We start from the raw sequence: 288358 nt of genomic DNA on the forward strand, positions 1-288358 counted from the left end.
CCCAACAAATGCCATCGGGCTTCACAGCCTGCGGGGACTGGACCGCCGGTGTGCACATCCATTGTCCTCCTCCCCCAAACACCTCGTTGCAGGACCTTCGAGGGTCCACTCACCCATGCAGCAGTGGAAAGAAGTCCTCTGTTCCCCAGCTGCGGCGTCTGACAGGGGGCCCAGCGTGCAGGTCGAGGTGGACAGTGGAGCTGAGGCGTGAGAGCTGGGACACCCCTGTTCCAGAGAATCGGTCTCCCGGCTAGGTAGCCCAGAAGCTCCGATTACCTTGAATGTAAGGCCATCAAAAAGTTTCTGTTGGTCCTTGGCTCCTGAAAAAGGTCTCAACCCACTGGCCACAGAACCAAATCACAAGGAGCGCTGGGCTGTGGAGGTGTGCTCAGCGGACCTGCTGCTGCCCTGAACCTCTCTCTTCTAGTCTCAGTCCTGAAAAGCCCCACGCCGATCACTCAGAACCATGTCACAGCTGCCTGTGGAACAGTCTGGAATGAGCCCAAACACCCCTGCCTCAGGGTGGGGGAGAGGAAGGCAACCAGACGACCCAGACGTAGGCAGGAGATCAAATGGTTTTATTTAGAGGCTGTTGGTCATGTGACGGAAAGGCATATATGGTATAGAATTAAAGAGGTTTAGTTCATTATACAGTACAAATCATTAAGTCTTTACAATTCATTACAGAGTCTTTGGATTTTTCTTAACTCCCATTTCATGTGTAGCAAATCAATACAGTCTCCCAAACAAAATCACTCCTTTATGTGAACCCGTCATATTTACAGAACTCCACGCACAGAGATGCTCCAAGACTCTCCCAACACGATTAGTCAGCAGCACGCAGGAGGCATGACGGATTCCTCCGCGAGAAGGGTGCACATGGGGACAACGGGGACAGTGCAGTCAAGGGTCTCAGGCGCACAACCCATCCCGGAGAGATGTCTGTCCATCTGAGGAGCGACAGGCAGACAGACGGGGCGGTGATCCTGGGAGCTGGCGGCGTGTGAGAGCAGGCAGGCCTCGGGCAAGTGGCTCATCGTAGCGGAGAAAATATGTACCCGTGGCCTCCTGGTCAGTTTCACAGACGGGGAACTTTAATCCAAGAGGAGGAAGTAACGGGGTCGGGGGGAGGGGGGATAAGGGTCTGAACACCTCCTAGGCCTTTCCGGCTCTGCAAGGGGCCCGCTCACAGCTCACCGAGCACAGGGGCCTGACCCGCTGGCCGGCCACCCGCACCGCCCCCCACAGTCCTCTGGGGTCCGGGCTGGGTGACCGTGTGTGTACAGAGCAGGAGGCAGAGGCCAGGAGGGCTCCCGCCCAGCCTTGACCTGTCCTTGTGCGGCTGGGAGCCACAGACGGACGGTCCCTACCCAGCGCCACGCAGCTGCCGCTCCTGCTGTCTTACTAAATCCCGGAGCCTGACCTGCTAAGAACCGCATCAGGGATCCTAATGCTGACATTTATTTAAAATTAGGTCTGTGTGTTAGTAAGGCGAGGACAGAAGACGCAGGGAAGGGGGAGTCCCTCCCTTCCCCCTCCACCCAATAACTCAGGGTGCGGGGACTGCCCGGCTCCTGGCTTTAGGGACCGCAGCTCTTCCATTCACAAGCTAACAGGAGTCTGCGCCAAGAAGCAGGGCGGGCTTCCTTCACCACCTGGAAGCAGGACGGTCCCCGCACCCACCCACCCACCCCACCCCCCCCCCCCCCCCGCCCCGAGCCGCCCAGGAAGCCGGAGGCAGCAAGAGAGAGGCCGAGAGCGTCCCCGGAGCCCCACTCCATCCACCAACACAGCGGCCCAAAGGGACGTGTGGGTCATGGAGCCAGAGGGCGGGGGTCGGGACTGCTGGCCCCATACCCCTGCGAGGACCCAGCATGGCCCCCACGCCCTGCTCTGCTCTTCCAGGGGCCGCCTCACTGCCCTCGAGGGTCCCGGGCCAACCAGGGCCCAGAGCTGGGTCAGGAGAGCCAGGCCAGCAGCTGCCTTCTGCCAGCAGTGCTGACAGATGAGGATGCCCAGGGCAGCCCGCGTGTTGCTCTCTGGCCGCAGGAACAACTTACCAGGAACGCCGATGGGACGACGTGGCCTCTCTAACGCCACCAGCACAGGCCCAAACACAATTCATTCTGAGAAAACCCCAGGCAAGCTGGGAGCTACAGACTCTAGAGCAGCGACAGTGCTTTCCTCCCTGGAGAAAGCACCACCTCTGCACACAACGGGCTCTGGCCACCGCCCCCAGTCCCGGCAGCACGAGGTCAAGGGCTCTAAGGAAACGCTGCTTCCCTGGGGGCAGAGATGCTGGGCAGGGCTGGTGGGACACTCTCAGGCAGGCGGAACTGGGGACGTTTGAAAAGCAGGCCCCGGGAGGAGGCGTAGGGGAGGCCGGGAGAAGGGGAAGGGCGCCTGAGGCCTCTCCAGACAACAGGGCTCCTCCCGGCCTGTGAGCTCCGGCCAAAAACCTGCTCAGGGCAGTGACTGGGGCTGTCACCTCTTCCACTTCAACTCAACCGACAACGAAAAGAGCCCGACCCTTCACATCCCCCGACCGACCGTCCCAAGCCCGTTCTGTGAGGTTGCGACGCCTGTCACAGGGCAGATGGGCCCCAGCAAGTACTTGGCTCCGTAAATGAGGGTCACAAACACCCAAGCCACCTTCCATTTCTATGGCGTCTTCTCTCCAGTGCGCCTGGTGCGGACTTTCTGCCCCACCAGGCAGGTCACCTGAGGCTCTGGGAGCGAGAGCCGCCCTCCCAGGGGAGCGGGTGGTGCTAGCATCGCACTGAAAACAGGCCTGAAAGGAGAGCTTCCGTGCTGGCAAGGAGCTTACGCAGAAGAGCTGGCACAGAGTTGGGAGCGCTTAATTCAGGGACACGCCTGGCAGGTGTTCCTCGGAATGCCAGCTGAGGACAGGAAGGAGTACAAGTGGTGGCCCGCCACAGACCTGGGGCACCAGGTCACTGGGCCACCACCCTGGTAATACCAAAGGCACCGGTGAAGAAAGGGCTCTGGACCAGGGCTGTCCCAGCGGGGCCAGGCGATGCTCTGGGATGATTCACACCGTCCCCAGCACCATCCGGGCCAGCCTCGCCCGTGGCTCTGCGAGGCTCCCAGGGATAAACCCCGCCGGCAGCGGGGTGGGCAGCTCTCCCTCCGCCTACCGGGCTGCAGCCCCAGGCTGGGCGGGCGTCAAGGCACAAAACCGCCACGGAGCTAAGCTGGTCTAAGGACCCTCCCAGGACCAAAACCGCACCAAGGCCACGATGCCTCTGACCGACTTTGTCATTGGCCACAGAAGCACAACAAAAGTCTCCAGGTTTTCACTGTCAGCTTAGAGTAAGGCCACTTGTGTATCTGCGATAAAAGACACAAGGAGGGGCAGCGTCCTCCGGGAACCCCCGCCAGAGGCAGGAGGCTGGCAGCTCCCAAGTGGCCGCAGAGGCGGGCAGCGTAAGGCAGGCCCTGGGCACTCACATCGGGAGAATGATTGTGGCTCGCGAACAATTTCGGATTTTGAAAAAATAAATATAATAAATATGTGCCAAGAACTCTGTTAAGGGAATAAATGGCAAAGAGAAAAAACTTTCTGGGTATAAAGACCCTAAAACACCCACAAAGAAACCTCTAAGAAACCCCGTGGAAAGGAAGAGGGAAAGGCGGGAGGGGGCAGGCCCAGGGCCCCAGGCACCTGAGGTGGGGAGAGGTGCTGGGGGCTACGGGGGTGCGGGGCGCCGCCTCCACGCGAGGGAAAGGCACGAGTAACGGTTATGCTTTAAATTAAGAGGTTAACGGCGTCACCACAGAAAAAAGAGCAACATTGGCCGCAGTCGCAGCGGCCCCAGGCCCAGGAAGACGGCGGAACCCTGCTCTCCACAATCTGGGACCACGCTGGGCTCCTAGAACCTTCCACCCTCGGCCCAGCTGCGACGCAGCCTCACTCTCTGGGGAGAGGGAGAAACAGGGAGAGGTCACCAGCCCCGCGACATGCAGAAAGCATTCCCGGCCTGTCCCCACGGAGAGGGGCTAGAGGGCCCGCCCGGGACTGTCCCCGCAAAGGCTCGGAGGGGCCCCGCGCCCTCTGTCCGTCGCCCAGGAAGGACGGGAGGCGGCCACCCCGCCGCTTAGCTGGCCCAGGACTTGCGGTTCTCCGGGTTCCCGGGGGCGCGCTCGGCCCGCCCCGTCGCGCCCTCGGCCTTGGCCAGCGCCGCCGTCAGCGAGGCCAGGTTGGTGGCAGAGCCAGAGAGCGCGCCGCTCCTACGGGTCTCGGGGGCGCCTTGCGGCCGGAGCCCCGCGCTGCGCCGCCGCCCCGCGCACGCCGCCCTGCGCACGCGGCCCGGCCTCACCAGCAGCCCGTAGCCGGGGTTGCACTTGAAGTACTGCTTCCCGCCGATGGAGCCATCGTTCTTACCTGCGGGAAGGAAGAAAGGAAGGAAGACGTGGAGGTGGCTCCCCGGCCCGTGGGACCCCTGTGCTCCCAGGCCCGCGCAGCCGGTCCCCGCTGAAGGAGCGGGGCCGGGGCAGTGCCTCCCGAGCAGCAGAGGTGGTCACTGCGGACAGATCCCGGTGGCCTCCGGCACGGCCAGGGCCTGTCACTTCTGACGCCCACTCGCCCCACCCTCGGCACCAACCGCTGTCAGTCTGGACAGTCAAGACGCAAACCTAGGATGGATGTCGTGAGTGGAACGATTATTTTCCCTAAATCTATTAGATGGAAACTGGCAAATTACCAAACTGTAGCTAGTGAGATGTCACGCCTGGTGTGTCAAGATGGGGAGAAGATGCCTCCTTGGTAAAAGCAAACAAAAAATGCTTTAAGGTGAAGGTCAGCACTGGGGGTGGGGGGGGTTGGGGGGAGCTGATCCCTCAGTGTCCGCAGCCCATGGTGATGGGTTGCTGGGGGACGTGATCTCTGCAGCAAAGCACTCATGAACTGTCCACACTCACTGCCTGCACCCCGCAGCCTGCCTCCTCTCTTCCTCCCTCTCAAACAGGCCCACCCTCCACCAGCTCCTCTCAAGGTCAGCAGGAGTCACTCGGTCCGCCTCTCGATGTATCTCACAGGTGACCTCTCGCTCTCCCTTCCTGCCTCCCCCTCGAAGGCGGGGGCCTGTGTGTGGCCCTGCCCTGTCCCTTGGGGGCTCGCCCACCCAGCCTGCCCTCCGAGAACCCTGCTGCCTCTTGGCTGCGTGTCCAGCCCGAGGTGGCCCTCTGACTGCTCTTCTCTACCGGGCATCCACCCCGCACGCCCAGTGCCCCTCCAGCCAGAACCCTGGTTCCTCGGGAGCACGTGCTCTCCCTGCTCTCCTCATAGCACTCACTACTATCACATTTTGTTTGTTTACTTGGCAATTCTCTTCCCTCTAAAATGTAAGTCCAGGGAAACCAGAACTTGGTTTTGCTCACCAAGGTGTCCTCAAAATCCAGGACAGGGACTGGAACGCGGTAGGTGCTTAGTATTTATTTGCTGGATGAATTCGTCTGTTCGCTAATCCCCCTTTAATTTTTGAGCTCAATTACAGATAAAAATGTCTTTCCCAATTCCCCTTTGCATTTCAGCAGAAATGGAATTCAAAAAATATTCCAACCTGTGCTGCACTAGTCTTCTACCTCTTCCATTTTATGACATTCTTGGCCAAAATTATTTTTAAAGACAGTGATTTCACAGCTGAGCCTAGGGGCTGAGAGACAGTCACTGTGGCCTGGGGTTCACTGAGGCCCCTCCTGCAACCCTCACTCTGCTGGACCAAAGGACAGCTCCTCACTGGCGACACCCAGCAGGCCACACAAGCTCTGCTAAAACCCATCTCCACAGCCTCCAAGCCTCAGCTCAGGGAGCAGCTGCCCCACCCTGGGACACGCTGGTGGGAGGGAGAAAGGCAATCAGGCCAGCCGAGCTCAGCGTGCTAGACACAGAGTGAACTCCCCGCCATATCTCCTCAAGAGAAATGAGTGTGTCCATGCAAAAACTTAACACACAAGTGTTCCCCGCAGCCTTACTCACAACGGCCAAAAAGTGGAAGCAACCCAAACGTCCATCAACTGACAAGTGGATGAACAACGAACGCGTGGGGCATCCCTACAGTGGGACAGTATCGGCCACAAAAAGGAATGAAGTGCTGACACAGACCACAACTGGCTAAGCCCGGGAAACTCGGAGAGTGAAACAGTCACAAGAGGCCGGGTATTTATGGCTCCATTTATGTGAAAGTCCAGATTAGGACCTTTTATATCAACTTAGGCAAAAAAGTAGATCAATGGTTACCTGGGTCTTGGGGGGGTGGGTAGTGTCTTGCTAACTGACATGCAGCTTCTTTTTGGGGTGATAAACCCATTCTAAAATTAGGGTGTACAACTCTGGAAATATACTAAGAACCACTGAATTGTACACTTTAAACAGGTGGATTTTTTGGTATGTAAATTGCATCACAATAAAGCTGTTTAAATCAAAAAGAATCCGCAGGCCATTTGCTACAACATGGATGAACCTAGAGGGAATTATGCTAAGTGAAGTAAGTCAGAGAAAGACAAATAATGTATGTTATCACTTACATGTGGAATCTAAAAAACAAAGCAAATGAATGAATATAACAAAACAGAAGCAGACTCACAAATATAGAGAACAAACTAATGGTTACCAGCCGGAGAGAGGGAAAGCAGGAGGAGCAAGACAGGGGTAGGGGGTTAAGAGGTGCAGACCACTATGTATAAAATAAATAGGCTACAAGGACATATTATACGGTACAGGGAATACAGCCAGTGTTTTATAATAACTTTAAATGGAGTGCAATCTATATAAATTTTGAATCACTATGCCATACACTGGAAGCTAATACTGTAAATCAACTATACCTCAATTTAAAAAAAAAAAATTGGGGGGCTTCCCTGGTGGCGCAGTGGCTGAGAGTCCGCCTGCTGATGCAGGGGACACAGGTTCGTGCCCTGGTCTTGGAAGATCCCACATGCCGCGGAGTGGCTGGGCCTGTGAGCCATGGCCGCTGAGCCTGTGCTCCGCAGCGGGAGAGGCCACAACGGTGAGAGGCCCGCGTACCGCAAAAAAATAAAAAAGAAAAATTGGGGACTTCCCTGGTGGTGCAGTGGTTAAGAATCCGCCTGCCAATGCAGGGGACACGGGTTCCAGTCCTGGTCCGGGAAGATCCCACATGCCGCAAAGCAACTAAGCCCGTGCGCCACAACTACTGAACCCCACGCACTGTAACTACTGAAGCCCATGCGCCTAGGGCCCGTGCTCCGCAACAAGAGAAGCCACCGCAATCAGAAGCCTGCACACCACAACGAAAAGTAGCCCCCACTCGCCACAACTAGAGAAAGGCTGCGCGCAGCAACAAAGACCGGACACGTTCAAAAATAAATAAAAATGAATAAATGAATGAATGAATGGCACGACAAAGTACATGTTTCCTTAAGTCCTGCCCTCAGTCTTTCTGAAATGATCTCTTGGCTTGGAGGGAGGCCATTCCATAAGGAGACTTAAGAGACTGGTGAGCCCACGAGGCTCTTCGATCACCTCGCCTTCTGTCCTCCCCCTGGGGGCCCAGGAGCCTTGGGGTGTCTTAGGAACACCTGAGGCACCTGAAGCTCCACATGGGCACTGGTTTTTGTAACCTGAGCAAGCACAGCAGACGGAGCTGCTGTGACAATTGAAATGCAGACGCTTCTGTGACTAAAAAAGAAAAACCAGGATGTAAAGTCACCAAATTAAGAGTAGCTTTCAATTAAGGTCTTTGGTTTCTGAGAAATTTCTGCAGGTTAAAAAAAGAGAATCTGACTCTGAAAACGCTTAGGAAACTCTTATCTAGACAAAATTCTTCATTTTGGAAAGTGGTGACCCAGGGGCTCAGAGACGTGAACGATGTGCCCAAGGGCACACAGCAGGCGCTGGGCAGTGCGGGGCAGGGCCGACCACGGGGGGCACGGTGAGTCGCCCCGGGACCCGGAACCTGTCCCAAAGCAGCAGCACTAACCTGAAGGTAAGTCTAGCTCCACTCCGACCCACGTGCCCTCCTGGAAGTCAGTGGGCCCCACGTATCTCACGATGCCCGTCTTGGTGGTGCCCACGGTCACATATTCTCCCTCTCTGAGCCACTCTGGGACCTCACTGGCTTCTTCAGAATCCGAGGAGACTTCCAGCTTTCCCGGGGCCTCTGCCCCAGCACTGCCGTCGCCCGGGCCCCCTGAGGCCAGCGGGTCCTCCTCGCTCCCCGAGGGGCCGCCGGGGTCCCCGCCAAGCATGCGTGTGAATGACTTCAGCTCCGAGGTCCGCACCTTCTGGATCCTGAAGGAAGGGGCCGGAGCAGGCGGCTGGCACCGAGGGTCAGCAGGCGCCGGCGGCCTGGAGACGTCGGGCCCTGGGCCAGCGGCCGGCTTCGCCTGGGGCTGGGGGCTCTCCGGCTTCTGGGGGGCAGCGGCAGGGTCACTCCTGCCCCGCCGGTCAGGCGCGGGGGGCCCTGCCGCCTCGTCCCGCTTCACCGCTGCAGCCCCGACAGGGGCCGCAGCCGCGCCGTCTCCCTGCGCCATTCGCTCCGCCGGGCCGGGAGGGGCGCGGGACGTGACGGGCGCGGCCGGGGGCTCGGGCTCAGGGGTGGCCGGGCCGGGGCCAGGAGAGGGCAACGCCGCGGTATCCAGGCCGGGGCCGCAGGCGTCCGACAGGGTGGCAGTGGAGACACTGTGCGAGAAGTAGCCGCTGGACGCCTCGCTCAGGGGGCTGGGCGGCCCATCCGCGCCCTCGGGGGCCGGGGAGGTGGGCGCGGGCCTCGGGGGCCCGTCGTAGGTCTTGGGCGAGGGGGCGGCCGGCAAGGCCACGGGCACGTCGGAGGCCACGCGCAGCCCCGCGCTCTCTCGCTGAGCCTGGAGCAGGGAGGGGAGAATTCACAGTTAGGCATCCGCTCCCCAAAGCCTGGAGACCAATGCTGTTGTCAGCGGGGACATGACAGCTCCAACGGTGGGACAAGCGCAGCCGTGCAGCAGGGCGGACCCGGTTCCCACCTCAGCTCCCCTGTTCTGCCGTGTGACCTCCACGAACCAGATACGCAGGCCGACTAGGCTCCACGCTGGCGCTGCCCCTGCTGCGACTGAGGGCTAAGCAAGACAGCCACGGGTGCCCCTCATCGCCTCTCCTTTCCGTAAACTGCAGATCTTAACAGCTGCCTGTGATGGCATCATTTCTAGTAAGAGTTCCATATTTGGTCCTAGTCTTGTTTTCGGGCACAGAACTCCCAAAACCCTTGGGGTTTCCTAAGTGGCAATAACAATAAGGGCTTCTTAATACTCATAGCGAGGCCCTTTCAACCACATCCGAGTTTGTTAAGGGGGTGACTTTTGGAAAGCCCCCAAGGAAGGGGGCTGGTTGCCAGGGGGAACAACCAGGTGACTAGAGGATTTGAACTTTCCATCCCACCCCTGACCTCTGGGCAGCCACTGAAGGCTGAACCGATCACCAATGGCCAATGATTGAATCAACCATGCCTACACAATGAGGCCTCCGTAAAAACCCAAAAGGACAGGGTTTGGAGAACTTCTGGGTTGGTGAACGTGTGGCAATCTGGGGAGAGCGCTGTGCCCAGGGAGCGTGGAAGCTCCCCACCCTTCCCCTACGCATCTCTCCCAGCTGGCTGTTCCTGTGTTACATCCTTTTATAATAAATGGATAATCTAGTAAGTAAAATGTTTCTCTGAGTTGTGAGTCACTCTAGCAAATTCATTCAACCTGAGGAAGGGGTCATGGGACCCTCTGAGCTGGAGCACACCGGACTTGGCATCTGAAGTGGGGACAGTCTTGTGGGGCTGAGACCTCAACCTGTGGCATCTGACACTGTCTCCAAGTAGATGGGGTCAGAAGCCGAGTTAACTGTAGGACACACAGCTGGTGTCCGAGAATCGCTTGGTGGTGGGAACAACACGTACGGGGCGGCCACCTCGGCGATGCGGTACAAGGTAGGCAGACCAGGCCCTCACACAGAGCGTGGCACACAGCAGGCGCACACCTCCCAGCGCCTCCCACTTCCCTGCACTCAGGCTCAGAACTCTTGCCCCCATGTGAACGGATCCCCCTGCCCAACGCCAACTCCACGGGGAGACTGACAGCACCGCCAGAGGCCAGAAGAGCACTTTCCTCCTGCAAAACTGAAATGATGGTCTCACTGGAGGATCTGGAAGTGCCAGGGCACAGCTCCACCAGCTCGGGCAGGAAGCAACAACCCTGGGGCCTGCGGGCGGGAGGCAGGGGGAAGAGGAGGAACAGAGGCTGCCTGCAGGCTGTGCCCTTCCTCTGAGAGGCCGTCTTTCAAGCTGCTGCTCAAGGCTGGTCCCATGTCACAAATGGTCCCTCTGGTCCCGGGAGACTCAGGCCAAGGAGCAGCCAGCCCGGCGAGCAGGGGCTGAGCGAGGCCAGAGCTACGCTGGCCTCTCCGCCTCACGTCACCGGGTCCGAGGGAGCCTGCAGAGACGCGCAGAGCCCCATCTCCTGGGGAAGACGACAGTCGCGGCTGCGCCGAGCTCTGCGCTTTCTGGCGCGCTCTAAGGTGTCTTGCCTTGATAACTTAAGCCATTGGGAGAAGGTGGCAGATTATCTTTCTATTCCCAGTGCACAATGACAGGGAACGGGAGACAGAGTGGGGAGTGGGTTGGGGGGCGAGAGGGGTGCTGCTCAGAAAAAGAAATGTGTTTTCAATATTTACAGAAAGATGATTTATATTAGGAGAATGGCCGTTTTCCATTTGAAATACAGGATTTATTTGAACTGGGAAACAGCTGAGATCTGTAAGTCTCTTCCAGTTACTTGGCTTAACTCAGCAATTTGATAAATCGTGCATTTTCTTGTGAACTGTCATTTATATCCCTGTCTCCAGAGGCCCTCCTTCCCCCACAAGGCACACTCTCAGGGTACAAAATTAACAGCACCTCTTGAGATTAACAACCCATTTTTGTGATGAATCTCTGGGCTGCAAAATTTACTAAATCCAATAGATCAATAACTGTCACCAGCATAAATACTCTAAAAGATTAGGCAATCCTTCAATCATTTTTCTTTTGCAACTTGTACATATTTTATTTACTCTTTTCTATTTTAGTTTTAATATCACTGACTGGGCAGGGAAGAATACGCAAACAAAATTACAACAGTCTAGAATCTGAACAATAACTATGGCCCTTAAATAGCCTGTGCTCCCCACTCTCCCAGGGTCCAACCCACCATTGCCGGATCTGCTGTCTGCTAAGGGCAGCTGGGCCCATCCGGAGGGGGCCAGTCCTGCAACAGTGCCCTAGAGCTCCTTGCTGTTCCCCCATCAGCGCTACTAGATCCTCTGATGTGGGCCAGAAAGTACTCGCTTTACAACACGGCCCAGACAGGCTAAAGGATTCACCCAAAGGCTCCAGTAAGTGAAAAGCCAGGGATCAGAGGTCACATCCACAGCGACAAGAAAAAGGTGACGGGAGGCGGCAAAAGGCGAGCCCAGATAACCCGCGTTCTTTCCTGCTGACCGAGCGCAGCTCAGATCCTTCCGCTTCGGCGCTGCGGCAGCCGCTCCCACTCGACTGGAGCTGCTATGTGGATGAGAACCTCCCTGCGTCTTTGGGTTACACTTTGCCACTGACATTCCTAAGGCTGCCAGAAAGCCTGGACGCGAGTGAGCCAGCGGGATGTGCAGCAAAGCTGCGCGGAGCACGCAAGGCAGCGCCCTTACGTAAGGGACTGTCTCTCATTCTGCCCCACCGGCCTTGGGACCCCAGTCCTGCCTCCGAGAAATAATAAACCCAACTCATAGGGGGCTGGGGGGGGCGGTGGGTGTCACAGCTCTATCTTCAGTTAAATTCGTGAGCACCAAGGATGTCCTGCATTGAAAAGGGCTGTGCAGAAAGTAGTAAATTCTTGAACGTCTAAATTTTCTTTCGAATTATTTGGCCTCTTTTCCTATTGTTTTAATAAATAAAATTTTCCTATGACGATACCGCGTTTCCTAAGAGGATGAACACACAGTGGGAGAAAAGAGAGTTGCTATTCATAAGATCAGAAGTGCTGTTCATCTGTGGGAGATCATAAGAGACTATTTTCTCCCCAGCTTAGCAGCAGTCTTTTCACGCTGATATCATGAATCAGAATGAAATGTAAAACTGAGAAGTTAGTCAACACTTGGAATAAGGAGATTGTTCTGTTTATAGAAATCGCCTCTACCTAGCAGTGGGCTATTAAAGCCACAGACTACATTCGCAGTCAAGCACCTAAAAGTTTAGCAATCATATGATTAACAAGTTGAAAACAGAAAAGTGTAACAAGCAAAATAGAGAGGGAGAAGACGGTGACCTATATTATAGTTAATTATCAAAACGGGAATGCTAAAATAAAAAACCACGGGTGTGGACTCAACAATTATAGCATCGGGGCCACCCACGGTATGTGGGGCAGCCACCAGCAAAGGCGCCACCAGGCCCGACTAACTCACCTCCACTATCCCGGGCGTCCCGGCATCTGGGAGGGCTGACTGCACCATGATTCGAGGCACGGGCTGAGGAAACAAGGGAACAGGTGGACACAGGGATCAGGGGAAGCAGAACAGAATAACCAGAGAAGATTTCAACTGAACAGACAGGAGGGCTGTCAGGATGACCCACACAAAGCAAACTTTTACAACTTTCAGGAATTCTAACAAGTCACCGCCTAGCAGGCCTGCCCGGGGCTGGGGTTGGGACGCTGCAGAGGAAACACGAGAAGCCGGGAACTCAGCCAGCTGCTCGTGCCCAGCTGGCAACACCAGACACGTGCTGAAGACAGTAAGGTGTACGGTGTGCTCTCTCCACTCTCGCACAGCACACGTTAGCCAAGGGCTGCGTCTCTACATGCAAGCGTTACAGGACTTCACTGGCCCGGGAAACTCCTGGTCGAGAGGATCACAGGCAGTGCCGTCACAGGAAGCAAGGAGGACAGAAGCCAGTGTGGCTGGAGCACGAGGCACAGCAGGACAGGGATGTGGACAGAGGCTCTGGGGTCTGAACAAAAGCTCCTGGGCAATGGTAAGGACCCCTGCAACGCCTGGGCAGAGAGGGCAGGACATGAAGACCGACCTGCTGGCGCAAGGCAGGCTGGCTGGAGAAACAGTGCAAGAGTGAGGCGGGCCAATCACAGGCTCCAGCAACAGAGCAGGGGTGAATGACGAGAGCCTGAGTTAATGGGCACAAGTGACATCACAAGAACGGAGTAGGCTGCTTATGGACACGTGGTTCAAGGAACATTTAAAAAAAGAGTAAAAAAAAAAAAAAAAGACAAAAACTAGGGGGCTTCCCTGGCGGCGCAGTGGTTAAGAACCTGCCTGCCAATGCAGGGGTCATGGGTTCGAGCCCTGGGAAGATCCCACATGCTGCGGAGCAACTAAGCCCGCGTGCCACAACTACTGAGCCTGTGCTCTAGAGCCCGCGAGCCACAGCTACTGAGCCCACGTGCCACAGCTACTGAGCCTCTGCTCTGGAGCCCGTGCCAGGCAACAAGAGAAGCCACCGCAATGAGAAGCCCGTGCACCACAACAAAGAGTAGCCCCTGCTCGCCACAACTAGAGAAAGCCCGCACGCAGCAACGAAGACCCAACGCAGCCAAAAATAAAGAAAAACAAAAACAAGCCCCAGGATAAGGAAAACAGACCTCAAAGGAGGAGCTGGTAACCGTGAAGGAGTTGGTAGCTGCTGAGTGCACTACAGCAGGTGGGGAAGGGCACAGAGTAGACGCAGTCATCTCGAAGAAGCCCGGGGTCCACCACATCCGCCTTTATTCTCTCAACCAACGTCTGGCCCCTTCCCAGGCCTGCCTGCTCCGACACACAAGTCTGGACCTCGCCTCAGAGAGCTGGGCTCTAAGAGGGCTCCGTCCTGGCAAAATGAACACCTACCCGCAGTCCTGTCTCACAGAAGCAGTCAAAATTGGGTGTCGGAGTTTGTTACCATGGAGTTATGCGTGTCTCTTCTCTTGCTGGCTCACTGATCTACTATCTAATCTAAGTTGCCCGGAGATCCCTCCAGGTCCCTTCCTCTGGCCCTGAGCACTCCAGGTCCTCCCAGGTCCCTGGTGCATCTGGGGGCCCGGGGGCCTCTGCTGTCACGACTCCCCAGACAGTCTGCAGGCACGAAGGCTGACGGCCAAAGTCTTGCTTCCTACTTGGCAGCCCAGACTCTTCATTGAAGGGAGAAGAGCCCACCTGCAACAAGATGGCCCACTGAGGGTAGGTGTCGACCTGCTGTGTTCACACACCAAACAATCGCGTTTCAGCAAAGGTACCGCTACAACCAGTTATGCCCTGGGACTGCCTCTGGGAGAAAAGTGCTAGAAGGGATTAATTTTGTAGAGGTGAGGGACCAGCAACAGGATTTGGGCAAAAGCACAGAGAAGAGGCGATTAAATAGGAGATGGTAGGAGATCCAGCTAAACAGGTGGGAGGACCTAGGGATAAAGGAAAGGAAGATGTACTCTACCCTGCAAACACTGGGGAATTCCTCGGGGTTGAAGGCCAGGGAGAGCGAGGATCAGAGGTGTGTTTAAGAGAGCCGGTGTGAGCAGGCAACAGCACAGAATGAGGGAGGACGCCCGCTGGCGGCAATGCCACGGACCCCCCGCCCCCCGCCGGGCTCACATCACTCCCTCCCACTCTCCGGCACCTGCCCCGTGCTCCCCGCTCCCTTTTAGGGGTTCTCCACTTCAAGCACGTACCCTTCACCCTGTCTTACAGTCCTTCAGTGCACGGCCTACTCCCTTTATTTGTATTTTCCCCATAGTGTCTGAAGTCCCCCACGAATGGAAAGGTGTTCAGAGCATAATTCTCAGTAAGGAAAGAAAAAAGTGTTAAGCTGGAACTCCAAAATACTTACATTCTTCAGTTAGATCTTATTTAAAACCGACAAGATTGGTGTGAAACATTCTCCCTTAAGGCATAAAAACGTAAAAATCCCACCAAGAATGGAACTATAGCCACCCAGGATGAAAGATTTTCTAAGATTCTTGTCCTCCTGAACAGAGCATGGAAACATAATTGATACTTTTCTTTATGATTCAGAGTGATTTAAAAAATCCAGTAAATGTTTGGAAAAGTATCTGCTGAAATGAATTAAAGGGCCAGCTTGACTGGGACGCGATGCTGGAACCCAGTGGACCCACGGGGCTTCCTGGTGGGGCAGGGCCCCTGGCCAAGACTCTGTGGCTCCAGGCTAAGCTGAAGACTTCGAGTCCACCCCTGACCATCACTCACTCTCAACAACCACTTCTCTATCAGGCAACAGGTCTGCTCCACAGAGATGCCTGCCCCACCCCCAGCATTCAGATGACGTGAGAACCAGACACTGGATGATCAGACACACCTGAAATGGCTGAAAACCGTGTCAACAATAAGATCACATCAGGTCTGAGTGGGTCCTGAGTGCAACTTCACGTACTTTGACCACACCCACTTCGCTTCACACACTGGTAACTTCGGGGTGTCCCCTCCAAGGGGTGCTAGGTAGCAGTGGACAAGAGACGACCACAGGTGGATACTTCTCCAGCAAGGGACATGCTCAAGAGGGCAGGGGCACAGACATACAGGACTGGCCGCGTACTGCTTTCTATGGAAGCTAGGTGCTGAGTACCTAGGGATTCACTGTAATATTCACTCTACTGCTGTATATTTCAAATTCTCCCATAATACTGCCCTACATGATGAACTTAACTGGGGCTCTGCTTCAATGTATAAACTTAGCTCAACAAGGACTCAGGTCTCAGGCGTACAAGGCATTGCAATAGCGCCGTGGGAACACAAAGACCTGAAGAATACGGGCTCACTCGCGACAAGGCAGCAATCCAGTTTGGGGGAAGGACGGGATGCAAATAACAAAAACGTCAAGGAAAAGGACAGCTATTAGAATGACAGTTTCAAAGCAGAGGAGATTCTGAGGAGGAAGGGGTCATCCTGGGACCAGGCCTAGAACACCTCCATGAGGGTGATTTCACTTGTGAGACAGGGCTTGAAGACGGAATGGCTTTTCCCACAGCTGAGGGACACCTCGAACGTGAAGAGTGGCGTGACAAAGGCAGGCTACCCTTTGTGTCTGACAGTGTTCCCTCCTCACTTCCCTGCCCAGGAAAAGCTACTCAACCTTCTAGGAGGTCTTGGGAGAGAGAGGATGATCTAGACTGACCAGTGCTGGGCAGAGGCAATGGAGGTTAGGGTGTGCAGAGGAGGCCTTGTATGTAAATTTATGGTGGATTTTCACAGGCAATGAAGATCAAAGGTACTGAATGAAGCGGCCGTAAGAATTAGGCTAACAGAAGATTATCCCTAAAGAGGGCAGACAGAAAACTTGGAGAGGTCAATTAAGCTGCTTCAATGGTTCAGCGGAGAGCCAATAACATAAGAGCCTGCACTTGGATGGTAAGAGGAAAAGGAAAGAGAAATGAAAATTTAGAGATACGAAGGAGACTCCTGAACACCTGGAAACTGGGGGGAGAGCGAAAGACGGTGCCCAGGAAGAAGGGACGACAGGGAGAGGGTAACGGTGGCCTCAGCAGAAAGAGTGTGCATACGCACCTGTGCGTGCACGATCATGGGGGGGAGGGGTGCAAGGGAGGGGGTACCAGCCTTCTATATTTGGCCATGGCCTTCGGTGAATTTAGCAACCTTAGTAAGGGTACCAAAAATACCTACAAAGTGCACTGAAATCTTCAGTGTGTCATCTGTCCTTCACATGTAACAGCTCACATTTCCAAATGACTGCTTGCACTTTAATGCTCTTTTACATATCCCCCATGCAGGCGGTTGCCTCCGATCCCAAGAGCTCAAAACACTGCAGATCATAAGTTCATTAATCCTTATGACACATCTGGTAACTATTAATAAAAATGACTGCAAAGTATTTTGCAGCTATAAATATTAAGAAGTCCCACGAGGCTCACGGATATAAGTATAATTATCTACATTTCACACTACAGAAACCAAGGCGCAGAGGCATTCACTTAACGGTTAAATGCATACAGGCTGCCCAGGGGGGTCAGTGACAGGGATGGAAAGGGACTGTGGCCTGGAGGCCAGCTGAACCTGCCATCGTGCTGTCCCGAGGGTGGCTCAAACCTAGTAGATGGGCAGGTGACAGGCAGAGGGTTGCTCCGAAGCATTTCGGGGAAAAGGTGATGGTCACTTCTCATACCATACCTTGTCATTTACTAAACTCTGGTTTTCACATGCCACCTGAATGAAAACACAGCAGACTGGCTCAGAATTTCATAACTAGGCATAAAAGCTAATTTGGAGACCTCCTTGCCCCAGCATAAAGCCTTAAGTCCTTGGCATGACTTGAAAGAACCTCACCCCTCATGAGGCTGCACTTCCCTCGCTCGGCAAGCTAACCCACTCTGTGCTGAACACGCCATCCTCGCACTGTCCCTTCCCCTAGGGTATCACATTCCACCCGATGAAGACCTAGTCATCTTTAAGTCTCAGCTCAAGCAACATCTACTCTTCCTCAAACTGCAGGTAAAATGCCACCTTCACTGTGTCACCCCCGATACACACATTCAGCACCTACAACAGCGTCCTATTTATCTGTCGATGTGTCTCGACGGGAGCCCCTCTCAACTGCAAGCTCTCTGCAAGGTAGGGGTTATGTCTCATTCATCTCATCCATAAACAGGAACTTAATGTTTGTTGAATGAATAAACAGTTAAATAAGTGAATGAATGAATTACTTAAGTGACATGAAGGCTGAATTGTACAGTTAGATAGGATTTGGAAAAATCCTATCAAATTCCAAAATTTGGGCATAGGGGTAGGTAGAGGGCAGAAGAGATATCAGCTGAAGCAAAAAATCATCACTTTGTTCAAAAAAAAATTAAATTTTCTGATGTAGTTTTTTGTTTGAAAATGAACCTTTCCTAAAAATCACCCCTTACCCTGAATTTGATAAATTCTTACATGTCATTTTCTAATGGTTCCTAAGTGAATATGATCCTCTAAGTCTTTTTTTTTTTTTTTTTTTACAACTCTAACCAATCACTTTAATCCAAGCATAGGAAAATACAACAAGAGATGTAAGATTTATTTTTGCCATAAATACTCAATAGCTAACCTTTGATATTCGTGCTGCTAAAGTGAGAAAAATATAAGGAACACCACTGAGCTGGGGCAGTGCACATAAACAAGATACTTCCTCATCTCTGAATATGTTCTGGTAAAGTAATGAACATTAGATAAAATCAGACACGTACAATTACTAAAGATCAAGAATCAGCAACAGCCTAACCAATATAAACAACTGTTTAAAGGTTATGTTAATCAGAGGCAGGGTGGTGAGGCTGGCAGTGCCCCCCACGCGGGTGCAGGGACAGGCGCTCCAGCCACCGCGGAGGGGGTGCCCTCGGACCCAACCCGGCACCAGCCTGGGCTCACGAGCAGCCTTAGGAGCTGCACTCTGGCTTTCCAGAGGGATCCAGGTAAGACTGTGCTGGCCACGATGACACCAGCACTTTTATCCACCTGGCAGTTATAGTTCTTAGTTTAAATGAGTAACTTGGCATTCTAATTGATCCCTCAGTCCTTTGTGTAGACCTGATCACCTCTGGGTGATCACACCTGGAAGGTGGTGGTCCAGACCACAGGAATTCTCTAAGCAATGCCACCCAGGGAGGATGGCGGGTGGCCACCAGATGGTCCTCACCAGAGACACTGTTACCCTACCTGGCACATGCTCCTTCCAATCAGTGACATTAAAGTGTCACTGTGTCAAGCATGGGATGGTGAGTTCACTTTTCTGACCAATATTACAATCCCTCATGAGGTATGTACATACATTTGAATAGATTCTTCCAGTTTTATTCTATTCCAATCCATCTTCCAAACTGCAGTCAGAGGGGCTTTCTGAGACACAAATTTGACCACGTCACTCTCCTGCTTTGTCAATGATCCCTCATTGCCCAGAGATAATTTTTTTAGAAAGAAATGAACAAAAAAAACAAAGATGGATAGATCCTACCCAGTGTATTTCCATGGCATGACTAGTTCCTCCTTCAAATACTTTATAGAGTCATTCATTCTACAAATATAATCGCTTGCTATTTTTAATCAAACCCAGTGAACTCTCTTCAGATCACAATTGTGCATTGTTGTTTCTTGAATATGTCTCAGTTCTGCTACTCCCTAGGCTCTGACCTTAGTTAACCCACCTGAGTCTCATCTTCCTCTCTGTCCAGCTCAGTGTCTAATATCACCCTTTAACTCTGCGTGTCCAACATGGCAGCCACCAGCCACATGGCTTCTGAGCACTTGAAATGTGGCTGGTGTGACTGAGGAAGTGGATTTACTTAATTTTAACTAATAATATGTAAACTTAAAGCACCTTTAAGTATGTTTGGAATGGCTTGGGCATGCGGATCTATTTTTTCAACTTCATGAACTCTAAATGCAGATCAAGATTTCCGAGGAAAATTTAGTATCTAAATTGAGATGTGCTAGAAATGTAAAATACACACCTGATTTCAAGGACTGTACAGAAAAAAAGATGGGACTGTCTCAGTAAGTTTTTTTTATACTGATTACAGGTTGAAATGACGATATTATGAATATACTGGGTTATGTAAATTATTTTATTAAAATCAGTTTGACCTGTTTCTTTTTACTTTTTTTTTTATTGGAGTATAATTGCTTTACAGTGTCGTGTTTGTTTCTGCCGTACAACGAAGTGAATCAGCTATACGTATACATACATCCCCTCCCTCGTGGACCTCCCTCCCACCCTCGCTATCCCACCCCTCTAGGTGGTCACAGAGCACCGAGCTGAGCGCCCTGTGCTCTACAGCAGGTTCCCACTAGCTAGCTATTTTGCGCATGGTAGTGTATGTATGTCAATCCTAAATTACTTTATCACAATTAATTTGGCCTGTTTCTTTTTACTTTAAATGTGGCTACTAGAGAATTCTAAATGACACATGTGGCTCATTTATTTTCATCAGACAGCAGTGGTGCTGAGCTGATGCATATAAAATCCCTGGCACACCAAGCACTCAGTACTCTTTTAAAGTACCAAGGTAATCTAGTCATTGGGATTTCGGGTGTTGTCTTCTAAGGTATTTCTAGGTAGACTTACTATATGCACAGTTTTAAACAATCAACAATTCCACCTGATGTAAGTAAAACATGGGCCAGGTGCCTACTATATTCTAAAGGTTGTGCCAGGAGATAGGGATACAATGTGTGCAACACCAGACATAGACAGGGCCCTTCTTACTCCTCAGAAATGGGCACTCAAGGTCCACCATCTGATATTCCTATTTAATTCAATTACATGAAACAACTAAACGGCCCACTTCTTCTATCAAGAAGTAAATTGTTTTATCCGTTGATAAAAGTGAATAAGCCCATCCAAACAGACTTTTTATTTCACTCTATCATATATGTGTTAGTTCAACTTACTTGAGGCCCTAGATACAGAAAATTTTAAATACTAATATTTCTGAAGTTGTCAGGAAAGAGACTGTTCCTTATTTTTTAGGTTTTAGCTAGTTTACTTTTTAAACTTCTGCATGATAATTATTAAAATTTATTTAAGTATTTATGTGAAAAAGATTTCTATTTTTTAAAAAGAGGATGTAATATTCACTCCATCCGCTTAGTTTCTCAAGCATGCATGAAGGATGAAGGATGTTTACCTGAAACGTAGAATGGCCATCAATCTAAAAACTTAAAAACAGGGTCCAAATCTAGACCGTCCCCACCTCGGTGTGCCCTGTAAGCTAAGAATGGTTTTTACATTTTGAAGTTGTTGAAATAAATGAATACCTTGTGACATGTAAAAATTATATGAAATTCAAATTTCAGGGTTATAAATAAAGTTTTATTGGAACAAAACCAGACCCAATGTTTGGACCAGAACTACAGCTAGTTCTGACAGACACTGTTTGGCCTGCAAAGCCTAAAATGATACTATCTGGCTCTTTACCAAAAAAGGTTGCAACCTCAGGTCTCCAGAATCATACAGAAGTATACAAGGCCCATTTGTGAAGAACGACTGGCAGACTGAGGTCTCTCCCATCAACTCGTATCCTGCCTCAGAAACTATCTTCTTTTCATTATTTTTCAGATCAACTACTAACCCTGATTCTGAAGACAACCTGTCAACTTAGTGTCTCTAAGTATGTCAATATCCATACATTTCTGGGGCAAAGATAGATGGTAAGATGTTATGATTTTGGAAAAGAAAACAGAGATAAGAGTCTTATTTTGTAAAGTAGTAAGAATGCCTAGGGCTTCCCTGGTGGCCCAATGGTTAAGAATCCGCCTGCCAATACAGGGGACACGGGTTCGAGCCCTGGTCCAGGAAGATTCCACATGCCGCGGAGCAACTAAGCCCGGCGGCCACAACTACTGAGCCTGCGCTCTACAGCCCACGTGCCACAACTATTGAAGCCGCGCACCACAACTACCGAAGCCTGTGCACCTAGAGCCCGTGCTCCGCAACAAGAGAAGCCAGTGCAGTGAGAAGCTCCAGCACTGCAACAAAGAGCAGCCCCTACTCACCACAGCTAGAGAAAGCCCGCGCACAGCCCAAAATAAAAATAAATAAATTTAAAAAAAAGAAGAAGAAGAATGCCTAAAAATACATCCCCAAACCAATTGAACAGAAATCACTTGCCTTGAATTCTTGGGTTTTTTTGACCACGCTGCGTGGCATGCGGGATCTTAGTTCCTCGACCAAGGATCAAACCCTTGCTCCCTGCATTGGGAGCGTGGAGTCTGAATCACTGGACCACCAGGGAAGTCCTACTTTGAATTTTTTTTAAAAGTCTGTACTCCAGAAGGGCTGTGCAAACTTCCCTTTGTTAACTCAAGAAAAAGCAATATAGCATACCATATCCAAATATAAACTACAGGGGGAAATAACCTTTAAAAATAACCTGAATGATTAAGGAAAACTCAAGGCTAGAAAACAAAGTATAGATACCTTTTCTTATTTTAGTTAGTTAAGATGATGAACGCTTAAGACACCAGGATAGGCATTTATATGGCTTGTTTCATCAGAGGAGCCCAAGTATGAAGAGCCTAAAACAGCATCTTCATGCACAAGGGAAGAACCAGTAGCTGTGTTTGTTTCTCCCCATTTTATACATGGAGGAATTGCTGACATGAAACCCGGAAGAACTAGCCAAGCATCTTTTCAACTAGGCCAGAGATGCGCAGGGCGCTGCTTTCTCTACTCAAGGCCCTGTCCATCTTCCACACTGGAAGCTGTGTTGAAACCGGAGACACACATCCCTGAAGTCGACAAGGCAGCCATAAGCAAAGCGCAGGACACTGAAGAGGGGCAGACGGTAAAATAAAGATAGGCCGGAAATGCGGCTGTGTTTTTCATGGTGGAAATTGAATGTGAGCATTAACTCTTTAATTCCCCAAATGAACCAAAGACGTCATTTGGAGCACCTAAGTTTGAAGTACATAAACAGCTTCATCTGAACACAATCTTCTAGATATATGAAAAAAGCTATTATGCCACATTAATTCAATCTAACTAATTGGAGAGCAGGAAGTGCTTTCAATTATTGTATGTGCTGTCTGAGAAACACACTTGAATATGAGTACAGATTTCATTAATTGCAGTTCATTATTTTCCAGATTAGTTACTAAACTTGCATCAGAAGGTCAAAGACAGCAATTTTGTCAGCTGCCACCTCTCTCAGTGCTGTATCTTTTGCATTTCTGGAACTCAGACAGAAACTGATTACAAACAAAAACAGATCTCCATAAAAATGACAAACGTAAGTCTTTACGAATATGTTCAAGCCAAGTGATTCTGTAAAATACAAGAACCTTTGTTTCTAATGACTTTCTTAAAATCTTTATTTTCTTTCTTTAAATTTTTGTATTCCTCAGAATAAACTATTAACTTCTATCTTACAAGAAAAGATCCATGAGTCTTTTCAGATGCTGAAATATGCCCCCCCCCCCCCAAATAATAGAATCTTGATCTGAGAACCTGCTGATTCCAAAGAACAAGTTAATAAACATTAATCTTTTCATTAGATGTTCACTGTGGTTGTGTGTTTGTATCTTTGCATGAGGGAGGGAATTGAACGTTCTTGTTTGAAAATGTCAAGGACACTCTGATTAAAAGTACTTTTTTGATAATAATCATTCCTTCATTACACAACTTCTGCCTCTCTTCCACCTAATCTAGCAAAGAAAAGAGGGAAGAATGACTGGTAGAAACAGGATCTATTCCATTCCCCGGTTCTTAATGGGAATACTTTTATATTTTCAAAATCTTAGTTTTACAAAATAGAAGTGACAGAAAGCCCTGGGGTTTTTTTTTAGAGAGTACCCTGCTATCTACAAATCACTGTACTCATTTACGGTTGTTACCATTCTCTTCGTTAACTTCATTTCTGTTGTTCTGTGCCTTTCCTACTGCTGCTTGCCTGGAACCATCCTTACACAATTCTTCCCTGCCTTTGGTGTTGATATCCCCTGAATGCTTATACAGTCAGCTCTCTTAGTCATTGTTTGGTCAAGCTATAAATAACTTCTTTAATCCTTCCTCATAAATCATTTCTGATGTTATTCTCTGAAATAATTCCAGTTGGTCAATGAATGTCTAGTAGTAACATACACAGAACTAAGTGCAATGATCTAAGTGTTGTCGATGCCGGAGAGAACCCAGGTGTGGTGTTTAGGTGGGCTGCTGTGAGTGTCTTTGTTACTGTGACTCTTCCAGAGGAGTTTAAGTCTCCAAATTAGCTTGGGACAGAAACAGAAAAAGGAAGAAGTTTTGAGATCTTTCATCACAGTCAGGTAGGAAATGGAGAGGGCAATGGCTTTGAAAATGATGAAAAGAGAAACGTTGGGTGGGGAAAGAAATGAGAGTGTGCCTGTCTTATTCTATAGTCTGCTGGGTTACCACGTACTGTCTCTGCTGATCCATCTGGGGGTTTCTGTTTAGTTTGTTGTGCCGTCTCACATTAGAAATCTTAAACAAGGGGCTTCCCTGGTGGCACAGTGGTTAAGAATCCGCCAGCCAATGCAGGGGATACGGGTTCGAGCCCTGGTCCGGGAGGATCCCACATGCCGCGGAGCAACAAAGCCCGTGCGCTGCGACTACTGAGCCTGTGCTCTAGAGCCCGCAAGCCACAACTACTGAGGCCTGTGCACCTAGACCCCGTGCTCGGCAACAAGAGAGGCCACTGCAGTGAGAAGCCCGTGCACTGCAACTAGGAGCAGCCCCTGCTCACGGCAACTAGAGAAAGCCCACATGCAGCAACAAAGACCCAACGCAGCCAAAAATAAATAAATTAAATAAATAAATTTAAATAAATAAATAACTTTAAAAAAAAGAAATCTTAAGCAGGGTTACTATCTATTTTTTGTCTCTAAGTTTTATGCAATGTTAATACCAATATTTACCCCTTCCTGTACTGTAGAATTGATCCAGATTCCTTTTAGGCATGTGCACTGATTTCTATTTTTCTGGGTTCTATCTTTGATGTCATTCTAAAACCTATATAAGTTTTTTAGTCTGGTATTGATTATTGAACGACTATTTATACAGGCCACTGAAATTAGTGTACTAACAAGGCAGTAGTAGCCAATTTAAACCAGAATCAAGACAGAGAGCAAGCTTCGGGGTATTTGTGTATTTCTTTACGCTACACTACATACCTCACACAGAGCTATGGCTAAGCCAGGCAGTGGGCAGGGTGGTCTAGGAACATTCATCAGCATGAATTTTGTCCTAGGCTTTCTGGACTGGTGATACAGAGGAAGGCGTGGTGTCCCTCTATTTCTGTAATGCATCTAACAAAGTCTCCCATAATCTCTTTGCTAGGGAGAGGGGGAAACGTGGGTTGGAGATGGAAGTTACTGAATATGCAGAGCTGAAGTGTGTCGCTCTGTCGCTCTGTAACCTGGGGAGAGATCTCTAGTCACATATGACAGAGTTCTCTCTCACGCCCTAATGTTCCATATTTTGTTTGTGACTCAAATGCAGACTATGCCCTTCAAAGTTTGCAGATGATAGTTAGGACAGAAGTATTTTTTAAATAATTATTCAAAAAATATCTTGCTATCCTAGGAATGCTGAAAAAAATCAAGATGAAAAATTTTCTAAATGAATCTAAAGATCCTTATTTAAGTATTTTTATACTTCAACTAAACAACATAATAATAAAAAGAGAAGTGCATTGACAAGAGTGTAAGCAAATAAACAAGCAAACAAAAAAGGGGAATGTTAATTGACCCGAGCACAATGAACTAAAAATACTTGCCTTTAAAAAAAGTGCAATCATATGCCACTTTGGTAGAAGTACATTATTCAAAAGAGGACAGTGACAGTTGCACTATTTTCAAGCATAGGGGTTACAGTATCACTTCTGGGCTCCCCACTTTAAGCAAAACCCTGGCAAGACAACGGAAGAATGATGAGGCATTTATTATAAGAGATATAGTTGACTAGTCTTCAGCTATTAGGTCTGGAGAAAGCCTAAAGGAGCACAGAACCTTTAACTCCTGGGCAATAGCAGAAAAAAGCAGAGGCAAAGACTGGGTAGAAATAAAACAACCTTCTTCCTGGAGGACTCGGAGGTTCCACACGGAGGGAAAAAAGTAAGAACCTCAACTTTCAGGTATCAAATCTGATTTCCAAGTGGATAGGATGCCATTAGAGTGAAGATTACTATAAAAAAATTGGGAAACACTAAAAAAATCTAGCCAATATAGCATTGCTCTTGTTGCTGTTATTTTGAAATTCCATTAACGCTCAAGTGCCCTAATTCCAAGGATGGAACATTGTTTAGGTGACGGCAACTTAAAGCATACTTAAAGTGGTCCTAGTAAGGGGAACCTCTATATTGATACTGTCATTTTAAATTATAATTTACTTCTCTTAAAACTTTAGCAGAGATAGTAAAAATGAGAACACAAGCATCTCTGATCAAATATGTCCAAAATGATAAGCTCAAGCTTTCCCCTCCTTTAAGAGTAGTTCTTTAGTGGAACCTGCATTAATCTAGGAAAGAAACTTCATAAATATGTCTCGATATCTCAAATCCCCACTCAGATGTGATTCTCTCACCTCCGAACTATAACCACAGTCCTTTACACCACTGGATGACACCTGGTACATGCAAACTATCTAACATTACAAGCTGTACAAATGTCAATGGTCAACCAACATATATTTTCCATTGACTATGCCCCTGCCCTGAAGAATTACATTCTAGAGTGGAGATAACCGATAAGCATGTAAACATAACAATGACTCCCAATGAAAAGATTAAATATGGGAGTACACTGTAATATGTATGGTAGATGCTATTGTTTTAGTTTGGTTGGTTCAGGCCACTCTAAACTCAAACGTATTTACTTAGAGTGGTCTTTCTTGACCATGCTATTAGCAGACAAGTCTACTAGAGACCTAGTAGCTATGCAAAGACTTTGGGAGAGAGCAGTCCAAGTAGAAGGAAAAGCAAGTGCAAAAACTCTTGAGATCAAAAGGAGCTTCATGGTTCATGCGACAAACAATAACAACGAAAAGGCCAATATGGCTTAGCATGGTGAACAAAGAATAAAATGAAGGGAATAGGGACTTCCCTGGTGGTGCAGTGGTTAAGAATCCACCTGCCAATGCACGGGACACGGGTTCGAGCCCTGGTCCGGGAAGATCCCACATGTCGCGGAGCAACTAAGCCCACTCGCCACAACTACTGAGCCTCTGCTCTACAGCCCATGAACCACAACTACTGAGCCTGCGTGCCACAACTACTGAAGCCCACGCACCTAGAGCCCATGCTCCGCAACAAGAGAAGCCACCACAATGAGAAGCCCGCGCACCGCAACTAGAGAAAGCCTGCGTGCAGCAATGAAGACCCAACACAGCCAAAAATAAATAAATAATTAAATAAATAAAAAATAATAAAGGGAATAAAAGATTAAAAGTCAGGAGGCTAGATCACATAGGCCACTGTAAACCACAGTAAGGAAGAGATTTTATTCAAAGAGAAGCAGTGGAAGGTTTCAAGCCATGAACTAATGTAAGGCCTTGGGAGCTCACCCTGGCTTCTCTGTGAATGACAAGACTGTGTGAGGCAAAAAGCATCAGTTAGACCAATTGATAGGCTGCTGCATAGTCAAGGCAAGAGACGACGGCATGGATGAGTGATGAGAAATGCAGATGGCGAGAAGTCACCGGACTGAAAGTGGTACCCACAAAATTTTACTGATGGACTATTTATGAGGTGAAGCAACTAGGTGGACATTTGTGCTATACACGCTGAGATGGGCATGTATTTTGTAAGTATTTTCTGTGCTGGGAGTAGACAGACTTGGGAGCTGAAACCAGGAGTAATGCTTTGAACTTGTAAAATGTGAATGTCTAATGGATTTGTAAGTGGAAAAGCTGAACAGGTGGTTAGCTCCATGAGGCCAGAGCTCAGGGGCAAAGCCTGGGCTGGAGATAGAAATGTGAGCATCGTCAATGCATGAAGAGTTAAAAGCCACAGAGCTGGATGAGATTACCTGGGAGGGAGCTCTGGAACACCTGAATATCAGCGGCTTGATGGAATAAAGGGTCCCAGAAAAGGCAACTGAGAAAGACTGAGCAGCCAACAGAAGGGAAGCCAGGCAAACTCAGCGCTAAGCACTAAAGCCCAGAGACACAAATGTTTCCTGCACGATTGTCGAGTCCACGATGAGGACTGAGAAGTGCAGGCAAGATGGAGCTCTGGTGACCTTGAGAAACGGTCCTTCAAGGGAGTGGGGATTTCACCAACCAAATGGAACAGTTTAGCTCCACCACTGAGCATCTTTGTTAAGGCCACTTTTGTACTGACATTCTCATTTATTTATGAACATGCAGCATTTGGGGCCACTTTTTGTAACACCTTTGCTCATATATGCTCAAAAAAAGTAAACTGAATGGACAAACATTCTTAAGATATCTTCAAAATATTTCAAGATTACCTCTCTTAAACTGGACATTACAAGTTGCGATTATCCACCAATCACTAGATTTCTTTCTAAACCACTGCTGTTCCTCTCATATCCAAAGGAACCAATCACTCACTGGCAAAACAGTAAAAGTAACTTCTTACGGTAGCAGGTGATTTGACTTGCTACATCAAAAGCTTAAAGTAGCTGATAATTATAACAACGATAGTCTGATTCAATGACTTCTAATACTGTTCCAATTTCCTCTGACTTACGTAACTCTGTCTTCACCAAACAGCAATTGAAAAACAGTGGATATCAAACTTTAATGTGAATAAGAATCACCTTAGGTGCTTATAAATGCAGATTATTAGATGTCCCAAGGTGAGGTATGAGTTACATTTTTTTAAGGTCCGGCTGTATTTTTTTAAAGTTACCTTTTTAAAAAGCTACCATGGAAATTCTGGCACAAACAGTAAATGAATCATGCTTTGTGAAACAACGATGTAGCAGTTTAGAACAGAATAACGTATGCTATGACGAACCCGTGGCAAAATCCGTTTTGCCTACCCTCACCCCCACCAAATATTAGACTTGCTATTTCTTTTAAGCTCTCGCCATCTCAGATTCATTTTGGTAACTGTCAAGCACCCGTTAGTGCCCGGTTAAATTTAAACATTTCCAAAAATCTCGATGTTTAATTTTTTTCATACAATATGTGTGCATCTATGCTGATATATATGCTCATATAATCCTAGAATGAAAAAATTATGTATCTGCATAGCAACCTTACAAAACTAATACCATCCCCTTGAATATGCACTTGTAAACTTAGAAAAGTCTTTTAAATAGTTAAGGTCTCAGGCAAGGAGACTCACCTACATTTCTGCACCTTGAATGTTTAAGTGAATATGGAGAAGCTGATGTCAAAAGAACTATTTCAACAACTGAACATGCACTGTATGTGTTTTTGAATGAGTATAAATAAATCCTCATTTATCATTTTCTGCTGAATTCACACCTATATGAGGCTAAAAATTGCATTTCCAACAGCCTTCCCAGGCACCATCACACAAGAGCAGCTTCCTGATTATTTGGAAAACCCTTTAACATCTTCTCTAAAACTTCTTCTAAGGCCCGGTAGAGAGTTTAATAAAAAGGGGAAATAAGACACGGTATCACTTTTAATATCTCAGTGAAAGAACAGGTAAACCAGAGTAGAGGAAAAAAGAGGTTGAGCAGCAAGGACAGGGATGATGTAAAATTGTGTGAAATAAGAAACGAAATCAAGAATTAAAAATAGAATTACATTTTCGGTTTGGCAATACACAAACAACACTAAGTGCACTTCATAAATTTCACTATTGTTGCTCTAAGTGATATGACCATAAATCACGTTAGTAGTGTACTTGGCATTTTTTAAAAGCAGAAAGGATTGAGAGCGTCACTGCGTTTAAACAGCTCTGTTATCTCCGACGAGAGTGTAAGAGAAATTACCAGAGCTTTTACCAGGTCTGAAAGCCCAGCTCTGACGCCCCCAGTGCTGGTACCCTCTCCTTCCAGCTTCAGCGCAGCGCAGAGCATCACTGCGCCAGCAACCTATTAGGAGCACGGGCACTGTTGCCTTCGTGACGCTTTTACCTGATGTGTGAGGGGAGATGGCTGTTTGCCCCTTTTCTCGTCGCGGACGGGGAAGAGAGACTTCAGCAGCTTCGGCATCTGCGGCACGAAGGATCTTACTGGACTCAAGTAGGAGGCTGCTAGGTTACTGAGTCCTGCCAAAAATATTGAAAGGAAAAGAGATAAGGCAAAAACAATTACAGAGACATCTTCCTTACTGTAAATTGGCCACATATCCTTTGTAAGCAAATCTAACAATATAAATCAAAAAACGTATCCTTAAAAAAATTAATATTAAAAGACATGCTCTTATTATAGTTACCCTCAAACACAATGGTGTTTCCTTTTCCAATTAAATAGCAGCAATTGGGGTACTTCTAAAATGCTCTAATATCCATCGTGCCTATTAAATGCGAAGGGTAATCCAACCCCGGGCCTTGTCACTAACTGGTCAAGTACTATTGGGTTGTCCAAAAAGTGCTTTCGGTTTTTAAGTAAAAATAAAAGACACATTTTTCATTTTCACCAAGAACTTTATCAAACAATGTATTCACCCTTTTGTTCCCCTACCTTCTGCCATTTTTCAGGCAACTTCATAATTCCGTCTTCCCGAAACTTTTTTTTTTGTATTTATTTTTGGCTGTGTTGGGTCTTCGTTGCTATGCGTGGGCTTTTCTCTATTTGCAGAGAGCAGAGGCTACTCTTCGTTGCGGTGCGCAGGCTTCTCATTGTGGTGGCTTCTCTTGTTGCAGAGCACGGGATCTAGGCGCACAGGCTTCACCAGTTGTGGCTCGCAGGCTCTAGAGCGCAGGCTCAGTAGTTGTAGCGCACGGGCTTAGTTGCTCCGTGGCATGTGGGATCTTCCTAGACCAGGGCTCGAACCCGTGTCTCCTGCATTGGCAGGCAGATTCCTAACAACTGCACCACCAGGGAAGCCCCCAAAACTTTTTATCTTTTTAAGCAAAGAACTGTTCAAGATGCCTTTTACATTCTTCCAGGGAACTGAAATTTTTTCCATTAAGAGAATTTTGTAAAGACCAAAATAAATGGAAATCCGAAGGTGCAATGTCTGGTAAATACAGCAGATGAATGAGAACTTCCCAGCCAAGCTGTAACAGTTTTTGCCCGGTCATCAAAGAAACATGCAGTCTTGCATTATCCTGAAGGAAGATTATGCATTTTCTGTTGATTAATTCTGATGCTTTTCATCGAGTGCTGCTTTCAGTTGGTCTAACTGGGAGCAGTATTTGTTAGAATTAATCGTTTGGTTTTCTGGAAGGAGCTCATAATAGAGGACTCCCTTCCAATCCCACCATATACACAACATCACCTTCTCTGGATGAAAACCAGCCTTTGGTGTGTTTGGCGGTGGTTTATTTCACTTGCCCCACAATCTCTTCTGTGCCACATTATTGTAAAGTATCCACTTTTCTTCGCCTGTCACAATTTGTTTTAAAAACAGAACGTTTTCAGTACTTTTAAGTAGAGAATCGCATGCAGAAATACAGTCAAGAAGGGTTTTTTTCCCCCCTGCTTCACTTACGTAGAACCCAAACATCAAAGCGATTTACATAACCAAGCTGATGTGAATGACTTTCAACCTTGATTTGGATATTTTGAGTATGTCGGCTATCTCCCAGGTGGTATAACGTTGACTGTTCTCAATTAATGTCTCAATTTGATCGCTATCCACTTCAACTGGTCTACCCGACCGTGGAGCATCGTCCAGCGAGAAACCTCCAACAAGAAACTTCACAGACCACTTTTGATACGTTCGATCAGTCACAGCACCTTCTCCATACACTGCACAAATCTGTTTTTGCGTTTCAGTTGCGTTTTTACCTTTCTTGAAATAATAAAGCATAATATGCCGAAAATGTTGCTTTTTTTCTTCCATCTTCAATATTAAAATGGCTACACAAAAATTCACCAAGTTTTATAAGTCTTTTTTTAAATGCACGCTGATAATGACAGCTGTCGCAATACAATCTAACAAAACTGTTTCGAATGAAGTTAAAGACAACTAACTGCTACTAGAACCACGTTACGGGAAAAAAACCAAATGAACCTTTTGGCCAACCCAATAACTTCTGCCCTAGAATAAAATGGGGCTTTTCATTTTTAAATCACATAGCCAATGACACACTCGTACAGCTCTCCATCCAGACTTTAACCTCTTTAAAGTCAGGGACCATATCTTATTCAACTTTAATTTTTCATGCTGTTTACTGAATGAAGATGGTGAAACTGACCTTTCAGGAAGACAGTGGTGTTTGAGTTGTTTTCACAAGAGAGGGACAAGTGCCCTGAACCAACCCTGTTCTTACCTGCTCTTAATTACCAAAGGCTGGGGTCAGACGTGCAGATAACGCCTATGATATTAGGAGACTTATTAATGCTTTATTCTTTATAATTCTTTATTCTTAGTGAATAAGACTAAATTTTCAAGAAAAACTAATTCAAGTCATATGTGACTTGAAAACTGTACCCTAATTAACACTTTAAAAAGAAGAAGCCAGGCAACTTGAGGCATCTGTATATGAGGCTGCCTGAAGAGAAGCACATGACCATCCCCACCTCTACTCCACGCTGGACCAAGACGATGCAAGTTCATTGGCAATACAGATGGTGCACGGACCTGTACAGTTAAGGTTTTACCTTTTCCATAAAGGACTATTAACTCTAAGTAAACTAGGAAAAGTTACAGAAGGATATTCTGTAATCATGAGCTCAGTCATTAAAACAAATACAGCAAAGAGAAAGCTATTTGCCAAGAGATAGGTCAAAAGCAAAAATAGGGATGAGAGAAACAAAAAAGAGGAGACAAGGGAATTCCCTGGCAGTCCATTGGTTAGGACTCCATGCTTTCACTGCTAAGGGCCCCAGGGTTCAATCCCTGGTCAGGGAACAAGGATCCTGCAAGCCTCGCGGCATGGCCACCAAAAAAAAAAAAAGAAGAGACAAACAAACAAAAAGTTTAAGATGAATGAAGAGGTAGAAGATATAATCATCTAAATGCTAAGAAAAAAATTAGGAATAATCTAAAGTTTTACATGCAGTTAAACTAACATTCTAGAGTGAGGATGATCTCTAATTAAATATCTAGCCAATAATCAACTAAAGGCTGCATCTATCACAGAAAAAGAGATAATCAGACATGATGTGTCTCCTAAGGGAAGTACATAAAACTACCCATTCATTTACCCTACCTTCCGTCCCTCCCTCAAATTAGCCTGAATCTGACCAAGGCTGTGGATCTAATCACCAATTTACAGGAAATACACGGGACAGAGAGTCATGTTTAAATAACCTGGTGAGGATGTCACCAGTAAAAGTAAAAATGTACAGAGTCTATGTACAAAACCTGGTCTCTTCAACAAATACAAGGCAACAGGGAAAAAAGATGAAGAGCAGATAGACTAAACAGACTTAAGACACGTATCAACTAATCACAATGTGTGAACCTTACTTGGATTTTCATTCAAAATGACTAAGAGATATTCTTGATCCAACTGGGGAAATCTGAACACTGACTAGATGTTTAATGATATTTTGGAATTATTTTTCATTTTTCTTAGGAATGAAATGTTACTGTGGGTATTACTTTAGAAATACATGTACAAGTATTTACAGATGAGATAATATCTGAGATTTGCTTTAAAGTCATTCTGAGAGGGTGTGGGGACGTAGTGGGAGCACAGATAAGTAAGCCTGGTGATGCACTGATCGTTCTGAAATCAGCATGGGGCACTGGAGGGCACACCATGATTCTCTTTCTACTTTGTCTGATATTTTCCATAGTAAAAGGATTCTTCAAAGTGAGAGCAAAATAAAAACTTTAACATACAAAAGAAACAGTTTGTCACTAAAAAAAAAGATGATTGCTAAAAGCGCTAATGATGGATACATAGTCACTAAAAAAGAAACTAAACTCAGAAGCATGGAATGAGCAGGAAGCAATGATGAGCAGAGCAAAGTGGTAAATATGCAAATCAAGTAAACACTGATTAGATCTTTTTCTTTAATTTACAGAATTTTTAAACAAGGTAGTAGTCTATGACCAAGTAATTTCACCCTAGGTATTTACTCAACAGAAATGTTACAAAAAGACCTATACAAGAACAAGCTTTAGTCACAGTAGCCAAAAACTGCAAAAAAACCAAATGTCCATAAACAGGAGAACTGGTTAAAAACTGATAAATTCCACTGTGAGGGTGAAATATCTCTCAGCAATAAAAAAGAATAAATTACTGATACATTCAACAGTATGGATGACTTGAACAGATATGCTGAGCAAAAGAAGCCCAACACAAAAAGAGCACATACTGTATGATTCCATTTAAATGAAACTGTAGAACGGGCAAAACTAATCTGAAATCAGAACACTGATGCACTGTGGGGAGTAACTGGAGTCACATAAATCTTCTAGAGCTCGACTGGGGTGTAAGTTACATGAGTAAATAAACTTGTCAAAACTCATTAAATATGACCCATAGACTAGAAAAAAGCAGTCAGAAAAAGACTAGGGGATTGGTCATGATGCTGGAGTTAGCAGGTAAGAAGTTTAAAAGCAGTTTTTATACACAGGTCCAAGGATGTAAAAAAAGATATGGTCTTAACAAATATACAGGTATGAAAGAAATATCAGCAGAGAAATTAAAACTATTTAAAAAAAAGCAGCAAATGGATATTCTAAAGCTAAAAAGAATAACTGTAATTTAAAAATTCTTGGATGTGCTTAATAAAAAACTAGAAATGGCAGTAGAAATTATCCAATCAGAAGAAACAAAAATAAGATAAAAAGATGAAAAATTATAATCAAAATGGAATAGAGCTTCTGTGACCCATAGGGCAATATTAAGCAATACAACATGTGTGCAATTAGATTCTCAGAAGGACAGAAAAGGGCAGGGGAAAAATGTAATTAACTAATAGTTGAACATTTCCCAAAACTGTTCGAAAAATCTCAATGTATAGACCCAAGAACATCGGTGAAACCCGAGCAAGATAAACACTAAGAAAACTATACCTAAGCACATCACTGCCCAACTTGCTAAGAAGAAAAATAAAGAGAAAAATTGGAAAGCAAACAACGTAAACAAAGATATACCACATGTCGTGGGAAAGTGACACAAATGATGGCTGAATTCTCATCAGAAAAGAAGTGTAAAAGATAATGCAGTGTCTTTGAAGAGCTAAAAGAAAACAAGCTATCAACTCAGAGTTCTCTACCTAGTGAAAATATCCTTTGAAGAAAAAAGTGAAATAAAGATATTCTCAAAAGGGGAGACCCATCTTCTCAAGGAAAACTGCACAATAATACAGGATATTCTTCAGGCTAAAGAGAAATAATATCAGATGAATATATGATCTTCAGGAAGGAGTAGTGACAGAAATAATAAATATGAAGGAAAATATAAAAGATTATCTATAGTTTCTTAATTTCCTTAAAAGACAAAGAGCTGTTTTAAAGAAAAAAAGAAAAAAAAAACAACCACTGTAAAATGGGTTCACAACACCTATAAAAGCAAAAGATACAACAATAATACAAAATAAGAGGGGTGGGGGAACAGGTAAATGGAATTACACTGTTGCAAGATTCTTATATTTGTGCAGTGGGAAGTGGTAATTATTAATTCTAAGTAGACTGTGGTAAAATTAAAGATACCTACTAGACTCCTTTAACAAAGATGTTAATAAGTAAATACAGGTATACCAGAAAGCCAAAGAAAAAATAAAATACTGCAAAATATTTTTCAATTAACCCAAAAGAAAACAAAAAAGATTACAGAGGAAAAAATAAATAAATAGGCCAAACAGAAACCAACAGCAACATGGCAGAGATAACAATAATAATATTAGATGTAAAAGAACTAAACATGCCAGTTAAAAGGCAGAAATTGTCAGACTAGATAAACAAAAAACACTAAACCTAAATATGCTGTCTATAAGATAATCACTCTTAAAGATAAAAATACAGGCTAAAATTTTAAAGACTGAGGCAAAGATACACCATGCAAGCAATATGCAAAAGAAAGTTCGTGTGCCTATACTAATATCAAGCAAGACAGATTTCAAAGTAAGAGTATTACCAGAGAGCTAAAGGGACATTTCATAATAAGAAACATAACTATGTCAGCAAAAAATAACAATTCCAATGTGTTATACCCAGTAACAGAGTTTCTAAGTGAATCATGCAAAAACTGTTATAATTAAAGGAAAAAATAGACAATTTCACAATCATTGTTTAGAGATTCAACACCTTCTCTCAATGACGGACAGAACAAATATGAGGGGGAAAAAAATCAGTAAAGATACAGCAGGTTTGAACAAGGTTATCAACCAACTTGACCTAATTGATATATACAGAACACTGTGCCCAAAACAGAATAGACCTTTTCAAATACACATAGAATGTTCACTAAGATAGAATATAGTCTCAAAACATTTAAAAAGATTGAAATTTTGAAGAGTCTGTTCTCTGCTCATAATGAAATTAAATAAGAAATCAATAATAATAATACACCCCCAAGATATAGGAAAATGAATTAATATGCTACCCAATAACCCAGGGGTCGAAGAATAAATCAGAGAAATTCGAATATCTGGAACAGAATGATAAAAAAAACACATCGTGCCAAAATTTGTGAAATGCAGAAAGAAATAACAATCAATGAAACAGAAAATAAAACCAATTTGGCTCTGTGGGAAGACTAAAGAAAACTGACAAACCAGTTTCAAAAGTATTTAAGGGCTTCCCTGGTGGCGCAGTGGTTGAGAGTCGGCCTGCTGATGCAGGGGACACCGGTTCGTGCCCCGGCCTGGGAGGATCCCACGTGCCGCGGAGCGGCTGGGCCCGTGGGCCATGGCCGCTGAGCCTGCGCGTCCGGAGCCTGTGCTCCGCAACGGGAGAGGCCACAGCAGTGAGAGGCCCGCGTACCGCAAAAAAAAAAAAAAAAAAAAAAAAAAGTATTTAAGAAAAACAGAAAGAAAACAAAAATTATCTATTTAGAATAAAAAGAATGAACATAACAACAGATCCTATAAACATTAAATGATCAATAAAGGAACACTGTAACATTTATGTAAATAAATTTAATAATTTTGGTGAATTAGAAATTTCCCTAAAAAACATAATTTATGAAAACTTACAAAGAAATATAAAAAGTTAACTTTATAATAAAGAAATTGAAGTCATAATCTAAAATCTTCCCACAGAGAAAATTCCAGGCCCAGAGAGTGTCACTGGTGAATCCTGTCAAACATTTAAGGAAGTAGTAATACCAAGTTCACATAAACTCAGGAAAAAAAGATGAGGAAATTTTTCTCAAGTCACTTGATGAAACCAATGTAATCATGATACCAAAACCTAACAAAGACAATGTTATGAAAAAGGTACATATATTCATCATAGAACATATGTGCAAAAACTCTAAACAAAATATTAGCAAACAGAATCAAACAAATATAAAGGACAACACATCATGATCAAGTGGTATTTCTCACAGGAATGCAAGATAAATTCAACATTCAAAACAATGGGACTCAACACGTTATGATAAGGAAGGGGAAAATTCAGACAGGCATTAACTAGTAGGACAGTGGTTACCTGGTAGGAAATCCTGATTTAAACTACTTCTGAAAGATGCTCAAATTTCATGACAGTGATTGAAAAAGGAAAATGTAACTTACCTGCATCAGGAGAATGGTTATTTTGGGGACAACCAGGGGGAGATGGGGCAGCCGGAGTGGTTGCTCTAGAAACAGCAGTTTGCGATACATCCTGTTGACTTTCCCACCGGCCCTATTAAGGACAAAATCAGGAATTTTGATTCATATCAACTAACAAAAAAATCTAAAGATACTGAAGAGAAATCTGTTACACATTACTAAAGCTTTATTCTTGTTATAGGACATGATAAATCTTATTACCTAAGTATTCTTCCTCTTCTTTATAGAATTGCTCTCCCTAATAATACCACCTCACATCTGGGTATCCCCTATGATTAGTGATGTTGAGCATCTTTTCATGCGCTTATTGGCCACTCATATATTTGTATATTGGAGAAATTTGTTCATGTTTTCTGCCCATTTTGTCCAAATGGCTAAACATTTGCCTAAGGCAGGACTGAAGCCAAATGCAGAATGAACTTCTAGGATAAAGATACAGTCTGAAGTTTTGTTTTTTTAAAAAAAGCATTTCTATTTTATTAAAAATTTTAGGTGTCAAAATTCAAGAGGTTGACAGTATAGTACAGGAATAGCAATTTTTCATGCTGTCGGTGGTTCTCCTGTACCTGCAGTCGCTCCACTGCACACCTGTGAACACTGGTGTTCACTCCCCGATGGGCTAGGGACGGGGCAAGGTGGTCATGTCTGCCAATGCAAAGACCTGTGCCAGCGACGGTGCACCTTCCTCCCTCACAGCAGCTGTTGAAGGTAGAGACTTACCTTCTTTGCGTCCCCTAGACTTGAGGACTTGGTCAATCTGTGAGATGATGCAATGTCATTGACAAAAATCACATGAACTAAATAAACCTTGGTTTACTGCTTACTACAATTTACAGCCTCCTAATAATCTTTCTCCTATATCATGCTGCTTCTCACAAAACAGGGATTTAGTAAGACATTCCTCTTGAAATCCTCCCTTCCGCTCTGCTCCTTAGGCCCTCTCTGCTCTTGTGCCTCAAGATACCCTCTTTCACTTCAGATTCTCGACGGAAGCCTAGGAACAGCTCTAATACAGTCAGGCATCTTCTCCTCCGCCACATACCATTCATGAAAGTAAAAACTCTAGAACAGCATATTACCAAGCCTCTCATTTTTTTTTTAACAGATATTAAAGGTGAGTGGCAGTTAAGCCTAAACCAAGTAGTCACAAGTTGCCAATAATGGTAGTCTCTGAATGAACAAGTCTGACTGTACTTTCAACTTGTCTTGTAAATTCCCATTAAAGAGAGTTCACTGCATAATACAAAAACAATGCCCACCAGCTGATGGATTAGTTTACCTGTCTAGAGCTTGAGCCATAAAAATGGTGACAGCACCGAAACACTTTGAACATCAGTCCCATCCAGTAAAGAAATAAACCCCAACCCATACTACCAGTATAAAAACCAGTAATGAAGATGAGACATAACTCTTTTAAATGCTGTACGTTCTCTTTTGGTCTTCTGATAATCACTCTGACTTCTTTTTCACCAGAGTTTAAAAAATGGTATTTTATATTAGTTTAAGCCAGTACTCCACAGATGAGTGACCCTGACGATCAACTTGAGTCTTCATTAGTAATCGCCTGCAAAGTAAGTTCTTTGCTGCTCCTGAAGGTGGATGGGGGAAGAAAGCCCTCTTAGGTTGCCAACATGTACTGGAAACCTATCTGCTTTTAGCAGCAACCTAAGTACTGATCATAAAATCGATAAGCCCTAAGTGATCTGGATCCTGTTTATCTTACAGAAGCCCATTTTCCCCAGGAACTCTCGCAGCACTTGATATTTTAACAAAGGTATGATGCTCAACAGTAGGAAGCTAGGAAGCAAGAGAGACATGAAGAGATGATGAGGGAAATGAACTATGAACATGTCACTGTAGGAGCATTTGTGTTACTATGAATCACACACTGATTTACAGACTTTAATGTTTCATTAACTTTTTTGCATTTAAATTTAATTATCTGTCTGGGAAGCTGCAGCTCTGTGTACTCTGGGATGTCACCATCAGGTGACGGGACAATGAAGTCAACACTCTACTGAGCTCAGAGGAAGAAAAGTCTCACGCTTTCTTTACAGGGTTTAAGCTCATGCAAGGTTGTTCTGAAGACAACATACTTAATTTCAGAATAAATCTGTTTTCATACTTTACATTTTTCTTCCTTGTTTGGCAGCTGACACAGTGGGACTCTGTCCCTTAGGAAAACTAAGCAGCAGATTTGGAGTCAGCACCTCAGCCCTTTGGTGTGGTCCAGTGACAAATACTGTAGGTGTCACCTCTTCCCCAAGGCACACTCAGGGCTCTGCTAGCTTCCCGGGTAATTTTTACCAGCTGGAACTCCCACACCCAATGTTACTCCCAAATCTGAATAGAGGCAGTAACTCTTACTGTCTCATATATTCGAATATCTCAAGTGAAGACATTTGAAAGGATGCACACAGTACTTACACAGAGCCTTAGCCATATCGTTAGCCCCATCAGAGAACGAAAAACGGAGACTCATTTCATCCATCTCCCTTAACCACCATCTTAACCTTGAGGAATCTCACAGTCTCGCTAACCAGAGACGGGGACACAGAGTGTCTCAAATCGCTCTGGGACAGAACAGGCTCTGCTTCCAAGGGAACAACAAATTTGGATGATAAACTGGTGTAACACTCCTCCCTCCTCTTTCTGATACCTGCAGATCTCTGGAGAAACACTCCACTGAAATCATTCACTATATTCTTTCTCTCTGGCTGTGCATGTCCATTCTCTTGCCAGGAGTGGAATCTGTGGTCTGGGGTCTAGCAACACACACTGCCACCCAGGGACAAGGCAATTAGTGTCTTTCCAATACATTTCACATGCTTGGCTGGTCCAGGGTTATTCTCCCTTTACTGAAATGTTGGGGAAGAAAAAAGGAAGCCTCCCAGTTAAAGGTACTTCAGAGGGAGATCAACTCAGGACAATGAATAAAAAGGACTTGGCCAGACACCAGGCCTTTCTGCTTTCTTATGAGCTCAGCTCTCAAAGTCAAAGAGTATGGCATTTTTCTTTTTAAACTTCTACCACAGTAATCCACGCTCCACTACTGAAATCTGGAAAGATCAACCTGTGATGTTTCTGACATTTTTCATGTCTATCAACCTTCAGAATCAGCCACAATGGGACTTCCCTGGTGGCGCAGTGGTTAAGAATCTGTCTGCCAATGCAGGGGACACGGGTTGGAGCCCTGGTCTGGGAAGATCGCACATGCCATGGAGCAACTAAGCCCGTACGCCACAACTACTGTGCCCGCACTGTAGAGCCCACGAGCCACAACTACTGAGCCCATGAGCCACAACTACTGAGTCCACGAGCCACAACTACTGAAGCCCCCGAGCCACAACTACTGAAGCCCCCGCGCCTAGAGCCCGTGCTCGGCAAAGAGAAGCCACTGCAATGAGAAGCCTGCACACCGCAACTAGAGAAAGCCCTCTAGGTGGTCACAAAGCACCGAGCTGATCTCCCTGTGCTATGCGGCTTCTTCCCACTAGCTAGCTATTTTACATTTGGTAGTGTATATGTAAGCCCATGCCATTCTCTCACGTTGTCCTAGCTTACCCTCCCCGCTCCCCATGTCTTTTTTTTTTTTTTTTGTGGTACGTGGGTCTCTCACTGTTGTGGCCTCTCCCGCTGCAGAGCACAGGCTCCGGACGCGCAGGCTCAGCGGCCATGGCTCACGGGCCTAGCCGCTCCACGGCATGTGGGATCTTCCCAGACCGGGGCACGAACCTGCGTCCCCTGCATCGGCAGGCAGACTCCCAACCACTGCGCCACCAGGGAAGCCCCCCTCCCCCCATGTCTTTAAGTCCATTCTCTATGTCCATCTGCGTCTTTATCCCTGTCCTGCCCGTAGGTTCTTCAGAACTTTTTTTTTTTTTAGATTCCATATATGTGTGTTAGCATATGGTATTTGTTTTTCTCTTTCTGACTTACTTCACTCTGTATGACTGACTCTAGGTCCATCCACCTCACTACAAATAACTCAATTTCGTTTCTTTTTATGGCTGACTAGTATTCCATCGTATATATGTGCCACATCTTCTTTATCCATTCATCTGTCGATGGACACTATGCTTAAAGGCAAAACCCAACAGAGAAAAACACAGCACGCTCTCAGCTGGCTTGAAGACCTGATCGGTCCCCCTTGGGCACCTCCTGTTTTCCTGTTACCGCTCTCCAGACAGACACAAATGCTCTGGGTATTCCGTCAAGGGGTCTGGTTTTGATCAGGAAAGTGACAAAGAGGTAAACAAAGAGAAGCACCAGTGACATTCCAGGTCCAAAGGTGGCTTCTCGTGCAGCTAAAGAAGAGGTGACTCATATCTGGTACCAGCCTTAACCAGTGCCACACTACATAACTGCAGTTTTCAGGAAGGTGATGGGGCCAAAACACACAATTCAGTTTTGTTAACTGAATATTCATCCAGGCTTTTGGCTATTTTTAATTGCACCATAAACTCCAATCAGAAGCTGACAAACATCTTACTAACTTATTTAAAAATATATAATTCCATTTAAAATGTCTTTAAGTAAGACCAGTATTTTCTGTTGACAGAGTTCCATGGATTGCAAAAGATCTCAAGGCACAGCCACTGTTTAAATGGAAAAATAATCTGCTGAAATTAATTCTGCACCTAAATGTGAGTCTAATCTGGTAGACTGGTCACAAAAAGTTTGCTAAGCTTTCATTATACCTATACAAAAACTGCCTTACAATAATGATGAAATAGCCAGTAACAGTAAATAACAACATCACTGCAATTAGGAATATTTTATATTCTTAATTGAAAAGCTTTTCAAGAGTGATTTCTTTTAGGCCATAAGGTGAAATTAAAAGTTAAGAGTAGTTAATAAAATTCAATTTATCTTTTTAAGATCAATTAGCTCATCAGTTGCATCTTGGTGGAGCTCAGTAAACAATTCCAACTTTAATATGTAGCGAGCATCAATAAATAAGGCCATGCAAAATGTGGCTGGCCGAATTCCAAGTATTATAGGCCAAAGTGTGACACTGTTTTAGTACCTTACCACTTGCTCTCACCTCCCCAAGAGCCCTAATCCTATCACACTCTCTGCTCCTGCCTCCCGGACACACCTTTTAGTGTTACTTCTCTCCCGACTGAGTAATCTTTGCCATGACATTAACTGAAAATTAGTAGGGAAAGGCAGACTTGAACTTACTCCGTGGCCTCTCCCTGCTTCTAAACCTGGATGTTCTGATATTAGGTGGGGAGGACACGGCAGATTCTCTGGTCTGTGACTCTGATTTCATAATCAAGAAAGAGGGATAGACACATAGATAATGGAACAGAGAACCCAGAAACAGGCCCACACGAGTTTGAAAGGTAGATGTAACTGTGATTATAATTTTCATTTTTTTTTAAATACAGTTTCTAGCATTTTAAGCATCGATTCCAGGTTAAAATTATATTTCCGACTCAACTTCCCTGTATGTTAAATACTTTCACGCAAGGAAGCCAGGATGGTCCCACTGAGCAAAGTTCTGTGGCCTTGAAGGAAGGCCCGAGGCACTTTTGCTCTCTTCTTTGCTTCTCTCCCCCGTCCCATGCTTGAAAAAAGTACAGCTTAAAAGTTCTCATTTACTGTATCATTTGCTTAACTAATAAATTAACTCCTACTCTTCACATTCCAGAGCGTTCTATATTCCATCAGATGCCTTTGTTCCTGGTCTCTTCTGACAGATATTTTCATAGCCCAGGTAACAAGGAACATTTGAGAGGAACTGTATATACCGATTACCAAAGTTATTTTTACCAAAGGGTAAGAGCCAAAAACAGTACAGTGTCAAATTTAGTCGTCTTATAAAAACTACATTTAAAAATGCATTCTTATTCTCAAGGTAAAAGCAAGCATGTTTTAGGATAGTAGGATAATACTTGTATCCCACTCATTAGGAAAAACCTAATGGATTAATTACCTCTCCCTGGATCTCTGAAAACTGCAGAATGAAGGAAGTCTCCAAAAGAAAAGAAGAAAAACAACATGAGTCTTTGAGATTTCCCAGAACAATTTCTTTAGTAATCTCTCCTTGAGGATTTTGCACGAAAATTATTACAGATAAAGCAACTGAAGACCTTCTCAAACCACTACTTACTAGAGAATAAAATCTTCTGCTAAAAAGGGTAGAGAATAAAAATTTTTAATTTTAATTTAATTTTTTTCAATAGGTAATTTGTTCCCATGATCCAAAAAACAAGTAATATAAAAAGGCACACAGTGAGAAGCCTCCTACCTCAGGTGCCCACATGCTTCTACTCTCTCCCCAGGCAGGTAAGTAATGGTATCAGTTTATCATATATCCTTATAGGGTTTCCTGTGTCTATGTGAGCAAATCTATAAACAGTCACATGCACCTCTCTGTTTCCCTCCTTTTATAAGTCAAATGGTAGCATACTGTGCTGCACTGCATTTTTTTTTTTTTTTTTTTTTTTGCGGTACGCAGGCCTCTCACTGTTGTGGTCTCTCCCATTGCGGACCACAGGCTCCGGAAGCGCAGGCTCCGCGGCCATGGCCCACGGGCCCAGCCGCTCCGCGGCATGTGGGATCTTCCCAGACCGGGGCACGAACCCGTGTCCCCTGCATCGGCAGGCGACTCTCAACCACTGCGCCACCAGGGAAGCCCTGCACTGCATTTTTAATCACTAAGTATATCCTGGTGATCTTCCACATTAGTACCTGGAGGGATTCCTAATTATTTTTTACAGCTGTATAGTATCCCATTTACTTATGTGTGTGCACATGTGCACACTCACAGGGAGAAAATAGATTTAACCAGACCAAACCAATGGACATTTAGCTTGTTTCCAATCTTCTGCCATTATAAACAATGTGGCAATGGGCACCCTCATATATATGTCATTTCATATGTCTATGAGCACGGCTGCTGTGTAAAGGGGTTTAATAGGACTTGGATAATTTGTATGTCAACTAGTTTAAACACTACCCTGAGGAATTCTATTATGCACAGCATTATAACAATTTTGAATTCAAAGCAATGCCATATTTGACGATGTTTTTCATTGTTTCGTTTAAAAGACCAAAGGGAGGAATCTCTGTTCCTTGCTGCTATTGGTGGAGGGAAACGTTTCTTTTCTCGCTAGTAAGAAAATACAATTTAAAAAATATTTATTTTCCTTAAAAATCTTTTAAGAGGCCCTGCTTTAAATGATAAAACTACTGAGGGCCGCACACCTGCAAAAGGGGGAACCACTTTGTGCTCCCTGCTGAAGTGAGCCTGGAATCAAATCCTCTTTGATGAGTGTTCTCATCACTTTGTTTCCTAGCATCAGTTATGATCCTCTGTCACCTGAATTTCCATACTCATTAAACAGGTCCATCCATTAAATCTTAGAACAGTTTTCCTCTAGCTTTCCCCTAGTGAAAAGCAAAAGGTGTCTGATTTTGGTATTTGGACATTCATAAAACCTACTGATCTGGACACAAGCAGGAAGTCAAGTGATGCCCATGGTGACAGTGATGGAGTGGATGGAATCCCAGCCATACCTGGTAACCATTCAGGGCCCATGGGGGCCAACAGTTCACAAGGAGATAAAATAATAGCTCCACAGCTGAACTGCGAGCACGTTAGTAATGGGGAGCTGGCCTTTCTGTTTTCCCTGACAAGAACTCCACTGCCCGTCAGAGGCTGGGGACTGCCGTGGTTGCGCAGGGGTGAGAGACGCCAAGTTTTGAGGAAGACTGCAAACTGCTGCAACAGGAGAAAAGCGTCCTTCACTGTTTGGAGGCATCTGACGAAAACTGAAAATACATGCTGAAATAGAGCGGACACAGCCAGATCCTTGCTGCTGGGACGGCACCAGGACACCAGTAAAATCTGAGAGGGTAGAATTTCCTCATCTTCTCTAAGTTACCCAGGGGCCCCAGGACATCAAGATGACTGAAAAAGGAAAGGTCCTGGTAGAGTAACAAAAAAATGTGTAATTTATTTACTCATTTAATATATGCCCTGCTGGGACTTCCCTGGCGGTCCAGTGGTTAGGACTCTGCGCTTCCACTGCAGGGGGCACGGGTTCGATCCCTAGTCAGGAAACTAAGATCCTGCAAGCTGCACAGCACGTCCAAAAAAAAAACCCAAACAAAAAACAAAACAGGGCTTCCCTGGTGGCGCAGTGGTTGAGGGTCCGCCTGCCGGTGCAGGGGACATGGGTTCGTGACCCGGTCCGGGAAGATCCCACATGCCGCGGAGCGGCTGGGCCCGTGAGCCATGGCCGCTGAGCCTGCGCGTCCGGAGCCTGTGCTCCACAACGGGAGAGGCCCCAACAGTGAGAGGCCCGTGCACCGCAAAAAACAAACAAACAAAAAAACGCCCCAAAACACATTTTGCTTACTTCTCCCCTATCCTCCACAGAAGAGACTGCCCTGGGAAAGGCCTCCAATAAACTCTTCACTCTCACACCCAAAATAGTCTTTTCAGTCCTCATTTCGGTCTCTGAGGAATCTGGAAGGCGCTCCTAAACCGCCTTTCTCCGGCACCAGTTTCCAAGCCGCCCTCCTGCGCCTCCCCTCCTCTTTGAGGACTCCGGTCCGTTGTGGCCCTGGCCGGCTTCCCCTCCTGCACAGGCCTGAAAGTATCACCATCACGCCCACACAGCCTCGCCTCTGTGCTCAAATCCCTCATGCTGTTCCAACCAGGTCCTGAGCTCCCCAATCTGTCTTCAGCTCAGGCTTCCAGACCCCTGAACTGGCAGACATAACCTTTTGTCCAAAATTGACCTCAATCATTTTCTTCCCCAAACCTGTGCCTGCAACATTCACCTCTCTGCACTGTCACCCAGAGCCCACGCCACCCTGTCTCCCCTGGGCTCCACCTTATTCTTCATGTCGCCGAGTTCTAGAGCTTCCATCTCCTGAGCACGTCCTGAATCTCTCCCTCCCCCTCCCCACTGCTGAGACCTCTACCCCACCTGCTGTCCCCACCCTCACTTGTGCATTGGTAACTGTACACACTTCTACTATGTACATTATTCTAACGTAATTTTATACACCACAGCCAGGAACATGAGTGGGGTTTAGGTAGACTGTTTAAAAAGACTCCTTCAAGGGACCCAGCTCCCCAGCTACTCCTAGGCACATCTATAGGAACTTCTGAAATAAGGCCCCTTTCTCTGGGCTCTACCCCACACTGCACCCTCTCTGCTTTACTCATGCTCTTTCCTCCTTCCACACTTCTGTTCACACTCTTGCCCTTCCCTGCCTTGGGTGGACCTTATCCTCTTTCAGCATTAAGCTTATTGGGGGTGGGGAGTTCCCCCTCTCTGTAGCCTCTCTTGGTCCCTGAATAATACCTATAAAAGTGCCCACTCCCTCCTCTGGGCTCCTACTCTACCTAGGCATACTTCTATTACAGCATCTGTGTTCCTTTATTCTGTTTATTTGGTGTAGATGAAACAATAATTCTTTTTCAAGCAGATACTACTGTTTTCTATTATTTTCTTCATTTAAACATAAGGAAACTAGGGTGAGAGAGAAAAGCTGAAGAAATTCTGGCTACTTTTTTTCAAGGAATTCATGATAGAGGATTTGGGTTAGATGGATTTCAAAAAAACACAGAAAGTCATGGTTTTTTCTTATATTTTCCTTAAAATACTTGAGTTATTTATAATTAATAATGACACAATTTTCCATAAACTCTGCTTCGTTTAGCTAATCACAACTATGCTATGATTATCAAGAGCTAATCACACCTGTCAGTGGACCCGTATCAAGGAGTACTAAACCTTAGCACACTTTCAGACGCATGGTAGGTGGTCAGTGAACTGATGAGCTGGAGAGCAAGTTATTTGCCTATAAACACTGAGATATATATTTTTAAGATTTAGATTACTGGTAGTTTTCCTGAAATAACAGGATACATATACATAGATACATATCTATGTATTACTTCAGGTAAACTCCTAGTAACCTAGATCTTAAAAATGAGTCTAATCGTTCATCAACTTCATTGCCTTTTCCTTATTTTTTTTTTTTTCCCCCTCCTTTTTGCGGTACGCGGGCCTCTCACTGCCGTGGCCTCTCCCGTTGCAGAGCACAGGCTCCGGACGCGCAGGCTCAGCGGCCATGGCTCATGGGCCCAGCCACTCCGCGGCATGTGGGATCTTCCCGGACCGGGGCACGAACCCGTGTCCCCTGCATCGGCAGGCGGACTCTCAACCACTGCGCCACCAGGGAAGCCCTTTCTTAAGTTTTTATAAGGAAAATTTCAAACCTATACAAAGACAGATTGTAGAATATTTAACAAGAATAGAAAGAATAGTGTAAGAATAGTGTAATGAATACCACTCAGCTTTGATAATGATTAAATAGCCAATCTTCTTTTATCTGTATCTTCTTTTACTGTGACACAACTTCCTCATGTCAGACCATTTCATATGACACTTTTGGCCTCCTCAAGAGTGAAGATATCGACACAGAAAACACTGCCTGCAGCTGGCAGCACCAACATCTAACGAGGTCCCTCAAAAAACGGCAGGCACAAAACTGTGTCATGTGACATCCAGTTACAATTTCAAGTGTGAGCCCTTTAAGTACATGAAAATGAATTGTCTATGCTTAAAACTCTGTTATATTGGGGAAAGCTATATTAACAAGCAAGTAAATACATTCCAGCTAACAAAATTTCTGTTTGCTTATTTTTCTTTCTTCTAACAAATAATATTAACTTTTAGACATGATCTTATTCCTCACATATTTTCAATCATTTCATCAATATTTTACTATTAAAAATCTGACATGAAGTTCCTTTTCTGACACAAACAGGAAGAATACTTTCAACAGAAGAACTTAAGCAACTAAATTGTTTTTTAACCCTTAGAAAGTAGAGTAATAATAAGGTCTCGGTAACATTATTTTAACTGGCAGATAAAAAGAAATGAACTCAACGCTCTCCAATAAATTTCACACAGTATAGAAAACTGGGAGAAAATTTGGCACGCAAAACTAGCGTGTGATATTTGAGAAGAGGAAAGCTGGAATGGGAAACGGGTTAAGGCTGATAGAAAATAGTTACAAACACTCACCTTGTTGCTACCTAGACTGTAGGATGGAATGAGATCCTGTCGGCTGCCAGACAGCTAAACAAGAAATAAAGAGGGGGATTAGTCCTTCATGTGCAAAAGTACATAGATCTATGGTCCTGGAAATACAAGACTTTGAAAACCGAATCAACAGAATGTTGAAGTTGGATGGTATCAGACAGGCTGGCAAGACCAAAGTTACGAACTAGACTAGTGGCCTTTGGGACACTGTCAGGTGCAGTTTTTTTTAAAAAAAATTGAATTAACATTTTTTAAGATGGGAGGTTTGTATAACATCAGATATCCAGTGTACACTGAGGCAACAGCTGGCTGGGCCCGAGTAAGAGACGCTTCATTTGTTTATCCCCTTCTATTTAAAGGATACCAGGTTACTGGTTACCCTACCCTGTCCTAATCGGACGACTCCTTTCTCTGGGTATTGTAGCAAATGTATACACGCAAACTATTTATTTTAAACCATAGGATTCTAAATACCAAATCTCTGCACATACCAGTGCATTTTAGTAGATCATTTTCTGAAGGAATGAGAAGATATTTACGCTGAGTTAAAGTGGTATTTTTTTACTGCCTGAGAATGTTCCCAATCTTTCTGTCTGAGATCATCAGTGACGTCACTCAGTCTCGCGGGGCCACATGGACCCTCCAGCCTGAGACCCGTCCTGCCTCTCACTGGGTCCTCTCCAACACCAAGGCTAAGGGTCAGCTGCTCTTTATTTCAATGCTTGTACCATGGTTTTTCTGGGTAACAAGTTCAGACAAAGGTGTACTATCTCTCATATTCATATCTTTATCAAAAGTAAGGAAAGTAGAGATAAATCACAGTTTATAAACCTAGTCCATACTTCTCCTCAATTTATAAGTCATTCAGTTTGGCCTAGAAAATTCAAACAGTTTCCCTAGGCACTCGGCTAGTTTTGCTTTAGTACAACAAGCACTCACCTAACAGAGTCAGTGTGCCAGGCACTGGCGACATGAAGATAAAGGAGAAACATTATAGAGGGACTCATATGGGAACTTTCCCTGTAAAATCAGGAAGGGCAGTGACAGAGGGGTGCACCGATGCTTCAGGGTAGAGAATGGGGACACTTAAATCAGTTCATAGAAGGAAATGATATCCAAGATGAGATTCAAAGGATGGGAAGGAGTTATCCAAGGAAAGAGGAGCGAAAGCAGAGCACAGAATGGGGTTCCAGGTACTCACTCTGTTCACATTTGGAGAGCTAATACTCCTCCTATTCAGCTTCCCTTTTCCTGTCAACTGTTCCTTCACTGCAACTTCCTGTCAGTCAGAGAAAATACAGACGAAAAATACACATGAGAGACACACTTCCAAAGTAACAGTATCTTAAAGCAGGCTGAGCTATGGACACATTCCTAGTTCTTTAAAGGACGGCTGTTACTTCACACGACAGAATGACTCAATTGCCATCACTGTGGAATACTCAAAGTTAATTCAACAGCGGACAGGTTACCTGGATCATTCTTTTCTGTATCTACTGACGGCCCCCTTGAAGCTGGCCAGAAGTCAGTCCCAAGAGAAAGACTATTAAAAGCAGACCATTCTCTTTTATTTTTCATTCGTATTTTTGGTTAAAAAAAAAGTCTCAACACTGTCACATAAAATAGAGCTCAGGGTTTCTCTGAGGCTTAGGTTTACGGCTGGCACTTCTGTTTTCCCTTCTAGAGATCCACTCCGAGGCTGTGGAGGCAAAGAAGGGCACAGCACTCTACCTTCTGTGACATTATGACCCAGTATCAAGGAATTTCTAAGATACTTAGCCACCAAGAGTTACATATTCTCTTCCACTACTTCCAAATGGCCACTAGATACCATTTAGGGTCTTGCAAAAAGTAACTTTCCAGTAGCGTCTGTATCTTCAAAGACTTACCCAGCAGGTTTAATCTAAATTAATATGCTCCACTTAGAGGCTTCAAACGTTTAGATGTAACAATAATGTGACTTGTGGAAAGTCAAACCCAGAGTCAGGCTGGGCTGGCACCATGGCCACCAGCTCTGTCGGCTGACCTGGCGAAGTCGATCTAACGTGAGAAGGTTCTCCACTGCCAGCACGCTCCTGAGGTATTTCTCAATATATGCCTCCGAGTCAGCAGAAGCCGTGTTTTCAACATTAGCTGCCATTCTTGCTAATGCTTCTCGTTCCTCTACTCCCTGGGCATCCTGGAGAATGGAAAATTGTATATTAAAATTAAGTACCTTGCAGAAGAAAATGTTACAAAAGCTTCCTGATTATACAAATACACACAAGAGTACTGAACAAACAAATGGGATGTATTCCAAATTCCATTTTAAAGTCAGCTTTCGGAACTCAAAATGCATTTTCCCACAGAAATCATGGTATAAATGGTGGTTCGGTTCACTTGAAAGGCTGGTTAAACACAGAGCAGCTGAAACACAGCACATTTTCAACAAAACTGTTCTCTCCTACATTTCCATTGCAAACAAAGACATTCCTGGTTAGAAAGGATTTGGTGGGCTAGCTGGAAATCTAACCACAATAGTACTTCCTGAACATATCTTGGGGGGCCAGAGGGAGGACTGAGGAGCTGGGGTACCAGCTGGATACGTCTGGGATCCAAACAACTCCTGCAGGAGACAGACACAGGTATGGAGGCTAAGAATGGAAAGAAGGGCTGGGTTCCAACCCTTTTGCTAAGCAGCCTCCCAGACTACATATTCCAAGTGTGGTCTCAATCCACAACTCTGCAGTGGCAGAGGCCGAAGGCTGGAAGCTGACCGAGAAGAGAAGTAACTAAGCAAATTCTCACTCACCCAGCTCCCTGGACATAACTGGTCCAGGCATATAAATGGGATGTTTGCAAGTCAGGGAGGGACTTTGTTAATGTAGTCAGGTATCTCAAGCTCATATGGCTCATAACAAAGTACTCTTCTCAGGAAAAATGAGATACTTTTTTTACTGGTGAATTTGTTATAGTAACGTCAAAGACTACAAAATATATATCCGCATGCCACTGCATCTTAAGATACCATCGACTTTAAGAAAAGACATATACCACTAAGGAGGGAAAAAAACTCTGCCAATTAACTTTAAGATATCATCAATTATAAGACACATTCTAACTTCAAAAATATTCTTTTAAATTTACATAAGCCTTACGGGCTTCCCTGGTGGCACAGTGGTTAAGAACCTGCCTGCCAACGCAGGGGACACGGGTTTGAGCCCTGGTCCAGGAAGATCCCACATGCCGCAGAGCAACTAAGCCCGTGCACCACAACTACTGAGTCTGCGATCTAGAGCCCGCGAGCCACAACTACTGAGCCCACGTGCCATAACTACTGAAGCCCGTGCGCCTAGAGCCCGTGCTCCACAACAAGAGAAGCCACCACAACAAGCAGCCCGCACACTGCAACCAAGAGTAGCCCCTGCTCACCGCAACTAGAGAAAGCCTGCGTGCAGCAACAAAGACCCAAGGCAGCCAAAAATAAATAAATAAAATAAATGAATTTATGTAAAAAAATTTACATAAGCCTTAGAATGGATAAAATATGGAAAAATTCAGAAGACAGCTTAAGTTCACAAAACTTTTGTCTCCTACAGTAATTCGTTTGGGCCCCGGAATCATCCTCATTTTACAAATGAGGAAAGAGGAAGGTCAGGTTATTATTATTATTTTGCATAATTAGCAAAAGCAGCAAGACTAGAATTAGGTCTCCTGACTCCTGATAGAGTATTCTTTTAACCACTGAATATCCTGATTTTCTAAGAAAGAGGATACCTGAGTTTTAAAGAAATGTATATATTATATATCCATGTTATCCACACAAGAAATAAAACATTTCCATTTCCTCAGAAAGTTCGACCCCTACCCTTCCCCCAAGGCAAGGTCGTTTCTTTCACCACAGATTAGTTCACCTGTTTTAGAAGTTCACATAAATGGAACGACACCCTTTGGTGCCTGGCTTTTCACTTAGCATAGTGATTTAGAGATTCGTTCACACAGTTCATTTCTTTGTATGGCTGAGTAATACTCCACAGTATGGAGATGCCACAATTTATGTATCCATTCGTCTGTTGATGGATGTTTGGGTTGTTTCCAGTTTTAGGTTATTTTGAATTAAGCTGCTTTGTATATTCCTGGGCAGATCTTTATGGATATATGCTTTCACTTCTCTTGGGTAAGGACCTAGAAGTAGAATTACTGGGTCACGGGGTAGGTGTCTATTTAACTTTATGATCAGCTGCCAGTGGTGGTATCATTTTACACTCCCATTAGCAATGAAAGCATTCTAGCTGCTTTAAAAAAAAAAAAAAAAAAGGAAGAAAGGTGAAACCATCTCTTGTTGCTCTCTGGTCTATGACTACTTCTTTTTGCTACCAAGCCCTCAAAGCTTCTGTAATATGGAACACAAAGAACTTTTCCAGGCTTTTTCATGATGAATTCTAGCTTTTAAGAAGCTTTCTATTTTATTTTGAAATAAAAAATAAACTAGTGTAGTCCTTACACTATAAGCTTTAAGTCTCACTTTTCCTTTGTCTTTATCATCAGGATTTGATAATGTGACCCTAACACTTCCCAACTTAAGACATTTAGCTAATTATTAATAGGTAGCCCCATCACGCGCGGCTATGTGTTTATCTTTCCGCTGATTTCCCCACATTTCTGCCCTTTGAAAAACCGTATCACCTGAAGAATAAAAGCACTGTTAAAGAAGATAAGAAAACTACAAATGGGGGACTTCCCTGGTGGTGCAGTGGTTAAGAATCCACCTGCCAATGCAGGGGACACGGGTTCGAGCCCTGGTTCAGGAAGATCCCACGTGCCGCAGAGCATCTAAGCCCATGCACCACATCTACTGAGCCCGCGTGCCGCAACTACTGAAGCCTGCACACCTAGAGCCCATGCTCCACAACAGAGAAGCCACCGCAATGAGAAGCCAGCGCACTGCAATGAAGAGTAGCCCCCGCTCGCCGCAACTAGAGAAAGCCCACACGCAGCAATGAAGACCCAACACAGCAAAAAAAAAAAAAAAAAAAAAAACTACAAATGAGGAGAGAAGAGAAGAAAGATGATGGGAGAAAAGGAAAAACTGAAGATAGTTCACTGCAAGTGTCACTGTTTCTCAACTGCATTCAAACCGTTTTATAGAGTTAAGATCTGAAACAACTGGAAAAAAGAGCAAACACTCAGATACAGAGAATAAACAGTAAATCTCTAACCCCACATATAAGTATACAAAGAGTAATATATTCCAGATCCAAGATTTTGCAGCTTGTCTAACTCAGAAAGGGGCTCAATTTTTAAATGGTCAGCAGGCTCCAAATTAAATAAACAGTTAATATGTGCTATGTAAGCCTAATACTTTGAAGGTCCAGGCAAGAATTAGTCACTATTTGACATTATTTGAGAGGAAGAGTGTTCTGTGATATAAGTACTCTAAAACAAAGCCTAAGTACTGTGCAATCTTTTCACTCTTCCAAAACCTGATCTGTCTTAAAATATATATTGTCCATCTATTGTTCAAATAATCAACAGAATCAATCAACAAGCACTGAGCCCTTGAATCAAGAGAATGAAGGCACCATGGATGGTGTGCTTAGGAGGGAGTGCTCGCCCCAGGGTCCCATTCCCATTTTCCACTCCCAAGGGCAGCACAGCCTGGACCTCCCCACTCACTCCCCGATTTTGGATAGTCAATGTGGCAGAAGGAGCCACTCTTGTCTTTTTTGTTGGGTCCTTTTCTTAGACCCCTCACTTCTCCTACTCCTGTAAGGAAGGCCTTGTTACTAGCTATGTCAATAACCAAGTGCACAAATCTGTCTAAATCAGGAATTAAGTACTAGGAAGCACATATAAACTACATCCTCCAGCAAGCTCCTGTCAGGGGTATTTTCAGCTCTAGCTATTTGATTCCTGTGCATATCTGAATTAGCTCAGAAAGAAAAATAATAATAGTAACTATAATAATAATAGCAATTACAATTTATTGTTTAGCATGTACACAATTTGTGTATATTGTCTCATTTAATCCTTAAAAAAAAACCCTGTACAGAAGGTATCACTAACCCAATTTGATAAAAGAAAAAATTTAGGCTCAAAGTAACTTACCCAAGTTCACGTCACTAAGAGGTGACAGAAACAAGATTTCTGTTTCATTCCAAAATGAAACCCTGAAACTCTATGTTATGCTGTGTTGCCTTCCTTCAAGGGTTATACCCTCTTCTGTGGGTAAAAAGGTGTTGATTTGCTTTTCAAAAGATTCTTCTTTAACAAAATACTAAAACCAAAACCTTTAAAGCCACACAAGTACATTTTACTCTGAATCAAGTGAAGATTAGGAAATTCCTCTACAAATCTATAACATTTTCCTAAATATACATTTTCATTTAACACACATTTCTTGCATAGGTGACTTTTCAGGGAGTTTGCTCTTTCTACATGTTTATTTTTAGTATATTCAAATTTCATATGATCCTTCACCTCTGGAATATTGGAGACAATTTCAAAGGTCACTCCACAGCCTGGAATAGAACTTCGATGTGACATCTTTTTTAGGAGACTCTGAGCAAAACCCTAGAGAAAAACAAAATAGAAGACATGGTTTCCCACCTCAAAAACTGAGTTTTCATTAACAAAGAGACAGCATAAACGACACCACATTCACTCTAACCAAAAAGGAAAAGAACATACTTCCAATATAAGCCAGAATCCAAATCACTACATATAAGTTCCTCAACTTTGTCTTAGTGCCCCAAACCAATTTATATGATGCCTGCCACGTGACAGGTCCCATACCGAATATATGAAAAGTACAAACCCTAAACTCTGGAACCACACTAGGCATCTGGTTCAACTCTGCTGAAAGGCTACAGAAATAAGACTGTTGACTTCTACAAGATAAAATGACCTTCTAACGAAGATGTAAGGAAGGGCTGGTGACCCTTATCCTTTTTTTGCACTATGAATATTGACAAGTCCAGGCATTAATTCTTGACCAAAGCAGGATCATTATGAAGAATGATTTAAGAGTGCATGGTCATTGTTTATGCTGACTGTGCTCTTTGCACGGTTAAGAATTGAACTGTTGAATTAATGCATAGATGACTCATTTGAAGATGTTGCTAAGACTGAACATCCTGTAGAGGTTAAAGAGAGCACGGATGAGGGCAGAATATAATTGGTGAATAAAGATAAGAATAAGAGAGAATATTAAACTGACACTGAACCTTTTTCCCTCATGCAAAAGCCAAGTAGGAAATAGGTAAAAGACCCCAAACAGAATAGGAAAAAAACTGTTTGGTCTCAGAAGTACATATTTTCACAAACTTAATAATAATTCAGTGATCTTTAGTTAACTTTTTAAAAGATTTTATCCTCTTAGAATGCATTTATTTCATCCCTTCACTCTTGACTCCAGACTTATAAGGTGGCACAATGGTTAGGAATCTGCTTACCAATGCAAGGGACATGGTTCAAGCCCTGGTCTGGGAAGATCCCACATGCTGTGGAGCATCTAAGCCCATGCGCCACAACGACTGAGCCTGCACCCTAGAGCCCGCGAGCCACAACTACTGAGCCCACGTGCCACAACTACTGAAGCCCGTGCGCCTACAGCCCGTGCTCCACAACAGGAGAAGCCACCGCAACGAGAAGCCCACGCACAGCAACCAAGAGTAGCCCCCGCTCACTGCAACTAGAGAAAGCCTGCATGTGCAATGAAGACCCAATGCAGCCAAAAATCAATAAATAAAATACATTTATTTAAAAATAGACTTCTGAGAAAAGAGGGACCAAGAAAAGAGTGAATGGGAGACACGGCATATACATACATCTACAGCTACGCCATGACCTGTATGTACTGATGCTCGATCGCCAAGCTAAAGAGCTGCAATTTTAACAGCATCACTGCCGGTCTTCATTCAAAGATTGATATCAGTGTGACATTTAGAACTAAAGATTAATTTTTAGGGGTGGAGATTACATCCAGGACTCTGTCAACCGTGACTGTACTCTTCTAAATGAAAAGATTTATTTTCATCTGTCCTGGTTTTAGCCAGTGTATTGAGAAGAACCCCTAGAACCAACCTCCCAAATAGTATCATTGCAGAACCAACAGCAGAAATCCTTTATATTCTTATCTAGAAGTTTTCTACTAAACTGGTTCATACGGCACAAGGTCCTTCATAACCTAGCTGCAACTGTGTTGATGCCCACAGCCGTGGCCTCTGCAGCACACCCCGTCACACTCTGCTTCTAACGGTCCCCAAGCTGCCACGCCCTTTCCTTCCTCACCACCACTGCACGGATATTTCCTCCTCTCGGTGAAATAGCCAGCGACTCCTCTGCCTGCCAACCACCCCTGCCTGCAACGGAGCAGCTCACATGCCCCCTCCTCTTTGAAGCCTTCCCTGACTGCACTCTCACCCTCTGAGCTGCGCTACCACAGTAGAGGAGAGTCGTCTGCTTATACACTCACAGGCCAGTGGACATTGGCTCTTTAAGGATGCAGATTATTTCTTATTCATCTTTTTACCCCAAAGCTTGACAGAGTACTCTCTCCAAATACACAATCAATGAACCAGCAGAGAGGACTGAAAGAAAAGAAAGGCACGGGAAACGAAATGGTGAACAGCACAAACAACAGCTCATCTGTGGTGAACATTCTCATCTTGTAGGACCCAGATGAAGAGTCAAAGACAAAAACAGTGAGCTTCGCCTTGACAGGGCCCTATGGCACCCAAAGGAAGGGCTGTGAGCTGTGCCTCTGCAGTAACAAAGATTCAGGGTAACAATTCAGGGTCGTCTAGGAGGAAGTCAGGCTGACGGGTTCCGGGATTGAAGCAAGCACGGTTATAGGACAGCAATAGTCAACTGAAAGAGAAAAGCTCAGAGCTTCACAGAGCCTGGGGGGACAGGAGGCCAGAGCAATCCTTCCACAGCCCCGCCCTCGTGTCTGACCCAAAGTCATTTCTTCAACTAGGATCAATGACTCACCTGCCGGCCGTGAACACTGACACAAATGCGCTTGCGTAATACCAGCTGCATGTCGGCCGGATGGCTGAGCTGGACCGTCACCCGCACGATGAGAAACACTCGCTCATCCGCGGGCGTGCCTTTACTCAGCTGAGGGCAGTTGTGCACTGCGGAGTCCCAGGAGGCTTCCGCTTTCACCTGCAGAGAAGACAGAACAGTCACCCCCTCCTCCTAAAACACAAAACCCCACAAGGAAACATCTTGGCTTGGGCTGAAGTGGAGCAGGCCACTCAATGAGTGCAGCTCTGCTAAGAGAACTGCCCTGGGAGACCATGGGAATCCCAGGATGTGGCCTCAGGCACCGACTCGAGGGAGTACAGAGCAGGCTGTTCCTGGCCGACAGCTAAAATTTATTTATTTTGAAAAATACTCAAACATAAAAGTTGCAAATTGAGTACAATGAACTCCTGTATTTCTTTCAGGTAGATTCACCACCTGTTAACATTTTGCCCTTTTCCCTCTCTCTCACACAAACACACACAGTATTGCTATTGTTTTTTGGGTTTTTTTTACTGAACCACTTTAGAGTAAGTTATAGACAGGTAACTCTGCATCTCTAAATACTTCAGCAAGTATCTTCTAAGAGCAAGGACATCCTCTAACTTAACCATAGGACAATTATCATATTCAGGAATTTAACATCAATACAATACTACTATATAATACAGAGTCCATATTCAAATGTTTCAACTGTTCTGACCCAGGATCACAAACTGCATTTAGCTGTCCTGTTCTTTTAGTCTACTTTCATCTAGGCTGGTTCCCCAGGCTTTCTTTGTCACTCACGGCACTGACTTATTAAAGACGGGTGCAGGTCCACTGTTTTACAGAATGCACCGCAGTTCAAGTTTTGCATCTTCAGAATACCACTCACTATGTGATGATGTGTCCTTCAGAGTATCACGTCGGCTTTCCTTCCTTAATATATTTTATAATTTTTCCAATATGCTCAAAATTAGAAAATAAGCCCCCAGTGTATACCCATCACTCAGATTCAAACATTATCATGTGGCTTCATCTATTCTTTTCCTCCCTTATTAAGAAGTCTTCACTAAAGCATTTCGAAGTCAGTCCCAAACACTGTGCCATTTTACCTCTATGTACTTCAGGAGCATTTCCCCAGAGAGTAGACCACTGCTGACCTGAACTATGAATTACTAACAAAGATCCTTCACCAGGAAAAGAAGTAAAACAGTGAATGGATGTGATCTGATTGCTCTACTCCTTCTGGAAGTGGTTCCCTTCTTTCTGGAAATCATATTGAAAGGTTTTCATTTATAGTTCTTGAGAAATGTAAGCACTGGAATGATTACCTTGCTGATTGTTTTCAAAGGCTCATGGAAAGGTTAAAGAAACTACTTTTCATCCAGTCTTCCCGAGTTATGCTTTATTTACCTCTCCATCATGCTGTTTGACAATCTGCAGTTCAAAGAACTCGTCCTCTTCTTCTCCAGCCAGGGTAGCATCCCATCCACCAGCTTCTGGGTCATCAAGATTATCCTGAGAGCTGAAATCATCAGCTAAAAGCAGAGAAGTTCCATTCAATATGGAGATCATTTTAAAGGATAACCCCTACCAGCTAAATTTCAATGTGCTTAGTAGCAGAATTCTCCTGCCTCAAATTTCATTTGCTGTTTGGCTCTGAAATCTTACATCACACAGATGATGACCATTAAACAGTTCACGGATCTTAGAGATGGAAAACACCTCAAGAAATTATCTAAATCCAATCTCCTACCTCCGTGCCTTATTTTACATGGAAGGCAACCGAAGCCAAGAAACCCAAGAGGTTACACCAGGTCAGCCCATAAATGTTAATGACAGGATTAGAACCCCAATTCCCTGTCTTTTAGTGCACTGAAGAAATGAGAGTGAGAGTGATTCCAATCATCCCACAGTTAAGAAACTGAAGGGCTGCCCTGTGGCCCTTTGGTTGTTCATTTCCAAGCCTGGCCCTCCCAACTCCCTATGCATCTTAAGCTTGCAAGTAAACGTCGAAAGTATTTCTTCTAGTACGTGGGCTTGTGTGGACCAAGAACGGGCATAGGCTGAACAGGGTGCTGCTCCTATCTTGGAATATCCATACTAATAGGTCTTCTTGAAGCTTATTCTCTTCCACTTTCTAACCCTCCTACACACACACACCCCTCACCTATCTAGGAACCTCAGGTAAGAACAAGACAGAGTCGCCCTCAGTCTCCAAGGCTCAAGAGAACAAGGAAGGATAGAGTGCTGTGGCAGTACATTAAAACCCCGACAGGTGGATGTACGGTGCCAGTGGCTAAGTGCTCTTCTCTGACTCCGTGTGGATATGAAAAACTCTCACAGGTCCAAGTAAGCCAAGCAGCACAGGATGCTAGATACCTGAGATGCTGTAACATACTTTCAGGGCAGAAGAAAACCACTGAGGACATCCAAGCTTGTCTATTTAGGATGGCTCATTTTAATACACAGTTCTTCTGCAGATGTCTTTGGAATTTAAATGCTGACTTTCAAACTTATTTTTAGCTCTTTAATCTACCTTTTCATTTTTATTTCCCTCCTCAGACAGAATATTTGTAAAATGTAGCCACATCCAAAATATTTTACATGAGGGGGGAAAAAATGACAGTTATTTAAAAAAAAAAAATTGGCAACACAGTGATGAATGGCACAAGAACTCACAGATAAAGTGAGAAATTCATTAGGTAATGCTAAGAAGACACCAGATAAAAGCAACATGCTACATAAGCATCACTAGTTATTAGTCCTTTCTGGAGAGGAGTCCTCCTGAGAATTAAAGAAGAAAATATCTTAAGTGTGGAAAACATTACTGCCATCCTAAACTGATGGGAGAACAAAGCACACAAAGCAGTATGGGTTGTAGAATGAAATGTGAGAACACATCACTATGAGACATACCTATCACTGTTAAAAAAAAATACTATTCTTACAGGAAATTCATTCTTTGTCAAGGATTAGAGTCCTTTGGCACACATAAAACAGACCCAAACCTTAGGCTTACAGAATTGCCTAACTGCATACCTCGTTAGAATCTAAGTGTTACTTGGACACTAATTTGTCAGAGTTGCCTTCGGAAGGCGGCACCTCTTAACTTACCATTTAAGTCAAGGAATATAACGGGAATGTGTGTTTCCATCCCAGGAACCGGCGTCCTAAAACATAACGAACAACAGCATCTCAAATAAAGCAGCCTTTCTCAGCGGCATGTGCTTCACGACTCAGCCTTCATACATGCAGAGCAATTACAGGTCAACCAATGATAATTCTGGGTACTGGGTTAGCTATACTTTCACATCAGAGATGCCACAAAGACTTAACTGCCACTGCTGCTTCTTTTCTCTGGTGCTTCCATGTATAATTATCATACGCTCTGATATCAGAACTTAGTCTTAGAAAACACATATACCTGTTCATCACTGAAGTTGAAGCTCCCTTCTTTAAACGTACTTTCTTATAAAGTTATATACCTAAGGGCCCCATGTGGCTTAATTTACTATTTTTAATTTCTATAAAGTGGCAGAGAACATTTGCTGACAGTTCAGTTAATCTAGTACCAAAATCAAAAACACCTGGTGATGCAATTTTATTATGACTGAATAGTCTTTTAAGGGAATGACCCAAGTAATTAACATATTAACTATTTTTTTAAATGCTAAGTGCAATGGTACTAAATATTGATTTAGATTCTCAGAAATCTTAATTAGTTGGGCCAAAAACAATATTACTTAATAAAACAGTTTTAGGTCACAGTTATTCCAACTCATGAAAATAATTTAACACCTCCTCTAATTAAAACAACTTTTTTCCCCACACGCTATGGTAAGTCATCCATTAATCAAAGCAGAGGCAACACTCATAGAGAAAGTGGGCAGCTCCGTGAGCACAGAGAACTTCAGAAGACACAGGGCAGCACCCATACCATTCTGCCGGGGCCCCTGGGATCCCACTGCCGGCTGAGGGGACCATGACTGCGTTCCTCTCCTCAGTCAGAGTCAACCTCATCTCTAGTAGTTGAGCTTCACGGTCAGCATCATCCTCTGTTTTATCTAGAACATCAAGAATGAGGATCAAATACAGGGGTCCCACTTCTTGCCTGCTGTTTACGCTTTGTCCTACGTGATCCACAGGATGTTCCCATATTCCATGTATTGGTTGAGGAGGGTTCACTAGCAACTTATTACTTCCCTAATTCGTGACAAAAAGCTCACGATAAAAAACTAACTATAAGCTAGCGAGGCTGGTGTGCTCTCACAGAGACGCCGTCTGCAGTTCATGGAAGGCCTGCGGTGGAACAGCACAGGGATGATCTCTTCAAGAGTCAGAGGGCTCACGTGCCTCTGGACCAGAAATGAAGAAATGTGAGCATCCTCCTTTAGTTATTTTTGAGCAACAATGTTTACTGCACATACTCTATTTCCTCTTTGTTGGGGGGGAAGGGAGACCTATGCAAAGACATCCTTACAAGTGGATAACTGTCCTTTGGAAAGGATGTGACACAAATAAGCACCATTCCTATGTTCTCGCCATTCCCACTACTGATGTGTTCGTCTACTTTTATTTCATGTAACTGCAAATGGGAATTAACAGCACACTGATTTGGGGTGGGGGGGAATATTAGAAGTTGCTTTTCATACCATGTTTACTGACAAGCTTTTGCAGTTGTTGATCTAAGTACTCCTGACGCTTTGTTAACACATTTAGCCATTTTCTACGTAGTCTCTCTAAATCCCGATCCTAGAAGCAAACAAGGGGATTACAGTAAATATAACATCAAGACAATATATCTGAAACCGATACTCTATCTTACCTTACTCTAATATGCTTCAAAAATGTAAAGTATTATACCCTAACATTTTTATTACCACTACTAGTTGAATCCAACCATTATTCAGAATAGAAACTTTCAGAAATTAAAGCATTACTGTACTAGAGTAACACCATTTCTGAAAGGGCACTCTGATAATCCAGAACCAGTTTTTCCCTTTTTTTATTTTATTTTTTTTGCGGCACGCAGGCCTCTCACTGCTGTGGCCTCTCCCGATGCAGAGCACAGGCTCCAGACGCACAGGCTCAGCGGCCATGGCCCACGGACCCAGCCGCTCCGCGGCACGCGGGATCCTCCCGGACCGGGGCACGAACCCGCATCCCCCGCATCGGCAGGCGGACCCCCAACCACTGCGCCACCAGGGAAGCCCCAGAACCAGTTTTATTTCTATTGGCTCAAAGGGTAGAACTCCAAGCACTCATGCAGCTAATATCTTCTACAAGGTCTCTTTGCTGGATAAAAATCACAAATACTACTCGATAATCCTCAAATTTGTATCCCTTAGAACCATCAGAAGAACTCTTCAGATTTCTTAACTACAGCCTTCAACATGTTTCACCAGCATCTACAAATCATGTAAATGCTTCTCTCCCTAGTTTCTGTTGGGTTTCTTTTTTTTTTGGTGGGGGGTGGGGGTGGCAGACGGGATGTTACCAACAGACTAACAACTCTACCAGTCAACACCTGACTGTGCTCCCATCTTACCTCATTTCCTTCTGTAATAACGTTACGTGACTGGGTAGATCAGTGGAATGCTGAGCATATTGGGAGTATCTGGATTTCACTAAGGCACTTAACCAAATAGCTCATGACATTCTTGTGGACAAGAAGGAGAAATGTGCAATGGATCTACTTGGAAGAAATTACAGAAGACTGAAATATCACATCCAAAGAATAGTGATTAATGGAATAACGTCAGCTTAAAAGAATTCTCTATGGTTGTGCCACAGGACTCTGTATTTAACCCTCAATACTTTTATCAGCAACTTATAGGAAAGCAGACATTTTTATCCAATTAGAATGAAGCCAAACCAGGAGGGTGACTGCACTGGCTGACATAATCAGGATCCGAAGAGCTCTGACAGTGCTAAACGACGACTAACCAGACTCACAAAATAAAATTTATCAGACGTAAACAAAATCTTGCAGGAGATTAGGGAAAGGGGGGTGGGGGGAAAAACAAAACAAAACCTGTATGACTCCAGGAAGTAGGGAAAGGAGACCTGGCTTAAAGTATGGGAAATACCTAAGGGGCGTGGCTTGACTGAAGCCAAGTCTGCAACAGCTCTTCCAGGGAAAAAGGAGAGAGCAAGTGCAAGGAAGAGGACCTGAAGAATGGATCTGCAGGGGCCTGGATGGGCAGCTCCAGGTTTGGAAAAGGATAACAGTCACAAATGATTGTTCCCTTCTGTTTTAACTTCAGACAAAGCAATATCTGAATCAAAACTAATTGTGTAGTTACTAAGTAACAGCATGGCAAGACTCAGGAATGTGTAATTTAGTACTTTAATCGAGCTTATTTGACTAGGATAACCCGTGCTTCATTACCTGGTAACTGTCCATGTCCTCCTCTTCCTCCTAAGAGAAAAAATATATTATGCAGAGCCGAAACAATCATTTATCCAAGAATCAGACTACGCTAAAGAAGTTTGAATCTTTTCCCATACTTTATATTTTCTACTTTAACGAATACGCTTTTTCATCTCCCACCCACGCTCACCCTCACTCTCGGTAGTTGGAGTGAAACCTTGAGCTTCTCATAGGAAAGTGAAGAACCTCATTTGACCTTTTCAGGGAGCTAGTACAATACTCTCCCCCTGCTGGGTTTACAGTCCCACTCCCCAGGGGAAATCAAACACCTGCTGGCAAATAGTCTTTATGAGCCAGCAGGGGGTTTCTGCAGAGGGGTGGGGGGGGGCGGAAATCAGGCACTGAGGAACTCCCGGAGGCTGAGATGTTTTAACCCTCACTTTGCCGTGTACCAGGGAAAACCAACAAGCTGGTGCAGTGGTTCCACGCAAATGCAATACAGTTAAAAAAAAAAAAAGAAAGAAAAGAAAAGAAAAAAAGATATCCAAGAAAATAAAATACTGAAAGAATTGTTTGTGGAAGGCAGTTTTCTGACAGGTTCCAAAAGACTCTCTTGTCTGGTTGGGTCTGTCAACAGAGACTTACATGGATGGTTTCATGCGTCTTGGCCGATCTCGGCGCCCTGACTTTTACACATCCAATGCCAACAGACAATATACATTCTTCCATCAGCGGTAAAGTCCCAGACTCCTGCACAGACTTCACTTCCACTTGGACTCGCCGGGACTGCCCCTGTATCACAGACAATTTTAAGAGTTTCTCAAAATCGGTTTGATTCCCAAAAATTTGGTTTAGAGAGACCCCTACAGGCTGATGATGAGAAAAGCATTTATCTTTAGAGATGCTATCTCACCGTATCTTACATGTTTAGTAGTAAATTACAAATTCAAAAACTAATCAGGAACAAATATATGGCTTAGATATTTTTTCCAACAAAAAAACACTTTAAAACAATCTAACAAAGGAAATGCAAAAGGCTAGACAATATAAAATGTTCCACTTACTAATAAGCACATTAAAATAAGCATGAAACACCTTTATTTTCACTTACTAAGCTACCAACTATCTTTTAAAAAGGCAATTTACAATATTGCCCAAAGTTTACAAAAAAAGCAATTACATACACTGTTGGTGGGAATATAAATCGGTAAAGCTTTCTGCAGGGCAATTTGCCTTAAAAAATAAGAATCCCTTGACCCAGCAATTCAACTTTCTAGGAATCTGTTTTAAGTAATCATATATGTACATAAAGAATCTTACAGCAATGTTAAGAATAACAAGAAATTAGAAGCAAATTAAATGTACAGCATTGATAACTGCTTAAACTATAGTATATTAATGAAATATTTACATGGTCATTAAAATATTGCTATAGAAAAACATACATGATATATAAGTTAAAGAGTACAGTGACAGATGTTAACTAGACTTCTTTTACAAAAGCAGATTACCAAAGCCAGTATATATAGTATGATCCACTTTAAAAAATAAGCAATCAGAATAATAAGAATGATTATACGATCCTGAATTCACTGCTCTCATCCCAAAATAAAATAATTTTAAGCCAAGTTGCAAAATGAAGAATTGATCAGAAAGAAACTGTTCCTTCTTTAAGTATGTTTTCACAATAAACACTATGTGACTTTGAATATTTACAATGAAGTAATTTTTAAAAGAAAATTCTCAGTATCCCCAATCACTGACTTCAAAGTTGGTTTGTAAATTCTAGGAATGTAAAATAGAATTTGAAAAACAGAATCTCAACATGTAATTTCAAGTCAATTACCCTTCCCCTCTTCTATTGGATTTTAATTCCCAAGAGCTTTGTATCATCAGGAAAATCAGCTTAGGCAATGATTGATTCTATCAAGCTAGATTTAAAGAGATGGGTTGCAGATGTCTTTAATATTTTCCGAGGACTATGCATCAGATATTTTGTGCAAAGAGTAACTCAGAAAATATTTTAATTGTCTGAAATAGTTTAGTCATTTCAATTAGCTACCTTTGGTTTTCACTTTGCCTGAGACAGGAAGTGACCTATTCTGAATGTGCGCCCAAACGTGAAGCGTGAAGTACCTATACTTTGGGGGAGGATACAGGATAAAGAGAGAGAAAAATGGAGGGAAAAGATCCAGGAATGGCTTAATGCTTCACAGAAAAGCTTTGAACAGCTTTACCAATACATAAACTATTAGTGAACCTCTTGTAACTGCCGATATTTGACTATTTTTTAACTACAAAACTAGCAAATGCATGCAGTTAATCTAATCAGTTCTCCTCTGCTACTTTCCTGTTGGAGAACAATAGGTTCCAATTTTGAATTCTAATAAGTCTACCATCCAAGGCCCTCCATGAACTAGCTGCCCCAAGCCTCTATAATCTCTTCGGTTACTGCTTCTAGCTCTTCCTACAAGTTACTGATACTTTCTACCCAAACTTACCTAATTCCACCCTCTATCTTTATTCCTGCCATTTATATATGAAGAACCCTTCCAACATGATTCTTTCACCACCCAGGTCAAGACGCACATCCTTCAAAAAAGCCTTTCCTGATATACCCGAGATATCTTTGAACACTTTTAGTAAAGGTTGCCAGAAGTGTGAAAAACACTTAAATATTCAATTTATACTAAACCACAGAAAATTATCTGGTCTTGCCTTCCGGGAGATGAAGAATTTCTAAGGCATCCAAAGAGGATATATATAGTTTTAACAGATGTTCAGGAAAAGATGTTCTTCACACCCTTATGAATCCTATTTTATGTATATATCTCACACTATATTTTAAACTAATTTCCCTTTGCTTTTAGTGCCTTGTCTATACATGAATGGATTTGCTAAAATTCATTTGCTAGGGTCAGAGAACAAGTGCTTATCATTTTCCTCCTCCTAAGACATTCAGAAACTTATAAGCAAACTTTTTCCTTTAACCTTTTCTCATATTTTGCTTTGAATGATTTCAACATTCATTTTCTTGAGCCATTCTAATATTTTACTACTGTTTTAAAGTATGGAAACTATCACAGGCAATAATATTCTACTAAACGTTGACTTCATGTAAAGAATAGCAAACGAGTATTTCTAAGTCTTACATGTAAATTCTATTAAGATACTCTCATCTTTAATTTGCAGCACAGATACTACAGATCACATCTGTCTGGGGTTAAGTGACAAGTCCCACACGTGTCTCTGCTGTATTGGTTTCTGGCAGGTATTCACATCTACCTAGCTGCATTTACTTAACGTGTCCTATTTACCTAACGTGTTAAGTAAGATAGAAAAGATATTTGGTCTTTGTCCTCAGTTCCTGGCACAGAGCTCCTAAAACTCTTGGAATTTCCTTAATGATAAAGGTGATAGGTGCGTCTTTTAACCATGTGACTTTTCATTTGGTCACTTAGGCAGATCCCTAGGTGGCTTCAGGATTGGGGCTGGTCGCCAGGAAAACCAAGCCTTGATCAGAAGGTTGGAACTTTCAGCCCTACGCCAAAACCTCAGGGAGTGAGAAAAAAGGGGCTGGAGATGGGGTTAATCACCAAAGGCCAGTGCTGTCATCCACCACGCCTACGTAAAAACCTACTAACGATGGGGTTAGAGCTTCCTGGCTGGTGAACACGTCAGGTGCTGGGAAGCTGGCGCAGCGAAGGGCACACGGCAGCTCCTCAATCTTCCTCCACACCGTACCCCATGCAGCTCTTCCACTTGGCTGTTCCTGAGTTGTATCTTTTACAGTAAACTGGTAACAGTAAGCAAAGGGCTTTCCTGAGTTTTGTGAGTCATTCCAGCAAACTATGAAACCTGAGAGTTGCGGGAACCCTCAACTGTAGCCAAGTAGGACAGAAATGTGGGTGACCTGGGGCCCTGATACTTGCAGCTGGTATCTGAAGTGAGGGCAGTCCTGTGTAAGTCTGGGCCCTTAAACCTGTGGAGTGTGATGCTCGCTCTGGGTAGTTAGGGTCCAAACTGAACTGAATTACAAGACACCCAGTTGGTGCCTGCAGAGAAGCAGAGAACTGGTGGGCATCAGAGGGAAAAACACTTCTCATCTCCCATGTATCAAGCACTGGGCTCCATATAGTATTTCTTTTTTTTTTTTTTTTTTTTTTGCGGTACGCAGGCCTCTCACTGTTGTGGCCTCTCCCGTTGCAGAGCGGGGGCTCCAGACGCGCAGGCTCAGATGCCATGGCTCACGGGCCCAGCCACTCCACGGCATGTGGGATTCTCCCAGACCGGGGCACGAACCTGTGTCCCCTGCATCGGCAGGTGGACTCTCAACCACTGCGCCACCAGGGAAGCCCCATATACAGTATTTCTAATCCTCATAATAACCCTACAAAGTTGGTGTTATCACCCCGCTCCACTTTACACCTGAGGAAAGGTTCCGGGAGGTGACTGAACTTGCTCACGGATATACAGCTAGGCCATGGGACAGCCAGAACCAAACCCCAGAATGTTAGACTCTGAAGTGCTTGTTCTTTCTGCCATGTCACACAGCCTCTCCTTGTCTTTATAAATGTTCTAACGCTCCTTGATACGTTTGTTTTGTTTCCTACAGTTCAATTCTAAGTCACTATAAAGCTTATCTTTTTCTTTTTTTTAAAAAAATATTTATTTATTTGGTCGCACTGGGTCTTAGTTGCAGCAGGTGGGCTCCTTAGTTGCAGCACGTGGGCTCCTTGTTGTGGCTTGCTGGCTCCTTAGTTGCAGCTTGCTGGCTCCTTAGTTGCGGCATGCATGTGGGATCTAGTTCCCTTGACCAGGGATTGAACCCGGAACCCCTGTGCACTGGGAGCGCAAGCCTTATCCACTGTGCCACTAGGGGAGTCCCCAAAGCTTATCTTTTTCTTACTTAAACTTCACAGAAGCTGGTTTTAAATACTGTAAACAGCTTTATTTTTGAAAATGAAAGAAAATACACATGAAGGGAGAGAAAACTTTAATAAGTGGTCTTGGCCAATCTAGATTTCATTATCCCTGATGTTTCTGCTAAAAGGAATCCAATATTAACCTTTACAACACCAAAGAATTCAATGTTAACATTAAAAATTTCATTACCTGCCGGAGTTGGAAGATTCCACCTGTTGGCACGTCCTTTGCAGGAATTACCTCTACAGGGCAGTATTCACCATTCTCATTCTGTTCCAAGATTTGAACCCAGAATTCCACTTTCCTGGTGACTTCGCTCCATCTAGGAAATAGTTGAAGTTCTTGGAAAATCATACATTTCTATTTCAATACAGGCAGCTTAGGATCCTACACATGAGAATTAATGATGAAAATAACCTCCAAACAGAATAACTCAGTAGAATTATCTGTAGTTCAGTGAGTAATACACAAATACATACTGGCAAATGTAATTAAAAGCAAAGTTCAACAAACAACATCAGAACTAAAAATGATGCCTTTATTTCATTCAAAAAGGTATGATAATTACAAATCTATTTCAAAGTGGTTATTCAAAAATTTAAACATTGTTATCAGAAGTACAGAAGTAAGTTGCAGTGATTACCTTTTCATACAGCAAAGGTAGTGCTGTATGCTTTGGTGACTGGACAAGTATCTCTGCTGAGGTCAATAAGAGAATCAAAAAAAAAAATCCCAATGTCTAATTTAGTATTTGGTAAAACTTTGTAAATACAAAAAAAAGAAGAAAATCTGCTTCTCATCTATAATTAGATGCAGTACAAATATATGCTCTTTCAGTCTTTTCCTTTTAACTCTTCTGTTTAAAATCCTGGTCAACAAGTAAGCCTTCCTCCTTCCATGATTAATGCTACTTGAAAAGAACTTTGAGCTAAAGATAGAATAAGTAAGGGACTTCCCTGGTAGTGCAGTGGTTAAGAGTCCACCTGCCAATGCAGGGGACACGGGTTCGAGCCCTGGTCCAGGAGGATCCCACATGCTGCGGAGCAACTAAGCCCGTGTGCCACAACTACTGAGCCTGTGCTCTAGAGCCCACGAGCCACAACTACTGAGCCTGAGTGCCACAACTACTGAAGCCTGCGTGCTGAGCCAGTGCTCCACAACAAAAGAGGCCACCGCAATGAGAAGCCCGCGCACCGCAACGAACAGTAGCCCCCGCTCACCACAACTAGAGAAAGCCGGCACGCAGTAACGAAGACCCGACACAGCCAAAGATAAATTTATTTTAAAAAAAAAAAACATGTAAACCTGAATTCCAGAGTATATCTTGATCTATTTTCTCTACAGATGATTAATTAGAGGTATTTCATAATGATAAGCAACCTATTCTCCAAAAATTCATTTCACACTTCATTCCTAACTACCTATTTCTTAACTTTTTCCCATCACTCTTCAAAGTTCACTCCTCCAAGGAAGTTTAACTGTGCTGTTAATACCGTGGACACAACGCCAGCTATTACTGGAATACTGGAAATGCTCAGGAAGGGGTAACCTTTATAAATGGCAATATTAATCTCTAGCAATTTTTTAAAATTATAAATGGAATCAGATGGGTATCTAAAATTCACCTGTCCCGAAGACTGCGTGTTTTCGCTTGGATAATCCCCAAATCCCACAGGGTTGGGTTTTTCCGAGGATCATTCATCTTATGGCCATAGACTTCAATTGCCAAAGCCCCTTCTGAAAGGTGCTCGATAAAGTCTTCAGTGATGCCAACAGAAAATTCCTGAAAGGAAGTAAGTACAGAAGAAGAAAACACCTTCTAGTGACCTTACAATTACTTACACCTGACATATCCTCACTTCATCATGGAGAAGAGAAATAGAATGTTTTAGCCATAGGACAAAACTGTCATCCAACACCCATAATGAATGCTCAGATGGCCCGAGGTTCTTAACTCTGATTTTTAAAAAACTTTTCACCTTGAAAATCTATTGTGAAAGACCAGCACTGTATTCTATTTTGTTAGCAATATTTTGGGAGCTATTTTTGAAAGTATAAATAATTATATTAAGAATGACAACAATGATCTACGTCTTGATATAAAAGTTATTACATCCAGTAAGGCAGCAGTGTGTTGGAAAAACAATTTTTTCCAGTTTTTAGGAAGTTAACTATCTCCAATAATAAGAGAGAAAGGAAATAAATACTGATCATCAGTGCAAATAATCACCTATTTTAAAAAAATTCTCCTATCTGTCCATCTTTGTACGATAGATGTAAAACAGCCTCTTGCAATAATTAGGATTAAGCTCTAAAAAAGTTTATTTTAAAAAGTCATAGAATCTCTCTCTCTCTCGATCTTTAGCACAACAAAAGTATTTCTGTTTTAAACAGATTAGAAAGAGACCTCTCTCGAAAAAAAAAAAAAAATGAGATGGCTCAAGTGAGATAAAGTAGAAAAAGAGAATTTAGAATCTGACAGTCCCGGCTCTGCTAGTTACTAGCCATGGGCAAATGACCTCTGAACCGACTTCTTCAGCTAAAAAAAGCACTGTCATCAAATACAACTGTGGGAAAGAGCAAATGAAAGAATCACAAAGTGCTGAACAGAACATTAGGGGCTCCACAATGCTAGTTGTTGTCTCCCTATCTTCACTTTCTCTAAAACACTAGTTTCCTAACCTTCCCAGATGACAGTTTCTCCAGTAACTCATACAAAACATGGATTCCTTTTGGAGAAGAGTAGACATATGTACATGTAGTCACACAACAGTTAACTTTTGATGCTGGAGGAGCTACATGCACTGACACTATAGTTCTGCTTTTCCCCCAGGCTTACAGAGATATAATTGACATATAACGTTGTATAAGTTAACATGTACATACAGTGTGTTGACGGCACTTTAGTCTTTGACTCCAACCCCACTCTAAGAACCTGCTCCAAGACACAGACTGGTACCAAATTACTCAACAAAATATGGGTTGTTTTTTGTTTTGACCTGAGTAATTAAATGCTGCCCCAGTCTGGAAAACACACTTACATTGCACTGATCAAAGACAACCATGCACTGAGGTTCCTTGCTGACAGGAGAGGATGAGGTATCCACCTCGGGTGCAACAATTACCGGCTCCTGTTGATCCCAGAAGTTGTATTTGCAGAATACAAAGTGGGACAGATGCTGTGGCAAGCCGGTGGCTTGAAGTATTTTAACCTGAAGGAAAAGGAAGACTGTTTTTAACTCAGAAAGTTCCAAGAAGTACTTTGAGTCAGAGACACAGGCTCTAGTCCTGACTGTGTCACTAACAGTCGGTTTACGTTGACCAAATCTCATTCAACCTGGGCTGTATTTTTGCATCTGTGAAATGTCATATTTAGTGAGAGGTTGACACAAGGTATCAGTAACCTTGAGGATATACAAGTGGACATTTTAAAGCATTTACAGGCTGATGAAGAACATTTAAAATTCTAGTTTTTTATATCATCATCATCTTCGGAAGAAGAAAGTTCTCAAACATCAGCACCATTCAATCATACAAACTCGGCCAACTATGGATAATACGGCCCAAGGACACAAGATTGTTAAGAATGATGAATGAAGAATGAAAACAGTGTGCATACCAGTAAGCAGTAAATATTCAGAAAAGGGCAAAAAAAAATTTGATATTTTAATGTATAATAAAGAACAAGGTTCTCAATCGGAATGTTACTTGCTACTAGAGCGTTTTTGGAAAACTTTAAAAGCATCAGGAATGTATACTCTGAAGATCTGGAGGGGTGAACGGAGGAGACAAAAGATGGTGACCGCTGACCATTCTCTGCAGCAATGTGTACGATGCCTTCTCCGTGCAGATTCAGGGAGGAGGGCCAGATCAAAGGAAATGTGCCCTGGACTGCTGGGGTGTGGGGTTTTGTGATAACTACGTGCGATTACAGAAGTATGTGTTTAATCAGACCCGAACGCCCCCAGAAGAAATGCCCATAATAGATTTTAAAGCAGCCAATGGTCTAAATATTTCTTTTGGCAGGCAGTGTCAGGTTGATTTTTAACTTTGTGATAAGTTGTGGAAGAAACTAAATCCTGAAATTAACTAAGCTAAATTCTGACTTCATAATCCATGAGGCCAACCTTCAGGCGACTGCACACTGATCAGTTATCACGCTCTTCACCTGGTCGCTTCCTACATGTTGTATGACGCACTCTAAACCTCCAGTACGTAAAATAAACAAAAACAGATTTGAGTATGTGGCAGAAGTTTACATAGTTTAGCAACCACAAATGTTCTTACTGTTTAACGAAGCATTAATAATGACACAGAAAATCATGCAAAGCAGACGACCATTTTCTTCTATAATGGGTAAGCAACGGACGGGCACTCCTGCTATTACTCACTTTTTTCTGTGATGGCATAGAGTTTGAAACATCTAGATAGCAATTCCCAGGCTATGAAAGACAGACTGACTAACACATTTTGTTTCTCCAAACCAAATAGAGCCATTAGTATTTGGCAATTAATTTTTCATTAAATTTTAAAAACCATGCCCTTTTCATTAAGTGTTTAAAATGCTTATTATATTCTTTAAGATGAGGCAATGTGGTATTTGGGAAGATTGCAATATTCTGGAGTACAAAGATCTAAATAAAAATTTCTGCCACTTATTAGCTTCTGTTTATGAGCAAATTACTTTAATTCTTAGGCTTAGTTTTTCTCCTATGGAAAACAGGATAGCTACCTAATGATAGATGTGTGAGGACTAACCATACCAATGAAATACAATGAATGAAATCACTACCAGGCGTTACGTGGATGGATGTTCAATACATACTTCTTTGTGACTGAATTCCATCTGAAAGTTAATTTTCTTTCTTAGAAATCAATTTCAATTTTAAGATTGAAATAAATAAGAAAGCAAGGTTTCATATGCTGAACTCTCTCCCCTATAGGCAACTCCTCAGGAATGAGACTGCAGGAATAAAGAATATCAGGAATAAAAATATCAGGAATGATGTCTAGAACATAGGTTTAAGTATTTGCTTGCAGAAACCAAAATCACCACCAGGTGTCAGAATACCACAGACTTCAACTTGCCACTGCTCAAGACCTACAGCCCAGAAATGTCGGGAGACACTGATGTTGTTCGCGGTTTTAAAATATACTAATTTTATTTAATGTAATTAAAATGATCAATATGTTAATATGTGCATACTTTTTTTCATCACAGAAAAATAAATCTAGTCTTCTTTTAAGGGCCAGTGATACTCATCACCTGTGATATCTTAAGTGCCCCCAAACTGGTATCTTTTGTTTTATTCCCCACCAATATTTAACTACCATACAGTTTATTTGTCTTCCTCCTTTTACACAAAAGGCTATTACACACTCAGAATATGGTGTCTAAAAACCACTCCCCACTGAAAGGGATCCAGTTCCCTTTCAGTGGAGAAATGGTCTGGGACAAGGAATGTACAGTCTGCGTCACTCCAGAGCAGGAAAGCTGGCACACTCTCTGAGGGTTAGGGTTGTATCAAAGGACTCAAGAGCCACCCGAAGAGGCCTCCACGGGCCAAAGATGGGGTTGTTTGAGCTTCGATATAGGTAATGAATACAATGGATCAAAACACACCAAGTATATTTAAATCCAAGAGTTCATAATGATATGAAGACCAAACCAAAAAAACCTCACTTGTCGCTTTTGCATAATAGTAGGAAAACCAATTCATTATTTTGAAAACTAGTGAATAAAGGGAGAGAACGGAGCATTCACCCTGCCTTTTAGATACAAATTGTACCTCTGAATAGCAAAATAGTTGACAGTAGGAAGGTTCACTCTACAGAATTCCAGCTAATAAATGAAGGGATGATAGAATTATTTTTTCTAACTCCTAATGAAATACCTAGGTAATAACCATCAACGATTGCTAACAACCCCAAAAGAGAACCAGACATGACGTGCCTTCTGATGGAAGACACCTCACCCTGTAAAGGATCATCGCCCCTCCCCTCCCCCAGGTCACCTTTATATCTAACTCCCAATTTACAGCAAATACACCTTAACACAGTAAATAATACCAATCAGCAAAATCCAGACTATGAGAAAACACACGATGACAATGCAGTTTCTACAATAAACAAATTGCAGGGTGAGAGAGAGAGAGGGCAAGCAGGAGGGAGCAAGCATAAGGGCCAGAGCCTAAAGATTAAAATATAAAATAGACTAAAGACGCCAAGACGACCAGGGAAACTGACTGGATATTTCATGATATTAAAAAAGTATTAACTCTTGATCATGATATCCTGGCTAGGTTGGTTTTTTAAAAGTCCTCTTCTTTTGGAGATATATATACTAAACTATTCTTGAAGAAATATGATGTCTGGGATTGCTTCAAAATAATCCAAGGGAAGGGGACAGCGGAGAAGCACCTTGTGTATATGAACGAAACAAGACTGACCATGAGTTGATAGTCGAGGGAGAATGAATAGGGGTCAATGACACTATCCTACTACTTTTCTGTATGTTTGATATCTTCCATAAAAAAAATTAATACATTTTAACTTCATTTAAAAAAAAAAAAAGCCTAAGTTACCCAGTGACAAAGATACATTTCCCAAGTGAGACAGTACCCTCACATGTTACTTCACTAATGGTAAGTTTCACAGGTTGCATCTCTGGTCCATCCCCTTTAAAGTGGGCCATTATGAGTCACAAAGCCTATGTCTCCCCATCTTTGATAATCATACAACCTCAAAGGAAATGTTCTGAAATCGAGTACAGTACAAAGATTCACCGTTTAGTGAATTAAGAATACTTCCCCATCACACGGAAGCAATGGACCGTCAATTACTAATTGAGGCCTCCTAAATACATGGAAAGTGGCCCAACTCTAACAGCTTTAGCTGCTCCATACCTGTAGCTGATGCCTAACTTACTCCTTTCAAAATGAAACTCAATTCTAGAAATATTTACTGAGCTACAAGACTGGACCTAGGATAGACTATGAAATGAGAGTGAAGTGTGGGCTTCCTGGCCTCACCTTTGAATGGCCTCCTCACTCACACACGGTGTCTAAGCCCCTTGCTGATTTCTCGTCTTCAAAAACCTTTTTAAGTGGTGCCTGGGTGATTCTCAACCCATGGCACCCTGGCCCACTAGAGTGTGCCTGGAAATGCACGATGGGATGTTCTCCTTGTCGTAATGAGTGAAGAGGCGGCCCTACCTATGCTGACCTAACACGCGCCCAAGCAACCACCCGTGACGATACCACAGCCCCCTAGGGAGAGGACAGCTTTACATAACATGCTCTCCTTCCAGTTCACTCTGAGTCTCATCTTTCCAGAAATATCCCTCAGACCTCACTATGTGCATTCATTGATGACCCCTACTCTGTGTCCCAGAACAACTCCTATCTACCCCTCTCAGAGCACACAGGACACACAGTACTGGAGTCCTCCGTTTACCTCTGCGTCCCCCAGAGGTGCACACCAACTACACAGGTTGCTCCCCTGACAGCACGAGTCCTGCCTGACTCATTTTCATATTCCCAGCGCCTGACAGTGTCTCACAGATGATACTCAACACACAGTTCAGGAACAGTATGCGTGGGAAGAGCAGAGAGGAAAGGGTCTGGGGCGAGGACATGACGGGACAGCACAAGCAAAGGCATGCTCCTGAAGAGGAAACAAGAAACATGCAAAGACAGGGTGAAGAGTGGCTTAGGCGGCTGCTTAGCAATAGGACCAGGGCTGGGACACACCTCCAGCATCAGAAGAGGCCCAAAAGGAGGAGGAAACCTGTGTGAGAAAACTGGCTTCTCTAGAGAGAAGTTCAGACAAACTCAAATTCACATAATTTTAGGGCAGAACAGCCCAGAAGAAAGAGGTGACTTATCCAAGGGGTCACAGAGGAAGGGAGTGGAAACACCTGGCTACCTGGAATGTCAGGAAAATGTGATGAAATACGGTTTCTAGAACACTAAATACTAAAGATTTATTTAGAGACAGATATTTTCAAAATTTGAAAAAGGACACAGTATTTACTGTCTAAATACCCACAATCCTCAAAACCAGCTGCACTTCTACTACTTCTAAAGGCAAGTGGGCCTTACCATGCACACGAGTTTGTTCTCCTGGGTCTCCTTATCAAAGGACGCGTCTGCAGCATCATCACCTCCCGCAATTCTCTCCCCGATGTCACCACTAATGCGCATCACCTCTACGTGCAGCCGGCCTGCCACCTACAGCAGTGGGGACAAAAGCAGATCCTTTCTCCAGATTTTGTTCTTTCCTCTGTTGTACAGTCAAGTGGTTAGCTTAGTGGTATAACAGGTTCTACCAGTTACTTTTCCTCAAAGTATTTATTTGGAATAATCACCATCCAGCAGTATGGAAACACAGATATTAATAATACACATAGATAATGCCTGTCGTTATTGATGAAAAATTATAACAACAATTTACTATCACCACCCTGTTGTTTCTCAAACTGTTCTCTGCGGGGCACAAGGCACGAGGAGAAAACTAACCTCTCCCTTCTGGTTGATGATTGGAACAGCATATTGTAACTTCACATCATAGAAGAGGGACTCCAGGAAGACATTAGCCACCCCAATGAGACTATGATTTTCCTGCTCATCATAGAACGGATCTGCACGCTTGAAGTAAGACCGTATCACCTTTAAAGAGATTCGAAACATACAGCTTCAGAAAATCTCTTAAAATAAACGAATTCAACCTACCACTTTTTGATGCAGTCTAATAAAGTCACTAAACTTAGCTGAAGTATAGCATTGTATTGCATGCACGCACACATGCACGCGCACACACACACACACACACACACACACACACACTCTTCCTCATTCCCACTTAGAATGGTGGTCAGCACCCTTCACCCATGAGAGAGCAATCCCAATAACACATCATTACTTTCACCATTTCTTCTCCCTTACATGGAAACCTTGCTGTGAAAATAGAGAAAGCATACATTCACTAGAAAAATCAGCAGAGTGTACAAAAGTACTCTATTTTTCATTCACATCTATTCCACCTGTCCCTACCAAATCGTTAGACACGCTGCTGCTAATGAGAGGTGACCCCCTTACAAGAGTGTGGTTTGCTTGTTATTTGTTGTTAATGTTATTTCATTTCTAAGTTGAAATAGGAGAGGAATACAGAAGAAAATGGAAAAAAATGTCATCTAACTATAAGAAGTCATTTTTATTGATGAACATTTTTTTTTTTTTTGCGGTACACGGGTCTCTCACTGTTGCGGCCTCTCCCATTGCGGAGCACAGGCTCCGGACGCGCAGGCTCAGCGGCCATGGCTCACGGGCCCAGCCGCTCCACAGCATGTGGGATCTTCCCGGACCGGGGCACGAACCCGTGTCCCCTGCATCGGCAGGCGGACTCTCAACCACTGCGCCACCAGGGAAGCCCTTGATGAACATTTTTACAAAACAAGAGGCTAAGGAAGTGAACAACTCTATGGGGCCCTAGGACCAGCAGCGCTGAAACTATGTAAAAATATACATAATTCATACTTCTATTTTAAATAGGTACAAGCACACGGCTGACCTAAATGAGCAAACCTGAAACTTGAGGAGAGAGTACCAGAGTTCAGCTCTATGGCACCTGCTTTAGGGTCAAAACGCCTTCAAAAAATGTTCCTAATAGTATAAATATTAAGGTACCACTGATGTTCAGTTCAAAAAACAGATGTTGTAGTTTTGTTATTTGTAAGGTTAAAATATGTTGAAAAATGGGAAGAGAGATATTAAGGCCTGAGTAAAACCATGGGAGACAGATACACGTAACACCAACAGAAGCCAGAAAAAACATAGAAGATTCTACTAGAAATCCAGAGAACACAAATGTGGAGAAGAGAAGATGCCAGAAAAACAGGTTATTAAAATTCTTGACTAGCTAAACAATTGACAGGATTAAAATAAGTACTGTATTTATTAAACAAGCTATTTTGGAAAAATGAACAGTTCTTCCCTAAAATGGGCAGGCTCATTCCTGAGTGGTTCCTTCTGTGACTATCAGTTAAGTAGTTTTTCTCAAATAACTTACTGGGGTATCTTCTTCACACTCCTTCCACTCCTGATAAAGATCTCTCATATCCAATAACCTGTTGTCCAGTTTTTCCAAAGACCAAATCTGCTTCCCTTTTCCTTTTCTTCTCACCTGGATGGCAGGTTCACTAAGGAGAGAGCCTCGCTGTGAAGACAGTAAGAGTGGCGTTGGGAAGCACAGAGGTATCTATGCATCGTAGACATCAACCCCAACATTCTATACCCACCAGTCAAATGTCATCGACTAAAATGGAAACTGTATCATTCTTTAATCTGTTCAGTGCAGAACTTCCCAGAAATCTTACAAGCTTAATATAACCTCTTTCTATCTAACTGCAGTCAAAATTTAAATTTAAGTGTAAATCTAAATTTAAACTCAAATCCCAGAAAAGTAGACCATGTCTATGGGGAAGTCAAAAATGTTTTATTCAGGACATCATATGACCAAAGAGTATCAGTGGGTAGGAAGAGAGTCATAAGCACTGAATGGGAAGGGAAAGTTTGTGGGATGGATGGTGAAGAATTTTTACCTTTCAAAAGTTAGCATTTTAAAAAATTTCTGAATGGCTAAGTATCTTAATGTGATACAAAACACAAATGATTGAAAGAGTAAGCTGTGAAAAGTATCCTATTTACCCATTTGGAGGCAACAAATGATACCAAATTCCAAATATACGTAGTTTGAATTTATTATTAAGACGGTACAGAACTAGGTAGTGATGCTGGCTGCACAACACTGTGAATGTACTACATGCCACTGAATTGTTCACTTTAATTAACTTTATGTTACGTGAATTTCACCTCAAAAAAAATAAATAGTACTCATTTAAGTTTTTCTAGCTTAGAAAGCAACGTGCTTTTAATGTAGAAAACATGTTTAAATGTTTTGAAATCACAATGTAGAAAATAAAAATGGCCCTGTAGATCTCCCCCAGAGAGATGGACCTATCAGATATCTAATCAACTGAGATTTACCGGAAATTTTTTAAACTGTTCTGATACGTCTACTTAGAACTTTGGAGAATTATGAAAGACGCCAATGTTGCCTTAACATCTTGCCTATAATCAGTTCCAAAGAAACAGAATTTACATAACGAAGCAAGGATTTTAGAATTCTGAAGTTCAAAAATTACCGTTCTCTCACATACTGCAAAGGCCCTTCTACCTTATATTCAGCCGGCTAGGGAAACGAATATCTGAATACAAAACTCTACCTAATCCATCAAAAATTATGTACTAACATGATCAAGAGCTATAAAAGAACCCAAATAAGCGAGAAAACTGAATGGCAAGGATAGGAGACTATGATGGGACTTGACCTCTGATTTTTATTAGGCTTCTTACATTATAAAAAATAGAGAGAATTGTGATCTTGAATACCCACATGAAACAACTAGTGGACAGTTGTGCCATGCCATCTAGTGACAAGTAGAAAATAACATGCTATAGGTAAAATGAATCCCTAACTTGGGGGGCAAGGGGTGGCGGGTGGCAGAGGAATAGCATGAAGGGAAGAACCACTTGGGGTACAGGTACTGCTGGGGATGGGGATGAGGGCAAACCCCCCACCCCGGTGTCTGAATAATATGAAGGCGTTTTATCCAGCGATATCTTTGTTTTCATTAACGTCAATCTCACCTTCCTGTTGGCATCGAGGCTGGAAGCTGGAATCTGTAGGGTTACTTTATACTCTGTTCGTTTATCCAGTTCTTCCGCAATGTAACTAGCTTCTCTCACCAACAGATTGGCCTTAACGATTTGTTCCCTCAGCCTCATCAGGCTGTTATTCAGTGTTGCTTCTCTTCAAAAAAAAAAAAAAAGGGGGTGGGGGGCAGATAACCATTAAAGCAGCACATCAGAATATTATATAGTGCACGGTACGTTAACACCAAACTGCTTTACAACTGTCTTTTGCACACAGGGAATACATCACCGACACTGGCCCATGCACACACTTGAATGTGGGCTACGTTACAAGCACTGGCACATGCTCCTGTAAGAAGCTGGCCAGAGACTAGGGCTTGGCAAACTTGACTGTGTATACAAATCACCTGGGAATCTTGATAAACTGAAAGTTTTGACTCAGTAGGTCTGGGGTGGGGGACCCAAAATGCTACATTTCTATCAATCTCCAGGTGACAGAGATGCTGCCTGTCTGCAGACCAAACTCTGAAGAGCAAGAGGTTAGTTAAATACGTCTGTAACCATGGATAAAACATTTAGTGCAATGCTAATTAGCTCAAATAGAGATCAAACTTGCAATCTGAATCTCATTGGTACCATGCTTTACCTACCTGATAAACCACCTTTCTCTTTTTCCTTTTTTAAAAAAAGCATCTACCCATGCTTCAGAACCTAAAGTATAATATACAATGATAAAGTATAACTTCTAAGTACACATACTTGTTTAGTCAAATCCAAAAGCCATACAAACTGAAAATGGGGCAGCACCTAACAGGGGCGGCTTTAAATAAATCAATATAAGTTGACAATTCCCATTTTTTTTTTCAAAAGTGGGGAGGGGAAAGACAATGCCAAGTGGTTCCTAGCTGTAACACTCTCTTTTAATGTAATTCATTTTTAAAGTAAGGCCTAGATTTTTCCACTCTGTATGTTATGCAGGTGGGTTAGAGGTGACGAGCATATGCTACGCAGGTGGCACAGGCCCTGTGCTCCACCTACCTCTCTTCCGCCCACTGCCTCAATCGCTGCTGAGCGCTGGGTGAGTGGAAGGAAAACTTGTCCGAACTACGACAGTTCTGTTTCTCAGGAGACAGCCGTCTCCGGAGCTGCTCCAGTTCATGTTCGTACATGAGCCTCTGGCGCTCCAATGCAGACCGTTTCTCCTCTTCGTGCTGTTGTTCTAGGCTGTTCAGTATTGACTGCATGGGATCTAAACAAGTGTTGGTTTTTTTTTTTAAGGCAAATAATAAAAGGTTAACTGCACAACACAATATACTTTAAATGTTCTGTATTATTATGTTGTTTGTCATCCTAATTAATAACGCAAGATTCTTATAGACAGTTAACTTTCCTTACTCCCAGTTACTGATCGTATTATCTGTTCTGTCAGATACATGCCAAACCATCTTCCATATAAAAAAAAGCAGGTCTATTTGTATGTTCTACACATAACCTAAGACAGAGTTAACGGTCCGGAAATCCACTACAATAATAAGCCAGTGGCAGTCAAGTCTCAAACCTGAGAAATTCTATCAATGAGAACAAAGTTTTCAGTGATTTGTGTATCAAGGCAGAAAGAAAAAACAAGTTTTTATAAGCATAATAAATTAAGACCAAAGTCACAAAAGAATTGAGTACAGAGAACAACATGAAGATTTCCTTTGTTGCTAACATTTAAAAAGTGTCCATTGTAAACAACTCTAACAGTCTAGCAACTCTGAAAGATTCTAAAAAGCACAACAGATCTGCTCACCGTTACTGCCCAGAGCCTTCATGGTTACCTCCATCTGCGCGTACTCGTAATTGAAGTTGATTTCACTGGACACCTCACTGGATGAGTCTCCATCCACATCCAGCTGCTCAGAACTGGTGTCATTCTTCATGGACGTGTCTTGTTCCTCATCTTCTCCACCTGCTTTCTTTTTCTTTTTAGGCAAATTAAGTCTTGGGGAGAAAAAGAATATTATCTTTTAAAGAAAGATATGCATTTATTCATTGCATTAATTAAATATTAGCACTTGCTAGATGCCAAGGGGATACTATGTGCATATAAGACAATTACTGTACTCAGAAGTTTATATTCTAGTAGTAGAAATAAAACACAGGCACATGCGTAAATAATGACAACAGAGAGTGTGACACAAGGTCACGTGACAAGCTAGGTGTCAGAGAAAAGCTGAGGACCACCTCACGCTGGACTGAAAGAGGCAGGGATGACAGAATAAGAAGTCATCTGAGCCCAGCCTTAAAGGCTGAGGAGAAAGCAGGGCGTTAGGACAGAGGAACAGCATGAGGAAAAATGGAAACTCTCATAGCCTCTGGAGAAATTAAAAATTACACGGAGATACACAAAATTTGTAGAGCAAAAGTTGCGTGAGATAATGGTGGAAAGATCAACTTAACCCAAACTATGAAACTTTGAACACTAAGCCAAGCAAGCTACACTTGATTAAGTTTAAGGAAAAAAATGAAAAAGATTTTCCACACACTTTGTACCCCTCTTTTCTCAACAATCAAAATAGCAACTGGCCCACAAGCAAAGGATCTAGTCAGCTTGATGTAGGAAACACAGGGCCAGGGACAGGTAGAGGAACAGACCAGGATTTTAACTTTGCACTCTACCTAGCCAGTCCGTCCTCACCAACACAACACCAATTTTGTATGGGAAACAATATGCAGTCCCAGGTCAGACACTTTCATTCTCAGCCTCCTTTGCAGCTGAGAGGCAAATTCTAGTGAATGAGAGGTAAGTGGAAGGTTGCTGGGGACTCTGGGAAGACTCCTGCTTCTTCTCATCAGCACAGTCAGGACTAGTCCTGCCACCCTTCAACCTCGTTTTCTTCGCATGTGCCTGAGTGCTGCCTTGATGTCTGGAGTGGCGTGGCCATCTTTAGACCACAGGGAAAAGCCAAGACAATGACACGACTTCTGCCATGACTCTTTTGAGAGGCTTAGCCAATGCCAATAACCATCCTCCTTGGGAGTTCGGCTTTGTCAGAGAAATGAACTATCTGTTTAAGCCATTATAGTCAAGTTTGCCATTACATGCAGCTGAGAGCATTCCTAAATGAAATATTAACCTTATTTTATGGATAAGGAAACTTAAACCACTACTTTTCCAATAAAAAAAAACAAAAAGACAAGCATGTCAGAAAATAATTAATGAATTCTTATACCAGACAGCAAAGCAATCATCTTCCACTGGGAAGTAAAAAGGAAAAACGATGTAAGTAAACACAGTATTTCTCCTGAGTGTACTTGTTCATGTGTCCCTTGGGCTCAAATCGTATAGTGAACAAGCGTATGTATAGTGAATAAATGCATATGTATAGTGAATACGTACTTATGTGCACAAAACAACATAGAATACTTATAGCATTAAGTTTACTTTTTAATATATACTTTTCTATTTCAGAGTATAATCATCAAAAATCTACCTATTTAAGAGCCATGAATGTCATACCTGAAGAAGTGGTTGTTCCCCCATAATATCCTGTCCCCATGGTGTAGCTGAATAGGACTGGATACAGAGGAGCCATTTACAAATGTTCTGTGGGGAGAAGAGGTCAAACATATAAACAATGATTATCATGTTCTCTCCTTTAATTTTTCCAATACAATATAGGAAAAACAAAAGAATCAATTCCCCAAAATAAAATCTGCCCTTGGTAAATTTTATTAGTTGTATTTCCTTTTTTGCTGATTTATTTTAAATGCTTATGGTACCAAGTATCATAGATTATTATCCTCTATCTTTCAAAGCTCTAAATTTGTTATACAGCATATTAAGGAGTAAATATGGAACCACTGCAGCCAGTAATAAAAAGATGGTAGCAGTGTACACTACAACTAAAACAAGTATGTCCAATCTACATGGATAAAAAGAGCCAGTCAACCAACTAAACTCAGAAATATCTATAGTATCAGTAACAAGAAATGAGGCCTATGTTAAACTCTTCTGTAACTTCCTGTAGCACAGAAAAATGTGCATATCCTATCAATAGATAGAAGATTTGTAAGACCCACTTGACTGCTTATCTTGACAATTGAGTTCAACAGAAGAAATGATGGGTAGAAGGATATTAAGGAAAAATTTTAGAGGAGCAGGAAATAAACAGAAAATTATGCATACCACAATAAGATTGATATTCCTGGAACACCAGTGTCATCATGCCTCTCTCCACTGAATGACTAAGCTGCTTAGGTTTAGGATAAAGGTCAAGTTCTTTAACTTGACATTAAAGGCCCTGCAAAAGGAAACCCTCTTTATCTCCTTCTTCCCCACTTCTAGTGAATTCTCAACTCCAACAAGAAAAAAAAAGAGGGGGGGGATAGGGGTGTTATGTTCTGTCCACTAAACATGGCTGACTCTTCTCCAAAGCGAGGCTTACCCCAGTCCTATAACCTGGAATAGGGTTCCCGTTCTCTATCACCCTGAGTCTCACTCAGTTTGATTTCTCACAAAGCCCAGTTTGGTTTCTACTTCCTCTGTCACTCCAACCAATACTACCTTAGTTTCTTTACGTTCCTAAGGCACTCACCTGGCTTTGTACCGCCAGTTATTTCTAATGTATATGCATACACACAAAACCTAACTCTCCATCTAGATCTCACTTACCATGTGGGTTTTTAAGCACTAGAAGTAATTGGTCTCTATGCTCCTACAGTCTGATTATTCAAAGCACGAGCTCAAAAACTAGAGTTATGACAAGAAGGGACCTACTAAAATTAGCAGATTTTAGCCTTTATGACACGAACACCTTACATACAGTGAGGAGTTTAATTAAAGGCAAACACATACAGAGGCTTATTTTTTAAAGCTCCAGCAGTTAAATAAAAGCACGACCGTAATAACAGTTCTCAACATGTGGTCTGTATGGGGTCCCGAAGATCAAATTTATTTTTATAATAACACTAACCTGCCCTTTTTCACCGTGTTGACGTTTGCTTGGCAAGGAGTAAAACTGCTGGTGTTTTAGCACAAATGAAAGCAGTGGCACCAAACATTTATAAGTAGTCACTGGATTGTTCACTGCCACGCACCCACAATTTCTAAAAATGTTTCACTTGAAAAGGTCCTTGATGAAGCAGTAAAACTCAACTATACGCCAATAAAATGTTTTTAAAAAACAAAAATAAATTTTTAAAAATAATAAATTACTACTTTTAGTAAATTTTGACCCTTGAGTAGTACACAACTTCTTAAACATTCCAGGTGACAAAATGAGAAGTACACACAAAGCACTGTGCTAATGCATACCACAGTATAAGAACTGTCTTGAGCAGAAGACATACTCAAAGTGGTTTTCTGGCAGACATTTTCTCGAAAATGAACAAGGCCAGCCCGTCACTTTGACAAAAACAGCTGACAGTATTTGTTGCCAATTGTAAATGTCAAGCTTTCAAGTGAAAATTAGAGTTTTGGGAAACTTGTGTCAATGTCTTCCAACCAAAGACCACCAGGAATATTCCCGTAGTTGAAGCAGTTGGGTTTATTACTCACACAGAGGGAGGAGACACCACAGGAAGCATGGGGGCATCTCAGTGAGGGGGCCCGGGGGGACTCTTGCAGGACTGGGCTTCAGCTGCTCATCCTGGGAGAGGGTCTAAGGAAGTGAGAGTTCTGTATATACCAGATACTGCCAGAGAGCAGGAGTAATTCTATGATCGGGTTTGTCAAAAATCTTATCCACAGAGGATAAAGTTGTAACTGGTGAAGAAACAGCCACTCACTTGGCCGAGAGAAGGTGTTTGGTATTTTGGGTGTGGCATAGTGACCCTGGTTTTTGTCTCTGCTGAAACAAAATTATTATGTGGCCTGCTTCATCTTATTTCATCATAGCCTCAGAGTAACCTTCCCTGGGGTTGGTATCTGTGCGATTATTTAATAGGAGAATAGCACACCAGAGCTGGGAGTGCTGGGCCAGCTTACGCTCTATTTTTTTCTTTTCTCACTTGTATCCTTTACCATGAGCTTGATAGCTTCCAAATATTTACAGACTTTATGGATGAAATTAGTGATGGTATTAATGATTTTTTGATATAATGATGAATCAACATTCGGAAGATCAATATGTCAGTTAACCATCACCTATAACAGTTATATAGCCAGTTACACAACAGGGCAATAACAGTTTCAAAGCTCAAGGAAACAAACTGACAAATATTTAATTTGTATAATGTTATGCCTATTCATTACTTATTGAGCACTTATTTATTAGTCTGGTATTACACGCTAAGGATAGAGAACCAAAAAAGAAAGGTCCTTGTCCTCAAAGAGCTCACAGTCCAATGTGATAATAAAGGCTAACAGCCCACAAGAACACAGTATGAAGTATTAACGTAACAGGAAGCATAAAGTACACTAGGAAAATGTACTGGGGGCCCTTATTTTAGACCAAAGTAGACAGTGACAGAACTTAACCTTGAAGGTCAAACAGGAGTTACTTAGCTGGCCAGAGGAATGGCAGATGCAGAAGAATAGGAGATAAGCAGGAGGGATGTAAGGGATTTTTGCATCAAGAATAGAAGAAAGCCATCTGGTTGTATGTGAGTGGACCAGGAAGATTAGGGTGCTGTCAGGAGTTCCAATCAAGATTTGATGGGGGGCTTCCCTGGTGGTTGAGAGTCTGCCTGCCGATGCAGGGAATGTGGGTTCGTGCCCCGGTCCAGGAAGATCCCACATGCCGCGGAGCGGCTGGGCCCGTGAGCCATGGCCGCTGAGCCTGCGCATCCGGAGCCTGTGCTCCGCAACGGGAGAGGCCACAACAGTGAGAGGCCCATGTACCGCAAAAAAAAGAAAAAGAAAAAAAAAAAGATTTGATGGGGACCTTATTTAAATAAGGCCATGGCAGTATGTATAGAGAGGAAGGATTGGTTTAAGTCATATTAAAAAGTTAAATATTAAGGACTTGGTAACTAACTGAATATCTTCTTTAAGTGAACATAAAAGCACACAAAGGCCAAACGTCCTTATACCATCCTCAATTAGTGTACTTTCTTCCTCTTAAAAATTACTGTGACATTAACACTAATTAAAGTACATTACCTGGTGTTCTTTTGAGGAGTCAGCATAACCTGGCCTTCTGATGTGATGTCTATGATACAATGTTCAGGAAGAATTCCCATTCCACATAGCTGGATATCTTGGGAATTTGCTGAACCTATCAGTGTATGTTCCTACAAAAGAATCAAATTCACTGATTAATAGTGCATTCTTACATGTACACAAACTGAAATCATCTACTCTCAGCTCTCATACATTGATCCGTTACCTTAGCTAAAAGATTTTTAAAGCAAATGGAATGACAGAGGGAATTTCTGGCTTTCTATAGAATTCATTCTATAAGTTCTATTTCCTTATAAGGAGTAATGCACTGAGTTGAGTTATAACTTTTAAACCTACAACTACAGTTTTCCATTAATGTCTATATTACATTCGTTATTTTCCATTGCAATCTTGATTCCAAATATTCTAGACTACTCTCAGAGCATGGTCTGAAAACTACAGTTACTTAAGTTGTACAGCACCTACCTGGTCTCAGTCAAGATGAGTCTACAAAGATAAAGAGCTATTCAAATGCAAGGAGTCTGAATTATTTTATGAATTACATGGTCTCCCTAGACCTCATAAAAGATATGGTAGATGTGTTCTTCTTACCCTACTCAACTACTCAATTCTCTAAGCCCTAATCACCAGTGTCACTTTTTGGCAGGCACCTGAGAAAACAGACATAAAAATCGAACTCCCTCTTATGTGCTTCAACATTTGACTGCCCTTAAATGTTGATACTGACTGGGATGTGTCCCTAGGCCACCTTCTCCTTATACACACCTAGATCAGGGGTCAGATATGAAATATTTTAGGCTTTTTGAGTCATACACAATTACTCAACTCTGCCCTTGTAGTGTGAAAGCAGCCAGACAATATACAAATGCACAAGTGTGGCTACTTTCCAATAAAACTTTACTTATGAACACTGAAATCTGAACTTCATATAATTTTCAAGAGTCCAAAATATTATGATTCTTTTGATTTTCCTCCAACCATTTAAAAAATGCAAAAGCCATTCTTGGCTCCTGGGCCATATGAAAACAGGCAGGGGGTGAGATTTAACCCATGGAAGCAGGTTGCTGACCGTTGACCATGATGATCTCATCCAGTCCAATATGCTTTAAGTACCATACACACACACACACACACACACACACACACAATTAAATCACCAACCAGGAACTACAGACTTTAGTTCCATCATTCTCCCACCTCCACTATCACTGCCCTAGTCATAGTCACCATCATTTCTTGCCTACTGGGCACAACTTGGATGTCTAAAGACATTTCCAAGTGAAAGGGCCAGAGCAGAACTTTTGCTTCCACCTTCCCACCACCCAATTGAGTCTATTCCCTTCCCCAATACTAATGGCACCACCACCACCCAGCTGGTCAACTAGAAAAGCTCAGATGCTATCCTGGAGTCTTCTCTCTGTCTTAGCAGTCTACCTCCAGCCCTGTGTCAATCAGGAAATTGTCAAAGACTCTCCCTCTGAAATATATCAAGAATCAGCTCACTTCCCACCTCTACTATCACATCCTATTCTCTTGCCCAGGTGAATATTAGAGCCTCCTCCTATTTCTCCACTTCTATCCACCCCACCCGCTCCCACCACAACAGCCGATCACGTGATCCCCTATCGAGAATCCTCTAGTGGCTTCCCTTTGAACTTCTAAGAAGTACAAATTCTTACCCAGGCTGACAAACCCTCTGTGATCTGGCCCCTGCCTGCCTCTCTTATCCCAGCTCCCAGCACTCTGCCTCTCCTGGAGCGTGACCCACCCACTCGGGCCTTTCATCTGTTCTCTGAGCACACTGACTGCTTCCTCTGTCTGAGGTGTTCCTCCCCTGATCTTGATATTGGTAGTTTCTTATCATTTCCACCTTAGCTTTTAAGTACACATCCTCAGAGAGGTGCAGCCTGAACCAACAATCAGAAGTAGCCACCCTGTTACTCTCGTGCCTGAATTCCTTACAGACTGACTGTCCGTGGGTTTCCTGTCCATCTCCATGGCTAGCATGGAAACTCCAAGACAGCAGAGAACAGCCTGACCTGCACCACCCCACCACTGCATTCCAAGCATGTAACACAGGCCTGGTACATTTAGCCATTAGATAAATACAAAAGAAAAATAAATGAACAATCAATTCCCTTCAGACTCAGGAAGACAATTTTCTCCTCTTCTTTGCTGATATCCCTCCTAATTATACTCTGGGTTCCAATTCCCATCTCTTCTGGGATCTCAACCTCAGAAAAAGGCCTCTTCCCTTCTATTATTTTCATTTTCCCTTTTCTGGGGGTTTCTTCTCTCAAGTATGCTGCAGCAGTGTTTCCAAGGAAACAAAGAGCCGGGCTCAGAACTGTGCCATGGCATCCCGTTCAGTCCTCAAGGAGTATATACAATACACAGAGAGGGCATTCCCGGCAAATGTCTGCTCCTTGATCTTGGCCGAGGCTTCTTGGCCAATCCCACACTTCCCTAAGCTGGAGAACAGGGCTTGATCAGGTGTAAACTACAAGTAATGCTTCAGTGACATTCAGCAGCAGGCCTAACGAATGTGTTCCATGTCGGTCTCCATTCCCCACTTCTTCCCTCTCTAACAACACCAACTACAAGGTGCAGAGAAGTTCCAAAAGAAAAAAAAAAAAAAAGAGTCTGAAGAGAAAAAGAGCCCAAGATCACATAAAAAAGAAGAAAAGATCCCCAAAGCACTTGGCTTAGGCCATTTCTATTATAATCCCTTTCCTCTCCCCATGAGAAATTCTAGCTGGAGTCCTTATTGTGACTTTGGAATCCTTTTTGTCCTTGGGGGTGGAGGTGGAGAAAAGCTCTGAATTACCCCCTAGATTGGAGTTTGAGTGTAGAATCAGCTCCGACTGCTGCATTCCAAGATTGCAGCAAGTACCAGGGGCAATAAGCAGAGACGTATTCGTTGCTCTTTACATATGTAAATAACCAATAGCCCTTAATAAACGAAATCGCCCTGGCTTCACAGAACCAGGACTCAAGACAGCCTTTCAGGAACGGAGGTGAGGAAGGAAGGAAAGGTACCTTTCTGTCTTTTACAAATTCAAATATTACTCTAGGTGAGTCAAACTGCCTCCAACCAGGCACGTCTCACAGCCACACCGCTGTCTTATTCGTCCTGGGCCCCTTGAAGCCTGGCCCACAGCTCTATCAACGCGGAATGGCTGTGGCCCTGCCATTCTGCTGATCGCCTCCCTCCACTGACTGAATGCTGGCAGGCAACTTACTGCCAACGGGAGCTACGCTCCCCCTAGGACTGTTCCCTACGTACGTGTGCTTTGACGCTGCTGCGGAATCACTGGTACAAATCCTGATCAAGTGTGTGTGTGATAATTTGCCCCAAGTCCTTCAGAATCACCCTTGCTTCCCCAGCCATGAGTAGCTGACTTGTGAAAAGAGTAGATCCAGAACTGCACAAGCAAAATAGCTTTCCTGAACGATTCGGTGGAGAATTCAAAGGTGTGACTGGAATTAATCATACTGTAATCCTATTTCTGTAATTAAAAAATACGTATCACTATAAATATACACACACACACAGGAATAGATCCAGAAGATACAGATAAAAATATTAAATATTAACTGTGGTCTTCTCTGGCTGTTGAAATTTGGGCACTAATGCCCCTTTCTTTTTCTAATATGTTCTTATTAGACTTTTTAGAAATAAAAGTGTATTACTAGCATAACATATTTAAGGTGAGGGGAGCAGCTCTTCCCTCTAGAAGCTTGGCTTATGCTGGTATAAATCTACAAGTCTCTCAAAAAAACTAAAAACAGAACTACCCAGCAATTCTACTCCTGGGTATATACCCCAAAAGATACATGCACCCCAATGTTCATAGCAGCATTATTTACAGTTGCCAAGATACAGAAGCAACCTAAGTGTCCATCAACAGATGAATAGATAAAGAAGACGTGGAATGGAATGGAATACTACTCAGCCATAAAAAGAAAAAAGGAATAAAATTTTGCCATTTGCAGCAACACGGATAGACTCGGAGGGCATTATGCTAAGTGAAAATAAGCCAGACAAAGACAAACACTATATGGTATCACTTACATGTGGAATCTAAAAAATATAACCAACTAATGCATATAATGAAAAAGAAGCAGACTCACAGATATAGAGAACACACTAGTGGTTACCAGTGGGGAGAGGTGATATGGTGGGGAGGTACAAACTATTGGGTGTAAGATAGGCTACAAAAATGTAGCCTATCTACAACACGGGAAATATAGCCAACATTCTGTGATAACTCTAAATGGACTGTAACCTTTAAAACTTGTACAAAAATTTTAAAAATAACAAATTTTTTAAAATATAAATAAATCTCCAAGTCAACCTCAGAACTGCAGGCAGGCCTCGCTTTGCACAAGAGCGCAGGACTATAAAAATAATTTAGCAAGGAGATCTTAATAAACATTGGGGAAAACTGCAATAATTCTGTGACATTTAAAACTGTCCGTAAAAACATGAAGAAATCTCTTACTGTTACAATGTATAGGAAAATGAAAAACCAGTTAAACTAGTATTTATTTAGTACACTGTCATTTAGAACATTAGAAACATAGAAATTTAAAGCAGTTTTTTCTTTGTTAAAAGCGTATGTACCGAGAGTAGTTAGAACAGTGCTTGCCTTCTTCTCAACATATATCTTACAGCATGCAGTGAGCATATTTTCCACACCTTGGCAAACTGTCATACTCCTTTCTAAGCTTCTACCATTTTATCCTTTGTGCTTTCAATGTTGCAAAGTATCTCCAAGAGCTCCTCTCATGTGAAGTGCTTTCTGGTGTCACTCCCTTTGAGACATCTGCAGTCTTCTCATCACAACCACTTTCATTATTCACATCGGTAAGTTCACCTTCACTAACCTCCTCCGGCTGCACATCTAGAAGCTCATGAATGCCTGCAACGTCAACATTACTTACTAACTCACGTTAACTGGAATTTGTGTATGTTGGAACCATGCAAAGCAAGAGCTGCCTGGCTCTGCAAATTAGATGCAAAATTACCTTGTGAATTACATTCTACCTATGGTTTGGCCACCATACTTCGCTTCTGCAAGTTCCAGACAGAACAAATAAATGGAGGATTCTATTCTAGAAGAGAACCATTCAAAACCTGGAACTAGAAAGAGTGCTAGAGGTAATTTAATCCAGGGGCCTCAGTTTATACATGGGGTGCTCAAAGTCACCCACTGACATGAGGTCATCTGTCCAGCATGTAAACCAGCTTGAAAATTTGAAAGCAAAGAAATAAAAAACGCTCGGCCTCTAAATTCCTCCAACCCACATCATGGTATCACTTTACTGAAGCAAAAACTGTTCTTGGACTGAGATCATCCTTTTGAATATGCTTTGTCATGAATATAACTTTTGTCATGGGTTTAGCTTGGGCAGTGAAGAACCAACACTGCCTCAAACTCTGCCAAAACAGGGTTGACCACACAGTCTGAAACAGAATCCCAACACCTCCATACAAGATGACCAGAAATATTTTAACTGCTCTCCAAAAGTCTTTAAATAGTTTTCTTTGTGTAAGTTTTTAGTTAAGGAACAGATATGAATCAGGCTTTTTTTCTTGTTGGGTGTATGTGTTTGTGTGCTCCAATTTGAACTTCATCACATCAGAAAGAAAAAGAACTCACAGTTCTGAAAACTAAAAGGGCAGAATATTTAACTCCTATTCTAATACTGCATCTCTCCTAAAGCATATGAATATCTACAGCTGAAATTCTAACACAAAAAGCTGCCAGCATTGTTAGAAGCACAGCAAGAGATGTGCTAATATGTCATTTTTTTCAAAGGACAAGGATAATATAATAAGGTACCAGAGTATCAAATGAGAAAATGGTATGTGGAATAATTTATATGTGGATAGTGCTTCTGTTTATAAAGTGCTTCTATATGTCAAATCCCATTTAATCCTCCAGGAACCCTGTGAGGTAGCCGGACAGAGAAAACTTCCATTTATAGAGGAAGAATCTGTAGACTGTGGGGGGCAAAGGACTTGAGAGCAAACATCTGCCAAGCAGTGGTGCTGGACTAGAAACTGAGGGCATCTCCCTCCTACGCCAGCACTGCTCCCACTACACACAGCACCTGAGTGTGCACACGATTATATGCAACCAACACACAATTTAACTCACAGTGTAATAAAACATGGTATAAGATACTTATGAATAACAGGGCCTTATCAAAATATCACAAAGCAATTACCCCAGATACCTTTGATCAAAACTGGGAAACCAGCCAACGTGTCGCGAATTCTTCAGTCTCTTTAGAAGTGAAACGACACAATTCTCTAATTTTAAAGCTGCTTCCAACTGTACCAGCTCATGTCTTTACTGTCCTAGTCACTAACTTAGTTAAACCCACATAGATAGTTCCTATACTATGAGGGGAAAAATCTTCCTCCTAAATATTCATTAACCATATGTCAGAGTCATATAGTCCATTATGTAACTCATTTATGCTCTAGGGTTGGCAAAGGTAATTTTGGCAAACTCCTTATAATTTATATAGTGTCTGATATCATGCTCATCCTAAAGTTGTCTCTTGTCTTCCTGATACATCCCACAAACTATAGGTTTCAATGTAGATGAGTATATACATATATACAATGTATATAGATTTCAATGTATATCTGGTTTTTTCTGCTCCATACTCTGACCCTCTCAGTCCCTAAGTGACTTACTCTCTTTTTTTATAAGTTGATAATCCAAAATTTTTAATTTTCCTAAGAGTTACTGGAAACACAAATTTCAAATCAAGTGGTCCTAATAACTTTCTTTAAACATTTCCTCTGTAAGCTAAGAAACCACTCACCAAAAGCTGTGCTTCATAGAAATCACAAAAGCTTTAGTCTACCGATGAAACCGTTTAGTTTAAAAGTCACTGTGTAAGCTTTAAAGTTATCTACTTAACTCCCTGGTTTAATCATATTAAATGATAGAAGTTAAGCTACTTAACTTGTTGGAAATAATATCAGAATATCATCTTTCATATTTACTCGTCGAATGACATCACTCAAAGACTACAAAGAGAAACTGATCTCAGAAACTCAAGATTTTCCTATACTCCAGCTGAATCAAATAAAAACAATTTGCTAACTCATATTTCTGAATATGTATGGTTCTCCAAGTATAAAAAAAAATACTGTGGAATACTGCTCTATTCTGTGGTAGGAAACAGTAGAAAAGCCTACTACTTCACCTTTAAGTAGTAAACCAGAAGTTCATTCAGAGCAGGATCAGCGTTGAGATTAACGAGGAAACATTTATCATCCCCAACTTTAATTCCAGAAGATTGAAGAGATATTCCAAGACTCTCAAGCTGTTTCTGCCGCTCCTGTAAAGGCATTAGAGAAGTATTAATTCCACAGCTATTGAGGCAGCAAGATATAAAAAGTCATATATTATAGTAATTATTAAATAACTTTATAACTCAAATATGTTACTTAGGACATGGTATTATATAGGTTACTGCATTTGTTCTCTTTCTAAACTATAATGTTGCTTTGTTAGGTAAAATTTTTTAATTTCAAAAATAAAGCCATGCGGGCTTCCCTTGTGGCGCAGTGGTTGAGAATCTGCCTGCTAATGCAGGGGACACGGGTTCAAGCCATGGTCTGGGAAGATCCCACATGCCGCGGAGCAACTAAGCCCGTGCGCCACAACTACTGAGCCTGCGCATCTGGAGCCTGTGCTCTGCAACAAGAGGCCGCGATAGCGAGAGGCCCACGCACCGTGATCAAGAGTGGCCCCCGCACGCCGCAACTAGAGAAAGCCCTCGCACAGAAACGAAGACCCGACACAGCCATAAATAAATAAATTTTTTTAAATAAATAAAATAAAGCCATTACAAACAGCAACCAAATATACTAAGTTCTCATTTTTCATTCTTGAAAATATCTAACATCCTGAATTCACCTTTCACATTTAATTCTGTATATGTGAGCAAATATAAGTGTGTTTTACTCAACTGTGATCTTTCTGAAAAGCCAAGTATTTAATACACTCTGCTGCTTGATATCCTCAGTGGGTCTCCAGCAGGGATAAAGGCCAAACTCCCTCAACCAAGCCCACAAGGCCCTTCAATCTGGCCCATTTACTCACCATCATCACATCTTGTCACCCCTACTCTCAAAGCCTGTACGCAGTTAGTGGAACATCTTCCAGGGCCCTCAAAGTCTAAGAATGCTCTCTCTAGCTTAAGAGTTTTACACCTATTCCTCCTATCTGGAGCACACCTGTTCTCAAACTTGGTAACTTTTTACTCGACCGTTTCTCTGTGAGGGCAGGGACCCTATCTCTCCACTGTGTATTCCTAGCACCTAGCACAGTGCATAACACAGAAGAGCACTCAAATCGTCGCTGTCGTGAATTTATCAAAATAAAATCAGCATATTCAGTAAAGCCCTATTTTCATAAGAACATGAACCTTTCCTTTTCGTGCCTACCGATCTGTGAGTACATGCAACATACACACTCGTGCACCTAGGGAGATACACATGAATCCTGCAACCGAATCGGGGCAGAGCAGGGTGTCTTTAACTATGTATAAATAGCGAATAGTGATGAGTCATCAAGAACCTCTGATTCTGAGGAAAGACAACACAAACTAAGTCACTTAACTAGGGCCACACAGTAAGTCTGCAGTATAGTTAAATTGCAGCCTTAGAATTTTGCTATTTCTAGGCACACATCCTAATTTATACAGCCACTGCAACCCAGTCAATCACCCCTAGAATGATACTATTACAAACATACTGAAGGGGATATTTTGGTTCTGGGCCTTTGAATTGAGTCTCTTCTCTAACAAACATTACTGGGTTCTTTCAGAAGTGCTGAGTGGTTTAGCACTAGCCGTTAGTTTTCAGCACTCAATTCTAAGTAATGATTATCCTTGATAAAGAACCATGTTCCTAAAACGAAGAAAGCAATTCTAATATATCTTGTATGGTCCCTTACTGAGGGAAAGGTCTTTTACAAAGGGATATTGGTGTAATTAAAGAATTATTCCAATAATGAGAAGAAACATTTCTCTGTAAAAATGTCTTTTTTTTTGTAAACTACGAATGAAGTGGGTAGATGTTCATGAACTAATATTAAATTTAAAATGTAGGGTATAACTAGTATATTAATCTGTGCACTGGGAAAACGTGGAAGAAACCACAGAGATATTAACAGTAGTTTTCTTTGGATGACTGGATCTGTTCAATTAAATTTTCTTCATAATAATCTTTCTGTATTTTCTATAAGTAAATACTACTTTTGTAATACAATAGTTTCTTCTACTTATATTCTTATTAGGACTCTAGTAATTTTCACTATGGAAATAATTAAAAGATTTAGAAGAAGTTTGGTTACTGTCATCTAGTGGCAAAATTTTAATTCATACAGAGGCAAAGGCAAGCCTGAAAAAGACTATATGACTTAACAAAGGTAAAGCCACTCAGAGTAAGGGAGAAGACAGGATTTAAATGAGATAATGTATATAAAACAGCCAGGATATACTTACATAGTACATAGCATATAGTAAATGTTTTAACAGATAAATCAAAATCTTTCTAGCTCCTACTGCTGAAATCTAAGAATTTTAGTTTGACATTCAAAGCCCTATAATGAATGGCCAGACTGACTTACTTCCAACCATCCCCACACTCTCCAATAATAACTCTCTGACTTTTGCTCAATATTGATAATTGAATATGGAATGAATGTCACTGAATATAGGTTTGCCCAAGGTCATTGAGCAAATCTATGCCAGAGAAAGGAACATAAATGAATAATTGTCTAAGTTAGCAGTTAGAGTAAACTACTGTTTTATCCTACTTCCTTAAGCGTTTTCCTGTCGTTTGAGATTTTATAATGGTAGAAATACCACAAAATTTTTGTTTAAACCAAAGGGCACAGCGTTGAAAAACTGTCAATTCGTTGCTACATCTGCCGCCAAAAATTTTGAAGTTTTTAATCATTAAAAGACAACAAAAGTTTGCAACATCTAGGAATCAGTTCAAAGAATAAACAAGTATTGTATGATAAAATATAGTTACATTTACTAAATATTGCTTCTGATATCAGAGATTAGTTAACTTTTTCTATAAAATGTCAAACAGTAAATATTTTAGTCATCTGGGTCCTATGGTCTCTGTCACAGCTATTCAACTGTGAAGCCATAAATAATACAAAAACATATGAGCATGGCACATTCCAATAAAACCATGAAAAGAAGTGGCAGGCCGGGTTTTTGCCCAAGGGCTTAGTTTGCTAACCCTTGATCTATCTCACGTAAGTGTACATTTCTTTATTGAGAACATAAAAGATGAAAATAAGAGAATTTGGTATCAAAGATATGCCACTGGGCTGAGAAATTAGTCAACTTGAGTTCTGACTGTTTACTCAAAAATACTACTGAGCACATAGTTTCAAAAATTAAGAGATACAGCCTTTTTTCTTGAGAACCTTACAAACTCATTAGGTAATAAAAGTACACACAAAAAACTGAATAGTAAATAAAGTACTCATGATTTAAGGGTCAAAAGGGTACAGACAGCTTCCACAGGGTTCACTGGCAGGGACAATCTCTGGGGGCGGGCATACTAGAGGAAGATGCCACAGAACCCAGAGGACTTTGAGAGTCTGGCTGACTTAGAACAGACTCCCAAAGAGCTCTTCAAAAAAGAAATCCATTTGGCTGAGTTCACCTAGGTTTCCTCAAAGTTATCTGATCATGAACCATTTTTTTCCCTTATTAACAGTCTGTGGCTATTAACAGTCTGTTAAGACTTATTAACAGTCTGTGGCTATACTGCCAGGAATACATTTTAGGAAATGCCAGTCTGTACTGCAAAGAGGTCAATGACCAATAGACCAGCGAGAGAGGAGAAGAAAGCTCAGCAGCACTGAAGCCTGGGGGCTTGGAAAGATAAGGTGTTAAATGAGGTGTTGGATAAAATCAGGCTGTCCTCAAAAGGGGCATATGACCAAGACAGAGGACAGTTAGGTGAGGAAAGATGCTACAGATAAGCTGCATCAGCACTACACTCTCACTTAGACCTACCCTGCTTCGTATCAGAGCAAAGCAACCCAAGTACAATAGCACTTCAAAGTCAATGTTTTATTTTCAGAGTAGCCCAAAAATGCTCACATAAATTAGTTCCAAATTGAATGATAATTAGAATTCTATTAAATAATAATTTAATTTATGAAAAACAGCAAGTGTAATATGTAATGAGAAGTAAAGTTTATATATTGGTGTATTCTCTTCTCTGTAATCTGAGGGACATGCTTTAAAATAACCCAGTGCAGGGATACAGATAAAACAAGACTGGTCTTATGTTGGTCTTTAATGAAATTGGGTAATGGGTACGTGTGGATTTATGACACTCATATTTTTATTTATTTTGAAAAGGACTGTAATAAAAATGTTTAAAAATCAACTTAAATCCTAGTCTGCACTAATATAAATCTAACATCCACCTTATGCTACATAATAATAGTACTGTCCTACAACATCTGATGCATCGATTGATTCTGGACAGCACATTGAAAGATGGAATCTACTGGGTAACAAAAGAAGTAGCAAGTTCTATTTTGTTAATACACAGAACAGTTGAAAACACAAGAAATTTTTAATTTTAGAAAAGGAGGGGAAGAGGTAGAGGTGACTTTCAGTATCTGGGTGATAACAGATCCTATCTTGCAGGGCTATTGGGAGGATTAAATAAAATGCTGTATATTTAGATGTGCTTAGCATAGGACCCAATATGTACATGTACCCAATAAGTATTGGTTATTACTGTTATTATTAGTTACTACATACAAGTGGGACACTTATTCTCTTAGCCTTGGAAGAACAAACTAAGGCCAATGAACAGAAATGGAAGAATAAAAGATTTCAGTTCAATCTACCATCAGAGTTATCCAATCATGAGAAGATTGCTCAGTGTGGTACTGACCTCCACATTACCATATATATTTCTAAAACAGAGGCTGAATAAGCATCTAAGAGGAAAGTCACAGAGTAAACCCTTTACTAGGCACACAGTTGGACATTTTAGGATTTTTTCCAAATGCTAATGCACCCACTGGAAGATTTCACTACTTTATATTTAATGGTCTAAAAATAAGAGACAGTCACCTCAGATTTAGGTATTTCATATTACTTTTACTGAGTTGTCATATGGAAGCAAGACGCTCATAGCCTAAATATCTACTACTAATAATTTTGAAGTTGGGTAAGTTCCTTATGTTTGCAAAGCACTTAACAGAACTGGGTGTTCAGAGCCAATGGCTAGTTATATCATTTAAAAAATTTTATGACACTAAAAATATATTTCTTACATAATGAACAATTAATTGTAATTATGTCTTTATCCTTCAAATGAACTTTGTGAAGTACAGACTCCTGGATTTAGATCTTATTTAAATCTTAATCTGCTAGATTTGCCATCTTCAAAGCTAAAAATCAAAAAGAAATCAGAAACAGGCTCCGAGTTGCACTGCGCAAACTACCACGACGTTTCTCTCTCCTTAAGCAGGAAGCACAAACCTGGGCAATCTCCTCGGTTTTCCTTAATTTCTCCTCCCAGGTCACAGTCATTTCCTGGATTAGCTTCTCTGATTCTTCCAGCCGGTCTTTCAGCTCTGGAGATTTCATTGCCTACAAGCAAAATGTTTATTTCATGAAACGTCTGTACAAGGCCCTGAAAAAAGAATTCGCTAAATCCAGGAGGACAAGAGGAACCACCTGACTCTTCTTAGCTCTACAGCTCACTGGGGTCCCTGACCTGCCTAAGACACAAGGACTGTCACTGACCCACAGCATCCAGACTGTGTGGGTCCCACAGACTCACCTAGTTATCCAGTGGGTTTGAAAGAAGACTTAACCTTTTCATTTTTCTCTAACCTGTTGTTACTATGAGATCTAATTACATTTAGGGAGATAAAAAGTTCAAGCTACCAAGGGCTTATTTTTTTAAATCTCAATAGGTCTAGACTCATATGTGTGACTCATTCTACTCTTAATTGATGACTTTGGGTATTTCTTCAAGTATATGCAGACTAAATTTGCACATGTTGAAAACTGGACGGTGTTATTGATACCAGGAAGACAGAAACAAACTTTCAAAGAATCTTGATGAACTGTAAAATTATTCCTGTAAAAACAGGATAGGATTCAACAGGCAAAAATACAATCAAGATAATTGTTTTGACCATGTAATTTACTGTTGTACTACCAGAAAACAGGTCATGAGAAGAGGGCTACAGCCTCAGGCCCAAGAAAGAATCGCACAGTGCCTGGAAATAATGGGAACAGAAATGCTAGTTAAAGTAGGGATCTTGAATCTGACATTTCATCCCACTTTTGATAAAAGGATAAGCATTTGAAAATATTACGTATAGAATGGATAAACAAAAAGGTCCTACTGAATAGCACAGGGAACTATATTCGATATCCTGTAATAAACCATAATGGAAAAGAATATGAAAAAGAATATGTATACAACTGAATCACTGTGCTGCACAGCAGAAATTGACACAACACTGTAAATCAACTATACTTCAATAAAATAAATTTTTTAAAATAAATCTTTAAAAATTAATAAAAAAGATTTTTGGTTAGAATTGTGTAGGTTTTAAATTCAGTAATGGAACATAAACATCATACACTATAGAATGTACAAAGGATAGTGAAACAGGGCAGTTTTAAACAGATGGCTACTTCTGCTATATTTTTTCCTATGAACATAATTAACCCATAACATGGAAAAACTAGCTTATTATGGTGTGCAAGACCTCCTTAGGATTTCTGTTTGGACTTCAACCTGTGAACATCTGATACAACACAAATCTGTTTGATTCCTCTTCTAATTAGCCTATGCACGTTCACCACCATTTGCTGCACTAGTATTAAGTTGTATCTATTTTTGTTTCAAGCATCTCTCTTTCTCTACCCTATTCTACTGTACCTCTTTTCTCGTCGGCTGCCTATACTGTGGAAAGAAACATTTTCTCAATTCCCCTTATTCTCTCCTATTCAATCCTTTAACACCTGTAAAAACTATCTAAATTTCAACTATGACAACTTATCTGTCTTCCTTTATTACTCATCTCAAATTTCTCTTCCTATAGGAAATTCAAAAACTCTACTCATCACTTATGGCCCTGGGGGAAGAAAAGTCAAGTTCTAGCTTTACTGGATTTTCCTAGACCCATAATGCTGCTCGGCTGTGCCTCATACCTCTGCTTTGGTTAGCTGCTCTCGGAGTTTTTCTACTTCTTCTCGGAGGTCCCGGATAATCCGTGCATTGGGATCCTCGTTCACCACAGCGTGGTTCACGATGTTCTTGGCACGATCTGCATACCGCAGGGTTGAAAGGGTTTCGTCATAGTTGTCAGCGGCCGGACTCACAGTAGCTACCATGGCTGTCTTGCTGTTACCCCCAAGACTGTCCTGGAGAAGAAAAGAACGTGAATACCATTTTAAAGTTGGAAGAAAACATCATATGGGAACGCTGAAGCCCCATATGATGAGATAATGTCCCAAGGTCAAACACAGATTGAAGGACAAAGCCAGGACTTAAGTACAGGTATACTGGCTCCCAGTCCCATGCTCTTTCTTCGCTGGCAAAAGCTACTTTTCTGCAAAAGGGAGCTTTGGTTTTTGAGAAAGAACTGGGAAATACAATGAAGCCCACACTTATTTCAGTTTAATAAAAATTAATTCTAAGTCAATTTGTCCTCTTTTAACAGGCAACGTGATACCATAAGTCAGCAGACTGCTCAGAATAAAAAAGGATGCTTTCTTAAGTGCCTACAAAATCTCCCTGAGAAGACTGAACAGTCGTAACAGTATTTGATCAAAGAGTGATTACCTACAATCTACTCCATAACGCCATGTACCTGGAGTCTCTGTGAAGCCTGAATAATAGCTCAGAAAGTGGTGCTGTTATAATGCTATCAAGCACCTTGTAAATTTTTAAAACATAAGGTACAATTATGGTCTTAGAAAACAAAAGATACATTGAAGGTACTTCATCGTATTCCATCTGACAGCACTTCAAAAACTACTGAAACAGGCTTCAAGTTCTATACAACCGCTTCTAGAGTTCAGATAAGGGTGATGAAAAAAAGACATTCATCTCCATTAGAGAAAACCGCTAAAGGGACTTTAGGATGGGCTTCAACAAATTCAAAAAACGACTTCCCCTTGAGAACATTAAAAAATAACTAGATATAACTCAGGATTACAAAACAGGACTTGGGAAGTCAAGTCTACCCCACGCCGCTTCGCCACACAAAGACTGCATGAAATCCAGCTGCGCAGGCGGCCTCTGAGACGGCCCCCAGAGATCTACGCCTCCTGGAATTCACACCACCATGTCTTCCCCTTCCCTGAGTGTGGGCGGGCCTTTCTGATCTGCCTCTAAGGAAGAGAACACAGAACTGATGGCTTGCCACATCTGAGATTAGATTATAAAAGACTGGCTTCTGTTGTGGGTGTTTTCTCTCACTCAGGGAAACCACTGCCATGAGGTGAGGCAGCCCGAGGAAGAGACCTCAGGAGTGAGTTTGGAAACACATCTTCTGACGCCTGCCCACAAGCACTCAGGTGAGCAGATCCAACCTCAGCAGCCCGGCAAGGACTGCAGCCCCAGATGATGCCTGTGCTGCAGCCACGGGAGAGACCCCACCCAGAACACTCCGGCTGCACCTGGAATCCTGACCCAGAGAAACTCTGAGGTAACAAATGATGGCTGCTCCCAGCTACTGAGTTTTCAGGGTAATCTGCTGCACAGCCATAGATAACTCCCACTACTCTATCTCAGGATGAGAGTTACCCAGAAGACTAGACTCAATGCCCCCTTTCAGTAGTAAAGTATCACTGAATTATAGACTCACAATATGAGAGAACACTCAGGCTGGCCACTAATGAGGAATTCATTAGATCACAAGAAAGCCAACTCTATCTTTGGGCTGCATTAACCAATACAAAATTCTTACTTTTGAAGATAGAAATGTTTTCCGTTATCAATATTTCTAAAATTTGCTTGAACCACCCGTGATTTATACACCTTTGTGCAGAGATTATTCAGTCCTCAGCCTTTTGTGAATTAGAGTATTAGTATCCCCATTTTACTGATGAAAAGCCAGAAGTTTGTTCTGACAAAGGAGGTTAAATACCTTGCCTACAGATCCAGAACTAGTGAAGTGAAAACATTCCTGCCCAGTTGTATTCTACCTTCCAGTCCAATATGATTTCCACTCCCTCACAGCTACCCACGATAGCACAGTAACAAAATAACACCTGGCAACAGAGAGAGTTCAGACCTGAAGCCTTTCCAAATAGTTCTGTCCTAGTGCCAGAAACAAAATTGTTCCCTAGGTGTTGCTAACAGTCCAATATAATCACAAACAGTACGTCCCCTTATTCATCCATTACTAAAATTTTGGTTTTCCACAGAAAACACAGCTAAGATAATTATATCATTGAAGGAAATAACTCTTCGATGCATGAAAAGGGAGGAAATGAAAGTAATCTGGGCTTTAGGAAGCAAAGGCAATTTCTGCAAAGTCTGGATGACTGCTTGCTTCACTCTACTTCCAGACACTGATCTCACATTGCTGGTGCCCAGCTTTGGCAACTTCCAGAAAGATGTCAAGAAGAATCCCATGCACGTTAATGGAATTCAAATGTCATATATCAAGATCACAGGAATTACATCTCAGGCTGGAATTCAGTTCACAAGCAGTGCCGTGGTGCACTGCTGCCCTTCCAGAACCACTGCATTCTCTTAGCCCACAGGAAGAGCAAATGCGGTTGGGTAGAAGGGGATTCGTAACAATAACTACCACAGGAGAAAAGCATGCATACTGTGCTTCAATTTGTGCTGAGAAAAGGAAACCTGGCAAACAACAAATACTTGATATTTTTTTTTTAATACTTGACATTTTAAAAGCCCTTGTGCATGAGCAACAATATGCTCATATTCAAAAATGGCCTCATGCCATCAGCAAAAAGGAAACAGCAACAAAAGAACTGGCACTCATTCAAGGAGAAAGTATAATGCTTCTTGTTTACTCTTTAATTGTTTAATTAGGCAAATCAGATGAGCTTTGTTTCAAACGCAGAAACTGCAAATTAAATGGACATGAGAAAGAATTTTGGAAGTCGGAATCTTTTAAAGCTGAAAGAACTCTTTGAAGTCACCTAATCAAATTATTTCATTTTACAGATGAGAAAATGAGACCCAGGAAGATTGACAGGCTTACCAAAGGTCATAATGCTAGTGCAGAGCAGAGCTGAAATTATTCATTCATTCAACTTTTCACGGAGTTTACCATCTAGAGGGCAATGCTGGTGAGCAAATACTATATGCTAAGAACTAAAGTAGAGGTAAATACAATATGGTCTGGGAAAACAGAGAAAAAGCAGAAAGCCCAGTCTTGAAAGGTTAGAAAAGACTCCCAGAGAAAGTGACATTTGACACCTAAAGATGAATAAGCATCACCTAGGTAAAGGGGATGGGAGAGGGAAGTAGGAAGAGGGATTGAAGAGAGGAGGAAGACTGTTCCCAGCAGAGTAAGAGCAAAGTCCTAGAAGTAAAAGTATTCATCACTCAGCTAGAACTGATAATGTCAAGAAGCAAAAGCTGAACACTGACAAGTAGGGAGGGGCCTAGTAAACCGCAAGTCTTTAAATAACTTGGACTTTATCATAAGTGCCCCTGGAGAGTTACTGAAGACATTTAAGTTTAAGAAGAGTATTAATTTAGAAAGACAGCAACCTAACTGTAAAGAACGGAATGAACTAGGAAAGCCCAGGAAAGAAGTTTCAATCACCCAGGCGAGAGAAGAAAGCTTTCATTATTCATTAAGTAACTGGCAGTAAGGATGCAAAAAAGTAGATGAATTCCAAAGATATTCATTATTGGAGCACTCATTACAGGAAGTTACTTGATGTTAAGACCTATATTTAGAAAGTCACAGAGAGAAGAAAACATAATCTTAATATGAAACAGTTCTCCACTGACCACTTACCAAATGAGTAAGCACTCAACCCTGCCTGAGAGAAGAGCAGTCACATCCATCCCCATCCCCCCACGTCACACCCCCACCTGCCAAATCACCAAGTGTGAGCAGTTTCTCTGACTCTAAGAGCACTACATAATTATAATGTGAACACAATGCAAAAAAAAAAACTTTAAAAAGAAACTGCAAATCTTATAAAGGATGAGCAAGTTTATGAGTTGGATGAAAGTCACAGTGGAGAATACTAGCATCATACCAAGTCAAACAAGGATCAGGAAGAATTAGACTAATTGAGAATTCAAGAAGGACATAAAAGACACCTGAAGGGAGAATGATTTGTGTAGCAATGGATTCCAAAAGGCTTTGGGGAAAACTGTTTAAACCCCAGCATAGGTTTTACAAAAATGCCCCTACTTATGATCTTGTACAAAAGTCAAACATCGTAAAGAAGGTCATGTAGTTTTTCAGGAAAAATATGACAAAGATCAAGGAAACTATTCATTTTTTTAGCCTAAGAATTAACACATAGAAGTTACAATCATAGCCTAGTTTTATTAAACAGAAGATAAAGAGAGCTTTTTAAAAAAGTGTTTAGTTTTGTTCTTCAAGTTCAATTATATTCAACAGTTTCTATCACATTTGGTAAAAGTAAGGTGCTTCCCTTTCTAGTGAAAAGAAACCTTTGGTAAGAAGAGCACAGCCTAGGCAACAGAAGATGGGCAGCAAGGTCAGCCCTGGATTCCAATCTTGGTTCTGTCACTTGCAGGTTCTGTGTCCGTTGCCGCATCTGTAAAATGGGACCACCACCATCTGCCTTCCAAGGAATAAATGAGATAATGTATGTGAAGCACTTTGCACAGTACCTGATTCTCCTGACCCAAGCTCTCCTGGCCTCCAGCCTATGGGATGGACACTCAATGATTAACCTAGGCCATTTTAACTACGCCAACTTAACAAAGTATTTCTTATTGTTGGGTTAAATGGACTGAAGCAGCAACACTGGAACGACAGGACAATGAATATTCTTTTAAATCAAGCACATCCAGAAATCATCAGGAATGATCAGGAGATGTTTCTATGGAAAGTGTGAGGAAGAAGTATCATATTGAGATTTCTTCTGGAAATTAAACAAATGAGACTTCAAGGTTAATTACTGACACTTGAGACAATTATTTCCTTGGTAATTAAACGTTTTATAATATGTATCCCTTTAATTCAAGAGTTATTTACAAGTGGTTTTTTTTTTTTTTTTTTGCGGTACGTGGGCCTCTCACCGCTGTGGCCTCTCCCGCTGCAGAGCACAGGCCCTGGACGCGCAGGCCCAGCGGCCACGGCTCACTGGCCCAGCCGCTCCACAGCATGCAGGATCCTTCCGGACTGGGGCATGAACCCGTGTCCCCTGCATCGGCAGGCGGACTCCCAACCACTGCGCCACCAGGGAAGCCCTACAAGTGGTTTTTAATCATCAAATTTTGTTTATCTTTTTGTTTTGTTTTGTTTTATTTATTTATTTTTGGCAGTGCTGGGTCTTTGTTGCTGCACGCGGGCTCCTCATTGCGGTGGCTTCTCTTGTCGTGGAGCATGGGCTCTAGGCGAGCGGGCTCAGTAGTTGTGGCTCACAGGCTTTAGAGTGCAGGCTCAGTAGCTGTGGCGCACAGGTTCAGTTGCTCCGCAGCATGTGGGATCTTCCCGGACCAGGGCTCGAACCCGTTTCTCTGCATTGGCAGGCGGATTCTTAACCTCTGCACCACCAGGGAAGTCCCTATCCTTTTGTTTTAAATTTCTACTTTTATTGCACTTTGGCCAAAGGAAGTAATCTACCTGATTTTCTACTGTGGCAAATTTCACTTAATAAAGCATGCTCAAACACTGTGTAGAGTTTTAGAAAGTAAAGTTGAATACTAGTAAAGCCTTTGAGAGGGTGTAGAAACTAGAAGAAAACCCTACTCCCTTTACAAACATGGTTCTCTAAACATGTCAAAAGCTGTGTTCTCTACTTAGCTGCCTGCGCTTAACTCATCTTTATATGCTCAACCACTAGCACAGTGAGTAACAGGTATTCAATAAATTCTTGATCACTGAGAAAATAAGCCATCACACAACTAAACAGGGCTCACAAAATTATTTTTCCATTTTAAAAACATTTTTTAAAAGAGCATTAGGTAAAATATTTTATTCCGGGTTGGCAACTTTATAAGGAGTTAAATTGTCACTAGATTTGATATCCTCTAACTTCCAGTCCAATACCTAATCCACCACACCAGCTCTATCAAGACCAAAGGGAATCTTGAAAGACTAGAAGAAACCTGGAAATAGTCTCTCTCTTCACCAAACTCCGATTACATGCCATTTTCTTCTCTCTCATGGAATCACCCACTTGTGTTACAGTATTCTGTGTACACAACTTCTCTCCCTTACTGGACTGAGTGATTACAGGGCAAGGAGAATCTAGCGTTTCCTTACATCCTCCTCACAGCGCTTCATACAGGCTTTTTCTTCCTCATTTCCATTTCTCTCATTCATGCTGAATCAATTAACCAGTGAATGACTGTGTGCTCTACTCTATCTTTTAACAACAGCTTTAAGCAGCTGAAAGCAAATTAAAATGATCATGAGTAGTCTGGAAGTTAAACAGAAAAAGAAGACCCAAAATGTCCATCAAACAAAAGGAGTCTGTGAGAAGGAAGGAGCAGTCCAGCTGGGTCTGGAACACAGTGGAAACCCCTTTCCTATGACGCGCTCAGCTATCAGATCAGCACTAGGTCCTGTTCTAGTCCCCAAATCTCAGAGGCGACTGTGCGATTCGTGTGCCGCAAACCCCCCTGCTTCCGGGTCCTGGTGAATCAGAAAGAAACCCATGCTTAATCCATTAAAATTAGGACTATCATGTAAGAGTCTAATGATTATAAATTTGAACACTGATGTAGGAAATTATAATTGGGAGAAATCAATAGTCTACTCTTTATTCTTCCTTTTCACCAACCACCAAGAGCATCCCAGAAAGGGGGGAAAAAAACTTACTTTGAGCAGCCAAGTGAGAACTGAGTCACGATATGGAACAAATTTATTCTTGTTTTTGCCAGCACCCTGATCTGCTAGGGCTGAGATAACCAGACCGAGGGTTGTGAGGGACCTGCATGGTGCAACAAACCGTAATAATCGTAAAAACCTGAGTGTATCAAATGTCACATTTTAGCACAAAGACTGAACATCAAGATGCCTTTGTACCAGCACGAGAACAGCACTGTTGTCAGCATTTTGCTGCTCAGGTTAAGAACACATAAACTCTAAATGCTGATATCCCTCTAATACTACTGTAAGCTATAAAATTGCTTAGTTCAATTTTTTTTTTCATTTTTGTAAAAAAAAAAAAAATGTAAGCTGTAAACCATTAGGTCAAGATAATGACACAAATACCACATATCTTTAAGAAAGGATGCCACAAACACAATACGATTAACTAAAACATAGTACAAGGCAAGAACATTCATATATATATAAATAAATAATAGCGTAGCATCTGGATGATGGTATTCTATGATCTCCAGCTGGTTACTGATGACTGTCTCACTAAGTGTCCTTCTGGGAGCCACAAGGATGGAAAAGATTCCTGCCCCCAAGGGGCTAACAATATAGCTTAAGGTAAGAAAATGTATAACCATATGAAGGACTTGGTGCACAAAATATTACTTTGTAAAGTAAAACCTTGGTATAAATAAGCACCACAGCTGTCATAAAAAGCAAAGCCCGATGTAGCCAGTACACGTTATTGTTTGTTCAGACAGTGACACCCACGTCAAGATCCACAGCTGGACTCTGATACTCCGATTATCTTTGTTTGTTTCTATAGCTTAGACCAGTGGCTCTCAACTGGAGGGTGACTATGTCCCCACAGCGGGCAGCTGGCCGTATCTGGAGATAATCTATGTTGTCACAACTCGGGCTGGGGAGAGAGATGGCAAGTACTGCCGCCACCTAGTGGGTAGAGGTCAGGGATGCCACTAAACATCTTAAGAGGCATAGGACCACTCCCTGGGACAAAGAACTCCCTGGCGCCGAACCTCAATAGGGCTGCCCTTGGGAAACCTTGGACTTGACTGAGGTTGTGCTCCTCAGCCCCAGAAGGCCTCTCAAAAAAACATAAAACAGGCTCGGGCCCTTAAAAAATATCTCTGAAAAAAAATTCTACACTATTTATAGCCTCAGTCATTCCGGAATCCTATTCTTTCAGTAACTACAGAAGTTCCCCCTTTTGGCTACTAAGTCACTGAAGCAACAGAGGCAGGCTTCTGGACAACTTACTTGTTGATGTTGCTGCCCTCCTTCAGCCTGTCACCTGCCGCTCCCGTTTTCGTCGCTCGCTCGCTGCCGGCTAAATCAACCAAGCTCAGCTTGCCCACTTTCTCTCCAGATGTCTAGGAAGCAAATCGACAAATACTAACAAACAGTTACAGAATACAGAAAGTGATACATCTCTACCGAATGAGTTTATTATCTAAATCCTTTATTAAAGCGTATCTGTTGTAATTTTAAAGTTAATTTGTGCTGCTACATAACAGTGTAAGAAAACTACACAGTCTAGTAGTAGATACACACAAAATTATACACAACTACGAATCCAGACAGAAAACTATCTCAAAACAAAACAGTGCCCCCCAATATGGTACATTTTGAAGGGAACCCAACAAAATCTTCTTAGAGAAGTATACAAAAGCACTATTCATAAGGTATAAATTTTAATATGTGAAACCACGCTTAAAATTTCATATATATTTACCAATAATCCTGAGAGAAAGTATTTGAATTTCTTATGATACAAAAAAATCTGACTTTTATACAACAGAAGGATCCCTCAAAGACCCAATGCTTTCTAAAATTTTTCATATTATTCATATAATAATTCCCTTGTTTCATAATTTCAGGTATTAAATTTACATATTTTTCTAGTTATTATACATACTGACATTTTCCTTTATCAAAAATGTTCAAAACAGATAGTTCAAAACAGATAGTTCAAAAACAGATAGTTTATACTTCTGCAGCAATGTAAGAAATGCGGGAAAGCAATGCCAAAAGCTATAGACTAGATCACTTTTTAAAACTTTCCTTTAAAGTATACATTCATACTTATTTCCATAAATAAACATGTTGCTAACAAAAGGGTATTAAGCTTCCCAAATCAAAAGTACTTTTGGTTTAAAAAAAAAAAAAGTCAGTATGTTTTTTGTTTTATGCTGAAAAGGAAATAGAAAACAAAGAACTTTTTGTCGTTGCACTAATCTTGCTGTGATGGTAAAAGAAGAAAAATATGCTCTCAGCAAATGAAAATCTTGCCAAAATACAGCACTTTGCCAGGGTGATCATTTTAGCTTCTGGTATTTGAAATTGATTCGCTGGAGGGTAGTAATAAAATATGCAAAAGTTCACATAAAAAGTAAGAGGGAAAACACAAATGTATGAGCCAACACAGAAGTTTTCAGTGTGATAGAAGCATACACATCTCTGGCTCTGTTACTTTTCATAAGCTTCAAGTCCAAATGCTCAAAAAATTATTCCACAAATCTAGAATCTTATAGTACAAGTTCTCCAGTATGACTTACTCCTTCTAACACTTTGCTGTTTAGCAGAAGGTAACACTTCAAAAGAAACTCCACTAAATCAGCTAGAGTATTATTAGCTTATACAGTTTGCCATCAGAGTTGAAAGCTCAAAAAATGCTATGGCAGAGACTATGGGCCATCAGCTTGTATAACTTCTGTTCCAACTTCCTTTATTTGGAGAGGGTGGAGAGCTAAAACCTACATTTCTCAGACTCCCTTGCAGCCAAGGCTCAGGATGTGGCTTAGGTTCTGTCAATCACATATTCTTGCTTAAGATTTAGAAGGCAGAAACAAAGTAGAGGTCATCCCCCTCACCCATTTTGGCTTATTTTCTGCCAGCAAGCAGGAGTGTGGATATATGAGTTTTCCTAAAAAGGCGTCCCAGCTCACATTCTCCAACTACCAGGGCTCTAAGAAGGTGGCCTCACTGACTCCTGTATCTTGGATCACAGCTCTGGGGTGTGCCTGGAACTCACAGGTCTGGGGGTGGCCTCAGGGGTAGTACCATCCTCACTGGATGAGATCTGTGCTCTTCTGGAGGTTATTCCTAGAGATTTAGTCTAGAAATCACTCCTCAGAAGGTGTACCAACAACTTTGTAATCATCCAATTCCCTCTTAAATCCCTTTCTGTTTACCTAGAGTGGCTTCTGTTTCTTGTCCTGAGTCCTAATTGATACACATGCCTGGCTAGGACTTTAAGTCATCTAACACCTGAAGGGAATAAGATAAACCATGATCCACTTTAGAAATTAAAAAAAAAAAAAAAAAAGGTCATGTATCTGAACACCTACCCCGGACTTCACATCATATAAAGTGTGTGTGAGGGTGATTTTGAAGACTGCATGTGATCGGCTGCTCTCCTCATTCATGTTGGTTGCAGCAACTGTACGAGATTTGTTACCTTCAGACATCAAAGATTCAATATCCTAAGTGGAAACAAGTCATAGACACACATTTCATTATCTAATAAACATTAAAACTCTGCTATACTACGAAATGCATTCCAAGTTTCACTACTTAGTCAACCACATTTGGAGTTTACATTCTGTTTCTCGATGAACATTATGCCCCACAGAGTACAATAGCCAGCACTATCTCTGAAAACTCAAATAAAACACATTATTTACTGTAGGTGCAGAATAAAGCAGCAGCTCTGACCAAGAATTAGAAAAGTTTAGAAGCTACATGTTGAAGTCCCACAAGATGGACAAACATGCCATGCCAATCCTCATCTCATCTAGAAATCTGAAAAACTTTAGCTTATTTAATTATAGTAATAGAAGTTAATTGGTAAATCCAATTAGATTGTATAAATAAACAGCAAACAAAAATAATTTGTAACCCCTTCACACAGGCAAAGCATTACATCACCGCATTGGTGTATATCTTACCAGACCTGTTTTTAAAAATGAAGACATCAAGAGACTAATTTTCTGCACAGATTCACTACTTCATTGCCATTGTAACTAAAACAGAGACAGCATAATACACTCGAAAGATCATGGGATCTTTGGGGTTTTTTTTTTTTAATGTTATAAGCTCTAAAACAGTTACTTAAGCAGTCTGAAATCTAGTTTCATAAATAACAATACAGCTATGACATCATCTACCTTACAAGGATTTTAATGAGGAACAAGAAACATACTGTACTTGTGAGAGAGTGTACTAGTTGCCTTCCTTTATCCAGCCTCCTCTTGTTTCCAGTAAAGGAACCCCATCTTTAGCTGAGCACACTGCAGCGGAACTAAGAGACTGCACTTCCCAGATGCCCTTGCAACTCAGCCTGGTGACATGACTAACTTTTAGCGGATGAGACAAAAAGTCACCTGGGAATTCACCTTAAAGGGAATAGGCACACTATCACATGCTGGTTCTGAGCCATCCTGAACTATGAGAACAAGGGCATTACTAAAGACCTGGCTCTATGTGGAAAGCTGGAAGGAATCTAGATCCTAACAGCAGCTTTGGAGTCGCCATACCAGCCCTCTCACCATTCATTCATTTGTTCACTCTAATAAATACACAAAGCACCTACTACAAGCCAGGTACATTTTAAGATACTGAGGATACATAGGGACAAAACAGATAATAATTCATATTCCAAAGCACTTAAGTCCTGTTATATTATTTTCAGTTATATGCAGCCAAACATAATCCTAACTGACACATATATATGAAAAACTTTGAAAATAATAAGATTCTATTTTCCTATATAAATGAAAAAGAATAACATTTAAGGACAAATTCAACATGATACATAACAAGCCTCAAAGTAAAAATACTGCAAAAAGAGGTAGAAGTTGGCACCAGAATGGAAAAACAACAAAATGTAAAATTTACAATTTTCTAGATGTTCCAAATCCATTTTAGATCCATTAAATCTTACAATCCTGACACTTAATGAAAAAGCTTTATTCTATTTAGCCTACATTTTTTAAAACTAAATGTTTCTGGTTTTTTGTTTGTTCTTTTAATTAATTAATTTATTTATTTATGGCTGCATTGAGTCTTCATTGCTGTGTGCGGGCTTTCTCTAGTTGCGGTGAGCGGGGGCTACTCTTCGTTGAGGTGCACGGGTTTCTCACTGGGGTGTCTTCTCTTGTTGCGGAGCTTGGGCTCTAGTAGTTGTGGCGTGCGGGCTCAGTAGTTGCGGCATGCCGGCTCAGTAGTTGCGGCATGCAGGCTCAGTAGTTGTGGCTCGCCGGCTCTAGAGCGCGGGCTCAGTAGTTGTGGTGTATGGGCTTAGTTGCTCTGCGGCATGTGGGATCCTCCCAGATCAGGGCTTGAACCCGTGTCCCCTGCATTGGCAGGCAGATTCTTAACCACTGAGCCACCACGGAAGTCCCTAGCCTACATTTATTCATTGGTCTCTAATCATCTAGACATTCATTGATTTTTAATCTGTTGTCTCCTACATAAAGCTCTTTATTGAATCTTTTAATTTTTTGAATAAAATGTCTTTTTATACTTTCCAATCTCTCTGAGCTCTCAAAAAAATCTTGATCTCTCTTCACTGTTGCAGAAATAAGCTCTCAAATATCATTATTAAAACAACAATACCTAACATTTATATGATACTGTAGAGTTTTCTAAGACTTTTCACATGCACTATCTCATTTGATCTCCTCCAGGAAGCTTTCCTGGATACCGCCCTCCCTGGACACCTACATATCCACTGAAGGCAGGTATTCCTCCTCCAAACTACCATGAACCCTGAACAATGCATCTCTCACTGCACTTAAAATCATGTTGTTTTATAATACCTTTATAACATCTGCAAGCATCTTGAGGGAATGGACCACCTCATTCATTTTTTTTTATTTCTTCAGCACTTAGCACAATGCCTGGCATATAACAGGTATTCAATAAATGTTTACTAAATGAAGTAAATAGTGTTTACTAAATGAAGTATCATTGACCAAATGATAGAATGTGATTGATGAACAAAGGAACTAATGAATCTACCTCAAAAGATAGTCAAGACAATAAAACTAATTTCCATTCTAAAAATTAGGACAAAGAGGCTTGGTGAGATAGAGGAAACAATCCAGAGTCATATAGGAGTCATATGAGAAGACTGTCACCATCAACAGTCTCTGACTCTTAATTCAATGGATATTACATCACAGCTCACCCTACCCCCATTTTCCCAACGAGGAAAGCCTAACGGATTCACACAAAGCATAACTGTGAAGTTTGAAAATGAAGAGAACTAGTAACTAAAGGTAAAAGAGTGATTCTCTCAAATTAGAAACAGGCTTTGAATTCCAACTACTCAACTCATATTTTATTTCATTAAATCAACAAAATCATAAGCAACATCATTATTTTATGTACTACTACAGAAGAAAAAATACTGCCATTTATCATTTTAAGATACAGTCGTAAGGAATATCACAATTTTAGAGCTCATAAAAATGGAAAAAATGTGTCTCACAATAGATGAATAGGTATGCCTTGCAAATATGTATACCTTCTCTCAAACTTAAACTGACCCAAAGCTTTTTAATAAAGGTTTTTGTAACTTTTTTACAAACTTTTTTGTGACTTATTAAGTGATGCTACCATAATTTTTTTTCAGCAAAAGATCACAAATTCAACAACAAAAAAATTTGCTACAGTGAATTTTAGTAGTTCACATAAAGGATGTTGTTACCTTGTAGCCTGTGACAGCCAGTTTAGAAAGTCCATCGACATAGGGTCCCAACACACTGTGCTCTCTGACTTTTAACGTTTGACGGCTTCTGTTCAGTAAAAACAAAAGAATCAATTTTTAAACAATTAACCTGTTTAAAAGGACTCGGCCATGCGCAATAAAAATACATACTGAATTCAACAAAGATCCCACAAACAGACTTGATCCCAGAAGAATTTAAACCAAAACTTAAGATCTTGACTAGTAAGAAAAACTTTGTAATGTGGTAAAATCTCACATCACTCAAAAGGGTACACTGTGGGATGTCTACTACCACAAAGAATGCAGAGTCAAATAAATACAAACAATCTACTTGTCAGATCACAGAATGTGGCACAAAGAGCAGAAACTCAATAAATGTTAACTGTGCAAAAGAAAGAAAACTACAGACAAAACTCAGTCATGAATAAAGACAAACAAATATAAACGGACAAAAATAAAGACAACAGGCTGAATCTAACAGTGATTTAAAAACATAAAGTTGGACTGTCCCAGGGCTGCTAGGTTGTTTTAACACTGAACAAAGATTCATGCTCTTTACCACAATGATAGACTAAAGAGGAAAAAAATATACACGATCATTTCAATAAATGATTTCAATAAACTGAAAAATGATTCAATAAAATTAAATACTCATTCATGGTTAAAAAAATAAACCTCTTACAAACAAGGAACTAATAAAACCAGTAGAGGGCACCTGTCAGAAACCTAGAGCATACAGCATACTTAATGATATCAACCAAAAAATATAAAGAATATTTGATGACTGATTCTATGTCAAAAAAGCTCTTCAAAAAATCTAAACATTACAATTCTTTTTTTTGGTTGCACCGTGCAGCTTACAGGATCTTAGTTCCCTGCCCAGGGATTGAACCCGGACCACAGCAGTGAAAGTGCCATGTCCTAACCACTGGACCACCAGGGAATTCCCTAAACATTACAATTTTTAAAAAGAATATTTATTGATGGTAAGATTACAAGTGATTCTTGTTTTATGTAACTTATTATTTTCTAATGATTTGGAATCTTACAGTACCCTAGGATCAACCACCAAAACTTTACTTACTACTATAAAACTGTATATAAAATACATATAGAGGGCTTCCCTGGTGGTGCAGTGGTTGAGAATCTGCCTGCTAATGCAGGGGACACGGGTTCGAGCCCTGGTCTGGGAAGATCCCACATGCCGCGGAGCAACTAGGCCCGTGAGCCACAACTACTGAGCCTGTGCGTCTGGAGCCTGTGCTCCGCGACAAGAGAGGCCGTGATAGTGAGAGGCCCGCGCACCGCGATGAAGAGTGGCCCCCGCTTGCCACAACTAGAGAAAGCCCTCGCACAGAAACGAAGACCCAACACAGCAAAAATAAATAAATTAATTAATAAACTCCTACCCCCAACCTCTAAAAATAATAATAATAATACATATAGAATATCTGACTTAGAATATATGCAAAGATCAGAACTATTACAACTTTTTTCCTTTCATATTTCTCTTTTTCTTAAAGATAGTGTATACTGCATTATCTCTTGAGTAAAACAATTCTATTACTACACAAAGTAGGCAGTGAATTAATAAAATCAGTACTTGAATAAAATAACTAGGTTCTCTCAAATAATCTTTCGCTGAAAAGGAATCACCTTCAGAGTTTTTAATCCATTCACTTTGGCTCTTCAGAAACACTACAAAAATCCTCGAGAAACTTTCATGGAGACAACAACAGCTAACACTTATTGAGCACTTACTATGTGCCAGTAAATGTTCTAAGACCTCAGGTCTATCAACCCAGTCTATCTTCACAGCAGCCCTCTGAGATATTATGTAACATTATAATCCCTTCTGTACAAATGAGGCCTAGAAAGCATAAGGAACTTGCCTTGCCCAATAGGTAACAAGTAGAGGACCTAGATCCAGAGCCAGGTGATTCCAAAGCCCATGCTGTCAATTACTAAACTGTACACAAGACAAACATATAAGATATTACTAAAGACTATTAGCAAATCGTAGATAGTAAAGTTCAAGCTATTCACATAAGCACTGTGGAATATAAAACATGAAAATGAAGTCAGCTAAGAATTTCTGGAAAGAGTAGGAATTTCTGGGATCTCAAAGAAAGTGATGCTTTTCACAGAAATGAAGGTGCAAGAAAAAGGATTCAAGGCAGAGCCAGAAAAAGTAGAGGGGCACAATTTTTAGCAAGATGTGGCTACCTAGGCCACAACCTTCCTCCCTCTGGACTTCCTTTGGTTCCCTGTTTCAACATCTGTGCATACTGCCCTTTAGCCCCATTGGACAGCTGAGTCACTTTCCAAACCTCTGATTTCTCCACACCTCCATGCTCTGGCACAGGCTGTCCCCATGCCTGAATCGTTCCCACCCTGCTTCTCAGTGGACAAACTCCTACTCAGTACAAATTTATCAAGCACTCTCTGTAGAATCTTCCCTTCTCCTCCGGGCAAAGGCAGTCACTCCCTCTTTGCTCTCACCTATTTTGTGCGAGCCTCCTTCACAATTTAAAAGCATTATTGCATTGATTCATAACTATTTGTTTCCAAAACTCCCATTCTGTCCACACTGAGCTCTTCATCTATGACTGCAAAGTGCCTGGCATACAGTGATCACTCGATAAATGTTAAGTCAAGTTCTGTATAAAAACACTAAGTGCCGGGGGCTTCCCCAGTGGTGCAGTGGTTAAGAATCCGCCTGCCAATGCAGGGGATGTGGGTTCGATCCCTGGTCCGGGAAGATCCCACATGCCGCGGAGCAACTAAGCCTGTGTGCCACAACTACTGAGCCTGTGCTCTAGAGCCCATGAGCCACAACTACTGAGCCCATGCACCTAGAACCCGCGCTCCCCAACAGGAGAAGCCACCATAATGAGAGGCCCGCGCGCTGCAATGAAGAGTAGCCCCCGCTCGCCACAACAAGAGAAAGCCTGCACACAGAAACAAAGACCCAACACAGCCAAAAATAAAACAAACAAACAAACAAACACTAAGTGCCGGGAATTCCCTGGCAGTCCAGGGGCCCGGGTTAGATCCCCGGTCAGGGAACTAAGACCCCACAAGCTGCGCGGCACAGCCAAAAAAAAAGGGAAGAAATACTAAGCGTCAATTCAGCCTCATATGAAAGGCCTGCAGATCATTATCTTTGCTAAAGAAAACAGATGCCAGTGAGGAGCTGACAGGTTTAGTTTTCTCTTGATTGAGGGCCACTGTGACCCACTGCTTCTGAGACCAGCTTTCCTTGATCGTCCTCTTCATCCCAAAATAACTAGACGCGCCCTCGCCGTCCTCCGCGCTTTCTATAAGCTTCAGCTCACGTGGCTCTTTGACCTTCCAAATACTGCTCTTACCAGCAATAAGCCACAGGCTGTGGTTTTTATGTTTTTCTCTCCATTGTTGCACTTCCTTAAAATCTGAACTCAGAGAACCCTGTGCAATGCACAAATTTCCTCAGATACCCCTTATCTTCCTCATTAGCCTCAGTTATGACTGCAGACTGAGGCAGCATTCTTGAAGGCTTTCTAATACTTTTAAGCCACTTCTCTTTCAAAGCCTACGCCATAAAATTGGACACTTTTTCCCCTTGAGAATCATGAAAATGAACTATCTTGAAGTCCAGGTTTCACTATTTCTGATTATGTCACAGCCTGCAAACAGATGAATTCCATTAGAAATTTCTTGGTTTAAAACAAACAAAAAACACTCTACTTGATTAAGGATACCAGTTATACTGATATCAGTAACTTAACTATCAATACGTATTTCTTGTTTGTGCTTTTGGATATATCTGAGAGAGACGGTATAACCCAAATACATGCTGCTCAACCATGCTTCCCTGCCCCATCTCAGCCCTAGTTCAAAAGCCCAGAACTGGCTACAGGAAACCTCTTAATATAACTAAAAACTAGAAAAATAACTCTTTACTCAAGTTCAGTATAAAACGTGTCACTTGGGGCTTCCCTGGTGGTGCAGTGGTTGGGAGTCCGCCTGCCGATGCAGGGAACACGGGTTCGTGCCCCGGTCTGGGAAGATCCCACATGCCGCGGAGCAGCTGGGCCTGTGAGCCATGGCTGCTGAGCCTGCGCGTCCGGAACCTGTGCTCCGCAATGGGAGAGGCCACAACAGTGAGAGGTCCGCGTACCGCAAAAAAAAAAAAAAAAAAAAAAAAAAAAATTTCACTTAAGCCAATTTATTAAGTCTGTTTTAGTCCATGATACCACAACATTAAAGTCTCAAAGTCATTTACCCTTTGGGATCAAGAAGGTCTCTAACTTTTTCATTGTAAATTTCCATATAGGACACTTCTACTTTAAAACTCTGCTCTTCGTTTTCCTCTTTCTGGGTTCGTTCAAAGAGTCCACTGCAAAGTCTTGGGATTAATCCAGGTTGGTCAGCTGTGCCCATCATGGTGTAAGATTTTCCAGATCCTAAAAAATGGAAATCATAGTTATTACTGTCTCCTTGAGAAGTTTAAATACACAGCCCTCTTTCTATTGCTCATAATAAAATCCTAGCACTTAGCAAAATGTCCCAAATAAGGAATACACCCAAATATAATGATGACACTAGTAAGTAGAGAAGCTTTCCAATTATACATGTAGAAGTACACATCCTTTAGGAAGAAAACAAAAACCTTCTTTAACTATCATCATATGTAAAAAACAGAAAAAAAAGACCTAAAATGACTGAAAAATTATGAGGTAGGAATAGTTTCCTAAAATTGAACTGGAAAGATCCATATGATGAATACTACGTGCCTGCTTCCAACCACTAATCATAGCATAAAAAATGTACGTTATCCCTACAGGCCCCAGAGCAAATTAACTTACTACCACTACCCTTTGGCAACAGTGTAGAAATCAGAGTCATCTTATTTTTCTACTACAAAATTATTTTCTATGTACCAAAAACACATATTCATTAAAGAAAATTTAGAAAGCATAGGAAAATAGAGGAAAAAATTAAATCACTCATAGTCCTAACAAGTCTTGAAAATATCATAACCATTTTTCCATGAAGAATAGTTTTCAATTGGACAAGTTATACGATATACCCTTACAAAAGTGACTCCTTCACTTTAAATAGATTTCTTTCCTGTTGACCACAGAGGTATAGAAGTCAAAACACTCCTTTATCAATCACAACTGATAAGATGCTAGCAATATGTATTCTTTTTGGTGTTTTTTTGGTTAGGATCTTTAAAGTTTAAAAATAAAACAGATTATTTAACAATTACCAGTCTGTCCATAGGCAAAGATACATGCATTGTAGCCATCAAAAGCATTCTGAAGGATATTCTCCCCAAGGCACTTGAAAACATCATCTTGACCTGAAAGAATGACAGAGAAAAAGGTAGGACATTTTAAGCCAAAACTACATATGAACAATTAAAAAAACGAAAAACAAACATAACTCTCAAAAATGCACTTTTTTCTCAGCTTGTTTATCTACCAAACAAGATTTTTAAACTTGATGAGTGCTTCCAAAGGCTTATGTCTTTCAGAAATATCTAGTTATTAGCACATAACAGAAAATGAGTGAAAAGTTCCTGATAATATGAACTTGAATCAACACCGGCCAAAAAAAACCAATGAACTGCTAATTTTATAAACAATGATTATAAATATCTGAAATGTATACTTGGGACCTAGGTGGATCTGAATTTAACTATGTACCACTCAGCCAATGCTTTATTCAGTGTGTACTAAAGTTCAAAATAATCATATATATCAATTCCCTCTCCTTTTCCTCAACGATAATGTTTAATTACAGGGTCTACAATACATACCAGCTGGGAGAGGGAGGAAGGTCTGGGACATTTCTTCTAGCTTTCAACCATGGACATAAATAGTAGGGTCCAATTCCCCTCCACAGGCTAAATTAAATATGTCAATAACCAAACGTGGCCTTGACAAGTTATTCAACCTCTTTGGGCCCTGAATATAATATGAAAGAACTGGATGCTGTTATGCTTGTTACATTTTGAACGCTATAAACAGCATTCCATTAGGCCTCACTTTCTAGCTCATTTACAAGATCCATTCATCCTCATCACACTTGTGATTCTGAAGCAATCCTCAGAGTCATCACTGGGCCAGCCAGCCCAAATTAACCTTAACTTTTGGAAACAGCTGTAGTACTACTGTTTTTCATGATAAAGGCCAATACAATATTTAAAAAATTGCTTAGAAATGGGTGTCATAAGCAGTTAGGAATAAAGGAAATATATGGTTATCATTGTAGTCTTTTTTTTTTAGATTTTTTTTTTTAATTTGGCTGTCACTGTAGTCTTTTTTTTTTTTTTTTTTTTGCGGTACGCTGGCCTCTCACCGCTGTGGCCTCTCCCGTTGCGGAGCACAGGCTCTGGATGCGCAGGCTCAGCGGCCATGGCTCACAAGCCCAGCCGCTCTGCGGCATGTGGGATCTTCCCAGACCAGGGCACGAACCCGTGTCCCCTGCATCGGCAGGTGGATTCTCAACCACTGTGCCACCAGGGAAGCCCCTGTCGCTGTAGTCTTAAACTTGTAGTGAAAAGGGGCTTGAGACAGTCATCATTGAGGAGAATAAAAGAATAGACTCCCAGAGCAAATTTAGAGAGGATATGGCATATTCCTCTCCATTAAAGAGGGAAAAGGGGGACTTCCCTGGTGATCCAGTGGTTAAGAATCCACCTTCCAATGCAAGGGATGCAAGTTCGATCCCTGGTCGGGGAACTAAGATCCCACGTGCCGCGGAGCAACTGAGGCCTAATGCCTCAACTACTGAGCCCGTGTGCCTCACTTAGAGAGAAGCCCACGTGCCACAACAAAGAGCCTGCTTGCTCTGGAGCCGAGCACCACAACTAGAGAGAAGCCCACGCACCACAAGGAAGAGCCTGCGTGCCGCAATGAAAGATCCCACATGCCACAACAAAGATCCTGCAACTAAGACCCACCTCAGCCAAAAATAAAATTAAAAAAAAAAAAAAAGAGTGAAAAGGGACACTGAAAGCCTAAGTGATTTACTGAAAGTCAGAGACAGGAGTGGAGCTTGGATTAAGCTCAAGGTTTCCTTTCCTCCTTGGCTAGAGTTCTTTCATTACACCAAGCTGCCTCTCTAGACCATATTACAAACATCTAAGGGAATCTACGTAGCTACTGCATGCCATGGTCGTGTGTAAGGCCCAGGGATGCGTGTAAGACAACCTCAACTGTGTACGCTGTTAATCTAACTTTATCATCTTATACCGACAACAGTATACCATGAATCTCCCATTTCCCAATCAATGTTAAAACTCTAATAGCAAAGACTGGAGGAAGTTCTCTATGTAGTTTCTAAAATTAAACAAAATACTACTATGATAGTTTATAGGAAAAATACTAAAACATCTTTCTATATTATCAGTAGTTAATAGGATGCTGGACTCTTACCTGCATACTTTTCTCTGACAGATTCATCCATAGACCAGAAACAATGATCATATGCAAATACCTGTTGAAAAACAAAAATAATAAAGTTTGCATTAAGAACAAAACTGTAACATACTTATAATGTTATAACAATGTCATGACACTGATAACATTGTTCATAACACTGAAATAAAAACAACTTCCCGTCTTACAATGGAGGTTAGTTATTTATGGTACAGTCTTACAATAGGCAAGTAAGCACCCTATAGATGATATAGATCTTTATTTCACATGGAAAACTTTTCACAATGTTAAGTGAAAAGGGAGGAGGTTACAAAGCAATATGTATAATATGATGGCTATTAGACACACACACAGTTACATATATAAAAGCTTATTACTGCACGATAAGATCAGTGATATCTTTGTTTTCTTCTTTATGCTTTTATGTATTCTCTACATTCTCTTCTCATCAGAGAAAACAAAGATTTTTTTTTAAACAAAATGTAAAGATGATTACTACAGCATGTTGAGAACGCATATTCTTTAAATAAACTATAACATGCCCATGGTCGATGCTGTGTAGCTTCAAGAGCATAGAAGACTAAGATTCATATATTAATGTAAAAGCTATGAAAGTCTGGACCATGATCTCATATCTGTACAAAAATCGACATACATAAAAAGTAGGAAGAATATACATTGGAAATACTAGTAATACATATTGCTACTTCGTGGGATATCACAAACGATTTGTTTCGATCTTTTATTTTACTACTTTCTAAAATACGTTTTTTTTTTTTTTTTTACTTTCAAAAGTCTTTTTCACCGATTATATTTTTAATTTTTTGGATTTCACGTTTTACAATTTAGTCTTTTTAAGGATTTTAAGTGTTTTTAAATTCATTTCAGTTTGCATTTCAAACTCCCACTTTTGGATTTTGTTGCCTCACTTCCTGATGACAGGTTTCCTCTTGTGCTTTATATGTTAGTTTGCAAGTACATCTGAATTGGGAGTTTGCATTTTATGGTTTACATGATTGCCTGTTTTTTTCCTCCCCCTTTGGCCCCCCTTTACATGAATAGTTACACTGCCACTCCCAGCTACTGAAGCCCAGATTTGGGTCCTTCCAAAGCCCAATGTCTCTACTCCCTCCTACTTAACACAGAAATTGGCTCAATGTTGGTGGCCAGAAATCCTTTTTTCTTTTAATATATATAATTTTTTTCCCTAAATTTATTTATTTATTTATTTTTGGCTGCATTGGGTCTTCGTTGCTGTGCACGGGCTTTCTCTAGTTGCGGCAAGTGGGGGCTACTCTTCGTTGTGGTGCATGGGCTTCTCACTGTCACGGCTTCTCTTGTTACGGAGCACAGGCTCTAGGCGCGTGGGCTTCAGTAGTTGTGGCACTTGGGCTCAGTAGTTGTGACTCGCAGGCTCTAGAGCACAGGCTCAGTAGTTGTGGCGCATGGGCTTAGCTGCTCCACGGCATGTGGGATCTTTCCGGACCAGGGCTCAAACCCATGTCCTCTGCATTGGCAGGCGGGTTCTTAACCACTGCCCCACCAGGGAAGCCCCAAAAATCTTTTTTTAAGCCTTCTTTCCTGATGGAGCCTCACCCAAATCAGTTTTCTCATGGTGAGCTTCTCTGGTCCTCAACCTATACATAGGATCCTCTCTAGTCTGCAAGGGTTGAACCTCCAATCCTCCGAAAACCTGTGTCTGATCTCAAGGCCCAGTAAATACGCTACTTCAGCCCCAGCCTGCTGCTGGTCCCTGAAGTGACATATGTTGTTTTTGAATATAATGACATGATTTTAATATTTTAAAATGTCTTATCTGTCCCTGCTATGAGTTTGGAGTTGGCAGAAGAATGTTTCTGTGTGAACTCACAAGGCTATCATGTGGACCAGAGGTCTAAGAGTTACATTTTTTTAAAGAGGAAATTAGATTAGGATGGTAAATTAAGTATGCATGCCTATATCCACCTCTACTTGAAATTAACACAAAATGATGGAGAGAGGGAGGGAAAGAGCCTAAAAGGGAAAGAAGCAGGGAAAGGAGAGCAAGTTTTTGAAATCAAGATTGCTCGCTTATACCTGAACCAGAAACTGAGAAGCCCTGAAAAACAGCTGCAATGAGACTGGTGCAGTGTGAGATGGGGACCACAGGGAGAGCACAGGCCAAATCTCGGCAGGAGGAGATGGCTGCAAAGCTAAGAGCAATTCCAGGAGTACAGCAGGAAAACAGCTCAGTGAGTGGCTAGGGGCCCTGGGGGCAACCGAAAGGGCAACTGGCTAGAAACACCTTTAGAGCAAGGAAGGATCAGAACACCCACATCTTTGTGCAAAACAGTGGCACGAGGCATTTGTTCCCTGGGGTGGGGCAGTGATGGGGAAGCAAGGCCAAAAAGGTAGGCAGAAGCCCAATGACGGACAACACCCCGGAGGAGGTGGGAACCCTGGAGCCCAGAAGCCATCCACCCAGCCTCAGCACTATGTGGTACATTACTAATCCTCAACATTTTTCCAGAGCTAAACATGTGTCTGTCAACAGTGGTGGCTCCCTATGTTAGCAATTCTCCAACAGAAAGGGGAGGAAAAGAAGAAGGAAGATAGAAGGTGGTCCCAAAGGACTGTGGACCAAAACCTCCAATGGGGGCAGCTTTTCCAGCTACACTAGTCAGCAGGGAGAGATTAAATAAGATGTGAAGCTCAAATTAAGTTTCTTCTGTTCTAACGTTCAGCTCTCATCTCTCAGCACTTTATTTGATTCTGCTCTTACCAAGCTTAAGTGGACACCATCCTGATTCTTTGCTTGTATGCTTAGCTCACACTTGAACAGTCCATCTGTGTGAACATCTTAGAGATCAGGCTCTAAATGGCACTCCTCTCCCTACGACTGTGGGTTTTTCCTTTCTTTTCTTTCTTTTTTAAATTCAGGGAGTTGGGCTTCCCTGGTGGCGCACTGGTTGAGAATCTGCCTGCTAATGCAGGGGACACGGGTTCGAGACCTGGTCTGGGAAGATCCCACATGCCGCGGAGCAACTAGGCCCGTGAGCCACAACTACTGAGCCTGCGCGTCTGGAGCCTGTGCTCTGCAACAAGAGAGGCCACGATAGTGAGAGGCCCGCGTACCGCGATGAAGAGTGGCCCCCGCTCGCCGCAACTAGGGAAAGCCCTCGCACAGAAACGAAGACCCAACACAGCCAAAATAAATTAATTAATTAATAAACTTCTACCCCCAACATCTTCTTAAATTCAGGGAGTTCTTTCACAATTCTTGTTCTCAATTCCAGTAGAGAAGCTACCATTAAAGTAACCACAACAACAGCTGATACTACACGGGAGGCCCTGGGGTACAAGGAAGTCAAGAAGCTGGTGACCTGCAGGTGGGGAGCTGGGAGCTGAACCCAGCCTTTGAGCACTCTGTCTGCTCCCCACCAGGCCCTTCACCACAGGCTGGATTCGCTCTCTTCCCCAGTTACAGGAAGATGCCACAGCCTGGTACAAAGTTGGGAACTAGGAATGCTTAGTTCTTGTTTACTAACAACACTGAACGGTCCTCTTTAAGTTTCAGGAAGTTTGTAAATTATTACAGGTATCTTCCAGCCACAGATTTCCTAAAGCAGACAAGCCCTTTTCTTTCTAAATAAACATTTTTCCTTTAAAATTTAAAAAAAAAACTTTTTCTAAGTAACAGAGAAGAAACACACATTCATTATAACAAGTCAAATAACACCAAAACATAAGGAATAAAGGTCTCCCATTCACCGAGCATTTTCTCCTTAGAGGGAACCACCATGTTAATAGTGTGGTGTTGGCCCTTCCATATTTTTTACGTCAACACATTTTCTCTAAACGTTAAGATACAGTTGAATTAAATAAAACATGAATAGTTTTTAAATAGTCATGTAATGTTTCCTCACATTTTTACTGCAATCTCCAGCCTCTGTTCCATCAAAAATTAAGAAAACAAAAATAATCTGGCATCTTTTCACAGAAAAGATAAAACTAATGAAATTAGTTCTACATATATAAAGAAGTCAGTGCCATATTAAACTTCTTTTTTTTAATCATTCAGAGTCCCAAGTGACAAGTCTATACATACTTTAGCAACAATAACAGAAAATGGAATTACAGTTCAACCACGGACTCTTAAACCAAACTCCAAGAATGTAGATAAAAATCTAAATTTCCTGGAAAATTCCAGAGAATGATCAATTCAATAATACAGTCCTTGTGCCTACTTCGGCACAACTACATTTCCTAAGAGATGCAGGAACTGACCCACCCCACCGAAGTTTCTTTAGAATCTGGGCTCAAATCTCAGATGAAAGCATATTCCCTTGAGGAAGCTGTGGGCCAGGGCAGGTTTCTGTTGGCCTGAGAATGTGTCCCCAGCTGTCCCAGGAGCAACATGGATGAGTCTGCCTGCTATGGTTCTGACCACAGTATGGGACGAGCAGTTTCGAGCCAATCCACGGCGAACAGCAGGGCACAAAAGGAATCTGTGTTGTAGTTGCCAGGAGACTGGACAGAATTGGTCAAAGTACAAATACAGCTTTTCTATAAACCTCTTACACCAATAAATGGCTTTGGATTTATGAACAGGCTGACAGCTTGCATTACTTCTTTTTTTTTTTTTATAAAAATGCCAGAGAAAATTTTTATTTTTGAGAAGAAAATTACCAGTACTTCAAAAATATGCCCATAAGACCTTTACAAGCATCGCATAATAAACCAAATCGCTTACCTTTGGCTGGCTTCTGAGTTCCCAAAAGAGATGTCATCAATGACATGAAAGAAAAGAGAAAGGGTTTAAAATTTTTTTTTTTAGTTAGAAGATGCTTTTTGAAGGGTAAAACAATAAACATCATGTAAATCTTTATTAAGAATATAAAATATTAACTTTGAAATCATATAGCAATTTGAAATAAAGGATAAATTAATATCTATTAGCTAGTAGGATAGAATATTAATTATAGAAAACTAATGTATCTCTCAGGTAGAAGAAAGATTATCTGAGCACCGGATAATTTATGAAGTCCTAATATTTCTGCTTTCTACCGTTTACTTATCCTTGTATACAACTTGTAAATATTTTTTAAAAATTCTTTACTTTTTAGCATCTGATTTTACTTCCAAGCAGTCTCCTCTGCCTTGATAAAGCAGCAGCTCACTCTCTATCTATATAGGACCTTCTGCCAAAAACTTCTGTTCTAAGAAAAAAAGGTTAAAGGAACAATTAATTTTTTTTAATTTTTATTTATTTATTTTGGCTGTGCTGGGTCTTCATTTCTGTGCCAGGGCTTTCTCTAGTTGCGTCAAGCGGGGGCCACTCTTCATCGCGGTGCGCGGGCCTCTCACTATCGGGGTCTCCCTTGTTGCGGAGCACAAGCTCCAGACGCGCACGCTCAGTAGCTGTGGCTCACGGGCCTAGTTGCTCCACGGCATGTGGGATCTTCCCAGGCCAGGGCTCGAACCCGTGTCCCCTGCATTGGCAGGCAGATTCTCAACCACTGCACCACCAGGGAAGCCCAGGAACAATTAATGTTTTGCCAGTGAGTGACCAGTTACTCACTTACTACTTATTCCTCTATGCTAACCCAGGTGCCTCCAACCTCCCTCCCTCTGAAAATGCCACTGGCTTACATCTCCTCAGGGTACAGGAATATAACTCAATCCAGTATAATTTTAAGATAGTTTTAAATTTAGAAGCTGTAAGAGAAGCACACAGAGCTCCCTTTACGCAAACTCACCAATTGTTAATATTGCCACGGCTGCTATGTCATTCTTCCCCCCTCCCTCTCTCCCCTCTTCTACACACACACACACACACACACACACACACATTATTTTCTCTTGATCATCTGAAGGTAAGTTACAGACATGCGCCTTCAGCCCTAAACACTTCCGTGTATAACTCATAAAAACAATGATGTTCACTCACACAACCATGGGAATAACTGGCCCTTCTCAGAGGATCCAAATGCCAAGTGAAACCTGAAACTTGAAAGGAAACTGTACATGGAAATACTTCAAATGTCTGGACATCTTGTGCCTTTGTCTCATAAAATTTTCTTCTAAATTTAATATTTATTTGTATCAAATGATTTCAGATAAGACGACTAAATTACCAAGGAAAGTAGCAAATGAGTGACACTTGTCTAACAGATTTTGGAGTAACAGCCAATGTGACTAACACATAAAATAAAATAATTTCTCTGGGATAGGAGATATGGGGAAACTTCCAAACAAAAAAGACCTGGGAAATACCAGTAGAGATGACTAACATACGCTATCATCGTTCTGTAGGTATTTATAAGCAAAGAAGAATCTCATCAGTTTCAGAAGGCACAGTTATAAGCCCAGCTGGAGGAAAGAACAGAGCCAGCATATATGAAATGCCCACATTAGGCCAGGTACATTGTATGCTACTTCATTTAACTTTCACAATAACTTTGAAAGGTGCTATTATCATTCCAGTTTTACAGATGAAAAAGTTAAGGCTCAACAGTTAAATGAGCTGTCCAAGACACAATAATAATCAGTGATGAATCTGGGATGCAAAAGTAGGTCTTCCGAATCCCAAGTCCATGTTTTCTTCCTCTCCCACACTGGTCAAAACAGTCTCGTCAAGTTTCTCCTAGACTTAAGAATCTTATGAGTCATACATTAACAACTGTGCTCCTGGTAACAGAAACATTTCCCAATGTATTAATTTCCTCCATTCTAATTATTACCCAATAAAAGGTCACCACTTGGTGCTTATGCCAGTGTAAGTTTACTTATTCATTATATTTATAAAAACTCCAGACTGTCTTTTCTGAGAGGAAAAATAAGATGTTTAGCATGATATTTTAAGTAAAACATTTTTATACAAAAATCAGCTCTTCCTAAAAGACAACCAACAAATATGAAATTCAACAATATATGATACACAGCAGAAGAATCCATGGGACTAACCTGAATGTAGAACATGATAATAAAAACAGAAACAAACCAGTAAATTAATTACAGAGCTAAGTTTCCAGCTAGGGATTCTGGTGGCTCTAACAGTAATGCTCAAATAACCTACAGAGCCATTGGAAACCCGAAGATGTAATTACAGCTCTGTACAAAAATAAATAAGTAAATTAATTAATTAAACAAAACCTTTCAACTTGTAGCTGCAATCCAATACGGCAATGCCTCACTATTCCAAAATCCCTTATTTAGAAACCTCAGCTATCCAGATCACAGTGGAGATTTAAGAAGCAGAGAAAACCAGCCCCTTGACCAATCAAAAGAGATGTCATAAAGTAGAAGCATGAGAGTCTGAATTTCTGAGTTTCTGTTGTTGTTGTTACTTAAGTTCATTTTGAATTTCCACACTTACAAAAAGTTCCAAAAACAGTACAAAGAACTCCCGTGTACCCTTCACCCAGCCTCTCAAAATGATAACATCTTATTAAAACCACAGTTACAATTATCAAAACCAGGAAATTAACCATCAACACAAGATTTATGAAATAATCTAGAGCCAACCTTACACAAATTTCTTCCCAACTGCCCCCTTGATGTCCTTTTTCAGGTCCAGGATCACACACTGCAGTTGTCACGCCTCCTCCAACTGGGGACGGTTTGTCTCTCATGACCCTGACACTTGGAGAGTCCTGGGCAGTTATTCTGTAAAATGTCCCTCAATCTGGGTTTGTCTAATGCTTCCCCATGACTAAATTCACGTTATGCATTTCGACAGGCACCAAAGAAGCAATGTTGTGCCCTTCTAAGTACATCAGTACCAGAAGGCACATCACTATGGAGAACAGTATGGAGGTTCCTTAAAAAACTAAAAATAGGATTGCCATATGATCCAGCAATCCCACTCCTGGGCATATATCCAGAAAAGTCAAAAACTCTAATTTGAAAGATACACGCACACCAATGTTCACAGCAGCACTATTTAAATGGCCAAGACATGGAAGCAACCTAAATGTCCATCGACAGATGAATGGATAAAGAAGACGTGGTACATATATACAATAGAATATTACTCAGCCATAAAAAAGAATGAAATAATGCCATTTGCAGCAACATGGATGGACCGAGAGATTATCATACTAAGTGAACTCAGAAAGAGAAAGACAAATATCATATATCACTTACATGTGGAATCTTAAAGAATGACACTAATGAATGTATTTACAAAATAGACTCACAGACACAGAAAACAAACTATGGTTACCAAAAGGGAAGGGAGGGGAGGGATAAATGGGAATTTGGGATTAACGGATATACACTACTATGTACAAAAATAGATAAACAACAAGGTCCTACTGTATAGCACACAGAACTATACTCAATATCTTGTAACAGCCTATAATGGAAAAGAATCACTTTGCTGTACACCTAAAATACTGTAAATCAACTATATTTCAATAAAAAAAAAATACCAGAAGGTACATGATGTTGTCCAAATCTCACTGCTGATGATGGTAACTCTGGTCACTGGTTACAGTTGTATATACCAGGTCTCTCCACTGTAACATTACTAGTTTTCCCTCTGTACCCTTCTTGGGGCGGGGGCGGTGATATTTTAAGACCACGTAAGCACCCTTTCTCATCATACTTTCACCCATGAATTTTAGCATCCACTGATGAGTCTTGCCCACAACAATTACTGTTCCCCAAATTGTGATTGTCTAGTTACTGAGATGTTAACAGCCCAGGTGGATCAAGATGGGTAGATGTGCTTTTTAGGAAGATGATGTTTCAGAAGACAACAAATGATTTGATTACATATTTTGTAGTTTTATTTTATTTTATTTTAGGCCGTGCCATGCGGCTTGCAGAATCTTAGTTCCCTGACCAGGGATCGAAACCGGGCCCCCTGCGGTGGAAGTGTGGAGTCCCTAACCACTGGACCACCAGGTAATTCCCTGATTACATATTTTGGATAGAACTGTTTCTGTGAATAAGCTAGTCACCTCCTCCTTTTTACTCACCTGGTTTAGGAGCTTGTGCTCACTTCTCTTTGCAATAATAAATTACACTATAAAATTAAGTCAAATTAAAGTCCTAATCTTTAGAATGCCACAATATGAAGCAGAAATTTAGTAATTATTTTATATAAGTTAATGATCTTTGGGAATTTTTATCAATACTTCTGACCATGACAAAAATAAAATTGATAGAGTCCAAAAATAAACCACAAAGTACTGTATATGTGTAAAACAAAACTGTATCAGAACTATGAGTTATAAATCAATTACTGCTGTCAACTACCAAAATCAAACGTTATATCCAAATATCATCACCTCTTTTAACCTTAAAGATTTAAGTTTCTGAAACGTTCACAATTAGAAATATCTGGAATCTCTGTTTTAACAAGATCCCACTCCAACCCGTTCTATAACAGATGTGTTAACATCACAAAGAGTTTATTCTAATACAGCCATACTATATAAAGATATTGTTTCCTTTTCGGACTTAAGCTGGCAGTACCAGCAACCAAACAATCTGCGTGATGATCGTTATTTTTTCTTTGTCACCCCTCCCCCGATGTGCTTTTCCATATAAGGAATAAAGCTGACCTGAGTAAAAATTTAGACACTGACTAGACTCACAGAGGAGATTCATCAATCTTTGCTGATCTAGATAACTTGAAGAAGTACAAATATCACTAAAAGCCCTGGTCACTGTCTCCCCAACATTTAGAATACTACATTCAATTTTGAAGAATAAATTTTAAAAGCATCACTGATAAAGCAGACTATCTTGGAGAATAGCATTCCAGATGTAGAGGGGTTTTAAAATGATACATGTAGCCTGGACCAGGGAAGACTAAAACAAGACATGATGCCATCTTTGGTAGGATCTACTAAAGAAAGTTAAAAGAAAAGGGATAGCTCTTTAATATAAGAATAGTTAGCACTGTGTTAAAGAGCCAGCTCACCATTAGTGGAATTATCTGAAGAGAGAACAGGAAAGCATTTGATGAGGATGTTGTAGAAGGAATGAGAAGTTACACTGGATTACTTGTATAGCTCTTTATTTACAATGAGAAAGCAAACAGTAAGCATTCAACAAGTTAGATTCAATATTTCTATCAGGGACACGTGCAGACCACTGGAACATCAGAGGTAACCCAAGCTACAGTTCGAGCATTACCTCCCACATCACACCCCTAGAAGAGTCCTCCTCTCCAGTGAGCTACTGTCCTTCCTGCATTCCACATGCCGACACTCAGATGATGCCATCCCTCTAACAACTCTGTTTGTTCAAGCCCTACTCATGTGGGGAAGAGCTCGGATCAAATTCTATCTCCCTCAAGAAGCCTTCCATAAGAACCCCACCCAAAAGTGAGTTCTCCTTCCCCCATTCCCCCTCTAAGTCAGAACTCTCTACTGCTCATGCATTACCCATCATTCTCACATTATATAAACTTTTTAATATAAATGGGTCATCTCCTCAACTAGACTACAAGCTTCTGAAGGACAGAGTGTGTCTTCTGGCATTTATCAGTGTCCAACACAAGGCTTTCTGATTCACCTAATGCTGTTTAAGCTCTCTAGGTGACCGGGCCCCTCCCTCTATCTCAACCACATCTTGGACCATCTTCCTTTCACTCACTGGCCTTTTCTAATTGGCCCAGTGTACACAGTTTTCTAGTCTCGGGGCTCTCATTCATGATTTTCTTTCTGCCTTGAAATCTTGAGGCTAACTCCTACTCATTTGTCATTTCTCAGCTTAGGTATTATTTCTCTACATGTATCTTTCTTAAACATCCAATCTAAATTAAGTCATTTATGTTATTCTCAATCACAGTATTCCTGATAGAATAAAAACATTTCTACCACCATCTCTGCTCTCTAAAATCATCTCCAAAACAATAAAGCAAACAAGAAACAAATACAAATTGAATCTTCAATGAAACAAGGAGATAGCTATAAATGAAATATATGAAGACAGAAAATGCATCCACAGAATGCCAGAAAGGGTCAGAAATGAGTGGTGCTGAGTATCCCAGAAGATGCGGAGGAAGGGGGCCTAAAAAACAGTAAGAACATTCAGGTCACTACCTCTGATATATATCCTTGGAGAAACGTCTTTAAATCAAGACAAAAGACAATTCTCTCCAATTAAAATCTTCCACCCACACAAACTACAATTGGTTGAGAACAGAGGGACATCCAAAGAATACAGCCACTGAACCACAACTGGCATATTTCACAATCAGAAAACGTTAGAAAGATGTTTAATAAATTCCATAATTTCAAGTTACCATATACTGAGAGAGCATCATTCAAAGAATACACTATTAACTCAATCAATCATTTGCGAATCATCTGTCACACAAGCAGAGTAAGTTTTAATTCACTGTCCACTTTCACTACAAGGAAGTTTAAATCTGACCAAAGAATTAAATCAATATTGATTCATTTGTGTGTTTTTTTTTAATAAAATATATTTCACATGATAGGTTAACAGAGTAATACACATTCATTCTAAAAATTACATGTTAAAATAACTTCAAGGCATGCACAGAGATTAGGATAGATTATTGAAATACTCAGATATGGACTATTCTAACTTGGAATACTGGAGATACAAGCTTAGCATAGAGTTATTTTCATGGAATAATAACTGAGCACCAAGCACTACATTAAGTACTTTATATTCATCATAGTAATAACCCTATGAGATATCCTCATTTTACACCTGAGTCACTTAGCATTCTGAAATTAACACAGCTAGTGGAGGTGGAATTAAGATTCAAACTGGTGTGTGCCTGATCCAAAGCCTACATTCAAGCTGCTGGGGCCAAACACAAGGCACCCAGACAATCACTTCCCCATTTCAAGCTATGGTGAACATCACTAATGAATCACAACACTCCTGCTCTTCATTAAAAGAAACTTTATAATCTACGGCACCCTTGGAGGGAAGTGCTAAAAAGATCATTAAATATTAAAATAATGCTGGGACTTCCTTGGTGGTCCAGTGGGTAAGACTCCATGCTCCCAATGCAGGGGGCCTGGGTTCGATCACTGGTTGGGGAACTAGATCCCGCATGCATGCCACAACTAAGAAGTCCACATGCCCCAACTAAGAGTCCACATGCCGCAACTGAGACCCAGTGCAACATACATACATGCTTACATAAATAAATAAATATTTTAAAAAATAAAAAATAGGGCTTCCCCAGTGGTGCAGTGGTTAAGAATCCGCCTGCCAATGCAGGGGACACCGGTTTGATGCCTGGTCTGGGAAGATCCCACATGCCACGGAGCAACTAAGCCCGTGTGCCACAACTACTGAGCCTGCGCTCTAGAGCCCGTGAGCCACAACTACTGATAACGTGAACCACAACTACTGAAGCCCATATGCCTAGAGCCTGTGCTCCGCAACAAGAGAAGCCACCGCAATGAAGAGCCCATGCACCGCAATGAAGAGTAGCCCCCGCTCACTGCAACTAGAGAAAGCCCATGCGCAGCAACAAAGACCCAAACGCAGCCATAAATAAATAAATAAATTTTTTTAAAGAAGAAATATAAAATAATGCTAAATATGTCAGAGAATAAAGCAATTAGAAATAAGATATTTGGAGATTACTTAGAAAATTTACAAAAATAAGTGTCACAAGATGAACAGAATATTTTCACTGTAAGCTTCCAAATCAAATTTGAAATTGTATTTTTAATCAATTTTAATTACACTATTAATATTAATCTCTTCTCCCAAAAACTAACTTGGATTTAACTGCTACATGTCACAGACCCAAATATTCTACCATTTTCTACTAAAAGTAAAACCTGAAATCTGAAAGGAAAAAAGACACCTATTCTTCACCATACATTATGGCAGCCTTTTTCTTCTTCTTCTTCTTTTTTTTTGTAAGCAGGGATTGTGTTTTACCTCATAACATTTCCCAAAAGAAAGGCGTTATGTCACCCAAAATAAACCATGCTTCCATCATTTCCATGTTTGTAAATGTTTATTTCAATAGGCAAAGGAATAACAGAGAAAGTAAAATAAACAAAAGCCTTGGTCATTTGTGGAATGAAGAAAAGAGTGAAGACATGGAAAGAGGAAAAGGATTAAGTTGAGGCTACTAGCAGGAAGTGGTAACATTTTACAGCCTAAGAAAAAAGCAGTAGAAATAGATATTTTGAGGAACCAAATATGCCTGCAACAGCAAAACCAGAAATCCCGGTATTAGAAAGGATTCCTTAAACTACAAGCATCTGCACAGTCACCCCGGTTTCTTTATACTTTGTGTGAACTGACTAGCCAATTGGTTAACTGAAGGTAAAATTGACCACCAATTGGCTGCTGAAGGAAGACTGGAAGAGGAGTTGAGTACTAAATAAGCCACAGAGGACTGAGAGTTCAGTTAGACCTTGGCATTTTCTTAAAAGTTACCAATTCTGATGTCTTTAAAAAATCAATAGTTTTAAAGATATAAATAATCTAATATAGTCTAAATATCTGTTTATGTAGTTTTAACAATTTTATTGACATATAATTTATATACCATAAAATCATCCATTTTAAGTGAACAATTCAATGACTTTTAGGAAATGTATAGAATTGTGCACCCCCCGTCCCCCATGCAATCTAGTTTGAGAACATTTCCGTCACTCCAAAAAGTTCCCTCAAGCCTGACTGCACTCAATCCCAGGTCCTTCCCCCAGCCCCAAACAACCAGTGATCTGCTTTCTGTCCATCTTCTTTTGTGGACATTTCCTATAAATGGAATCATACAATATGTGGTCTTTTGCATCTGGCGTCTTTCACTGAGGCATGTTTTGAGGTTCATCCGTGCCGTAGCATGTTATCAGTTCTCTGTTCCTCTGTTCCTCTGTTCCTGTTCCGGGTGAATAGTACTTTGTTTATCCACTCAGTAGCTGATAGGCATTTAGACTGTTTCCAGTTTGGGGCTATTATGAATAGTGCTGCTATGAACATTCAAGAACAAGCCTTTATGTAGACACTTATTTTTATTTCTATATATCTATGCAAGTATAGATACCTAAGAGAAGAACTGTTGGGTCATAGGGTTAGTGTATATCTACCTTTATGGGAAACAATCAAACTGTTTTCCTAAATGTGTGTACCGGGTTACATGTCCACCATCAACATGTGAGAGTCACAGGTGCTCTGTACCTTCACCATCACTTAGCACTGTCTGCCTTACATATATATATAGCCATTCAAGTGGACGTGAAGGTGGCATCTCGCTGAGATTTTAACTTGCATCTCCATAATGACCAATGAGGTTTGAGAGCCTTTTAAGATGTGCTTATATTTCATTTTAAAGAACAGAAAAATTCTCACAATCTAGTTTCTATCCCTATTTTTAAAGTATTATAAGGACTGACAAACTCCTGATCAAATCCACGCTTTTTCCTTATTTTCATTCATATTTATTTCTCTGTATCATTTCTAACTATTACTTCATCCATTGCTTTTACCTCTTTAACCACTTCTGAATTTCTTCATGTTTTTTTGTGTAGACATTCATTTTTATCTCCGTTGGACACCTAAGAGTAAAACTTTTGGGTCTTACGGTCAGCATAAATTTAACTTCACATTTACTACTTGTTTTATGATCTGGATGTGCAAAACTACCCATTTGAAATTCAGGTCAATCTTTTTAGGACCAAGCTCAGTATGTTAGATTTTATTTTAGTAAATTTTATTTAATTACCAATGCCCACACTGGATGATTCAACACATACACTTGAGTCATTATGCCAAAGTCATTCTTATTGCGTTACGTCTTGAGTTTCTAACTATTCCAGGCCTATAATCAGATGGCACCATGAACTTAACAGTTGAAATCCCCAAGAAGCTTGCAATATAGTTGATAAGATAACAAATCATTAGATATTGAAGACGTCTTCATGGCACGATGCTGTAGGGAAAACTAGTCTACACTAGCAGTTAGAAACCCTTCACTCAGTTTCCCTTCTGCCTTGCTTTAGCTTTGTGATCCCAGGGGTCACTTAACCTCATCAAACCTCTCTGCTACTTCAGGAACCAGGCTACCACCTACATAATCTACTTCACACCACACAATATCCTATGTGGTAGGGAAAGAACGTGGCTTGGGAACTAGGCAGATGTGGGTTCAAATCTAGACTCGATACAGTTTGTGCTCTTACCAGGTCCACACTATGCATTCCATGTATTACTGTCTTGAATCCTCAAAACAACACTAAAGGATAGATCCTGTTATCATCCTCATTTTACAAGTGAGGAAACTGAGGCTCAGAAGATTAAGCAACTTGCTCAAGTCGATGATTAAATATTGGATTGAGGATTCAAACCAAGGCAGAAGCAATACTCTGCTGAAGGGACACCATCAAAAACACGTAGGTCAGGGGCTTCCCTAGTGGCGCAGTGGTTGAGAGTCCGCCTGCCGATGCAGGGGACATGGGTTCGTGCCCCGGTCCGGGAAGATCCCACATGCCGCGGAGCGGCTGGGCCCGTGAGCCATGGCCGCTGAGCCTGAGCGTCCGGAGCCTGTGCTCCGCAACGGGAGAGGCCACGGCAGTGAGAGGCCCACGTACCGAAAAACAAACAAACAAACATGTAGGTCTTGTGAGATCATCAATACTGAGTTTTCTTTCCAGGAGCAAGCTGCTAAAGTAAATTCTGTGTAGTGGCTCACCTTTCTCTGTATTAGTTTTTCGTGCTTCTGTTTCTGTCTTTCTCTCTTTCATAAAGTCTTGTTTCCTGAATAGGCAAACAAACCTCAAGGAAATATGCTCTAATCCCCAAGTAGACCAAGTGGTACATGGGGAAGGGGGACGCAGGTAGAAAAGACTTGTCGAGCCTACCTAACAAACAAGCAAAATACATCAAGTTTTGTGCAACATGGAGTGGGGGAGGGGATGACACTTGACCTGGGAAATGGCTTAGAGCAGAACAAAAAAGGCACCTACATCCTTTGGTTATTTCATATCCCAAGATACAACCAACTAACCCTTAAGAAGCAGTATGGCTTCAGAACTTAGGGCATTCTTCAACTAAACTAAAACGTTGTGAAGAAAGCAGCAGCAATCTTTTAAGGCATTAATTTGAAGGACAAAGAAAAAAGCACTGGAAGCTTTTGAATGCAAATTTAGACTCTTGGAAATATAAAAGTAAATGAAGATATGAACTCTTAAATTTAAAAAACAATCTGCATACAACATATAGGTAACAAATACTGCGTACAGGAGGTATACTTGCAAATTAGTTTTGCACACTCACCTTCGTACATGAGTGTGCCTGCAATAACCAAACAGTATACCCAAATATTAACCAGTATTACCATTTCCCAGTAGTGTAAAAGAGACTTGCCTAAGAAACTTGCTTGTATAAAACTGCTGAAATTATTTTTAAAGCATTCCACAAGTCTAAGTCTGTATTTTTTCATATCTTTATTACAAGAGAAGCTATCTTTTGTTACTGTGTGTCAATTACCTAGTACACTTTAGTTCTAAGCTTCACAACAAGCCCTACTGGTAGGTCCTACACTCTCTATTTTACAGAGTAATAGGGAAAGAATAGCACAGAGAAGTTAATTAATTTGGTCAGTGGCAAAGCTGGGATTCAAACCTAAGTTTCTCATTCTAAAACTATGCTCTTTCTACTGTGCCATTCTGCCTCCCTCTCTCCATGGCAAGCGATGTGGAAGAACAAATTCAAGTCAACTTTGAATGTTTCAGGAAACTTGAGGAAGGATGCTTATTTAAAATGATCTGATGGGGGGGGACGGGGGTTGTCTGTTGTTTTTTCCCTTGCCTTCAAACAAAGTAGGCAGCATATGAAAGTGGGCTCTAAATGAGGGAAACCTATGTAGATAAATAGATACAGCGGGACTTCCCTGGCGGCGCAGTGGTTAAGACTCCACCTGCCAATGCAGGGGACACGGGTTCGAGCCCTGGTCCGGGAAGATCCCACATGCTGTGGAGCAACTAAGCCCGTGCGCCACAACTACTGAGCCTGTGCTCTAGAGCCCGCGAGCCACAACTACTGAAGCCCGCGCACCTAGAGCCCGTGCTCCGCAACAAGAGAAGCCCGCACACCACAACGAAGGGTAGCCCCCACTCGCGGCAACTAGAGAAAGCTCGCGCGCAGCAACAAAGACCCAACACAGGCAAAAATAAAAAATTAAATTAAAAAAAATATATATATATATACACTCACACAGTGACACAGAGCTGAAGCTATGTGACCCTCAGGTGCTTAGGTTAAATATTGTTTGGGGGAAGGCTGTCCTTTCTTCAGCTCTTACCCAATCTACGCTAACTTCCCAAAAAAAGACCTGGTCTTAACTGAACCAAGAGTGCTAAGGAGAGAACATTTTACTCCTCATCCCTGTGTTTCCGTGTGGAAGAACTCCAAAGAACACTCCTGAGGCCTCTAAGCCACTCACTCTGTCCTCCTGAGAGGAAGGGTGAACGATCGAGTTAGCAGCGTTCAGGAGAAGGAACCAGTACGTGGGCTCTGCACGTCCACACCACAGGGGAGACCTGCAGTGGCCCACTGGCCTGGCCAAGTCTGTAATGCACAGGGGAGGTATCAGGAGGCCCACTTGGCCAACAGTCCTAAAGTCCTTTTCTCCAAGAGCTCTCTCAGTATCAGAGGTGAAATGAGATGCAGGAAAACACAGTGGTAAGAGACTGGGCTCTGGAATCCAAGTGCCCGATTTTAAATCCCAGCTCCACCATTTACTGTGTGACTTGGGTAACTAACTTACCTAACCTAACCTCACCTCTCCATGCTCCAGTTTCCCTTATCTGTAAAATGTATATAATAAGAGAATCTATGTCATAGGGTTGCTGTGGAGATTAGAACAGGGCCTAACACATAATAAGTACCAGTTGTGTTTTATTTTTGATTTGTGTATTTCCTGTCTCTATCTTACTGATCCCCATGACTACTTCAGTTCAGAATTGGGGTGGCGGGGGGGAAGGGAGTATTGTGTATGGATTTCCTAAAATCTCAACAGAGAGAATCTCAAAAGTAAGAGAGAGCCTTTGGCTATGGAGGCAAGATGATGCAAATGTCTTATTCTACTCTTCGGTGAACTAGTCTGGAGAAAACTCCAGAATAAAGGCTGGTCCAGAGGAGATAAAGCACTAAGGTGCCCAGTTTAAGATCTCCACCAAAATTCATTTACAATAGTATGATTTTTTCCAGGGCAGAGGGCTGTCGAGACACATCCCCCAAGACGGTTCATTACTTTGCTGTATTATTTGGACCTACCACTCACTAATAATAAATGGTAAAGTTTGGTGGCTTTTTCTAATACCACCGCTCCCCTCTCCCTCTCTTTTATGGGTATCAACTGAATACCCCTTGACCTTCTTAAACTGTTTCCTATCTGAAACACCCCGTGCACCTTGGGACTTTATGAGCACAGTTACATCGTGCTTATCAGAAGGCATAAGAGAATTACAGCATTAAAGATGAAAACATAAGGTTCCCAGAATTCCTTGAACATGTTTCCTTATAACATGCACTACATTGTATCAACTGCTTACAGGTGCACTGGCAGCCGGCCCCCTCCACCCCAGATTCTCCATCTGGGTATCTCAGCACCTAAATTTAGCCCTGTGCCCGCCAGATTGTAGGCATTCGATGAATGTTAACTGAAATGAGACACTAGGAGTTAGGTTAACCATGACTACATCCTGTTTAAAATCTCTCCTTCTAATCCTCTCCTCAGATCTCCAGATACCACTTTTCCTATGTATATTCTCTGTCAACATCTTGTCCTTCCTGTATTGTTACACATTAGACTCTAAACTACCAGTTTCCTTAAGAAACCATGATCTAAAAATGTAAAAGAGCCAGAAAACGTTAATTCTTCCTCCCTGAATTTCAGATAATAGTTATACAGGAGCAGGTCTGGAGAGCAACCACAAGACAGAAGGCTCTGAGACAGAGATCTTTGGAGAAAATTAACAGAATGGTATCCTAAGAATTTGAAAGAGAAAAATTTAAGAATATGCTAAAGACAATTAAAAAGTAAACAAAATTGCAGGAAAAATAAAAAACCATTCAAGTGAGTCACGGTCTAAAATGTGGTACAATCTGATGTAATCGATGGAATTTGAGAAGAGAATTTATTTAAACTTTATGCTAGAAGACACTCCATCAAATAGTCTATGGGTTGTGATAATGAACCCAGAGAAGGACAAGCAAACCTAACACACCGTTTGGTCTAGCACTGACACAGAGGGATAGACAGATAACTGGATGGATGGATAGATAGATGGATGGATGGATGGATACATAATATATATAAAATAATGTCAACTTATGAATAAAGCAAGTGGGTTACAAAAGGGCATAGAAAGGGGGAAGGGCATGGTCTCATCTTGGTAAAGAAGGAGTGAAGAGACAATGTTTAAAGCTGATTTAATAAGAAATACAGGTTTCAATATGTTCTGTAAAAATACCACAGAAATGACCAAAGAAGAAATTACAAAAATATAAAAAGCAAGCAGTAGGAGAAGAGGTAAAAAGCTTGTACATCTAAGCTAAAATCTTCATCAGGGAGTCAATGAATATATGCCTAAGATTAATCTAGGTATGAACATAGCTGGAGTAATCTTCAAGATTTTTTTGATCATGTACCCCCCAAAAACCGCCTCATACGTTTTTGTCATATAAAATTTTTCAAACATGAGTTTAGATAGCTGTAAAGAATATAATTCCTGAAATATTATATTTTAAAATAGAATTCCTTAAATATATTCATTAGAATCCAAGTACCATAAATTTTTGTAAATTTGGATACTCATATTTTATTGCTGATACAATCCACTATTTTGTTTTAAAGAAAAAACTCTCCTTCGGTAGTCAGTAATTTCATACCTTTACTTCTTTCCCATGAACTCACCCAGCGATGTGAGGTCATATGCCCAGCATCTAAACTGACTTGAGAATTTGAAGGCAAAGAAATTAAACAAAACAAAACAAAACACTCGGCCTCTAAATTCCATTCCACTTTCCGCAAAGTATTTTATCCTAATGTAAAGTCTTTTGTTAACCACTCTATCATTCTTTTCTGCAAAAATATCCATACAGATTAAAATTTTAAATTTCTCTGGTTACCCTTCTTCTGCATTGAGCTATCAATTATTAGCAGCACATGACTGATCAGAACAAAACAAATATATCACAAGTTTTGATAAACACAGCAAGTAAAAATTGCAATGGAAAAGCATCTTATAATGAAACGAGTCCATGGGATGACTGTATCTTACTACTAAAATGAGTCGGCACTGAGTGTTAATTCTATTCCTATTTTCTTTTGTACAGAAGTAAAGCACTGAAAACCTTGCTCAAATATGTAAGAGGATTGGACTGGAAGGAGGTTTGTTATAGTAACATCACAAAAATCTTTGCACTCCTGCCATGGTACATGCCAAAAAAAACCAAATCACATAATAACCTAACATCAAATATTATATTTAAGGATCTATAAGTTAATGAATCAATTAGGTCTCCTGAAAGCAAAAATTGAAAAGTACCTGATTTGCAAAAGGAGTTGTGACCCAGGTCATAGAGTGCCTGCTCATGTTTTCAGTTTCTTGGCTAGATGCCAAAGACTTCAACATAACTTATCAAGTTAATCACACCTGCTATTGTTTCACTTACTGGAACTTTGCTTAACCTCTAAAAGTCAGAAAGGGTTGAGAAAATCAAATCTTTTTTTTTTTTGAAAATCAAATCTTTTTAACTTCATTACACCTTTGACAAAAATACTATTTGATAAAATTATTTCATCTTATGATGTGCTTTAGATACATTTTCATCAAAACACTGAAGCTGCATATTTAGCTGATTCAATTTATGGAAAAGTCTGCCCTATAAACTAACCAGAATGTAGCTTTATTATCAAATCACTGTTTTACATATCTTATCAAATCTTTATTATCTTATTATCAAAATAATCAGGCAAATCAAACACATTTTCTGTACAAAATAACCTGACCTCATTTTTAAATTCAAATATAAGTTTTAACACTCATTTCAAGGAGGTCTCTTTTATAGAATACATTTTGTAAGATAGATTACTAAAAGAATTAAGCAAGGATTTAAATTACATACATCTAGTAATTTAAAATGGATAAAAGACAAGATGGATCAATATATTGTTTCTTATTAACTGACCTGTAATAATAAAATACAATGTGTAGCTAAAACTAGAAGCTATTTACAAAACAAGGAGTATGGTAAAGATATGGTATTCCTTGGGTTAACAAGTATATAAAATAGTATTTTGAGGGTTTTTTAATAATTAAATAAGAATGAGAAAAAAGTCCATTTACCTTTTTTAAACATCAAGATTAGACTTTTCCCATGTATTTAAAGAAACAGAAGAATACAGCCATCCTTCGGTACATGTGGGTTCCAGGATCCCCCCCAGATACCAAAATCTGAGGATGCTCAAGTCCCTTATATAAAATGGTATAGTACTTGCACATATACTTTAAATCATCTCTAGATTACTTATGATACCTTAATATTGGGTTGGCCAAAAGGTTCATTTGGTCTTTTCTGTAAGATGGCTCTAGTAGCAGTTAATTGTCTTTAACTTCATTCGAAACAATTTTGTTAGATTGTATTGTGACAGCTGTCCTATCAGCATGATTTAAAAAAAACTTATCCAAATCGGTGAATTTCTGTGTAGCCATTTTAATATTGAAGATGGAAGGAAAAAAAGCAACATTTTCAGCATATTATGCTTTATTATTTCAAGAAAGGTAAAAACGCAACTGAAACGCAAAAAAAGATTTGTGTGGTGTATGGAGAAGGTTCTGTGACTGATGGAACGTGTCACAAGTGGTTTGCGAAGTTTCATGCTAGAGATTTCGCGCTGGACGATGATTCACGGTCGGGCAGCTGAAGTTGATAGCGATCTATTCGAGACATTAATTGAGAACATCAACGTTATACCATGCAGGAGATAGCCGACATACTCAAAATATCCAAATCAAGCGCTGAAAATCATTTGCACCAGCTTAGTTATGTTAATTGCTTTGATGTTTGGGTTCCACGTAAGTTAAGCGAAGAACACCTTCTTGACCTTATTTCCACATGCGATTCTCTATCTCTACTTAAACCTAATGAAAATGTTCCATTTTTAAAACAAATTGTGACGTGCGATGAAAAGTGGATCCTGTACAACAATGTGGAACGGAAGAGATCATGGGGCAAGCGAAATGAACCACCACCAACCACACCAAAGGCCAGTCTTCATCCAAAGAAGGTGATGTTGTGTATATGGTGGGACTGGAAGGGAGTCCTCTATTATGAGCTCCTTCCAGAAAACCAAACGATTAATTCCAAAAAGTACTGCTCCCAAGTAGACCAACTGAAAGCAGTACTCTACGAAAAGCATCCAGAATTAAGCAACAGAAAACGCATAATCTTCCACCAGGATAACACAAGACCACATGTTTCTCTGATGACCAGGCAAAAACTGTTACAGCTTGGCTGGGAAGTTCTGATTCACCCGCCATATCAACCAGACATTGCACCTTCGGATTTCCACTTATTTTGGCCTTTACAAAAGAAAAAATGTCAGTTCCCTGGAAAACTGTAAAAGGCACCTGGAACAGTTCTTTGTTCAAAAAGATAAAAAGTGGGCTTCCCTGGTGGCGCAGTGGTTGAGAGTCTGCCTGCCGATGCAGGGGACACGGGTTTGTGCCCCGGTCCGGGAAGATCCCACATGCCGTGGAGCTGCTGGGCCCGTGAGCCATGGCCGCTGAGCCTGCGCGTCCGGAGCCTGTGCTCCGCAACGGAAGAGACCACAACAGTGAGAGGCCCGCGTACCGCAAAAAAAAAAAAAAAAAAAAAAAGGCAGAAGGTAGTGGAACAAAAGGGTGAATACATTGTTCAGTAAAGTTCTTGGTGGGGCTTCCCTGGTGGCGCAGTGGTTAAGACTCCGTCTGCTAGTGCAGGGGACACAGGTTCAAGCCCTGGTCCAGGAATATCCCACATGCTGCAGAGCAACTAAGCCCATGCACCACAACTACTGGGCCTGTGTTCTAGAGCCCACAAGCCACAACTACTGAAGCCCACGAGCCTAGAGCCCATGCTCCGCAACAAGAGAAGCCACCGCAATGAGAAGCCTGTGCACCTCAACAAAGAGTAGGCCCCACTCGCCACAACTAGAGAAAGCCTGCGCACAGCAACGAAGACCCAACACGGCCAAAATAAACAGATAAATAATAAAGTTCTTGGTGAGGACTTCCCTGGTGGTGCAGTGGTTAAGAATCCGCCTGCCAATGGGTTCAATCTCTGGTTGGGGAAGATCCCACATGCTGCGGGGCAACTAAACCCGTGCACCACAACTACTGAGCCTGCGCTCTAGAGTCCGTGAGTCACAACTACTGAGCCTGCGTGCCACAACTACTGCAGTCCTCACACCTAGAGCCTGTGCTCTACAACAAGAGAAGCCACCGCAATGAGAAGCCCGCACACTGAAACGAAGAGGACCCCCTGCTTGACGCAACTAGAGAAAGCCCGCGCACAGCAATGAAGACCCAACGCAGCCAAAACTGCAAAATCTAAAAAAATTTTAATATAAAATTTAAAAATAAATATAAATAAATAAATATAATAAATATAATATTATATAATATATATAATATAATAATAATATATAAATAAATATAATATTTAAAAAATAAATTTCTTGGTGAAAATGAAAAATGTGTCTTTTATTTTTACTTAAAAACCGAAGGCACTTTTTGGCCAACCCAATACAATGTAAATGTTATGTAAATAGTTGCACAATGTAAGTGCTATGTAAATAGTGGCCTCACAGGAAATTCAAGTTTTGCTTTTGGAAACCTTCCGAAAATTTTTTTTCTTTGATCCGCAGTTGTTCTTTGATCCGCAGAAGTGGAACCTGTGGATACGAAGGGCTGACTGTATACAGAACTGTAAACCATGCTAGCAGTTGACATAAAATGTTTCTGTTAACAGTTGGCAGAAAATATTAAATATTTTATAGCTTGAAATAAGATGAGGATTGACTACAACTGAAACAAATACTTCATGATATGATTTAATTAAAATAGGTCTCAGCTACCTTACTCAATCCTTATTGAATAAGGTACATCAAAAACCTGAAAGAAATGGCATAAAAATTTTATCTGCGCATTTAGCCAATGCATCCTGAAAGAACAATTCCTATTTTCCTGCTTTGGCTGTTTGAAAGTACTTTGCCTTGCAATTAATGCCTCATCCTAGGGATGAGTATTAAGAATAAAAAAGAATTGTTTCTATCTTCCAGCCTGGAAATCTACAATTTGGTAACTGCAACTCACAATTAGAAGTTTTGTATTAAGAAACCGTAGTTTAAATCATACCATTAGCCTGTCAACGTGAAAGTGAAAAATGAAAATATGAAAGTGAAAAACGATAATGTAGAGAAGAACATATCTGAGTGACTATGAGGTTGAAAATGTTAACATTTGGTCTTGATTGACCTGAAAATCCTCATTGCTTTACGGCAGATTAAAAACAAATCAACCGTATGCTAACATATGGAATCTAAAAAAAACGGTACTGATGAACCCAGGGGCAGGGCAGGAATAAAGACGCAGACATAGAATATGGACTTGAGCGCACAAGTGGCAGGAAGGGTAAACTGGGACGAAGTGAGAGAGTAGCACTGACATATACACTGCCAAATGTAAAACAGATAGCTACTGGGAAGCAGCCGCATAGCACAGGGAGATCAGCTCGGTGCTTTGTGACCGACCACCTAGAGGGGTGGGATAAGGAGGGTGGGAGGGAGGCTCAAGAGGTAGGGGATATGGGGACATATGTATACATATAAGCTGATTCACTTTGTTATACAGCAGAAACTAACACAACATTGTAAGGCAATTATATTCCAATAAAGATATATTTTTTAAAAATCAACGATACTTCTGACCAGAAATATCAGGGTGTCTGAGATAAAGAGGCATCTCTCTGGGGCCTGTGAAAGTGAAGAAAGGGCTAGAAGGATTGTGTGGGTGAGGGAAGCCCGCCCACAGGTTCCTAAGACATGTCTGTCAAATCGATGAGGCCACCAGCTGAATCTGGACTCAGCCAACAGAGAGCTTTGTGACCAGGAACCAACCGACTTAGTTTCTCTGTAAATGCAGAACGTGGATTAGGTATGTTTTATAAACTCCCATTTAGCTCTGATCATCTGTTAGGTAGAGAACTATGCACCCCGGTTATTTATCTACCAGGCAGTCACGTGAAGTTCACACTATTGAAGCTCTCTTGAATCCGTTTATTGGAGAACTCACTACACTGACAGAAAGCTCTTTTCCTGGGCCTAGGGAAGTCAGGACTGAGTGGGGTGTTTGCTGTATTTCACCTCAAAGATGAATCAATCCTACTCCAGACCCTGAACGTACCGTCAGTCTGCCCTTGACCTAAAGCTTTCCCTCCCACTTCTGAGTTTTCTCGAATTGACTGCTAGCAAATGGGCCAGATTCTGAATGCTTCCTTTGCTCCGACAAGGTGTAAGTACCTTTTACACCTGTAAGCTTAATCACCACACAACGTAACGTTTGCAAATCATTCCACTGGTGATCCTATCTGGACAAGTGGCTACGCGGGGTTCTCACGTAAACACTAACTGGTGATTACAATAAAATCCTGCCCATAATGAATATTCTACACTCAGGAGAGATACTTGTAACACAGGCATTCATCCAGCCATGTACAAAAACTGGCTGGTAAAAAATCTCTACTCAGAAACACTGCACTTTCATTTCCTATTTTGTGGGTGTTGTCTGACTTGAGAACATAAATGTGCAGATTTCCAAGCTGGAAAATTCTTTTCATCAGTTCTTTAACACACAGCGTTCAGGCCACCTTTACCATCTCGCCAGTATCATGTTAACAGTCTCTGACCTGGTTTTCCTATCTCCGCTCGTGCTCCCGCCTAATCTACCCTCCACACTGTCACCAGTGTAATCTTGTATGGAGTCATTTTGAGTCCAGCGGAGCCAGACAGGCCTAGTTTTGACTCTGAGCAAGATACTTAATCTTGCCATGCCTGTTCCTCCATCTGCAAAAAGTGCAAATAATAATAAGACTGCTGTGAGGATTAAATAACATGTATACACTGCTTATAACCGTGACTGGACAATTATGTCACTCACATGCAGAAGAACCTTCCATGCTTTCCCACCCTCTACTCCTACTGTCATGCTATTCTCTATATCTGAAATATCTTTATTTCTAAGCCAGACAGAACAAAGCCCTAATCATATTTTTCTGTGATGTCTTTTTCAACCTTAAAGAATTATAGTAATTGAAACTTTCACTCCTCCCCACTTTTTTCTAACACTATATCACTGCTTTCATGTCTATCTAGATCCTCTTATGATACCGTCTTTGTTTTAGACAAGACTCTCTTGTCTTTATTTGAAAATACTTCTGCATAATCCCATAGCACTTCATAGCTCTCTCCTATGGAACTTTTCATACACTCCATTTGTTATTTGCACAGTCTCATCAGCCCTACTAAATTATTGGGGAAAAAAAGAAAAGAAAAATAGCCATAAAGGCAAGTGTTAAGTTTTAATCCACGTGTGGGGCTAATTTCTTAACATTTGGTATCCTAATCACAAATATACACTCCAGGGTTAACATACAAAGGATTCTAATCAAGAATGCACACTCTAGGGAATTCCCTGGCGGTCCAGTGGTTAGGACTCTGAGCTTTCACTGCCAAGGGCCCGGGTTCAATCCCTGGTCAAGGAACTAAGATTCTGCAAGCCAAGCGGCCAAAAAAATTTTTTTAAAAATTAAAATAAATTAGGCTACTTCTCTATTTAAAAAGAAAAAGAATGCGCACTCTAGTGTGGAGATTCTTAATCCCAATAGAATGAACAGGCATCTATGAAGATGGATGGGGGGAAAAGTTACACTTTTATTTTTCACTAACTTCTAACTGCAATTTACCAATTACCCTCAATTATTAATGTAGGCAATAAATTACAGTATTAGCAGTGACTTCGTCACCAATAGAAATCACAGCTTTTTTTTTTTTTTTTTAATTTTTGGCTGCATTGGGTCTTCGTTGTTGCATGTGAGCTTTCTCTAGTTGTGTTGAGCGGGGGTTACTCTTTGTTGTGTTGAGCAGGGTTACTCTTCGTTGTGGTGCACAGGCTTCTCATTGTGGTGGCTTCTCTTGTTAAAGACCACAGGCTCTAGGCATGCGGGCTTCAGTAGTTGTAGCACGCGGGCTCAGTAGTTGTGACTCGCGGGCTCCAGAGCGCAAGCTCAGTAGTTGTGGCACACAGGCTTAGTTGCTCCGCGGCATGTGGGATCTTCCCAGACCAGGGCTCAAACCGGTGTCCCCTGCATTGGCAGGTGGATTCTTAATCACTGTACCACCAGGGAAGTCCACAGCTATCTTCTTATCACATTACAACTGCTGCAAATATGTTGTATGTATATTCATCACAACTTTGAAATTAATTACTCCCAACACTAGATCTTATTAGTTAATACAATAATAAAGAAGCACATATTACTGTATCCCACATCTTTAAAAATATTTCTGGAACTATATTTCATTACATTTGGTTTCTTTTCTTAAATATTTATTTATTTATTCATTCATTCATTCACTTGGCTGCACCAGGTCCTAGTTGCGGCACACGGGATCTTTGTTGCAGCATGCAGGCTCTTAGTTGTGGCTTTCGGGATCTAGTTTCCTGACCAGGGATCAAACCCAGGCCCCCTGCATTGGGAGCGTGGAGTCTTAGCCACTGGACCACCAGGGAAGTCCCTCATTATATTTGGTTTCTTTTGTTATCCTTTGCATTTTATGCTTTTGAAAGATTATTCTGAGAAGGGTCTACAGACTTTATCAGACTGCCAAAGGGGTTCATGCAAAAATAGGTTCAGCTGTCTTTCCTTCTGATCCACACTACACAGTTCACTATTCAGCACAAGGAATGTCAGAAATAATTTTTAACTGGTAAAATGCGTAGTGTTAAAACTATTCAGACTGACTAGAAATCTTACACAGGTACCTCCATTCTTGGGAGAACAAAGTCTAAGCCTTTAACAACCCTGGCATCCTGTGCCATTGGGGTAGGGTTCTTGGCCTAGGGCTCTAGCCAGACCTGAATTCAGGCTCTGCCACATAATTCTAAGCAGAGGGTACTGAATCCTGCTACCTTTGTCTCAAGGGAAACTTTCGGGCAAAGCGCCTGAGAGCTGTGACTTCATGGAGCTCACAGGAACAAGCTGTATGCTTAATGCTGTGCCTGCGCTAACAGATCTGAGGCAGAATTCGTCAGAACTTCGTGGTTGACCTACCCCATGGTAGTGTGGGATGAGGAAGAAGGCCTACAAGCTCTCACCTAGCTCTAATTTTAGGAGGTTACTAATGTCTGATTATAAGCGACCCAAATGCCTTAGACCCGTTCATAATAACCCTGATAGACTAAGAAGCTCCATGAAGCCTGGGACCAAATTTTCTTTTGTTCATCATTGTTTTCTTAGGGTCAACACTATCCTGACACCCACAGAGGGCATTCAACAAATAGTTGTTGAGTGCGTTAACAAATGTGACGTACTTACACTCCCTAACTCCAGAATGTGATTCCTTAAAAGAAGAGCAAGTCATACTTATCCTTCCCTTATCAGGCACCTTGCCAGGGCTGCATATATTAGATACCAATCAATAATTGTTGGACTTCCCTGGTGGTGCAGTGGTTGAGAGTCCGCCTGCCGATGCAGGGGACACGGGTTCGTGCCCCAGTCTGGAAAGATCCCACACGCCGCGGAGCGGCTGGGCCCGTGAGCCATGGCCGCTGAGGCTGCGTGTCCAGAGCCTGTGCTCCGCAACAGGAGAGGCCACAACAGTGAGAGGCCCGCGTACCGCAAAAAAAAAAAAAAAAATTGTTGAATGCCTACAGTTTTGCTCTAATCTCAATTTACCAATTGTATTTTTTATTTTCTTTTTTACTTTTTTTAAAAAAATCAATTATATGTTTTCAAATGTTTAAAGATCAAGAAGAAACTCTTCTGTGAAATCTTACAAGGCAGGGGACTTCTCTGGTGGTCCAGTGGCTAAGACTCTGTGCTCCCAATGCAGGGGGCCCAGGTTCGATCCCTGGTCAAGGAACTAGATCCCACATGCCACAGCTAAGAGTTCACATGCTGCAGCTAAAAGATCCCTCATGCCACAACTAAAGATCCCGCATGCGGAAACGAAGATCCCGTGTGCTGCAACTAAGACCCAGAGCAGGCAAATAAATAAATATTTTAAAAAAAAAAGAAAGAAATCTTACAAGGCAATAAGAAGCAGTATATCTGGTGATACACGGAGGGTATCTGGCTTTGGAGACATGAGCTCACGCAAACCTGAGTTCAAACCCCAGCTCTGCCACTTACTAACTGTGATGTTGGGAAGTCATACAGCGCCTTCCTGCCTCACTCCTCTTCTGAAAATTCTAATATAATCGTGGTGCTTATATTTTCTATTCTAAGTACTTCTGTTGAACCTGTAGGTAAAACCCTTGCAAAGGATCCAACACACTATAAGAAATAATAATGCCTACAAACGCTATTTATCATCAATGAAAAGATCCAAAAACTAAATTCTCTGTTCGCTTCTCATATTTCCAGGAACACTGCCCTAGCTGTCTCTGCATTATTTACACCTTCCACGTGTTCAAAGACCTTGACCACAAGTTCCTTTGACTATAATAATAGCTCTTTGCTCAGAACAAGGAAACCAACTCTGGGCAATGTTATGCAAATTGATGTTCTTTAGAGGAAACCCACAATCCCTGAAATAAACATCTTGTACTTGCTATCTGGAGGGTTAGGAAACTACACTTAGAGCTATAGCTTGAGTCACCTAAGATTATTGCCAATTAAAAGCAAAAGGGCATGATTTGTTATTAGGAACATAGTATGATAGTTTACTACATGTCTAACCTAGCCAGTAAGTATTTACTGAGTATCTAGCATAGACCAGTGTTGTTGGAAAAAAATTACTTAAAATATGACGTGTTTCAATGAATAAAATTTTTATGAAGAAAGTTGATCAGAATAAACGAATCAAGGAATAATAGCAGCTACCATCTACTAAGTACCTACCATGTACCAGGTATTTTACATAAATAACTCATTTATCCCAATAGCAATCTGACAAGATCTATATTATGGTGTTCTCACCTTGATTTTACAGAAAAGGAAACTGAAGCTCAGGGAAGTCATGTAAACTTTCCAAAGGCACACAGTTGGTAATGGTAGATCCAGAACTCAAACTCCATTCTGAGTCATACTTCTCCGATGCCCTTCAACCAACTCTTGCCTCTTCCTATCCTTATAAGCAATGATGATGGCTAAATTCCACTGGCAACACTCCAATCCTACATCCTATCTAATGCTTATGAGGTTGACAAAAGTAAAAACTAATCCACACAAGGGACTTCCCTGCTGGTACAGTGGTTAAGAATCCGCCTTCCAATGCACAGGACTCGGGTTTCATCTCTGGTTGGGGAGCTAAGATCCCACATGCCGTGGGGCAACTAAGCCCACGTGCTCTGGAGCCCACACGCCACAACTAGAGAGCCCACATGCCACAACTACTGACCCCGCGAGCTCTACAGTCCATGCCGCAACTACAGAGAAGCCCACGTGCCACAACAGAGAGCCCGCACGCCGCAACAAAGCATCTCGCGTGCCGCAACGAGGATCCTGCATACCACAACTGGGACCTGATGCAGCCAAATAAATATTTTTTTAAATTAAAAAAAAATTAATCCACACTATGAAGAACAGACCTAACCTCTTCCTAATTTTTAAGTTCAGAGTCGGGTCAAAATATGTCAGATCAACTGTAATGTAATACATAAGCAAGAGAATCCATTTAGTATATAAACCAAGGGCATACAAAAAGGATGTTCTTAGCATGGATTCCTCAGAAAGCAAAGCCTAGGGCTTATCATGGATTACAGCCCCAGGGAAGAGCAGGGAGAGGAGCGAGGAATGAGGTGTCAGATTATGTCCACATCAAGTTGGTCAGGGTCCAGTTTGAGTTGGCAACAGCCAGGGGTGAAAAGTGATTAAAGGCTCTGGGGAGAGTGAGGCCAAGAAGACCTGAAGTGGGACAGAAGAGATGTCTAATACAGCGGTTAAAGATGAAGTCAGTGTCAGAAAACTTAAGTAAAGCTTATGGAAATGGCAAGGCACAAAGTCCTAGTTTGGTGCCAAGGTATGACTCAATCTTGAACCAGTCTCTGTCCCAGTATCCTACTTTTAAGCATCCTTCCCGATGTGAGTGGATAAAGGCTAGCATACAGGTTCAGTCCTAATAAATCTAACTTTCAGAGAAAAGACATTCACGCAAATAGTACCAAACGTATATTCAATGTCTGGTTCCCCCTATTTTATGGCAGTTTCTGATTCCCGAAAGAACATGGCAGATTGCAAGGGCGGCTATGACTCACTAGTGGCTAAGTGGGAGTAATAACTGGACAAAGATCTTGCTTACATATGGGGTTTCTGTTGTGGTAACATTTGATGAGAATAAAAGCGAGCAAGGAAGTTTGTTACACATGACCAAAACATAGCTCACCCAGTTTTCTACACAGAGGAGTATGTTAAGTCTGACAAAATAATAAAAGTGCAATTATATGAGCAGTAGCTACTACTACAGATTCTTAAGATGGCTTTCATTTCATAGGGTAAAATTTATTTTTTAAAACACTTGAATGGATAAACAACAAGGTCCTTCTGTATAGCACAGGGAACTATATTCAATATCCTGTGAAAAAACATAGTGGAAAAGAATATGAAAAAGAATGTGTATATATGTATAACTGAGTCACTTTGCTGTACAGCAGTAACTAACACAACACTGTAATTCAACTATACTTCAATAAAAAATTGATTAAAAAAACACTTTATAACCTTGCAAATGTTCATTCCATCTAAACAATAAAGAGGAAATGATCTGCTTTAATGCAGATTTAGATACATGTGTATAATTACACAAAACTGCTATAAAAATCCCAGTTTGCAAAACAAAAACCTCCAGTCAAAACTTGTTATGCATTACAGATTCAACTTCCAAAGACTTACCAGCTACATAAAACTGACAGGTATCCTGAAATTTGAATTACTTATGAGTAAAAATAAAAATAAAACTAGTCTTGCCATCCTTTTCTCCTTTACAGTGACTGCATTCTGCTGACATCTGAAATCTTGACAGTTATCTATCTTTTTTACTTAGGAATATTTTTAAATTTTATTAGGGACTTCCCTGGTGGCACAGTGGTTAAGAATCCGCCTGCCAATGCAGGGGACACAGGTTCGAGCCCTGGTCGGGGAAGATCCCACGTGCCGTGGAGCAACTAAGCCCATGCGCCACAACTACTGAGCCTGCGCTCTAGAGCCTATGAGCCGCAACTACTGAAGCCCACGCGCCTAGAGCCTGTGCTCTGCAACAAGAGAAGCCACTGCAATGAGAAGCACGCACACCATAATGAAGAGTAGCCCCTGCTCACCGAAACTCGAGAAAGCCTGCACACAGCAGTGAAGACCCAACACAGCCAAAAAAAAAAAAAAAAAAAAATTATTAAAGTTTTTGATATACAAATTTATAATCAAATAATTCCACCTTGTAGACAGTAACCAGATTTTTTGTCATAGGTTTCTTGCTTGTTTCAGATCATTTTTTAAATTTTTTTGAAATATTGATTTACAATTAGTAGTTTCAGATGTGTTAGTAGTTTCATATGTACAGCAAAGTGATTCAGTTATACATCTATAAATATATATATTCTTTTTAATATATACTCTTTTCCTGCCTTTTCTGTCCCCTTTAAATATCCTGGTAGACACAGGAACATCACATAACCCACCCTACGGAGAACAGACCTATCCTGGGAGTCTTATGCCCAGAGGAGCTCCTTCTTGAAAGGCAGAGCAGAGACCAAGAGAGCCATCAGAACTAGCTCTCCTCAGGCAGTGGAAACTGTAGGCCAAAGCCCCTCCAATAATCAGTTAAACTATGGTTTAACTACAGTTAAAATCACATCTAATCTTATCTTCTCTGAATATACTCTTGCAAGACCTTCAGAGCCTCTCCCAGTTCTACACCATTTTATGAGACATATGCTAAGGACTTTCCAATCTCTTCTTAGGGCAACAGGACAATATACATGATGTTTTTCAATCTAAAAGTACTGCTCGAGCACCTGTGAGCCTAACCCTCTGCTAGATCCTAACACATACAGATATTCTATACCTATAAATCCTTTGAACTATAAGGATAATTAGTTAGGATCCAATTCCTAACCCAAAGGGATTTTAAAAACAGTTGGAGAGACAAGACAGGTATTTGCAACTAGAGAATAAAGAGATGCGTGTGTCCTGGCTACACATACTGTTCTACCTGGACGGCTGCCCAACCAAACTGGTCCAGGAATCCCCCACCCTCATTATGGCTGCTGGGACTCTCTCTTCATCCTGCCTACCTCCCTTTCTATCTCACCAAGCAAAAGCAAAACAGTTCCTCTTCTCCACCCATATCTTGCTTTAACTGTTCTATTACTCCAGTGATGTAAGGTGAGGACTCTATAATGATGAGACAGAGTAAGCTGAAGTGGAGAGAGGAAGGAAAAAAGTTTCCCTCCCTGCTTTCGGGTGGGAGGTTGGGGGGAGGTAAGGGGTGGATGGACAGAAAGACAAAACTGGGAGAGGGAGAGAGCCTTCAGGAAACTGTGGCACAGCATCTGCTTTTCCAGGTTGTCTACCCACAAAGGGAAGCAGGTAGGATTATTTCATCCCCTTCTCGCCTCCAAGGAACCCCAGTTTTCTTCTCTACAACTGCTCATTCTCTCACCCCTCTAGCATCTGAATCTTGTTTAAAAGTCCCCCCCACCAAAATCTCAAATCACAGCAAAATTCCATCTCAGTTCTTCAAATCCTCTCCCCACTATTTATGCAACAAACTCTCTCTACCAAGAGCAAGAGAACAATCAGAAAGGCTTAGAACCAGGGAATCCCTGGCCCCCTATCCCAAAAGGTAAAGGGTTAAATTTCTTGGCATTCTAAGTTAGAACTCCAAATTCACAGAATTATATGCCTAAATGTCTTAGTTAAATAATGTTATACACTTCAGAAACACCATGGATTCAATAAACTTTTGCAGGGACCTACTGTTGATTTACATGATATTGCTTACAAGGGAAAAAATGATTATGTTCTAAAATTTTGGTGAATACCTTAGACAATTCTGATTAACCTGGGCTAACACATTACCCTTTAGTATCAGAGATGCTCAAACTCTTTGGTATCAGGACTCCTTTACACTCTTAAACAACTGAGGACCCTAAAAAGCTTCATTTTACATGGGTTGTAGCCTACAGAAGTTTTTTTTGCATTAGAAATTAAAGCTGAGAAACATATTTAAGTTTAAAATGTTATTAATTCATTTAACATAGCAAGATTACATGTTAACATAAATAACATTTAAGAAAAACTAACACTATTCTCAAAAATATTTATATTTATATAAATATATATTTACTGAAGAGTAGCATTGTTTTACATTTTTGCAAATCAATAATGTGTTATGCTGAACACTTGATAATTTATAAAGTCATATCAACAATTATAGAAGTCACATGGCTAAACTTAATAAACTAAAGAAAAATTGAGAACATACCATCTTCACAGTGCAGAAGTTAAGAGTTTCAAAAAGAAATGTGAGCCCCAAACCCAGGGCCAAGGTCAGGAAAGGACATGTTTTGTGACCAAAGCCGTTAAGGATCTACACCAAGGGTTGGATGGAAAGGTCCACAGGGACCAGGCAAATAACATAAATGAGGGTGTCCACCAGCTGGGGACCTGAAGAGCTCATGACCTTGTCAAAGGAGGCAGAAAGCCCAGTGATGCCAGATTTTCAGGTTGTTTAGGAAAAACTGCAAATCTGAATTTTCTTATGAAACCCCCATATTTTTAAACATTGAAACTACAGGCCAAACAAACATCTATGGGTAAATGTAGCCTACGGCACCCCCGTTTGCAACATCTATATGTCACAAATTGTTTAATCTTCGGGAAATTCTTCCCAAGGAAATTTATCCTACAGTATGGTCCTAATATTAGATCACCAGGAAACAGCACACTTAAAATATCATCAATGAACATCACTGGAACAGAAGGTTGTTGTCAAAACAAGAAAAGCAAAACAAAAGCTATGGTGCCAAGAGAGTAAACAAGAGACCGGATCCAGTGGACAAGAATCTCTCTTTCTAGAAAACCGCACCCTATATGGTGGAGTGGATGGAAATGGCTCATCAGGCCCTACTATTGTCTTGAGAAATACTCTTCATCCTGGGACTTCCCTGGTGGTCCAGCGGTTAAGACTCCAAGCTCCCAATGCAGGGTGCCTGGGTACAATCCCTGACCAGGTAACTAGATCCTGCATGCGGCAAATAAGACCCGACACAGCCAAATAAATAAATAAATAAATGCTTTAAAAAATAAAATAAAATAAAATCCAACTCCCAGACTCACAAATCACCTTTCCAACTACTAATTGGGGCAAATATGAGAACGGGGAGCTTTGGAGAACAAGCACTAACAGAACAGTTATAATCAATCAAGAGACATTTACAGAGCACCTTCTGCCTGCAAAGCACTGTACGAGGCACGAAGAATAAGAAGAGGTCCCGGATTTCAAGTAACCACAGTCTCAAAGGGGAGGGGGACTCAAAAGACATACGATAAAGCTAAACAGTACAAGCATTAGAAAACAGGGAGGCATGAACACATAAAAGATGTCACCCAGGCAGTGATATTTCTTAATTAGTAGAAATAATAAAGGCTCCAAATTGAAAAGACAGACTACAGGAAGCAGGAGCAGGCTTGAAGGAAGGTTCCAGAAACCAGTCAGAAGGCTAAATATAAGGCAATTATGGTACTAACTAGGGTAACGTCAGAGAGAATAGAAAGGAATGTCAGGATAAAAATATTCACAAGAAAAATCAAGATTTGGCAGCTGACTAAATAAGCACAGTACATCCTCTGTAATAAATTCACTTATTAACCCACCAACACAACGAATGACCCCATTTCTTCAACAGCCAAGGAACCAATAAAGTAAAAGACATATAACCCAATCGCCATGGATGCTCTTCAAAACAAACTCTGGGGAAAAAACTTCATGAAACAATTGGACATGTGAACACTGACTGAAACTTTGATGCTACTGCATAACTACTGTTAATTTTTAAGGTGTAATAATGGTATTTTGGTTATGTTAAAAATAATAAAGATATATTAAAAATACTTGTGGGTAAAATGAAATTTACTTCAAAATAATGTGGGAAAAAGGAAAGAGTTGAAGATGTGGATAGGACGGTATTAGCCACGGGTGAATGGCTTTGAGGGCTGGGCAACAGGCAGCCTATTATACTATTCTGTCTACTTTGGCATATCTTTTAATTCTCCATAACAAAGAGGTTTTTTTATTAAATGGCAAATACAACTTCTACCTACCCCATGATCTTTTGTAAATTCTTGTTTTCCTAAAAGTGGAACAAAAGCATTACTGATCTGTTTCATTTATGGGTCAATACGTGAAGGTAAAGATTATTACTACTCTTAATTATTACTCATTCTATAGAATTTTTTATTTAATATAAGTATACATAAATTAGGTTTGGTAAAAAGTGAAATTCACCATCACACAAGATAGTTCTTTAATGAATTCTAAGGAGGTAGGATAAAGGGCTCCAGAACTCTACACTATTAACTTGCAAAAGAAATAATTTTTCATTTTTAGCTAAATATCACTCTCATAAGAAAAGGCACAATGCTCAAAATTAAACAATAGAATCATTTCAAGTCTGAGCCTGCAAAAATGCAGACTTACAAAGTCCACAAGAGAATAATTCAACTTCCCTTTCTACTTTTCTGTTTTGCTTTGTTTTTTATTTTACTAGTATGTTTATAGATACTGTGTGCTAAAAATAATTTCACCACAATGTAATGGAACTAAGGATTAATAAAGATTATCCTAACTTTTAGCTTGGTACTTGGCAAAGGGTTGATGTTCAGCTGCTGAATGGATCAGAAAGATTCCTAAGATATTGTGACGCAGCAACTTTTTGGGTGGAATGGTTTCTCATGGCACATTTCCTCATAGAATACTGCTACCTCCATCTTTTTGTGTGTGGAGGGTTTTGGTTAGTTTTTTTTGGCCGCGCCATGCGGCATGTGGGATCTTAGCTCCCCGACCAGGGATCGAACCTGTACCCTGTGCATTGGGAGCTGGGAGCGTGGAGTCTTAACCACTGGACCACGAGGGAAGTCCTGCTACCTCTATCTTTAAAACGTAAGTCTAGATCCTTATTCAACATTTTGTTTATATTAGCAACAACTCCTAAACTGGAGATTGAGACAAAGAGCCCTAAAAAAAAAGTATTGCCAAACAAACAACAAAGACAAATTTTAAAAACATCAATAGTGGGACTTGATAGTTTTACCTAAACTTTATTCGTAATTAGATGTCTTATCTAGTATATCATATGGCATGTGATAATTTTATGGTGAATCCAGAATTCTGGGGAAATTCAAAACATTTAATTCGTATTAGCTATAACTTAATCTAGTAACCAGCCACACATACACATAACCCTGCATCCTCATTATATCAAATGTTAGTATCCAAGCAGTATTTCAAGCACAGTGATAAAGACTCTTTTCTTGAATTAAGAAAAACAGCTTATTTCTTCTTATTGCTGTACCAATAAAAGCATAAACAAGATAGATACATACCCAATGACAATGCTAAGATTTCACAAATTCTACTAAAACAGTCTAATTTTGTTCAGACAGGTTTACTAATATTACAGCTATCAAACAGTTCATTTTAGCAACCTACTAGCTTTTGCTGGTAAAACTTTGAAAAATCTGTATTTATTGCTATTTGATTATGTGCTATTAACCATGAAATAACATGAATTCAACCATACATATTTTATTACCTTTTTAACTTTTAAGTCTTCCCGATTCATTTTCCCAGATACATTCAAAAGTAGTAAATGGTTTATACACTCAATGGCCACAGTACTTTTTAAAAAGATGGGGAGGAATTCTCTAAAATATCAGAGTACATAGGACACTGTTCTCCCCACTTTACTCTGACATAATCAGGGCTGACAGGCTTCCCGAGGAAGAGTCCCTTTATGAAATTAAAACATACCACATACTATTCTCCAGAGGAGTAAATTCTATTTGGGCAGAATTATTAGCCTCACTCAAGTCATTTCACAGCAGAGAGAATAAACCGATCTATTATATATACCATAATTACACTTTGCATGACTTCCTTCAATTAAAATCTTTACTTAAAGTAGCATCCATATAACAGTACAAAAATTTTAAAAGTCATTATCTAATATGACCTAATGATGCCTTCTCCTAACAAGGAATTAGTCTGAAAATGACTTCATATATTTCAAAGCAATTATTGGCATTAGGCCCTCCCCTCAGCAGTATTACACAATACATTTGCAAGAGAAATGTATGTACATGGGTCAACATCACTTAATTCTGCATCTATCTGATATATATATATTCTGCATATATTCATTCATCTACCAAGAACAGAGTACTCTGAACCTCCAAACAAGGACTGGATATACTTTGCTCATATTAGAACTCATTAATTACCTAAGGATCTTGACTAAGATCTGATGTCTGGTAAGCAATTAGAAGGAATAAAAAGAGTTTTAATGACCTTTCTGACAAGTGCTGGTTAAGATCAACATCTCAGACATTCTTTGCACTAGACTGGCAGTTATAACCCTCACACTATCAATTTATTATTAGGTTAAACATAACCAAACAGGAAAGAGTGGAAAGCCCCATAGTTTTACAAGAAAACAAGAAAAATATCTGCATATTTGTGTCATCTACAGCTAACTCCATCCATCTTGGAAAGTCTCTCCCACATGTACTAAAGAACAGGCCATTTCACAAAATACCACAGAAATCAGTGTTCAGGTTCATTACGATTTTGAAGTCTAACCCTCCAAATGTTTTCTACTTCAGAAAATTCTGGTCTTAAAAATCTTACACTTGGGAAATTCCCTGGTGATCCAGTGGTTGGGACTGAGCGCTTTCATTGCCGTGGGTGCGGGTCCGATCCCTGGTCAGGGAACTGGGATCCCACAGGACACATGGCCAAATAATAAGAGTAATAATAATAATAACAGCTTACACTTGGTGGGGCAGGGTAATAAAGAATTATAAGAGAAACTCTAAGTTAGTATATTAACGGTTGTAGTGTTAATTATACACACACACACACACACACACACACACACACGATAGAAAACAGAGGGCTAAAGAAGAAAATGGATTAACTGACCAAGGGATTCTCAGTACAATTTATACTAAGAACTTCTTTTCCTTTCAGGTTTCAGTTCTGTTGTTTAAAGCAGCACCTCTGAACAGGCATAGCTCACTGATCCACAGTCTCTCAGACTTGGAGGTACAGTAGAACAATTTTCACTGCAACGCTTGTTTGGAATTCACTGCAAACAATAGATGAGAAGGGAAAAAAAGCTTTTTTTTTATTTTGGTTTTTTAAGAGGAAAAAAGGAGGAACAGCGTATTTGACAAAATATGAACAATTAGCTTTCCGCCCCAACATAAACTTGTGATATTATTTTTGGCTTCTCTTAATATAATTTTTTTTGCCTTTAAAAATCAGGCATTAGGGATTTCCCTGGTGGTGCAGTGGTTAAGAATCCGCCTGCCAGTGCAGGGGACGTGGGTTCGATCCCTGCTCTGGGAAGATCCCACATGCCACGGAGCAACTAAGCCCGTGCGCCACAACTACTGAGCCTGAGCTCTAGAGCCCGTAAGCCACAACTACTGAGCCCGCATGTCACAATTACTGAAGCCCGCGCACCTAGAGCCCATGCTCTACAACAAAGAGAAGGCACCACAATGAGAAGCCTGCGCACCGCAACAAAGAGTAGCCACCGCTCGCCACAACTAGAGAAAGCCCACACGCAGCAACGAAGACCCAACACAGCCAAAAATAAATAAAATAAATAAATTTATTTTCTTAAAATATCAGGCATTATACTTTAGTAGTCAGTCTTTTTTGAGTCACATATCTCTCTGACCCTTTACTAGGAAAAGGCATTTGTGGACACATAGTATTGTACAAACAATTTCCAAACACACATAGTGAAAATGTAAAGAAATAGAAAGATAAAAAACCAAATTCTGGAAAAGTTGTTAACTGTGGTGGAGAAGAAAGGCATTAAAATTGGAGGCTGTTCACAATAGGCTTTAACTGTATTGGTAATGATTTATTAAACTGAGTGACAGGTGCCTAAGTGTTTTATTCTTTAAACCTTTTTATACACTATATTTTTTAAAACTTTGCTCAATTATTTTAATTGTAATCTGAATGCCTTCGGGCAGGGTATACACTCTCCAATTAGCCAGAGTCACCACCATTTTCCTTACAGTAAACGAGCGTTCTTTAAAAGCCAAAGAAACTGGAATCCTCATACACTGCTGGTGGAAATGTAAATCGGTGCAGCCGCTTTGGAAAACAGTCTGACAATTCCTCGAAATGTTAAGCACAGAGGTACCATATGACCCAGAAAGTCCACTCCTGAACATCTATCTAAGAGAAACAGAAACATATGTCCACAGAAAGACCTGTATACAGATGTTCACAGCAGCATTATTCATAATAGCCAAAAAGTAGAAACAACCCAAATATCCATCAACTGATGAATGGATAAACAAAATAGAATATGATGAAATATTATTCCACCATAAAAAGGAATAAGTACCAATAAATGCTATAACATGGATAAACCTCAAAAACATTACGCTAAGAAGAAGCCAATCACAGAAGACCACAAATTGTATTTCATTTGTATGAAATGTCCAGAATAGGTAAATCTCAAACCTAGAGACGGAACATAGATTAACAGTGTGATAAAGATGTCATAAAATTAAATAATTGTGCTGGTAAATATAATAAAAACCATTGAAACTGTTCATTTTAAAGGTATGAATTATATGATATGTTTATTATATCTCAATAAAGTAGTTTAAAAATAAACCAAAGACATCCATTCAGTCTAACTTTGGCTCCCAAATTGTGGTCTGAGGACTCCTGAGAGTTTCCTAGAGCTTCTCAGTGGGTCTTGAGGTCAAAACTATTTTCATAAAATACTAAGACATTTGCCTTCTTCACTGTGTTGATATTTGCATTGATGGTGCAAAAACAACGGTGGATAAAACTGCTGGCACCTTTGGCACAGTGACGCCAAAGTATATTAGTTACTGATAGTCAATGCATTCTTTATCTCCATACACGCACAGCAAAAACAAACAAGCAAACTTTACCGTATGAGTTGTGGGCCAAACTAGTCACTCTTTTTAATAGAACAGCCTTTCTCCTAGAAACAACTGTCAATACCTATCGGAAAATGCATTCCCATTTCCAAACTCACAGAAACATAACTTTCATAACACAACTGTTTCATAAAGTGGAGGCTGCCACTCTCCATGAGAAATCACACCTCACTCCCTTTGAAAACATTTTAAGTATCTCAATTTTTTAGCCAGAGTGAGCAGCAAAGGCCTGTCTGGTGGGTAGAGGAGGGAATGAGGCAAAAGGCAGAAGATAAAACTTAGCCTAAGAAACTGTTTTGTCCTATCATGGTGACAAGCACTAGCATTAACATTTTATTATAAGATAAAATTTTAATGTTTTAAGACATAATTCAAACAAAATAAGGCTTAAAGATGTATTTAGCTATTTAAAAAGGGACTGTTCTACATCATGGTATTATTGTAACTAGTGATAAAAGGGACTTAAAGGGCTCCTAAATGTGAAGAATCACACACTGAGAATCACACTTGTAAAAATCTACTAAGAATAGATAATGAATTAGTCACTTATTAGCCCTAAAAGATGATTTGTAAATATAGTGCTGAAGATTTGGGAAAGCCCATGGACCAGTCTAGAAAACTAAATTGGTTTAGTGCAAAAGGGTAATTCGAAAAAGACATTTAACGTACTACTAGTATAAGCAGTATGGCTCTGCAAGAGAAAACAAATAGATCAAATCTGTCAATGTGTATCTAGTACTATATATAGAAGAAAAAGACCCAACTGGTGGATACAAGTGTTTCAGTCTCTAGGGTGTTTCAGTAGAGTGCTGTGGAATAGAAAGAGTCTGTCCTTAATCTTCTCCATATTTAATAAAACGTCCCTTTGTTCTTACCCTATGTTCACAAGCAATGTTTTAACCTGGCTTCCCCAGTTGGTTGATACTACGGAGAAGCCCGGATGACAGGGATTAATATTTTGTTCACTGTAAACTTAAAATTAAGGGGCTATCTCTCTAACACATGGCATGTTAGTCCCTAAGAGCCCCACCAACTTTGGGCAAACTAGACAAAATAAAGTTTCTGACTTTGCAAAGCTGAAATTTTTCTAGAACTAGGTAATTTCTTGATAGGCATGTATACTCAAGTACTGAATATATTTTGGTTTAAAAAATTTTTAGGGGGCTTCCCTGGTGGCACAGTGGTTGAGAATCTGCCTGCTAATGCACGGGACACGGGTTCGAGACCTGGTCTGGGAGGATCCCACATGCCGCGGAGCAACTAGGCCCGTGAGCCACAACTACTGAGCCTGCGCGTCTGGAGCCTGTGCTCCGCAACAAGAGAGGCCGCGATAGTGAGAGGCCCGCGTACCGCGATGAAGAGTGGCCCCCGCTTGCCATAACTAGAGAAAGCCCTCGCACAGAAACGAAGACCCAACACAGCAAAAATAAATTAATAAACTAATAAACTCCTACCCTCAACATCTATTTTAAAAGAAAAAAAAAATCCGCCTGCCAATGCAGGGGACGTGGGTTCGAGCCCTGGTCCGGAAAGATCCCACATGCCACAGAGCAGCTAAGCCCATGTGCCACAACTACTGAGCCTGTGCTCTAGACCCCACGAGCCACAACTACTGAAGCCTGTGTGCCACAACTACTGAAGCCCGTGCACCTAGAGCCCATGCTCCACAATGAGAAGCCACTGCCATGAGAGGCCCATGCACCGCAACGAAGAGTAGCCCCTGCTCGCCGCAACTGGAGAAAGCCCTCGCGCAGCAACGAAGACCCAACGCAGTCAAAAATAATAAATAAAATAAATTAAAAAAAAATTTTACTTCCTTTATGAAGTTATAGCTCACAAACATACCATGGACTACAACTTGAATACAGGCCATAATAACAGTAAGAGTCAAAGTAATAGCTAAATTTTTACATAAGGTTAACTGTACACCAGGCACTGCCACTTTACATATTTTAACTCACTTAATCCTCATAACAACCTATAGGCAGGTACTACTATAATCTCCACTTTACTGAGGCAGAGGACAATTACGTAACTTGCTCCACATCACACGTTAAGTAGCAGAGCTGAGATTCAGTCCAGGATGTCTGACTCCAAAGTCAGCATTTCTTAATCTCGTTAGCCATGTACAATCAATTTTCTGAATTTTAAGCATCTTATTTTTCAAAACAGTTTTGAAATTCCACACATATAGCACAGCAAAAATGTTTCCCAAATTCCCATGATTAAGCTGTTAAGCTGAAAATGGTCTTCCTCCTCATTTAACCATGACTTTTATTAGCTTTAATAAGCATAAACATCAAACCATGAAACTTTCAGAAGTTAATGCAAAATTAATCAGAAAAATACACAAACTATTGTTATAAAATGTATACATGTTCACTTTCAAAGTATACTAACTTAGGTTGTAAGTATACATACAAAGCTAGTCATATTTTTATATTAATAGGATTGGATACTATTCTAAAAACAAGGATATTGTAGCTTTTAAAGGAAAAACATTAATTTGAGCCTTTCTGACTAGTGATTTAGACTGACCAAACCACTTTTTTTAATGTTAGTTTCAAATCCCTGGCTCTCTGCTATTGGGTTGGCCAAAAGGTTCGTTCGGTTTTTTCCTTAAGATGGCTCTAATAGCACTTAGTTGTCTTTAACTTCATTCGAAACAATTTTGTTAGACTGTATTGTGACAGCTGTCATATCAGTGTGCCTTTAAAAAAGACATTAAAATTGGTGAATTTTTGTGTAGCCATTTTAATATTGAAGATGGAAGGAAAGCAGCAACATTTTTGGCATATTATACTTTATTATTTCAAAAATGGTAAAAACACAACTGAAATGTCAAAAAAGATTTGTGCAGTGAATGGAGAAGGTGCTGTGACTGATCAAATGTGTCAAAAGTGGTTTGCAAGGATTCGTGCTGGAGAATCCTCGCTGGACGATGCTCTGTGGTTGGGTAGACCAGGTGAAGTTGACAGCAATCAAATTGAGACATTAATTGAGAACAGTCAGCGTTATACCACGCGGGAGATAGCTGACATACTCAAAATATCCAAATCAAGCGTTGAAAATCATTCACACCATATTGGTTATGTTAATTGCTTTGATGTTTGGGTTCCACATAAGTTAAGCAAGAAAAACCTTCTTGACCGTATTTCCACCTGCGATTCTGTACTTAAACGTACTGAAAATGTTCCGTTTTTAAAACAAATTGTGACGGGCGATGAAAGTGGATACTGTACAAGAATGGGGAATGGAAGAGACTGTGGGGCAAGTGAAATAAACCACCACCAACCACATCAAAGGCCGGTCTTCATCCAAAGAAGGTGATGTTGTGTATATGGTGGGACTGGAAGGGAGTCCTCTATTACGAGTTCCTTCTGGAAAACCAAACGATTAATTCCAACAAGTACTGCTCCCAACTAGACCAACTGAAAGCAGCACTCAATGAAAAGCGTCCAGAATTAGTCAACAGAAAACACGTAATCCTCCATCAGGATAACTCAAGACTGCACGTTTCCTTGATGACCAGGCAAAAACTGTTACAACTTGGCTGGGAAGTTCTGATTCATCTGCCGTATTCACCAGACATTGCATCTTCGGATTTCCATTCATTTCGGTCTTCACAAAATTCTCTTAATGGAAAAAATGTCAATTCCCTGGAGGACTGTAAAAGGCACCTTGAACAGTTCTTTGCTCAAAAAGATAAAAGGTTTTGAGAAGATGGAAATATGAAGTTGCCTGAAAAATGGCAGAAGGTAGTGGAACAAAAGGGTGACTATGTTGTTCAATAAGGTTCTTGGTGAAAATGAAAAATATGTCTTTTACTTTTACTTAAAAACTGAAGGCACTTTTTGGCCAACCCAATACAAGTATACCTCCTATAAAACCATAACTTGTTGTATGGATTAGTCATTCTACAAACTAGACGGTAATTAACCTTAACTTTGTAATTTGTGCTTTCCTCCTATTTTTTTCCTTTAATGGCCTCAACATATACCACTGAACTGCCACATCCCAAAATTTCTGTTTTCCCTTTTCACCTTGATATTACATTAAAAGAAAAAGTGCTTCTCATGAGATGGTCTTTTGTCACACTAGTAATGTTCTTGTTTTTAATCTGGGCGCCAGTTATAGGACTGTTCAACTTATGAAAATTCATCAAGCTATATATACTTTTCTGTGTGTATAGTATGTACTTCAATAAAGAGTTGTTTTTTAAGCAGCTGTGCTTCCTAACTTTACTTCACCAAAAGCCATTACATACCAACCTTATTGACAGTTGTCATTTCTAAAAGTTTTTTTTTATCAGACAGTACTCTACAGCACTGAGTTAATATTCAATCTGTTTTCAGCACATGTAAAAAAAGAGTCATCCAAGATACTCTATGGAACCAAAAAGTGCTAGTTAATTCTTTCACAAATCCCTAAGATTTAAAGGTCTCTAAAGGAAAGAAAACATTTTTTAAAAAAGCTTCTATGTGCTCATTTTATTCTCACAATTACCTCATCAGGTACACACTTGTGGATGGAGCCACAACGATACATCTCCCACCCCAAATGCTTTCCTGATTTGACACTAACTTTCCTCCACCCTAAGACAGATGAGTCTATGTTTCCTCTTCTTGAAACTGTGTAGAGCTTTATACCAGACTTGAGCAAGAAAATGTGACAAAAATGACACTGTGTGACTTCCAAGGTTAGAATATCAAAGGCGATACTTCTTCTACCTGGCTTTCTTGTGCTCTCAGGATGCTTGCCTTTGGAACCTGCCACCAGACTGTGAGCAGGCGTTCTGCCCACAGCCCCAGAGACCTCTCCAGCCAACAGATGGCACCAACTGCCATACCCAGGTGAGCCTTCAAGTTTTCCCAGTAGGCCCCAGACAGCATGGAGCAGAGCAAGCCGTGCCCGCTGCACCCTGTCTCAATTCCTGACCCACAAAAAACAGGAAATAATGCATAGTTATTGTCGTTTTAAACCACTAAGCTTTTGAGGTAATTTGTTACACAGCAACAGAAAATGAAAACACTTTACAAATAAAAAACACAGGTAGATAACCATGCCAGCGAGTGGCAGAGCCAGAATTTGAATCCATCAGCCTGTATAAAAAGCCCATATTCTTTGTACCAGAGGGTATTGCCTCCAAGTTTGTTCAGAGTCGCCCACATTGCCAAAGAAAGCCATAGTCTTCAGATTGGAAGCTCTAAGAGCAATAAACAGCCCCCAAATTAATGTTTTCAATTAACACTCAGGACAACAGGTCATTCAGTTAGTAGGCTCAAAATCCCAGCACCTTTCTTGACACATCTATACCCTTCCCACCCTAATAATGGCATATCCCAGAGATGCTTAAGAAATATCTCTACATCAATAACACTAAACCTGGACATTTACAGAACACTTTACAAAGCACTTTAACAATCACTAATTTGATCTCATAGAGGTGTGAGACAGGTAAGGCACGTATCTTACAGATAAGGCTCAAAAAAGTTAACAATATATACTCCAATCAAAAATAATTTTTAGGGCTTCCCTGGTGGCACAGTGGTTGAGAGTTTGCCTGCCAATGCAGGGGACATGGGTTCGTGTCCCGGTCCGGGGAGATCCCACATGCCGCGAAGTGGCTAGGCCCGTGAGCCGTGGCTGCTGAGCCTGCGCGTCTGGAGCCTGTGCTCCGCAACGGGAGAGGTCACAACAGTGAGGGGGCCGCGTACCACCAAAAAAAAAAAAAAAAAACTAACTACAATAACATAAGTAGGGATTCTATTTCAGATTTTCTGACTCCAAGGCCAGTGCTCTTTTCAATGCAATTCAACTTGAAAGAACCTTTATGGAGTACCTTCCAGGTATGTTTCCATATACAGCACTGCTCTACAAGTACTCTGAAGCACCTACTTTGTGCAAGGCATCGTGGCGGGCACCATGTGTTCTCCACTTCCAGGATCGGCACAAAAACATCTCTGATAGAGCTGATCTCTGCAAACAGCCAGTCTTTTCCCCACTAACCTATTCTCTGCATTGCCATCCAACAGCTCTTCCGAATCCACCTCCTTAATCACAATAATTAAAAAACTGTCAAAGATGACATCCTACCCATAAAAATACAGGCCAAATTTCATCTGCTTTCAAGGTCTTCTGTAAACTGACTCCAACTTACGTGATTAAATTAATTTTCCCGCACTTGCTGAGAAAAACCAAATTAATCTCTTCCTTCCTCCCCACATTCAATTTCTTTACAACTTCTTGCCCTCTCTTTTCTTCATACTATCACCCAAATCCAGAACTGATGCTCAAGTATTCATCCCCAACCCCTGACAGAGAGTCTCTTCCCTCCAAGACCTTAAAATCTACTGTTAAGCTACAATTAATAATTCAAAACAATATATAATAATTAAATTAGGTAGTACAGATTATAGTTCATGAGGCCTTAAAAGACAGGAATCACTAAGGGCTGCAAGAATGTCTTCAGGAAGAAAATAGCACTTGAAATGGGCTCTAAGTGACAGACAGGATGAGAATTGGCAGAAGTAAAAACAACACACACTGAGGAACAACCTAAAAGCCTTCCCTTTTACCCGACTTCTTCCCGTTCACATCTTACCTAAGCCTCCAGCCAGTACCACCTCCTCAAGAAGCCTTCCTCAGTTACTTCACAATCTAACCAACACTCTCTTCTCGGACCTTCCAATACCATTACCGCCTACAACACGCATTCTGGCACTCAGTCATTCCGTATTACAGGCCTCGTCTATATGGCAGCAATATGTCTCCACATAGTAAGCATTCAATATTTGTTCAACTGAACTCAGTTCAGCAGCCATTGTTGCTTTCCGCCATTTAAAAATCCGTTGATCGTAACACTGTTTAACTTACCGGGCATCTCCTTTGGAAAGATTGGTATTTACAGGATTGAGAATAACCTTGTTTGCATCTACATCCACCACACATTTGGTATGCAAGTCAATTTCTGCAGATTAAAAAAAAGAAAAAAAATTAGTCATTTTGAAGTAATTTATGTCAGAAAAAAGCTTTTGACAAAAAATCCAACACTCCTTCATGATAAAAACTCAACAAACTAGAAACAGAAGGGAACTTCCTCAACCTGATAAAGGGCATCTAAAATACCTGCGGCTAACATCACACTTAACAGTAAAAGACTGAACGGCCTACCCTCTGGCATCAGAAATAAGACAAGGATGTCTACTACTGCAACTTCCGTTCAAAATTGGACTAGAATTTCTGGTCAGGGCAGTTAGGCAAGAAAAACTAATAAAAGGCATCCAGATTGGAAAGAAAAAATAAAACTACCTTTATTTGCACACTATATGATCTTACATATAGAAAATCTTAAAGAATCCACTAAAAACTACTAGAATAAACAACTTCTGCAAAGTTGTAGGATACAAGATTAATATACAAAAATCAGCTGTGTTTCTATACACCAGCAATAAAAAATCCAGAAATGAAGTTAATAAAACAATTTCATTTATAATAACATCAAAAAGATTCAAATACTTAGGTATAAATTTAAAAGAAGTACAAAATATATACACTGAAAATTCCAAGACATTGTTGAAAGAAATTAAACATTTAAACAAATAGAAAAACAACTTATGTTCATGAATTGAAAGACTTAATTCTATTAGGATAGCAATACTCCCCCAATTGGTCTATAAAAATTCAAGGCAATCCCTATTAAAATCCAAGTTAACTTTTTTCAAAAGTTAACAAGCTGATCCTAAAATCTATATGGAAATACACAAGACCTAGAACAGCCAAAAAATCTTGAAGAACAAAATACAAAGACGACAACTCAACAATTTCAAACTTACTAAACAGCTACAGTAATTGTGGTACTAATATAAGGATAGAAGGATAGACATATAGATCAATGGAACAGAGAGTACAGAATTATACTCTCATATTTATGGCCAAATGATTTTGATGACAGTGCCAAGAAATTCAATGGAGAAAGTATAGCCTTTTCAACAAATAGTGCTGGGACAACCTCATCAAAATGAAAAATTTTGTTCTTCAAAGGACACCATCAAGAGAGTAAAAAGACAATCCACACCAAAAAACAAACAACCCAATCAAAAAATGGGCAGAAGACCTAAATACACATTTCTCCAAAGAAGACATACAGATGGCCAAGAGGCAAATGAAAAGCTGCTCAACATTGCTAATTATTAGAGGAATGCAAATCAAAACTACAATGAGAAATTACCTCACACCAGTCAAAACGGCCATCATCAAAACATCTACAAACATGCTGGAGAGGGTGTAGAGAAGAGAGAACCCTCTTACACTGTTGGTGGGAATGTAAATTGATACAGCCACTATGGACAGCAGTATGGAGGTTCCTTAAAAAAACTAAAAATAGGAGACTTCCCGACAGTCCAGTGGTTAAGACTCCATGCTTCCACTGCAGGGGGCACAGGTTTGATCCCTGGTCAGGGAACTAAGATCCCACATGCCATGCAATCAAAAAAAGAAAAAAAAGAAAAAACTAAACATAGAGCTACCATATGATCCAGCAATCCCACTCCTGGGCATATATCTGGAGAAAAACGTGGTTCGAAAGGATACATGCACCCCAATGTTCACTGCAGCACTGTTTACAACAGCCAAGACAATGGAAGCAACCTAAATGTCCATCAACAGATGAATGCATAAAGAAGATGTGGTATATATATACAATGGAATATTACTCAGCCATTGAAAAGAATGAAATAATGCCATTTGCAGAAACATGGATGGAGTTGGAGATTATCATACTAAGTGAAGTTAGACAGAAAAAGACAAATAGCATATGATATCTCTGATATGCAGAATCTAAAAAAAATGATACAAATGAACTTATCTACAAAACAGAAACAGACTCACAGACTTAGAGAATGAATTTATGGTTACCAGGGGGAAGGGTGCGGGGGGGAGGGATAGGTTAGGAGTTTGGGATTGACAAGTACAAACTGTTATATTTAAATCAGATAACCAACAAGGACCTACTGTAAAAAAAAAAAAAATACATAATTTTTTTAAAAAGAGAAAAAAAAGAATTCTTGGGGAAAAAACAATCCACAAAATTAACAAAATATTTGTGAATCATATATCAAATAAGGAACTTGCATCAGAAAATATAAAGAATTCCTACAACTCAATTTAAAAAATTTTAAATGAATTTTTAAAAATTCAATTTTAAAATGGGCAAAGAACTTGAACAGACATCTCTCCAAAAAAGATACAGAAATGGCTAATGAGCACAAGAAAAGATGCTCAACATCATTAGACAATGGGGAAATGCAAATCAAAACCACAATGAGATACCACTTCACACCCACTAGCATAACTCTAACCAAAAAGATAACAACTTAAACTAATATAATATTGTAAGTCAATTAGATTTCAATTAAAAAAGAAAAAATAATAAAGTGTAAATTGGATGTCAAAAAAAAGACAGGTAAGTATAGGTGAGGACATGGAAAAATTGGAACCTTCATACATTACTGGTGGGAAAGTAAAATGATGCAGTCATTTTGGAAAATAGTCTGGCAGTTCTTCAATGATTAAACACAGAATTAGTATATGACCCAGAAATTCCCACTTCTAGGCATATACCCAAGAGAAACCTATGTCCATACAAAAGTTTGTACATGAATGTTCATAGCAGTATTATTTGGCTACTCATAACAGCTAAAAAGTGGAAACAACCCAAATGTCCATCAACTAATGAATGGATAAATGTGGTATATCCATAAAATGGAACACTATTTGGCTATTAAAAGGAATAAGGTACTGACACACACTACAACATAGATGAAGCTTGTGCTAAGTAAAAGAAGGCAGTACAAAGGACCACATATTGTATGTACTTATTTCTAATGTTCTGAACAGGCAAACAGAGACAGAAAATAGACCAGTTATTGCCCAGAGCTGAGAAGTGACTGCTAGTGGGTACAGGTTTCTATTGGGGGTGATGAAGATGCACTAAAATTGTGCTGATTGTTTTCACAACTGCATGAGCACAATAAAACAACTGAATTGGGGACTTCCCTGGTGGCGCAGTGGTTAAGAATCCGCCTGCCAATGCAGGAGACACGGGTTCAAGCCCAGGTCCGGGAAGATCCCACATGCTGCAGAGCAACTAAGCCCGTGCGCCACAACTACTGAGCCTGCGCTCTAGAGCCCGCGAGCCACAACTACTGAAGCCCACGTGCCACAACTACTGAAGCCCGTGTGCCTAGAGCCTGTGCTCTGCAACAAAGAGAAGCCACCGCAATGAGAAGCCCGCGCACCGCAACAAAGAGTAGCCCCCGCTCCCGCAACTAGAGAAAGCCCACATGCAGCAACGAAGACCCAACACAACCAATAAATAATTTTTTTAAGTTTAAAAAATAAAAAAACACTGAATTGGTTGAATTATATCATACGTGAACTATATCTCAATAAAGAGAAACATGGCCACATCATGTTTATGTTCTTATATTCTTCAAAATTTCTGACCCAAAGTATGAAACTGTTTCTGTTTGCCTTATCTCTATTACCCAAAGATATGCTCTAAGGAAAGAAACTGCACTACAATGGAGTCATTTTGTATTTCCCTAAGAACCTCGGCCAAATGTCAATGTCAAACTCATTATAACTTTAGAGTATCTGCACTGCCAGGAAAGATGATTTCTTTTTTGTTTCCTTTAACTTATATAATTGAGACAAATGCAAACAAAAACAAAAATTTCCCTCCCGGTGCCTACCACTCAACCTTTCTCACATCAGTTATTCTACATTTGTTCTCAAAGATATAATCTAGAAGTACCAAAAATTTAGTGGTCTTTCTTTTAGCCAATACATTTTTCAGGCAAAGAGAAACTGAAAACATCAGACATATGTTTTACCCAGGTGTGGAAGACTAACCTGGAAAGGCAGATGTCTCACTGTGGTCAACTAGTAGGAAAGCCTATTTCTAATACTTTGTGTTTAAATCCACTCTATACTACCACAGAAATGCTGCAGGAAAGCCTCAGCCACAATGCAAAACTTTTCAAACATGCATTTTTACTTCCTTCTTTCCTTAGGCCCAGAGCTCAAGAAAGTTTGCAAAGAGATATGGGAACATATGTATATGTATAACTGATTCACTTTGTTATAAAGCAGAAACTAACACACCATTGTAAAGCAATTATACTCCAATAAAGATGTTTAAAAAATTAAAAAATAAAAATAAAAACACTTCACACCCTAAAAAAATAAAGGTTTGCAATCATCGTACTTTGTTGATACTACCCCTTAATGACCTCTGACCATATTGTATTGGCTGACCCTGTGCAGTCAAATCTATATTATACACAAATGCTTTATCAAGGCTCCAGAAACTGTACTGACTCAGAATCTCCATCTCACCACCCACCACAAACTTAGATATTAGTTTCTTGCAAGAACCTTAGGTCTGAGCAAAGGAGCTGCATGTATAGTTCTGCACGCAAAAGTACTCATCTAGAATGCATGCCTGCAAAGCCGTAAATCAAATATCTCCCCCGCCCTGACTAGAGTTTTGCCTTCATTTCAGATGATCTGGAATTGAAAAAGGATTCAAACGTTTTCTTTCAATATTTGTAGGCTTTTTCCCTATACTCTTCACAGCTCCTCCATCCTGCCCCTCATGACTTCATCAGACACACTAACAGTTTGAAAGCATTAAATGGCATGATTCGGGAACCAATCCCTGGAAAATCCTATATAATTCAAAGAAGCATCTAATAACTAATATATCCAACCTAAACTCATTTTGTCCTAAAGAGTACAACACTTACAAACGTCCCTACATTTAACACCCAGTGGAGGTGGCCTTCAAAATATAAACAACTATCTTCACTTCTTTATTAGCTCAGTTTTTATTACCAAACAAAATTCCCACCCCAACGCTGTTAAAAGAAGGCTTTTCACAAGACTGTTTAGAATATGGGTGGAACATCTAGGACACACACTCAAGCAAATAAGAGCAGTGAGATTTGAGGAGAGTTTAAGAGTCAGATATATGAAAAGCACTTTATCACCAAATGCCACCAATGCTTGAATGAAACTATAGTGCTACAAAACTCTAAATATGACACTTTCTCCATGGAAAACTTCTTGCTCTATACTGCTTAGAAAGCAAAGCTGTGATTAAATATTAATTGACTAAATAGCAATACCAAATTTAGGCCTTAAATTTAAGGTGAATTTAAAAAAGAAAAAAAAATTTTTAACACCTACCAAAAATCCAAAACATAAACATCTTCCTCTTAGTTTGGAACAATACTTAGATTAAAAAGATTAATATCCAGCTGCTATGCACTACCTTTGCAAAAACAGCATTAAAGTACACCCATGTTCACAGCAGTATTCACAATAGCTAAAAGGTGGAAGTAACCCAACTTTCCATCAATGGATGAACGGATAAACAGAATGTGGTATATATATTCAATGGAAGATTATTCAACCTTAAAAAAAGAATGAAATTCTGCTAAAACATGGATGAACCTTGAAGACATTATGCTAAGTAAAATGAACCAGTCCCAAAGGGTAAGTTTTGTAGGATTCCACTTATATGAGACACCTAGAGTAGTCAAACTCATAGAGATAAAAAGTATAATGGTAGTTGCCAGGGGCTGGGCTAAAGGAGTTAGTACCTCATGGGCATGGAGTTTCAGTTCTGCAATATAAAACAGTTCTAGAGATGGATGGTGGTGACGGTTGTACAACAATGTGAACGTACCTAATGCCACTGAGCTGTACCCTTAAAAATGGTTTAAGATGGTAAATTTTATGTTATATCTATCTTACCACAATAAAAAATAGCACTAAATACTCATTATTATAATAAGTAACATATGGACAACAGTTTATTCTCAGTGAAGCCTAAAATTATGAGATTGGGATTTAATTAGTACTATGTCTGAAAACCAATAAAAAACCAGAGTGATCTTCGAGTTAAGTAGTGCTATAAGTTTAGGTCATGACTAATCAAGCTTTATAGTACTCAGAACCATGAATTCTTTGATGTATTCATGAATCCTTTAAAAAAGAAAGAGAGGAACTTCCCTGGTGGTGCAGTGGTTGGGGAATCCGCCTGCCAATGCAGGGGACACAGGTTCTATCCCTAGTCCAGGAAGATCCCACATGTCGCAGAGCAACTAAGCCCATGCACCACAACTACTGAGCCTGCACTCTGGGGCCTGCGAGCCACAACTACTGAAGCCCATGGGCCTAGAGCCCATGCTCCACAAGAGAAGCCACCACAATGAGAAGCCTGCGCACCAAAACGAAGAGTAGTTCCCGCTCGCCGCAACTAGAGAAAGCCCGTGCACAGCAACGAAGACCCAACAAAGACCCAATGCAGCCAAAAATAAATAAATAAATACTTTTTTAAAAAAAATAGAAAGAAAGAGAGGAAGAAAGAAAGAAAGAAAGGAGGAAGGAAAGAAAGTTAATTTAGTCCACTAACATTAAAGATCCCATATTATTTCCCAAACAGGATCTTTTTCTAGGTCAAGTTCCTCAAGGTGAATAAAATATCAACAGCTGATAATTCAGCTTACTCAGCCAGCAAATTAGTCACCTTGTAAAAGTGAACGATAATTTGAAACAAGTCTTTCTTCAATGCATAAATCAGCTATGGCTCTTTCTTCAATGACATCATAGTCAAAGATAGGTGGGGCGTGGGAGACTCCCTTTATATAACTCATATTCCATGTGGGGAAATGCATCATTCTCAGTGTGGACAAAATAATTCTGAGTTGCCCATTCAGTAACCTGCTTTTCTAATTCTCCAGAAAATTAATAGTAATTTTCAAACAAAATCTACTACTCAGAAATATAAATGAACCTCCCTTTACCTATATCACATTCCTAAAAAGCTATAACTTACTGTTAAATTCACTAGGGTCCATTTTTAAAAGGAAGATAGTAAAGTATTTGTAAGAGTCACATTTTAATTAAATTGAAAATTTTGCATGCTATATATGGTTCTATTTTCAACTAAATTGTGTCATGTGCCTAATACTTTTACATGTCTATGCATGCTGATGATATTCATAACTCATATTTCATGTATGAAGCACTTGTTTTCCCAACTGGAATGTAGTATTCTTACTTGCAGAATAGGGAATAAGACTTATAGTTCTTTACTACACTTACAAGTTGCTTGGGACCCACTGACCCAAGGAAAAAGAAAATTAGGTGATGCCACAGAGGTAAAAAACCAATTGGTAGTTTGCTTTCTAGTAAGAGATATATAAAATATCCTATCACCTACTTTTATGTTTTTACCAGTGAACATGAGAATCTATTCAATAAACAAAAGATAAAATATAACCGAGTTCTAATACAGCTAAAGAAAAAACTGAGGAATGAAGGAAGATCCAAGACACGATGCCTGATGGGGTAATACCAAAATAATTGAAATAATCTTATGTGGCCCAAAACATAAAATGTGTATTTTCAAGAAACCAATCAACTTCAGAGGGTTAGAAAGCAGGTATTTAAAAACTTATAAGGCAAAACCAGAATAGCCAGACCAGTCTTGAAAAAGAAGAACAAAGTAGAAGGACTACACTCACCAATTTCAAACTTACTACAAAGCTACAGTAATCAAGACAGTGTGATACTAACCTAAGGACAGAAGTATAAATCATTGGAATAGGCTTGAGAATCCAGACGTATGCTGTCACATTTATGGTCAACTAATTTTCAACAAGGGTGCCAAGACAATCCAATGGGGAAAGTATAGTCATTTCAACAAATGGTGATGGGACAACTGGGTATTCACATGCAAAAAGACAAAATTGGACCTCTACCTCACGCCACATTCAAAAATTAACGCCAAACAGATCAAAGTCCTAAATAAGTATAAGAGCTAAAACTATAAAACTCTTAGAAGAAAACATAGGCATTAAATCCACATGACCTTGGGTTAGGCAATGGTTTCTTAGATATCAAATCAAAAGCACAAGCAACAAAAGAAAAAAACAGATAAATTGGACCACATCAAAATGAAAAACTTTTGTGCTTCAAAGGACTCCACTGAAAGAATGAAAAGGAAACCCACAAATTCAAGACAGTATCTGCAAATCATGTATCTGTTAAGGGACTGGTACTCAGAATATACAAAGAACTCTTAGAACTCAATAATAAAAAGACAACTCAATTTTAAAAATAAGAATAGGGTTTGAATAGGGATCTCCGAAAAGATATACAAATGGCTTAATTACATGAAAAGATGCTTAATTAACATCACTAGACATTGGGGACAAGCAAATCAAAAATAGTAATGAGATACCACTTCACACCCACTAGGATGACAGTAATCTGGAAACTTCATACATTGTTGGTGGAAATGTAAAATGGTGCAATAACTTTGGAAAACAATTTAGCGGTTTCTCAAAAGTTAGTTACTATATGACCCAGCGATTCCACTTCCATGTATACACATACTCAAGAGAAACGAAAATACACAATAACTTATATATAAATGTTCATTATTCATTAATAGCTAAAAAACGGAAACAAGCCAAATGCCCATCAACTGATGAATGGGCATCAAAATGCAGCATATCCATATCACAGAATATTATTCAGCTTTAAAAAGGAATGAAGTACTGATTCATGCTACAACATGGATAAATCCTGAACACACTATGCCAAGGGAAAGCAGATACAAAAGTCCATATACTGTATGATCCCATTTACAGTAAATGTCCAGAAAAGGCAAATCCACAGAGACAAGAAGTAGATTAGTGGCTGCCAGGGGCTGTGGGGAAAGGGGAGGGTGTGGGTATGGATGGAGAGCGACTGCTAACGAGAGAGTCTCTCTTTGGGATGATGAAAATGTTCTGGAGTCGGACAGGGCTGATGGTTGCACAGCTCTGCAAACACACTAAAAGCCACTGAATTATACACTTTTGATACATGAACTACATCTCAAAAACAGCTGAGAAGGAATGGTCCCACTGCCCTCAATGGATATAAATTATGGTTCAAGTCCTTCAACCACACTTCTAGACACTCACTACTTTGAAGATCCCAGCCAACTCAATTCTTCTTACTCTCAATTAATAACCTCACATTCTACCTCATCTAGAAAATTAAGCACTCCAGGGCTTTCCCATTATATAATTATCCTCTTCCCCCTATACTTCAAAAACTTCCGTCTCTAGGGACTTCCCTGGTGGCACAGTGTTTAAGAATCCGCCTGCCAATGCAGGGGACATGGGTTCGATCCCTGGTCCGGGAAGATCCTACATGCAGTGGAGCAACTAAGCCCGTGCGCCACAACTATTGAGCCTGCGCTCTAGAGCCTGCGAGCCACAACTACTGAAGCCTACGCGCCTAGAGCCCCTGCTCTACAACAAGAGAAGCCACCGCAATGAGAAGCCTGTGCACCGCAACGAAGAGTAACCTCCGCTCCCGCAACTAGAGAAAGCCCACGTGCAGCAACAAAGACCCAGTGCAGCCAAAAATTAATTAATTAATTTAAAAAAAATTTCCCTCTCTATTGGCTATTTCTATTTTTTTACAGGCTCCAGATGCGCAGGCTCAGCGCCCATGGCTCACAGGCCCAGCCGCTCCATGGCATGTGGGATCTTCCCGGACCGGGACACGAACCCACGTCCCCTGCATCCGCAGGCGAACTCTCAACCACTGCGCCACCAGGGAAGCCCAGCTTTTTTGTTTTAATTGAAGTATAGTTAATTTACAATGCTGTGTTAGTTTCAGGTGTACAGCACAGTGATTCAGCTATATATATACACACACACACATATATATTCTTCTTCAGATTCTTTTCCCTTATAGGTTATTACAAAATATTGAGTATCGTTCCCTGTGCCATACAGTAGGTCCTTGTTAGTTATCCATTTTATTTATACTAGAGTGTGTATGTTAATCCCAAACTCCTAATTTATCCCTCCCCCCTTCCCCTTTGGTAACCATATGCTTGTTTTCTATGTCTGCGGGTTTATTTCTGTTTTGTAAATAAGTTCATCTGCATCTTTTTTTTTTAGATTCCGCATATAAGCAATATCATACGATAGTTGTCTTTCCCTGTCTGGCTTACTTCACTTAGTATGATAATCTCTAGGTCCATCCATGTTGTTGCAAGTGGCATTATTTCATTCTTTTTATGACTGAATAATATTTCTATACGGAGCTTCTTAGAAGAATGCTCACGTATACACACTGCTTCCATATGGAAACACCCACTGATTTCTCAGCCCACTACCAACATGCCAACACCAATTCATTCATTCAGTAAAAATTATTCTTCTGCCATTTTTTGCCCTGGCCCTCCACATTACTTTCACCTGCTTCTCCTTATGCCTCTCTTCTTGGCCTCTGTGACCTCGTCCTTCACGCATGCCTTAATTTGATGTCCTATCTTCTAAATATAGTAACGACTCCCAAATCTACACGTATCTCTAGTCCCTTAGTTTCAGACTCCTGTACAACAGCTTTCTGCATCCATCCGCTTGGCTGCACTTCAGAACCTAAAACTCAACCAGTCTCTTGCGTTTCTTCCAGGCACGTACTACATCTTAGTTGTAGGTGCAGTGCATGGCACGTGATAAGCACTGACTAAATATTGTTGAATGTCCAAGAATGGAGCTCATAATTTCCCACACCTCCACCCTAAAACCCGCTTCTCCCACGTTTCTGATCTCAGTTAATGACACCAGTACTCGTTCACTCAGTTATCTAAACCAGAAGCTTTGCAGCCTTCCTATATTTCCCAAATCTCAGTTGCTTTCATACCACCTTGACAAGTTCTTGCTGGGTGTGTCTAGACTGCAAGGCCAGAAATGCTCTTTACCCCACCCACCTCTCAGGAATGTGTCTGCAGCCAGCAACCCTCAGGACAAAGAGCAGGCTTGCTTACCACGTAAAAGCAATCGAGTCCCCCAGCTCAATGCTCCTCAGATGCAACCCAACCCACTGCCTGCACAGCATCCATCTGGACCCCTCCATGTCACCCCTGTGGGATTTGCAGGCAAAGGGAACCGCTCCTGCCACCTGCTGCGCCATAAATCCTCTGACCCAAAAGTCCTGTGTCTTCCTCCAGCATTCATGAAACAGAAACAAGCTAATGTATTAGCTTGTGAGCAAGATAGAGACACAGCTTCATTTACCTTCCTAAAGCATCACTTTAACAGTGCCACTGCTCTATTCAAAAACCTATACATTTGCGACAACACGCATGGACCTTGAGGGTATTGTGCTAGGCGAAGTAAATCAGACAAACACCACCGTATGATTTCACTTATATGTAGAATATAAAAAAAAAGAACAAACAAAACAAAACTTACAGACACAGAGGACAGACTGGTAGTTACAGTGCGGAGGGGGTTAGGGGTGCAAATGGGTGAAGGGGGTTAATTGTTTGGTAACTGGATTTATTGTTATCATGGTGATCACTTTTTACCTTGTACACCTGAAACTAATATACTGTTACATACCAATTTTACCTTAAAAAAAAAAAAAACCTACAGTGACTGCACTCCTCCAACCCTGCCCAAGACCCTTCTGAACCTGCCTGTACCTCACCCCTCTTCATACCCCTCTGCTGCCCACAAACCTCGTGACTTCAGTGAGGCCACCTTCCATCACTCTTCTCATGCCCCACTCCCTATATTCTTCCAGCTTTTCCAAGAAAGAACAGAATTTCAGGGCTGGGGCTCTGGAGCTGAACTGCCCAGGTTCCAATCCCCAGTTTCTCCACTTGATAGTTATGTGATTTGGGGCAGGTGGCTAAGCTTGTTCAAGTTCCCATTTTCTCATCTGTAAAATGAGTTATAAATTCTTCCCAGCATTTTTGTGAGGATTAACCTAAAATAATCTAGTTCAGTGCCTGGGACCATGTCGATGCACAGCAACCTCTCTTTAACTGTTAATTATACAGATACTGTCTCCTTCCTGCTGTCTGAATTTTTACAGCTAACTTCCTCACTGTTCTTGCTTAATTCCTACATCCATGTTTTGCTAAATCCAACAACTCATCTTGTGCACCCCACCTGCCATGCCTTCCTGTCAATTGCCTTCAACCCATGCCTCATCATTCTCAAGCCCCACCCCCATTTCTTTAATTCATAAGGCACTGCCATCATTGCTTTGTGTACTATACTCAAAACCGATTCACCTGTGTATCTTACTACCAACAAGACAGTGAGCTCTTGTTGTCAAAGATCATGACTTATGCTTCTCATATATCCTGCACATCTTTGAAAATTACGCAAGCTCAGGAATGCAACGCCCCTCTAAAGATCATCATGTCTGATAGAGTAGTAAAAGCACAGGTTTTAATGGCAAAATAGGTGAAATTCGGGCTCCAAAATACTGGTTTTGTAATTCTGGGAAAGTTACTTAACCTCTCTGAGATTCTGTTAAAAAGAAATTCTATAACTACCTTTCAAAGTTTTGTTTGAAGAATAATGTATAAAAAGGAATGAACTGTGTAGCTCACAAACAGAAAGCTCTCAAAAAGTAGCTATTATTTTTTTCCTCAATCAACACATGTTAAATTGAATAGGCGAATTCATTACTACCAGCTTTTAAAGATACCTACAGCTTCTGAGAGCTAAAGCCCAGGACCAATTAAGTCATGGATTTCATGTCCCATACACCAGTTAGTTTCACACACTTCCCTAATGACTACACTGCTTCTCTCAGCCAAGCTTTTTTAAGAATATGCTTTGTTGAACACAAGGGGAAGCTGATCAGCAAGCATAGAGATCAATAACGAACCCATTTCCCTCATTGAACAGCTCAATCCATCTGCTTAACCAATATTTTTGCCAGTGGTTTCTTCCATCTTCAGAACTTAAGAAATGGAAAAGTTGATGTTAGTCATTGTTTTATGGGGGGGTGGGGGGTTAAAGTAATGCCAATTCAAACAAGTTTTGATTTGATAAACTTGTACTTTCGTCTCCAAAAGCCTCTGGCCCTATATGTATAAATCCCATTTTTCAGTCACGGAGTTGACAGCAGAAACAAAAGAATGTTGTGATAGATGTGTGTCTCATCCTCCATTAGCATCTCAAGCAGATGCTAATAAAACAAGCATCTTCTGTTTCAGAAAATATGTCAGAAATTTCCATCCAGTCATCCCTAATTCCAACACCAGTTATCTGAGAAGGCTTAAGAACCACCAGTGGGCTCAGGGTCAAAGACTCCTTCCTGTTTCAAACAGATTCTCCCACCCAACCCTGCACCTTGATTCCCAAGGATCACCTGTTTTCCTCACTGACGGGCCAGGGTCTTCCAAGCTTCCTCCTACTTCCTCAGTTTCACCTGTCTTTTGATTCACGACTGCTCACTTGGTTTTGACTGGTCTCCTTAATCTTCCTATTCACATGGCTTCATTTCCACCACACGCTTGTAAATGTTTTCTAGCTATACCCTGAATCAGTTACCTACCCAGGCTTTCAATCTTGCCCTGAGATCTGGCGATCTTTCTCTGTCATGCTTATGTCCAAGACCCACACGAAGTTCTCAAAAGCTAAACAGAGCACATGGACCAGCCACCCTGAAGCCAGATTTCTGGGCCCCCTGCAACTCCACCTGACCTTCCTAATCTCAGCCTTCTCCAGTTAACCTCACGGAGCACTCCTCCCTGTGTTAGCACACGCTAATCTCATCTCTGTGCCTAAACTTGCCTGGCTCATTCCTGTCCCCATGCCTTTGCTCTCAGGCCATACTTCCTTCTCAGAGGACCAACTCCCCACCCCTCCCACCAGGCACCATAAGCTTCCTCCCTCCGCAGAGAAAGAAGCCTCCCCTAATCACCAGGTTTCCAGGGATCCTTCACTCTAAATTCCTACATCTCCCTATCACTCACCTGGTACTTTTAATAACTAGCAATCTGCTGAAGGTGTTTACCTTTTAATCTTATCTTTTCATGTGACGGTCATTTCCTTATGAGCATAAACCATAAAGTGCACTTTTAAAAACTGAATACTATAATACTAGACAACACTAAGAGAAAGTTTTTAGGAAATAAAATTCCCCCAACAAGATCAGTCTCAGTTTTTCATGTTTCTTTCTAGCCCTTGCCCATTCCTGTTTACATTTTTAACATAGTAATAATCATAATAGTAGATTCAACCATACAGTTACACATACTGTTTTACATTCTGCTTTTTCTAACATAAAAAAAGTCTTCCTTGTTAAATGGTTTTGATTTTCATTTTTAACGTCTATATCTTATCCACTGAGAAACTAGACTGTGATTCACTTAAGCACTGACTTCTTTTCCTAGTTAGACATTACATTATTCTTTGTGTCTTTCACTGTGTTGATTCTTCTCCGTGATTTTCACTGCATCAAGTACTGAAAAATTCAAAGCAAACCGTTGAGAAATACCTGTTAAAATAAATTTATTGTCCATGCTTCCTAACACCTGAAATAACCCATTTCACTGTTTTTTCTCTCTAGCTAAATTTCTAATGTAATTTCCGGTTTCATCACCTTAGGCTAGGTAGACAGCAAAGATATTTCCCAAACACTTTTTATATAGATTTATTTATTTTGATAGTTAATCTCATACATATTTAAACACTGGAAGCCCCTTGAGGGAAGGCAATAAGATCCCATACTAAGATAAGGTAGACACCTGGCAGGCGTTCAATAAATATTAAATATTTTTTAAGCCATCTAAAGTTATAAAACATCAAAGTCCTGAACAGGAGAGTGTCGCTGATCTAACTAGTGCCATCAATTATGCTTGTAAAACTTTCGGCTCACTTAATAATTTCACTGGTTAATAATGTATGAATGGGTGTTCCTTACAGTTTACAGAACACAAAGAGGTTACCTGGTGAGCTGTACAGGTCTGAGAGATGACAAACAGAACTGCAAATAGAACTCCCAGATCTCATGACAAAACAAGCTTAACCTCTTTTACTTTAGCTGTTTAAGTTCATACTTCAAATGAAGAAAAACAAAAGTTGTAGTATTAAAACTACGTAAAATTACATATGCATGTAAGTACGACCTGGAATGAAAATAAGAAAATGAGTGTGAATTGTTAAGGTGAAAGAATGTCAGAGACATTTTCCTTTTTATTTTTTGTTTTCTTAGTATAATGTTAAAATGTATAACAAGAAAAACATTCCCGACAAAAGCATATTCATTAGTCATTACAATTCTTGCTATTATTGAAGTAGGGCCTAATGCTGAATGTTCAAATACCTAAGTTTCCCAAGCCCACATGTAATTTAGCAAAAAAGACTGAAACACTCTTAATTCCATGATAAATGTTAAATAATAAACCAATTATCTACCTTAACACCTAAGCACAGTCAGATACTGAATCACATGAAGGACTTAATGGTACACTAGAAGCTTCTTGCAAATTTCAGATTTTCCTCAACAAGTAGCTAACGTGATTCCAACTATCAGTCTTTAGAGTAAAACTGCATTATCCCAGGAACCCATTCTCATCTCATTCTCATTTGTGAAGAGTGATTTCTGAGGTTGCTTCCTGCACTAACCTGCTAAGGGAGAAACAATTATGACTAAAAGTTTACTATTCATCAGAATTGTATACTATTACTTAATCCATTAATTTTCCCGGAAGTAATAATTGGTCACAGTAATAATTTTTTTCAAAATTACCTGAAAGGGATATGACTTTGTTTTAGCCTTTTTAAGCAAACTCTACACAGCAGTATAAAAATCACTGGCTTTAGAATTCCACTCCACTGTATTCCACAAGAACCTCTAGATTTATGTAAATGCCTACTTTATGACAAAATAGAAATAGAACCACTTTTAATTATCTGTAGTAATCACTAAAAAAAAAAAGTCCATGTGCATTCAGGAAATGTGAGGCTAGGTAAGAGACAGCACTAAATGAATCAGAAGGCAGTATACCACAAACAACGGGCTTCTACTTATAGGGTAATGGATCTATGCATAAACCTTAATTTTAAAATGAGTTCAGCCAAAGGGACAACTAACATCTTTTCCAAAGCTAAAAGTATTATTCTAAGTACCCCTTGAACCTCTGATACTGACAATTATTACAATCTAATCAATGTCAATTTATAAGTAAAAAGGATAGTGCTTCCCCTGGAAAACTGAAACTCAAGGTCGGGGGAGGGGAAAGAGGAAAGAATTTTAATTATCCAAGATAGGTCTTTGGTGGTGGTGAGTTAGCTGCCTCTTTTTAGCACTGGCATTTCCCAAGTTTTTCGTGAATAGGAAATATTTTGAATGTGCCGAAATCATCCTTTCAGAATCAAATCCCAGCTAAGTTGTGTTTTCTGCGGCTTGGTGTTTTGTTTTGTTTTTTTTTAATCACTGTGATGGTAATAAACTTGAAGTGAATTGAAATAAAGCTGCCTGAACACTCGAGGACTAGAAGCTTTGGAAACTGTCAGAGTTCATCTAAGTTCTTTCATTTTGTCAGAGCATGGAATTAATGAGGCAAAGGTTGAAGACCCAAAACGTGAACTCGTTGAGAACTTAAAGTAATTAAGTTCTTAGGGAAAATTCTTGTGTCACCTTGACAGCCTTAAGCCAAGCAGGGACAGGAGGAATCACCAACTCCAAAAAAAAAAAAAAAAAACTTCCAAGAGGACAAACCTAGAAAGCATGTTATCCTGTTGAACTGTGTACCTCAATATATACCAAAGACAGCAAAGACAGCTAGAAAGCAACTCCATTTCTACACAGACTTAAACAACACAACTACAGGGTTTCCCTGGTGCCGCAGTGGTTAAGAATCCGCCTGTCAATGCAGGGGACACGGGTTCGAACCCTGCGCTCTAGAGCCCGCGAGCCACAACTACGGAAGCCCACGTGCCTAGAGCCTGTGCTCCACAACAAGAGAAGCCACCGCAATGAGAAGCCCGCGCAAGGCAACGAAGAGTAGTCCCTGCTCGCCGCAACTAAAGAAAGCCCGCTCGCGGCAACGAAGACCCAACGCAGCCAAAAATAAATATAATAAAATAAATAAATAAACAACAACTACAAACAAAGAAGTTGCGAAAATGACTGAGAAAATGATTCTGGTACTTACACGAATGATTCGCATTAGTTAAGAGCCTTCTCAGCTGAAAAGTCATTTCCTGGGACTATAATGATCCCACTATTATCACCTGGTATATATAGGAGGTGTTTCCAATATATCTCACTTAAAGTAACTTGCCCTGTCACGCTGCTAATTAAGCATTAAAGCCAAGGCCCGGCCCACCTCCTCTGACTTGAGTCAGGTTTTCTCCATTACATTTGACTGTCTAAAGAGGATTTAAAATATACTGTTTATCTGCTTTCTCTACCCTCCCTGCAGAATTGAGAGAATGTCTGAAAGATACAATTTCACAAGAATCTTGGCACCTAATCTATTTATTGTTGAGAGATGACAAAGATGACTTCAAGCAAAAACAAAACTTTCTTAACAGTCAAGAAAAAGCGGGGGGTCGGGGGAGGGCAACTCCTCTACCCAAGTTCAATCAAAGGATTTACAAGTCTTCATGACAATCCAGGTTAAAGGAATATAAAGTGAAAAGCCAAGAGGAAGGACTTTTGCACTAGACTGCTTTCTCAGAAGTAACCCCAACTCCCTGCCCTTCTTCCTGCCACGGGCCACAGGAGTGCGGGGTCGGGGCGCCTGGGCCACCGACGTGGGGCCTGGGGGTCCCCGGCTGTCCCGGGCCAGGCCGGGGGCCGCGCTGACAGCTGGCGGGCCGAGAGCGGGGGCGCGGCGAGGCGCGGGACCAGGGGCCGGGTGGGGAAGGAAGAAGCGAGCCAGGGGCGCGGGCGCCCTCCTAGAAGGGCAGGGAGACAGGAGGGCAAAAGGGCGGCGGGGCGGGCGCGCCGGCGGAAGGGGCAGCGGGCCGGGACATGGGGCCCGCGGCGCCCCGGGACGCGGTGCGGGCCAGGGGAGGGGCGTCCCGAGCAGGCGGGGCGGGCACGGGCGACGAGGTTTCGGGGTGCGCGGGCCGCCCCCCCACCCCGCCCAGACACGGACTCCAGGGGCGGGACCGGCCGGACCCCACACGGCGGCCGCGGCCAAGGGAAGGGCGCGCCAGGCACCTGCCGCCTCCGCCGCGGCGGCCCCAGGCGCGCTCGGCTCTCACCTCTTCGGTTCATGGGTCGGATCCGGACGGCCACTTTCACTTTGGAGTCCCCCATCCTGCCGCCGCCGAGGCTCTCGCTCGGCTTCCGTCTGCCGCGGCCACCGGGCAACTCTTCGGGGCTGACCGGGAGGGAGGGGGCTACGGGCGAGAGGGGCGGGGCCTGGGCGGGGCCTGCGGAGGGGCGGGGCCGACTCGGGGCTCCCGACGGCGCCCCCGCTGCATGACGGGACTTGTAGTCCCTATAGGTGGTCGGGGGCAGAGCTGCATAGGTCCGGTGCGCTTCTGGAGCTTGTAAATACCCCTCTGTTTCTACACAATTCTTACTTACCCTTACAGTTAGTACTGAGACGTAAGCTGTCGATGAGCTGATATCTCACCTGAAAACAAACAGTTGAATAGATGGCACTGGAGACCTTGCGACCTCTCTCAGACTCATTTCCTGCCAATCTTAGTGTTTTATCCCTGGCTCAAATTATTTCCTCTGCCTAGATTGCCCTCCCGGCCGTGTTTGCTGAAATCAGCCTTCAAGACAAGTCAAAAGTCACTTCTGGAGGTCTTCATAAATCCACAGGTTACCCTATACCAACCCACCCCCTGCCCCCCTTCCAGTCAAGACCTTGGGCTCTGGCATCAATCTGGGTTCAAACGCGCCCTTAGCACTTTCCAACTGTGTGATCAAGGCAAGTGATTTGACCACTGTATGCTTGTCTTTTCATATGTAAATGAAATACCTACTTTATGGGATTGTTGTGAGGTTTAGTGAGTTAATGTAGGTAAACCTCTTAAAACTCCCAGGCACAAAAGTGCGCAATAAAAGTCATTATTTTTGATCTGTTATAGCATTTATGCTGCAACTATTTATGTCTCTCCTATTTTGTTTTTTTTGTTGCGGTACGCGGGCCTCTCAGTGTTGTGCCCTCTTCCATTGCGGAGCACAGGCTCGGGATGCGCAGGCTCAGCGGCCATGGCTCACGGGCCCAGCCCCTCCGCGGCATGTGGGATCTTCCCGGACCGGGGCACGAACCCGTGTCCCCTGCATCGGCAGGCGGACTCTCAATCACTGCGCCACCAGGGAAGCCCGTATTTTGTATTTTTAAAACCATATCTTACATGTGTAGCCTTGCCTGTAGTAGAGACCCAGTAAACATTTATTGCGTGAATGAATCAATGACTCAGTGAAGCCACACTAAAATGTGCTTTTTGTTAAGCCCTAGCAGAAATGCTAACTGGTGGCCTGTGGGCAAGATCTGACCTGCAATCATGTTCTATTTGGCCCAACGTTATTGGCCAATGCATGAAAACTGGGAGATTTTTACATGCAATGCTGGGCCTACATTACATATTGGGAATATCAATAGGAAATGAGTAGCAGTGGCCACCTTTATAAGAGGCAGTTCTGCTTCGATATGTTTAAATGACAGAATAGAACTCAGAACAATTTTACAGATGAGTAAATACAGAAAGCTGGCAAGACTTGCCCTTTTACCAACCATCCTATTGTTGAAATAGCTTCAATACAAGCAGAGTTGTCCAACAGGTTAAAAACACATTTAAGAGACTATATAGCACAGGGAACTATATTCAATATCCTGAGATAAACCATAATGGAAAAGAATATAAAAAAGAATGTGTATATATGTATGTGTATATATATATATATACACACATATATATGTATGTATATATGTATAACTGAATCACTTTGCTGTACAGCAGAAATTAACAAGACATGAAATGATCCAGACACAAAAAAAGCAAGCCCTGTATGATTGCACTTATATGAGGTACCTAGAATAGTGAAATTCAGAGACAGAAGGTGGAATGATGGTTGCCAGGGGCTGGGAAGAAGGGGAATAGGGAGTTAGTGTTTAATGAATACAGAGTTTCTGTTTGGGAAAATTAGAAAAGTTCTGGTGATGGATGGTAGTGATAGTTGCACAACAATGTGAATGTATTTTATGCCACTGAACTGCACACCTGCAAATGGTTAAAATGGTACCTTTCAGGGCTTCCCTGGTGGTGCAGTGGTTGAGAGTCCGCCTGCCGATGCAGCGGACACGGGTTCGTGCCCCGGTCCGGGAAGATCCCACCTGCCGCCGAGCGGCTGGGCCCGTGAGCCATGGCTGCTGAGCCTGCGCGTCCAGAGCCTATACTCCGCAACGGCAGAAGCCACAACAGTGAGAGGCCCGCATAACACACACACACACACACAAAAGGTACCTTTTAAAATATAAATTTATTTATTTTTGGCTGCATTGGGTCTTTGTTGCTGCACACGGGCTTTCTCTAGTTGTAGTGGGCGGGGGCTACTCTTCGTTGCAGTGCATGGGCCTCTCATTGTGGTGACCTCTCTTGTTGCCGAGCACGGGCTCTAAGCACGCAGGCTTCAGTAGTTGTGGCTCGCGGGCTCTAGAGCGCAGGCTCGGTAGTTATGGCTCACGGGCTTAGTTGCTCTGCGGCATGTGGGATCTTCCCGGACCAGGGCTCGAACCTGTGTCTCCTGCATTGGCAGGTGGAATTCCAACCACTGCGCCACCTGGGAAGCCCTAAAATGGTACATTTATGTTGTGTATATTTTGCCACAACTAAAAAAAGGTAAAACATCATATCATTATGTTGTACACCTGAAACTAATATGTCAATTATACCTCAATTAAAAATTAAGTAAGAAAAAAAGGTTAAAAATAGAAAATGCAACCCCAGAAGGCCCTCCTTACAGGAAAGGAATTTCTTTCTTAGCCGCACCTCATCTGAGATTTCAAGAGGGCCTTCTCAGCTGGAGAAGCAGTAGGTTTCAGACAGTAAATCTTTTGATTTTCACAGCGCAATAAAGTAAACAAAATAAGGAGGACTAATTTAGCATTGTCAGCTTTTTAATTTTACCAAGTAAATTCTTTAAAAATTAATGGATACAACAAATTGCTGTCTACTATCACTGTCATCCTTTAAAAAAAATAAAAGCCAGGTCGCAAAGAATATATCTTTATATTGAAATCATTTGCTGGATGAAAACCCTCACTCCTACCCTTTTGCTCTTATTTAGCATTGAAAAAACTTTTATCATGGCCCTTGGACTGATTACCAGAGTTGGGTATTCTAGGCTTAAACGGATTTCCTATTAACCGTCTCACCACACGCAGGTTATAACAAATGAGGGTTTGCAACGTGCCAAGGTTCCTGGGCATCCACTGTTCACTTTATATCTCTTTTATAACCTGGTAAATTTTCTTTTTAAAAGGCCTGTTCTCATGACAGCTTGAATCTAGCTTAACAGAAACAAGGCAGGCAGAAAAAGAGAAGGCTACCAGTTTCTATGTGAACACTGTATTTCCATTTAAGCTCAAATTTCCGAGAGGAGAAAGCCCCTTAGGAGTCGGAGAGGTGGGGGGGGGGTACAATAGGGAAGAGGTGAGGACTTTCTCTAAAGTTTCAAAACCATTTAAGTGGTCCTGGAAACATCTGACTGGAAGAAAATGACAGGAGCTTCCCAAGGGACGGTAGAGAAACACCCCTGTGGGCTACTCTCCCTTTGACCTCTTATTCACACTAATCTCCCCCTTTTGACTTCTGCAATAAAGGTGAGGAGAGGGGATTCTTAGAGGAAAGAGCCAGAGCCTAGGAATGGCTTTATCTTCCCAGGGAAAATCTCGCTGAGATAGTGAGAGAGAAAGGACTGAGAGGCGAGTTTCAACCTGCAGCCCAGGAGCCTGGGGACTTTCACACCAGGTAACTGGAGAGCTGCCCTGTCACCTGGCTGGGAGTGCTGGTTTGGACTCCAACAGAAGAGAGGGAAAGTCAGGGTTTCTCCCTTTTGAACTATTAGAGGAAAAAGAGAAAAAGAACTAGTAAATAAGGCACTCCCTTGGACCATTTTCTTGCAAAGCAAGGACTTAAGAAATCCACCAATATTTACGGTGTAGATACTGCAGTCAAGACATTGTTGAATTTTAGCTGTGTTGATAAGAAGGTCCTCCTTTATTTTGCCCTGACCCTTTGCAGATCTACTCGTTCTAAAACCAATTTCTAGTTTACTTTTTTGTTGCTTTGATCCACAATTTCTGATGATCCCTGCAGAGGTTGAAGAAGACATTTTGCCTTATAATATCATCACTTAATAGAATAATGAGAACAAACATATTGAATAATCACTATGTACCAGACACTCCCCTAAGCATTTTATGTGTATTAACTCACCTAATCCTCACACTAACTCTATGAAGCAGTGACCATTACTCTCCTCACCTTACAGATGGGGAAACTGGACCTGACAAACTTACTGAAGGTGCCACGGTTGTGCTCTGACCCCCCTCTCCACAATCCTTCATGACGGGAAGTGTCTCCGCACAGATTGTTCAGCCCATAGGAATTTGAAAACATCTAATTTTCCGCTATTCTACTTTCCAGAATAGTTTCTGAAACCCTATTATTGTAAAAAAAAAAAAGTGGGGACTGTACGCTAAGTTCTATATTTTTAAAAAGGGAGGGAATGAGCTAATCACTGCATCAGGGCAAAAGATATCTCTGCGGCGTCATTAAGGATTTACCTGGGTGCCTCAGGCTTAGCTTTGCCAGAGGTCTAAGTTTTCCCAGTTGTCTCTTTCTGTCTCCCCAGCTATACTGTGGGCGCAGGAGAGTGTCTTGTTCAAGTCTCTTTATCTCCAACACCCAGTATAATCCCTGGTACTCAGTAGGCAGGCACTTAATACATGTGAGGGAAGATATTAACAACCCAGCACCATGATTAACCACAGACAGGTGAAGTTACTTGCCTCCAATCTACACAGAGCTAGTAAGCTTCAGGGTTGGAATGCAAACACAAATTTGATTCTGAAAATCTAGGCTGTTTCCACAAAGAAGGCCATCCCTATGCATCCTCTTATGTATTTTTCATGTTAGTGTCCTCTTTCCTATGTTGTGAATTCCTAGTGGATGTCAGTCTCCAGAGTGGCCTTTATTTTATAGGTGTTATTTATCAAGTGCTTATTATGGGCCAGGCACTGTGCTCAGCACCCCCCCATACACGATCTCATTTAATTTTCACAACAATCCCGTGAAGCTTGGCGATATTATTACAGCCTTTGACAGATGGGCAACTGAGACTAAATGGGGCAAGTTAACTTGTACGCTAGCCTGAGTAAGAGGTTCCTAAATGCAAATTCTGGGTCCCTGCTCTGTGCTCTTGCCCAGGCCTTCAGACCTTTGCCACCACCCCACCCTGCTTCATGTAGCCTCTGGTGCCCTGCTGGGTCCCTCAGCCTCTTCTGACACTTCATCAGCCACGGACTGGCAGGGCCACACCTGGATCTTGCCATGATCTAAGATGGCTCCGCCTATGAAACTCAATAACTCTCATTCACAGCCTCAGTCTCATCCAACCTGACTCACTCCCCTACTGCCAGGTACCAATGCACTGTTTTTAAGCCTCCAGTTCCTCAACTTACCCCTTTCCTCACACTCAAGCTCCTTCAGGGGCTCATTTTCTTACATCTGTAGCTTAAACCTTCCTCTTGCCCATGTCATCACCACCACTCATGGCCCGTGAGTTCCTAAACTTAAGTCATTTCCCTTCCCTCCTTCTCCCATACTTGGTCAGTGCCATGTTGTGATTTACAAGAAATACATATTTGATCATTCAGAGGACCAAAATCTATGTCTCATATGTATTTGATCTTCATTCACAGTTGTTCTGATGGCTCATAGCTCCCCAAGCCCTTGGAATTTCCTAAGGGTTGAGAGTGATCAAGCTGTCCCTTGTTGTGTTAATGATGTGTCTTTTGGAAAACACCTAAGGCTGGGGGTTGATTGCCAATGGGACCAACCTGTGATTAGACCTCCAGGGAGGGGAGCCAGGCTGGAGTTGAAATCAACACCATTGGCCAATGATTTAGTCAATCATGTGTATGTAATAAAGCCTCCATAACACCCCTAAAAGGACAGCGCTGGGGCCCTTTCTTGGAGTTTCCACAGGAACCAGTTTCCATGTGGGCTCTGGGCCCCAACCCTCCACGAGGATAGAACCTCCTTTGTTTGGGACCTAGCCCTATGTATCTCTTCATCTGGCTGTTGATTCCTATCCTTTAATATCTTTTTATAACAAATCTAGTGAAATGTATTTTCCTAAGTTTTGGGAGTCATTCTAGCAAATTAATTGAACCCAAGGAGAGAGTCATGGGAACCTCCAATTTATAGCCTGATGGTCAGAAGTACAGGTAACACCCTGGACTTGCAATTAGCATCCTGAGGTAGAGGGGGGTCAATGGAACTGCGAATTCATAGCCAGTCGTTCAGGAGCACAGGTGACAACCTGGGCTTGGGACTGGCGTCTAAGGTGGAGGGTGGTCTTGTGGCCCTGAGCCCTTTACCTGTGGAATCTGATTCTATGTCTAGGTAGATAGTGTCAGAATTGAGTGGAATTTCCTGTCACCCTGTTGGTGTCCAAGAATCGCTTGTTGGTGTGGGGAAGCCTACACACATACACACGTTGGAACTGGGCCCAGGAACCCTGCTGGAGGAAGTCACATACCCGTGCACCTTGGTGCCCTCACAGATCAGTTCTCTTTAGTCTCAGCGTGGCCCTCAGTGCCCTCCCCCATTCCTCCAGGGCCTTTACCATCTTTACCACTTCCCCTCAACCCTTAGTCCACCTCTAGTTACCTCTCTCTCTGCCTCTTCCACAGCCAAGCTTCCCCAGATAATTTACACTCACTGCCTTCCCTTCCTCACCTGTCATTAGTCAACGGACTATTAATTCAATCATGCTTTCGGCCACCTTCACCCCTCCAATAAAACCAGGCTGGCCAGGTGTATCATTGGTCCTTGATTTGCAAATCCAGTAGTGTGCCTTTCGGTCCTCATTTTACTTGATTTCTCTGTGGTATTTGGTGTTATGGACCATCCCCTTCTTGATGGTCTTACTTTCTATGACATCACTCTGTTCTCCTTGGGGGATTTTTTTTTTTTTTTTTGGCCACACTGCATAACATGAGGGATCCTAGTTCCCTGACAAGGGATTGAACCATAGCCCCTGCAGTGGAAGGGCGGAGTCTTAACCACTGGACCACCAGGGAAGTCCCTGTTCTCCTTGTTTTAATTAATTTATTATTTTAATCAACAAACTTCCCCACCTTGTGCTTGGCATTATGGCATTAGGTACTTGGGATACAAAGATCAAAAAGAGGTGGTGACTGTCCTTAAGGGCTAAGAAGTTTGGTTAGATTTCTGGAAATTTCGTAACTTCTTCAAGTTGTTTTGCTGCCTCTTTGTTTCTCAGAATAGTGTGGGAACCCCCTTTAAGGATGGTGCACTGGGAAAAGAGAAGGCTCAGTAGACCTGGCTTGGGAGATCACAGGGAAGGCAAAGCCAAGGGTACTCCACCCAATTCCAAAGCTGGGAGGGAAAGAACAGCCAATAGATGGAGCAGCAGCTAAGCAGTAGAAGAACTAGGCACGAAAGAAAGGGGACAACGGAAAGAAACACTAGTATTCATCGAAGAGTAGCTGCTGGAGCCTAAAGTGCAAAAAGCTCATATGGGTTCCTTGCTGTCAAAATCCATGTCTCTTGTACCTGTTTGTTCTATTCGCATTGCCACCATCCTATCCTAAGCCTTCTACAGTTCTGGCTTTCAAAGCTTCTGCATGACCCCTCCCCAAAAGATACCTCTGGCAGAAAGTATCCCTCCATCCTGTGCATGGGGTCATGCACTTTGGGGTCACAGAATTGGGTTTCTCCTGAAAGGGTAAAAGGCCACAACTGTGGGGCTCAGGAGGCTGAATGGAATTGACTTGGATTTTTGAGAGATTTCGATGATTCGAAGAGTCCACTTGGGTGCTGGAGGTTAAAGATGTCCCCTGAAGTGTACTAGGTAAGGTGCACCCCTCTTTCCCTGGGATCTCATTTGGAATGAAGTAGGGTTTATGAGCCCCAGGGAGCGAGGTGTACCTCGTAAACGCGATTATTTATACCTTAGTTTCTTTTTTCTCTCTTTGTGCTCAACTTTTCTTTTTTTTAATTTAATTTTTATTTTATATTGGAGTATAGTTGATTGACAATATTGTGTTAGTTTCAGGTGTACAGCTAAGTGCTCAGTTATACATATACATGTATCTATTCTTTTTCAGATTCTTTTCCCATATAGGTTATTACAGAATATTGAGTAGGATTCCCTGTGCTATACAGTAGGTCCTTGTTGATTATCTATTTTATATATAGTAGTGTGTATACGTTAATCCCAAATTCCTAATTTACCCCTCCCCCATTAGTAAACTTTTCTTAAATGTATGTGTATTTGACCTATGCTAGGGGGAAGCAGAGGAAGGGACTTTTGACAGAGCTTTAAAAGGGAAGAAGTCTACCTCTGAGGCCAATGTGGTGGAGGCAGTGGGGACGGGGGGAAAGACCACAACACGAGTCAAATCAGAAGTAAAGATCTGAGATCACTGGGCTCTTCATACTAACCTTACAGCCCTGGGTTTTACTTCATTTTAGAAGGCAGCATCCCCTTACTCGCCCCTCACTGCTGGACAGTCTCTCTTACCCAGTACTTTTGCTCTAGTTGCTCTCACTCACGTTGCTAACTTCCCTAGGATGTCCTCCCTCCCTCTGCCAATTAACACCTAACCACTCGAGCCCTGTTTTCTCCATAAACTCACCCTTCGCTCGTCCAACACACGTCAATGTTCCCTTTTGGAAGCTTCTAGCTCTGTACCGCACGAGCATTGGTGACAGGCCGACGTAAGCAACGTGTATAGGTCTCATCTTCTCCAATTAGGTGGAGAACTCAGTAGTGGAGATGCTGTCTTCTTGTCTTTGGTATTGCTCCAAGTGACAAGCACACAGCTGACCCCATCTATACTTGGAGACTGAACTATTCCAATTTAAAAGACACAGAGTGGAAGAGACAGGAGGCATGAGAAGGGCTTTACGTTCATTGTTTTGACTGATATTCTACAGTGACAAGAAATTCCAGGAATAACATAAGCATGGGTGGTGGCATGGAAGTTCTTTCAAACCGCATTTTGCCCTCTTTATTGAGGAAAGGTAAACTCCCTCCTCATCTCTGAAGATCCAGAACGAAGAGTCCTCTCCAAACACACAGATTCCACACTAAACTCCCCCAGAGTGTCCACTATCTGTACGAACATATTACTTCCCTCTTTGTTGAAAAGTGTCTGGAAAGAACAACCTCCATAATAAATCTCTGATGGGCCTAGTTCATCTCCATAAATCATTCAGGGATGGAGGTCAGGAGAGGGTATTCTTTTGGTATTATTCCAGGCAGATTGTACAGTTCAGGCCCCATTAGTGAGCACAAAAGGACATCTATAAAATATTCATAGGCTGTGGTACAAATACATTGACTGCTTGGGGGACCCACTGCCTAAGGCATGAGATTCGTCAGACCCGTGGTTGCAGCAGTCTGCTCCCTTCAGCTCAGAGGTTTCCACAGCCCATCAACAAATCTGATTTAGAATTTAAAGGGATTTTTTTGAAACCACAAGAGAAAGGGTGAGGTAAGTTGGAGGTGAACTATTTTGCCCAGGTCTCCCAGCCTGAGGAGAAGCAACTGGCTTCTCATGGGGAGGGCCATCTGGTGAAGCAGCAAAACCTCCTGGGAGAAATACTGGATAAAGTTAGCACGGGAAAAAGGAAGGAAGGAAGGAAGGAAGGAAGGAAAGAAAGAAAGAAAGGGAGAAAGAAAGGGAGAAAGAAAGAAAGGAAGGAAGGAAGGAAGGAAGGAAGGAAAGAAAGAAAGAAAGAAAGAAAGAAAGAAAGAAAGAAAGAAAGAAAGAAAGAAAGAAAGAAAGGGAGAAAGGAAGGAAGGAAGGAAGAAAGAAAGAGGGAGAAAGAAAGAAAGGAAGGAAAGAAAGGAAGGAAGGAAAGAAAGGGAGAAAGAAAGAAAGGAAGGAAGGAAGAAAGAAAGAAAGAAAGGGAGAAAGAAAAAAGGAAGGAAAGAAAGGAAGGAAGGAAGAAAGAAAAAGAAAGAAAGAAAGAAGGAAGGAAGGAAAGAAACAAAGAAAGAAAAGAAAGAAAGAAAGAAAGAAAGAAAGAAAAAGAAATCTCCTAGAAAAATACCTGGGGAGGAATCCCTGCTGTGAAAGACACCCTCCCCCCTCTATTCATTATTGCTGTTTTCTATCACATACAATTCCATCTAATCCAAATTTGATAGCATATGCAATCAATGAAAGGTACTTCTCCGATAAGGAATCAAAAAGTGAGGATGACATACTTTACATTTCCAGTTTAGAATTTACTGGAAGAAAATGATGCTGTTCCAGTGGAAGAAAAAAATATCCATCAAATTCCTCCTTGGATACCGGCAGGTAAATGAGATCCTGTTTTCCCACGGAAGTTGTCACATGTGGCAGCTGCAGGTGGCTGGGGTGGAGGCCTGAGCCTAGCTGGGGAGAGAGAAGGAACATTCTGAGCTACCCCAGATTCAGATCTAGGAGGTGTTACCTCTGCAGGAAGCATGAAGGCGGGTGGCAGTGAGGGGTGGGAGGGCGGAGTGCATCAAAATCCCGATACTGGAGGGAAGAGAAGGGCAGAGAAAATGGTTCAGGCTAGGATGGATGCCTCATGTGGTTTTAATCTTCTAGACACTGGGCATGAAGTGGTTAAAAAGAAACCCAAGGCAGCTGCAGCCCGGGGACTCTGTAATAGGAAGTAACATAGAGTTCATTTTTCTATGCCATCGAGGGAGACTTTGTTTTTCAGCTGGGACTCAATCTGGAAGCTGTTCTACCCCCTAGAAAGCCAGAGGCTATAAAACCCTGCCAGTGCCACAGCATGACTCAGGGGCAGCTGAACAAAGCCCAGGACAGAGCAGGGCAGCTGCAACTGTCTCGCACTTCGGCACCATCTATGGAGGAGAGCAAAACCACCTTAGAAACAGAGAACGATGTAGCCATCCTTCACCAATATAACTACCAGACACATTCAAGGCTTACCTGTAAAAACCTGAAAAACTAGAGAAAAATAAGAGCGAATATTTAGCTGAGCTCAAGCAAAGAAAGAAGTCATCAGTAATAGTAAAAGTACTGAGAAACTTGTGCAAGGTCTGTAGGTGGAGCTGGGGTCTGTGCTACACCAGAGCCTTACTCTCAGCTCTGCACAGAAGTGCTTCTTCAAGGGGAAAAATAAAAACAGGTAGTTTGAAAAACGAATATTTCTAAAGTATACCCAAAGAACTCACCAAAACTGGAAAGAGTGAGCAACAAATTGGAAAGCTTTGGCAATATATGATAAACGTAAAGTTATAGTCCTGAAGAAGACATTTCAAAACAAAACAAAACAAAACAGCAAGAGACTAATAGAAGGTAACAGGCTATTTCTTAAGGAAGAAATGTGAACAATGCCTAAGATACACAAATGTAATACGTTTTAAAAGGAGAGTGAAAATACAATAGGACTAATTAAATAAATATTAACCTATATTTAAGAAGAAAGCACAAAGACATGTTTCTTTTTCTCCCACAAAGACATGTTTCTTTTTCTCCCAATATTCTCTCCAAAAATATCCCATAGGATATTTTTACTCTTTGTTTCCTTTTTACAATAACTTAGAGCATCCTTCTTTGCTTTCATGTGGTGACAGACTGAACATACTCAAATGCAAAATTCAGTTGATGCTTACCAAGCCCACATTATGCTAATTCCTGGTGTCAGCCTGATGTGATGACATCAAGCTAAATATTCCCTCAACAAAAGCATACTGTATGGAATAGTAGATTTTACTTACTAGTAATTGCAGGGTTTTAGACTTGTGGGACTTTGCTTCTAGCTTTCCAAAAATGTTCATCCGCTTTGTATCTACAAGCTTGTTTCGGTAGGTCAGCTGTTTGTCAATAACGTCCTTTACAGCTATAAATTCATCGTATGCACTATCTGTATGGAAAATGTCCATCATTTGTGAACACTCCAGAGCAGCTTGGATGATATCATGAGTTAAATTTCTCTCAGGGAAAATGATCTTAAAGCATGGATGTAATCTGAACTTGTGAAATCAAAATTTGATTCCAAGTAAATTATAGTTTTAGTAGAGAAATGAGAAAGTCCTGTTTAATTTGGTTGCCCTTTTTTGGTGACTTTTTGTTTTGTTTTGAGTTCTGAAGCAGTCTTATTTCCAAAAACTTCCTTATGAAACTTTTTGTTACAACCTACACATAACATCAAACAATTCAAGTGGGCTCAGTCCATCCTTAGCTAGGCTTCTTATGGCCTCTTCAAAGATCATCAAACACTTTTGGAGAAACAGCATACAAATTTCTGTTCTACAGTCGTTCTTTTTTCCATTCTTATCCTCATTGTATTTTCAAATTAGAGAAGGACAGTGTTCTTGTCCCTCATTTTGAAAATATAATTTTACAGGCAATATTTAATATCTTTTCTATGGCCAGCAGCAATGATAGACTATGTCTAAGACATATGTCCTATGTCAAACAAGGTGAGCTCCTTCCATTTCTATAAAGTCAAATATCTCATTAAGTGATTCTGCAGTTTTCAGAAAACTGAAAAGTGACTAAAACTTTCATAATGAAAACCTCAGCTTCACAGGTGAGCAAATCATATTCCTCTTCAGCAGTGTGGTGTATAAGATATGCAAAACATTCAGTAGGAGAGATGTTTTTTCATTGCCTTTGGTTAAAAAATGTATAGACTGAATCTGCCAAAATTTACATTTGGACCGTCTGCCAAATAGGCAGATAGATAAGCAAGGTCCAGTTGGCAGTCGGATAATATATCAACAATCTTTTATGTTTTCTGTAGTTTCATTTAAATCTTCATAGAAATCAAGAAGACAATTTGAGATTCCATTTTTCATATCAAAGTACCTAAGAAATAGAACATATTTTTTGTTGTTGGGGAGGAAAAAAACTTTTCCTCCACACTCTTAGATTCAGTATCTGAGGCCTGGGAATTAAACGGGCCAAAGACTGATTAACAGAAAAAAAGGCACAATTTTTATTTAATAGTTACAGACACAGGAATTCACAGAAAAGAAATGAAACTCAAAGAAGCAGTTAGATTCAGGAGCTTATATACCATTTTATTTATTTATTTATCTTTGGCCATGGCTTGCGGCATGTGGGATCTTAGTTCCCCGACCAGGGATTGAACCTGCGCCCCCTGCGTTGGGAGCGTGGAGTCTTAACCACTGGACCACCAGGGAAGTCTCATATATCATTTTAACAAAGGAAAGGACGTTTGGGATTCAAGGGATGACAAATTGCAGGGAAGTAACTGGGAAATACATGGGGGGAATAGTTATTTTAATAAGGCCTGTTTGTGCAAATTCATCTCAGTGTCGACTCCCTATCTCTGGTGATAAGAGTGCTCTCCCTGGTACAAGGGGCTGGGGGTGGGAATGGAAGGTTAGCTTTCTCCAGGGGAAATTTATGCCTTGCTTTTAGGCATATGGGAGAGGGCAGAGAGTTCTTCCTGCATCTGCTGTTTCTCAAGTACCTTTAGTTCAAAATAATATGCCAAAGTGGCATAGCCTCATCCCCTTCGTTATGACTAGCGTTGCTCTGATTTAACCCATCACTTGATACACTGTAGAAAGCATAATGGTTGGTAAGTTCTGCCAGAATCGGCCCTACATTTTTTTTTTTTTTTTTTTTTTTTTGCGGTACGCGGGCCTCTCACTGTTGTGGCCTCTCCCGTTGCGGAACACAGGCTCTGGACTCGCAGGCTCAGCGGCCATGGCTCACGGGCCCAGCCGCTCCGCGGCATGTGGGATCTTCCTGGACCGGGGCACGAACCCGTGTCCCCTGCATTGGCAGGCGGACTCTCAACCACTGCGCCACCAGGGAAGCCCCGGCCCTACGTTTTAAGAGGCCAGTTTGGATCGATTTAGAAGGACTTGCCCATTTCATCCTGGACTTTTAAGATTCAGTCTCCATGTGTGTCTTTACCTCCCCTTCTGCACCATGCTCGATCCCAGTAGATTTTCTGCACCTGTGTAGCATGCTCAGTTTTGTTGCTTTACCTCCCTAATCATGTACCATGTCCTTCCATCTGTCATTAAAATGTCATGGTCCTTTAGCCTTCTTTTTTCAGTGATGTCTAGGTCACGCTGGTGTTTGTATTGTAACATGAACTCTTAGAAAACATGGTCACACTATTCACAATGTTAAAAAATTAAACTAGCATTCGGTACAAGCAAATTCTCAATACAAATACAGAACAAGAGTTAAACCACAGGCAGAGGCGAAGACAGACTGTTAAAGATGATAAGGCCCTTAAGTGGCACACCTAAGTAGTATCACACCCAGTGATGTAACAGTGGATGATCTGTTATGGAACTGAAAATCATGGTAGACAACATCAGCAGTCAGTGACCATGCAAGGTGGGTAATCTATCCACCATATCCATCTGACACTAAAAAGCGTGTTTCCTTTAGCCCCTAGGTTTTCGCCACTATAACGAGTTTTGTACTTTCCCCCAAGCTTCCACACTCATGCCGAAAACCATGCTTTCTCATGTACAGTGGAGGGTTTCCTGGAATGTGGAACTTTCAGTGCTGAAACCACAGGGGGACAGTCCTTGTGAAAACAGTACTTTCAGATATTTCTGGTCAGAAGTATATATTGGTGCACCTTTTCTGGAGAGCACTTGCATGTGAATTTCAAGAGCCTTAAACATGTGTAACCAGTCATTCCATTTCTAGGAAATTTATCTTAAGGAAATAAGTAGAGGAGGTCATAAACATTTATGATTATGGATAGCCAATTGGATTTTACTTACTGTATTCAAAAATTAAAAACAGTTTAAAGTTTCAACAATAGGGAAATAGTTAAACTGTGATATTTTTTACAGTGAGATGCAGTAATTAAACACCATCATTAAAATTCATGTTTTGGGAGGATGTTTAATGGCGTGGAAAAGTACGTTCTAATGATAACTTTGAGGCAGTTTATAGTATATCATTTTCACCTAATGTATGCATTCATACACATGTACATAACAATATACAGTAAAAGGGAAAGAAAAACTAGAAATACCCCAGAATGGTACATTTGAGTGGGAGGATTATGGCTAATTTTAATTATTTATTATAATTTTCCCAATTTTCTGTAATCAAAATTTTTCCTTATGACTTTTTTGCTATTGTAACATTTAATTAATTTATTTTTTTCAATCACATATTTTAATGACAAAAATAGCATTATAAAAATAAGAAAACAAACGTCTCTGTACCATAACAAAATAGCAGTTTCAAGGTGTGACTGGATTTCTTGACTAGCCACTGTCGAGATGAAAAGGTTAAAAGAGAATTCTGATAGCCATCATCCAATGTAAAGTGAATACCAAAGGACCCAACCCAACAGATCACTTCATTCAGCTACTTGGGATACATTTGGCATGAAGTTAAAGCTGGTGTTCATTCAGAGGCTCCTCTCCTCCAACTTGGAGCCAGTGTCTCTTTCATGAATGAGGCAGACAATACAATTATCCTTCAGACCCTCTCTTGTAGATTTGCCTGATGATTTTTTTTTAAATAATCAGATAGAATGTTTTAATACTGTCTGAAAGTCGAGCAATTGCCAAGTATGAATATGAGTTTTCTGGAATTAGCAATAAGTTTCATAATGTAAGGAAATGACTTTTTTCTTGGACTAGTATGAGATGCTGATGATAAAATAAACCATGAAAAAATAGGAGACTCTAGAAAGAAATTTGTCTAAGCTTTCACCAAGATGTAGAGAAGAAATTAATATCAAAACACTACTCCAGGGACTTCCCTGGTGGCGCAGTGGTTAAGAATCCGCCTGCCAATGCAGGGGACAACGGGTTCAATCCCTGGTCCAGAAAGATCCCACATGCAGCAGAACAACTAAGCCCGTGTGCCACAACTACTGAGCCTGTGCTCTAGAGCCCACGAGCCACAACTAGTGAGCCCACGCACTGTAACTACTGAAGCTCGCAAGCTCTAGGGCCTGTGTGCCGCAATTATTGAGCCCACGTGCTGCAACTACTAAAGCCCGTGTGCCACAACTACTGAGCCTGCGCTCTAGAGCCTGCGAGCCACAACTACTGAGCCCACGCACTGTAACTACTGAAGCCCGCAAGCTCTAGGGCCTGCGTGCCGCAATTATTGAGCCTGCATGCTGCAGCTACTGAAGCCCGTGCTCCACGAGCCCGTGCTCCACAAGAGAAGCCACCGCAATGAGCAGCCGGAGCACCCCAATGGAGAGTAGCCCCCGCTCGCCACAACTAGAGAAAGACTTCGTGCAGCAACAAAGACCCAACGCAGCCAAAAAATAAAAAAATTAAAAAAACACTACTTCATATTTTTAATGGCTATGATTTAAGCTAACTAGAGAGTAAATTGTACCCAGTTCTCATCCCATAGTGTGTATGTCTTATTCCTGATGAACATTTTAGTTGCCTTTAAAGTCTTGAGCGTAAGAACTCCTTGAAGCTTCTACCAGGTAGATTTGTGAACTATATATGCCCGCCACTGACAACTGCAGAGGGGATGCAAGTGTCCAAAGTGAGCTGATGTGAGATCCAGAACCTCCCTCTTCTAAAATGGAACTTTCAGCTTAGTCCTGCGTGACCCAAAGCAAGTAGGGAAAAAGTGACAAATCTCAAGTCTATTGCAGGAGCTTTAATTAAACAGCAAGGTCCTTCCACATTAGTGATACAAACATTCTGAGAAGGACCTGTATAAATACTGACCCCTTGTCCCCCGTAAATTTCCCTCTCCATAGCCCTACATGGGTTGATTTGATTCTGAAATCTTATTCTCGCTCTGACTGTAAACATAATTCTGATTTCCTATCTGGGCTCCATGTGCTGTGTGTGATAAAAGGGGAAAAAGGAAAACCAGATGAGGGAGTAAATAAGGAGCAGAAACCATGATATTAAGATGGGAAGGGGTCTTCCCTGGCGGTCCAGTAGTTAAGACTCCATGCTATCAATGCAGGGGGCGCAGGTTCAATCCCTGGTCAGGGAATTAAGATCCCACGTGCTGTGGGGAAGTGGCCAAAAAAAAAAAAGGTGGGAAGGATTGTGGTTGTTGACAGTCTACTAGAATACCCTATGCATTACCCTCCAGTTCCTAAAATCCACAAAAAAGGTAAACTGTGTTGGATAACCCTCCAAACTACCCCCTTCCACTTTCTCCGGATTAACCAGTTCCAGACTTGTGTTTTCCTTGTTCAAGGTTCGGCTTATCACCTAGTTCTCTATAAGAAAAGTAAGTGGAAACCGGACACCCAAAAGGCACCAGCGTCCAGGATTGGGGGCTGGGATGGGGTTAGCACTGCAAGAGGAAAGCTAAAGGCTGTAGAAGCTCCGAAGCCTAGGACCTATCGTGGTAGAAATCAGGAGGCCAAGCACTAAATGCCAAAGAAGTAATCAATTCCTGCTAGTCTGGGATAGGGGAGGAGCCCAGAGCACATGAGAGTCCAGCTCCAGCCAAGGGGTGAATAGGTCATTGCAAGTCAGAAACTGGTTTTCCATCCAGGATGTTATCAGTAGACCATAAACCGGATCAAGAATGAGGGTGAGTCAAGGTGTGTTTGTGGCCTGATTTGAAGACAAGGCTTATTTGCATCAGAAGGTGCCTCCTTACAAACCCTTCGGGGTAGGAGCTCGTGTGACTTGGGCCTATACCAGGCAAACTTGGGAACAGGAACGTCCAGCTGACAGCAAGAACCTGAAAACTGTGTGGTTGCAGGTGAGTTGGCATGAAGGCTCTACCCGGTGTGACACAGCAGAGGGGGCCAGGGGGCCACTCAACACTGGCTGCACAGCAGACTCACCTGGGGAGCTTTTTCAATCCCAATGTCCAGCCACACCCTGGAAAAATTAGATTGGAATTTCTGGGGGTTGGGTGTTGGAGTGCTTTAAAAAGCTCCCTGGGCTATTTGAATATGCAGCCAGGACTGAGAACCCCGGATTAAAGGTAGGTTCACAGAATTGTTCCCTATAAGGTTGATTCTGATAGAATCATTTTCTTGTGACCAACTAGTAATTACAAAACAAGCTTTATGAAAATAGTATTTAACGAAACATTTACACAATAATAGATGTGTTTTGAAAATTGAGGTAAATCAATACCTGTTAAAGCTAAGGGGTTAGAGTTTCATCCAACCAGGAGGATTTTGATCCGAGAGTGATATGACACAAGTGACAACGTAGGAAGAGTAATTGGACAGTGATGTGTAGGGTAGAGCTGGTTTAGTTCAGCAGACGTTCAGTGACTAATTATGGTCACTAGCACTTATTGAGGCAAACACTGCAACAGTCTTACTCAATCCTGCCAAGAGTCCCACAAGGGTGGGTAGTTTGGGTACCATGTTTTATAGATGGAGAATCCAAAGGTGAGAGAGGTTAAGTGACTTGTCCACAGTCATAGGTTAGTAAAAAGAGAAGTGTCAGAATTTGAATCCAGAACTCCCTTGACAAGCACCTTGCTGCACCACCTCTCATGTCATGAATGACTGTGCCAGTGTATTTTGGGGGGACATACAATGAATGTTACAGTCCTTACCTTCAAGAGAGGGCAGACAGGTCAAGAAATATCCACCATGCTGAGTGATAAGTGCGTAATGGTGTTCTGAGAACACAAATGGTCTGCCTCAAGGAGTGATGCTGGAAGAAAGCCAACAGTAGACTTGTTCTGAAAGGAGAGGAAAAGAGTGGAAATGGGAAGGCCAGTTAGAAAGCCATTGCAGTCGTCAGGTCAGGAAGCTGGGATGTGGCTGTGGGGATGAGAAGGAAGTGCCAACAGGGTGGGACTAGGCTGAGTATCTTAGTCTACTCTGGCTGCTATAACAAAAATACCACAGACCGGTGGCTTATAAACTATGGAAATGTATTTCTCACAGTTCTGGAGGCTGGGAAGTACAAGATCTAGGTGCTGGCAGATTCAGTGTCTGGTAAGGGCCCACTTCCTGGTTCATAGGCAGTCTTTTGTCCTCACATGGTAGAAGGGGCAAGGGAGTGCTCTGTGGTCTCTTTCATAAGGGCACTAATCCCATTATTGAGGGCTCCACCCCCATGACCTAAGAACCTCTCAGAGGCCCCACCTCCTAATACCATCACACTGGGGGTTAGGATTTCAACATATGAATTTTGGTGGTGGGGGGACACAAACATTCAGTCTATAGAAATGAGGCAAGGGAGGTCCCTAGGATGCAGAGCTTAAGAAGGCACCCACTCTCAAGGCTGTTCCTGCACTTGTGCTACCTGGAGAGTTGTGCCACCTTAAAGGTTGTGCCACCTCAGTTTGCCTCACCCTAGGCGCCTTGCTTCCTCACCTAGTTCTGGCCCTGAGGGTCTACCTAGAGAGAGCCCTGCTAAAGGAGGACCCAGGGATTCAATCACCTGGAAATGAAGAAATCAAAGGTAGTCTGTGGTGTCAAGCTTAGATTATCAGGAGAATAACATAGCGGATAACATGAGATAATGACAGGATATCAAAGTGGAAACATGCAACCAGCACTTAGAATACAAGTGGATCTCATGACTGATCAAGACTAGGGATGCTGACTTGGGGGTCATGGGAACGGATGCTTCACAAGCAATGGAGGGACTTCCCTGGCGGTCCAGTGGTTAAGACTTTGCCTTCTAATGCAGGGGGTGTGGGTTCGATCCTTGGTTGGGGAGCTAAGATCCCACATGCCTCGTGGCCAAAAAACCAAAACATAAAATAGAAGCAATATTATAAAAAATTCAATAAAAACTTTAAAAATGGTCCACATTAAAAAAAATTTAAAAAAAAAGATATTAGGTCACTTTCTCAATTCTCACTGACTGAAATGTCAGTAAATGTTCCTTGTTAAAAAAAAACAAAAACAATGGAATAATTGCTTATTCCATTCTGAGAGCAGAAGGCTGAGGGTCTCCCACAGGTAGGCTAAGGTTTGCCCAAAGGAAAACAGCTTTGCACATGGCTCTTCAAAAGATGGCAATAATGTTCACAATAAAGTTACTCCATAAAACTTGACAGTGAGTGCCAACACAGGGAACACAAAGTGTTTAACACCTTTTATACTGTTACTGAGTGTTTCCTATAATCAATAAACTCCTGTTATATATATTAAAAAAAAATACTGTTATATAAGCAATTTCCTATAATTGCTACCAAAGTTTACAATTACAGTTGAGTCCTGAGCAACTGGATAACTTATAGTTGGGCCCCCATATATGTGGTTCCTCTGTATCCGAGGTTACACATCTGCACATTCAACCAACCAGGATCGTGTAGTACTGTAGTATTTACTATTAAAAACATCCGGGCTTCCCTGGTGGCACAGTGGTTGGGAGTCCGCCTGCTGATGATATAGGGGACACGGGCTCGTGCCCCGGTCCATGAAGATCCCACATGCCGCGAAGCGGCTGGGCCTGTGAGCCATGGCCGCTGGGCCTGCGTGTCCGGAGCCTGTGCTCCGCAACGGGAGAGGCCACAGCAGTGAGAGGCCCGCGTACCGCAAAAAAAAAAAAAAAAAAAAAAAATCCATGGATAAGTGGACCCAGGCAATTCAAACGCATGTTGTTCAAGGGTCAGCTGTATAAACAATTTTGTTAGTAGTTCCCCTCTGATCAAACTGAGCCCAGAATATAGAACTAGCTTAAAGATTGTGCAAGTCGTCTGATTTTCTAAGCTACATATTCAGTAAAGGGAAAGCACACATTTACTGAGCACCAGCTATGATCCAGGCAGTATTCCAGGCCCTGACATGTGCACCATCCCATTTAGTTTAATGACAGCCATTAGCACTTTTTCATATCTTTGGGTCAATTATAAATTAAAACTCATTGAGGGGAATTTCCTGGCAGTCCAGCAGGTAGGACTCTGTGCTTTCACTGCCACGGCCCGGGTTCGATCCCTGGTCAGGGAACTAAGATCCTGCAAGCTGCTCTGTGCGGCCATAAAACCCCCAAAACCAACCAACCAAACAAACAAACAAAAAACCCACTGAGGAGAAACCAATCCCTGGGAAGGCGACAGTTAATTTCAAGCCACCTGATCCCTGAATGAGGAACTGAGGTTTCAACACCTTGACTTGGACTTTTAGGGAATGAAGTTCTGCTCTGCGTTTGAGACGACTCATTATACAGCAGTGAGGGGTGGAATGGCACAATCTACACGCAAGTGTGTCTGGGGAGAGGCAGACTCCTGGAGCCAGACGATGTCTTTATCAACGCCAACAGCATACGGATCACCCAGCCACTTGCAGCTCAGTTAAACAACAGTGGGGTGGCAGAATCTTGGACAGACTCCACCAACGGACCCCAGGGTCACCCAGGAGAACTCCTGCCTTCCCACTGTCTCCCTAAATCCCAAGCAGGTACATGATCTTGCGGGTCCCCTTACCGGTAACGGCTGGCCTCAGAGAAGTCAGAAATCTGAGGACAGGAGACTTCACCTTCCTGCCAGGAAGGTGGTCTAGGTCTGATCCAAAGCCACACTGAACATAACACTTTCCCAAAAGCTAATGTTGCTATTGGCTCAGAAGAGCGACTTGCTTACAAGCAATCTGAGGCCTTCATCTTTGCTCATTCCCGGATGCATACTTGGTGGCGTCTGCCTTGGAAATTGGCTTCCCACTCAGCTGATTGAGTTACATCTCTTGTGGCTGTGCTCTCCTGGGTGATTTTCCTTTAAAAAGGCTTCTGACTGTGGCAAAATACATATAACACAAATTGACTATTTTAACGCTTTTTTAAGGTTACAGTTCAACGGCATTAAGTACCCAAAAAAATTTTTAAGGGGTTTTATATCCTGAGCCTTAAGAATATTTAACCACCTTTGTTCTGCCTAGTACCAAAAATGCTGCTCTTAAGAGCTCAAAGTCATTCCAGAACCAAAGGGTCCTGCCATCAGAAGGAAAATTTTTTGTTTTTTGACATCTATGCTGTCCCGAGAGGGAAATTCCACTTTTTTTTTTGGAATTATATAAAGTATTTATAGAGGAACCATTGATTCTCTACATCTGTTAATAATCTCTCATCTATGAAAACAGCTTTATTTTTAGATTTAATATGTTCATCAATGGCAACAAAAAAAATGAGCCATAATGTAAACTGTGGATTTGAGTTAATAATAATGTATCGATATTGGTTCATCAATTGTAATAAATGTACCACACCAATGCATGATAAACTCTGTGTGTGTGTGTGTGTGTGTGTGTGTGTGTGTGTGTGTGTCAGGGGGTAATATGGGAACTCTTTGTACTTTCTGCTCAATTTTTCTGTAAATCTAACGCTGCTCTAAAAATAGGCTATTGATTAAAGACATAACTGAATTAATTCCTAAAATAAGTCTTTCCAAATCCTCCTTTCTCTTTTTTTTTTTTTTGGCCACTCCCCGCAGCTTGTGGGATCTTAGTTCCCAAACCAGGGACTGAACCCGGGCCTTCGGCAGCGAGAGTGCAGAGTTCTAACCACTGGACCACAGCGGAATTCCCTCCAAATCCTCTTTGACATACTCTGTCATCCTTAACAGTTTCCAGCTGTGCCCCACCAGGAATAGTCCGCCTCTGGCCTTCCTATCTTAACTAAGAGGGAAAGAAAATATTCATAAATACTACATTGCTTAATAAAAACCTACTTCCAGCATTAAACTTTCCCTTTCCAAACTGACATTCTCTTTCTCTCCCATTTATTTCTTCTTTAACCTAGTCCATATTTCACCCTCCTCTCTGAGGTCTCATTAACTCATGCTGGGATCAGTCACCGTTCTCTCTACGGCACAGGCTTTTCTGGGATGATATTTATTATCCCTCCCCTCTTTGAAGGAAGGAGTAGTGGTTTCCTGTTTATAAAAGTTTTTTTTTTCTTTTAATACTTTTTTAAGTTGATATGTTGTATTTTCATTTTTATTCAGTTCAAGAAATTTTCTTTTTCTTTGTTTTGGCCACGTGGCGTGCAGGATCTTAGTTCCCCGACAAGGAATCGAACCCATACCCCATGCAGTGGAAGAGTGGAGTCTTAACCCCTGGACCCCCAGGGAAGTCCCTATAGAAGTTCTTTTTTTTTTTTTTTTTTTTGTGCGGTACGCGGGCCTCTCACTGTTGTGGCCTCTCCCGTTGCGGAGCACAGTCTCCGGACGTGCAGGCTCAGCGGCCATGGCTCACGGGCCCAGCCGCTCCGCGGCATATGGGATCTTCCCGGACTGGGGCACGAATCCGTGTCCCCTGCATCGGCAGGCGGACTCTCAACTACTGCGCCTCCAGGGAAGCCCCCCCTATAGAAGTTCTTAATCCCTTCCTCTCTACATTCTTGGCTTTCTGATTCCCCAAATCCTTACAACTGGGTTTTAAGAGACTCCTGTATTGATTTCTCCCATTTTCCACTTTGAAAGCAAGCTATTTCCAACAATCTTCCAAACTAGGTGGGGGGGCCTGGGTTCAAAATGAAATGCACCTAGTCAGAGCCAGTGTAGTTGTGGGCCTGAGATAGTGGACACAGGCAGGCCCTCCTGAAGAGGACTCGGGGAATCCAGGGCCAGCAGGGGGCTCACCACACCTACGGGCAGTTAGGTCAGCCTGGGCCAGTGAGGTCCAGGATGCAGGTGAGGTCCGATGTCAGCTAAACCAGGGTCCAAGGTTTCAAACTGGAGGGGCCTTTCAAGACCAAGGAGAATATCCAGGCAAATGTTTATAACCCTCCTTCCAGCCCTGCCACATCTGAAAGAGAGAGCCCGGTTCCACTGGAAGGGAAGGAGATCTTACTATCAGCAGATCCCAGACAAGCAAGTGGAATCTAGAGAAAAGGCCCAAACGGTTTGGTATTTTTCCATTACATCACCTTTCAGGGGTGTAGAGGCAGCCGTTGGTTGGCGTAGAAGGTTTTTCCTGGTTTCAGGTCTCTCCTCTTCAATCTCTGCCTGGATCCTTTCCACCCCCGTCCTCCCCACGGGGTCCCAGCTCCCTCCTGGTACCAAGTGGAACTCCTGAGCTCGGTTCAGGGATCAAAGCAGAATATCTACAAGAGAAATAAACCATTTCCTTGCTATGTTAACCTTTCAGGGCATCATTTGTCATGTTTTTCTTGAGAAAAGATCACACTCCCACCAGGAAGGGAAGAAATAGAGTGAGGACAGAAAACTTTATCTTTGGCTTTGTGCACCCTTCAACGAGAACATACCTTTGAATCCTGAGTGGAGGAAGGTTAGGTGCTGTCCTGCCCCCTCCCCACTTCCACACACATGAAGAGCAGGACCCTTTAGGTCCTAAAGAACCAGGATGAATTACAGGAAGGGTGTACCTGACCTACATTCTCTAAAACTTTTCTGTATTTGGCTGAGGGGAGAGCTGCCGCTCTTCAGGTATCTTTGGGCTAAACCGGGGCCAGGGGAAAGGTCAGTCGCTGACACTGATGGGTTAGGTGGGCGGTGGGAAGATCCCAGCTCATCATCATAGCTTGTGTGTTTGTGAGTCAGTCACCCTCCTGGCCAGTGCACAGGGCAATCTAACCCACCACTTGGACCAATAACTAGGTCGGTATCATGCCCACGTGTCTGTAGTATTTGATTTTGGGTTTGTCCCCATTCTCATATCTCATACCACCACTTAAATTATGCAGTTCTCATCTGATCCTTAGCTTTTCTTTTCTTTTTTTTTTTTGCCTTGCTGCAGCATGTGGGATCTTAGCTCCCCGACCAGGGATCATACCCACACCCCTGGACTTTCCTGGTGGCGCAGCGGTTAAGAATCTGCCTGCTAATGCAGGGGACACGGGTTCCAGCCCTGGTCCGGGAGGATCCCACATGCCACGGAGCAACTAAGCCCGTGCGCCACAACTACTGAGTCCATGTGCCTAGAGCCCATGCTCCGCAACAAGAGAAGCCACTGCAATGAGAAGCCTGAGCACTGCAACGAAGAGTAGCTCGCGCTCGCTGCAACTAGTGAAAGCCTGCGTGCAGCAATGAAGACCCAACGCAGCCAAAAATAAATAAATAAATAAAACCCCCACACCCCCTGCAGTGGAAGGTCGGAGTCTTAACCACTGGACCACCAGGGAAGTTCCTCATCCTTAAATACTAGTCCATGATTATATTTCTTCTGATTCTTTAAATATATAACATACCTATCATTTACTTCCTTGTAAGGATCTTATCTTTCTGATATTTTCCAATCATTCTTCAAGGGACCCTGATTTCTCAAAATTTTATTTCCACCTAGGCAGGAATTTTAAAACAATGCCCTATGTCTAGTTTTCTCTTGTTTTATTGTGACTAAAATAGAATGCTAAGTTGTAAACGAGTTCTTCTTTTATCATTTCTAGTCACTCTATTTTCAGTGGCAATTTTGTAGTTGTTTTAGGCTATGTCACCCTACAGGCTGTTAAAATCAAATGGGGTGATATATATGAAAGCACTTTGAAAAGCATAAAGACACTACTCAAAAAGACTCTCATTGGTGTTGTTATTCCAAATGGCCTTTAAAAAGTTGCGGCTTATGGCACAGGGAGATCAGCTTGGTGCTTTGTGATCGCCTGGAGAGGTGGGATAGGGAGGGTAGGAGGGAGGGAGACGCAAGAGGGAAGAGATATGGGAACATAGGTATATATATAACTGATGCATTTTGTTGTAAAGCAGAAACTAACACACCACTGTAAACCAATTATACTCCAGTAAAGATGTTAAAAATAAATAAATTTAAAAAAAAAGTTGCGGCTTTTTTTTTCAGGACCACACCCATGATTGTTCGGAATTATACAAAACCTAACGAAAAACAACTACTAGAAACAACTATCAGTTTTACTGTTTTTCTTTTCACAAATATAAATTTTTTATTGACATCATTCCAGAAACTTTTTTCTCTTTTTTAAAAAATTTTTATTGGAATATAGTTGATTTACAATGCTGTGTTAGTTTCTGCTGTACAGCAAAGTGAGTCAGTTATACATATATCCACTCTTTTTTAGATTCTTTTCCCATATAGGTCATTACAGAGTATTGAGAAGAGTTTCCTGGCTATACAGTAGGTCCTTATTAATTATCTATTTTATATATTGTCGTGTATATATGTCCATCCCAATCTCCCAATGTATCCCTCCCCCACTCCTGTCCCCCCTGGTAACCATAAGTTTGTTTTCTACATCTGTGACTCTATTTCTGTTTTGTAAATAAGTTCATTTGTACGATTTACTCTTTTTCTAATGATGATTCCTACATTATTCATAGGATACTTTTTTATGTTTTATTTCTTTTTCAATCTTTTTCTTTTTAAAGACTTCATTTTTTTAAAAAGAGCAGTTTTAGGTTTATAACAAAATTGAGAGCAAGATACAAAGGTACAAAGATTTCCTATCTACCCTCTGCCCGCACACATGCAAAGCCTCCCCCATTATCAACATCACTCCCTAGAATGGTGCATTTTTACCAAGGATGAACCTACATTAACACATCATAATCAAGACTTCCCTTGTGGCGCAGTGGTTAACAATCTGCCTGCCAAGGCAAGAGACGCAGGTTCGAGCCTTGGTCCGGGAAGATCCTACATGGCGTGGGGCAACTAGGCCTGTGGACCACAACTACCGAGCCTGCAATCTAGAGCCCAGGAGCCACAACTACTGAGACCATGTGCTACAACTACTGAAGCCTGTCACCTAGAGCCTGTGCTCCGTGACAAGAGAAGCCACCACAATGAGAACCAAAGAGTAGCCCCTGCTCGCCACAAGTAGAGAAAGCCTGCGTGCAGCAACGAAGACCCAACACAGCCAAAAATAAATTAAAAAAATTTTTTTTAATTAAAAAAAAAACACATCATAATCACCCAAAGTCCATCGTTTACCTTAGGATTTACTTTTTTTTCTTAAATGTTTTATTTATTTATTTATGTCCCCTGCATTGGCAGGTGGATTCTTAACCACTGTGCCACCAGGGAAGTCCCAGGATTTACTTTTGATGTTTTACTTTCTGTGGGTTTGCACAAAAGTATAATGACATGTATCCATCATTATAGTATCATACAGTATTTGTCTTTCTCTGTCCTCTTGCTATCATAAGGGTTCATGGACTTCCTAGAACAATGGTTAAAATCTTTTGAGGGGGCAGAGACCTTTAAAGAACTGAACAAAGAACTATGGTTCTTCTCTCCAGAAAAACACACATGCAAAGTAGATTTCGCAGATAATTTCAGGAGATTCATGTCCCCAAAAGCCCATCCATGAGACCCTTGGTGGTTAAAAACTCCTGCCCTCAAAGAGGTCTGTGGCTCAAAATAAGGCTAAAAACCCATAACAGGGCTTCCCTGGTGGCGCAGTGGTTGAGAGTCCGCCTGCCGATGCAGGGGACACGGGTTCGTGCCCCGCTCCGGGAAGATCCCACATGCCGCGGAGCTGCTGGGCCCATGAGCCATGGCTGCTGAGCCTGTGCTCTGCAACGGGAGAGGCCACAACAGTGAGAGGCCCGTGTACCGCAAAAAAAATAAACAAACAAAAAAACCGTAACTGCAAGGTATTCCACAATATCTCTCTCATTTACCAAAAGTTGGACTGTCCCTTGGGAATCATACACTCCTGGATTTGAGTCCTGCTTGCTCCACTGGCTAGCTGTGTGACATGGAACACATTCCATAAACTGAACATTGGTCTTCTCATCTGCCAACTGGACATAATAATACCAACCTATTAGGTTAGTATGAATGTTCAGTAAGATGTAAGTGCAAAACACCTTGCAAAGTATCTGGCCCGCAGTAAAGGTTCCAAAACTGAACAATTCACTCCCTCCTTTCCTTCTTATTACTTATTTCTGCTTTTTATCCCATCTGGTTCTCAGAGATTCTTAGTTGGAAAGGACCTCCAAGGTCATCCACTGAGGACTATCTCCGCATCTCTTTTTAAATGACTGCATAAAGCCCCTCCTTTTCTGTCTTCCTTGCTGTGAGCACTGATGCCTCGAGCAGTTCTCAGACTCTTTCTAGATCTCAGTGGAGTGGGCCCAGGAATTGCTCCTCATGGGTGTTGTTCCTATGCTCTTCTTTACCCTCCCAGCTGTGATGTTGACCTGCAATGCACCCTTCATTCCCTCTGATCAAAAGCTTAGTGTTTTTTGACCCTTCTTTGACCCTCGGTCTACACCTACACCTGTCCCCCCGGCTCCAGAAACAGTTCCCTGTGGAGCCCTTCTCTTAGCAGCCACTTGCCTGCCAGTTCTAGATGAATCAGCTCATCTCTACCCTTTAAAAGCCACTCAACCACAACTCCCTTTCTCTTCTGAAATGCTTCTTGGAAGTGTCTTCAACATTCCTCAAAAGAAGCAAGCTATTTTCTCTCCAGAACCTCTTATCTCTCATGGCTTTCTGAAGCTGGCCGGGCAGGTAATCTAATCTTGTAGGAGGTGAGCATGAGAGGAAACCTTAAATCCATAATCCTAGCACTTGCATAAATTTCATAAATGTGAATACATTTTTGGAGAAAATGTAGAATGCCATTTGAGAATGCTGAAGGGGGTATGGGTCTTCTTCAAAAGTTATCTTTCTCAGTGGGTCAATGATGAAATCAAAGAGGAAATCAGAAAATACCTCAAGACAAACGACAAACGACAATGAAAACACAACCCTACAAAATCTATGGGACTCAGCAAAAGCAGTTCTAAGAGGGAAATTCATAGTCATACAGGCCTTCCTCAAGAAACAAGAAAAATCCCAAATAAACAACCTAACCTACCACCTAAAAGAATTAGAAAAAGAAGAACAAACAAAACCTAAAGTCAGCAGAAGGAAGGAAACAATAAATATCAGAGAGGAAATAAATAAAATAGAGATCCAAAAACCAATAGAGGGGAAGGATAAATTAGGAGTTTGGGATTAACAGATACACACTACTATATAAAAAATAGATAAACAACAAGGATCTACTGTATAGCACAGGGAACTATATTCAATATCTTATAATAAACTATAATGGAAAATTATATCTGAAAAAGAAATATGTTTCTTTTTCATGTATATATATATCTGAATCACTTTGCTGTATACCTGAAACTAACACAACATTGCAAATCAACTGTACTTCAACTAAAACAAACAAACAGTAGAAAATATCAAAAAAACCAAGAGCTATTTTTTTTAAAGGATAAACAAAATTGACAAACGTCTAGCTAGGTTCACCAAGAAGAAAAGAGAAGACCCAAATAAACAAAATAAGAAATGAAAAAGGAGAAATAACAAACTATAGCACAGAAATACCAAAAAAATCAGAAAAAAAATACTATGAACAGTTATATCCCAACAGACTAGAAAACCTACAAGAAATGGATGAGTTTCTAGAAACATACAGCCTGCCAAAATTGAGTCTAGAAAAAACTCAAACAGACCAATGACTAGAAATGAAATAGAATCTGTAAAAAAAAAAAAACCTCCCTGCAAACCAAAGTCCAGGACCAGATGGCTTCACCAGGGAATTCTACCAAACATACAAAGAAGAACTTATACCTATCCTTCTCAAACTCTTCCAAAAGATTGAAGAGGAGGGAACACTTCCAAAGTCATTCTATGAAGCCACCATCATCCTGATACCAAAGCCAGACAAAGACAGTACAAAAAGAGAGAATTACAGGCCAATATCTTTGACGAATATAAATGTAAAAATCCTCAACAAAATATTAGCAAACTGAATCCAACAATACATAAAAAGGATAATACACCACGATCAAGTTGGATTCATTTTAAGGTCACAAGGATGGTTCAACATTCACAAATCAATCAATGTGATACACCACATCAACAAAAGAAAAGACAAAAACCACATGATCATCTCAATAGATACAGAAAAAACATCTGATAAAATTCAACATCCATTCATAATAAAAACTCTCACCTAAATCTGTATAGAGGGAACATATCTCAACATAATAAAAGCCATTTATGACAAACCCACAGCCAACAAAATACTCAACAGTGAAAAGCTGAAAGCCTTCCCACTAAATTCTAGAACAAGATAAGGATGCCCACTCTCACCACTTCTATTCAGCATAGTGTTGGAAGTCCTAGTCACAGCAATCAGACAAGAAAGAGAAATAAAAGGTATCCAAGCTGGAAGTGAAGAGGTTAAATTGTCATTATATGCAGATACCATGATACTCTATATAGAAAACCCTAAAGACTGCACAGAAAAACTATTAGAACTAATAAATGAATTTAGCAAGGTAGCAGGATACAGGATTGATATACAGATTTCTTTACACTAACAATAAAATATCAGAAAGAGAAAGTAAAAAACAATTCCATTTAAAACTGCATCAAGAAAACATTACCTGGGCTTCCCTGGTGGTGCAGTGGTTGGGAGTCCGCCTGCCGATGCAGAGGACACTGGTTCGCGCCCTGTTTTGGGAGGATCCCACATGCCACGGAGCGGCTGGGCCCGTGAGCCATGGCCGCTGAGGCTGTGCGTCTGGAGCCTGTGCTCCGCAACGGGAGAGGCCACAGCAGTGAGAGGCCCATGTACCGCAAAAAAAAAAAAAAAGAAGAAGAAAACATTACCTAGGAATAAACCTAACCAAGGAGGTGGCAGATCTATACATGGAGAACTCTAAAACACTGATAAAGGAAATTGAAGATAATTCAAGGATATGGGAAGGTATCCCATGCTCTTGGATTGGAAGAATTAATATTGTTAAAATGGCCATACTACCCAAAGCAATCTATAGGTTTAATGTGATCCCTATCAAATTACCCATGACATTTTCCCACAGAACTAGAACAAATAATCCTAAAATTTATATGGAGCCACAAAAGACCCAGAATTGTCAAAGCAATCTGAGGAAAAAGAACAAAGCAGAACAAAGAACTGGCAGTCCATTGGTTAAGACTGTGCTCCCAATGCAGGGGGCACGGGTTTTGATCCCGGGTCAGGGAACTAAGATCCCACATACCACATGGTGCAGCCAAAAAAAAAAAAAAAGGAACAAAGCTAGAGCCATAACCCTCCCAGATTTCAGATGATACTACAAAGCTATAGTAATCAAAACAGTGTATTGGCACAAAACCATATATATAGGTCAATGGAACAGAAGAGAGAGCCCAGAAATAAGCCCACATACCTACGGTCAATCAATCTTCAACAAAGGAGGCAAGAATACAAAAAGGAGAAAAGAGTCTCTTCAGCAAGTGGTGTTGGGAAAGCTAGACAGCCTCATGTAAATCAATGAAATTAGAACACTCAAACCATACACAAAAATAACCTCAACGGTTTAAAGGCCTAAATATAAGACGTGATACCATAAAACTCCTAGAAGGGACCACAGGCAAAAAATTCTTTAACATAAATCGTAGGAATATTTTCTTAGATCAGTCTCACAGGCAAAGAAAAAAAAGCAAAAGTAAACAAATGGGACCTAATCAAACTTAAAAGCTTTGGCACAGCAAAGGAAACCATCAACAAAATGAAAAGACAACCTACAGAATGGGAGAAAATATTTGCAAACAATGCAACCAACAACGGCTTAATTTCCAAAATATACAAACAGCTTATATAACTCAATATCAAAAAACCAAGCAACCCAATCAAAAAGTGGGCAGAAGACCTAAATAGACATTCCTCCAAAGAAGACATACAGATGGCCAACAGGCACAAAAAAAGATGCTCAGAATCGCTAATTATTAGAAAAATACAAATTAAAACCACAATGAGGTATTACCCCACACCGGTCAGAATGGCTATCATCAAAAAGTCTACAAATAGGACTTCTCTGGTGGTGCAGTGGTTAAGAATCTGCCTGCCAATGCAGGGGACACGGGTTCGAGCCCTGGTCCGGGAAGATCCCACATGCTGCAGAGCAATTAAGCCCATGCGCCACAACTACTGAGCCTGCGCTCTAGAGCCCGCGTGCAGCAAGTACTGAGCCCATGTGCCTAGAGCCCGTGCTCTGCCACAAGAGAAGCCACCACAGTGAGAAGCCCGTGCACCACAACGAAGAGTAGCCACCGCTCACTGCAACTAGAGAAAGCCTGCATGCAGCAATGAAGACCCAACACAGCGAAAAATAAATAAATAAAAGTCTACAAATAATAAATGCTGGAGAGGATGTGGAGAAAAGGGAACCCTCCTACACTGTTGGTGGGAATGTAAACTGGTGCAGCGCCACTATGGAGAACAGTATGGAGGTCCCTCAAAAAACTAAAAACAGGATTGCCATATGATCCAGCAATCCCACTCTTGAGCCTATCCTATAACCAGAAAAGATGAAAACGCTAATTCAAAAAGATTCATGCACCCCAATGTTCATTGCAGCTCTATTTACAATAGCCAGGACATGGAAGCAACCTAAGTGTCCATCGACAGATGAATGGATAAAGAAGATGTGGTACGTATATACACTGGAATATTACTCAGCCATAAAAAAGAATGAAATAATGCCATTTGCAGCAACACAGATGGACCTAGAGATTATCATACTAAGTGAAGGAAGTCAGAGAAAGACAAATATTATATGATCTCACTTACATGTGGAATCTAAAAAATAATACAAATGAACTTATTTACAAAACAGAAACAGACTCACAGGCATAGAGAACAGACTTGTGGTTACCAAAGGGGGAAGGCACGGTAGAGGAATAAATTAGGAGTTTGGGATTAACAGATACACGCTACTATTTATAAAATAAATAAGCAACAAAGATTTACTGTATAGCACAGGAAACAATATTCAATATCCTTTAATAACCTACAATGCAAAAATAATCTGAAAAAATATATGTATAACTGAATGACTTCACTGTACACCTGAAACTAAGACAATATTGTAAATCAACTATACTTCCATAAAAAAAAGTTCTCTTTCTCTTTGAGTGAAAATTCAGTGAGGCCTTGACCAGAGAGATACAAGTCCATTCACCTCGTGCTCTTAGTTTTTTGTTTTGCTTTTTTAATTTATTTTTTATTTTTTGGCCACACCTGGATACTTAGTTCCCCAACCAGGGATCAAACCTGTGCCCTCTGCAGTGGAAGCACAGAGTCCTAGCCACTGGACCACCAGGGAATTCCCTCACCTCCTGTCTTAGGACCACAATGTGCCTCATTGGACTCACAGTGGGCTGTTGGCATGAGTCAAACAAAGCCCCAGCTCCCTTATTTCCCTTACACGCCTGTGATATGGGCTGCTCCTTCAAAGCCCAGCCCTCATATATAGAAAATAACGAAGTCTCTCTCATTCATTCATTCAAACAACCATCATATACTGAATGTGCCTACTGTGTGTCAGGCACTACAGTAAGTTTCCTACATATGACTGAGTTCCATTCCGAGAGTGCGTTCATAAGTTCAATTTGTTCCTAAGTCCAACAAAGTTAGCCTAGGCACCCAACTAACACAATCGGCTATATCTTACTGTACTGTAATAGATTTATAATGCTTTTCACACAAATAATACATAAAAAACAAACACGAAAAATAAAGAAAACATTTTTAATCTTACAGTACAGTACCTTGAAAAGTACAGTAGTACCGGCTACATCACTGCTAATTTTACTCTTGCTTCTGGACATCCTGGATTTGAAATAAAGATACTGTACTATTGTACTCTGTACAGTACTATACAGTAAAGTACACAAAAGCACAACCACTTGTAGAGGATGCATGCACATGACAATATATGCCAGTCATGGGAACCAACTTACATGATTGGATATGCGAATGCACATTCGCATCTTTGTTTTTTTAAAAAACATTTTACTTATTTGTCTGCATCTAGTCTTAGTTGCGGTATGCGGGCTTCTCTAGTTGCAGTGCATGGGCTTCTCTCTAGTTGTGGCGCGTGGACTCCAGAACGCTCAGGCTCTCTAGCTGTGATGCGCGGGCTCTAGAGCTCGCGGGTTCAGTAGTTGAGGCATGCAGGCTTAGTTGCTGTGCTGCATGTGGGATCTTAGTTCCCTGACCAGGGATCGAACCTGAGTCCCCTGCCTTGGGAGGCGGATTCTTAACCACTGGACTACCAGGGAAGTCCCTCGTTTGCATCTTTGAAAGTTTGCAACTCGTAGGTTCGTATGTAGGGGCCATCGCAGAGAACATATGGCCACCAACAAATCAACACACAAGGCAATTCTGGTATGAAGGAAAATAAAGCAAGGCTCTAGGATGGAGGCTGAGGGGGATGAGCTATGTCAGAGGAGGTGGTAAAGAGCAGCCACTCTGAGGAGGGGATCTGAGAGTGCAGATGTGAAAGAAGCGAGGGCTTGAGCCAGGTGCAAATCTGGGCTGTTAGGGTACCAGGCAGAAAAGAGGGCAAAGGCAAAGGCTCCAGAGGGAATGTTCTTGGGAAGCTCAGGGAACAATAAAGAGGCCATGGAAGTAGGAGTGTTGAGTGAGGTCACTTCTGCCGTGAAGGGCGCCTGCCGTTGCGTGTGGAAGAGAGGCTACAGGTGGGGCTGGGAGCTCTTTTATGAGCCCACGTGGGAAGCAGCCCAGGACAGTGACAGGGGCCATGGTAAGAGGTAGTCACCTTTAGGATCTATTTTGAAAGTACAGCTACTAGGCCTTAATGATGAATTAGATCTGGGATGAAAGAGAGGCTTCAAGGGGGACTCTTGGCTTAAAAAGAATTTTTTTTTTATTGTGGTAAAATAAACAACAAAACTTACCATTTAAACCGTTTTAAAATGTGTAGTTGAGTGCAATTAAGTACTTTCACATTGTTGTGCAACCATCATCACCATCCATCTCCAGAACTTTCTTATCTTCCCAAACTGAGACTCTGTCCCCATTCATCAACTTCCCATTCCCCACCCCCAGCCCCTGGCACCCACCATTCTACCCTCTGTCTCTGTGAATTTGACTATGATGGGTACCTCATGTAAGTGGAATTCTACAGCATTTGTCCTTCTGGCTTGCTTCACTTAGCATAATGTCGTCCCGCTTCATCGAATTTGTAGTTCTTCTGGGTTTTGGTTTAGCAACTTAGAGATACCATTTGCTGAGAATTGGAACTCGAAGTGAACAGCTTTTCTACTCAGTGGGCGGTGAGCGCCCCCTTGAGGTCAGAGGCTGACAGTTCATCCTTATATTTCCAAGGGCCAAGTATCAACACCTAGCAAGTGCTCTGTAAAATGATTGTTGAATGAAATGTACTTGTTCATTATATTTTGGCTTTTTAAATGGGGGTAGACAGGACTTCCCTGGTGCAGTGGTTAAGAATCCACCTGACAATGCAGGGGACAAGGGTTCCAGCCCTGATCCGGGAAGATCCCACATGCCACAGAGCAAATAAGCCCGTGCGCCACAACTACTGAGCCTGCGCTCTAGAGCTCGCGAGTCACAACTACTGAGTCCGCGTGCCACAACTACTGAAACCCGCACGACTAGAGCCTGTGCTCCACAACAAAGAGAAGCCACCGCAATGAGAAGCCTGTGCGCCGCAGTGAAGAGTAGCCCATTCTCGCCGCAACTAGAAAAAGCCTGTGCACAGCAACGAAGACCCAATGCAGCCCCCCCCCCAAAAAAAAGCAGGGTCTTTACAAAATAAATAAATAAATGGGGTAGACAAAGATGATCCTGAATGTGTGGATCTAGGAAGAAAAGTAGATAAAATTATGAACTTTTGACAAGGATTGAGAAGAATTTCTTCTCCTTAAAATGCAAGGTCATGGAGAGTCGTGAACAAGTATAGAGTATTTAATACATTCACCTGCAGTGACCGTCTCAAAATACAGCACAGAGAGGCACTTCAAGCAAAGTTCCTGGCAACTTGAACTGTAAACTTTCTACAGGATTTTCTTCTAGAAGCAGTTCCATTCCTATTGCAAGAAGACTTCCATATCTGTGAAGTTACCCTGTGAAAAGGTAGGATGCCATGGGGAGCATGGTGAAACTTGTTGAAATATTTGCCACTTCTTGTAGGGAGATTCCAAGGATTAAAAATTGAAAGCATGGGGCTTCCCTGGTGGCGCAGTGGTTGAGAGTCCGCCTGCCGATGCAAGGGACACGGGTTCGTGCCCCGGTCCGGGAAGATCCCACATGCCGCGGAGCGGCTGGGCCCGTGAGCCATGGCCGCTGAGCCTGCGCGTCCGGAGCCTGTGCTCCGCAACAGGAGAGGCCACAACAGTGAGAGGCCCGCGTACCGCAAAACAAAACAAAACAAAACAAAACAAAAAAATTGAAAGCACACATGACGATTTTCTTCTGAAAACGTTGCCAATCCTGACACGATTAAAACGATCCAGAATACTCTGTTCTCTCATTGATAGGGATGAAAAGAGAGGGAACCACGGCAAGCAGCACGTTCAAGCACATTGAATGAGTGCTTTTCTTTTCTCATCCTGTGTAACTGATGAGACAGTATTTCTGATGCTGTTGTTACATCTAACGTGTTAATGAGAAATTTGAAGTTACTGGCGATCTTCATCTTTGCCATCTTCAGCTCCAACTACAGATGCTGACACTTTTAATTGCTCAGGGGTTGTTTTGGAAAAAATTGGGTTAAGAAAAAGTTTAGTGAATTCCTATGAACAGCATTTGTATTCATGGATCTCTCTGCCCTTTCCTGCCATTAATTTTTTATGGTCTTTTCTGGCTATTTTCTTTCCTCTTTTGGGTTAAAAAGAAACAAACAAAAAAACTCTTTCTAAGGTGGTATAGAACAATGTGTATGATAATATTTTTATACAAATACAAAAATTAGTACACGTAAATAAACTGGCATGCATGAGTGCTATTTTCTAGAAAGACACCAGAGGTGCTTGGCAGAGAAAAAAAGTTTGCTTTTTATTTTATCTTGTAGGTTTTTTCCTTTCTTTTTTTCTTTTTCTTTTTTTTTTTTTTTACTATATGCATATATTTTATTTTTGGTCAACATTTTTGGGTGATGGGATTCTGAGTCTTTTAAAATGCTTTTCTGTATTCAAAGGTTTATTTACACACATACACACACACCCGCGGCTGGGGCAGTTCCCGGCCTCCCTGTTCTCTCTGTCTCTGTCTCTCCTCACCTGTGACTCATCTGTCCCTCCTCTTGCCTGCAGGCGTCACAATAGTCTTTTTTTTTTTTTTTTTTGCAGTACACGGGCCTCTCACTGTTGTGGCCTCTCCTGTTTCGGAGCACAGGCTCCGGACGCGCAGGCTCAGCGGCCATGGCTCACGGGCCCAGCGGCTCTGCGGCATGTGGGATCTTCCGGGACCGGGGCACGAACCCGTGTCCCCCGCATTGGCAGGCGGACTCTCAACCACTGCGCCACCAGGGAAGCCCCCCTTTTTTTTTTGGTTGTTGTCCATACTTGTTGTAGAACTGTGAAACGTGAAGTGAAAATGTGCCAGAAATGACTCAGCAAATTGTTCTCTTGCTGCTGCTAAATTTTATACATATTCTCACCAGTCCACACCCCAGACAGGCCAGAGAAGTCATGATAATGAAGAGGGATTATCAGATGAAGCCGCTGGCCCCTGCCTTGCAGGCTCTCCCAGTCCTTTGAGAGAGATGGGTAAGGTTCCTCAGAAGATGAATTACCATATGGCCCAGCAATTCCACTTCTGGGTCTGTACCCAAAAGAAGAGAAAGCAGGGACCCAGACAGATAGTTATACACCCATGTTTGTAGTAGCATTATTCACAACAACCAAAAGCAACCCATGTGTCCACTGACAGATGAAAGGATAAACGAAATGTGGTCTATATGTTCAATGGAATATTATTCAGCCTTAGAAAGGAAGGAAATTCTGACACAGGCTACAACATGGATGAAACTTGAGGACATTATGTTAAATAAAATAAGCCAGACACACACATGAAAAGATGCTCAACGTCGCTAATTATTAGAGAAATGCAAATCAAAACTATACTGAGGTATCACCTCACACTGGTCAGAATGGCCAACAACAGAAAGTCTACAAATAACAAGTGCTGGAGAGGGTGTGGAGAAAAGGGAACCCTCCTACAATGTTGGTGGGAATGTAAATTTGTGCAGCTACTATGGAAAACACGTATGGAAGTTCCTTAAAAAACTAAAAATAGAGCTACCATATGATCCTGCAATTCCACTCCTGGGCATATATCTGGAGAAAAACATAATTTGAAAAGATACAAGCACCCCAGTGCTCACAGCAGCACTATTTACAATAGCCAAGACATGGAAGCAACCTAAGTGTCCATCAACAGATGAATGGATAAAGAAGATGTGGGGGGGGCTTCCCTGGTGGCATAGTGGTTGAGAGTCCGCCTGCGGAGGCAGGGGACACGGGTTCGTGTCCCGGTCCGGGAAGATCCCACATGCCGCAGAGCAGCTGGGCCCGTGAGCCATGGCCGCTGAGCCTGCGCGTCCGGAGCCTGTGCTCCGCAACAGGAGAGGCCACAGCAGTGAGAGGCCCGCGTATCACAAAAAAAAAAAAAGAAGAAGTGGTACATATATACAATGGAATATTAGTAACAAAAAGGAATGAACTAATGCTATTTGCAGCAACATGGATGGACTTAGAGATTATCATACTAAGTGAAATAACCCAGACAGAGAAAGACAAATACCATATGATTTTGCTTACACATGGAATCTGAAAAAAATGACCATATGATTTTGCTTACACATGGAATCTAAAAAAAATGATACAAATGAACTTATTTACAAAACAGAAATAGACTCACAGACATAGAAAACAAATTTATGTTTACCAAAGCGGGGGAAGGATAAATTAGGAGTTTGGGATTAAAATATACACACTAATATATATTTAAAATAGATAACTAACAAGGACCTACTCTATAGCACAGGGAAATATACTCAATATTTGTAATAACCTACAAGGGAAAATAATCTGAAAAAGAAAAATATATATATAAATGAATCACTTTGCTGTACATCTGAAACTAACACAACATTGTCAATCAACTATATGTCAATACATTTTTAAAAAAAATACATGATAAATTATATTGATTTAAAAATGTTAAACCATCCTTGAATTCCTAGAATAAAATCCATTTAGCTATGAAGAAAAAAGAAAAATCCAGACACAAAAGGACTAATACTGTATGATTCCACTCACAGTAGTCAAATTCATAGAGATGGAAAGTAGAATAGGGGTTGGCAGGGATGGGGGGGCAGTGGAGAGAGGGGAGTGGGAGCTGTTATTTAATGGGGACAGAGTCTCAGTTGGGAAAGATGAAAAAGTTCTGGAGATGGATGGTGGTGATGGTTGTAGTTTGGTTAGTGAATACGTGGTTCAATAAAGTTCTTGGTGAAAATGAGAAATGTGACTTTTATTTTTACTTAAAACCGAATGAACTTTTGGGCCAACCCAATACGACCGTGTGCATGTACTTAGTGTCCCTGAACTGCACACTTAAAAATGGTTGAAAGAATAAACTTTGTTATGTATATATGTGACCATGGTTTTAAAAGCGAGGAGAGAGAGAGAGAAGTTACAAACAAGATCAGTGTGTTAGTTTGGAACAAGCACAAGACACTTTAGCCAGTGAGGGGGAGAAGCACTTAATTCTGCCCGAAGCTACTGAGGCTTCTCAAAAACAGTTAATTCTTCACCACGTGGGGAATTCTTTCCTCAATCTACCTTCTTCTCATCCCATCAGTTTTATAGGGCCATGCACTTTGGAAAGTTCCCCGTGTGTGATCCTTCCTGAATTCAAGGGATCACCAGGCAGCTATAAAGGGCCCTGGTACCCGAGTCTCATTCCCAGAGATGCAGATGTATTGGTTTGGAGTGCGGCCTGGCATTAGGGAGTTTTGACACCCCTCTGGTACCGGTGATGTGCAGCTAGAGTTGAGAAGCACAGGTTCAGGCCAGGATTCCACAAAGACCTCCTGCCTGCAGACAGTCTCCCTGCCTCTCCCTCCCTTGCTTCCCATCTGCCTGGTCTTTGCAGCCTGAGGCATTATCCTGAAATGACTGGGCCCATGAGTTTCCCAGAAGTCGGCCACCTGTGGCAAGTGGAACAATTCTGGCCCATGGCCAAATTCTGCCTACTGCATGCTTTTTAAGTCATAGGAAAATATACATAAAATTGACCATTTAAATGCACATTTTACTGGCATTAAGTACCTTCACATTGTTCTGTAACTGTCACCACCATCCATCTCCAGAACTTTTCATCTTCTCAGACTGAAACTCTGTCCCCATTAAACACTAACTCCCCATTCCTCCCAGCCCCTGGCAACCACAGCTCTACTTTCTGTCTCTATGACTCTGACTACTCTAGGACTTCATATACGTGAATCCTACAGTATTTTTCCTTTTGTAACTGGCTTATTTCACTTAACATAATGTCCTCAATATTCATCCATGCTGTAACTTGTGTCAGAATTTCCTTTTTTAAGACTGAATAATATTCCACTGTATGTACAGATCACATTTCGTTTATCCGTTAATCAGTGGATGGACTGGGTTGTTCCTGCCTTTTGGCTATTGTGAAAAATGGTAAAAAGTTTCTCTGGGTATGCAAATATCTGTTTGACTTCCTGCTTCACTTGTTTTCCGTATACACCCCGATGAGGAATTACTGGATCATAAGGTAACTCTATTTTTTTTTTGGCTGTGCTGCACAGCTTGTGGGATTCCCTGATCAGGAATTGAACGTGGGCCACGTCAGTGAAAGCCCAGAATCCTAACCACTAGGTCACCAGGGACCGCCTTGGCAACTCTATTGTTAATTTTTTTTTTTTTTTGAGGAATTGTTATACTGTTTTCCACAGGTATTGAACCATTTTTTAAAAGCATTCATTTATTATTTATTTTGGCTGCACCTGGTCTTAGTTGCGACACATGGGATCTTCGTTGTGCTGGATCTTTTTTTTTTTTTTAGTTAGTTATCTATTTTTTTTTGGTGTTGCCTGTGCTTTTGGTGAAACTGCCAGGAGAGCATTGCCAAAATCCAATATCACGAAGCTTTCCTCCTAAGAGGTTTATAATTTTAGCTCTTCCATTTAGGTCTTTGATCCATTTTGAGTTAATTTGTGTCTGTGGTATGACGTAAGGGTCCAGCCTCTTTCTTTCTTTTTTTTTTTTTTTTTTTTTTTTGCGGTACGCGGGCCTCTCACTGTTGTGGCCTCTCCCGTTGCGGAGCACAGGCTCCGGACGCGCAGGCTCACCGGCCATGGCTCACGGGCCCAGCCGCTCCGCGGCATGTGGGATCCTCCTGGACCGGGGCACGAACCCGTGTCCCCTGCATTGGCAGGCGGACTCTCAACCACTGCACCATCAGGGAAGCCCCAGCCTCTTTCTTTTGCTTGCGGAAATCCATTTTTTCCAATACCGTTTGTTGAAAAACTCCTTTCCACATTGAATGGTCTTGGCACCCTTGCCGAAAATCATTTGACCATATATGGGAGGGTTTGTTTCTGGGCCACTGCATGTTTCTGCAAATAAACTTTTACTGAATATAGCCATGTGCTTTCATTTAATACCCCAGGATTGGCAGAGCCTAAACTGTTTACTACCTGGCCCTTTACAGAAAAGGTTTGCCGGCCCTCATGCACTGGAGTATAAGACCTGCAGAGTTAGAAGCACGTGGGAGTTTGCTCTCCCAGGCCTGCATTTTAACACAATCCCCAGGTAATTTGTTTGCAAATTAAAGTTTGAGAAACTTCATTCTTAGAGGATGCTCTTGCGCAAGGTAAAATGGGACTCTGAAGCTTGGGACTCCTCTCCTCCGAGGCTCCTTCTGGCTTCTGTCTTTGGGTCCAGCCATTTCCTCACAATTTCCCACCTTTTACCAAGCCCACCTGCTCTTGAGTTCCCTGTGGTTTAAATTCTCTTCCCTTTCTTATCACTTGGACACTTGGTTAAATGCCCCCTCCTCCAGAAAGCCTTCCCTGAAATCTTTGGGCTGAATTAAGTGTTCTCTCCTCTCTCACCCTTAAAGGGCCTTGATCTACTGCCATACATAACACATTGTTCTTGTGGTTTGTAACTTCCTGTCTCTCCTGCAGCCCTGGGAGAGCCTGCGAGGCAGGGGTCAGTGGCTTCATTTGTGAATTCCTCTACAGCTAGCCAGAGCCTGGCACACAGTAGGTGCCCAAGGTATGAATTGTCTTATTGATCAAACTGAACAATCTTGGGACTTCCCTGGTGGCACAGTGGTTAAGAATCTGCATGCCAATGCAGGCGACACAGGCTCGATCCCTGGTGCAGGAAGAACCCACATGCTGCGGAGCAACTACGCCCGTGAGCCACAACTACTGAGCCCACGTGCCACAACTACTGAAGCCTGCGTGCCTAGAACCTGTGCTCTGCAACAAGAAAAGCCACCACAATGAGAAGCCCACACACCACAACGAAGAGTAGCCCCCGCTTGCTGCAACTAGAGAAAGCCCGCGTGCAGTAGTGAAGACCCAACACAGCCAAAAATAAATAAATAAACTAAAAAAACAAAACAAAAAAAATTGAACAATCTTTGTCAAAGCCTGGGCCCACTGGTTCACAGGATGGAGCAGTCCTGATTGGTTCAGAGAAAACAAATTTTCTTTTTAAAGTTTGGTTGGTTTAAAGCTTTCTCTGACTTCATTTTTGCTTAAGAATTTAGTTGCTGTGACCCATCTAATTACAACAATAAACAATACAGGGTTTATTGAAGGAATAAATGTGCAATATAAGGTGCTTTATCTGTGTTTAATTCACTTAACCCTCACAACTCTCTGATGGGCATTTTAGTATCCCTAATGTACAGATGAGGAAACTGAGGCACAGAGAGGTTAAGTAACTTGTTCAAGTTTGCATGAGCGAGTGACAGAGCTGACCCTCGAACCAGGCAGCCTGGGCCCAGAGGCAGCGTTCCTTCAGCTACTATGTTATTCCACCTTAGAGTCTCAATAACTCGTAGTAAACATTCCAACCATGAGCATTTTTCCCTGTGGAGGCCCCTCCTGGGTCCTCACAAAGGGCCCCCCTTCCAGGGAAGGGCCCATCGGCCCCATCTTCTTCGCAGAAGTTTGTGGGAGAGGCTGCACAGGCAAAGTGGAAAGAACATTCTCTGCGGGGAAGACGTGTCCAAACCGCAGAGCCACCACCAGTCAGGATAGTCAACCTCAGCTTTCCTCAGCCTGAAATGGGGCTGTCATGGCTTCTTCCTGGGGCTATTGTGGTGAGGGTTGAATAAGGCACGGCTCAGAGCAGTCGTGAAGGAGCCGGATGTGTTCAGAGGATGGTGGCCTTGATGGGGTGGGGAGGGCATTTGGCTGAATGGGGGCCGTTCATTTATTTGGCTCCAGGTTTGAGATTTTATATTTACTGCAGATTCAACTCTGTCAAATTGGGTCTAGCCAGTTGTTGCTGCCTATTTTGTATCTGATAAACTTCTCTGCTTTGTGGTATTGAAAACAGGGTCAGGGCTGGTTGAAAGACAGAGCTTTTTTTTTTTTTTTTTTTTGACATTTTAAAAAAATATTCTTTTCCATTATGGTTTATCACAGGATATTGAATATAGTTCCCTGTTGAAAGACAGACCTTTTAACTCACCTCTGGAAACCTCCCTCCATCTCTCGCGTACACATACTCAGACCTCATCTCTCTCCTTCCACAAGGAATGAGACCTTGGCCATGTCTTACTGATGACCCCATGGAACAGAGAGAACCGAGCCCGGCTGGGAAACACTTCACCTCCTAGCTGACTGATCCTCCTAGAAATAGGAAATGAGCTTCTGTAAAATGTGTTTCCCTCTCTGTCTCCTCTAGATAAAATCAAACTGCATCTCAGATGAAACCGACGGTGAAGAGTCTGGCTGTAACGTTATCATTCTTCCCATTATTATTTTTTTTTCTCTTGTCAGTTTTTGTAATTAAAACGAATCTGAAGGTCGTTTTGTCTCACCAGTTGAGAGCAACGCTCAAGGACCCACCTGCAGAGGAGACTGTAGCGGAGAAGCTGACGGTAAGGCAACAGCGCCACCTGGCGACCAATATTTTTACTGGCACCCCAGTAGTGGATCTCGGTAACGCCACGCGAGAATACACACAACATTCCTTTTCAAATCCTCTGAATTTCATCGACTGTTAAAATCTTAACTTGAGAATTAAATACCGATCACATGTCTAATGAATATATAGTACACTGACCATTTCTACATATACCTTGAGTCATAGACTCTGGAAAATGGATGCTCTTTATTCATCAGGGGCTTCTTAACACGTTTTGGGTTTTATTATTTATTTAAATTTATTTATTTATTTATTTTTGGCTGCCTTGTGTCTTCTTTGCTGCGCGTGGGCTTTCTCTAGTTGCAGCGAGCGGGGACTACTCTTCGTTGTGGTGCACAGGCTTCTCATTGCAGTGGCTTCTCTTGTTGCAGAGCACGGGCTCTAGCCGCGCGGGCTTCAGTAGTTGTGGCTCGCGGGCTCCAGAGCGCAGGCTCAGTAGCTGTGGCATACGGGCCTACTTGCCCCGCGCATGTGGGATCTTCCCAGACCAGGACTCGAACCCGTGTCCCCTTCATTGGCAGGCGGATTCTTAACCACTGCGCCACCAGGGAAGCCCCACGTTTTGGTTTTTAATGCGTTATCATCGACTCATTTATACTGTGTGCCAAGCTCTGTAGTGGCATTGGAAGAAAATAAATGACATACAGTATAGAGTCCCTGACCTCAAGCATATTACAGTCTGGTCAAGATGATTATATTCATCTTGCCTTGAATTGGGCTGTTGTCTCTTCCCTCTAAGCTTATGCCATCAAAATGTAGGTAGATACAAATTCAACTGAGGCAAAATACCACCACTTCACCTCCAAAACGTTTGTCATTGTCCAAGAACATGTGATTAGATGATTACCTGAGCTAGAAGATTTCTTTAACACATATTTAGCCCTTCCCCAACATAGGATAGATTAGGAAGCTCTATCCAAGAAAGAATGCCTGTCCTGCTTTGAAAAGGAAAATGGGACTGTCCTACCTTGCCTCCTCTGGCTAAAATTGGTGTTTCCCAAAACCAGAAGTTCTGGATCCCAAGGGAACTGGGAAGTCATAATGGTTCTCAGACTTCCTCTCTTACTGTTTTCCTTTCTCTCTTTTTTCCTTCCCTCCTTCCATTCCTTCCTTCTCTCTTTCTTTTTAATTTTCGGCGTTTTAATAACTCTTCTTACATTTCTCTCTGAGAAGGCCAACTAAAAAATACTTCGGGGGTGCTGGAATTTTATAACACTGGTTATCTCAGAGTGATCTGAAACGTATGATGGCTACTGTTTGTGCCTTTTATAAGTAAAAATTGGAAACCCAAGTTGATATTTCTTAATAAATTCAGTTTGTTTGGCAAGACAAAATATCTCAAGTCGGTTAGTCTTTAGATGAAAACGGTGGAAATTCTGCTTTAGGTAGTGGTAAGTGCTGACCTCTAGTGGACACATGTTAACATTACAACCTATGAATGCGGCTCAGAGAAAAGTTGCTTGATCACTTGCTATTGAATATCTTCTGCAAAGGGTACTCTTTTTCGTTTATTTGTTTGTTTTCTTTTGAGGATTCCTTGGGACCCTGAAAAATTCTCCTTAATCTCCTGAACCACCTTCTACATCCCGGGAGCTACAAAATACCTACAGTTCTCTGGTGGATAAGCTACCAAATCTAGCTCTTATAACTAGCTCCTTCCCTCTTGCCTATGTGTGGCCTGATTACAATGTTCTGTTCAGAAAGCATCTAGGTATCCCATTATCCAGGGCTCCTAACAATTCTATTCCATGTCCGTGTCTTGCTGCTGGGGCGGGAGGTGGAGAAAAAAGGGTAGAAAGGGACACTATGCAACTTTTCATTGTGACTATCAAGGACTTCTCTTGCAGAAAATATGCATTACTTCATAACGTGTACAGGCCATTTATACAAAACATGTTAGTGAGCAAAACTCAAGAAGGCATTAGTTCTGCCTTAAATAGCAAGGGAAGTGAGGTTGAAGCAGTGTAGACACTTTGCATAAGGAAACAAACTAGGTTTAGGTCCTGGCCCTTCCCAAATGCCATGGGGCACTGGGAAAGTCTCAATCCCTCAGTTCCCCAACTGTAAAATGAGAGAGTTGGATAATGTGAGCTTTAAGAATAAGTTTAGGGCTTCCCTGGTGGCGCAGTTGTTAAGAATCTGCCTGCCAATGCAAGGGACACGGGTTCGAGCCCTGGTCCGGAAGATCTCACATGCTGCGGAGCAACTAAGCCCGTGTGCCACAACTACTGAGCCTGTGCTCTAGAGCCCACGTGCCACAACTACTGAAGCCTGCGTGCCTAGAGCCTGTGCTCCGCAACAAGAGAAGCCACGACAATGAGAAGCCTGCACACCGCAACGAACGCTCGCCGCAACTAGAGAAAGCCCACACACCACAACGAAGACCCAACACAGCCAAAAAAAGAATAAGTTTAGCTCTACTTTCCTATGATTTATATTGTCTGGACCCTTCTTGAAATTTCTATTCAAAGGTATCTCCTCTGAGGATTTAGTTCTTTGTGTGTGTATACCGATGCTCAGGAAGTCATCTCAGATAGACCTGTCAAATATCTGATTGCCTTATATTAGTGGTGTGTATTGGTTCTCTACTGTGAAACACATTATCCCAAAGCTTAGTGGCTCAAAACAACAACATTTGTTATCACACAGTTTCCATGGGTCAGGAATCTGGTTGTGACTTAGCTGGGTTTCAGGTGTCAGTTGGGGCTGTGGTCTCACCTGATGGCTCAGCTGGGGGAGGATCTGCTTTCGTGCTCATGTGTGGTAGTTGGCAGACCTCAGTTCCTCATGGGTTGATGGACAAAAGGCCCCAGCTTCTTCTCATGGGTTTCTCCATAGGGCAGCTCCTAACATGGTAGCTTCCTTCATCATCAGAATGAAAAAGTGAGACGAGCCAGAGGAAAAGAGAAAGAGAGAGAGGAAAGTTAGTCTTTTGTAGTTTAATCTCAGAAGTGACACCACATCACTGTTGCTGTAGTATTATTTATTTATTTTGGCTACGCTGGGTCTTAGTTATGGCATGCAGTCTCTTAGTTGTGGCATGCAGACTCTTAGTTGCAGCATGTATGTAGGATCTAGTTCCCTGACCAGGGATCAAACCCAGGCCACCTGCATTGGGAGCACAGACTCTTACCCACTGGACCACCAGGGAAGTCCCTGTTGCTGTATTCTGTTGATTAAAGTGAGTCACTAGTTCTAGTCAAGCCCCCAAAGGATGGGCTAATACACAGGGTGGTGGTTATCAGGAGTCGGGAATCTTTGGGAGCCATTTCAGAAGCTGCCTTTCATACTATGTGACTTCAGGAAAGGCAGTGTCTTTGTACCTCAGTTTCTTCAGTTGTAAAATGGGGATACTAATGCCTATCTCATAGGCTTCTGGTAAGAAACAAATGTAGAGTACTGGGAACCTACTAAGTAAGAACTCAATGACCATTACTTCCCATGTATTCCCTATAGGAGGCCTTCCATAAAAATAACTGCAGAATTGAATTACCCAGGCTGTTTCATGTTTCCTCCCTGAATAGGCTTTGAGCTCTCTGAGGAATAGTAGCAAATGGAAAAGAATGAAGACACAGTGATTTATCTTACCCTTAAAATTATAAATCAAAATAATAAAATAATCTTTAAGCCACCAATTACATCCAGGAAAGAAACTAAATAGTCATTGGAGTGCTGGTTTCTGTATTTCTCACCATTGTATTCCTAGCACCACAGCAACTGGTTCATGGCAGACACTTAATAAATATCTCTTGAATTGTGTACTGTTTTGTTTTATAAACTGTTTCCCAAGGAAACTGACATAATATGTTGCTTTGACTTAAAGGGACAACAAGCTTCTTGATACCACAGGGAACATTATTAAAAGAAAGAACCCAGACATCATTGTCTTATCCTTGTTTAATGCTAGGGATTTCTAGATGGAACACCATGAGATTTCTGGTACTTTAAGAAGAAAAGTTCCCAGGGAAGGATAGTTTGTATGATGACCATAATCTGAAGCACAAAGGGCCATATATTTAGGGTAAGGATGGACTGGCTCTCCAAGGGATTTTTCCTCCAGGTTTCTGCCATCTGGGTAGCTTAGGAAACCTCAGGCAGTGCCTGGACTGGTGGTGTCTCTACACCAGGCAGCAGCAAATGCAAATCCCTTTGGGGGAAAAGAAGCTTCATCTGAGGCCTCAAATACTTCCTATAAATAATGCCTCTAGTACAGTTGCAGCACACAAAGATAATACATGCAAAAGAGGAACAGAACTGTGGTTGAGAACCAGAAAAAACCACAGAATGAGACCTGCAAAGGCATAAGCTATTGGAATTGTCAGGCACAAGTAAACAACTGTGCTTACTTACTGTGTTTATACAGATAAAAGACAAACTTGAATATTATTGCAGGGAAATGGAAATCAACAGCAACAACAAAGTTAATTGGAAAGAACAAAATAGAGCGTCTAGAAATAAAACATACAATAACTGAAATTAGAAGCTCAGTGGATTGGGTTCACCACCAGATTAGACACAGCTGAAGAGAGGATTAATCATCTTGAAGAGAGGTCTGAAATTTTTTCCAGAGGGCAGCACAGAGAAGCAAAAAGATAAAAAATACGGAAAAAGTTGAGACAGAGTGAAAAGGCCTAACATATATTTAATCAAATTTACATAAGGAGAGGAGAGTAAATGGGGCAACAGCAATATTTGAAGAAAGGTTAAGAATTTTCTAGAAATTTCTAAAAATGTTTAGAGACATCAACCCAGAGATGTAAAAACCCAAGAATCACAAGCTGGTTCAACAACAACAGCAGCAACAAAAACAACAAAGTCCATATTGAGATTACAGTGAAGTTTAGAAGACCAAAAACAGAGAGAAGATCTTAAAAACAACCAGAGACAAAAGATCTTCAAAGGAGTGGTAGCAAGACTAATAGCAGACTTCTCAGTAGCAACCATGGAAGCCAGAAGACAATGGAATGATAATGTCAATACGTGAAAAGAAAATACCTGCCACTTTTTATACAGTAAAGGTATATTTCAAGAATGAGGGTGAAATAGAGATTTTTCACATAGACAGAGAGAGAGTCTGCTATTATCAGAATTTCAATAAGGCAAATCCCAAAGAGTATATTTCAAATGGAAATAATGTGATACCAAAATAAGAAACAAATAAAGAAAAAAATGGTACATAATCTAGACAAAATCTAAATTAATGTTGATTAGATAAAACAATAATAGTAGCTTGTAAGATTTTAAATAAAATTAAAATGCATGACAATCATAGCAAATATGCTGGAGAGGGATAAATGAAGCTAAAGGGTTCCAAAGATTTTTTGTTTTTTTTTTTTGGTCTCACAGCAGCTTGTGGGATCTTAGTTCCCCAACCAGGGACTGAACCCCTGCCCTCAGCAGTGAAAGCATGGAGTCCTAACCACCGGACCACCAGGGAATTCCCCTAAAGATTTTTAATTATCCAAGGAAAGGATAAATATTGACTAACTTTAGAATTTGGCAAGTTAATTATGCATACTTTAATTTCTAGGCATCCATTAATATAGAATCAGAATTATAACTTAGCAGAAGGAAAGACATAAACCATAATCAAGTGAAAAAAAGGGAAGGAAAGGGGAAAAAGAAACAGAATACATGAGATAAGTAGATTCAGGCATACCTTGTTTTATTGTGCTTTGCTCTATTGTGCTTCGGTGCTACTGAGTTTTTGTTTTTAACAAATGGAATGTTTGTGACAACCCTGCTGTTGGGCTGCACCCTGCAGGCCTGCAAGCCCTGTAGTTAGTTGCCTAGCCTTGAGACTGAAGAAAGAGCCTAGAGACAGTGACAGAGACATCAATGGTTTAGTGGACAGGGGATCTTGCACATCTGAAAAAAAGGCCCTGGAGCAACACCTACCATGGACAGCAGACAGTGGGCTGGACATAGTCTTTGCTACTTGGGGGAGAAGGAGGCTACCATTTATAGGTGGAATTGACATCAAGTTGGCTCATCAATTACCAGGGAAACCAGCGGCTGGGGCAGGGAGCAAGGGTGTGGGAAGTTACTAATTAAGCTCTATAATTAAGAAGATTGGATAGTCATGTGTGAGAAGCAAGGCCTGGTTGAGCAGGGGATGTACAGAGAGCGAGAGAACAGTCACCATGAGTGGCCTGACCATACACTTGCATTGTTGGATGATGGTTAGCCTTTTTCAGCAATAAAGTATTTTTTAATTAAGGTATGCCCAGTTTTTTAGACACAATGCTATTATGCACTTAATAGACCACAGTATAATGTAAACATAACTTTTTTATGCACTGGGAAACCAAAAAGTTCACGTGACTCCCTTTATTTGCTTTATTGTGGTGGTCTGGAACTGAACCCGCAGTATCTCTGAGGTCTGCCTGTACTAGATGTAAACCAAATATATGAGCAATTAATATATATACTAATATGAACATTAAATATTACTGGACTATATATTCCAGTTAAAAAACAAAGATCGTCAGACTCTAAGAGAAACAAAAGCAAAATCAAATCACATGCTGTTTACCAGAGATGTTCTTAAGAATACAATAATGAAAGTATGAGTAGAAAGAGAGTGCGTTGGTTTCCTATTTCTGCTGTAACACATTACCATGAACTTAGGGCTTGAATGATACAAATGAGGTCTTACTGGGCTAAAATCAAGGTGTTGTCACGGCCGCATTCTTTTGAGGCTCTAGGTGAGAATCCATTTCCTTGCCTTCTCCAGCTTCTAGAGGCTGCCTGCATTCCTTGGCTTATGGCCCACTTCCTCAAAGCCTGCAATATTGGGCTAAGTCTTCACACTGCATCATTCTGGCCTATGCTCTTCTTCTCTCTGCTGCTTTTAACAATCCTGCTGATTACACTGGGCCCATCTAGATGATCCAGAAAAATTTCTCTTAAGTTCAGGTGATTAAGGTCAGCTGATTTTAAGCAGCCTTCCTCCCACCTGCAACCTTCATTCCCCTTTACCATGTAACCTAACACATTCACAGGTTCTGAGGATTAGGGATGGGCATCGCTAGGAGGTACCACAGGTGGGAAAAGATATACCAAGCAAATATTAACCAAAAAGAAATCTAGTATAGCTATATTTCTATCAGACAAAATAAACTTTAAGAAAGAAATAAAAGAAAACCTAAATAAATGGTGATAGATGCTCTGTCTGTCAACAGGAAGACTTAGTTTCATTAAGGTGCAAATGTTCCCTAGTTTGATCTGTAGTTCAAGTGCAATTCCAAACAAAACCCTAGCTGGAGACTTTGTAGATAGACAAGTTGAATCTAAAATTTACATAGAAAATGGTAGGAAATAGAGTAGTCAAAACAACTTAGAAAAGGAAGAAAATGTTGGAAGTTTCATATTACCTGACCTTAAAATTACTATGAAGCTACAGTAATTAGGACAATGAGATATTGTGGGAAAAGATAGACTGTAAGTCTATATGTATGTGAGATAGACTCCCACAAATATGGTTAACTAATTTTTAACAAGATTATAAAAGCAGTTCAAGGGAGAAAGAACAATCTTTTCAACAAAGAATTCTGGAGCAATTGGACAGTCATATGCAACCCCTCAAACAAACAACCCCCCCAAAGAACCCTTAAACCTTACCTCAGATTTTATATAGAAATTGACTCAAAATACATCATAGACTTAAATATAAAACCTAAAACTATAAAACTTCTCAAAGGAAACACAGGAGAAAATTTTTATGACCTTGAGTTAGAGAAAATTTTTGGATATGGCACTAAAAGCATGATCCTTAAAAGAAAAAAGAAAACTTATAAATGGGTTTTCAATAAAATTTAAAACTATTGCTCTGTAAAAGACATTGTTAAGAGAATGAAAAGACAAGTCACAAACTGGGAGAAAATATTTGCAAATCACATTATATGGAAAAGGGCTTGTATTCAATATATAGAACTCCCAAAACCCAACAACAATAAAAATAACCACATTTTTTAAATGAGCAAAAGATTTGAACAGGTATTTTCAGCAAAGATATATGGATGCAAATAAGCACATGCAAAGTTTTTCAACATCATTGATCATTAGAGAAATGGAAGTTACAAGTCCAATGAGATACTACTACGTACCTAATAGAATGGCTGAAAGAAAACAAAACAGGAATTCCCTGGTGGTCCATTGGTTAGGACTCCACGCTTCCACTGCTGGGGGCCTGGGTTCAATCCCTGGTCAGGGAACCAAGATCCCGCAAGCCTCCTCGTGAGGCCAAAAACAAACAAACAGAAACCAAATGATACCAAGAGCTGACAACAATCAACAATGCAGAGCAATGGGGACTCTCATCCATTGCGGGTGGGAGTGCAAAACGGTGCAGCCACGTTGGAAAACAGTTTGACAGTTCCTTATGAAGTTAAATGTACATTTATCACATTACCCAGTAACCCCACTCTCAAGGGAAATAAAATGTTCCCTGGAAAACCTGTATGTAAATGTTTATTGCAGCTTTGTTCCTAACCACAGAAAACCTGGAGGGAACCGAAGTGTTCTTCAACTGGTGAATGGATAAGCAAATTTTGCTACAATCAGACAGTGGACTACGCCTTAGCAACAAAAAGAACAAATTACTGATACGCGCCGCAACATAGATGATTCTTGAACTAGTGCTATGTGAAAGAAGCCAGACTCAAAAGACTGTACACTTAATGGTTCTATTTATATGATATTCTGGAGAAGGAAAAACTGTAGTGATAGAAAACAAATCAGTGATAACCAGGGATCAGTGATAGGGTACCTACAAAGGAGCAGAACAAAAGAATTTTGGGGGTGATGGAATTGTCCTGTATCTTGATTGTGGTGATGGTTACACAACTCCATGCATTTCTCAGTAACTTTTAGAATTGTACTAAAAAGAATAATTTCATTATTTGTAAAATAAAAACACCAAAGGACTTTAAGGCAAAAAGCAATACTAGACATAGAGTTACATCAAAATGATAAAAGGTCAAGCCATCAGAAAGATTTTTTTATCTCTAAACTTTTATTTACCTAATAACCATTCACAGAATATAATTAAAGATAATTTGACAGAATCATAGGAGAAATAACCAATCCACAATTATCCCGGAAGATTAAAAGAAACTTTAACTCTCAATAACTGATAGAAGCAGCAGCAAGAGTCGCACTGATCCCAATAACTTCAGAATAACATTTTTTTTCTTTTTTCCTTTAACATCTTTATTGGAGTATAATTGATTTACAATGTTGTGTTAGTTTCTGCTGTAAAACAAAGTGAATCAGCTATATGTATACATATATCCCCATATCCCCTCCATCGTGTGTCTCCCTCCCACTCTCCTTATCCCACCCCTCTAGGTGGTCGCAAAGCACCAAGCTGATCTCCCTGTGCTATGCAGCTGTTTCCCACTAGCTATCTATTTTACATTTGGTAGTGTATATATGTCAATGTTACTCTCTCACTTCATCCCAGTTTACCCTTCCCCCTCAAGCCCATTCTCTACGTCTGTGTCTTTATTCCTGTCCTGCCCCTAGTTTTTTTTTTTTTTTTTAGATTCCATATATATGTGTTAGCATAAGGTATTTGTTTTTCTCTTTCTGACTTACTTCACTCTGTATGACAGACTCCAGGTCCATCCACCTCACTAAAAATAACTTAATTCATTTCTGTTTATGGTTGATTAATATTCCATTGTATATATGTGCCACATCTTCTTTATCCATTCACCTGTCATTGGACACTTAGGTTGCTTCCATGTCCTGGCCATTGTAAAGAGAGTTGCAGTGAACACTGTGGTACATGACTCTTTTTGAATTATGGTTTTCTCAGGGTATATGCCCAATAGTTGGATTGCTGGGTCATATGGTAGTTCTATTTTAGTTTTTTAAGGAACCTCCATACTGTTCTCCATAGTGGCCGTATCCATTTACATTCCCACCAACAGTGCAAGAGGGTTCCCTTTTCTCCACACCCTCTCCAGCATTTATTGTTTGTAGATTTTTTGATGATGGACATTCTGACCTGTGTAAGGTGATATCTTACTGTAGTTTTGATTTGCATTTCTCTAATGATTAATGATGTTGAGCATTCTTTCATGTGTTTGTTGGCAATCTGTATATCTTCTTTGGAGAAAAGTCTGTTTAGGTCTTCTGCCCATTTTTGGATTGGGTTGTTTGTTATTTTGATATTGAGCTGCATGAGCTGCTTGTAAATTTTGGAGATTAATCCTTTGTTAGTTGCTTCGTTTGCAAATATTTTCTCCCATTCTGAGGATTGTCTTTTCGTCTGGTTTATGTTTTCTTTTGCTCTGCAAAGGCTTTAAAGTTTCATTAGGTCCCATTTGTTTATTTTTGGTTTTATTTCCATTTCTCTAGGAGGTGGGTCAAAAAGGATCCTGCTGTGATTTATGTCATAGAGTGTTCTGCCTATGTTTTTCCCTAAGAGTTTTATAGTGTCTGGCCTTAGGTCTCTAATCCATTTTGAGTTTATTTTTGTGTACAGTGTTAGTAAGTGTTCTAACTTCATTCTTTTACATGTAGCTGTCCAGTTCTCCCAGCACCACTTATTGAAGAAGCTGTCTTTCCTCCATTGTATACTGTTGCCTCCTTTATCAAAGATAAGGTGACCATATGTCCGTGGGTTTATCTCTGGGCTTTCTATCCTGTTCCATTGATCTATATTTCTGTTTTTATGCCAGTACCATACTGTCTTGATTACTGTAGCTTTGTAGTATAGTCCGAAGTCCAGAAGCCTGATTCCTCCAGCTCTGTTTTTCTTTCTCAAGATGATTTGGCTATTCGGGCTCTTTTGTGTTTCCATACAACTTGTGCAATTTTTTGTTCTAGTTCTGTGAAAAATGCCATTGGTTATTTCATAGGGATTGCATTGAATCTGTAGATTGCTTTGGGTAGTATAGTCATTTTCACAGTGTTGATTCTTCCAATCCAAGAACATGGTATATCTCTCCATCTGTTTGTATCATCTTTAATATCTTTCATCAGTGTCTTATAGTTTTCTGCATACAGGTCTTTTGTCTCCTTAGGTAGGTTTATTTCTAGGTACTTTATTCTTTTTGTTGCAATGGTAAATGGGAGTGTTTCCTTAATTTCTCTTTCAGATTTTTCATCATTAGTGTATAGGAATGCAGGAGATTTCTGTGCATTAATTTTGTATCCTGCTACTCTACTGAATTCATTGATTAGCTCTAGTAATTTTCTGGTGGCATCTTTAGGATTCTCTATGTATAGTATCATGTCATCTGCAAACAGTGACAGTTTTACTTCTTCTTTCCCAATTTGGATTCCTTTTATTTCTTTTTCTTCTCTGATTCCTGTGGCTAAAAATTCCAAAACTATGTTGAATAATAGTGGTGAGAGTGGGTAACCCTGTCTTGTCCCTGATCTTAGAGGAAATGGTTTCAGTTTTTCACCATTGAGAATGATGTTGGCTGTGGGTTTCTCATATATGGCCTTTATTATGTTGAGGTAAGTTCCCTCTATGCCTACTTTCTGGAGAGTTTTTATCATAAATGGGTGTTGAATTTTGTCAAAAGCTTTTTCTGCATGTATTGAGATTATCATATGGATTTTAGCCTTCATTTTCTTAATATGGTCTATCACACTGATTGATTTGCATATACTGAAGAATCCTTGCATTCCTGGGATAAATCCCACTTGATCATGGTGTATGATCCTTTTAATGTGCTGTTGGATTCTGTTTGCTATTATTCTGTTAAGGATTTTTGCATCTATGTTCATCAGAGATACTGGCCTGTAGTTTTCTTTTTTTGTGATATCTTTGTCTGGTTTTGGTATCAGGGTGGTGGTGGCCTCATAGAATGAGTTTGGGAGAGTTTCTCCCTTTGCTATATTTTGGAAGAGTTTGAGAAGGATAGGTGTTAGCTCTTCTCTAAATGTTTGATAGAATTCACCTGTGAAGTCATCTCGTCCTGGGCTTTTGTTTGCTGGAAGATTTTTAATCACAGTTTCAATTTCAGTGCTTGTGATAGGTCTGTTTATATTTTCCATTTCTTCCTGGTTCAGTCTCGGAAGGTTGTGTTTTTCTAAGAATTTGTCCATTTCTTCCAGGTTGTCCATTTTATTGGCATATATTTGCTTTTTAATCTCTCATGATCCTTTGTATTTCTGCATTGTCAGTTGTTACTTCTCCTTTTCATTTCTAATTCTGTTGATTTGAATCTTCCCCTTTTTTTCTTGATGAATCTGGCTAATGGTTTATCAAATTTGTTTATCTTCTCAAAGAACCAGCTTTTAGTTTTAATGATCTTTGCTATTGTTTCCTTCATTTCTTTTTCATTTTTTCTGATATGATCTTTATGATTTCTTTCCTTCTGCTAACTTTGGGTTGTTTTTGTTCTTCTTTCTCTAATTGCTTTAGGTGTAAGGTTACATTGTTTATTTGAGATTTGTCTTGTTTCTTGAGGTAGGATTGTATTGCTATAAACCTCCCTCTTAGAACTGCTTTTGCTGCATCCCATAGGTTTTGGGCTGTTGTGTTTCCATTGTCATTTGTTTCTAGGTATTTTTAAATTTCCTCTTTGATTTCTTCAGTGATCTCTTGTTTATTTAGTAGTGTATTGTTTAGCCTCCATGCTTTTGTATTTTTTACAGATTTTTTTCCTGTAATTGATATCTAGTCTCATAGCGTTGTGGTCAGAGAAGATACTTGATATGATTTCAATTTTCTTAAAATTACCAAGGCTTTATTTGTGACCCCAAATATGGTCTATCCTGGGGAATATTCCATGAGCACTTGAAAAGAAAGTGTATTCTGTTGTTTTTGGATGGAATGTCCTATAAATATCAATGAAGTCCATCTTGTTTAATGTGTCATTTAAAGCTTGTGTTTCCTTATTTATTTTCATTTTGGATGATCTGTCCATGGGTGAAAGTGGGGCATTAAAGTCCCCTACTATTATTGTGTTACTGTTGATTTCCCCTTTTATGGCTGTTAGCATTTGACTTATGTATTGAGATGCTCCTATGTTGGGTACATAAATATTTTCAACTGTTATATCTTCTTCTTGGATTGATCCCTTGATCATTATATAGTGTCTGTCTTTGTCTCTTGTAATAATCTTTGTTTTAAAGTGTATTTTGTCTGATATGAGAATTGCTACTCCAGCTTTCTTTTGATTTCCATTTGTTTTTCCATCCCCTCACTTTCAGTCTGTATGTGTCCCTGGGTCTGAATTGGGTCTCTTGTAGGCAGCATATGTACAGGTCTTGTTTTTGTATCCATTCAGCCAGTCTATGTCTTTTGGTTGGAGCAGTTAATCCATTTACATTTAAGGTAATTATTGATATGTATGTTCCCATTACAATTTTCTTAATTGTTTTGGGTTTGTTTTTGTAGGTCTTTTCCTTCTGTTGTATTTCCCACCTAGAGAAAGTCCTTTAGCATTTGTTGTAAAGCTGGTTTGGTGATGCTGAATTCTCTTAACTTTTGCTTATCTGTAAAGGTTTTAATTTCTCCATCAAATCTGAATGAGATCCCTGCTGGGTAGAGTAATCTTGTTTGTAGGTTTTTCCCTTTCATTACTATAAATTTGTCCTGCCACTCCCTTCTGGCTTGCAGTTTCTGCTAAAATGTCAGCTGTTAACCTTATGGGGATTCCCTTGTATGTTATTTGTTGCTTTTCCCTTGCTACTTTTAATATTTTTTCTTTGTATTTAATTATTGATAGTTTCATTAATAGGTGTCTCGGTGTGTTTCTCTTTGGGTTTATTCTGTATGGGACTCTCTGTGCTTCCTAGACTTGATTGACTATTTCCTTTCCCATGTTAGGGAAGTTTTTGACTATAATCTCTTCAAGTATTTTCTCAGTCCCTTTCTTCTTCTCTTCTTCTTCTGGGACCCCTATAATTCAAATGTTGGTGCATTTAATGTTGTCCCAGAGGTCTCTGAGACTGTCCTCAATTCTTTTCATTCTTTATTCTTTATTCTGCTCCCTGGCAGTTATTTCCACCATTTTGTCTTCCAGCTCACTTATCTGTTCTTCTGCCTCAGTTATTCTGCTACTGATTCCTTCTAGAGTATTTTTAACTTCAGTTATTGTGTTGTTCATCACTGTTTGTTTGCACTTCTTTTAGATCCTTGTTAAATATTTCTTGTATTTTCTCCATTCTATTTCTGAGATTTTGGATCATCTTTACTATAATTACTCTGAATTCTTTTTCAGGTAGGTTGCCTATTTCATCTTCATTTATTTGGTCTTGTAGGTTTTTACCTTGCTCTTTTGTCTGTAACATATTTTTTGTTGTTTTTTTCTTTTTCTTTTTTTTTTTTTTTTGATGTGTGGTGCTGTATTCCTGCCTTACTGGTCGTTTGGCCTGAGACTTCCAGTACTGGAGTTGGTGCTGAGATCCAGCCAGGTCTTGGTGCTGAGATGAGGATCTCTGGGTGGCCTCACTCTGATTAATATTCCCTAGGGTCTGAGTTTCTCTGTTAGTCCAGAGGTTTGGACTTGGAGCTCCCACCACAGGAGCTCAGGCCCAACCTCGAGCTTGGGAACCAAGATCTTGCAAGCTTTGTGGCATGGTAAACGAAAAAGAAAAAAAGAAAAAAAAGGAAAAAGAAAGAAAAAAAGGAGCAGTACAATATCAAGGAATAAAAAATAAAATAAAATTATAAAGATAGAAAATATATTAGGAAAAATAAAACTATAATTGAAACAAGTGCAACAAGGCAAAATAAAGCCACAACAGAAAAAAGAAAAAAAAAGGGGGGGGGGGGAACAAGCCTAAAGGAGAGATCAATAACAAAGTATAAAGAATAAAATAAAATTAGAAAAATAAAAGACTTATTAGGAAAAATAAAAATATAAATGAATTAACAACAATGAATCAACAAGGTAAAACAGAACCCCAATCTAAAAGAGGAAAAAAGAAAAAAAAAAACTTTATGATGGGGTGGAACTTAGGCAGGGGTGGAACTTATGCAGGGGTGGGGTTTAGGGTGGGGTGGGACCTAGGCAGTTGGGGGGGTGATGTTTGAGCATGAGGCAGGGCCTCTGCTTAGAACCTGCGCAGAAGGGGAGAGGCAGCACGTTGGAAGGAGCGCCTCTGGAGCGTGGAGTTCAGGAGTTTGGAGGTAAGGCCCTGAGTGAGCGTGGGTGGGTGGGGTTTAGGCCCAGCGTGTTGGAGGGGTCTCAGAGGGGGTCTCTGAGTGTAGAGGTGGGGCCCTGGGTGGGGTGTAGGGGTCGGGCTTGGGCTCTGCACTGCAGGAGGGAGGCTCCGAGGGCAGAGGATTAGGCTTGGGGGCCCAACAAGCTCCGGGTGCATAAGTGGACAGGGAAAGCACTGGTCCCCGTTCCCTTCTGTTCCTTCGCGCCCCTCTCTCCCATTTCCCCAGGATCTCCCCCATCCCCACTGAACCCCTAACCGAGGGTGGGTCCTGCTGGGTGTAGGAACTCTTCCCCTCCCCCAGCTGCCCCTTAGGGGTGCTGGTCCCGTAGGTCTGGCCTTTACTTTTGCTCCCTCTTCCCTTCCTCCCACTCCCTCAGGACCCACACGACTGGAGGGTGTCTAGGTGGTCAGAAGATCAGGCCTGGGATCTCAGAAGGTTCCTGGGGGCCCAAGTGGGCATGGGAAACCTGGCCACGCTCCTTTTTGATCCTCTGTCCTGCCAGTGGTTCCCCAATTTCCCCCTTTGAGCGTGAGATCCCTTCCCCTCCCCCAGCCGCCCCTCAGGGCACCAGTCCCGTCCCACCTCCACTTCTCCTCTGCCCCTCACTCTCCCCACACCCTCTGTCCTACCTGGTCGCTGGGGGTTCCTCCTGTCCCCTTAGGTGTCCGTGGTTCCCCACCAGTGCCTGGTAGGTGCCCTAGTTGTCAGAATAACATTTTTTTGAGTGCACATTTTATATTTTAAAATTTTCACTATGTTTTGGGCTGCAAGTAAAAAATGTTGAAGTATTGAAATCACACAATATTTATTTTTGAACAAAATAGGATTATGCTAGAAATCAATAATAAAAATGTAACAAAATATCTCCATAAATTTGGAAATTAAAGAACTGTATCCCTAAATAATAATGAATGTAGGGACTTCCCTGGTGGTCGAGTGGGTAAGACTCCATGCTCCCAATGCAGGGAGCCTGGGTGCGATCCCTGGTTGGGGAACTAAATCTCACATGCATGCCTCAACTAAGAGTCTGCATGTCACAAACTAAGAAGCCCACATGCCGCAACTAAGACCTGGCACAGCCTAAATAAATAAATATTTTTTAAAAATGCAAAAGGAAATAATAATGGAAATTTTAAAACATTTTGAATTGAACAATATTAGAAAACATTACATTTCAAAACTAGTTGTTACAGCTAAAATAGTACTTAGTGGGATATTTATAGCTCTTAACAGATATAAAAGAGAAAAGACTGAAGAAATGAGCTAAGCATCCTTCTTAACTAATTAGGAAATAAAAATAAAATATAGAAAGCAAAAAGAAGGAACAGTTATGATAAAAGCAGAAATTAGTAGAATAGAAAACAAATCCACAGCAGAGAGTTTTGATATACCCAGAGTTGTTCTTCCAAAAAGATTAATAAATTTGACAGACCTTTGGTGAGACTGATCAAGGAAAAAAGAAAATATTACAAAAATGCAGGAGTGGAAGGGAACATAACTTAGATACTGTAAAAATTAACAATATAATAAGATATTATGAACAACTTTATGCCAGAAATCAGATGGAATGGACAAATTCCTGGAAAAAAAATTTACCCTAAGTGAATCTGGGTTCTAGAGTAGGATTCTGGTTATAGTTGCGCAAAAAATTATGTACTAAAAGTTGTTGAATTGTACACTTAAAATGCTTGAGTTTGACTGTATATAAATTGTACCTCAATAAGGTTATATGAAATGAAAACTGACTCTGGAAGTGAAAGCAAACCCGAAAATTCTTATAACTCATTGGAAAAATTGAATTAGTAATTAAAAATCTTCCTGCAAGCAAAATTCCAGGCTCAGATGGTTCAGTGGAAAGTTCAACCTGATATTCAAGGAACAAATAATTCCAGTCTTACACAAACTTTTTAGAAAATAGACAAAGAGGTTTCTTCTAATTCATTTCTGAAGCTGTTATAACCTTGATAACGAAATCTGAAAAGGATAGTAGGCGAATAGAAAAATATAGGCCAATCCCACATATATACAAAAATTCTAAACAAAATATTAGCAAATAAGATCTAGCAATATATAAAAAAGGATAATATACTATCACCAAGTTGGTTTATTCTAAGGTTGATTTAATATTAGAAAAACAATTAATGTAAATCACCACAGTAACAGATTAGAGGGGAAAAGCTTATGATCATCATTTCAAAAGATGGAGGAAAAGTATTTGATTAAATTCAATGTCCTTTCATGATAAAAATTCATAGCCAAATAGGAATAGAAGGAGACTTTTTTAATCTTATAAAAGATATCTATAAAACAAAACACAATCAGACAAAAACAGAGCTTCAAGAAGCAACACAATAATGAAACCTCACTTTCTCTTTGAGATGAGAAACAAGAATCCAAGACAATAACACAAGAAAAACAATGAAAAAGGAGAAACAAAATTTCCATCATTTGTAGATTACCTCATTGTGTACATTACATTCCGTAAGAATTTATAGTTCAAAGGTTAATGTTCATGAATGTTTAGCCAAGTGACTGCTTACAAAGATCAAGGTACAAAAATAAGTTATATTTCTAGACTAGTCATAAACAGAAAATGGAAAATATTTAAATGTAATTTATAATACCATGAGAAATATGAAGTACATGAAAGTATCTGTGCAGTGCCTTTACCGAAATAAATAAAAAACTTTACCATGAGATATTAAAGCATATCTAAATAAGTGGAGAAATATACCATATTTACAGTATGGAAAGCTCAATATTATATAATGGCATTTCTACTCAGATTTATCAGTAGATTCAATGCAATCCTTGTCAAAAATTCAAACAAATTTTTGGTGAAACTTGATAATTACAAAGTGTATATGGAATACAAAGGGCCTAGAAGCGTCAAGACACTCATGCAGAGAAACATGGTTGAATTAGCTATTTTATAAGTTAGCAAAAGTATTATAAAGTTATAATAATTAAAACTATGGTATTGGAATAAAAATGAACAGATAGATGATTGGAACTGAATAGATACCCAGAAACATTTATGGATACTTGATGTTGCTAGAGTTGGCAGTGCAGAGTAGTGGAGAAATAATTTTTTTTCAGGAAATAGTATTCAGATGAATAAGTATCCATTTGGGAAAAAAATAAAGTTGGATTCCTGTTTAACATCATTTATAATAAAACATTTCCAGGTGGATAAAATGATAGGCAAAAAAGTTAGGAAATATTACAGGAGAATATTTAATGATCTTGGAATATTTTAAATATTTTTACATGAGACACACAAATTTCCTGACCTTATGGTCAGGAAAAGCCCATATTTTTGACTATATAAACACTAAGAATTTCTATTTATCAAGACTTTACAAAAAATTTTAAAAACCCACAGTAAAGAAAATGATAGTTGTTGCAGCACATATAATTTATGAAGGACAGGTATCTGGAACATAAAAAGAACCTCTGTAAATCAATAAGGAAGACAGCTTTCCCCAAATGACCGAAACGCTTGAATAAAAGGAAATCCAGAAGTCCAACAAACATATGAAAAATTGTTCAACCTTCTTAGTAATCAGTGAAATGCAAAGTTAAACCACTTGAGATACCAATATACATTCATGAGTTGGGAGAAATAAAAAGTTCAACAATTATCAAACATTTAAAGAAAAATTATACCAATTCTTTACAAACTCTTCCCGCTACAAAAAAACCCCAGAAAAGGAAGGAACACTTCATTTTATGAGGGTAGTATTATCCTGCTAGCAAAAATAGACAAAGATATCACAAGAAAAGAAAACTACAGACCAATAAATGTTATGAACATAGACATAAAAATCCTCAACAAAAGCCTAGGAACTAGAATTCAATAATATGTGAAAAGATTATACACTGTGACCCAGTGGAATTTTTCCCAGGAGTGCAAGTTTGGTTTAACATTCAAAAATCAATTAATGTAATGCACTGAATCAGTAGAATAAAGGACAATAATACGATCATCTCACTACATGCAGAAAAAACATTTCACGGGACTTCTCTGGCAATCCAATGGATAAAACTCTCTGCTTCCACTGCAGGGGGCACGGGTTTGATCCCGGGTCGGGGAACTAAGATCCCACAAGCCATGCAGCACAGCCAAAAAACAAAACAAAAGCATTTCACAAAACCCAGCACCTTATCATGATAAAGGCACTCAACAAACCAGGAATAGAAGGGAAATTCCTCAATCTGATAAAGAACAACCATGAAAAACCTATAGCTGACATCATACTTAATGTGAAAGCTTTCCCCCTAAGGAACAAGACAAGGATGTCCATGTTCACTACTCTTTTCAACATTGTGCTGGGGTTTCTGGACATGACAATAAGGCAAGAAAATGAAAAGAAGGCATACAGACTGGTAAGGAAGAGATAAAACTATTTGTAGATGAGATGATCTTGTATATAGAAAATCCTTGGGAATGCACTAAAAAATCTTTTAGAACTAATAAATGAGTTCTACAAGGTTGCAGGATACAAGGTCAATATACAATGATCATTTGTACTTCTATACAGTAACAATGAGCAAACCAAAATTGAAATTAAGAAAACAATTCCATTTGCAATAGCATCAAAAAGAATAGCTACCTAAGAATAAATTAACAAAGGCAGTGCAAATTACACTGAAAATTACAAAACATTGTTGAAAGAAGTTAAAGAAGGCCTAAATAAATGAAAAGACATTCTATGTTCATTATTGAAAAGACAATATTTTTAAGATGGCAATACTCCCCAAATTGATATACATATTCAACACAATCACTATCAAAATCCCAGTTGAGTTTGCAGAAAAGAGCGAGGTGATCCTAAAATTCATATGGAAATGCAAGGACCCGTAATAGCCAAAACGATCTTGAAAAAGAAGGACAAAGGTAGACTCACGCTTCCCAATTCAAAACTTAACAACAAAACAAAACAAGACTTACTGCCAAGCTACAGTAATCAAGACAGTGTGATACTGGTCTAAGGATAGAGCTATAGATCAATGGAATAGAATTTAGAGTCCAGAAATAAGCCTTCACAATTACAGTTAATTGATTTTTGACAAGAGTGCCAAAGCAGTTCAATGGGGGAAAGAATTGTCGTTTCGACTAGTGGTATTAGGACAACTGGATATCTGCATGTAAATAGATATCCATGTGGAATGAAAGTGGACTCACATCTCACACAGTACACAAAAATTAACTCAAAATAGATAAAACCTTAAAGGTAAGAGCTGAAACTATTAAATTCTTAGACGAAAGCATAGATACAAATCTGCATGGCCTTGGATTGGCAATGGTTTCTTAACTATGATACCAAAACCATGAGCAATAAAAGAAAATATAGGTAAACTGGACATCAACACTTTAAATTTTTGTGCTTCAAATAAAGGATACCATCAAGAAAGTGAAAACTCTATATTTAAAATGGATAACCAACAAGGACCTACTGTATAGCACAGGGAACTGTGCTCCATATTATGGAACAACCTAAACGGGAGAAGAATTTGAAAAAGAATAGATACACGTATATGTTATAACTGAATCACATTGCTGTACACCTGAAACGAACACAACATTGTTAATCAATTATACTCCAATATAAAACAATAAGTTAAAAAAATAAAAAAAAAAAAAGTGAAAACCCAGAGTACAGAAGAAAAGTTTTGCAAATCATATATCTGGTGAGGTAGATATTTATGTATATCTTGCAACTCAGCAATAAAAGGACAAATAGCGCAATTAAAAAATGGTCAATGGATCTGAATAGACATTTCTTCAAAGAAGATATACAAACAACCAATAAGCACAAGAAAAGATGCTCAGTATCATCAGCTATCAGGGAAATGCAAATCAAAACATAAGGTGACATCAAGTCACACCCAGTGGAATCGCTATTATGAGAAAGACAGATAGTAACAAGTGTTGGCGAGGATGTGGAGAAATTAGAACCATCACACACTGCTGGTGGGAATGTAAACTAGTGCAGCGGCTTTGGAAAACAGTTTGGCAGGTCCTTAAAAGGCTAATTAGCCGTAGAGTTACCATATGATCAGGACCTCTACTCCTGGGTATACACACGAGAGATTGAAACATGTCCACACAAAAAATTGTCCGTGAATGTTCGTAACAGCAGCATGTTTGTAATAGCCCAAAAGAGGAAGAACCCTAATGTCCATCAACTGATTAGTGGATAAATAATAACAGCCATACAATGGGATATTATTTGGAATAAAAATGAAATATTAATACATGCTATAACATGGGTGAAGCTTGAGCAATAATGCTAAGTGAAGGATGACAGTCACAAGGGTCCACGTACTGTATGATTCAACTTACGTGAAATGAAATGAACAGGCAAATCTATAGAGACAGAGAGTAGGCAACCATTGTTGCCTAGGGCTGGGGTTGGGGGGATGAGCAGTGGTGTCTAACAGGTTTGGGTTTCTGTGGTAATTAAAATGTCCTAAAATTTTCAAAATATTAATTCTTCTTTTTTCAGCTCTATTGAGGTATAACTGACAAATAAAATTGTAAGGTACTTAAAGTGTACATTGTGATGATTTGATATATGTATATAAAACTGTTCAAAAGTTAATTGTGACGATGGAAGCACAACTCCGTGAATATACTAACAACCATCAAATTGTACACTTTGAAAGGATGAATTGTGTGGTATGTGAATCATACCTTGGTAAAGCTATTAAAAAACAAAACAAAATTAAAAAACCTCTGACAACACCAAGTGTTAAGGAGTCTATAGCGCAACGGGAACTCTCAGGTTCTATTAATGGGAGTTGCAAATTCGTGTAACCACTTTTTATTTTTATTACTTTTTTCTTTTTTGGCTGTGCGCCTTTTTCCCCGACCAGGGATTGAACCCGTGCCCTGGACAGTGAAAGTGCGGAGTCTTAGCTACTGGACCACCAGGGAATTCCCAGTGTAACCACTTTGGAAAGATGTTTGGCAGTACTATCTTGTAGTTGAAGATATGCACCCCTAAGATTCAGTCATTTCACTCGTGTGTGTACCCCTAGGGAAAATTGTATACACATGGCCCAGGATACATTTATAAGAATAACAGCATTACTTGTAATAACTCCAAACTGGAAACAACCCAAATGTCCATCAGTAGAATGTGTAATTTTATTGTGGTATAGTCATATAATAGAAACCTATCAAGAAAGAGAATGAATGACTTAGAACTATTCTCAGCGAACATGGGTGAATCCTAAAAACTTAATGTTGAGGGGAACAACAAGACACAAAAAATACAGACAGCCCATTTACACAAAGCCTGTTTACAAAAGTTCAAAACCAGCTCAAACCAAAGTTTAGCACTTAGGGGTATATCCATAGGTGATAGAACATTTTATAATGCAAGAAAATGATTATCTCAAAAGTCAGGAGAGTGTTTACCTTCTCTTTGTGGGGAAGAGACACATAAGCGATTTGGGGACCCCCTTCTTCCACATGGTGTGATTACATGTTGTAGGGTTAACATTATTCATTAAACTGTACATTTATATTTTTTGTCTTTTTCTGTATATAATAATATACAATAAAAAGGTCAAGGAAAAGTTTGAAGACAGTTTTGGAACTAATAAAGGGAACATTTTGTTAATATTTCAAACCTACTTTTTATTTATTATTTATAGGTATTTGGAGTGAAGTGGGGAGAATTATACATGCTTCCATAAATATAATGCTGCCCTCCTGACCCAGAAGTTGATATATTGCATTATAAACAAAAGAACTCATTACCTGTAGTGCCTGGAGTGGGACTGTATACTGAGGTTCAGGAGGGGTTTAGATGAATTGGTGGAAGGAAGATCTCAAAGGGTGATATATAGTATAAATTCCTAACCTTTTGAATCGGGTGTCAAAAAGGGTAATTGGATTCTCTTCAACATGCTTCTTGTTGCTGCTGTCACAGAGAAAGATATACTAGATAGATGGAGAGGCTGACCCTGGAAGTCGAATCTCATCTCCTTCCGTAACAACAGAAGGCACAATTCTTCCCCAGAGGATCTCAGTCCATGCCCTGTGCCCAGAATGAAGGTCGCAGCTGATCAACCAGAGTTTGCCGTGCAATGTAGGACTAGAGTAGATTCTAGGTCCCAGTTTTGGCGTAATTTACAAGCTGACTGGGGAGACAAAAGTGACACCCCTGAATAGGAATTTAAAATTTTGAATTACGTGGTTTTAATTATAAGCGTATTAGGAGGGAAAATATTTGCAGATGCCATGCCAGAAAAATGTACAGATCAATAAGAGAAATATAACAACCTAACAGAAAAATGGGCAAAGGACCTGAAGAGGCAGTTCACAGAAAAAGAAATTCAAACAGCGATAAGCATATGAAAAGCTGCTTGCCTTCACTCATAATTAAAGAACTGTAGATCAAAGTGACAAGGTATTCCTTACCACCTATCAGCTTGGCAAACATTTACAGGTTTGAAAATAGCCAGTGTTGGTGAAGACATAGGGAAAGAAATGTTGTTTGTTGCTGGTAGGAGTGTAAATTAGTATTTACTACGTCCTAATTAGTATTACTAACCACCTAATTAATATTTACTAATTACATCAGTACAATCTTTTTGAAGGACAGTTGGCAGTATCAACTATTAAAAAACAAAACCACATACACTTGGACTCAGCAATTTGAGGACTTGGAATTTAGCTCTTGCATATTCTCTTAAAAATATGGAAGAAAAAAATATGGCAATATAGACACAGGTACGAAAGTAGTGACATCAGTTGCCTCTATGGGGGGGAACTGGGTGGCTGTGGACTCTGCAGGAAGGATGGAACGAGGATTATAGGCAAAAGGGGAGGCTTTTTACTTTACACTCTCTTGTACATTTGGATTTTGAATCATGTGGATGTGATACTCGTGTTTTAAAAATAAGACTTTAAAAAGGGCCTTCAATATAAGTTCATTGGGACAGCATTATAGCAGAGAACTAAAAATTACCCAGAAGTCCACCAATAGGGGACTGGTTAAGTCGATATACATATGGTGAAATATTATGCAGCTGTTTAAAGGAGAGAGGCAAATTCCATAGAGAATATCTCCCAGATGCACACAACGAAATCAATATGCATACAGGGTAATTCTATTTTGTAAGTGAAAATGTCTATATACAGATACTCATTGGGGAGAACTAAATTGGGGAGGAAGATTTATCTGTGTCTTGCAATTTCTATATTGTTCGAATATTTTGCATTTTGTACATATGATTTTTTTTAATCTTGAAACATTTTAGGAAAGATCTTCAGGAGATCATTAATTCAGCAAACACTGACATTGACTGTGTTCCAGATTTGGTGCTAGGAAGAAAGGATGAAGATATGAAAAGACAGCATCTTCCCTGGAAGAACTCATTCTGATTGGAGACTGCAAAAGAATTTATAGTAAATATAATAGAATGGGATAAGCCCTACTCAGAGAGAGTGACTAATGCTGTCTGGAGAGTCTGTAAGCGTTTCCTAGGCAGAGAAGGGAATGTTGCCCTAAGCCAGGCAAGTGATGATCAGGACCCAGCCTGGGGCAGAGGCAGTGGGGATGGAGAAGAGCTGATGAGTTGGAAAACTGTTTCAGTAGAACTGACCCAAGTTAGGTGATTCATGGAGTGGGTGGAGCTAGGGGGAGAGGGTCGTAAGTCAGTGGGGCTAGGGGGCGTCCCTAACCCATGTGATTGGGTTAGGGACATCAACTGAATTTGGGATCATTTTCAGAGGTAGCAGAAACTGTAATGCATATGCTAAGCACTGGGATGTACAACAAGGTCCCTACCCCCAGAGTGGGTTAGAATCTCATTGGTAAGAAAAATATTATTGGCTTCCACTGACCACGGGTCTAAGCTGACACTTCAATTCCTTTTACTGACAACCACTCAACCCCTCCCATGCAACATATGGCAAAGAACACCATCAGTGCCCTCATCATGCAGCTTTGCTGCTCTGGAGTCACACTGTCTGACTTTGCCATTAGGCTGTGTGATCTTGAGCAAGTGACCCAAATGCTCTATGCCTCACTTTCCTTATCTGTAGAATGGGCATGATAATAACACCTGTGTCATCAGGCTTTTATGACAAATGATAAAGGATGTCATGCTCAATAAATGTGATCTCTTATTGTTTTATAAAAATTATGGGGGCAGGAATTCAGATCCTCCTCAGCAAAACTCCTAAGTATTTTAAGTTGTGAATAGGCAACGTTACTTGAACTATGAAGATTAAATATATACATGCAGGGTTTGGAAATAAAATCCACCACAAAAGTGTCCCGACCCTCTTAGAGTGTGTTTGTTATTGTGCTATATGGTAATTAAACATAAACAGCAAGCCATTCATGTAAATAAAAATAATGAATGTTATTTTTACATAGCCAGGTTGAGCACTTCTGGGGTCAGCTACAGGAGGGAGGAGCTTAGACTGATGGAAGGAGAGAAAGAAGAAAAGTTCGTGGTGCCAGTATCCTCAAGTAATGGGAAGACGCTGTTTATTTCTTTACTCTTGCCTGTTCTAGGTCTTCAGCATCTTAAGGGCAGCCTTAAGCTGAATTATACAAGGGTGCTATTCCATGAGATTGGGCAAGCTGCCCGTTGGGGTCTCGCTGGGTACCTGAGTCCCAGACCCCATTTCCAGAGGCAACCCCCATGAGCAGTTTCCTGAGTAAGCCTTCCAGAAGTTGCCTATGCAGGTGCAATGTGCATAGACACAGAGCCTGAAACATAAGTATAGTGTGTTTCTGTAATAGGATTATCATGAGGCTTAAACTCAGTCTTGTAGCCAGAAAGCAAGGATGTGCTTGAAGACAAATAGAATAATGTCAAAAGCACAAAGGGACTGACTTGAAGGAGTGCCCATTGGTCAAATTTGGAATAATTTGAGCATCAAAAAACAATGACAATAATTGATCATAACACATTGGTTTTTAAATTGTACTTAAAAATGTAACATAAAATTTACCATTTTAATTATACAATGCAGTAGTGTTAAGTATATTCACCTTGTTGTGAAACATCGCCAGAATTTTTTTCTTTTGATTCATAAGGCTAATTTAATTTTTACTGGAGTATAGTTGCTTTACAATGTTGTGTTAATTTCTACTGTACAGCAAAGTGAATCAGCTATACATATACATATATCCCCTATTTTTTGGATTTCCTTCCCATTTAGGTCATCACAGAGCACTGAGTTCCCTGTGCTATATAGTAGGTTCTCATTAGTTACCTATTTTATACATAGTATCAATAGTGTATATATGTCAGTCCCAGTCTCCCAATTCATCCCACCACCACCCACCCCCCAATTTTTTCATCTTGCAAAACTGAAAATCTACACCCATTAAACATCAATTTCTCTTTCCCCCCTTCCCTCAGGCCCTGGTAATCACCATTCTACTTTCTGTCTCTATGAATTTGACTATTTTAGATACCTGACTTAAGTGGAATCATACAATATTTGTCCTTTTGTAACTGGCTTACTTCACTCAGCATAATGTCCTCAAGGTTTATCCATGTTGTACCATGTGACAGAATTGCCCTCCTTTTATAGACTAAGTAATATTCATATATACCACATTGTGTTTAGCCATTCATCTGTTATAGACATTTTTGTTGCTTCCACCTCTTGGCTATTGTGAATAGCGCTGCTATGAACATGCGTGTGAAAATACCTCTCTGAGACCCTGCTTTCCATTCTTTTAGATATATACCAGGAAGTGAAATTGCTGGATCATATGGTAATTCTAGTTTTAATTTTTTGAGGAATCACCAAACTGTTTTCCATGGTAGTTGCACCGTTTTATAATCCCACCAATTTCTCTACTTCCTTGCCAACACTTATTATTATTTTTCATCGTAGTCATCCCAATGGGCATAAGTTGGTATCTCATTGTGGTTTTGGTTTACATTTATCTGATATTAGTGATTCCGAGCAGCTTTTCATGTGCCTGTTGTATAATCATCTTTAGAGAAATGTCTATTCACGTCTTTTGCCTCATTTATTATTTTTTAAAATTGATTTCATTTTTTTGGCTGTGTTGGGTCTTTGTTGCTGCGCGCAGGCTTTCTAGTTGCAGCCAGCAGGGGTTACTCTTCGTTGCGGTGCACGGGCTTCTCATTGCAGTAGCTTCTCTTGTTGCGCAGCACAGGCTCTTAGGCGCGCAGGCTTCGACAGTTGTAGCACGCAGGCTCAGTAATTGTTTTTGCCTTATTTTTAATTGGGTTACTTGAACCTTTTGTTGTTGAGTTATAGGAATTCTTTATATATGCTGGATATTGGTCTAGGTACTTTTGTCATAGCATCTTTGCTTTAGACATCTTTGCCACAAGCATTTTTGCTGCATAACTGATTGGCTGTAAAGCAATTTTGCCATAAAAGATAAAATAGTGAAAAATAAAAGAGAGACATTAAAAAGGACATAATGGGGGCTTCCCTGGTGGCGCAGTGGTTGAGAGTCTGCCTACCGATGCAGGGGACACGGGTTCGGGCCCCGGTCCGGGAGGATCCCGCGTGCTGCAGAGCGGCTGGGCCCGTGAGCCATGGCCGCTGAGCCTGCGCGTCTGGAGCCTGTGCTCCACAACGGGAGAGGCCACAGCAGTGGGAGGCCCGCGTACCGCTAAAAAAAAAAAAAAAAAAAAAAAAGGACATAATGAAACATGAGAAATGAATAACAAAATTAAAGACTTTACTGCAAAATACAAAATACTTGAATAAATTGAAAATGCGTGTAGATTCATGGCAATACCGCACAAATAATGGATTTTCATTTTGTGGGCTGTATCTAAGCCCTTGTCTTCCAAGTCTTGCATCCATTGGGTTCTACACTTTTATTTGCTTGTTGATTCGTTTCCTTGTTCAGCATGGCACTTTTTCTTTTTTGCTAACATTTCTTCCTTCTTCAAGAGAGGTATCAGTTTCTAAACACTAGGATGACTATCTGTAACTGAACTTTGTATTGCCTTGTGAAAGCTTCTACACTGTTGTGTGTTCTTGGCATGCTGTCACATGTCCGCTAACAGACATTCCAAAGTTCTGCGGGAAATGTGGGTTCAACTCCATGCCTTTGAAGCCCTCGGCCTCTTCTTCCTCCAATGCAGTATGTTTCAAACTAAGAAACCAACTCTTGGGGCAAATCATTGTCATCTGTCAGCTCGGTAAAGCCAGCGATAATGTTGCTAACTGGGAGAGATGCTAATGCATTTCAACTATTTGAAACCAAACTGTCAAACCCAAAATTGTCAACCAGTTATTTTGTCATTCACAGCAAAATTGCCTTACGGCCAATTAGTTATGCAGCCAAAATGTCTGCAGCAAAAATGCTTGCAGCAAAGATGCTTATAGTGAAAATACTGAACAGCATGTCCAGTATTTTCAGATGTATTATTTGCAAATATTTTCTCCCATTCCGTAGGTTGCCTTTTCACTCTGCTGATATCGCCCTTTGATTCACAAGGGTTTTGAAGTTTGATACAATCTCATTTGTCTTTTTTTTTTTTTTTTTTTGCAGTACGTGGGCCTCTCACTGTTGTGGCCTCTCCCGTTGCGGAGCACAGGCTCCGGACGCGCAGGCCTAGCGGCCATGGCTCACGGGCCCAGCCGCTCCGTGGCATGTGGGATCTTTCCAGACCGGGGCATGAACCCGCATCCCCTGCATCGGCAGGCGGACTCAAAACCACTGCGCCACCAGGGAAGCCCCTCTATTTTTATTTTTGTTGCTTGTGCTTTTGATGTCATATCCAAGATGTCAGTGCCATATCCAATGTCATAAAGCTTTTCCCCTATGTTTCTTCTAGGAGTTTTATAGTTTTGGGTCTTATGTTTAGACATTGATTTTTAAAATTTCCACAAGTCCCGGTGAATAAGTAGAATAAAGCTTAAAAAAAATTAGTGGTAGAAAGAAGGTTGGAAAGCCATCATTTCTAACCTCCAATGTAACAGTCAATTCAGGTAAGGATTGTTGATGGATAAATAAGTTTGTTGAGGGATAAAATATTCTCATGGTCTCAAAGTGTCACTTCTCAGAATCTTACCAATTACCAAGGGCAATTAATTAACGCTGTGTCTTTAGAGTGGAGAGAGCTGGGAGTCATCACCTGGACTCAGGAATTAAATTTAGCAACACTAATGATGGGACACCTTGACATTCTGTGCCCCCTAAAGTGACAAGAGGAATGCCACATCACCAAGGATGTGCTCTTGTCAAAAATGTTTAACTTGAAATTAAGCAGGAGGAAGGAATCAGACAAATCCAAAATATGAGCTATTCTGGACAAAATATAAGACAACTGGACAAGTGGCCTGGTCTTGTCAAAAGGTATCATAATATACTATAATACTAATATCTAACTTAAAAGAGAGCAGAAGGACATCATAATAAATGCAATGCATGATGTTTGATTGGATCTTGGATAAAAGTCAAAACAACAGCAACTATAGGAAACATTCTTGGACAACTGCAGTTCCTAGAGTGGTTCCTAGTACATAGCGGGAATCTGGGGAAATGCTTGTTGAGTGAATGATTGATGGTCGTAGTTAGTGGTGGTGGGTTGGGTGGATGGGGGATTTGGTCATAGCTAAATACCAAGAAATGTGGGTTCACGTCACTACTCTTATAATAATAAATAAAATGCAATAAGAAGAAAATGCATTGCTAATAAACACGGAGAATAACAAGGGAAATTTTTGGTAGAGAAAACTTAGCTGGGGTGAGGACCTAAGGAAGAAGCCCAGAGGCTCCAGGCCAATGATAAGGCGCTAAAGCCAAAAGAACATTAAGTGTGTGATGAAAGGAGAGGAATTTCTGGAGGAGGAAGGAGTATTGAAGCTAAAAAAAATCCAAAAGGAAGAAAATCCAAAAGAAGAAATTGAGGGCACTGAAAAAAATGAGTGAGGCTCTGGTGGGGTATGTTGATGGTGGGGAGGCTGTGTGCATGTGAGGGGGGCAGGGGGTATGTGGGAACTCTCTATACCTTCTGCTCAATCTTGTAGTGAACCTAAAACTGGTCTAAAAAATAGTCTATCAAATAAAAAGTAAGGGAGAAGGGAAGGATAGGGGCAGGCAGTGACCTTTTCCTCCCCGTAAAATGTCTCTTCAAAGAAAAAAGCATCTATTGATGAGCTGTAACTCATTCCTCTACTTGACATTTGGAGATGGTATGAGAAATCCTGCCACGAGGTATCTGGGGGCTGCACGCTAAAGCCTGCTTAATCCCAGATGGCTGCAAGGGGTGGCTTTCTTTCCTCCTGACTTCTGGGCCGAAGATGCTTTTCAGAGGAAGATCCCTTGGCCTCATAAGAACACACACTGAGGGCTTCCCTGGTGGCGCAGTGGTTGAGAATCCGCCTGCCAATGCAGGGGACATGGGTTTGAGCCCTGGTGCGGGAAGATCCCACCTGCCGTGGAGCAACTAAGCCTGTGCACCACAACTACTGAGCCTGCACTCTAGAGCCCGCGAGCCACAACTACTGAGCCCTCGTGCCACAACTACTGAAGCCTGTGCGTCACAACTACTGAAGCCCGCGCCTAGAGCCCATGCTCCACAACAAGAGAAGCCACGACAATGAGAAGCTCGTGCACTGCAACAAAAAGGAGCCCCCGCTCACCACAACTAGAGAAAGCCCAGGTGCAGCAACGAAGACCCAATGTGGTAAAAAATAATAATAATAATAAATAAATTTATAAAAAGACACACGCTGAAAAGTGAGCTTCCCCAGATGCATAAAGGCAACACTGGGAGGAGTGGTGGGTGTGGTGTCCTGATGCAGGGTGACCTTTTGCAGTGACCTACGCCTCCATCGCTGTGAACATCTTCAGAGCCCTGTTGACATGTGTCCATACAAATACATTTTCATCTCTGCAGATGTCCATTCGGCAAGAGCAAGTCCATGTGCCAATGTGTGTGCTGACCCACAAAAACTGTCCATCAAAACTAGCAAGCTGGGGGGCTTCCCTGGTGGCACAGTGGTTGAGAGTCCGCCTGCCGATGCAGGGGACACGGGTTCGTGCCCTGGTCCGGTAGGATACCACATGCCGCGGAGCGGCTGGGCCCGTAAGCCATGACTGCTGAGCCTGCGCGTCTGGAGCCTGTGCTCCGCAACGGGAGAGGCCACAACAGTGAGAGACCCGCATACCAAAAAAAAAAAAAAAAAAAAAAAAAAAAAAATAGCGAGCTGGCCATAAAAAGGAATGAAATTGTGCTATTTGCAGAGACGTGGATAGACCTAGAGACTGTCATACAGAGTGAAGTAAGTCAGAAAGAGGAAAACAAATATCATATAATATCTCTTATATGTGGAATCTAGAAAAATGATACAGATGAACTTATTTGCAAAGTAGAAATAGAGACACAGAAGTAGAGAACAAACGTATGGATACCAAGGGGGGAAGGGGGTGGTGGGATGAATTGGGAGATTGGGATTGACATATATGCACTACTACGTATAAAATAGGTAACTAATGAGAACGTCCTGTATAGCACAGGGAACTCTACTCAGTGCTCTGTGGTGACCTAAATGGGAAGGAAATCCAAAAAAGAGGGGATATATGTATATATATATCTGATTCACTCTGCTGTACAGCAGAAACTAACACAACATTGTAAAGCAACTGTACTCCAAAAAAATTAAAAAAAAATAACAAGCAGACCCTTGTGTGAAACCATCCTCTGAGAAGCAATATGCCATTCTTTCTCTTGTTTCTCCTGGGGAAACCCATTGACCTACAGGTAGTCAGTGTTTCATGCAGAGGGGCTGCAAGAGGAGAAGAAGGAGTTGGAGGGTTAGTTTAGAGTTTATCGAGTGAGAGTGATCATGCTTTGTTTGAAAATCTTTCTATATTATTGGCCCTCTTAGCAATATTTGCAGTCCGTTCATCTATTAGGATTTATAGTCATACTGCCTGACGCCTATGAGCTTTTATTTTATTTTTTAAAATTATTTATTTATTTATTTATGACTGTGTTGGGTCTTCGTTGCTGCGCACGGGCTTTCTTTAGTTGCAGTGAGCGGGGGCTGCATTGTGGTGCGTGGGTTTCTCATTGCGGTGGCTTCTCTTGTTGCGGAGCACCGGCTCTAGGCACGCAGGCTTCAGTAGTTGTGGCATGCGGGCTCAGTAGTTGTGGCTCTCAGGCTCTAGAGCATAGGCTCAGTAGTTGTGGCGTACGGGCTTAGTTGCTCGGCGGCATGTGGGATCTTCCCGGACCAGGGCTCGAACCCGCGTCTCCTGCATTGGCAGGTGGATTCTTAACTACTGCGCCACCAGGGAAGTCCCGCCTGTGAGCTTTTAAAGAGCCTAAAAAATGTTTGAGACCTTGAAAAAAAAGTCTATCTCCAAAATTAAGAAAAAAAGAAAAAGAAAAAATTAAATGAACAGATGTTGAAACTAAATATTCACAAAATGCAACTGTATATCAATTGAATTATTAAATTTATTGTTCATAAAATTTCATTATATTAAAAAACTATCACCAAGGGGGAGGGAGGGAAGAGGAGGGAAGTAATGGGAGTTTGGGATTAACAGAGGCAAACTACTATATATAGGATGGACAAACAACAAGGTCCTACTGCATAGCACAGGGAACTATATTCAATATCCTATAACAAACCATAATGGAAAAGAATATGAAAAGTAATATATACAAGTATAACTGAATCTCTTTGCTATACAGAATAAATTAACACAACATTGTAAATCAACTATAGTTCAATAAATTTTTAAAAATAAATAAATAAAAAAGAAACAAACAAAAACCCATCTGTGGATTTGATTTTCTCACTTCACAAGAATTCTGGTATAAGCTGAATGCTGAGAATTCATAGGTAAATTAAATGTGTTCCTTGGAGCTAAACAATTTCAAAAGCAACTTAGAAAAATCCTCTTAATTTTCTTTATAGCAAAACCATATTAATGTGAGCTTGAGGTATATTTTGTAATGTTTGATGGTGATGTGGGGTGAGGCTGTAAGGATGGATAGAGTCTATGAGATCTTAAAGTAGATCATCACAGTGTGGTTTTCCTACAAGGGTGTTCATCACAGGTGTGCTTTATAATAGTAAATAACTCAAAACAGCGTAAATTCTCACCAAGTAGGGACTAGTTTAACAAATGATAGTACCACAAAATGGATACTAGATGATCACTGAAAATGAAGTTGTAGGAGAATCTTTAATGATCTAGAAAGATATTTAAATATAATACAGCTTGTACAATATGGTTGTTCTTTTTTGTAATAGAAAAAAATATGCTTAGGAAAAAGACTGGCAGGAGACATTCCAACACGGTAATGATTAGTGGTTATCTCTGGATGATAGAATTACAAGTGAGTTAGGTTTTCTTTTTAAAAATGCTCAGAGTTTCTTGGTGGCGCAGTGGTTAAGAATCCACCTGCCAATGCGGGGGACATGGGTTCGATCCCTGGTCTGTGAAGATCCCACATGCCGCAGAGCAACTAAGCCCATGTGCCGCAACTACTGAGCCTGCACTCTAGAGCCTGCGAGCCACAACTACAGAGCCTGTGCTCCAGAGCCTGTGAGCCACAACTCCTGAGCCTGCGTACCACTACTACTGAAGCCCACGCACCTAGAGCCTGTGCCCTGCGACAAGAGAAGCCACCGCAATGAGAAGCCCGCGCACCACAATGAAGAGTAGCCCCCACTCGCCACAGCTAGAGAAAGCCCATGCACAGCAGCGAAGACCCAATGAAGACCCAGTCAAAATCAATAAAAATAAATAAATTAAAAAAAATTCTCTTTATTTTCTACTATGAACATTTATTGGTTCTGGAAAGCAGACAGGTAAGATTTATAAAGATGGGAAAGCCTTTATAGATGACAGCTTTCTCTGGTAATTAGTAAATTCTAACCAAAGAAGCCTATGTATGGGCATGGATTGAGTGGAAATTACTGACATTTCCCGCTCTTATGTCTAAGGTTGAACACCACGGAAACATTACTTAGACATAGATTTTTGACTGAATCATGACAACAAACACTCATGTCACAACCAGTAGTCAGAATAAGCCATTTTAAAAATAAATTGAATTTTGCAGTACTTCAGTATCTCCTCCTTATACTTAGGATAAGATCTTAAACCTTTATCACAGCCGTCCCCATCTCCCCAACTCTGTCCACATCCCCAGGGTCATTTTTAGCTCCGCACAGGCTCCAGTGTGAAAATCTGTCATCATAGAAAGATGTCCCCTATCACACTGGTGAGGAAAAAGCAGATTAAGACGCATGCATGGCTTATCCCCATTTATGAAAAACGAACACATGTATTTTAGTCTATATATATATGCACGGCACTTTCTGAAAGGAGATACTCAAAATGTTAAATGATTACCCCCAGGTGATGTCATTTTGAGTAATTTAAAAAAAATACATGGCTTGAAACTCTTACAGAGATAGTGTCATTTTTACAAAAAGGATCTGTGACTCTGAACATTGTCTCACTCACTCTTGTTTCACTTTAACAGCTGATAGGAAAGAACAAATTAAATAAGATCCCAAAGTTAATTTTTAAAGAAGGAAATAGTTCTAGGGTAGTAGGATGAAGTGGGACTGCTGAAATATTTGGTTTCATTCTGTGGGCATGTGTGATTGGTCTCGAGGCTGAAGTGACCACTGAGCATGTTATGAGGGGGACAGAGGTATTTGCTGATCTTTTTTTTCCCCCAGGCTAAGGGCTCAGGACATCAACACTGCTGAGGCCACTGGTCTTCCCTAGACAGGTACAGGGTCATCCTCCTTTAGGCAACAATCATAAATGTGCCCAAGGGGCCCGCCGGCTTGGGGAGGGTGCCAATTTGCAGGCAAAACACGTGAAAGAAGAAAACCACCTTCGAGAGCTGAACATTCAACAACCGATTTAAAGCGTTGTGAGAGGCGCTGTAGAAAGATGGTTGACTGGAAGGATCTAGGGTCAGAGAGGCTCTGTCCCAAGCCTGCCCTACCACTCTTGACTTGTGAGACCTTCTCAACATTCCAGACATGGTGATGGGCAACTCAGTTCCTGTGTCAGTGAAGGACTCGCTGGCCCAGCTTCTGGAAGTGTGATCAGCAGACTGTCTGCAGCCATCAGCCCCTTTGAGGTCTGCCTTAGCTGCAGAGCCATGTCACCCAAAGTCCACCCTTCTGGGGGGTCCCATGTCCCATGACTGACTGAAAGGGAGTATAGAGACCTGGTCCTCCCACCTCAATTTGACACAACTCTGAAAGGTCGGTCATTCTATCTCCAGAGCTTCTGATGGGTTGCCTGAGGCCAGCGATGGTTTGCATCAGAGCTCAACTTCTCCTTCTGTTCACTCCAGTCCCCACGCCCTCCTTCCATGGGTGTTGATCTAAAGGGCGCTCTCTCTAAGCCATGCAAAACCACCCCTGCTCAAGGACACTCCCTAACAAACATGCTGCCCAATAATCCAGTCTGCTTCCTGGGGAGCTCAACCTGGGACATTTAAGTTATTGAATTACTCTGAGCCCCCATTTCTTCACCTATAAAAGTCAGGATGATAGTAGTAATGCCCACTACATAAGGTTGAGAATTACATGAGATCATGTACATAAAATGTGTGGCACGTGGTAACTATTATGACTGTAATTAAGAAAGAAGTGGCCTATCCTTGACCACTCACCATCATCAAGTGTATCAGATAGTTTAACCTCAAAGAGAAGGGTCTTGAAGACATGGACATGGGATAAATCTAAGTTGGTGGAATACAAGAAGGTTTGGAGCGAGAGGTGTGACGAATGAGGGCAGCGTAAAGCGGGTGTCTCCTAGTAAGAGTCAGTCAATAGACATCTGGTTTACCAGCGAATCTCTTACAAGTTTGCTCAGCACAGCCCCGTAGGGTCTGGCCACTTCTCAGCAAACGGACCAAATAGAGGTCCTGGCCAGTGATGCTGAGAGGAGGAGCTGCAGCGTCTTCTGCAAGATGGAAGCACTGTAGACAGTTCATCCCCTCCACGTGTCATATCTGACACGGGGGATGGCAGCCCACACTCCAGGGCTGTGTACATAGTAGGACCGTAGATATGTGTCAGGCCGGGTCCTCACACTCTAACAAGGAAGGGAGAGAAAGTGGACCGTGCTGATGGGAGAGCATACGCCCTCCCTACTGTTGCCACTGTCTTCTGCTGACCTCCGCTCACCCCGCGCATTTCCTGGGCTTTGGCATCTGGCTCCTGGTCTTCCCCACCCCCATGCCTGCCGTCACACTGCGCATGTGCCGCTCAATGCTGAGCTGCAGAGCGATCAATGACATTAGAGTGACTGGGACTTTTTGTTCCCTGGGTTGTTTTTGTATTTGCCTTGGCTGCATTTTCCTCTAGAAATCTGTGTCCTGGGTATAGATTTGGCTTTGGGAGAGCTGTCCATCTGGATTTGATTGCAAAGTGCTGCCTTGTATTTAAAGCTGTGGCTGTCCATGATGAAGCGCAGACCCGTGGATGTGGTTTTCTGGTCCAGAGATGGCACAAAGCCTCTAGGGCTTAGACGAATGCAGGAGGCGTGGGGTCTGTAAAGTCATCTGGTGTTCTGAGACACCTGATTTGTCCCCAGGCTCTGGCAAGGGAAGCTTGGAGCAGACTTGGGCTGCCAATCTCTTTATACAGAGCCTATAAATTTTAGAAATCTTACTTTGAAGGTATCATTTAGCTAGCACATAATTTTTCTGATGGTTTATTGACACGCAAAAATAATGTTTGCAATACTCCAAGTTTGGACTAGTGTGTTGATGGTCTACCATCTGGCACTATTGGGAAATAAGGTAATTTTCTCTCTCTCTCTCTGAAAAAAAGGAAATCCCATAAATAGAAAAATCACTTTCAAGGTAAATCTTTCTACTATATAATACAAACTACTCCACCTTTTTTCAAAAAAAATTCCTCTCATTATTGAATACTAATTATCTACCAGCCTTTACAAACATTATTGCATCCAGCCCTTAACAACTCTGCAAAGTACATATTATTATCACCATTTAGCCAGTAAGAAAAACGGAAGCTCAGAGAACTTATGTAACTTGGCTAAAATCACATGTTGGGTGAGTGCCAGAATGGAGATTTGAATCCAATTTTTTCCAACTCCAAAGCCTACGTTTTTGCTATCACACTGTGAGAACTCTCCTACTTTTTACAAATTAGAGATTATAAGCATCTTTTTCACCTTTACTTGATGTATTAGGGGCAAAATTACAAAAATCAGTGATAATACAGTGCTGAAATAGTGACTTAGGTGAGACCCCTGGTTGAGGTAACAGAAATCCAGTGGTGCTTGCTCAAGCAAAGAAAGAAAGATTTATTGGAAGACAGAGTGCATTGCAAGATGTGAGGGCAGTGTGCAATCAGGTCTCAGGAATGAGCTGGGACTTGAGACTCCAACTTCTCAGACTTTCTCCATCCCTCATCTCTGCTCTACTCTGTGCCTCTGTTTCTGTCTTCTTTTTTCTCTTCCCACCAGTCTGGAGGTAGGCAGTCCAGGGTTGGTGCTGTGTTCTTCAATATCATCAGAACCTAGCTACCTCATAGCTAGCCGCCTGCCCTGCCTTTCTTTTGCTATTGTTCTCATTATCAGAAGGTGGTTGCCATATCTGCAGACATAAGATTCTTATTCTAGGCTGGAATACAGGAAAGGTTAGGGGCAATAGGGAATTTTCCTTTTCATTCAGGGGATGCCCCAGTAAACAGTCATAGATCTCTCCCTACTTTCAGAAAGCTTATAATCCTTCAGGGAAGATAAACAAAGAACAGTTAATCACATAATCAAAGACTTCTGTTAAGAAGATGCAAGAGTACCCAAGAGAAATGAGTGCCTATGTCTGAAAGACAGCTGTAAGAATATCCATATAGCTTTATAATAGCGCAAAACTGCAAATAACCAAAACGTCCATCAACCAAAGAATGGATAAGTAAATTGTGGTATATTTATAAAGGGGAGATTACTTAGCAAAGTCCCCTCTGCACCCTTCTCCCCAATAAAAAGCCCCAAACCACTGCCACATGCAACAACATGGATCAATCTCACAGGCGTAAGGTTGAATGAAAGAAGCCAGACATATTCCATTTATATGAAGTTCAAGAAGAAACACTAGATGTCAGAACAGTGGTTGCATCTGGAGGGCGGTTATTGATTGAGGGGAGTCATGCAGGGCCTTCTTGAATGCTGGAAATGGTTTGCCTCTCACTCTGAATGCAGGTGTACAGTATGTAAATTCATTAAGATGTACTCTTATTGCGCTCTCTTTTCTCTATTTATATTAGACCTCGATTTTTTTAAAAATTTATTTTATATTGGAGTATAGTTGATTTACAATGCTGTGTTAGTTGCAAGTGTACAGCAAAGTGGTTCAGTTATACATATATCGATTCTTTTTCAGATTCTTTTCCCACATAGGTTATTACAGAGTATTGAGTAGCGTTCCCTCTACTATACAGTACAGTACTATATATAGTACAGTAAAAATGCTCACACTCAATTTTTTAAAAGGTAGGTATGCACGGCACTTAAAAGGGAATTTTCAATCTTTCCCCAAACAAACAAATAATAAATAGTCCAGGAAACTTGTAATTGGACTTGTAGTTTTCACTGTCAGCTCATGATCGTGTAGCACAGTGATTCTCAATCCTGGCTGTACGTCAGCATCACCTTCCTTCTATTTTAATTTTGTTGATTTTAATTTGGTTTTTGACATAAGCAATCGATTTAGCTGGTTTAATATTCAACAGGTTTTAAAAGGTACACAGTGAAAAGTTGCCCTCCCACCATAACCCACCAGCCACCCAGAGGCAACCACTGTCCCTAGAGTCTTATAAATGTTTCCAGAGATATTTTATGCCTAGATAAGCGAAGACATGTGTACATTATCATCTCCTGCACAAATGGTAGCATATGGATTTATACCAACTTCATTCGTTATAACACTCTGTCTTGGAGATTTTTCCTTATCAGTATGTAGACAACTTCCTCAGTCTTTTAAAAAAAATGATTACATAGTATTCCAGTGTATGGGTGTACTATAATTTATTTGAGTCCTGAGGACTTTTAAAACATGCTCATGTTCTAGGTTTTCCCTGGATCTAATGCATTGGAGGTGACACCTGGGTATGATGTGCAGACAGAAGTGGGAACCGCTGGTGTAGCTTATGGGTCTCTTTCTTCTTCAATCTAAGACAGGAATGATGCTGGTTTCCTAGAGCTCAGAAAGCTGGTTCAGGGTTTTGGAAAGTCAGATAAATTCCTTCCTTCTGCTGAACAGAAAGCAATCATAGATAAGACTCTCATTAGCAAGATACACAGTGACAGGAAATTGAGAAAAGCTGGCCGCAAGCCCTGGACCTGTACACAAGAGTAGGGAGGGGGGCTGTGCGGAGCAGCCTCCAAGCTTGCAGACCTCGTAGGACTTATCAGGCAGAGAGAACACAAACTAAGACGTGTAAGATGGGGGAAGCTCTTTTCAGATTCTCTGGGCTGCAGCAAAGCAGCAGATTAGTTTCAGGATGGGTAAGTGAAAGATGGGATATTGAGAAAAATAATAATCCAAACTATACTTGTAGTTCCTTGGGCTAAAATATGTCTACACACAGTATGAGACTGTTCTCTGAGCTTATCAGCTTCCAGTAGCCAAAGAAGTTGACTACGGGTAGGGCCCAATCAGGAAAGGTATTATAAACTCAAGGGGAAACATTGTTCTACTATCATAAAAAAGTATTGTGTTTTCCAGTCTGAATTCTATGTGGAAATTTGATCAAGAAATCTCAGAAAAATATGCTAGGACTCGAGAAGGGCTTTAAAACCGTTAAAGGAATGGGCAAGGATGGGAAGGAGAAAGGCAAGTATTTGGGCTTTTGAAGATGGTAAAACTGATGGCTGATACACTTATTTAAAAAAAATAAAATAAAATGACTTCCAAATTGGAAACAGCCCAAATGTCCTTCAGTGGGTGAATGGTTAAACTGTGCTACATCCATACTGTGAAATACTATTCAGCAATAAAAAGAAACAGGCCATTGATATGTATAGCCACTTGGACGGATCTCAAATCTCAAAAGGTTACATACTGTATGGTTCCATTTATATAACATTCTATAAACAAAATTATAGAGATGGAGAACAGATTAGTGGTTGCCAGGAGTTACAGGCGGGGAGGGAAGTCGCTGGATCTATAGAAGGGCAACATGAGGGATCTTTGTGGCAGTGAAACTGTTCTGAGGCTTCACTGTGGTAGTGAATATACGAATCTACACATGTGATAAAATTGCATAGAACTAAATGCACACATACACACACAAGTGATATTTCCTAGTTGTGATACTGTACTGTAGTTACACAAAATGATACCATTAGTAGGAGATTGGGTGAAGGGTACATGCAATCACTCTGTATTACTTTTCACCGCTGCATGTGACTCTGCCATTATCTCAAAATCTAATTAAAAAAATTAAATAAGCCTAGAATGTTAGTGCTAGAGAAAAGTAGAAATAGACAAAGCTACATTGACACTGATTTTTATCCAGTTCAAAAGGGGCAGCTCTTGACCTTTAATACAAGTAGATTTAAAATCAATAGAACTATGTACCTTTTCATACATTGAGTAATGAACTTATGAAATACGTTCACCTAAGAGATGTAAGAGGATAAAGATATAAATATACTTTTGAAAAGCAAGAATGGGTCTCTAAGACACCTTAAGACATTTTGGAAACTCTCCTAACCTTGGAGCTTGACATCACAAAGAACCACGTACTTTCACAACAGGGTCACAATGTGAGATGTAGGGATTTAAAAATTAATCCAACAAACATTTGCTGAGCTCTTCCCATGTGTCAGGCACTGTCCCAGGTGCCGTGTGTTAGAAAAGCAGAAGACACGGCACAGCCCTCTCCTCCAGAAGCTCATTACCCAGAGTCCTTCTGTAACTTTGTACGTGTTCCACTGTTCAGGAATTCAATGCTGGTGATATTATTTATGGAATAGAAGTGAATGTCATCCTGACAGATATTATTTTTAATGATATCCTGATTAATAGTCACACTTGAGGCTATTTTAAAAATGGAAGCAGTCACCATGAAGTGTGATAGGAATTACCCCAAAATAGACCATTTTATCCTCTGTGAATAATTTAGACCCTGGCACTCTGAATGCAGTGGAGAGCATGAGGATTGTGAAAAAGCTGATTGGGAGCTTTTAGAAAGTAGGGCCCGTATTTTATTGTCTCTGTATCCCAGGACTTAACAGTGTGTGCTTGGTATCCACCAGGAGCTCGATAAATGCTGAGTTGACAACCTAGAGGCTCTTTTTCTTGTTTTATATGAATTTAGGCCAGAAGGAGCTGATGGGGCTCTGCCATTCATGACTGGGAATCGATTTTGACTAGTGTCAGGAGGATCTGGGGTGGGATATAAAAGAAAAGAAAATTAAAAAACTGAATGGAGACGTAAAAGGCCATTGGCACAGGGCTGACTTGTAACGGTACCTGTGAAACGCCTTTGGCAATCAGAGCACTCAGGCCTGCAATAGCTCTGCTACTGTGGACTTGAGATTTACTTCTGGGTAAAGGAAGAGAATCCTACCTGCTCACTCCTTTCCTTTCAGAAGTAGTGTGGAGGGACTTCCCTGGTGGTGCAGTAGTTAAGATGCCACGCCCCCAATGAAGGGGGCCCGGGTTCGATCCCTGGTCAGGGAACCAGATCCCGCATGCCGCAACTAAAACGATCCCACGTGCCACGACGAAGATCCCGCACGCTGCAACTGAGACCCAGCGCAGCCAAATAAATAAATAAATAAATATTTAAAGAAACAAAACTAGTGTGGGGATGCACCTTGATTGATCATTTAACTTTCACGTAGATATTAGCCCAGCATCATGAACATTATAAAAACGATACCATGGCAATGGGAAGTCATTCTGAATACTTCTTGGTGGTGAGCTCCCCAGAAGACAATTATTGGAGAGATATGGGAGAAAATGCAGATGGCCTTTAACATCCTTGGCCATCAGGGGCAGTGCTTACTTTGACTTGTAAAAAAAAAAAAAAAACAAATACCTACCAGTATGGTGGAGACTATGTAACAATAAAGAAGTTTATCTCTGTGGTTTTTGGCAGAAGTGGTTATTTAGATCAATACTCAAGGATTAAAAAACACCATGTGCTTATTCTTTTGTTGACTGTAACACTTTTTTTCTTTCTGCCCCACTGGAGTCAGAGAAGACCTGGAGCATTGTAGAGTGGTGATTGCACCTCACGGACCTCTAACTAGAGGGATCATAACTGACCAAAGACCCCCGGTACTTCGCTCTGGAATCCATTGCAGTATTTGTGCTGAGTCCATGTTTCCCACCGGGAGCTGCCAACAAATGACTAAGTGTGCAAGGATACTAGGACTTCTCTGACGGTTGGCTTTGGCTCCAGCACTCCCTGATGACCTTGTAGAAACTTCCTTAGACTTCATGGCACTCTAGCATGCTTCTATTCAATTCCTTCCTTCCCTCCCTCTTTCACTTGGGGTCAGACTTGCTTCGAGGTCTGACATGGCTCTCCAGTCTTTTGGGCTCTCTCCCCATTTGCTTTCCCATAGGCATAAGATCTTTGCATGCTTAATCCCTCCTTGGTGTTTGCTTCTCAGAGGACCTGGACCAACACAAGTGGTACTGAGAGTAGTCTGAGAGAACAGGGGCAAGTTGGGGATGTGGGCCTGGATTACCCACCACCCAACACATGAAGAGGAAGGTCAGGAGGTGGAACATGGATAGTCTGTGGCACAACAGGATGGCCCAATTGCTAAAAATGTTACTGGTGGTGACCTGGGAAATGTCATGGTGGAGGGGAATTCTGTGGCAGGTGTGGTGATGCAGGAATTTGAAAAATATGGGGAGAACAATGCCTACAAAGACAGTGGAATTCACTGTTTACTGCAAAGTTGTGCTGATGCCCTGCAAAAGGATAATGAGAGACCGAAGGCTATTAAAAAGCAGATAAGGGCTAAGTGCAAGAGCCAGAATGCCCTGGTGGTAGTTCACAAAGAGGCCTTGCTACCCAGAGTGGAGAGGCAGAGATACTTGAGCGGCAGGCTGAAGACCTCATTGTGAGTCACAGCTCCAGAGATGTTCGAATGCTCAGCTAAGGCAGGTCTGTTACGCAAAGGACAGGGCCATGGGAAAATCTGTACTATGGAGTGAACTGTGTTCCACCCAAATTCATATATCGAAGCATTAATCCCCAATGTGACTATATTTGAAGATAAGGCTTTTAGGAGGTAATTAAGGTTAGATGTGATTACAGGGGTGGGGCCCTAGTCTGATGGGAATGTGGCCTTAAAGAAGAGGAAGAGCTTTCTGTTTCTCCCTGTCATTCCCCTCCCCCATGCCATGAGGACACAGCAAAAAGGCAGCCATCTGCCAGCCAAGAAGAGAGATTTCACCAGAAACCAAATTGCCCGGCACCTTGATCTTGGACTTTTGAGCCTCCAGAACTGTGAGAAAACAAATGTCTATTGTTTAAACCATGCAGCCTGTGGTATTTTCTTATGGCAGGCCTAGCAGCCTAAGACAATCTGGGACCCTGAAACACGGGACACACCTTATAGCTAAGGAAGTGCAGAAGTGGGTAATTGTATCATAAACCACACCACCTTGAGAGAGTTGGCCTCATAGAATCCTGGAGTGTCGTTCTAAAGGAGCAGCTGAAGTGCCAGCCTGCAGGAAATACCCTGAAAGGATGGGATATCATCTTTCAGTGCCCAAAGACCTATATATGGCCTGTGTTCCTAAAAGGAAAAACACATAAGTCTGGAATCTGTGGAATTAAAGAAACTCCAATAAAAAATTGGAGTTGAGACAAGCTTGTAGGGGGAGACCTCATGCCCTGCCATGCATTGTTAATTATTCCAAACAGGAAGAGACGTAGGCCTATATCTCTGACAAGAAGATGTTGCCTACTTTACTGTTCATCGGGAAGAAGAAAACTTCTCTCTACCCCATGACAGCCCAGACAATCAAAGACTGTAGTAGTACAACCAATGAGAAACCTCCATACTTTGGACTCCCAGATTCCTCCAATGGACTCTTTGGTTATTATAGCCCCTCCCAACTCTTCCCTTTTCCCTTTAAAATCAAGTTCCCCTTCCTTGTTCTCTGGATTTGCCTATGATCCGTCATAGTCACATATCCCAAATGACATTCCTTTGGCCATTCCCAAATAAACTTGCTTTTGCTGGTAAAATAACTGGCTATTATTATTATTAAAGTTGACATTTTTGGTGTCAGAAGTGGGATCCAAAGGAAGCAAACTCCAGAAATGATGGTCCTCTGGAATTGAGTGAGGTACTCACACCAATCCCCTGTGCTCATTGCTTCCATGAAGGCCTCCTGCTTTCAGTTTTGTGAGTTTTCCCTACGATTTCAAGCTCTGCTCTTTTTGCATTTTGAGCTCTCTGACTTTATTCTGGATCTGGAAAGGCTTTGTCCTGTCAGGGGAAAGATTTCATCTTTTCCAGTTTAAGGCTTTGTCCTTGGTGAGTACTCAGTTGTTTTCTGAAATGCAAGGTAGCGAAGTTCTCTTTGGGGGATCAGACTAACTGGAATCCAAGTTGGGTTTTTTTGTCTGTAGATTCCTTTTGGGATTCAGGCTAGCACTCTAGCACCTTTCTTGTGTTTTCAGAAGACCTTAGGAAAATGGGATCCCAGCCATCTAAATGTTCTAAAGGCAGCCCTCCTTTGGAGGCTCAGGCTCATTTTATGTTTAAAAACTGTGACTTCACACATGCTCATTTTTAAACTAAGTGGTCTGACCAAACTAAAAGTGATCTAGAATTACAATGGTCATTATGAAGAACTTTTGATTTCACCAAGTTCACTTTTCTTAAGATTAAATTGGAGTACTGCAGTTCTAAAATTAAGCAAAACAAATGGTATATTTATTTTCATTGGTACCCAGAAGCTTCCAATTGTGCACAAAACTATAAAGTTGCCTCTTTGCAAATGCCATTTCTACATTGGCTGAAAAAACTAAAAAACTAGAAAAGAATTAAATGACTTCTGGGGACTTCCCTGGTGGTCACAGTGGTAAGACTCCATGCTCCCAATGCAGGGGACCCAGGTTCGATCCCTGGTTGGGGAACTAGATCCTGCATGCATGCCACAACTAAGAAGCCTGCATGCCGCAACTGAAGATCCCACATGCTGCAACGAAGATCCCGCATGCTGCAACTAAGACCCGGCACAGCCAAAATAAATAAATTTTTAAATAAATAAATACATGGTTTCTGAAAACTCATGTTTCTTGTGTTCCCCTCCCCTTTGTTGTCTCAGGTGCCATCTTTTGTGTCTTCCCTGGCAGCCATTTTGTGCTCAGACTCTGCCCCCTGTGCCATCTTCCTCTCTCCTCCTCTGTGAAAACCTGCCCCTTTACTTATTTTTTTTAAACTTAAAAGTATATTTATTTATTTATTTTATTTATTTTTTTGGCTGCATTGGGTCTTAGTTGCAGCACTTGAGATTTTCGTTGAGGCATGCGGGATCTTTCACTGCAGCACACTGGCTCTTCATTGTGGTACACGGGCTTCTCTCTAGTTGTGATGTGAGGGTTTTCTCTCTCTAGCTGTAGTGCATGGGCTCCAGGGCGCATGGGCTCTGTAGTTTGCGGTACATGGGTTCTCTCATTGAGGCGCACAAGCTCAACAGTTGTGGCGCACAGGCTTAGTTGCCTCACGGAATGTGGGATCTTAGTTACCCAACCAGGTATCGAACCTGTGTCCCCTGCATTGGAAGGGGGATTCTTTACCACTGGACCACCAGGGAAGTCCCAAAACCTGCCCCTTTAAAATTGGACCCTCTGAGGATCCAAATGCTAACCCCCTAATTAGTGTTTCTAATTTAAGTGGAACAAAGAAACAACTAGAAAGAAAGATTAAAGTAGCAATCGCCCTAGACTTTTTTTTTTTTTGGCTGCATTGGGTCTTTGTTCCTGTGTGAGGCCCTTCTCTAGTTGCGGCATGTGGGGGCTACTCTTCGTTGTGATGCGCTGGTTTCTCATTATGGTGGCTTCTCTTGTTGCAGAGCATGGGCTCTAGGCACTTAGGCTTCAGTAGTTGTGGCTCTCGGGCTCTAGAGCACAGGCTCTGTAGTTGTGGCTCACGGACTTAGTTGCTTCGCGGCATGTGGGATCTTCCCGGACCAGGGCTCAAACCTGTGTCCACACTGGCAGGCAGATTCTTAACCACTGCACCACAGGGGAAGTCCTAGACTTTTGACAATAGACAAATATATTCCAAAACTCCTAGGAGAAAACTTGCTTTCTGTTTCTGTCTGTTTGTTGAAGCCTTTTGGTAAGTCATCAATCTTGTTCAAAAGGGGGAAATGTTGTTTTAAGTAAGTCCACCTAAGGGACACCCTTAAAAGAGAGGATCCCAAACCTCTCGGGAGACAATGAAATGCATTCTTTGATTGGTATGCAGGAGTTTCTAAAAGGCAAAGAGATGCCAAAAACAGCTAAGATAGAAAAGTATCCTTACAGCATGCAAAACAAAACAAGCAAAAAACTTTGGCCATTTGAGCAAGTAACCTTAACTTAGTCCATCTTCCAGAAAAATAATTTAGATTCAACTACTCTTTTGAGTTTGTATCTGAGATATGGCTAAAATCTAAAATAAAACTATAAGATCGCTGTTTGCATCTGTCTGTATGCTCTTCGTATCTATATATGTGTGTTGTAGATGCATGGTATTCTTTACCTCTGGATGGTATTGCTAAGATTAATTGGTAAAGAGCTCTATTTAATCGGCTTAAAAACAAACATGTACTTATAAAAGTTAAAGAAATATTACAAAAACTGACCCCAAATGCCCTACAGGTTCACATTATCTATGATTAAATTTTAGTAAATGAAAGCTAGGCTGAGGTTGTTGTTTTCATTAAAACAAGCATGTCTTTGAATTTATCAATGCTGAAAGTAATACAGGCATATAACTTTCATTCTGTCTGTCTTTACTGGTCAGACAAGTTCATGTTATCTTTGTTACACAATTTGTCAGCAAGAAAAATAACTTAAGATGATGGTTAACTGTTTTACTATCACACAAATCTTTGTGAGTAATCTAAACACAATAGTTGGGAACAAATGATTTAGATGGATGAAAATGGGATAAGAGCGTTTGGATGAAATAATTATGTTTTAAGGTATATGTGCTTGAAAAATAACTTCCCGAAACCTTTTGGTAACTTGAAACTTTAGAGGTTTGCTAAGTTAAATTAAATGATGGGTGATCATTAAATAGCTAGCTCACTTCCAAATAAGATGAAATACTGAAACACTACAAATATTGGTTCATCCACTTTTGCTTTCCTTTACATAGGAACTGAAGATATTTGGGTCTCCTGGTAAACATATTTTGTGCCATATTGGAAAATTACTATGAGGAAAATATACTTTTACTATTGGCTTGCTCCTGATGGGAGAAAGTTTTTGTTTCTGTTTTTTTGGGTTTTTTTGTTTAACCTATTAAGTAAACTGCTTAGAACACAAAGGTTTGTGTTTTATCAAAATAATTTCCTGTACTTCATGTGGTCTTAATCAGGTCTTTGATTCCTAAAGAAGACTGAACCTTCTCAATATTGAAAGAGCTGAGTTTTACCTACAACTATGTAACCTTTTGGTATTTGCCTTTGGAATCTTTGTTACTTTGGTCAAATAGATAATTAAGTATAATTTCATAATGATTTGTGGTCTTGTTTGGTCAAATGCCTAAAACATTTTCATATTTTTGACAAACTTACCCAAAATATTGGGTTCTAACTGAAGTCTTCTTGACTTTGAACTAAATTTGAGTTCTTCCAGAGGACTCCTGGAAAATTTCAAAGGATTTATCTCTCATTTGGTAAAATGTTAAACTAATCAGGTTTGTTTGACATGTTAAACTAAATGAGAAGCCTGTCAGATAAGAAGGAAAACTAAACTTTTTTATTTGCATAGGGACATGTTAATATAAGTGTTCCAAATTGTGTGAAATTCCTGAAATTCTAAGATATCCTGATATAATGTTTTCCATCATAATTTTAAAATGTATGTCACAGAAATAAGCAGATCCCCTTGTCAATCCAGTTATAATGAACTCTCATCAAATCTTTAATAATGGGCATTTTCAAGTCTTTTTCTCATTTATAGACAGTTATCACTTTACTCAGATACTTTTGCAAATGTGCTTCATCTTCAGAGAAATTCATGGAAAGGACTCTGACAGGTACACTGGAATACAGGTCTTTGATAACTTTAAGATCATAGCATTGAACTGGGTAAGAATTTATAAAACTCTAATGGAAAACCAAGTGCTTTGGGGTTTTGTTTTCCAGATGTAAAGGACCACCCTTTTTCTACGCTTCTTTAAGCTGTCTATAACTTAAAGCAATTTGCTGAAGTGTATCTTTGCAACCAAGGTTGCAGCATTTATATTTTTCTCCCTACCTGATCCCTCAAGGGTTCTGAAACTCTTATTTAAAATTCTTATTTTTCATAAAAATGTATGTGTTTGCATAGGTTCAATAGGAGTCTGCTCTCCTTGTAACAGGACACCGAATGCACTTGCCTCCTGCTTCTTTTGCTCCACAGCTGATAAAGGGATACATACTTCTCTACTGTAAAGACCTAATTGTTTCTGTTAAAAAATAACCAGGCCCTGGTAGGATACTCTTTTTGCAACACACTCCTGGGGGACAAAGACCCCACACATTACACCATACAACCTGGAAATTTTGTGTACTGGAAAAGACCCCTTCAAAAGGACTCTCTCCAGCCTTGCTGGATGAGTCCCTATCAGGTACTGTTAACTAACCGCTGTGTCACCAAACTCCGGGGAGTAGACCCCTGGATCCACGTGTCACACCTAAAGAAGACACTAAACTCCAGGTGAACCTGCTCATCGTCCAGCAACCTGAAGATAAAGCTCACTAGGATCTGAAGCAGATGACATCTGAGGCTGACAGCTTTTCCAAGGTATCTGGACCAGGCCTATATACCTTCTTTTCAATATTGTCTCTTACCTTGTTTTTCTCCTCCCTTCAGTTGAAGAACAAAGCCCCCGTCCATATTTCCCAATCCTTTGCAAAAGAGGGAAACCTCCCTGATTGCTGGATTCGCCATCAGAAACCTCAGTCAGTCCAAGATAGGAATGGTCCTTAGGTTCACTCTATAAGTAATTTTACTGGGGTTCCAAATGCTGTTGTCTGTCCAGATTGTTCCATGGGCCCATTTTATAGAGTCAGAGGGCTAAGCTCACTTAAAATTATTTCTTGCTTCAATTTGACCCAATCTTGTTATGGGAAAATAAGATCTTTTGAATGTTTGTATGAAAGCTCCTGTGGAGTTGGCAATACAAGTTGGATCATTTGTAAATTTGCTGACATATCTGTTTATCTAGGTAACCTCTTGGTGTGTAACAACATAATGTCTGAGCTTTGGTTAAATAATGCTAACACCTTTACGGCAGTGAATTAATCCATAGATACTATGACTTATGTGGGGGCCTTATGTACACACCATGGTTACACCTTCACGTGTGGAAGTTTTGGCAGTGGCTTTTATGCTTGAGCAACTCATCAGTTTGATACCTGGAGAATACAAGGATGGCATGCCCTTGCTGTATTCACTGTCCTATTCTCCCTACATAACCGAACAGAAGCCTTTCATTGGCTCATCCCATTAAGCCTCTATAGCTTCCGTAAGTGAGAACTTACAGGTAGTGTATGTGATTCTAGTTTTGCCTCTGTAGGTAGAGCTTTCTTTCCATGGATCAGAGTGAGCGCCAATGAACGTATGAACAGGAATCCCTCTCTGATATTGGAATAGTTAGCTGACTCTGTGGCTAACACATTTTCAGCTCAGCAATATTCACTTAACTCATTGGCCACGGTGGTTTTGGATAACCACGTACCCCATGATTACTTACTCACTGAGCAAGGAGGTGTCTGTGCAATAGCAAACACCTCTTGCTGCAGGTGCATAAATGCCTCCAGGGAATTAGAGATCCAATTATATAAAATTAAAGAGCAAGCACATTGGTTACAACAAATTTCACTTGACAACCCACTATCTTTTGATTTATTCAGCCGGCTACCTTGTAGTATGGGCTCCTGGTTTAGAATCATCTTGCAAACTGAGTTTATTATGTTGTTTTAAATTCTGCACTGTATACTGTGGTTAAGTTCTGTACCTATTGCTTGTCTTTTTTTTTTTTTTTTTTGTGGTACACAGGCCTCTCATTGTTGTGGCCTCTCCCCTTGCGGAGCACAGGCTCCGGACGCGCAGGCTCAGCGGCCATGGCTCACGGGCCCGGCCGCTCTGTGGCATGTGGGATCATCCCGGACCGGGGCACGAACCCGTGTCCCCTGCATAGGCAGGCGGACTCTCAACCACTGTGCCACCAGGGAAGCCCTGTTGTTTGTCTTAACATTTATAAAAATGACATGCCTAATAAGATGATGCTAACTCAGTGCTTGGAGATAATTTCTAGCACTTAGGACATTGACTACATATGGACTTTTAAAAGAAATGCCTGAGAGTTCTCCCTACTACCTTTCCTTGCTAATCAAATGCAGCCTAATGAGGTTTCTGATTTGTGTACTTTCCCTCAAATGTGAGACATAACAAACAGAGAAGGGTCTTCCTGGCACTAAGGGACAAAACACTATATGCAGACATCCTGACTTTTGATCAGCAATGCTTTTGAGGAAAGATCTTGATCAAAAGGGGGAAATGTGGAATTAATTAAAGAAATCTCAGCTAAAATTGGAGTCAGAATAGGCTTTTATGGGGAGCTCTCACGCCCTGCCATGCATTATCAACTATCCAAACAGAAAGAGATGTAGGCCTACATCTCTGACAGGAAGGTTTTGCCTACTTTACTATCCACCTGGAAGAAGAAGAAAAACTTATCTCCCTCTGATGACAGCCCAGCCAATCAGAGACTGTAGCAGTCCAATCAATGAGAAGCCTCCATATTGGATTTTCAGCTTCCTCCAATGGGCATTGGTTATTACAGCCCCTCCCAACTCTACCCTTCTCCCTTTAAAAGCAAGTCCCCCTTCCTTGTTCTCTGAATTTGCCTATGGTCTACCGTAGTTCACACACCATGAATTGTAATTCCTCTGGCTATTCCTGAATAAACTCACTTTTGCTGCTAAAATAACTGGCTGTTATATTACTAAAGTTAATAAAACCCAAAGGTAGAATCAGAAGTGACCCCACTTACATCACTCTTAATGACCCACTGGGCAGATTTTTTGTCTCATGTTCCTGCAACTCTGTGTTCTGCAGGGTTTGAAGTCCTGGTCCCAAAAGAGAATATACCCTTGCCAGGAAACACACCAAGAGACCCATTGAACTACAAGTTAAGGCTGCCACCAGGACACTTTGGAGTCAGTGGGTGAAAAGGGGGGGTCATCATATTGAGAGGAGTCATTGACCTTCATCAGCAGGAGGAGGTGGGAGTGCGGAAACCAGGCAACCCACTGGGGTGCCTCCTGGCTCTCCCTTGTCTCACTGTAACTGTGAATAGACATGTGCAGCCACTCCAAACTGAGAAGGGTACAATGATCAACAATTTAGACCCTTCAGGAATGAAGTTCAATACCAACAGGTAAGACACTAACACCTGCCAAGTTGAGAACAAGGGTGAGGAGGGTTTAGAATGAAGAGTGGAGGAGGGATGAGGATGCTCAGTTGTAGTCCCATGATCAACTGCAGTGGTGGAAGCTGTTGGCTTATCCTTCAGGGAAAAATGTCCAATGGAACCTTGAAGGAGCTGCTTCCTGCAACTTCCAGTGCAGCCCAAGGGGTGGACTGTGGTGGTAATGAGAACGTGCCCCATGGACAACCAACAGCAAGGGTGTTATTAGCCAGGGCCCTGGATGCTGGGCTCAGAAAATCATTACCATATTTTCACTGAGGCCACACTTCCCATGGAGTGCTCCTTATAAATGACAGAGTACTACAGGGATACTTAGGTTGGTTCCTGGGAGACCTCCAATGATGGCCGACTTTGGCTCAAGGACTCTCCAACAGCCTTGCAGAACTGTCCTTCAAATGCATATATAGTTTAGGGTGCTTTCACTAGCTATTCTTCCCTCCCTCCTCCCTCACTTGGGGTCAGACTTGCTTTGCTGCATGACTTGGCTTTCCCAGCCTTTCTTGTCCCCCTTCCCATTTTTTTTTTCTCATACAGATGCTTTCCCAAATAGAATCCTTACACGTTCAATCCCATCTTGACATCTGCTCAGTAGTGCACTGGTAAACCAATCTCCAAAAACAAAAGAACACATTTGTAGCACTGACTGACTTCCATGGTATAAATACTCCTGCCATGGTAGACTTCTACCAGTGGTTCTTACAAAATTCCTAAATAGCTCTCATGAGCTGGTATGAGCCACTCCAATGCTTCACTTCATCTGACTCTGGGGACTGAGGGGATCTGGACCAACACCCAAAGGACGGACCTAGAGGGGAAGATGTTGTGATTCAAGGTAGGATGAGTCAAAATTTGGGGTGGGGGTATCTGCCGATTGCCAGCATCTGACTTCAGTAAGGTGGTATCTTCTCCATGCTTGAAAAGTCTCTGGTGTTTCTGACACTTTTTCAAACTGGGATTATAGAAATCTGACATGTGCCCCATCCTTAATGACATATCATCCACAGCTCTAGTCATTTGTCCCAGCTCCCCTTAATCCATTCATCCACCTGCTGTCTGATGAGCCTTCCTAAAGCAAAACTCTGACTATGTCAATGCCTCTGCTCAAAAATCTCCAACAGCTCTCTTGTCCTAGAGAGGTATTTCTCAACTTGTGGAACACCCTCTTGGAGGATGTTAATAGGTGTTGTGAGAATCCAAGGGTAGCGTGATCAAGTGAGTTTGGACAACACTAAGTTAAACAAAATGAGTCAGGTTTCTTTACGTCAGGACTTATACGGCATTGTAAATTGCCTGTAGGGCTATGCAACATCTCCCAGACTTATTCAACTAGGGTTCCCTTCCCCTGCTTTTTTTTTCCCACAGCATCTCAGGTAACTAGCCTTCTGTGGAACACACTATGGAAATGCTGGATATGCTGGCTTAGAGGACAGAAGCCAAAGTCCTTGGTCTAGCCATTGAGGCTGTGTTGTCTTGGCTTCATCAGCTATTTAACCTTCTTTTCCTTCCTGAACACTTTGTTCCAGGAAACTTAAACCTAACTCATTGTGCCTACCTATCGAAGCTTCACTGCCCTTGGACATTTCATGTTCTTCCTTCTGCCTCTAATGTCCTTCTTCCTCTTCTTTACCTGTTGAAATTCATCTGCCCTTTCAAGCCCAGCTCAGTGCCACCTTTTCTAGGAAGTCTCATCTGAAACAACATGATATTTTTAAAAATTGTGTGTGTGAGAGGGGCAAAACAGAGGTGGGGGAGTGGGAGGTACAAACTATTGGGTGTAAGATAGGCTCAAGGATGTATTGTGCAACATGGGAAATAGAGCCAATAGTTTTTAATAACTGTCAATGGAAAGTAAGCTTCAAAAATTGTATGAAATGTTTTAAAATTTTTTTTAATTGTGGTAAAAATTATATAACATTTACCATCATAGCCATTTTTTTTTTTTTTTTTTGCGGTACGCGGGCCTCTAACTGCTGTGGCCTCTCCCGTTGTGGAGCACAGGCTCTGGACACGCAGGCTCAGTGGCCATGGCTCACGGGCCCAGCCGCTCCGCGGCACGTGGGATCTTCCCAGACCAGGGCACGAACCCGCGTCCCCTGCACTGGCAGGCGGACTCTCAACCACTGCGTCATCAGGGAAGCCCCATCATAGCCATTTTTAAGTGCACAGTTCAGTGATATTAAGTATTATACATACATATTATTGTGCAACCATCACCACCATCCATCCACAGAACTCTTCATCTGGCAAAATTGAAACTCTGCACCCATTAAACAATAACCCATATTACTCCCCCCACCCCCAGGCAACCACCATTCTACTTTCAGTCTCTATGAATTTGACTACTCTGGGGCCTCATGTAAGTGGAGACATACAGTATCTGTCCTTCCGTGACTCTCTTATTTCACTTAGCATAATGTCTTCAAAGTTCATCCATGTTGTAGCGTGTGTCAGAACTTTGTCCCTTTTTAAGGCTAAGTCGTATTCCATTGTAGGTATATACTGTGTTTTCTTTATCCATTCATTTGTTGATGGATTCCTGGGTTGCCTTCATGTTTTTTGGCTGTTGTGAATAATGTTGCTATGAACATGTGTGTACAAGTATGTGTTTGAGTTCTTGCTTTCAATTCTTTTGGATTTATACCCAGCAGTGGGATTGCTGGGTCTCATGGTAGTCCTGTTTTTTAATTTTGGGGGGAACTGCCATACTGTGTTCCACAGTGGCTGCACTATTTTACATTCTTGACACTACATGACCTTTTTACAGCACTCTATGTGCTTTCCATTTTGTTTTTAGCCACTTATACATAAGTCTTCTCTCTCCGGTATTATAAATTCCTAAAAGGTAAGATCCATGTCCCATTTTTCCATTTCTTCCCAGATGTCTATATTAGTGCCTTAATGTTGTGCCCACTGATGTTCTGCCCCTCAGTGCTGTGCCCCACTGGTTATTGAAGGGCTGAATTTCTATGCACACTGACATCCTACTAACGACGCATAGGTAGTCACACAAACGGTCACATCATAATCTTTCTACTCTTCATCATGGTAAATGAAACCTCTATTAAAGCAGCGCAAAAAACAAAAACAAACAAACAAAAAAAAAGCAGCTCTCCCCAACCTTTTTGGCACCAGGGACCAGTTTCGTGGAAGACGATTTTTCCACAGACGGGGAGTGGGGGGATGGTTCAGGCGGTAATGCGAGCGATGGGGAGCCATGGGGAGCGGCAGATGAAGCTTTGCTTGCTAGCCTGCCGCTCACCTCCTGCTGTGCGGCCCAGTTCCTAACAGGCTGCAGAGCCGGTACCAGTCTGTGGCCCAGGGGTTGGGAACCCCTATATTAAAGGATCTCAAGGGAAATCAAGATATTTATTTGCACCGAGAATATTGTCCTGATGCACCCAAGTGCCTGAAAACACTGAGTG

At 41.3% G+C, this 288358-nt stretch overlaps 1 protein-coding gene across 3 annotated transcripts; it reads right to left on the bottom strand.

Annotated features, from left to right (window-relative positions):
- Positions 1–1705: 1705 nt before the first annotated feature.
- Positions 1706–189436, bottom strand: KIF13B (kinesin family member 13B). Of its 3 annotated transcripts, XM_067745295.1 has the most exons (41): positions 189288–189436; positions 171052–171145; positions 127475–127487; positions 122740–122800; positions 120567–120659; positions 119577–119757; positions 115289–115376; positions 111924–112058; positions 109834–109946; positions 108553–108664; positions 101741–101953; positions 100049–100159; positions 94709–94843; positions 87455–87585; positions 83870–83956; positions 82160–82350; positions 81406–81616; positions 80362–80524; positions 78722–78868; positions 77173–77322; positions 76756–76884; positions 71695–71865; positions 70279–70436; positions 68843–68975; positions 64373–64519; positions 63746–63775; positions 62007–62106; positions 61292–61418; positions 60469–60524; positions 58765–58889; positions 57331–57507; positions 54817–54909; positions 50384–50536; positions 49559–49636; positions 48340–48393; positions 43221–43259; positions 37238–37349; positions 29567–29700; positions 12455–12517; positions 7980–8862; positions 1706–4405 (listed from the first exon to the last, which is right to left on the bottom strand). In XM_067745295.1, the coding sequence occupies exons 1-41, from the start codon at positions 189340–189342 to the stop codon at positions 4119–4121; spliced, it is 5733 nt and encodes a 1910-aa protein (XP_067601396.1). In that variant the 5' UTR covers positions 189343–189436; the 3' UTR covers positions 1706–4118. The 3 variants fall into 3 exon arrangements, with proteins under 3 accessions (XP_067601396.1, XP_067601397.1, XP_067601398.1); XM_067745296.1 differs by lacking the exon at positions 43221–43259; XM_067745297.1 differs by lacking the exons at positions 127475–127487; positions 171052–171145; positions 189288–189436 and adding an exon at positions 127013–127156.
- Positions 189437–288358: the final 98922 nt, after the last annotated feature.

Source organism: Pseudorca crassidens, chromosome 7 (assembly GCF_039906515.1).
Source record: "Pseudorca crassidens isolate mPseCra1 chromosome 7, mPseCra1.hap1, whole genome shotgun sequence".
Taxonomy (NCBI): Eukaryota; Metazoa; Chordata; class Mammalia; order Artiodactyla; family Delphinidae; genus Pseudorca; species Pseudorca crassidens.

What these genes read in the sequence shown, in the direction of transcription:
- KIF13B (XM_067745295.1), bottom strand. Translation starts at nt 189,342, where the DNA reads ATGGGGGACTCCAAAGTGAAAGTGGCCGTCCGGATCCGACCCATGAAC. An exon ending in GCCTCGATGCCAACAGGAAG is followed by an intron (nt 78,869 to 80,361) that starts GTGAGATTGACG and finishes CTGTCTTCACAG; the next exon opens with CGAGGCTCTCTCCTTAGTGA. An exon ending in TCAGTGTTCACGGCCGGCAG is followed by an intron (nt 54,910 to 57,330) that starts GTGAGTCATTGA and finishes GTTTTTCTCTAG; the next exon opens with GGTTTTGCTCAGAGTCTCCT.